Below are 288,358 nucleotides of genomic sequence, written 5' to 3'. Positions count from 1 at the left end.
GCTGCTGCCGAATGAATTCCGTTCTCGATTCCAAAATGCATCAAAATAATTTGTATTGGACCATCCGGGTGCAGTATTAATTATTCTAACGTTCGAACAAGAAAACTGATATACCATCGGCATATTAAATTTTCAAACGAAATCTACAAATGTCAATTTCAATGTCATGAGTCAAATGCAGGGATCGGAAGACGATGCAAGTGATCGCGGGATGTGATAAAGATCATCCAAATATGAGATGTTTGACTTTGATTACTTGGAGGAATTTGAAACTGGTGTCCCTCACACTTCGGCAGGGGAAATTTCGGGGTATAATTGAGAGCAAAATTACCTATGAAAGCGTTTCTTTAACGAGTATATTATTGCATTGATAAATGCTTAACTTGTCTCAGGCCAGTTGAAATTTTGAAATCAAATTTATGAGTCATTTATTTTGTTTGCCTAAGAATCGATGATTTGCTACACACAGCGCTCTGGATCGGGAAAATGTCTGTTTCTTCGTCGAGGAAGGTCGGCCTTTTCGTATTGAGGGCATCTACGGCGTGACCATTTTCACCGGGACGATCCCATAATTCACCTTGATTTACTGATCATGAGTAGTACATGAAATAGAGGTCATCACCGTTGTGAAACTGATGTCGCTAGCAATTCATAACCGCCCTCAGCAACGCATCAAATGATCACATCTTGAAAGCCCCATCAATCCCGTTATTTTACAACCTTTCGATATGTGTTCCATAATTGTTAATTGTCGTTGTTTTGAAACAAGTTTCTTGCCCTCTCGCCAAAATCCATGTCAGTGTGCGTAGTGTTGACTATGTCAACACAGCCTCATTTATGCCATGTCCATGTTATTATCGTTGAAAACTCAGACAATACAGAATTCATTTGTCAATTGTACACACGTCGTTGTGTTGTTTGTAAGGCAAGCAGAATAAGGGAGAAGAAAAAATACCCTTTTTCTCTTGAACCTTAATAATAAAAATATTATCAATAATAATTAGTATCGTTCCTCAAAGAGAAGGCACACGCACATAACCCTTAACGTCAAGGTTAGAAAACTTAGAGACATGGCTATATAGCTGGATGTAAAATACTACTTCAAGTTGTGTTGGTTAGACGTTTGACCAAATCGATCATCTTTGGGATTCATTGAAATTTGTTAAAAACCGGACATCATCAAGAAAAGAACGTAGTTTTCCTTTCGACCAATCGGCTGCATTATCCTTGATCCTGGCACTGTAATCGTTGGCACAGACCATTTCCCGTTGTACAACGAGATCTCATGAATCTCGCATCGCTGTTGTATTGCCGGTCAAATGTCGCTGTATAGGTAGAACACACCGACCATCATCTGCAAGATTGAAGACCACTAAAAAAAGTACAAATTTCTATGAAAATATTCGTATATCTTAAATTAGTAGAGGGCGCCACATTACTGGCAACCGACAGGTCAAGCGATTTGCCGATTCTCGCGAGATCTCACGATTAGTGGAACATGTTCTATAGGTTACACTTGTCTGAATTTCCTGAGATGCAGTTTAAATCTCTGCAAATAGTCTTCAAAAATTACAGTATACTAATCTTTTATCTGAATGAACGTTGGGCCAAAATCAAAGTTTGGCCACCAAGAGAAACAAAATCGGCCAAGTTGACAGCAAGTTGAATTTGAATCCCTTACATTTCGACAGAATGTCATGCCTTGAAAAACAACTCAGCAATCAGACGATTACCTTTTAAAGTTTTCTGCTGTTATGTCGGATTACCGGGTATTTATGTGTTATGACGTCACTGATCAATTATTTACAAGCATTGACGACGTGAGAAAGGCTCATGTCAAGGTAATTCGTTTGCACACCATAGTCATATTTTCAGAATGCTCGCTATGTTTAACAGCTCTGCAACACCCAGTCTCACCCATCTCGATTGTCTTGAAGTGAAAGCAATATTTTGTCCTTTTCACATGCTTTTCAATCAGAGGATGTAGGAAGGCAGCACGATTTCTCATGAGTTTCTGAAAGTCCATGTCTGAATGTCTGAATGACCGCCATGCCACCGTGGCGCTCTGCTCCTGCATGCTACGAGTGCTAGTTTGGCTGCTTCGAATTGCTTTAGGGAAACCTATACAAATAAACAGTCAATATACGGAGCCTGTTGAACAAATATCAATTATAGGAATACCAGCCTGGGTTAAGAAAACCGCCCAAACGCGTTCTTTTCCACTCATTCTTATTTTTTCACAAGGTGTGACACCAATAAACCAAGTGTGCGACGAGAATCACGCGCGATGAGCTGAGGCAATTCATTTCCGAGAACACGACTCGGCACTATACGGCTAGCCAAACCCTACGCGAGAGATTTGCAGTTTCGAGCTGCGTTATATTCAAGTGTCATCTTTTTTTCGCACAACAGCCTTGAAAAATTACTCCCCAAGCCCATGCCAGTATAATTTCACCCATGACATTTGTTTGCAAAATATGCAGTAGTGTCTTATTTTGGAGCGTAATATATGGACGTTACCCGCTAGCATTTTGACAATCTAATTCACCCGTAACAGTGGTTGTTGCTTTGTGATATGTCTACGCTAGAGAGTGCCATAAGGACGCTAATCGAGATTAACGTGAACTACAAGACTGTGATGTATAATAAATATTAAGATAATAAAAAAAGACGCACCACAAGAAAATGGCTTGGACAAGTTAAATGACCCAATGGGTAACTTGCAGAGAAACAATGAATTTGACGGATATATATGACGCGATGGTTTTCATACTGGCAAAGAAAATCGGTAAAATTACACCACCGTTTCTCGCCGTTTTCTTACCGATCTGCAACCATTGTATTAAAATCGGTTCTATATGATGAATAACTACATCTAAATAATTAAAACAAAGATGCATTAATCAGTAATGCCAACTACAGTCTGCGGGATAAACAGCGTTTCCTTCAATGGTTAACACATCGCCGTCGGAGAGATTTATCGACGGCAAAGAAACCCAGCCGTCTTTGATGACTGTTCCTCTAGCCCGGAGCACGTTCTTGGGATTAGCAGACGCTCCGCTGAATAAGACCGGCTACGAACAGAATTAAAGCGGTGCGTGGTTAGGCTTCGTTTGCCCCTCCAGCTAAAATGTATTCGCATCTTTTTGTTGTTGTTGTTGTTGTTGTTGTTGTTGTTGTTGTTGTTGTTGTTCAGAAGGCGGTGGAATGAAAATGCGAGTTCCTTTGTCACAGGGGCGTTGCTACTCCCCCGTCAGAGAGCATCTGCTAGCTTTATGCATGGATGTAACCCACGTAAATGACATCCTTTGCCACAGATAGCGCGTTATCATTTTGTCTGACATACCGTAAGGCTCCAGGATATACACCATGCTGTGTTAAAAATACATCGTTCTAATTGTAACTTAGACATGTGACCCCTTTTCATTCTCCCTGTTTCAGGAAGACGCAGTTTTTTTTACTTGATCGCCAACACACAAAGGATGTTGAGAAGAGTTGATGGTGGTGTGATAACACGATAATGGTGCGTGCGGCGAGGGAGCTATCCAAGAGAATCGATTATACATATGCTGGAAATCATAATTATTCAGCCGATAGCCGAGGAGTTCTCAGACAAACTGATCATTTATCCTCTCTGCGCACGAAGACACCAAATCGATGAGTTCGCCCCGTTGTCATGGCAACATCTTCCAAACGATTACGACAAAAAAGGTGGCCAAGTAGGACCTTTATCCGGTTTTGTGAGTCGCGTCGTCGATCGACACAGCTGTTAGTTCGCTGACCTCGATGGGGCAAGGGAAGTTCAAGTGTAGACAGTAAGTCAACTTGAGATTGTTACACTCTTCTACGTTTACGGTTTTCATGACTCTGATTGAAAGATCTCTAAAGCGGACATCATTCCGAAAACGAGACTATATAATCAGTCTTTCGGTGAGTATGACACATTTGATATCACTGATCCAAATCTAATCTTGATATTAGTTATGAATATCCTACCTGTCGTCAACAGAAGACCAGAGTTTTTTTTACAGCCATACACTCGGCAAAAATTAGGTTCGTAATGTTGAGCAGCCTGGTGCGAAAGGTAAATTATCTGGAGACACGCTTGCAAACTGCTTGCTACGCCAGTCCAATGGTGTGGGCGTCCAACAACCTGAACCAGTTCAGTTTTAAATGTTATTAACATCGAATGCTCTTCTGCAGGAATTTGTCATTCTACAGAGTACGCTTGTCAGTAAATAAAAATAGAAACACGAAGAGCACCTTGTCTTTAGGGTAGGGAGTCTGTTATTTTTACGGCCTTAGAACCGACACAGACTTTAACCAGGTGCAGTAACTATGCTAGTTGACCCGTTTCTTTTTCAGTTTACGCGGATTGACTTCTGATGGAGGGGAGAGAGAGAGAGAGAGAGAGAGAGAGAGAGAGAGAGAGAGAGAGAGAGAGAGAGAGAGAGAGAGAGAGAGAGAGAGAGAGAGAGAGAGAGAGCGCATAAATAGTCATTCAGTCAAGCTTTTATATAATTACTAATCCAGTTTGTAATGATTTTATTCGTTTTCGCTCATCGACAACGCCATTTCCAACATCCTGCGTTGTGGTGAGACAAACTCAACCAGACGGAACACACATTCTTTCTGTTCAAAAGTGACACGTTATGCATATTCATGATATCATCGCGGTTGACAAAGTCACATGACGAAGTCGGTTGGGCGGCGTACGTGTCCCCGCTTGACCACCACGAGTTCTGTCTTGCAAACTGGATAATTGTACCATTTTGCACCATTGTGTAGGTATGAAAACTGAACAAAAATACGAAAGGATGTCGCTTATCATGCAAGGTTCTAACGCGAAAAAAAAACCATATTTTTTTTAGATTATAGAAAACCCCGAAACTGTATAGTTGCGATCGCCAACCCATTTTAACCGAATTATGTACATTCATTCGTAAAGAAACGATAACAGATCATATGATCAATATCGTAGAAGTACCCTAAGGGGAAACATATTGTTGGGGGCGCTGTCCTTGGAAACGCCTCGGAACTGTCCGGGACAGTCACCTGCCTCAAAATGCACATGAGACCAGAGTTCCAGGTGCGATCACGGTTATTTATCAACGTTGTCTTTTGCTCTGAAGTTATTAAAATTTAACGCAGGTTCTCCCCGTTCTTTATCAATCTGCCGTTCTGAACGCTGCATGTAAATTACATTCAAGCGCTGTCTGTTGTTTATTTTGAGAAAGAACGGGTATACGCTTCATTCTCACCCTGCGTACATCCTCTCTAGAAAGAGCTCAACCCAGTTACCTGGTACGAGGCCGCGCAACTATCGCTGTATTCTCTCTGACGAACATGGCCGTTGCACGCCAAGGCTGTAAAATAACAGTGTCACACTGTACTGCGGCTGTTTTCGAACTGTATTTTTTTTCATCAGAGTATAAAATTCTTTTTCTGCGATACGCTGTTTAAAGACTGCGCAGTACTATCGTAGCGCATAATTCCGTCAAAAACGCACTTGTCCCAACTTTCGCATGAAATCGTAAAATATTCATGTAGGGTTTTTTTTCCCCGACTGTAATAAAATTCCGGGGAAAGAAGCAATTATCATGCGATGTTGAATTTATCAATATGCAAATTTTCTTTGACATTGATTGATTGGCATGTGACCGTACACACGCTCAGCTGCATGACGCATGTGCTAACAGGACTTTATTTCCGTTAATTACGTTCACATTATTTCAATCACTTTATTCATTTACCCCTGTGTTTATATTTCATTTGCGTGCATGCAACGGACGTCAATTTTTGGCGCGTTAATTTTTGCTCACCTAAGACTGAGCCCTGATAAAGCAAGAGGGTATTTTCAAGCGACGAGATCGTCTGACAATAATTACCCGATGGCGATATTTCGACTTACTAGCGTTATTTTTAATTTACAAAAGGAACAATCCCGAGCCGACAGATCCGCTTCGCTCTATTCATATAACAGATAATAATTTATAGGCAATGCATTTTCACATGTGAAATGCAATACGTAACGTTACAAAATAACATTGAGCGTGTCGACACGGAAATCATGCCTACATTAATGAGAAAGAATCTATTGTCCCCCAAAAAATGCAATATTGTTTTGTGCGAGATTTAAGAGGAATTTTCTTTCCGAACTTAATGTTGTATCAACATGCTGCACTTGTTTAACAATACCTGGTTCCGAGTGCAGTACTCTCAAATGATATTTTTATGACGATCACAGGAAATCGTAATTACACTTTAAAAGACAAATTGGTACGTGACGCCGACACGGTTGTGACTTTTTAATTGTACACGCTGTTAAAATCACAATAACAGGACCCACGTGATGACCACCTCACCTTTGCAAAATTGATCTTTTTGAAACATTTGGCATAAAAAACGCACATATTTGTCTGTAAAAATTGCCGTTTTCTATTTAAGCTTATTTCTCTTTTCAGAGTGTTTGAGTTGTAGTCATATAACAATTGGGGATTTTTTGGCTTTGTGAATGTCTGTGATATTAACCCAATCTATTTTCCCTAAAACTTGAGGACTCGGGTTTTGGTACATAGGTTGTGCATTGCTTGTGAATTTGCGCCCTGCTTGACGAAGAACAGCTGATGAGAGATAGATAGATATCAGGCTTAGGAAATAGCAAGACAGATGGTCAGAAGCACATGTAAAAACAGAGAGAGAGAGAGAGAGAGAGAGAGAGAGAGAGAGAGAGAGAGAGAGGAGAGAGAGAGAGAGACTATAAGAAAAAAATACAATATTCTGTAAAACTTTTGACAGAGAGACAGTAAGTCCGACCGATACAGAAAATATTGACGGAAAATAATAATATGAACGCACAAAATCCGGATTGTGATCAACGCAGCTACACACTAAAGAAGTTAGCTGAAGCATGGCCTTGGACAAGTGCCTACCCAGAGATAGCGGCCTGGGAGCTATAGGGTTTGTCATTCATGAAGCATCATTGCATAAATAATGACGCGGCGTGCAAAGCGATACTATGCAAGTTTAGACACTGAGAATTTCATGCAATTTACAGTAGTATTGGACTTATCAACATTCCAACAATGTGACTTTCATCCCCGCGTCGCCCCATCCGTTGTTCATCTGTTTGTTTTACCGCTCCGGTAAATGACAATTTTATTTATTCTCGTCGCGTAAAAAATATGGCATCCATATCCTCGAAACATATTTTCACGACTGAGCTGTATCTCTCGCCCACTCGCGATGTGGAAGCGACGTGTCATTCAAATTGTAGTTATCAAAGTTTTAGAATTGATGCGAAGTCTCGCGGGTAATGCAGAATCGTACCCTGATCGGATTAAGGTGAACACGAAAAGTAAATAATAGACGCCATTTATGCCTTGTAGCGAGGGAACCTGACATTAACCTTTAATTTCATTCCCCGGCCCGTATTTATGACTTATTTGGAAATTATTATAATGATATTGGGGGAATTTCTCATGCCATTTTCTGTTCTTTTGATGGATAAGTAGAGCGGCTCCAACTACGGGCGGTTGCTAGGAAACAGAGTGTTGGAGATGTTTCAGAAGATAAGTGATGGGGCTCTGGAAAATGAAGGGTTGAGTTATGACAGGGACGTGGTCGGTGGTTGCGTTTTTTTATAGAATTACACAAAACCGGTGGCAAACACCGGGGCTGTTATTACTTCTTAAGTGGCCCGCGCGCACATTTCGCGTGTAAAGTCCGTCATTTGGAAAGGACAAGTGCACTCACAAGTCTCGTTTTTTTAGATAACGATATCTCTCTATCGATCTTTTCCTAAAAAAGGCACAGGCGTTACACCAGATTGTGTTCAGATTGGTGGAGACATCTCACTTGGTCTCGCGGGATCCGCCAACCCTCCCACGGGATTTACTTCAATCGGCATCTGAGCAATCAAACCGTAACGTCGAGGCCTCTTTACCTTGTGTAGATACCTGAATTTTAATATCAAATCAGGGAATCTAATAGCCACATTACTTCCATGCAGGAATTTTAGTTACCGGTAAATTGATTTTAACATTCCTCCATGCTATCACCTATCACTATAAAATTATATCGAAAAAAATTCGACATTTTATCATGTATCCGCTATTGATGATCGAAAGACCCGGATATGTCAGCCTCGGCCTCTGTCTTTTTTTCCCAGTTGATATAGTTTAATGCAATGTCGCCGCTTTTAAAGAAGTGTAACGATTTCCCATTATTTATCATCATGGCGGTAAGGAAGATTATTGACCCGAAATCCAATGGTTTGTGACGCATACGGGAAATATCGATTGTCATCTAGCCAGTGGACTCTCAGGATCGGGAGGAGGACGTCGCCTCGACAGCTGCTCGTACATTTCGCTTTTTTTAATAGCCATGGTGAAGCCAGAAAAATGGATGCAAACGAGAGAATGGGCACAGCCGATTGCGTTGATGGATTAGTTCAATTTGCGCCAGAGTTCGCAGGAGTTTCACTTTTGTTTGTGAGTCTGAGTTCAGGCGTAGTGCGCCAAGTTCATGTTCTCGAAAGAGGACGATGTGCATCGCAGTGGCTGTATGTTCTCTCAATGGGCGAGCCGTGAGCAGCCGATCTCATTGCAGAGTCGAAGATTTGGTTTCTAATCAGACTGAGCACGGCGGAAGGCTGAGTGACTCAATTCAAATTTTCTGTTGACTTGAAGACCGCTCTGTAGTCTACAGATGGAACTCGAAATATCGTGACATCTGCAATCAGCTGTGGATGAACCCCCTGCTTCTTTGGACCGCTTCCTAATTGAGAAGGCAGATGGTAAAACTAATGAAAGGCGATTTTAAAATGATGGACATGTGCCGGCAGCAGGGCCTCATCTTTATTTAAACATTCTGGAACTCACGAGGTATCTGTATTCAAAGCTTGCGCGATTCTGCCTCGTGATGATGACTGTATCGTGCGCTGGATTCGCATAGAGATTTGGTTGGCATTGCCAATAAATTCACAGCCGTTTTTTATTCTTTCGGTATTGGAGTTTATCGAATCTGGGAGGCGCGGCACGGACATTTGGGATCGTGGACTTCGCTTGAAACCTGAACGCCACCCGAGGGACTGGGACACAGCACGAATTGATAATACTTGGGGTCGGACTTGACCGGTTCGGTTAGGAGGTGATTCCGTAAATCGACGGCTGTCAAAATATCACTTTAACAAGCCGGACACAGAGCTATAAAGCCAGGTATGATCAACGAGGTCCGTCCAGTCTTCGCCTTGGAGGGGTTTGGAACCGGAGTGTCAGCTTCGACGACGGACGGAGGTCCATTCGCCAGGCTAAGACCTACGGGCCTTCTTGTACCTGACCGCCAACGGTGACGCCAGTGCCAGTTTCGTTTTGGGCCTTCTCGGGGAAGCTGGCGGGAATTGCCTGTTAGTGCGCAAGTCAACTACGAACATCGGCAATCATGACGTCATTCACCGAACAGAGAGCAAAGTGAGCCATCTGTCCAGGTAGAGGTTTTTAACATCCATGTCAATTATCTCAACCCTTCAAAGCTAACTCAAGATATGGGTGAAAAGCACGTATAGGGTACAATAACGCGTACCACCCGAAGACGACATCCCCCGAGAGATGTTGATTTCATCTCATGCACATTGTTGAGTCATTGCAAGCCGGTAAGGTTAATACCTGTTAATTATTTTCTGCTGTGCTAATTAAAGATTCAGCACGAGAGGTGACAATCTTTGCGTTATCTACGTGCATCGCTGACCAATTCGCAAATACGCACTGACAGCGAGCGATCGTCGGATGAGTCCGCCGGAGTCCCGCGTGACTCTAAGACAAGATAACACGGGCATTTCAATAATTATTACTCCAAGCGTTATCTTAAACTTCCTGCATCACAAATTTCACTTTTTAAAAAATTGTTTCAAAATTACGTTTAGCGATATGATCTAATTCAGGACTACCAATGAGCCTAGATCCCATTTTATCGCGCGTTGGCGTTTTACACTGTACACTATAAATTTCATTACAGCACAGCAACGCTCAAAAACTATCGCCCGAAAAGTGACATTTGTATCGTTCTACGGAGACATATGCTTGTAAAACCACCCATCAAAAAACCAAGAATTTCTGACTCACACATGGTAAATATTGAAACTTCTGCAGCACAGGCACGTTGGGATAGAGAAGCGCTCTTAAAGCGATAAGTAGCTTAAACCATCTCGTTGTATTAGCTGTAGTGTTACTGAATACCGAGGGCACTGGAAATAACCTCACTGGAAAACCATCCGGCCATGATTGACGCTGTCAGCTTCGCCCGTATTTCGCAGGTAGATGAGAATTCCAGAATATAGCCATCTTCTAGATATTAATAAACACACCTGGGGTAAAGATAACCTTTCACGTGAACTCTAAATGTCTACGATTTTGGCTTTCTGTGTTGATTTGTCATGAGAACAACCACGTTTGTCACTTTTATCCTTTTTATTATTTTTTTCTCGAGGGGCCATACAATTTATATTCTTCAACCATGAAAAACCACGACATATTACTGATCTCGACAGGCGCCATCTTTTTCGCTCGGCCTACGTACTTTCCAGGCCGCCAGTGAAATTCGTGTGTGTCGATGGTGAATGCAATATTCCTGGCGCGTAAAAAACTGAAACCTCCATGGGGATGTCCCGCCGTGTAACTAACACGGTTCAAGGTCAAGTAGCCAACGTGAATGAGAATGGTCAGAATTAAATGGACAATGTATCTGTGGGTATCTGTAAAGTTTGTATTTCCTCGCAAAACCCATAACATCCAAAATTTCCCGCTTAAGTACGTCACCATCATCGTCGTTCTTGTTCATCAGCTATTCTCGTTATCGCATTCTAGATTTTAAGCCACATGTCTTGTATGCTCCTCCGTAATGGACTGCACATGCGCACTGAGCATCTCGATACTCTTGACGGTCACGGTTTCCCCATCATGTCAAACAATTGTGTCGACTTCCTCGGTGTAATTAATTTCTTGAAACGATTTTCCGAATGGTTTCAATTCTATTTCCTAATATGTCGAATCCCAAATCCGATTCTTGAATCGCTCAATCTTCATCTATTTATGCCGTCAATCAGTCTGCGTGAAACCGGCAGCTCTGCCTCATGGGAGGGAAGCATCTCGTTTTGATTAATATTTCTTGCTCTGTACAGCTCGGATATATGGCGGGACCGCTGAGTTTCCACTATGTGCGGTTCTGAGTCGGCCTTGAAAGAGGGTTGGGGTGGCCTCCGGGTTGGTGTGGCTATTTCATCTGTACAACTACACCCCGCGAGCATTTCACATTCATCGCGTCGTCCGTTTCACTATCGCGTTCGCAAAGTTGTCTCGGAATAAAATATTGTCGCCGAGGTCTCTTTAATATCAAACAGCAATAGCGACGTCTAAATTTGAAGTCGGCTTTTTGAATACAACATCGAGCCTGTAGGCAATTGAGCTGTCACCGTGCGTGTCCTGTGAGGACTGTACCCCTGCATTAAGACCAAAAGGTCACCTCATATTTGCTTAACGCTTACGTCTAAATTGATGTTTCGTCATCTGTGCAAATACTTTTAATCTCGTCAAAAATATTTCCGATTTACATTTTAATTAAAAAAAACAGAAGGCCGAAGGAGAAGGAACGAAGGATATATGAGATTAATGCGCGGGGAACTAGGTCGATCGATTTTTAAAACCATTTATTTCGTAAATATGCTGAACACACCTGGCGTTTTATTTTCATCGAGAGCTCTGTGAAGGAGTGCAAATAATACTTGCTTTCTCCTGAAAGCTATCTTTCAAAAACATCTGTCGGCAATGCGTTTCTCACCGAGTCTAGCTATACGATCGTCATCACAGTGGCCCAGTCGGAGAAAACACGACTTATAATTTGGAACTCCGATACATCATGGCGACGAAGACTGCCTGGTTGCTCCATACCGCCAGGAAACGTGCTAGTTGTACATGTTTTAGAAATAAAAAGTGTATGTTGAAAACGCCTCCTTTAGTGCACTTTGACCTCTACCGAAACAACCAATGAGAGGGATGCTTGCAGAATCGAGTTAAAGTTTCGTTCGATAGTAAGTGGGCGATGGCTCGTTTCCTGCCACCCCCTGTATCATTATTTTCAATCTGTTCCATCCAACACCTTCATGACTAGACTCTGTGTAATGCTTTAAAAGAACGCAAAAAGATAATCAGTGTTAATAATTCATGAACAAGCTTGTGAAAATAAAATGCTCATGCCCGTTGCTATATGACCAGCAGTGTTGTCGAGAATAAGCCTTTAGAAGACACCTGCAAGGTTCTTCATCCAAGAGATACTGTCCCGGTAAACTGATGACAATCACGATCAATTAATTCTATTAGAGACAGTTTTCTCGGAGCGCTGTGCTTTTGTGTCGTCCTATAGCTGAACCCCCCCCCCCGCCATCAGACTGTTTGCCAAAAAAGACACGTGTTCAGGACGGCATTCTGACTGGATACATCGCCATCTAAGTTGTGATCTAAACACTTCTCCATGGAATATGCAGCGGTTCCCGTCTGCAGCGTGTGTGTCAGTAGGTGTTGCAGTCGAATATTGAATCCAGCGACTTCAAGGATAATACAGTGCATTCCGTTTTATACCATAAAACAAGTTTGTTTTGATGAGAGAGAGAGAGAGAGAGAGAGAGAGAGAGAGAGAGAGAGAGAGAGAGAGAGAGAGAGAGGAGAGAGAGAGAGAGAGAGAGAGAGAGAGAGAGAGAGAGAGAGAGAGAGAGAGAGAGAGGGAGAGGGAGAGAGAGGGAGAGAGAGAGAATGAATGATTAGATGCATAACCTAAACATTTCGTCTGGAAACATTTCGTATTTTTTTAAAGATGAACCTAAAATGTAAATGTAAACAATTCATGTAAACATTCATTGCAAATATTGTGTCGAATTGAGCACTGTGTCGTTTCTGTTATTTTGATCCATACACTCATCCACATCCTCGTCATTTTAAGGTCCGGCGCATTTGATGCAGTGTATCGTCAGCGTGTTTCTAAATCGTCCAGACTTTAAAAATTAATGACAGCAGAGCTGAAGAGTTTCACCGGGCCCATTTACGACTTCTTATCTGCTGACGTGCACCGTTGTCCGTGTTCCGGTCCAGTCGAGCGTTACCACAGGGGGTAGAGATAACGAGTTTATAATTTCCTCCCGCTAAGTCAAAGAGCAACAACCACAGTTGCCGAAGAAAAGTGCCAAATCAGTCAATATAACGTGAGTACTCCCCTGCGATCCCGGATTTTGAGTTTGAGCTCTTTCTACATTCAACATAGGTGTATTGAAAATGCCACTGAATGTATACCGTACAACGCCGAGGAATGCCATATCTCCAGTCGAATAATAGACAAGTTCACTTTCGAAATTCTGAACAAAGAATAACACTGATACAAACCGTTTAAGCTTTTGGGCATAAAATCGTAATAAAATCAGAAATCGAACGTCAGAAAAGGCCCATGTGATCATAATTATCAACAGTTTGACAAACCTTGCCTTCGTGTGTGCTGTGATATAAGCAGATAGCGTCGGCTAGAGAAATTTGCATTTTATTCAGGGTATACAATCATGGAAGGAACTATATTTTTCTCTGGTCTTGATTTCCTCCTCTGTCGATAGGAGTTCAAAACGCTTTTCATCCAAGAGAAGTTCAGGCTTTTGTTGCCTGGGTCATGCAGTCCGTGTAAATAAAAGGCAACTACAGGATTATTGTACTCACGCGTCATGACGCTTCGGCTGTCACGTGATGCCAAAAGCGCATCGTACCCCTATTAATAAAATGGCCAATTTCAATTGTTCTTCTCCTGAAAGTTGAAATTAGCGTCTTTCTTCGATGGCACGATTACTAATACGTATACCAGGTCTAAAAACACACACTTCATTTTCGTCTGACTCGTACTTGCACATCGCTTAATATCTTTTCCAAGTCACGCTCAAAGAAGAGCACTTTTAGGAAGCGTTATGGAATTGATATATAGGTTTACGATAATTCATTGGGTGAAATAAAATCAAAGGAAAGAGAAAGTCTTGACCAGGCCGGCAAGCAGTATTAAAGTATGTGACATACTTTGAGGCAATTTTATGTGAGTAAAGCGGGTTGGCCTCTTAAATTGAAACACAGATGTGAGAAAATGGTTGAATGACTATAACTGAACAACAGTACAGTTCAACGCTGGAAGCACATCGATATTGGTCATCAGGTGCGCACAGACAAACGAAGAACAGACAAAACATACAAACAAATGACTACATATAATGCAATACAGTAATAAGCATTAGTTTCGCATTTGATAATAATGGGAAATTCTTAATATGTCGCTTTGTGGTGGTGGTAGTTTTACGTGACCGAACACTGCGTCGCTTTCGACGTGGCTATCTGTGACGAAACGTCACGCCCTCTGGCCAGAATCAAATATGGCACAAAAATAGTACAATTTGACAGCCGACACGTACAACACGCACCCTCGCGTTGCTACTGACAGATGTCGATTGGACCTTTGCGAAGATGTATGCCGTCCATGTAGTGTGTGTGTACTTTCTGACACAGGCGCACCTGCTCTGGGATGAAGCGCTGAATTTAATTAGGCAGCTCTGGATCGAGGTTGTATGTCACGTGACAGATCTAGCTTCGTGATAAGGGACAAATATTTCCTGGAAGCGGAGCGACAGGGAAGGCTTACATATGTGCGCGTGCATTTCTGGAATGATCTTGGATGCGAGTGCCAATTCATAGGTATGGGACAAAGGTATTTCTACTGCTATTGTTTTTCTGTTATTAATTTACTTTAGTGGCTTTCATTTCCATATTTTTGAAGCATCATACTGGAATATCCAACACAATGATATATTTCCTTGCTGTTTCACCGTAGCCAGAGAAACAAAAAATTACGCCTACCGGGACATGTTTCCCTGTATTAGATAAATTTTCCACGAACGGATTAGTCTTAACGTCATTTCGGTGATATTAATTTACAACATGTGGCCAGCATTGCTTTTTTGATTTATGCAATATTTGTTAGCTCGCGTTTGTGATTGTCGAAACGTTATACATTGACCAAACGATAAGTTAAACGCCCGCGCCGTAAATTGCGACGTTGGATAGCACACCGACCCGTTTCCCTCGAAAACAGATTTAACCTGTACGATTGGTTACTATCACTGATCTCTGACCTCAATATAGCGCAAAGAGGAAGTCATGTTAAAAAATATTAAAAGAACGATATATGTCAAATTGTTTTACCAGATCAGTGAATCGCCTAGTAAACCCAACCATATGTGTTTCGCAAATTTGAATTTTATGAACACGGAGCCAACGGTTTTGTGTTTACACATTTTGACACTAATTTCTGCTGGTAGGCCTACTTGGTATTCTGGCGCGCGCGGTTATTTTCAGACGACACTTTTCGAAGAAGTATGTTTCATTTTATTGGCTAGTCTAACATACCATTCGGCAGCGTGCATCACCGCAACGTATGGCCGTTGAAGGGGCCATCGAGGCTTTACTATGAATTTTCGATTCAAGCAACCTTTCACTACAATTCTATAACAATAGCTTTGGTCTTGAACAGGGTCCAGTTAATCGCGCGAATGCTTACGGTGGATTTGACCACCTTGGGCGGCCGACATTATCTTAAAATCCCTTACTTATCATACTGGATATGGCCAAAGTTTTGGTGTTTTCTTAAAAAGAAGCGGTTCTGTAACCGTGGACAGGTGGTGCCATTGTCTAGTTTCTCTTACTGCTCCATTTGACACAACATCCTTGAAATTGCAGTTCAATTATTTTAATCGGTTGCCCTACAATAACCACGAATTGGCAGCTGCTGAAGGTAGGAAGGATGTGAATTTCTACCTCAGGGAGAAGAGTAACAATGAAGCTCGATATAAAGGCATCCAACTGTTTCTATTTCTTTCGGTGACATGTTTCATACGATTTAAATCGGCTCTGCTTTTCCTGAAAACGTACATGGTTAGTTTATGTTTCATGAGGCAGGTTGAAAAAATTATCCGTCTGACAGTGTATGGTCGTATGTTTAGAAGTCAGCTGAACACATCATTTTAGACTTGATCAGAGAGAGAGAGAGAGAGAGAGAGAGAGAGAGAGAGAGAGAGAGAGAGAGAGAGAGAGAGAGAGAGAGAGAGAGAGAGAGAGAGAGAGAGAGAGAGAGAGAGAGAGAGAGAGAGAGAGAACATTTGTAGATGTCGACGGTGACGTTTTCCCTTCAGATGGATGGAGAGTTGGCGTGAACGCCCATGAATATTTTTCGTTTTTTGCATATTGACATTCAAATTGCGTTATAAATAGACTAATATTTTATTGTCTGTAGCCTTGTGACGGTCATTTCTTTCATATTATTAGATGATAGATCAATAGATTTTTGAAATCGAGCCACAGCCCGTGAAAATAAAGCGTTTATCCGGTATCAAATGCTGAATGGCTGCAGCGATCAATTTTTTTTTTCGACGCGGTGTATATTATTATATCCTATCCTACATTGTAACGTATTTCGTATAACTTGTAAATAATTACCCACCAGCGAATACTGGGCGTTCAGTTGAGGGGCTCACATCGGGTGTGGCGGTCTCCGAGTCCCCTTTTGACAAAATTAATTGTCGACATATTTGCGACTTCCGATTTACAAGTGGTTGCGATGTCGGCAAACATCCTTTTTCATGCCGAACTCATTTGCATCTGTTGAAGTGGGGCACATTACATTTATCACACAGCGTACCAATTCGTCATGTCAGATTCCTTACCTCAGTGTGAAAATATGCCCCCTTTCAAATATTAAAAAAAATATAGGTCATGACCTCTACAACCGCGACGCCGCAATGGTCGCCCAAAGCGAACGTATCGCGAGAAGCAATCATCTAATGCGTGTTTCGTAGCTTTATTTCAACAAAAAATTTGCAAAGTTTTAAAATTTATGCACAATCACAGGTATATTTGACCCAAAATGCCATGTGCATGTTCCCAGGAAGGTAGCTATCCTTCAGGAAAGAATGGTTGAAAAGATAAATGGCATTGGTCTATTTTAGGAATTGTAACTTCCTCTATGCAAATGAAGACATGGCGGCCTGGCCAGTCGTGGCCTAATTCCTAAGCCAGCAAATTATACACAATCAGTGTGTTCATAATTTATCACAGCATCCATCTTGATTGTTTTATAATCGACCATACAGTTTACTTCAAAATATTCCTAGATGAATCGTTGAAATATACGTAAGGGGCAAAATGTCAGCAATATATGAGTTTTCTGGTAGTAGGATGGCCTTTGAACTTGATTTTCTGGAGCTTCAGTCAATTTGTGTGGCAATGAAAAACAGGCAAAATATCCTCGGAAAACAAAATATTGACGCAAAAAAAAAAAAACTCGCCCGATTGAAAGACGGCACCACCCTAGCTGCTGTCTACTTCATTTTGTACAATGCATTGTTAGTTAAGAAGAGTCTGTCTTTTCAAGTTCATGACCAAAGGGGATATATTCAGCCAATCTTGGCAACAGGCATTGTGACCACGCTGAAGTTGTGATGAATTTCAATGACGATTTCTCAAACGGCGTGTCCAGTGGGCGCTGGGCCCGGTTTCCCCCGTCATTTACAAAAAACGTCGTCAAATTTGTGACTGGAAAACCATATATGATGTTATTTGATGACAGAAATGTTACCATATCTTACAATCAACTGCCTGTGTTCCCCAACCCCAGGAATTGTACCAAACGCATAGTGTGTGTAATTATGTTTGTACAGATAGATAGATAGATAGATAGATAGATAGATAGATAGATAGATAGATAGATAGATAGATAGATAGATAGATAGATAGATAGATAGATAGATAGATAGATAGATAGATAGATAGATCTTGGACAATATACTCTACCGTCCATGGATAGATAAATTAAATTAATAGGTAGATAGACAGACAGGCAGAAAGACAAATAGATAGATAGATAGATAGATAGATAGATAGATAGATAGATAGATAGATAGATAGATAGATAGATGACTCTGCACTAAGTTATTAGGTCACTCTGTAAAAGGCCTCATAGCTGTCGATTTGAAAGCTAAAATTTCGTTAATATCAGGATCATGAAGAACAGAATTAACTTTCATTTCTCTCGAGTCCCATACTTTTTGAGTTTAGAAAGGTTAATAACATTGTGGGTCTCGCGAGAATTCAATGCCAGTTCCACCTGCGACGTGTAGACCGTCTTAATAATGAACTAACTCGGCTTTTTCGCGTGTGCATGGGAATTGCGGAACGTCACCGCCGCTCGTTGACCGTGAAAAAAAAGACATTCAACCAACGGTTTCGATTGATACCCGTTTTTTTTTGTATTTCCTAGTTGGTGTGGATAATGAAACAGGTTTTAATTTTGGAAATATTGCTATCGATTCACTCGCCTCGGCACGGCGCAGATCAAATGAATAGCATCTAGAGTCATAAAGCATTTTTTATTGGAAAAAAATAAATCAAAATGTATAACCTGGGTGATGCTGTCACAGATCCGTCAAAGTCAAATCGATGCATAATTTACAACAGAATGCATCGATTTTGTCAACCTGCCCCCAACACAATGACGTTAGGAAAGCCATATAAGTCCGCAAGTATTCGCAGAACATCCAGAGATATTAATGTCGCGGTTTTTTCGCAGATCCAAAAGAAATAAATTCCTATAAGAAACATATTGGCGTGTAGAGGATTACTTTCTTGGGTAATATCTAAGAACCACATTTTAAAAATGGGTCAGGACACTGAAAGGGAGTGTTTGGGATTCCAACGACCAAAGCTTATTACATGCCATATGACTGGCGGCGAGATCGTTAATCTATTCAATAATTGTCCATATTGACAAATGGGGCGTTTACCGATTCCAAACGCGTGAAATTCCATCGAGAAATATCAGTATCCCGTCAAGAGATTTTCCTGCAAGCGAACTAGAAATTCTACCACAACAGATACAGTGATGTCCGCCATTTTTAAAACTTAACTGATCGATGCCTTGCATCAGGCATTGCCTCAGAGATGGAGAGGGCGTCGATCGGATGATACCGTCAACGGGATCAGGGTGAAGGAGTCCCCTTGGGTGTGTGACTGCGCCTCGTACATGCGTCACCGACGTTGGTGATTGAACGATCCGGACAAGTCCTATTTCACTGTTCAGAGCCTCTTGAATTATCCAGGGACCGCTGGGAATGCTGTCAGATATATCCTAGGAATCGAAACTACGGCGTTTACAGGACACAAGCCAATATTTCATATTATGATGCTCGTATGACACCTCACAATTAAGGTAGTATGCACCTCGAAAGTGAAAGACTTAAACTTTTGCTCTAACTTTCCTCAAGGGATCTTTCAATCATTCTTTTTCAAAATCAAGAATAAAAATAGGGGGTCACCGTGCAAATTTTTGTACTACAGAAACAAATTACCCAAGATTTACCGATATTAGAAATTCAAATGGCCGCCGTCCCTGTGTTAACTCTATGAAGAAAAATGAGATTTTTCGAATTTCGAAAAACTAAGCCGGTGAAAAGTTTTCTTTCACCCAGCGCTTTAAAATGAACCCCCACATGTGGTATATCAGAAGAGAATTGTAAAAGTTTGAGAGTCCGAATGTCTGCCCCCGAGGTGCGTTCTACCTTAAGCAATGTAAAGTTTGAAACGCATATTACCAACTTCCCTTAATATTTCTTAATCCCTGCAATAGAAGGTAACTTCATGGCGAATAATTACATTGTTGCATTGGAATAAGTGTGTTTTACATATGTAAAAAAAAAATCGCTGCCGTTCAGAATTGTCTTGGTAATATCATTATTTATAATCATTATAGCTATGATGATGATGATGATGATGATGATGATGATGATGATGATGATGATGATTACTAGCACCACCATCTTTATCACCGCCATTGTCGTCGTCGTCGTCGTCGTCATCACCATCATCATCATGATCATCATCATAATCATCATCATCATCATTATCATCATCATCATCATCATCATCATCATCATCATCATCATCATCATCATCATTTCCATTGCCATCTTTACAGTGTCTCAATAAATGCCCACGACGCTTTTATGACGGTTTCAACTTATAAACAGATACACACTAATGAAATGTTTCAATGCATTTTATTCCGGCGACCATATGCGTTTTGTATTAAATGCGCACATGCACTGGCTGGTATCTCTCCCTATGACCTCTCATCCCGATTCATACTTTTCCTTCACTGATATGGAATAAGATAATGGAACAGATCACAATGACTGACGTTTCTGCGTTTGATGTGGCTTCTGGTGGCTTCTAGTTCCGATGAATATTCTCGTTTCACTTTAATTTCTCTAATATTCAGTGACGTGAGCGAGGTCACATGTAGACCGGAGGAATTTTGTCAATTGATACCCGCATCTGCCACTGACAATATCGCCTTTTGTGTCATTTTGAGCGTAATGAGGAGGGTATTCATGGGTGTCATTGTTAATAAGCTATTAAGCGATTGATAATTTTCATTCAATATCAGAAAAAACCCAATAAATGAATGACAATATAGATGTAGATTACACTGCTGTAAAGCGTGTTTGAACGACGTCTCCCGGTCGTCTTACGTACACGTACCTATAGTGAATATTTTCCACAATATTTTGTGATCGTGATCAGGCAAGTTTTGCTTTGTCTGCGTGGAAGGCATTTACATTTTAACATGACTAGCTTCAGTCGGCCCCCAGAAATTTATAACATGATCAATAACACGGACAAAACTGGTCGTTTTCAAACATCGAAAAAACCCTACGCTGTACAGACGAAAAGATACATTATTTCTCAACGCATGACCAAACAAACTACTGAACATGCCAAAACTAAAAACAATCACAGTGGATTTAGTTCCTCTTTCGAATTAAATATCTCGTTCAAGTGATAGACAGTTTTTGAAGGCATAACACAAGTATATAGATTGAAACATTGCTACATTTGAAGGGAGGTGTTGTATCAGTTGGCGCTATAAGTGCGAGTTGATAGTTTTTTATGAACAGCAAGAAATAGAATAGAAATTTTATTGAGATTATCCGTTCATATGTTTGTCTTCGTAGCTTTTATGACAGTTTCATTAGCAAAGTGGAAGGTGGGTAATTTTGTCATAAATTAAAGAAACGACATTATGTGAAGAGATTGTTGAACACTCATCAGAGTACATGAACGGTGCCCGCGAAAACTGAATGAATTGTAGCCCCGTGCTTCACTGATAGTACTCCACGATCATCGAGACGTATGTGTGGTGTATTATACGCAAGGGCCACTCAGTATACACGTCAAAAATGAAAAAAATCCTGTCACTGTGGGAAAAGATCAAGAATTTCACCAATTTTCTGCAGAATATTTTACACCAACATTTTGGCGCCAGTTTTTGTAGTGCAGGGGCAGGAAACATTCAACACCACTGAATGCGACCTGTTTTGCAGGCACCTTGTCTCACATACATTTTCTCGCCGAAAGGGAACGAAATCACTAAAGTTTCCTAATCGTGTTCATCGCAATGCCCTGTCGACGCTGTCCTTGATCAAATAATGCATCAAATGACACTAAAAGTTTATTTTTTCGAGGTTAGGGGTCAATTATATTTCATATCCGTATTTCATTTGCGCTTTGAATGACTGACCCGATTTAAAGCTTTATTTCCGGCTTTCGCACTCCATTAAATCGACAGTTTCAATTGTGCTTCGCAATGTTACGGCTTATTTTCCATAGAATTTACATGAGCACCGCTCCTCGGCATTAAAAAAAGGGGGAAAAAATCCCGGACAGTGCTCAAAACTGATGCAATTAATTTTCTGCCATCATAATATTCTTTATTTCCATTGTCTCTGCACTAATTATACCCGGATACTTGTTACTTAGTAATTGAATTCACCAATGGTATAATCCAAGTCTCCATGGGAGTTGTTGAAAGATAAACTGCAACAGCATAAGCAATTGAAACTGAGACATATATACATAGATACAAACATCGACACACAAACACACACACACACATACACACATACACATACATATATATATATTAATATATACATATACTTATACTATGTATATATACTTATACATCATACATACATACAATTTGTTAACTATTTACATATACGCATTTTTCAATTTCTTCTAGAAATATCACATAGATGTACATACATACACACATATACAAACTGTATGAATGCATGCTTTTTGAACGCTAAACGTCACATTAATTCAATGCTTTACTTCGTAATGTTTAATCTAACCTAAAAGTCCTGAATGCAAGCAATGATTTCTCAATTTCACTCGCTGTCCAACTAGTTAAAGTGACATTCTTCCCTGCACTACAGGCCAGCATTCTTTATATCCTAAGTCGACACTGCAACACGGACTCTAATTGATGAGAATCACAAGTGATTTCAATAGCCCTGGCGGTGAATTTGCCCTTTCTTTCACGGCCTGCAATTTAAAATATTCCTCTTTGCGTTCGATTGTTTTTGCGTCCAGCTATTTCCCCCATGCGTGAGTTTTAGCGTCGATGAAATACCACACATATTTCCTTCTGACGGAGCACGGCCATACTTGATCCCCGGGACTTGATCCTGACGGGGTTGGGCCGAATATGCATGTTGTCCTGCACCCTACAGTCTGACGCATGCTTTTAGCCTTTCAAAATTTAAACAAATGTGGAAATTAAATAATAAATTAATGATTGAAAGAAAAGAGGGAATAATTGAGTGAGCCAGGAATGGCTGACATGCCAAATATGTACTGGCGTTCAGGATCAAAAACGTGGACAACGCTGACCTTTGCCCTTTGCTACGTGGGTAGAATGACGGGGATGCAACACTCGCCGTCTGCTTGCTGTGAATGGGGAGGTTTTCCGCCCTTGTCGCTTGGAAACAGTCTAGCCTTGATTGCCACGAGTGGATTGTCAGCACAAACTTTGCCTTCCGCGTAACTTACTTGCATTTGTGACATTACATGATTTTGATTCCAGAAATATGAGAATTTCCCATTCTGAAATGCACTTAGCTTTGAATCTGCAGAAAAAACATACCTTTCAATGCATATCAACAGATGAGATTAGCCCGAAATGCTGTGCTATGTCAAAAATATTCAAGTTGACCCTTAATCATATTTGCCGAACTTAAGGGGAGTTGAGCAACTGGGCCGCCTATATCAGTCAGCCTACTTACAGGAAAACGTGCAAAGTGTCATTAACTAAAATCAGCCACTATATTCTTGAAGCAAATTGAATATGACTTTCTCAAATACTAAATTATGTTGTCAATTGTGTCGAAACATACAGTACACAATATTTCGTTGCACAGACGTCCACCGGATTGTATAGTATTTCTTACCTATGAACACGAAGCCCAGGCTGTTAAAAACCCACAGAAAATCACTGACCCATGTGTGTCAAAGCATACCTCGGATTATCGCACGTGGTGGAATATAATCAAAGAAACGGGTTAGCTACCCAGGTATGATATGAGAATGTGTCCGCAAAAACATGAAGCGTGCACGATAGCGTAGACCGGGTCTCTTTCATGCATGAAACAAAAATCTCATCAAGATAGACTCGGATGGATATGCTCAATGTCAATTTCTACGCAGTATTTTGAAGCCAAAATCGACCACTAAAGGACAGTTTGTAGGCAGAGCCGACATCATGGGCGATACGGCGTAGGCCCAGTTCGGTGATGCAATAGTTAGTGAAAGGCTTGACAGATATAAGGCCAAAAAAAAATTAAATAAATTGTGCTGTTCCGATAACATGGTTTTCAAAAAAATTGTAGGTAGGTCGGCAGGAATTTTTTTTCCAAAATATTTTTTATTTGTAAATATGCAATTTTTAGGGGTTCAGGGTAGTCAAACACTGGCCACAACATTTCCAGAAAAGTGTATCATACATATAAAAGGAAAAAAAACATAAAAGACATCCTCGTTCAAGCAAAAATCAAATGCCAAGTAACGAACGCGTGATTTTACGGGATTTTTCTTTCTTTTTTTTACTTCCGTGTTTACCTAGCTCTAAAATGTTTAGGGTCAGTTGGTAAAAAATATGGTAGGTCGGGTTATCGGAACAGCATGCACACTTTGTTTTGTTCGGCCTGAGACAAAAAAGACGATTGCTGAATTCTCATCACATTTGATGATAACTAGAACATCACATGCCAGGCTTAAAGGTCTCTATGTGCTTCTTCCCGTTAACATTTACGTTATGTTCCATTTATACGTATATACATGCACCCCATCCATACACGCACACATACATATATGTATGTGTGTATATATATATATATATATATTATATATATATATATATATATATATATATATATATATATATATATATATATATGTATATATATGTGTGTGTGTGTGTGTGTGTGTGTGTGTGTGTGTGTGTGTACTTCTCTTCGTTCTAGTGACAACGTTTTAGAATCGTAAGCAATGTGCACCTCACTGAACTCCAAGGTCAAACGCCACATGCAGTACCGATTCATATTCAATACTTGGCTATCGGGAACGGATGGAGGTAGAGTCTTCTGCATCGCGGAGATGTGTTGTTTCCTCTGCCAGATTTAACGTTTATTCACCCCGGGATGCGGGAGTCTCCTTTGTAGGACGGCTGCCGAAAATGGCGCGGTGGTACACAGCCAACAGGGGAATTGCCGTTGTCCGAGAATTCAGAGAAACGATTGTTGGACTGAATGCATGAAAAATTGTATTTGAGGTCAGTCCGTCACATGACCATCACTTTAACTGTTTCGAGGTCGGAAGGCATGAGTGAAGTCAGTTCCGGTGCTTACGTAATGTTGAATTCTAAGTACATGACATATTGAATATTCTCATGCCATCAGGAAGTCACGATCGCAATTTCAATTGATAATTATCATCTAATAGCTAGCAATTGATCATTACACACTTTCTATGTAGATCTCTTGTATTGATGATTGAGAGAAAAGTATATATATTTATCGTCAACTGCTTGCTATTTTATTTGTTTAGGATAAGAATTAAATATATTTGTAATTATACAAGACAACATCTGCAGCATATGGGTGTATGCAAAGTGCATGTTCAATGGGTCACGTCACAACTGGCGACTGAAAACGAGTCGGTCGAATGACCTGCAGTCTTCGTACGCATGCGCAGCAGTATTAACCATGCTCTCGTGACGTACTCTGCTGCTGTAGCTGGTGTGAGTGACGGTGTGGCCGCATGGCTCGACAGAGAGAATTTTAAACTCTGAAAATGGGCGTTAACCTGGTGAGTGAGAGTCTAAATTCGTTAGTATCGTTTTCATATCAAAGCTGACGTGATTCTGGCAGCCGTTGAACCGCAAACTGCGACTACTGGGGACAGTCTTTTCGCTCGGAAACCGTGCCTTACGTCGACTTTGAAATTGCCACACGGCAGTGACGAGGAAAAGGCGTCAGCTTGGATATTTCAACACCGCCTGGGTAGCTCAATTGTTCCAACGGCCAAACGCAGAAATATGATATCATAACTGGCGCGTTCCATCATGTTTCACGGGGGTCTCTCATTAAGATAGATAAATGCCATTCATAAATAAATTGGAATACCGTTTTAAGATTTGAGTATTCGTGCCTCCTAACGCCTAATATCACTCAAGACTTATGCATTTCAGTCGTCGACTCTAGCAGGGCTGTACAACTTCGACCTGGTGTGAGCGGTGAACTGGCTTTTCAGAACACAATCAGTGAGTAATTGTGTGTCATTTGGAGAAAGGCGGATGTTGAGCCTGTTCACTTGAGGCTGCTTGCGCTCAGATGGTGAGTATAGACTCTTTCACAGGCGACTGTGTCTGGCGTGTTCTAGATGTGAAGGGGCCTCTTTTCACAAAGGGAAGTGCGCACTTTCACCCTCTCTCGTATTTCTCAACCCTGTGTTTATTTTTAGAACAGATAGGTTGACTGTAACACGACACCACGGTCGACTTCGCTAGGCAGCGGCCGTTCGATGTAATTGTAACAAATTTACATTGTAGTGCACCACACAGTCTACAGTCGTGAAGTTAAAATGTAAAATTGTATTGTAATGGCTTCAAAGCAAACGTACTGTATAATTATATCGCCAGGTCTTCCGTGGTCATGTAGACTTGTAAATACGCATGTGCAGTTGACGGTGGACAACGGTTCCTGTGAATATGAGGTGCACGACATGTCGTAAGGCTGAATTTGAATGAGTATCCATCATTTCCACTTTTCTGAGAATAAAATTACGTGTCGACATAATTTCCTGTCCCTGCCCAACCCACGTGCTGTACACACTTTCTAAAATTCAATTAGGGCAAACGACCCCTATCACGATCTCGATAATGAGGGCTTATCATGTCAGAACATTTAGGCGTGAATACTGCGAGTCAAAAACACATGATGGTTTTGATATTGTACCCAACCTGTGTGTTTTAATTGTCTTTATAACCGAGCCATTGTGTGTACAAGTGAGCGCTACTGTGTTCGCCATTGTGTTCGCGTGAATATTGAAATATCAATGCAAATGTGCTGGCCTATTTGAGTTGAAAGGTCAAACGGAACAAGCGAGTGACACTTTGTCATTAGTGGCAAGGAGAATAATATTCATTATGCAGGTGTCCAATCGAAAAAAAAATTGTGTGAAAATGACTGTAAATGATCGTGATTGTGATGCGTTATCTCTTTTCTACACGTGTATCCATGGAGGCACTCTGGTGATTCGCTTAACTTTGTCAAAGGGGCATATGCTGTATATTAATAATGCTTTCCCACAGTCTAATCGTAGATGTAGTAGCATACTTCCTGGCTCCATAGTCTGACGAAAAGAATATGCAACTTGGTTCATACACGATTGTTAAGCCGTTACAGGCTGTTTTAAGGGCAGATTTTCAGCGAAATTGTAGTAAGATATTATTATAATAAAATATAGTACTTTTTGCATACATGGCTGGCTAATCAGCTGTAGCCTACTCGTGACCGTGCAGTTTGAGTGCAACTGACAAGTTGAATGGTTTCATGCAATGCTTCGCGAACTTCTTATCAGATTGGCAAAAATATATAACAGCTCACGTGACTTCGATATGTTGAGTGTGCTTTCGCAGCTGCAGTGACCTCAAATGTATCGCAGTCAAGGTCAGCGGGGGAAAAAAGAACGTCTCGAGGGCGATCAGTGCGGGCTGGAAATCGCGTCGATTTTTTTACAGAATGTTTGTAATTTTGGAAGTTGCCACCCTGATTGTACTGACCCCTAGCGAACAATTGTTTTCAGGCCGATAAACGTCGCACCCACGCTAAGTTTTCGCTGTCGCCTCCAGCCCGCAATCGCTAAAACTATGATCAAAGGGGCCCTTGTCAAGCCCCCAGGTTGCCTGCGAGCACTGTAGATAACGCGGCCAGGGTACTGGCCGCACAATTTATAGGCAGGACAGCAACGAAATACACTGGTTACTTTAGATGTGTGCACTGAAATTGTTGTTACAGTATGTAGTGGAATGTATTTACTACTTGCCATGACCTCTGTTGTGTTAGAGGACGCTTTGTCTTATATTCACGAATCCGCGCCGCCACTACATTTACAATGGTGGTTATTGACACTGTTCGTACAGTTCGGCCGTCTTTCATCTGGAAAATCGATAACATTTTAAAGCTTTTGGTTTTTTCTTGTCAATGCAGGTTATAGAGTTGTTATCTCACGCCCAGAGTCGCGCGATCTTATCTGGTGTTTCCGGGTTCACCTGATGGCGGCCTCCAGTGTTCATGATTTTGTCAGTAATCCCCCGCATTGACAGCAAAATCCAGTGTTTAAAAATGAGGGCCCCCTTGAAGGCTGTAAGCTTAGTTTTAACACCTTGGTGTAATGCCGTACTTTGATGTAAATATCTCGAGTGTTGACTCCACAAATGCTTGTAAACACAATCATTTATCCTGGTTTTGTGGCGGCGCGATCTTGTGCGCCACAGGAGTGCAAAAAGGGGAACAATCCGCCATTGTAGTCTGCCCTCTCGAGCTTACGTTATTTGAAAGCAAAGTTCAAATACTCAAAGTTTGCTTGGAATCAACGACTGCCTCTATTGTTGAGCTTTTGATTTGTTGCGAGAGTTCCTCTCGAGTGTAGTCTCTTTTCGTAGTGGGGTGGGGGGGGGGTGCCTATTGTTATCTTCACAAAGATGTCGGACAACTCGACAAAACTGGTTGGCGGAGTACTGAGGACGTGATTTCAACTCACCGTTCTCATTCTGGTATGTCGTCAGACAGTCTGTGGTCATGCACAGCCTTCTCGAAGTTTTTGGTTTGCACTTTACAGTGGCTGGAAATGCATATGTAACAGAACCAAACTTTGATTTTTCAAACCATATTGATGACAGTTACCTCGTTAAAAGGAACATACCTCAATGCCTGGGTCTCACATTAGTTCTTGAGGACATTTAGTATTTATATGATGTTTGTCCTATCTTGTTTCATTTTTTCAGAATTTGTTTAGAAATGTTATAAAGAACTTGCGCTGAACATTTCCACCGTAACGTCCAAATGTCCGAATGCTCTTGCGTACCAAAATGCATCCTTATGTTTATTGTTATACTTTGTTTTGAACTCGCTGATCATATGGGGGGAAAAGTTTCATCAACTTAGGGAAACACATTCCTTTCATAATGACCAGTGCAATGACAAATTACTTTATATACAGTTAAGTTTACTATACCTCGGTCAGAAGTGTACGATGCATGTGTACAGTGCCAATTTCGGCCAGAACGGGTATTGCTCCGCGCGTTTTCATGCAATTTATTCCTTTTTTTTTCAAATTCGCGGTTTGAAGTGGTCGACTTGTCCCATTCACAGTGAGTGGGGAGGGGGTAATGTGTCCCATTCTCTAGCCTTGAAACTATTTCATGCAATCTAGTCGCGCTGAATCTTTTTTGACAAAGATAATTTATTTCAACAAAATCGCAAATAAAACAAAACTTCATGACTGAATGTGTCAAAATTACAATGCAACTTACCGCGATGGATCTTTTTTTTTTTTTTTTTCAAAAAAACAAGGAGAGCAAGTGTGCTAGCGCCCCCAGCGTTCAGTTGCTTTGCCGTGGCCCCTTTTCAACTACGTGCTGCAAAGTTTGCAGACAGTCGTCGTCTGCCACCGGCAGGGAACAGGTGCCTCAGCGATAGCGATTCTGCCGTGTTTTGAAGGACATCACAATGTCATTGTATTTTTTGAGCGATTTCGCCGCGAGGCAAGGGCACTCATTCTTCAAAAGTCCAAGCCATATTTGAATTGTTGGTAGCCACCAAACTGTGTCGCTGCAGTGAATAATGTCTTCACTGTGCCGACACTCTTTTTTGACGAGAGTTTACGAAGTGGAACAGTTCTTCCTGACTGGCGTTACTACCAGCTGCAAGACAAAACAACACAATTAACCAGGTAACTGTGTGGTTCTCTGTATCGAATTACGGTATGCGTCCTTGGGGGAATGTTACACATGCATTCCCCGGACCCAGCATGTCCGACCGAAAGTTGCCGGTTGGTAGCGAATAGCGACAGCTTTCTCAACGGCATATTTAGACAGACATTTATGCCGTTCAAACCATTTGTGAAAGTTTAATTTGTCTCTTTTTATACAGAAAGTGAAGAACGTGCCCCGTTTGACACTCCGATGCCCACAAACCAACCGATGCATCATCCACGTCGCTTTCGCGTGTAAAGTCTCTGTTGGCGGTTACATCACCATAGCATGGAAAAGAGACCCATTTTCACCGCTGAAGAATCCACGCCTCGCTCTGAAGCATAGTTTTAAAGTTGCTGTGTAATGTTCAATTCAGAATCGGCCGATGCATTGAAGGTGGCGCGGCCAGCGTTCTTTCCGCTTTTGTACTCAGACATGCGCAACTAATAGCAGTGGCATTTCTCTTTTGCACCTCGAACAAAATAATGCCGTCCGTGGGGTTGCAAACAGAGAAAATGAGGGTACCAGCGTAATCATTCGATCAATTTGCTGTAGAAATACCATTGATTCGATGGACTGAGAAGCCGTACACGGCGTTGAAATGTTAGTTCTTTTCAGGGGCGTTCTTGCGAACGACTGAGTATATAGTTAGCGAGCGAGGAAAATACTTAAAACCGCAGTGTCAGCTATTGTTACGACGCGCTCGACAAACATAATAACCGTAATCCTTCTTACGCAACCAGTACTTCATAAATCAAGGGGCAAGGACCACACTACTCTGAAAAATTTAATTTTACCGCCTTTTGTTGAGCTTGGAGGTAGAAGAGATACCTTAATTGGACCATATCACCAATGCTGTACATAGGCATTTTGCGATTTCGTCCTCTATCGCACACTCTATCAAGGGCAGAAAAACCTGTGGGCTATTTCGTTTAGGCATAGCAGGATACATTATTTTGCCAAAGCGATGCGTGGCGTTGTCTTTGCTAGTTTGTCAGAATCTGCAATAGTTGCTAATTTTCTCTCTCATCTCATCACGACAATAAAAAGTGTGCAAACCGCGCAGGGTGGAGAGTTACAATAGGAAAAAGTTTAATAATGTGATATTTCGAGTTTCTACTCGTACGAATTATGATTTGTTCAAACATGTTTCATTTTACACTCTCTCACGAATCAGAAAACTCGACCCCGTAAAAGTCTAAACCGTCAATTTTACACAACCGAATCGTGTGCCTTTCGTTTCGTGCTGGGCCGGCCGGCCTATTTGTAGACCGTTGTTGCGCCTTGTCAGACGGAAGTTCAAGTAAACTTTGGTCGCTGAAGACGAGGCTATTCGGCCATACTTGCCCGCCGGAACGCCGTCCCCGACGACAAACCACAAACTCGTTCGGTGTGCGGTTCGAGGCATTCCACTTTGACAGTGCGGGCGAGTCGAGAATTCCCAAGCTTCGCGTTATGCAATAAAATATGTGGTTTTCAAAGTTGGACATGTTCAGGAATTTTCTTTTATGAATCAGATTTAAATGTAGTAAAATAAAAACTACATGTTCCGGATTCCGACCATATTTATAACCACACCTTTCGTTTGTGACTGGGAATGTTTTTGCTAATGTGTTTTTAAATTGCTGTTTACATTACCCTGCGCTTATATCCTTGCGCATCTTCTCTTAACCTTTACTCCACAGCTCGCGATAGACTAAAAATCGTTATGACAACATTGCAATGTGCAGTAGGTGCTGGTACCAAATCAGGATCTCAGGTGGAGATGGGGGACCCTGCCTGTTTTCCCCTGGCGTGGTTAAGGAGGTACTCACGATGTTACATTCTTGGGTAACAAAGTCTTGCTTCCATAGCAACGGATAGTGAAAACTTTTGCTAAGTTTGCTGTTGCGCGAGCATCGTACGAAGGGGTTGGCGTGGGGGTCCGGCATCAGGCCACCACAGATGTGGTCGGAGCTGTGCCCACGAAGCTTTGAGAGGCGTACGGGTTTGTTTGTATTTAGTCCACTCGTTCGACTCATTTTGCCGACGTTTACAAGTCTAGGCAACACTGCCATGGGCCACATAGGAAGAATGCCGCCCTTGCACGATTAACGGTATTAAAAATACATTTTTGAAGTTCTCACATAGTTGTGTTCTCGAACGAGGCTATTCTCATGAAATTTGTTTGAACCTATTTGCCATATCTGTTTAGATCTTGCTTATCAACGTTTATTTAAAATAGGGAAAAATAAATCCACCTGGCCGGCCACACGAGAACATTATCCCGCGTGTGAAAGATAAAGGCGGCTTGTCAGGATTTATTGTGGCACACGGCTGATATTGGCGGCAGTTTTTTCACGGTTTGTCTTAATTTTGAACTTTAGCACTTGTCACGAGAAGTTGAAGTGCACTGAAAGTACCGGTAAGTAGTGATCAAGTCGTTCACCGGTCTACCATATCTAAAGGTCAACGTGTTTCCCGCTATCAAAGACCGAACAAGGGCAATGAAGGACATAGTTTGATAAACTACTAATACACTGCGTGCATGTCATTATGGGCAAAGCATCGCCACTATGTCAACAGTCTCCACATTTTGAAAATGGGGCGTGTGCGTCGATTTTTGTGAGTGCAATTTCCGCGCACTGTCAGTAGTGCGCATGTGCAGTGACTTTCGTTTCCAAATTGGTCAGTGTGGGCTCGCGTCTTGACCAGGCCGGTTACGGGTATGACTGGCCTGTGTGTTAAGATGACCATATTCTGAAGCTGGTCTGTTTTGCCGTTGGTCAGCTATGTACTCGAGCACGGTCACTTCACAAAACTCGAGATACTGTTGACGAAAGAATCCAGATGAGAAGCAATGAAGCAGATCGGATGTGATAATACCTGGTCGCCGAACCACAGCCCCGAAGCCAACGTGCGTGTCAGCATTCCACAGCACTCCAAAGCATTACCCACCATGAAATGAGAGGGACCTTTCTTACCGTAATCGGCGAGTCAAAGCCCACCAGAGCTCAGCAGGAGGTGACCGGTTGAAGGGTCTCTTGAGAATCGGCTCTAAAATGTGAAGCCTCCATCGACCGGGACCGTTCGACGATGCCGTTTCCGACGCAGGATATGACTTTGGCAACAGCAACTTTCCTGGAATTTTGCCAGCTCTCATCAGTTCTCCCGTCCGATTCCTGAATTCATTTTTTGTCAACTTTGTTTATAGTTTGTTTTCTTAATCGTTGATCGTCGGTCTTGTGTTAGCATTGTGTGTGTTTTTGTAATTTTCTCGTATTTTGGGGTCAGGTTACTTGAAAAAGACCCGCGCGAACACTTGTTTTCGTTACAGCCGCGTTTAAGTGTTGCACAGGTGACACTGTTGATAAGGGTTTTTTTTTCAGCTCGTCAGAGGCTGATAAGCGATCATAGGCAGATAGGTGACAAGCACCAAAGCACTTCAAAACGTTGCATGCCTTCGTCGCCTAGTTTGAGATGGAATGCAGAAGTCCAAAGTTGACGCGGTCGCAAAGAAGTGTGTATTTGTAACACTGAATGAACAGAAAGGCGAAGTGAAAGTATTATAAATTTGAAATGGTGTGTATTCTGAAGTTTTCAAAGACTGTTCGCTTTCTGACCCAATACTCCGCAAGCATATTCGTAACACGACTTTGCCAAACGCGTATTTTTTTGCGTACGACGACAGCCTTATCCTGGCGCTTGTAAAGCTTTAAGATAAATTTTCAACTAATCTATCGGTGTAGCCGCACCACGCAGCTTGTTTTCCGGGAGAACAAAAGCTATTCACACAGCTGTGGCGTTCAAAGGTGATTCGGTCGCTGCGCGGAGTGGCTTTCACGCGATAGGAAGACCTGAACACGTGAATGAGATACATTACTGCGTGAGCGCTCGACAGGGATATGCAATTTATGTCGAGTGGACGCCCTTGAGGTTTAATGTCGAAACACTCCCGGCCGATGACAAAATTGAGGTCTTGAACACTAGATATATTAAACGTCAGCTTTATCCTTGTGTTTGTGTAGGGGAACAATTGTTTTAAGTGTGTTTAACACTATGGTGTGACATGCCTTTTCAACAGAGTTTCACCCTTTTAGACCTTTCAAACAGTCTTTTCAAGACTAGGGACAACTAGCCTCGAAGTGGTTAGCAGTCATAAGGGTGTGTGAGTATCCAAGCCCCGCCATTTCCGGAGATAAAGAGCCTCCCTAGGTAAGTCATTCCTTGTTTAATGTGTAACTTCTTTGCCACGTTGTTGGAGACGTCGGCTGTGAGCTTATGAGAAGGTCTGTAAAAGAAGATGATGTTTTCCGCAACTCCTTATCATTCCCGCGTCCAGCCCGACACGGAACGCTGGACGGAGAACTGATAAGGGCTTGTGGTGGACAATAATCAGCTAGCAGGCGGAATAGAACGGTGTGTACCATACCTGACGACAGTAAGTGTGTGACCACGTGGTGTCTGACGACTTTTTACACCACATGGTGCAGACTCGTAGTTCATGTAGATCAGTTGTGTCGTATGGAATGGGGTCAATCTTTATGGTCAATTTTCTTTCAGCGTTCTGTTTATTACTTCTCTCAGTTCTATACACCATCTAACATTTCTGCATTACTGGTTTTGAAGTATGCGCCGTGCGTTACAGGTATTTTGGTACGGGACAGAGCCGGACCAAGAAAGTTGCACGCTGGACGAAGTAAGGAATGTACCAGCCAACTTATTTCAACAGCGGGCCTGTCAACCATTTTGAAATATCGTCGTGTAAAGCTCACTTCGAACCGATTTATGAATAATAAATATTGTCCTTGTAAAGAACAACTTTTCACTGTGACATGATTTTCTTTGTTTTCTTGTCCTTTTTAGGCACGTTAAATTTATGTGCAGCAGCCTATATTTTTACTGATGAAATGGCGCGTAATGTGAACATCAGGCCTGGGGGTCCCTTTTTAAATATGGGGAATTGATGAAAAAGGGAGCGGAAATACTTAAAACACCAGTGAGCACTCCACTGTGAAAGGACATCTGTACACAAAAGGTCTTCCAACGTGGAAGGATAATCAAACGCGGCAAATGAATAACCTACACTCTAACTGCAGTGAGGCGCTGAAAGGAGGACTTGTTTACCTTCCTTATCAAGTCGTTGCGTTTAGGGGTGCATGTATTCTTGTGCGAAGGCCGCAGTCTTTTGAGCCGTGTGTGGTATTTGGGGACCGATGGCCACTCGTACTTTCCAGAGTACGGGACAATGTCAAGTTGGCGCCATTATCTCGGAATTTCGCGATTTCATTCGGAAAGCCACTTCTCCCACCTAACGTCGCACTCGCCTGAATGTTGGACAAGTATAATGGCATTCGCTGTAAACCTTACAAACACTCTACTCCGCTGAAGTTCTCAATGCCAGAAAATACGCAGTCCTACAGACTTCTTGAGAAAATATTTTTGTTCGCAAATCCTGGTACGAACATGTTTCAACGGAGAGAAAATTTGCTAAGTTCATACGTATACTACCACTATCTCTTCAACGCAATTGTTCACTAGTTGACCATTAACCAGACACCAGTTACACTGTATAGCCAAATGTGATTCGTTTCCCGCCACTTTTTACCACTGCGTGTGGTAGTGTAATACGGAGTTCGTCACCACCTCCGTGGTCGGCTGAAGTCGAAACTTGTAAATACCTCCAGTCCCTTGCGCTAAAGAAATTTTTTGTGCGGTATCAGGGGACCTGTCTGATACGCTTTCTTTAGCGTTATGTACTGCAATCGCCGCTTCAAATCTCACTCACTACGTTGCTCTTCTCTCCAACCTTCCTGCCCTTAAGGCACACCCCATTGTTTTCAGGTGGACGTTTGGATTAATGATGAAAGCATATCATTCATGGGGATGGGGGGCTGGTAGGGGGAGGGTCGACAGTCATGAATCAATTTGCCGTCTACAACCGTGTGAAAGAGGGTTTTAGACTTTCCCGGGTAACTGCTATTGAAATATGTATGAGTGAGAGAGAGAGAGAGAGAGAGAGAGAGAGAGAGAGAGAGAGAGAGGAGAGAGAGAGAGAGAGAGAGAGAGAGAGAGAGAGAGAGAAGGAGAGAGAGGGAGGGGGAGAGACTCTTTGGAGGTGGTTTAGGGTCTAATTTTGATGAGAACTTCCTAGTAGACTACCACCTGTTGATTTGTCGCACACTACCAATGTTGACTGCGTATCTCGTCGGTCATAGTGCAAGCGATTTTAGGGTTATCCTTCCCAAGGCAGTTTTGTAGAGAGACTATGTAGTTGATCGTAAGAGCCTGTGTCCCACGCCCTTCCCCCCCTAACCCACTCTCCGACCCGTACGCACGGTAAGTTATTGTGTTTGTGAACAATGCTGGTAGTCAGCCACCATTTCTCTGGAGTAGACCAGGCCAACAGGGCGGTTTCTTTTCTCCCAGGAAAATCGTAAACTAAAACAATAAAAATACTTCGCTTGCACACACACGCATTTACATCTCAAGTCCTAGTACTCAATTGGTCTACAGGTGGAGTTTATTATTTATCCACGTGCAAAAATTACACCACTTGCTACTCGTGAGGACTACTTCAAAAAGTTTTCGTTTATAAACTGTGCTGTCCTCTATAATAAAGTTTGATTAAATGACCTGCACCTGTGTCCTGCGGTTCCTGAGCATTCACGATAACCGACAACGCCTGCACTGGACCGTAACCACGGCAAACCCTGATCATGTGACATGAACAAATAATGCAACGCCTGCTTGTGCAGCCGCGGTCAGTACGGCCAACTCTCTCTAGGGCGAAGTGTTTTACGTCGCTTCAGGTAAAGGTAAAATTTGGGATGGAATCTGTGTGAAAATTACCATGGTCAATTCGTTTATGCAAAATGAGGACAGATATGCCAGGTCAGAGACGTTTCACAGAGGTCTCTTGTTTACCTTCATGGTTGCCTTCGAGGTTCCAGGCCTTTTCAGTTGCTCGCATCATGGTCAATGCTCGCACGTTACTGCAGATATTGGCCAAAGTATGTTGCCTAGAGACCAGGGTCCTACGCTGAAGGGTTGTGCCTGAAGTTTTTTTTCTCATCCAACCTTTCGAAGGCCTAGACTAAAAACCTAGGTGTTTGGGTCTCAGCCAACTCCCAACAGTGGGAGTGAAGACCCATACAAGACCGACCGCCTCGCTTAAGTTTCTCCTCATGGAAAATGACTTTTGCAATGACTCACCGCAATGAAACTATAAATTATTCCCTTTCGAATACAAATCAGGGGTCATCATGCTAACTCTGGTTCCAGAGAAACAAATTACCCAATATCTCAGGCTGCAGACACCTGTCAAAATGGCCGCCATCCATTTGTTAGCTATACGAAGTAAAATTGAATTTTGGATTTTCACAAAAGATAAGCCAGTGTGTAAACTGAAGTTACTCCCCAAGTTCAAAATGAGCACCCTCAAGTGGTAGACCGAAAAAACATTGTAAAAATTTTGAGAGTTCCAATATTTCTCCGCGAGTCGCGTCCTTGCTATATGAAATGACCATTCATCGACTCGTACACAACGCTGACTCCTGACCGTTTCCCACGACGCTGACCCCTGACCTTCCTCATACGTTGAACAACCAAGTTCTTCCTCCTAAAAAGAGAGAGATGATGGTTAATAATTGACAAGTATGCACGACAGAGACCTTTGCTAATACTCTCTTGGGAGTTCAACCGCAGACAGTCCATGGTTAAACTCGGTCCTTGGAACATGGTGGAAATTACGAATTTGAAAAGTTAATTATCCTTACGCGTATTGTTGTCTTGAATCACTTGGGGGAATGCTAACTCCTTGGGGAAATCAAAGGTATGGTGCAGAAAAATTGTCCTCCGCAGCATTTCCGCTCTCAACATTTTCTTCAGATAAGTAAAAATGACTTTAAATATTAAAGTTTGGTCTTCAAGATTTATCAAACGTTTTTGCCAACCATCTAGTGTTGATAAGATGTGTCAAATACCCTTTCTGACCTTTACACGCGTCGAATTTGTCACACACAAGTCTCTAGGGAAATTCCGCTCACAATCGCTTGACCCTATCAAATACGCAAGTATTCCAAGTTAGTTCAAGACGAACCGCACCGTCATTTTCTTGTTTGCTTCATATTCTTAGGGCAAAAGAGGACGGACACCAGGTAAACATCAGTGAAGCCGAAACTGAAAACTTTGGAACCTGGCTTTTTTTTTTTGAAAAATGTGTACCGCGGGGACAGATATTCGGACTCCCAAACTCTTACAAATTAATACAATATTCTTATGACCTTCCACTTATTATTGGGGCTCATTTTGAAACTTATGGAGTAACCAAAGATTTCGTCGGCCTAGTTTTGTGAAATCGGGAAATTTATTTTCCCGCCCAAAACGTAACACTGGGATGGCGGTCAATGTAGGTAAATATTGGGTGATTGATTTCTCTAGTACCAAAAAGTTTGCACGTTGACCAAGATATTCTTGATTTTTACTCTTGATTTTGAAAGAGAGTGGCTGAAAGGTTTGCCTGAGGAAAGTTCGAGCAAAAATTAAAATCTTTCATTTGCAAGGCGCGAACTTCCTCGATCAAACACACCAAATAACGACGTACTGTTCGGAATGATTCCTTTCTAGCAGTTCGGAGACTGGCATTTTTGCACGTTGTGTGACCACACAGGTGAAAAAAGTTGGCGCGATCTTTATTTTTGACCCGGGGCAAAGGCTACGAACATAACTCCCCGAATAAGGACCATAAACACGATAATTATTTCCATGACGGATTTACGCGATTTAGCTCGTCTGATGATATAAGGCTTGCGACAAAATTTAATTGACTTTAAAGCCAGTCGTTGTTGCTGAACTAGATAATCCCCCAAAGAATTGATAAGGGGTGTTTGCCAAGGAGGGGCGGTTTAAAGGTGGCTTGTTGTGATCTTTCACCTTTGAACTTACGAAACTTGATCATCATGTGTCGGTTGAAACGCATGTTTGGCGCGAAGCAAGGAACAGAACAGAAGTGTAATGCAAGTTCAGTCGTGAACACCAACCGAGTGGACATTGAAAAAATGTGCGAACTGACACTGGTTCGCGTTTACGGGAATTGGTGGTGTGAGCCATGGGGTTATAGAGTGAAACAACACTGGCAGCCTAGCCAAACGTGCCAAATTTATTCATTTCTGAAGCAACTTAAAACGTCTACTGTACCTCGGATAAATAGAATGTAGTTTCCCAGTAGCGCTGAATGTGCAGAATTTGCCATGGGATTAGATCAAAATACAAGTGGTTTACATGTAGAGTTGTCCGCTGTAAATTATTCAAATTCCAGGCTTGACGTGAAGTAGAATAAACATTCTCTTGCTAAAAAAAATCGTGTTCTTGTAATACTCGAAAGAGGAAGAGTTTCTTGAAATTAAAGTGATTTAGCTAAGGGTGGTGCCACAGATGGCATTCGTAAGTGGATGTTTTTGAAGGTTGGTAGTAGGAAAGGATTAACCCCGTCTACAGAGTGCGTAGTTCTCAGAATTGTGGGGGATGTGCCACGGTGTGTGGCAACACCGTGCACTGCGCATCTTCAAAGCCAACCTGTCTTGGTACTCTCGTTGAGCTTGTGACATAGGATGAACGAGCAGATAACTATGGGGTATGGGCGTTTACGGTCAAAACGAGGTGTTTACAGTTAACCTGCATGAGAGGGAATAAATCTTCGCCTACGACCATTCGACGTACTATGACATTGTTTCAAAGTATCACGAAGTAAAAAAAAACGATTCTGTATACCACATATTATTTTATTTCTTTATTATTCCCGCAATTAATTTTAAGATTACTAGCCCATGCGCACAACGCGGTCAACGATGGATGGAATACTAAATTGGTTAATAACAAAATTCGTGGTCAAGTTAAATCATGGGAAAGTACGTACCAGAAAGGGACAGATGTTTCTAAGGGAATGATTTTATGAACAGATTTAGAAAAAAGTGCACACAATCTCCTATACATCAATTGCCGGGGTTGTAATAGCTGGCTATAGTGCAATTTGCATTTGGAATGAGCCACTCCGTCATCTTTGTGGGACTTTGCCAGAAAGAATTTACGCATCTCATTATCAAGATGAAGTTGTTAAATAGTCCATCTTCAACGTTACGTCACATCTGATGCTCCTCTACAAAATAATTTTTTCTGTCTATTTACTGTTTCTGTTACATTTTGCACGCAGTGAAATTTGGAATGCTGCACCCGTGTCCGGTCTGTCTCGACGTGTACCTGGGTGTAGTTGTCAGAATTGAAAGAACTCTACAGTCTGGGTTGTCACGTCGATTTCCGTCACAGGTAGTACTTTTCTGACATGTAGTCCATCATAAAGCAAATTTGCGTTCCTAAACTAGAAAAAAAGGACCAGCACAGTATGCGGGTGGTTGAAATTCCAATCGTAGAAGAGCCTCACCAACTAAACAAAGAATGATCTCCGGTACACGTCGAGCAATGTGCAAATAAAATAAATGAAGTTGGCCCCAGAGTCCTCCAACAGACCCGTTGCTACGTGTCCTGACACGGACGCGCACTTGAGCAGGGTCACCCTAACAGAAAAAGAAAAGTACACGTGCTCTGATATCACCCGATACATTCTAGACCGTGGTCTCTTCTTCCCACGATAAAAAAAAAACCAAACTTTTAACCAATTTTAAAGAATACTGATTTCATCCGAACTCCCGTTGCGATTCACACACATTGTCATGAGGTATCTCGACGTTTATTTTGCTCCACAAAAGACATAACACATGAATATTATCAAGAACTGTGAACCGACAATGCCACAAATCTTTTAAAGGAGAAAATAAATCGTCGATGGTTAATTCTGGATTTACACCTGCTCAATGCGAAAGTACAAGGTGGTAGAGACATGAAATCTCTTCTTGTATGACGTCATAATTTCCATAACTCCGTTAACCGCCAATGGCAACAGACTGTTAAAATAAATAAATAAATATATATATATATATATATATATATATATATATATATATATATATATATATATATATATATATATATATATGTATGTGTGTGTGTGTGTGTGTGTGTGTGTGTAAATGGATATACAATGCATGTATATAATATATCTGTGTATATCTTTATGTCCATTGAGGCAGAACGCCCTACTCTATGCCTTTTTTTGTGTACACATGTTTGCATGCAAAGATTGTCGCGTGGCGAATGAGTACACATATTACATTCATGAGGCATTGATGCCGTGGTACAGGTCGGGTCAAGTACGGGTTTTTTCCCATCTTTCATGCATTTTTACACTTTTTTTACTGTTCGGTGTTTCCAAAATCCGAAGAGACAATGTTACGTATCTGAAAAATATCTAACAATACCACAAACTAACAGGATTTTCTAAAAGTCATGCGGGCCACTGAATCACTGATCGCAACTCTGATTTCGCCTCAAGTTCTCTTTGCTTACATTCGACCTTTGACCTTTCATCCAGCTTGACGACAGACCACCTCTACTCCCAGTTCAGACATACTCTTGGCTACACCGATCACTAAGATGCTGACAAACTCCATAGATCAAATTCTACAAGGTATCACCAGGTCCCCCGACCTGGTTCGTCGCCGACGAAAAAATGTATCATATCTTGTCTGTGTCTAAGCAGACGCCTTCGAGAAACATTCCAGCAGACTTTGATTCGCTCTAGCTTGGCAGTTGTGATTTCCTGGATAGTAGCATCATAACGTGTAATCAATTTTTACATCTTTCATATATCTGTACTCTTGAAACAAACTTTAGAGCAGAGAAGATGACGTTTATTTTCACTTGTCTTGTATTTTTCACTCTTCAAAGTTCTGTAAATGATGTGGCGCGACTCGATTCAGTAATGCGTTGTGTATGGTCCTCAAAATTATCTGCCTTGAAGTATGATTAATTAATGTGCTTAGACACAGGCACAATGCGACATGTCGGGCCAGCGGCAGCCCATAAATTTGATGAAATGTCCCCCGTCGACGAGCTGGGGGACGGAGTGTGAACCGCTTCAAAGTTTGAGCTTGCGCGAGAAGTCCAGACCTGTCAAAGAAAGAATAAAATTAATGCCGAAATGATGCCAAACAGGACACATCACAAGGAGGGAAGCCTACTCAATAATGTATAATCGCCACCGTATTAACTCCAGCCTTGCCCGAACTAACACGCCCGTTGGTCGGACGCTTGGTAACCCGGGCCAATGTCATTTCCCTGTTGTTATGTTATCGTATTCTGTATTAGAGTAATCAGCTAACGCTTGCTGAGAGCTAGAGAATTAGCCTTATAAATTACTCTAATTTGATAATTTAAAAGTAATTTATAATTTGGAGGTACTCGTGGATTTTAGGCAGCCCCAGCTTGAAAACAAAAATGATGAATAAAGAAGAATGTGGTTTTGGCAATGTTTGTGATATCCGCATTTTTTGTTAACAGTCTTGTCGTCAGGAGTTGGACTTGTGTGAGTCTGTGTGCGAGTTTTGGGTCCATACCTCGTCAGCTCTCCAAATTCTACCAAAACATCTTCAATCGCTCATCGGAGACTTCGTAACCAATGGAAATTTCTCGCTTGCGGTCAGGCAAGGCTCGTGTTGCTGGTATGTTACGCATGGAGTCATCAGATGAAGATTGCCACGCTGTCTATGACTAGACCTTGTGGTTGAACGAAGTATATGAGAAAGATAGCTCGATGGATAGATACATCCAGGCAGATATGAAGAGAACCATGTGAGATATATTAAGATATAATATATAGATAAAAAGATAGAACAATAGATATTTGGACTTATACAGAGGGTTGATAATAGATCTTGACGATGGATGGATACACAGATCATCAGATAAATAGATTAATGGATAATCAGATTGATAGATAGACAGATCTTTACAGATATAGAGAGAATCAAAATAGATCCGAATGGATTGATGGGTTAATGTGGCAAGGTAGTTTGGTAGATAGATAGATAGATAGATAGATAGATAGATAGATAGATAGATAGATAGATAGATAGATAGATAGATAGATAGATAGAAATACATGTGGACACATATAGAGAGAAGCATAGTGGATACCAATAGATGGACGGATTAATAGGCTATTAGATAGATACGTGATTAGGTAGAGAGATATACTGATTGATAGATGGATAGGAAAGTATATAGACATATAGATAGATTAGCAAGCTAGATTTGTAATTTTTGCGTAGGGGATAGCCTGGAGGTAATAGACTTTTTTTACCTCCATGGGATAGATGAATAGATGGATTGATGGACAAGATAGACGAGATTGATAGATAGATACATGGATCATGATAGATTGATAGTTATCGGGAAAGTTGCTGCACGAGGGATTCTCTTCCTACCCCGTGCAGAGAGAGAGAGAGAGAGAGAGAGAGAGAGAGAGAGAGAGAGAGAGAGAGAGAGAGAGAGAGAAGAGAGAGAGAGAGAGAGAGAGAGAGAGAGAATGAGGGGGTGGTAGGCGGCTGTTATCATTACCCTAGTCTAGTTAACCCACTGTGCCGTGCGTTTATTGCGAGTTCATCGCACCGTAAGACGTGTCTAAACCAGGCTTAGTAACATAGGTCTATTTTCCAGCCTTTCATAGTATTTGGTTGTATACCTGGGCTCACCATCACGGGCGCGGAAAGTCGAAACAAGAGCCAACATCAGAGTTTGCAAGCATGATAAGATTCATGTATCTGCAAATGGACTTCTTTGCACAGTTTCTGAATAAACGATTACGTCACAGTTACTGCAATCTAGCACCTATAGCTTTTGTGAGTGCTTTCCCATCGCAACGCTCTCCGCAGTGTGCAGGTGTGGTGAAAGGCTTGTTCTTGGTCGCGGTCAAGTAGGCAATAGTCGGTATTGTCGAGACACTTAAACATGAGTGAGAACGCATTGATCGCTTTGAACAAAACAAAAGTGTAGAAACGCAAAGTGCGGCGCCGATGGACCTTTTTAATTACTGATGTGTGTTTACACTGAGTTTTTTAAAAAGATCCTTCGGCTGCGAACATGTTTGCAGAATATGGCTGTTTGTGTTTTGACGCGTAAATCTTGGGGTCATTTAGGAACACTCAGGGCTTCACCACTCTGTCCGGTAACACGGTGGTATGTAGATGGGCAATTGTGACTATAGCAACTAGTGAGAAGTATATACTACAGCTTATTTGGTATATGTACTCATGATAACCGGTCAAAAATGCAGCGTTTCTCTAACGATGATCATATAAATGTCAAATTACTTCATAACACCTCTCTGACAGTCTTCGAGTGTCGGATGACTTGAATTGGCGTGAGCGAAAGCTGACATTTGGGTGTATTGGTATGATCATGGTGCCTCCACAAAGGACCTGAGGTTTGATGTGGTGCCACTTTTTTGTACGGGGCATTGTTCGAGTAATGGTCGATGGAAATATTTATGTTGCGTTTCCACTTTAAGTTGAGTGCCCCCCTCCCTTAGTGTCAGAATCCGGATTAAAGGGGTGAAGTTGATGCTTGACGTTTAGGGGACATGCGCATTTTTGTGTCAAATTAAAACGCAATTTATCCCCATGAGGAGGCAAGGTCGTGACTGCAACTGCCCGAAGGTCGGCGTGGCTTCTCGTTTTTGTTGTAAACGCAGAAGGAGATACGCTAGGCAGTGAGGGGTCATTTTGAGAGAGAGAGAGAGAGAGAGAGAGAGAGAGAGAGAGAGAGAGAGAGAGAGAGAGAGAGAGAGAGAGAGAGAGAGAGAGAGAGAGAGAGAGAGAGAGAGAGAGAGAGAGAGAGAGAGAGAGAGAGAGAGAGAGAGAGACACACACAGACAGATAGTAGGTCTGAATAACAAGTTTTGTGAAGTCTAATGGTGTGTTTAGGGGAGGCTTGATTGTAATTCGCCACTTGGTGGGTCTATAATCTTTGAAGACATGATAGAAAGCACGTACGGTTGCAGGTAGCTCGTACCTGGTGGGTCGAACATGAAAGTAGACACCCGTCCCTGCCACTCTGCTTGCCCTGGAAACGTCTGGACGCAAACACATGTACAGCTCAATCATTTCAGAAGAACGACCATGGTATGAGTAATGTATCGGTCAGTTTTTGTTTTCTGCGGTTCATTTATTGTTTCATAGAGGTATATCTGGTTTTATACCCCCATGCTTGGTCTGACTTGGTAACTCATGTCGGCCAACTACATCAGAGGTATACCACGGACGAGAAGGATGTGCCAAAAGGTCTTCTGACCAACCCGTACGGTTAACAGCCATGCTACGCCCCAATAACATCAGTCACGGGACCTTGGACCACTGCCAACTATCCAGCACCGACGAAACTTTCAGTTAATTTCTAAGCTTATATAATTACGTCCCGGCAAAAAAGTATACCCCCACGGAGAGACCGTTAGTGCTGAACAATTGAATAAGCCCTTTAACTGCTCTCACGATACCAAGTTGTTATTGTAATCTTGCCTTGTGCGGGAACAAGTGAAAAAATCTCCGCCAAGACTTTCAGACAGAAAAGAAAAGAGGTTAATTACAGGGGCCAGGGAAAAGAATACAGATATTAGTGTTCCAGCAGTTTCTAGATTGTTGAGTTTGTTAGGGGTGGTAGGAAGCGCTGAAAGGTGTTGTGATTGTGATGGGAAAGGTCAAAAGATGTCCTGCGCTTTTCATGGAAGCTTCGCTGCCGTCGGGACGTCCAGGACCCCGGAGTCGAGAAGACACTGTTTGTTTATCTTTGCGTTATAGCCGACAACCATCACAGTATTCTTCTAGTCTGCCTTTTTTGCATAGTCCAATCGGTGACTCTTTCACGCTCTCTGCTTTAACACAGAGGTGTCATCTTTATGCTGGTGTAAAAACCCTGAGTGTAAAACTCAGTGAATGCAGTACGGGATGCATCGCTGATTCTCTGCCCGGCGGGTGATTTTTGGATCCCGAGGGATTGCAGATATGGTTGAATAAATTAGGCTGCCGAGATACCTGGCGGTATTTTCTAATGTTGGGGTTGTTTCTTGTTAGTGCGCGAGTGGCACGAATTGCCGTCAGTTTACTGTGATTTGCAATCCGTTGCTTGCACAACCATCACATCACACGTCGAGGTGTGCTGAGTACACGTAGCCAAGCTCGATCAGCGCTCCCTGTCCCCCATGTCCAACGTCGCACCATCAGCCTAGCAATCGTATGCGCTGACCGGTACGGACTGTCGCATTGTTATTTATCGAGCTTCGCTGTTTAATACCCCTCTCTTATGTCGAGTCGTGTTTCTGTCAGAAAATGTCTACTTCTGTCGAGCGCCTTTCTCGCGCACGATTCATTCAATGTGTGGTGACCCGGCCATTGATGTGTCATCTTATCGTGTGTGGAAAGTCACCTTTCACTCCAACACGACATCATTCTCTGTCGTGCTTGGGTTTTTTACTTCTTTTTCCTCAGTGTCTCGTGTTGTTTCGTAAACTGTAACTGCCCTACATTTGTTGTCGGTAAATCTGTGTGGTCAGTTTTCTTGTCGAACCAGTTTGCGCAGCGTTGTTATAATCTACTTCAGCGTAACGTGTCAGGTATCCCAGCGTTTCACCTGCCTTCGGACGTCCAAGTCCCGGGCAGGTATCGCGAGACCAATCCATCACACGGTCACTGCTTACGTCTCACCGTCGTATTTGTGTTCTGTTCAGCGGTATTGTGCGCAACGAGGGTTGTTCAGCTATTTTATTGTCGAGTCCGAAATGTTGAAGGTGTCTCTCCTTTGTTTCGTGTTGTTGAGCTGGCTTGTGGACCACAATGCGATATGTAGGTTCTTGATGCTCATACAGAAGCCCTCTGTTGCACACCTCGTTATACGATACGTATCCCTTTGTTAGTTCAATTGACTCCGAAACATGGTAAAGCTGCTGTTGTTTTGTTTTGCATACTGTGTAATTTGCGGCTTGGATCACAATAGAGCTCTTATTGTGATTTTCTTGGCGTGCAGGTTTAACATTTTTCACAGGATATCCAAATTCATATACAATTCCGAGGACTTACTGTCTTAGCATGTTGTGTCGAATATGTTTGACTGTGGCTCCCAGGTGTATTATAAATGCCATGTAAGTGTTAAACAAGACGAGACATTCGCCACACATGCCAATGTACATGGGAAGGTAGCCATGTGCATGTTTCGTTGTTGCTCATTTCACATACATGAGATATTACGCGTTTATTTTCTTTGACCAAGTTGGTTTGCTGATTCGCTCTATCGAGCCTTGTCGGGGCTCAGTGTGTCCTTGCCAAAGATTGCCACACATCTACGCCGAGCCCGAGCGCATCGATGCTCATATTCAAAACATTAACATCTTACGTTGCAAAGTCGTCTTTACGGATTCTCAACGCTCTTTGTACTTTGTATTCATATATGTTGTTTCATAATTTGTGTATGACGTGAACGTGCGATCTTACCCTTTAATGCAATCAGTGGTTATTTAAAAATAAACATCGCACCGTCACCAACACTCTATCTATACCTGGAGTTGGAAATGATTCATTTTGTTGTATATCTGAGAGAGGTATGATGATGAGAGGAGAAAGAGTTTGTTAGTTGGCCAAACAAAATTCATTTGACAACTCTGTTCAGAGATGTTAAGAAGGGGAAAAGTGGTTGATATTCGCCGGATTATGCACAGATTTTCATATGTAAAAACAATTTGCGTGGAAAATGTCAAATGTCGACATCAGTGTCAGATTAACACTCGGTGTAAGAACAAGGATCAAGCGTCTACTCTCTCTCTCTCTCTCTCTCTCTCTCTCTCTCTCTCTCTCTCTCTCTCTCTCTCTTAATATTAAAAGTTGTATTGCTGCGTCACATCTTTAACCAGCTCGAGTAGCTTGCAGCTAATTTTGAACGCAGCTAACCGCTGACTTTGTTTTCAGCTTATATCCTCTCCACACACCGACATTCTCATTCAACCCTTTCACATACAAACTGAGATTGATTTACCTACATACACTTAAAAGTTCTGTAGCAACTTAAGTGATGAAGTCTTCGATCTGTTTACCGAGAATCAATTGACATGTCGCGCGTGCTCTTTTTGACCACAACAGAGAGGACACACAAATCAGTTATTTATTCGATCATCATTTCCAAAGGCAGCAAAGAACTCTAACATGACACTTTAATACTGATCTATGTTTGATCTATACAGCCCACCAAATATTTCAAGCCCCTGTGCAGGTGACGACGATCCCTCTTTGGCAACCCATGGCGGTACCTGGTACCTCCATGGGCAAACGTCCTTGTTGTGTGATCTGAGTTGCCATTTTGTGAGCGAGGCACGAATGTTAAGAAACAAAGCAGCTCAAGCGAATATCAACGCTACTGGAACAGCAAGAAATTCGCCAAAGGTATATGCGGTCAAGAAATACGATATAAAATTTCATCTTGTGTCATACGTGAGGTAATGGGTGGGTAGACTAACCGCTCATGATTGCAGTACCTATATGAACTGTTCAGTTGTAGAATGCCACCCGGAAGACTCATTACAAAACTATACAAACTCTTCGTCATGGACACAACCTCTGCACTCTCCTATTTTAAGAACTTCAAGGCACATGCTGCAATAGTTGTGATAAAGCATATCTTGCATTTCACTTCCCTTTCTCGGCAGATCCGATAATGGAGCGATCATGGCGACCGTGATTCTCTCGTACATCGCAGAAACACAATGCTGTTTAACGTATAAGGTAAAGCAAACCGCGGTAAACTTTTCTTTAACGGCACAGAAGAGTGAAGTGATACTCGACACTCGCAGACTCCTTGTACAATTATATTTAGGGACGCTGGTTGGTTGTAAGAAATATGCGTATTTTTTGTGTTGAGACAAAAACACTCCTGTAGAAGGACATTGATATTTCACCGATGATCGTAATCACCAAAGTGCTGGCAAGGGGTTCACCTCGAGCACATTGATTGTATACTTAAATATTACTGTAAACCCACTTTGAATATTTGTAAGCTACTGACGTTTCATACGAAACCCTAACACTAAGAATTTCACCTTTTTCAAATATTTGCTTGACTTCTAGATGGAGAATAGCAGTTTGATGGATTTCGAGAATATTTGGATTGCAACGACATTTTTTCTCAGCACCGAAAACTGTTTGGCGTGAATAAACCGACAGCCATTTTGTCACGTAGGAAAGATAAGCAGGGCACAAGGTAGACAAGTAATAAAGTAAACGACAACATAACGTGTAGAATAAATGTCAGTCGAAGTATCAATAAATGGGCAGCAACACTATTGATTGGGCAGAATGCTGTTGATCACGCAAGAGTTTTTCGTTTCTGATGGAAGTAAAACTAGTTTTGTCTGCATAATAGGGATATTTTCAGTGACGCGAACACAGTATACACATGTTCAAACAAGTTTCATAATTTGTGTGATGCACAGAAACTAATAAGATATGCAGTTCTGCTTTCTGGGGGGATGTGTCATTGCCAATATTTGAACGCTTCAGACATACATGGCGCAAGTTGTCAATACGGGGAATTGATGAAGAACAAGATTGACTCGTTGACATTGACGAGTAAGCGGTAAATACATCCGTTCTGTAGTGAATTAACAAACAAACAACCAAAGAATGATGCTTGTTTCAGATAATTATGCCCAGTGATAAATTAAGACATATGACAATAAACACGCAAAGGCCATAATTTGTACGCAAACTTATTTCCCCGCAGTATCACGTCGATAGACCTTTACTCACAGTTAAATATGACAGCATAGGTATGTTTTAAAATTAGCAGAGGAATTGAATAACATTCATTTCAGGTGCCGCATTAAAATGATACTGAAATGATCACATGATAGCGGCGTGAATACTCTTGAGTGATGTTATCACGACGTCCGAGTCCCCCAGGATGTAAGAGATTTGCCAAAGTGGGAAAACACAAATCAACAGATTTCAGAAGTCTATAAACTGCCAATATACTTTTGAATTGATTGGTAACAAGATATCAAGGTGTGAATTCGGGTAAAACAGCGGCAACTCACGACACTGTCGCCGAACGGGTCACTTTGTATACGATAAAGCGCCGTGATAACGCCGCCGGGTTCTTCCGGATTGTGTCAGCCGCTGTGATTCGCTACGCCAGACGTCATGATAACTTTGGACAGATAACTGTCGACAGAAGTTTGACGCGGCCAGTAAAGTAATCTGACGTTTTCGATGTTCATTGAACAGTTACGATTCAGATGATTATAATTACAAGACGCATATATTTTAAGTAGTCTCTCCTTGATACTGCTGTCAATTTAATTATTCAAAAACAGCCGTTTACTGTGTTTCTGATTTGTTTTCACCGCGCTAAAAACGCATTCTCCAGCACACTTGCAACTCAGAGACGACAAAATCAAAATGAAAGTACGTCAAAATGAAATTGTCTAAATTTTCCATTCAAATTCTGGGACGATGTCGACGACGTCGACCATTCCCGGTTATACCGGAGATTCAAGTTGCACTTGCCGAACGTTCTCACGATGTAACGAATGTTATTGATAAGAAAAGTGATTCCACATAACCTATTTCAAATATATTAACCCTCAGTTTGAGTGCTGTATTTTTCCCACCAAAATTTCAGTGCAACATTTTACCAGTATTTATTGACTTTTCTCTAACTTTTCTGATAATTTTTGACCAAATGAACAAACTTTTCATTTGCCACAGGTTTTTATCAAAACTTTGGCGCAAATCTGACAAAAATGGACTCAGGTATATTTTGTAAGAGTGACAAATACTGATTTGGCGCTCAAAGGGTTAAATAAGGCACAATATGGCTGTCAAAACTTTAATTTGCAACATTTTATTGGTGACGACAGTGTACCAGTATGGACCGTGTCAAAATAAGCAGTCGAACAATTGATTTTGCAAGTAATTCCTTCTCAGTCGTGGCTAGATGTTCCCAGGCAAGTTATTACATGTTCAAGAATGCAAAACTCTCGGAAAATTCGCCTTATCGTTTTTCTCCGGAAGATTGTTCGATTTCAATTGACAGAGCTGACAGATAACAACAACACAAAAGATACAATAAATGCCAAAACAGAACATTAACAGTAACGTCAGATAGTTTTTATCTTCAGTTTTTTTTTCGGAATAACAAAGGACAAATTTATTGATGTCAGCTTGAGGTACTACTTATTACAGTATGTACAAAGCTCAAGGAAAGAAAAGAATAGCAAACAGTTTCAAGGAGGTTTGTTTGTTTGGATTATAAAGTACAATGCAGTCAAACGATAACAGTTACAATGACGAAAAGTATGACAATTTATGTCGGTTTTAATGATTTCGTACAAACTTGACTTGGAAGAGAGAGAGAGAGAGAGAGAGAGGAGAGAGAGAGAGAGAGAGAGAGAGAGAGAGAGAGAGAGAGAGAGAAGAGAGAGACAGAAAGAGAGAAAGAGAGAGAGAGAGACAGAGAGAGAGAGAGAGAGAGACAGACAGACAGACAGACAGACAGACAGACAGACAGAGACTAAACCTACCAGACCTACGATTCCGTGTCATCTTCAGCAATCTTTAGGTTGTCGGAAATTGTTCCATTCAAATTCTGGGACGATGTCGACGACGTCGACCATTCTCGGTTATACTGGAGATTCAAGTTGCACTTGCCGAACGTTCTCACGATGTAACGAATGTTATTGATAATAAAGTGATTCCAAATAACCTATTTCAAATATATTAACCCTTAGTTTGAGTGCTGTATTTTTCCCACCAAAATTTCAGTGCAACATTTTACCAGTATTTATTGACTTTTCTCTAATTTTTCTGATAATTTTGGACCAAATGAACAAACATTTCATTTGCCACAGGTTTTTATTAAAATCTGACAAAAATGGACTCAGGTATATTTTATAAGGGTGACAAAAATTGACTTTGGCGCTCAAAGGGTTTAATAAGGCACAATATGGCTGTCAAAACTTTAATTTGCAACATTTTTATTGGTGACGACAGTGTACTAGTATGGACCGTGTCAAAATAAGCAGTCGAACAATGCAATGATTTAGCAAGTAAATTCCTTCTCAGTCGTGGCTAGATGCTCCCAGGCAAGTTATTACATGTTCAAGAATGCAAAACTCTCAGAAAATTCGCCTTATCGTTTTTCTCCGGAAGATTGTTCGATTTCAATTGACAGAGCTGACAGATAACAACAACACAAAAGATACAATAAATGCCAAAACAGAACATTAACAGTAACGTCAGATAGTTTTTATCTTCAGTTTTTTTTTTCGGAATAACAAAGGACAAATTTCTTGATGTCAGCTTGAGGTACTACTTATTACAGTATGTACAAAGCTCAAGGAAAGCAAAGAAAATCAAACAGTTTGAAGGAGGTTTGTTGGTTTGGATTATAAAGTACAATGCAGTCACAATGTAATCGATAACAGTTTCAATGACGAAAAGCATATTTACGTGGGTTTTTAATGATTTCGTACAAACTTCAAGTTGACTTGGAAAAGAGAGAGAGAGAGAGAGAGAGAGAGAGAGAGAGAGAGAGAGAGAGAGAGAGAGAGAGAGAGAGAGAGAGAGAGACAGACAGACAGACAGACAGACAGACAGAGACTAAACCTACCAGACCTACGTTTCCGTGCCATCTTCAGCAATCTTTAAGTTGTCGGAAATGGCGTGTAGAGACGATATCTACAGTCAGGAATTCTAGTGGTAGCAGGCAAGTTGATGGAAAATTAGCACAAAAGAAAGACTTAGCAATGATGTGTTTTTGTTTCCCGGGAAATATGTAGTGACTGACAAAAATGTGATTTACATTCAAACTGAATGCGTGCTTAACTAACAAGTACCATCATTGCAGGGAGAAGATATTCAACGAACCAGAATCTGTATATTATGACGATTTGTCCACTAGTTTTGTTTTGAACTTCAGTTCCAAGTTCTTGTTGTGAGTCCCAAAAGCATGTTCAAAAACCTAGTATTTAGATCGTCAACACACAGAATCCATCGGGTGCAACATGCACTGTTAATTTTTAACATTCATTTTGAGCAGCAGGTCCAGACCAAAACTCATTTGTAATGTCAACAATAACAATTTAGTTAAAACATGTACAGACTGAGTTGACAAGCTGAATAAAGTGTATCTAAACAACAAAAAGTTCTAAAAAGTAAAAACAGCAACTAGCCCTGAACGGGCAAGTCTTGAAGATCTCTTAACGGGTTCTCGAAGATTAGTTAGGTAGTACAAATCTGTTGTGATACAACATGATTAAGATTGTAGGATTAAGAGTTGGTGTGAGTCTAGAAACCAACAGTTCTCAAGATGCACCGGGAGGAGACTACAAGTCGTTTTTGTCTTTGGGAAGACATTTTATAGTTGCCAGTGGATTGTGAGAAGAACTTTTTTGCCGCTCGATGAACACCTGCACCATTATCGCATCCAAAATCTTTCCGGCACATCTTTCATCGGCTGGGCCACTTTGTAAATGACTCTGTGAACATTCCGTCACCAAGTCAAGTGGTAATGCCATTTAATTATAATTTAATGGCCGTTCCGTGCCTGTAACCACCGACCCCGGAGCGACTGACGCGGATCAGTTCTTTGGCCAACTTGCCCCGTGATGGAGGACGAGATGGGGATCTGGCTCGTTGTCCGAGATTAAATTTGCATATTGAAGCGGTCACGGCAGACTCAAATGCAAATTGTCATCCGAATCCGTTCTTTCCCATTTACTTGACTTCTAAATTTGCTCTTTCAAGTCTTTAAAGACGGCTCATGTTCCACTAGCTCTTTGATAACGTCTGCCCTCCCTACAAATTACATGTAAGCTGACTAACAACATAATGGCGGAATGATGTACCTAACCAATCAAATGTATTTTCACGTTCATTCCTCGTTATGTTAAATATCTGCATCACTGGTGCCCTGTAGTACACACCAGGTGTCGTTTAAATGTTTTAAAGTATCAACTCGTCTCGCCTATTTTGTTTTCAATTCTTAATGCATGTACCTTATAAGGAGATGATCTGGCTCTTAGCTAAGCTTAGCGTAGCTTCTTCTGTGATATGACGAAAAACGAGAACTTTGAACGAGTTACAGCCCCGATTCAAAATGAAGTATTCGACATGACACAAGGCAGGGGAGATCTTAGCTCGGGCGTCATCACTATAGTTTGACTAGATGAATCATCTTGTAAAGTTTGTAGGAAAGTGTCGTAAATTATGTCAACGATGAAAGTCATCTCTTATCGTTGGATCATACAATGTTTTTTTAAGTTTTTACACGCAACACTCTTCGATTGAGAGCTCTCTCGTGTGCAAATTACGACCCCTCTCTCCCCTTTGATGTGTCCCATCCTATTACCATAAAATTGTGATAAAAAACTGCGATAACAACATTTTTTGTCGATAAGGAGGGCGCGGGGAAAGAAGTCTGGCGACACAGTTATCGTTATACAAACACGGCTTTTTTCTATTTCACAAATTTTGAATGGTATCACAGTCCCTCCAGTGATGGAATGTATCGATCACCTCAATATGCCGACTCACTTTACAATAATCGGTGCCTTTGTCCGAGGTGCTCTTTGGAGTAGCACGGCTTCGACTGGGAGCACCTTTAGGTACACAAGCTGCCGACTGTACTTCAGGACAGCAAATGGTATTTCAAGCATCGCACACATATGCATAAATACGAGTATCCATTTTTATACTTTCACGCTGGGTCGAAAATCTAGGCAGCAGAGTTTCACAGCTTTCGTTGAAAACTGGAAGTTGACCGTCCACGTAACTGTGCGAGGAAGCAAAAGTGTGTGCAATGATCGTGTTACACGAAGAACGGATGCATTAAGGTCAAATATCTTTGAAAACTAGTATATATTTTAAAACACAATCGGAAAGTGTGTCTTTGTTTGGTCACTGATGAATTGGCAAGCGCGGCATATCAAAGATTATTGCGACGTCACTGAGGTTGCCGTCCCGATTGGTCACAAATGTTACTGAATCAAATACCTTGTGATGAGTTTTCAGTTAATTTGGTCCACAGACTGGTTTCAGTTTCATAGGTACCGTAAGCGAAATGGGTTTCGTTAGTGTAGAACGCCGTCTCATCACCACCTCGGGGACTCTCTAATTTCTACAATTCTTTCCTAATCTGCCACTTGTGGGAGCTCATTTTAAAGCTCTTAGAGAAAGAAAAACTTTCACCGTCTTTGTTTTTCGAAAATTCAAAATTTAATTTTCCCCTATAGAGTTAACACAGGGATGGCGGCCATTTTGAATTATTACAAATATCTCAAAATGTTGGGTAATCTGTTTCGCTAGTTCCAAACTTTGCACTGTGACTCCCGATTTTTATTGTTGATTTGGTAAGAGAATGGTCAAAAGTTTCATTCAGGAATGTTTGAGCAAAAGTTTAAGACTTTCACTTTCGAGGCGCATACTACCTTAAAATGAGCGGGCTTCTGTTTGTCAACTTCAAACACCATCGCTTCATTTTGATGACCGATAGACTTAGATGTTAATAATACTTCACAGGGAAACTTAAATCAATCATAGTAACAATACTTCTGTAGTCTCGGGGACAGATATTCAGATTCTCAATTTTTCCCAATACTTTCTGGTCTACTGTTTGTCGGGGCTCATTTTAAAGCTCTTGGAGTGAGAATAATTTCACCGTCTTAAGTTGTTTTGAAAATCCAAAATTGTATTTTTCGCAATAGACTTAACACAGGCATGGCGGCCATTTTGACTATCAAATATTGCTAAATACTGGGAAAGTTGTTTCTCGGGTACTTAGCTTTGCAAGATGACCCCTGATTTTTATTCTTGATTTTGTTAAGAGAAAAGTCTTCAGTTTCATTGAGGAAAGTTTGAGCAAAAGTTTAAGTCTTTCACTTTCGAGGTGCATACTACCTTGAGATGGCAGGATTACGTTGCTTCGGGCAAGCACAACAGCACAACCTAACTCAACTCTTACATTTTGCCAACGTTAAAAAACACGGTGTTGAGCACTTTGTTTGCACTATGATTACAAGGAAGGAGATTTGACCTGAAGCTAAAAAAATGTCGTCTGTTGAAATTTGGCGCCATTTTTGTAGAGATTGCACGTGATAGAGGGATCGTGGATTGCGATCATTATTGTAGCAAAAGTGGATTCGTTTTATGTGTCAAAATCCATATCCTGGCTTGACGTAGCCAGTTTCGATGATTAAATCTCACATTTCCAAAATGAAATGTTATAATATTTTGTCAATCGGCCACTTTTAGCGATTGTCCGCTCGTCAGTGGTTCGACATGAAGTGCAACATACGACACAAACGCCTTTATACAGATATCTTACTTGTAGGGTGAGATCAGCAACGGCTATACAAAAAAGCGGTTTGGTGAAGTCATCATTGTGTTAAAGGTCTTGCCCTTTAACCCGACTTTAATTACCCGCTTGGTTGTCGAAAGGTCATGACCCATCACGATGCAGCGCACCTGGTCTCGCTGATAAAACCTTACCAGACGTATAAGTTCAAAAAAGGAAGTTTCATCGAAAAAGCATTTCTGTCCTTTATTTTCAAGGCGTCGCCCATGATCAGTTACTAAGCAGCTGCGGCCAGCGATTGGATGGAATGTTCCTAAGTCACAGGCCGCGTGATAAGATTGGAATGCTATATGTGGCGAGGGTGATTTTTGACATGCATGTCAAGGGTAGTTGATATCGTTCCTTGTAAATGGACGGTTATATGTGAAATGTGTCGAGGCCACAACTGACCTGTGGCGCTAATCGGTTTTTAAGTTTTCTAGGGAAAGAGGCCGGTGAATGACTTTGTTAAAGTCGGTGAAGATCTGTTGGAAACTTCTCAGCTTTCAATAAGCGAGCGAATTCTCTCCTCCACTTCCTGATGAGATCATCAGCATTAGTGACAAATTTATTTCTGTCGAATGAGACCGAGATCTTTCAGTATCTTATCTGCATAGGCCTCATCTGTCTACCCGGTTTTCTGACGCGGTTTTTTTCTGACCTCAATTCAGGCAGTTGCCCGTCTCGATATAGGAAGGGTGTTCTTTTACCTTGATAGTTGTGCATGCATATCATGCCACAGTTCGGCAGATCGTCCATGTAGCCGACACGAACACGAAGTGTCTGTTACCGGCTACCAAAAACTATGAAAAATAGTAAAGAATGAGCTACAAAATCACTATCAGTTTTAAGTTGCAGGTAGAATAAGTCTGTGCCTTTGTAAAAAATACTATAAAAATAGTAGAAAGTGAAGAACCAGCTGAAAGTTAGTTGAGGAGATCTTAACCGCATATCATTTGCATCTCATTGTCGGCTACATGGACTGTGTGACCACAGTTGGGGGTGTCAATAGGTGCACTTGTCTGGTACAGACTTGCTGATAAATGCACAGTGCATTGGGCAATACTGTAGCACGTCTACAAAGTCGCCCCAGTCACGTATTTTCAAAACCACAGACGCATGGAAGGTGTTTTCATGACAAAGCAAGGAGTTAAGAACTCAACGACAGATTTAAAGTATGGACGGAAACCTAATATTCAAATGACGCTCGGAGAGAAACATGCATTACGCTCTTCTAATCTTGGAATTATCTTGTCATCTTTTGTTCCTTACAAGTTAATTCCACCTTCTTAAAGCAGGTCGTCTTTTGTCCCCACAAAGGCACGAACATCTCCCTAAATTTTGAGATAGTGCGGAGATTACGTTTGTAAACGCTCGCTGAAACGATTCGCCCAGTAAAATCCCTTTCTTTTCTGTAACATAAAGATTGGAATTTTGTTCACCGGCCATACATTGTGACGTGTGCTTTCCAGCTTTGTCGGGCGAGGGGGGGGGGGGATTTATGCAGGGTTGTTAAGCCCCCTGAGGTATGACGATGAGCGGGGAGAGGATTTCGAGCGGGTCAACACTCAGGTGTGATCTTTCTTGGTTGTTGTTGTTGTTGTTGTTGTTTTTCTTTCTTTATTGTTTTGGCCGTGTAGGGCCAAATGAGAACAGTCAAGCCGTATGTATGGCTGGGGTCATACAAAAGATTGTAATCATCAACGAGGTGTTACATTTGCCGACCAGGCGTTTCATGATTTTTCAGCTTCTCATCCCCTGTAGTGAAAGTTTTCCCCCTTTTTAGAAAAGAACAAAAGGACCATTTAGTTCAACTGTTCCCCCGGAACCGTCCATTGAGATGAGTTATATTATTGTCCCAAGCGAACGACCCTCTCTATAATTGAGAACTATTTCATCGTCAGCGGACATTGAAAATGAAGGCCGATCATTGAAAACAGCCCACGCATTCCGCACTTACATACAATGCCTTGCCTTTCGTTTTAATTTAGTATCTTGGTGAACCAGACAATTTGAGCTGTAATGAACTTTGTTGATTATTTAAATGTTTGACCATGCCACGTCTCGGCGGTCTGTACATGAAGAATATCATCTCGTTCTGCTCATTGTACCTTTCTAAATACCGTACATGATTTCTGTTCATACACAGACCGCGGTCACTCCATCGAAGTTGGTGGAGTGGCCGTGTTTGTACAAAGGTCGCATAAGTATGGCGATTGTTCCCAACAAATGTCTTTTCCCTGGCTTAATTTAATCTTTCACAAATCGGACAGCTAGGCCACTGGCGTCAGGTTGAGTTAATAATTGGCGGTTTTATCACAGAATCGTCTGCGCTCTCCTAACATTGCGACCCCCTTCCTTCCTTGGGCGACAGAATCGAGCCACTTGTTGAATTTGTGTTCTTGAGATGCAAAGCACTTGACGAAGAGTTCGGCACGTGGAACGTTTTTATTTGGATGCCCGCCGCGCAACCACAGCGAAGCATCGACGTTCTTTACACTTTTCGTGTAACCCCAGTTCCCCTCTGATACCATATCAGCCAAAAATGCTGTCAAGCTCACTCGGTGTTTGAAATTTATCCCGCAATTCACCTGTTGGTTTGTTTTGGGAGGGATTGTAGTAAATCCCAGGACACATTCGCCCGGTGGCATTCTTTCTTATTGTCGGCGGTTGTCAGGTACGACGAGTGAACTCGAGTAGTCGTTAAAATGAAAATCCTTGTCATTACCACTTGTGGCCTGAGGGTAAGCAATACGAAGGAGTCGTTCAGGACGTCAAATTGTCGGCATTGGGCGAATGCCTGCGTCCCTGTCAAGAAAATGCCCGCGTACGAATACCATTTATCAGCTGTCCCGTAATGAGCAAGTCTATCAGTCCCCGGGTCGCATCATAGAAATGCCATAACACGATCATTGATCAACAGTGGATTATCCCCCGAGCTCATTCAAACACCTGTTGATTCAGACGAATTCTGAATTTATGCGCACTTTTAACGACGCCCGGGTCAACCCCCCTTGCGGAACCCTAGTAACGATGGATTAAGAGAAAAAAAAACACTACCGTACCGAAAAACGGCCGAACAAAAAACATTTTAAGCTCGGCCGATCTCAACGAATTGAAATATGTTCAGCGTTGACCGGGTTTGAATGGGCGAACACATACTTCAAGTGCACAGCGTGTAAGAGCGGCTTGTGAGAGAATGGTCCCGCAGCTTTCAACGTCAAAATGAAACAATACATTCCGTTGTAGTATGTACCTTGTATCGCTAACACGCATAGTCGTTTTTCTTCAGAAGTTATGAAAACAGCGAAAAGTGCACTGGATACTGGAGGAATAGCAGACTAATGGCTCTGAATACGCTGAAAATCTTTTACTTTTTTTGAAGTGTTTGTTTTGAGTTCAAGTTTACACACTGCATTTGAAGAGCGGCTCTTGTTCAGCGTCGATCAACTATAATGGACCTGCATTCTTTCGCCGGCTTGTTACCGGGCAATTTAGGCAATCCTCGGCCCGAACATAGTTCGGCTGATTAGCGACACGAGAAAATGTTGCAAATCTCCAGCCTGTGTTGAGCTCATTTTGTTCGCCGTTGTTTATCGCGCGGAGGCATAAACATTAGAAGCCGCCGTCGTTTGTTTAAAAGTCAGACAACTATGCTAGTTGTCTGAGTTTAAAAACAGTCTGAGATCAGCAAAATACGTTGGCCTGCGTCAGCATGGCCACATACCGGGGCCATATATCAGAACCGCAACTCCTAAAATCGGCATATTTTCCTTCAATTTTTATCATGGCAACAAAAGATTTTCCTTGCGCTTCAATAAAAAAGTATGTACGTTTTTCTTGTGTAATTTCGACCCACTTAAAAGTATAAGTGGCATTTTGAATTGTGCGATCGTTGTGACGCGAATTTGGAATTTCAGTGAGGTCTGTTGGTTAGCAGCACTCGAATTCAGAAAGAACATGGATTTGACGAGTTTTCGCACCTGTGTTAACATCTACTGTGAGTGGATGCCGAGTCCCTCAACCACAATCGCTATCTCCTCGTGAAATTTTATGGTTGCCTTTCGTCGACGGGGGAATGGCACGTCAAGGTTGCCAAACTTCGGGTTAACAGGACACTATAGCGTCTACTCAAACGAACAACATTATGCCATAACTAGTGGAGTAATAATATCAAACATGTCGGGTCGTGTACGGGAGACATTCTCACGGCTCAACAGAGGCAAGATCTGGACAAAATAACACAACTGAGTTGCAATCAGATGTCCTTTCATTGTAGTCGGTAGTTTATTATATATTTGATTGAACTAGTATTGTTATGGTACTAACAGTATTTAAGCCCCCTCATTTTTATTCATGGCTGTAAACATTATGTGTAGTCAGTCGATGAGGGTTTCATTTAACGGTTTGTGTTACCTTAGACAAGGTTACCATTGCCGATTTGTGAGATTGGCATAATAATATGCTGATATCAGAAATCGAAGATCGGAGATACATAGCCTCTGAAATACTCCTCAAATTTACAAAATCAAGCGAAATATGAACGTTACTCATCAATTTACTTTTTATTGACTGTCACCTCAAATACGCTAAAAAAGCATTTTTATTCCGACACATATGATGGGCCATCACTTTATCGACTTGCGCAGACACGAGGAAAACACAAACTTGAAGAGCCAATCCAAAATTAAATTTTTCTCTCAGGTCAAGTTCAAACTCAAAGTTCTACCTTTGACTTTTTGGTGGTAAAAAATTTAATTACACTGCGTCTTTAGTTGCAATGACATCTTGTGTACTTTGCCAAAAGTTTCTCTGCTATGTAAAGTGCTGCATGCAAAGTTGGCCATGTTCATGCGGTGGGTGTCGCTAGGAGCCGGCGGTGGCGATCGCAACGCGCGCTAACATTTCTGAACTGTCGCGGTGAGAGTGCTAGCCTGGCTCTGTGCCAACACCGTGTCTTCTCAGTCAACATCAACTTCCAAGTCCACGTGTGTCAGACCTCCGTGACTTTGACTCACGAGCGTTTGTTTACTTGTAAGAGTTTGTTGACTTAACAACACGTTCAACGCGCCGGTTGCTAAGCGACTTGTCACCCTGATGAAAACGAAAACGGGATGTTGTGTCTAATCTAAGAGAACGCCCATGTGTTCATCGCATCGCTGTGCCATCCATGTACAAAAAAACCTTGCCATAGAATTTTTGGAAAATTTTTCTATTTTTTTCAGGGATTTTAGTCATTTGTTTTAAAGTAATGGAGATACGTCAACTGGAAAGTCTAGAAAGTTTGCTGTTCCTGTCGTTTATATATATATATATATATATATATATATATATATATATATATATATATATATATATATATATATATATATATATATATATATATATATATATATATAAACAAGACACTGAGAACACGCATACCTAATGAGTAACTGTGAAACTTTCATATGAAGTCAAGGATTTAACTGCATCAACATGATAGGTGACGTTTGATTATTGAGTGCATATCATGAAGTCTTACGGACAAGCATTGTGCACTAGCACTGGAAAAGACCTAAGCAAAACGCATGTGAATATCATGCGTTGGGCAATGTCATATACGGTGCGCATACTTTGAGGATGTCGTGTTTAACACTATGCCATCAGGTGAAAACTGCTACTCAATCACAAAATTCTCTTTTTAGGAGCTGCATTCTTTTCCTTGAAAGACGTTAAAGATGTTTGTAAATACAGAGTTTTGGGTATTTTATTGACCAGGGAGCTTGGGTTTGGTCTCAAAACGTTTTGTGGCTTGCCCACAACATATCACGCCTCATAAAGCTTTGTTTCCCGACAACGGTTGATATAAAATGACTAACGCCCACAAAACATATACAGAGAAACATTTTAAAAGTTTGTTAAAGAGATCTATAGAGTCGTGTACCTTCGAGCGATTTACCAAAGCGACTCTAGTAGGCTGACCCACCCGAGTGACTCAGCTTTTTGTCAAAATACTAGTAAATCAAGTCACGCTTTTCAGACGCCGAGTCATTCTGTTGTGTCGTGAGGACATAAAGACTACGCCTTGCAAGGTCTTTCATCAGCACTGTCAACCTGTAGGCGTCCACAGCAACACTCATTTATCTGTGGCGATTGTCAGTTTTGCATGTAACAATTTAGTTGTACAAGCGGGTGGCCTATTGCTTTTGATGCAATGAAAATGCAACAAGCTTCAATGTAAGAAGATGATCGACCCCTCCACCCCCTTCCTCTCTCTCTCTCTATCTATCTCGCTCTCTATCTCTCTCTCTCTCTCTCTCTCTCTCTCTCTCTCTCTCTCTCTCTCTCTCTCTCTCTCTCTCTCTCTCTCGTCCGTTTCCGCTTCCGTATGTCGTTTCTGTGTCTTAAGATTTCGATATGTACCGTTTACTTTAGACTGGCCAGAGTCGCTTGGCTTTTCTCAGTGATGGCCGTTACTGGCCGTTTGGCACCCGGTAAACGACCTACGCAACAGCCCACCACTAACGCGACAGCCTGCGGAAGTTATTCCTTCCGAGTCGATTTATTCTGATTTGATACGTAGATGTATATGCCAGTAAACTTACAGCAAGCCCTACGTTTACTTGTTTTGCAGTGATAAAGCTTACATCCTTTGCTTGGATTCCCTTAAGAGTCTTCGAGCCTCGATTTTGTTACACTCGCCATCGTACAAAATATCATAATTATTATTAGCTTTGTCTTTCAACATATGCCTTCCATGACGGCTTATCGAATGCAGAAAGCCTGGACAGTTTGTGTCCGGGTTCGCAGTGTCTGCTAGCAGCAGTGTTTCAACATCTAGGTACGAATGTTGGGAGTGTCCATCTGCACTAGCGACCTTCGTCATACTTCAAAAAACCCGATTAACCAGGGACTCTAGATCTGTTGCTCAGGAGGATGTCAATCAGGTTAAAAACTTAATACCCTTAGGACATACCGTCGAGTAGAAGTCCTTGCATCCAATGGCACATACTTTTGAGGGGGTGGGGGTGGGATGGGTGTGTTCCGACAAGAAAGTTCGTATACATCGCTGGAACACGATGGTGATGTTTGTTGGTCTGGTGTGGTCACATGCTTTCGTGACGGGGCCCTCCGATCAATATCGACAAATTTACGTAAGTTTGAAGGAAGCTAGGGGTTAAGGAAACTTGAAATTACAACTGTAACTTATTTATTACCAGGCATCACTTTACTGCTTTTCTGCGATAAGCTACATGTGGCATGATTGCTTGAACATTTTGTCTTGTGGTTAAAACTTCAATGTCGGGGCTGTTATAGGCCTCCGTGGAACGCAACTATTATTCTATCACTGAAAATATCTGCCACTAAATTTGAGCTTAAGGATGTAGTTTATTAATCTCATTTGCATACCGAAAATAATTAAGGTCAACAAACTTATAAACTGCCATATTTGTCTTGATTATGAAGCGAAGCGTGTTCTATTGAACCGTAAATTGCTTAAATTAAATAATGACCAATATTGTAAAAACATTCTCGCCAGTTTTTTTTCAAGAGAAACCATGCGTTTTATGTTTTTATGAACGTTTATATTAATACCGCCACAGTGTGAAGCTCCTCGAGGACAGCGGTCAGCCATGTTCATTTTCAAGGCCGCGAGGACGAGTTATCGCAATTCCCAAATCATCGTGTAATATTTGCTCCGTACAGTAAGGTGGGTGATATACCGTATATTTGAGTGCCGAAATTCTAACATCCCTCATAATTGTAAACCAAAAGGCACCGAAGATGGTTTAAGTGAAATTATGACCTTCTAAAGAAGACCTCAGCTAGCGACCCACATGGTGAACGAAATCAAGCTGTTAGCCGTACATACCCGCAGATGTGCTTATTGCAATCGGATAAGATACCAACCCGTTTGCAGTATCATTGTGCAAAATCATGGGACGTGTGGGTGGAGGGACGGTGTCAAGCCCGATGAAAAAAGGAAAGTTTGCCGGCGGGAATATACAGCAAGTTGTGGGTATCATTCGCAACTGCATCTACAATACATTTCGGTTTTTTTGATCCCAAACTTTTTAATCCAAATTCGTAACAGGATTTCAAACAGTTAACTGCTGAAATTCGAAATTTATCGGCATATACTGTTACAGAACTGTTTTACCGAACGATGTTCCATATGCTCCAATGTACTGGACTTGATTTTAGGGGTGGGGGTGGGGGGGGGTGGAGTCAGTTTGAACGGGACGAAAACATTATTAAATGTAGGACAACTTTATTGCACACGTCCTACTTTTGAGGTCCGGGTGACGAACGTTGTCTTTATCCAAAACATCGAAAAGCATGGGTGTGGCACACGATGCTTGTTTCCAATTTTAGAAGTAAAATACAATGAATTCTGCGCATAGCTAAGTTGGACTGCCACCATAAAAGGTAGCTATTTCTAAAAAGAAGATGAAACTCCAGCATGTGACCGTCATTTGTCTCACAGATCGCAGCTCTATTGTGTTCAGGTATCCCAAGGCCGTGAAACCATTGACCCTGGCGAGAATATACGGGCGGACGAACCAGGCACTGACCATTTAGCGCCGCCCCCTTTTTTCCCCACTAGTTCGTGGAAACGAAACGAGTCTTAGCTTGAAAACGTGACATTTTGCAAGTAAAAAAAAACAATAGCAATTGTAAATTAGTATATGGCCAAAATGAAAATCACTCCAAATTGACCCTGTCAGTTCTTATCCTGACGCGATGATGGAGATTCATTATGTTCTGATTGGCTCTTTGGCATCCATTGTATCGACTGGAATGTTGTTCAAAGACTGAAATCGGTCAAATGACCCCAGGTTTGCATTCTTTGTATTCGTTCTCGTCGTTTAGCTTGATACGTTCCTTCAAAAATGCGACAAGATCTTCAGAGCAACCGAACATTCCTCTCAAGTACGTAAGATCTATGAAAGGGGCAGGGCCTCTATCTTTCGATTAAAGTTTCAATTAATTGGGAAAAAACAAGTACATGATTCCTTCCCTATCACAGTATATGCAAATATATATGGCAGCAGTCTTGCAAAAACAAATGTGTGCGATATATAATGGTATTGTTTTGACAAATGAACCCGGACAAAATTTCAGTTGGCAAATGGATATTGCGGGCACACATGCCTTGTTGAATATAACACGCACTGCTTTCGCGTGATATTGGAGTGTTACAGGAAACCGCATCTGTGAAAATAAAGTACTGCAAAATCAATCGAAAGTTAGGCCTACAGTTCACGGAAATTCCACGATGGGCGACAGCATTTTTTCAAGGAATGTCACTTTTCTTTGACGTTTCGAATACCAACATGTACATCCCAACACTTCCGCTTTGAAAGCTGTCCAATCGTTCGAAATTACAATAGGTGATTTGTTCCAATCTGGGTGCAATATTATTACAAATTAAACATTACGTCATCCATTGTGTAATGTGGGGATATTTATTTTGGTAAGCCGAGCTCACCCTGCGATTTTTGTCATGGTGAGTGTATGGAGGTAGGAAGAAGAGACCTCCATGGTGTGAGAGAGAGAGAGAGAGAGAGAGAGAGAGAGAGAGAGAGAGAGAGAGAGAGAGAGAGAGAGAGAGAGAGAGAGAGAGAGAGAGAGAGAGAGAGAGAGAGAGGCAGAGTCCATCTATAGTTTTCTATCGCCAACCTGACGAAAAGACAACTTGGCTGTCCAACATAAACAAATCAAAGACAATAGAAACAAAGTGGCCGTATGTTAGCTGTTGCCATCACGCAGATACTAGAATGCACGTACTATTTAGTTGAAAGTCAAGGTGTTCACACTTAACAAAAGCCACGATTAGTCGACAAATGCTAGCGCTAATCGCTGTTTTGATTTGGTGTTACCAGTTGCGAACACTTGATTCAACATGTGGAGTTTGAACAGAACGTTGCGCGTCAGTTTGTTTGCGTCATCCTTTGTCACTCTGACGTGAAAGTCCCGTGGCAAGTCAGTCAGTCAGTTCCAAACGAAGGGTAAGATTAAAAAGCGAGGACTTTCTCAAAGTAAATTGGCATTTATTAGTCAGAAACCGGAAACGATTAAAAAAATGAATCACAATCAATCCATTATCAGGACGAATCAGGTTCCCCTGTTTTGGTTGTTTTTAGCTTTTACTTCGAACGCAATGGTCTGAAAGGTGTACATAATTTAATTCAGTGCAGCTTTGAAACTCATTCCCGCAGTTGAAATCGCAGAAACGGTTTGCTTATAACTAGCGTACTTTTAAGGGTGTGTAGCCTTTTTTTGGAGACTTTTTTGCAGTTTTCTGCGATTTTCAACCTCATGGTACGGATGCGTATTAAATCAGTGCATGTAGCGGCGTCCCATATAAAGGCTGTCGGTGTTCTATAAAGATGTACTGTACATACGCGGCCCCCTTGTTTTGTAATGAGCAACTGGTATTGTGACAGAGGTTGCACATAGGCGTCTAAGTGTGTTCTAAGGCCTTTGAAGCAATCTTTTGGTCGATTTCAAAGAGTTGTGTCGGTGAAAGACCACTAGCCAAACACCTCGAGCTAGACCAACAGGAAGAAAACGAAAAACGTGAGAGACAATGACAAGGGCGGTTAAGCCCCATTCTGTAAATTCACTCGGTTAGTAGCCGTGATCCATTCACAGGCGCGACATTTAGAGTGTTTCTCGTCTTTGAGCAAATACTACAGGGAAAGGATTTGCCCCGGTGCAGTGTTGTATTTCGGGAAAAATGTCTCTTAACGAGCAAAGGAGAAACTGGTGTGTGTGCAACACAGTGAAAAGATAGGATTTTGTAAATCACAGTCCCTCCATCACGTATTATGGGGGATTCTGCATGGTAAATGAACCGTACGAGTGGTGTGCTGGTTTCAGACTGACTAGACGGCAGATTCTGTAGTGAGTCGTACGTAATACAAAACACTTGGCTGTCCGTGGAAAGAGAGGCTTCCTGAATAGGAACTTCTAGCAGTATTGCAAACACCATGTTTAGTGGATAGAGGATAGCACGGTTGTTGGGAAAGAACGATAAAGGTTGACCCACTGCGTTACGCTCGGTTTAAAAAGTAAAGGGGTTAATTGTGCCAGTTGTCGAATATGAAACGCAGGCTTACAGAAGTGCGCGGCTTAAAATAGGGTTAGGGCTTCAGAAGGTCATCCAATACGATCTATACACTGATGTGGTTTGTTTTTTATGAATATGTATTACCCGTAAATGTTTAAGTGTTAGACAAGTGAGATTAAGATGGTGATTTCCTCATCGATTTTTAGAGTCTGTCTTACGTAATTCAGAAAGGTATGTAATAGACGAGAAGTCCGAGGGGATTTGTTTTCTTAAACTCTGGTCCGTTGTCCGAGCATTCAGGTTGATAAGATTACGCCACTTTCTGTGATAGTCTGACATTCCCCACGGTGAAATAAGGGTGGGGGTGAGGATGTATCTTAGGGGGTTTTGGCTGCGGTTGGTGTACGTCTTCCGTGATTTTTTTGGACTATCGTCATGCTAGGCTATGGCCAAGCCTCTCGCCCTTATGATACTGTGTATAGGTGAACCTGTACAACTAAAACCGTGGACCGTATCAAAGGTTGTTCGTGGCAGGGTTGAGTTGGGCGTGTGAGTTGTTCAGTCTGTCCGTAGAGGCTATATCAATATGCGAGCCTGATTGTAAAAAGCAGCTTTACGTCAGAGCTTGGCGATATAATCTAGAACTAACTCCATTCTAATCTCTTTAGAGGCAGGTATCTCGGCCAATCGGACATTTGGCAAACACTGGACTTGTCAGGCATTACCTGTGACTAGTAATAAGGGAACAATGAGAATAACGCTATTGAATTCTCATACTGATGTAAAGTTCACAGTTAATTTATTCCTGACAAAGCCCGCTAAGATAGAAGGGATTTTAAAATTGAAAGCACATCTCTCTAGTAATAACGGTAAGGAATTTGTCAGTGTATTGCGATACCTGTAAGAAACAATGACAATATGCAAATCCTTAAATGGGTTAAATATTTCCCCCGACGCGTGAGAACTCTTGAGGACGCTCAATATCCGAGGTGACTCGGCTGAAAACGAACGATACGAGATTTCTGGCATAGAAGGCGTAAGGGAGGGATTTTGTGGGTTCAAAAAAGTTCAGCATCTTATTTGAATGTACATATGTAAAAGAAATCTAACAGCAATGCATTTCTTTCCTTGCCAGGAAACACAATATTGACAAAACTACCAACATCAGAAGATGAGCAATTGTAGGATTTGAAACTTATAACAATGCAGCACCACACAGTATGTACTGTATCATTTCCTTTGTTAAATACACAATTTGAAATATAAGGAATTCAGCTACTCTTGATTGGATTAAAACTAGCCTCCGATCCCATGTTAAGCAACTCAACTGCTATTTTTCTTCGTGGATGAATACGTTGTACTCCACTCAAAAAGGTTATGAGCGAAGCTGATGGTTTTATGGTCAAGTTTTCAAGCTTTGTAAGACTTGAAGAAGAATAATGCGTCATGAACGCATTCATATGATGATATGCTTTATTGATATTTTTCTTCTCTTCTTTTTTTTTAAATGACTATTTTGTTTCATACAAATTGCTTTGAAATTTTGTTCGTTCGCTTGACACATTCACAGATATGTAGATTTGAGTTTATTTGTCATCTTTGTGGAAATAAAATTAATCTTTTAAAAGATGTTCGGCAGTGAATATCACTCTGCTTCATCTTCTTTCAAGGTCAACAACAACCAAATCCAACTTGTGCGGGGGATATGTGAATATCTGGAAGTCATAGGGACTCCCAAGAGTGAATTTGCAAACATCACAATACACTCTTTTTAGTGAAGTTCTGTGGTACGACGGCAATATTATGAATGAAGTATCCTCTTCTATGGAAGATGGCCAAAAACTGATATCTAAAGACCAAAATATATATTGTATGATAACAAATGGCTGGCTTGAACAAGGGAAGGTAAAAGTTAGAAACGCAAGAAGGAATTAAAACAGTGCAACACTACTGTATTGTATTTCAAATTCCTGGAAACAAATAATCAGTTCAAACATTTAGAAAGCTATGATGACATTCTAGACTAAGAGACCTATCGTCTGACTAAGACTGATGTCGAAACCAAATCTGTTTGATTGGATATTGGTTAATGAATGGCATAAAGTCAAAGGTCAAACTGGCCAAAAATGGGCTGAAAATCTTACTCTCATCAACGAATATGAGCCTCTTTATTGAGTTTTAATTCAACAGGATTCAGAAGCAATACAGTAAACGATTTAAATTAGAAGATCTTTCACAGAGGCTTTATCACAGCAAGCATGGCCAAAAGATTCCATTTAGGTCATATTTGTTGCTCAGATGAGACCCTTTAACACTGCAGAATGACTTGGCTCCACGTCCACTATCACTCTTTCTAATCGTTACGTGTATACCGATTTTCGAAAAACTAAGCCGGTGAATTTTTTCTTATTCGACGAGCTTTGATATGAGCCCCACAAGCGGTTCTCAGAAAATAATAATAACAACTTGAGAGTCCGATATATCTGTCCCTGGGGTGAAGTTTTGTTTTTGATTGATTTATATAACCTGGCACCTGTCAGTGATAAAAACGTATTATTATGCACCTCACACGAGTGAATAGGGCGTACGAGTGTGTACATGCATATGTACGAATATCAGTTTTCCTCACGATATTTTCGGCGATATCATCACTGGAGGGCGCTGCTGGGGGGGGGGTGCGATTTTCTCAGCTCTCTCTTGGTAAATGTAAACAATGTATGCCTCGCTCACTTTGAGCGATTTTGAGTTGCTCAAAATTCAAGAATTGATTGTTCTTTTGCAACAGAGAAGACTAATGGTGCCAACTATAAAATACAAGACCTTGCAAAGCTATGTTCAGCTGCCACAACTTTAGAAGTTCAATTAATCTCACCGGAAACCAGCGACTCGGAAGAGCCAGCATGTGAATGGAGAACTACAACCCTTGCCGATGGCGTGCTTCTCAAAAGCCACCCTACTTTGAAAAATGCCAGATGTCAGCCTACCAGATGTGCTGATTCGGCGGGGATACAGGGTATAAGTAGACCAGGGACTGGCTCAGAAAACATGGGCATTTTCTCGAGCAGAAAATATCATTCCTAAAGGACCTCATAAATAGATAGAGTGCACGTGGGAAAATGGCAATGGATATTGCAGGTTTAAGGCCAGTACTGAATGCAACAGCGTTCGCAGGAGAATTCTTGGACAAAGGTCGTCAGGTCAAGGTAAAGGATTGAAACAGTGAAAGAGAAAGGAAACATCAAGCCTTGGGAAAATTCATTGAAAATATTGAGATATATTGTGAACAACAGCAAATGTTTTATGATTGTTACAAAAAGAAAAAGAAAAAGAAAGACATGGCACCCTGCACATGATAAGGGGAAACTAAGTGCGAGAGATGACGACCATCAACGTAATTGCCATGCGTAAACACTAAGCTTTGCAGATTATTACACCCTTTTCAGCAGTCAGAATTCTAGAAGCAGTGGGAACTCATTTTCATGGCTGGCGGATCGCGGACTTATGGTAGGTGGAATTTTAATGCTACTATATTTCTAATGACTTACATATATACCCTACGGACACAGACGGTGTTTTATGAAAAGAATATATCAAAGTTTCTGAAAAAAGCCATCGTGATATGTTTGTTTGTGTTTTGAACCGGAGTGATGAGGGCTAAAAAATACAAATAGGCACATCCTCGAAGTAAATCCATGACAACGGTTTCACCATGATAACCTGTAGCACAATATTCTTGGTTTTATAAAATGATTTCACAAGATCAACTTTCTCTAAAGCTTGGATATTACCGGCGTTTTTCAGAATGTAGAAGATGATGAAGATTCTCATCCATCACTTGCAAGAATCTTGAATGCTTCGATTAGTTAATTAGCAACCCTATAATTGCTGCTGTCGTAAATTGATGCCCCATAGCCCCGAAAATCCTCCGCCCCCTCGAAGTAAATCTGAATACTCGCTTACATCAAGACTTGTAGTGACTCTTTTCAGTAAAGTGTCACCAAGGCAACATAATTGCCAAGTTGTTCACTGGTGTATCGAAAATATCATTTCCTTAATGAGCAAAAATAACCAACGATGCATAAAATGCAGTGTATAAATAAAATCTTCTTTATAGATATTTACTGACGGAATGAATATCCGTCACACATGAAGGCCAAATAAAAAAAAGTATGGTTTCGGTAAAATACCTTCAAAAATTAAGGTTAGTAAGACGGAGGACATTTCTTGTTTACTTTAACTTATATTTATTGACTGAGACCATAAAATGTTGAGATTTTCTTCGAAATTTTTTAAAATGCGAAAAAATTTGTTGGTCGGCAAAGTTTCCTAGGGTTTGGCGGGTTACCGGAAACACACATATTTTTTTTTGTTTGGCCTCTTACAGTGTATGCTATTTAATATCGACACAATAACCCAGGGCAGTAAATTACTGAAGGAACAAAAGATGACGCGCTAACCATTGACATTTATTACTAGGGAACCGATGAAGGGAAAGTCAAACTTTAATGGGAGAGGCGGAGCCTGTGTTTGACTAATTCATGAATAACCATGATATGTTATCTCGTGTACATTACAACATGAAACCGATGTCTTTCGCAGTATCAGTAATATCGTCCACTGCACTATGTGAAGGCAGGTAGAATGTTTAAAAGAAGGACGTCGAACACATACTTGACATCAGAAGGTAGGTGTTACAGGATTTTGTTGACTCATGGACATGCAATATAACCAACAATTGAAAACAAAGTACAGAAAGAATATTTCTAAAAGAAATTAAAACTTGCACTAAATTTGCTTTGTTGATTTTTGAATAAGTTCACAGAGTCAAATTAACGTATCTATAAGTATTTGTGTAAAATTCGTCAAATGAGTCAGCTCTATTCTGTGTCCACTTTCCAAAACTTCACTTTAAAACAATTTTCCATCGTATTAGACATCCAAATATTTCAATTTCGACAAAAAATCATTCAATCTGTTTTAAGATATACACATATATTTTTTTCATATATTTCGTTCTCTTAACCGTTAACTTGTATTTTCATTTTATCTATAGACATTTAGTTTGTTATGGTACTAAGGATGACCGAAGCGTTCATAAGGGGACGGTTAGGTATGTGCGCTCTATATTGAGCTGTGAAATAATTTGGAGTAACCAAACCAGTAACCAGTACATTGGCGATTATAGTTTCATTGTTGTTCTCGAGATACATAATACCCATTAAATAGCAATTTACGACCATTTTCCTCTATTTTTTCACTCATTGTTTCACAAGTGACGTTATTTTTATTAATAGACGTGAAATTATGCTATTTGGTTTTGACGTTTCTACAAAAATAGAAACTTGGTAGTTTTACTTCCTTTGCACGACCGCCATTTTAGCATCCTTGTACAAACACCGATTTCAGGTTCTGCGTGTGTTCGCCTGTCAGTGTTTAAAGTATGCGCATGTGTAGAAAGACTGTGCTGCCTTTACTGCTTACTTATTTGTGTGTTGGAAAATTTCGTACACAGATTAACGTGATCAGTCACTATTCTCCGGAAATATTGAGTATGATCAGTCGATAATTATTGGCTAATTGATGATTTTAATACAGCACCATATCTGCTGTTTTTTGACATCGAACACACCAGAGTGGCAATACTTCCGTCGGGCCCCTGTGTGAGTTTGAATTTGCAAGTGTCTGCGAGTTTTATCCAGAGTATGTAAGAGACATTGGTGTCGGTCTCGATGAAAAAGTTTCCCCGATCATACTCCACCCACAAGTCAGATGTGTCTCCCTAAAGACCAGTCAGCATTATTTGGCAACATCCATTAATAGTGGTACGTCGTTGATGCAGTTTAGTAAGCAAACACGGTGACGAGCATTCTTCACAGACCTTTACCTTGAATGTATTCATAAAACACAGGTTTCGAAAAACAGTAACATTTTAAGTTTATGCGATCAATGTCTCTTGCTGTAATATTGTACCACTGTAACGATAACATAGCATTAATCGCCTTGCCATTACATTAATTAAAATCGTTCTTCTATCGCATCTGAAGGTTCTCTCCATCGAAGGAAAAACCTATATCCGTAGACAATACTGTCCAATCCTGACAGACATTTTATTTCAAGACCCAGAAATATAAAAATCAATATTATAACACAACAAGTTATGAAAATCAAAACGTGAACATATTTCGTTTAAATCATTTAGGTTATGAAACATTAAAGCAAAAAGAGAAATGTGTCGAAACATCTTTTCACATGATGGAAGAAGAGAACTTCCATGGTCTATAATGTTAAGCTTTAACAGTGATGACTTGATAACGACCTTCCCTCACGAAACTTAGAGAGTTAGAAATAAAACGCAGTATGATAAAACTAAAAAAAATCAAATAGAAAACCACTTTTCAATTATTGGGATACCTACCTATCTCTTTAGTACCATCTCCTTGTACCTCCATTATATATTTTGTTAACGAGTTTAATATATATTTATGCAGCAACTTGTTTGTCAGAATTTTCAAAATTCTCGATTCTTCCTCCATGATTGTCCGGGGTTCAAAGTTGGTTTTTTGTAAGTCAGAAGAAGATAGTCTCCCTTTCTACTGTGGAGAGAGTCTCTCTTTCTACTGTGGAGAGAGTTCACTCATGTAAAACGATCCCTTCCATTTCATAAACACCGGTTGCAGCTAGTTAATTACTCTTATGGCACCGCAATTAAAATGTTTTACATTGTCTTTTGCATTCGACAGGAAATACGAACTTGTTCTCATCTGGCTGAAATGTGACACAGTTTCGAAATATGTAGCAACTGATAACAGACAGGCAAACTATTATTTAAAGAAGTTGCTTGTCAGCACAGCTGTAAGGAATGGATTATAAAATGTTACGAGGGGGTATCAATGACCATGTAAAATTATTTTCTTTCCCTTCTTCAGTAATTTCGATAATTTTTGTCATCACAAGATAACAGCACGTATACTTTCTCAAGAAATTCTCACTTGTTTAGCCGGTAATTTAAATATCTTTTGTGAAGGCAGCCAGGCGGCAAATAGTTTTTAACAATTTTTGCTCTGCTCTTCCCGGTTTTGCCTGCCCAGTTCAAAACATACTGGTCACTCAGTGTATGAAATAACCAGATGTGAACTGAATGTGCTCACTTGTTTTACAACAGGTTCATTAACAGTTGTACGCTTAACAGAACAATCAGATATCTGTTATATCATTATATGTAGCAGGTTTCATAAACTTTCGCACAGTGCTCTCAGAGTTAAATCACTAATTACAACACTTTATTGAAAATGAGCTGTTTATTAACTTGACACTGCTCAATGCTTCATGGGACAATTATATATCTATCAGATCAGCATTTGTAGCATGTGTCATCATATTTAATGCTGTAATTTTGGAGTAACATCACTAATTACAAAGTTCAATAAATATGCAAATTAGCTATTTATTAACTTGGCACTGCCCAATGCTTCTCAGTACAATTAAATATGTATCAGATCAATATCTGTAGCAGGTTTAACCGAATTGTGTGCCGTATTTCAGAGTTATATACCTATTTACAAAGTTCATTAAATATGTAAATGAACCCTTAATTAACTTCACACTACTAAATGCTTTACACCGCATAGATATCTGTATAATCAGGATCTGCAGCAGATTTCATCAAATTTGGTGCAGTTATTTCGGAGTAATATGATTAATTACAAAACTTCATAAAATATACAAATGAGCTATTTATTAACTTGACACTGCCCAGTGCTTCTGAGTACAATTAGACATATATCAGATAAATGTTTGTTGCATGTATCATCAAAGTTGGTGCAGGAATTTCAGAGTTATGTCATTAATTACAAAAGTTCAGGAAATATGCAAATGAACAGATAATTGATATGACACTCACAGTATCATCATAATATTCTGAGATTGTCATCTGTGAAAAGTTTCATGAAATTTTGTGCAGTATTTCTTGATATATGTCGACACTGTCATTACAGTCTCCATAGGAAACCATTGTATGAAAAAAATGATATTGCATAACTTCATTAATAGGCAAGCCACACTAACCAAAATCTAATGAGTTCTTGCAATTACCATGTGGTACCTGTCTACCAAATCTGACTTGAATCCGTACAGGCGTTTTTGAGTAATTTTGTAACAGACTGACAGACAGACACACCCACACTACGGCGCGCCAAATGTTTCAAAAATATTTATCGATTCAGTGCAAAAATAAACTGTCTTTCTCGATTGAAATAAAAATTAGGTGTCATTACGGAAGGAAATAAGTAAGAAAAGTATAATTAAAAACCAAAAGACAGAAATGTCATTTAATACTTCATTTTAACTTGAGAATATTCTTTAAAGCGTAATGAGGAAATAAACAATTTTCAACGATTTGAAAAAGTCATACATCCATACCTATCGACATACATACACGTATAATAGTTCGCGTAAAAGGTGCAATTAGTGCTGATTTTACGAAAAAAGTATAAGATGTTTACAGTGGTACGTACACAAAAATCACAGGAAAATCACTAAAAAACCACTAGTATCACTCGGAAAAAAAATTACAAAAAATTAAAATGTGAACCACATACAGAAAATCATTATAAAAGAATCAGACAAAAAAGCCATGCATACATAAAATTATTTATGTACCTAAGAAAATTAAAAAGCAGTACGTCTCATAAAAAACGTATTGTAGATAATCAAAAATATAATATGAACCACCAGCCGCTTTTAACAGTAAAGAGAGAAAATCACAGAAAAAATTCGGCAGTGATGGCTCTAGACAAAAGTGGACATCATCGACTAAAAAATAAATAAATAAAATAAAATAAAAATAAAAAAATAAAAAATGCCATGGACACAGCAAATACAAAAAAAACGCGTGGGCATGTGGAAAGAAAAAACAAATGAGCACTCGCCACTGCAAAAAAAAAAAAAGAAAAAAAACGGAAAAAAAAAAAGAAAAAAAAACAAAAAAAAACCCCCGGGCACTCGCCACACAAAAAAAAACCAAACGCGCGAGATTACAATTAATTTATTCAAAAAACTCATGGTTCACGTTTCCTTCGATCGATGAATCCCCAACAGCCGGGAATTCGATCACCACATACTCAAATGTTTGACGAAATATTAATTGAGCATTTCAGTGATAACTTTGACATCTTGAATCCTAGCTCTGTTTGGCTAGGCCCAGCCAAGCAGAGCTACTTGAAACCGTACTTGATGAAGTGAAGTGCAATATCACCTAAAGAACGTCCAGGTTAACTGTGAATAGTTCCAGAGAGTCAAGTTAACTGAGCCAATTTGAGACAGTCCACAGTTCAGATCACGAGCGAGACGTACAACCCATGTCCCTTCATAGCAACACTGCGAACATATGGATGCCTTAGGTCAGCTGTTAGGTGCGGTACGGCAGGGGGCTCACATGCAGGCCTTGCACCGAGCCGCTCTGTCATCGCCGTTATATGATTTCTACACGGTTACGTGTGGTTCGATACATAGCGGCCGGCGTGTTGAGAGAACGTCCATCGTTTTCCGTGTTCGACAAGACGAGCGACGCAACTATGAACAGTGTCACGCACTATGATGCAACCGCGATCCCTCAGGACCGGCACAAGCCTAACGAGTATGGCGAGAGTGTCCGGCCTTCGCAACGCCAGACACTCTCATTATACTCGCAGGGCTAGACCGGCACATACACGACATGTCGATCCCCACTGCAGAAAGCTTTATTTCCACACAGTCCAATATATGGAGCTACGATATTTGTGCAGTAGCTTATACATAGCTCTGGGTGCCAGGGCGGTGAGTTACCGGCGTTATACGGTCTGGCCGTGTAACGCCGGTAACTCACAGCCCTGCCACCCACAGCTACATTAATCAGTTATACAGAGAAATAGCGGCTCCCCTGATCGGCACACAGTCCATGTAGCCGACAATGAGATGCAAATGATATGCGGTCAAGGTCTCCTCAACTAACTTTCAGCTGGTTCTTCACTTTCTACTATTTTTATAGTATTTTTTACAAAGGCACAGACTAATTCTACCTGCAACTTAAAACTGATAGTGATTTTGTTGCTCATTCTTTACTATTTTTCATAGTTTTTGGTAGCCGGTAACAGACACTTCGTGTTCGTGTCGGCTACATGGACGATCTGCCGCTTTATCAGTGTTTGTCAAGTCGGGCGCGATCGCGTTCTACATGTACTACTGAAAACGTTGCCTCGAATCTAAACGGAGTGTTTTAGCCTGAGTATTTTTTCCTTTGCCACACTCCGTTTAGAGGCTAAACCCACACGTGGTTCGATACATAGCGGCCGCCGCGTGCAATTTTACTATGCAACTATGCATACCCACACGGCGGCCGCTATGTATCGAATCACACACGTAACCGTTGGCTAACGGCCAGCCATCGTTTTATTGGGGTAGGACTCCATGGCTTTGGCACAGACTGTCTATGGTTTGGGAGAGGCGGCCCTACACTGTACAGCGAGGGGATCGCTGGTCGCCGGCGCGGCGTGTACTGTACTAGCGACGGGACCGCCGGTCGCTAGCTTACCATCTCAAGGGGGTACATTGAGGCACGCCATGAGCGAGGGGACCGCTGGCAGCCGACGAACCACCACGAATGTTTTGTCCACTTGTAACTGTTTAATATAGAATGGGACGTGTCGGTAACTTGGACGTCCATGAGATGATATTGAAGACTAGAAGCTGAGAGTCATCGCTGAAATACCCAAAATATCTTGTCCAACATCCGAGTGTGATGATCCAAAACCCTCTGGCACTAAACTAACAATCAGATTGAGAATTGTTCAATTTACATGTTTGGCTTTTTTTGCGGGGTGTCCCACTCTAAATTCTTTTCTCGAACGGGCCTCTTTTTTTCTACTGGTTTTTTTTTTTGTTTTTTTTTTGGTAACCTCGTTTTCGTTTTTTTTTTTTTGGGTTTTTTTGTAACCTCGTTTTGGTTTTTTTCAAGCTGACCTCGTTTTGGTTTCTTTTCAGCCTCAACGCCAGCGCGATCTCGGTCGACTTTTCAGTTGTGATTGTCTTTCTTTTTTTAGTCAGACCTGATGGTGGTTCGCTTTGTTTTTTGTAGTAGTGAAAGTACTATTTTTGTCTTTGTTTTTAAGCATTTCAATATTTTTTGTGTGTGTGCTTGATTTTTTTTTACTTTTTTCCTTTATAATTAGCATTCATTGCACCTTTATATCAAATACACGTGTATGTACGTCAATAAGTATGGGATTGTGGTATTTTCAAATTTTTGCAAACAGTTTATCTTCTCATTACGGTTTAAAGGGTATTTTACAATTAAGTATTACATAACATTCTCCCCTTTTTGCAATAATACTTTTCTCGTTTATTTTCTTCCGTGATTCCATCTATATCTAATTTTATTTCAATCGAGAACGACGGTTGCACACACGTCATCTTTATCTGTACAGACACATTCAAATATTTATTGACACATATTTCAAATGAATGTTATTTTTGTGAAAAAGTACATTAATAAAATAAAATGATATGGACGAAAGAATTTTTTTCTTTATTATTCATACACGTTTAAGACTTTATTTAGAAAGAAAAATTGACAGTTTATTTTTACTCTATGATGATAAATATTTTTGAAACATTTGGCGCGCCGTACCCACACACACACTCACACACACACGGACAGACAGACAGACATCGCTATGACATTAGCCCACATGTGTGAACACGTGAGCTGAAAACGATGTTCGACAAGCCACCGAAATAGTATCTTGTTTAAGAGATTGTTTTTCATAATTTCCTGCTTGCGTGATACCAGAAAAATGATATTAAGGCTCACAGTTTATGAGTAGCTTTCACTTCACTTATCGGTCAACGTTGGTCATCAGTTCAATGGCTTTTTCAGCAAACTTAAGGAAGTTCTTATCAAAATCTCATGATACAGACCTACAACAAAGTATAAGATTACGTAATGTAGCTTTCCATCATGGCGCCACAAGATCTTGGAAATTTTAAGTGACCAGGGTTGCCTCTAATGTTTAGTTTGGGCTGATTAGCAAATTCCACATGAACTTGCTTGTATAATACTGCCAACCATCTGTCATTGAAAAATTAAGGCAGGATGTGCCTCTCAAGTGGCAGACTTAGAATTTTGCTCAAACTTTCCTCTATGGAACTTTCCACCATTCTCTTGTCAAATAAAGAATAAAAGTCAGTGATGCAAAGTTTAGTAAACAAATTACCGATACTTCAAATCAAAATTGGCCGCTATCGCTGTATTATCTCTGTGGGGAAAATTTAATTCTCGAATTTCGAAAAACTAAGACGATAAAATGTTTTCGAACTTCCTGAGCTTTATGAGCCCCCACAAGAGGTAGATTGGAAAAGAATTGTAAAGTTTGAGTGTCCTAATATCTGTCGCCGAGGTGCATTATACATTCTACTTTAATTCAGTATATTAGGAAAAGGTTATCGGTAACATTATGCGCAGTCAAGAAAGTGTGTTACGGCCACAATGTGTACTTTTTTGTGTGACAATGTTCTAAATATACATTCAATATACTTCGTTGAGTGTCTTTCCAAAAGATAACACATTATTTACTGAATACAGGTCGCTGGAATATATTGGTACTAATGGTGACGTCATCTATTCTGAATATGAGTTTTCAAGGTAATAATTTCACAGTCATCCATCACTTCCAACGACGAAACGGTTCTTTCCTGCGTTTTGGCTGGGAAAGCAGTTTTCCTTCATCAAAAGCCTCTTTATGGATTCATTTCTGCAAAATCTGGAATGCTCGTTTAGTATTATCTGTATTGAAAAAAAACTCCATGACTCTTCTGACTTTTGAACAAAGATTTTCTGATCCCGACAAATGCAAATATTCAATAAAAGAATTACAATTTATGATCGAAAAAGTGGCTATTTCAGATGATCCTTTTCATGGCTTATCAGCACAAACCAGATGGGGTTTATTTATAATTGTTTAATTAGATCATTCATTGAATTTTGTAAAATTTACACATGGTGATATTATGTCAATAGTGCTGTAGAGTTGCGTATCAATGACAAATAATTAAAGAATTTCAGATAAAATTCGGAAAGATGGACAGTATTTCGTATTTAAAAATACAGCCTTATTTAAAGTCATTCTATTTACTTTACAATTAAGAGGGTTGGGCTGAGGAAAACCTACATTTGATGAAGGACGAGAACCCGAATACCCCGTATTTCATGGGCACACCTTATGAAGGTAACATACCGATCACAGCTAATGTTGGACAACACGTTCTGACTGTAGAGGCCTTTGACGATGATCAGCTGGTAAGCTTGCCACAAACTAAGTTCATTTTGAATGATTGCAAGATCAAGTTATCGAGAGAACAGATATTACTAAAAAGAATGAAAAAGGGGATCTACATTCGATATTTGTAAGAAGATGAAATGTATCATATACCTCACACTACTTGAAGAATAACAACATCTCAAGTATTATGCATTAATTTTGTGCAGTTTTGCTGTTTTTAGCAGTATACCCTAAGAATACTTATTATAGAACAAGTCAAGACAATTAAATAATGCCTACTAAGCTACTCATATACATATATCATGCTCAACTCTACATTATTTTAGAAAAGAAATTGTTTGATTGTTTGTTTAATGGTTACAGCGAACCTTATTGTTTAGAATATGTATTTTGAATTATGAGAGATACAAAGATGGTCATTGGTCGGGAACAGAAACTCAAACACAGGGAAATCAGACCGATGACCCAATTAAATGGACATCACCCAAACTGAGCTAATTTGAAGTTATAAATAACCTGTATTAGACTTGCGCCATTGTTCATTCTGTGAAGACTAAACAGTTGTAACATGACATTCAAATAAAAAAAACAAACAAACTAACATCCGGTCGCACCATAGACTGAAAGATCCGTTGCTTTTTCAGTCTAGTCACACAATTGCATTTGTATATTTAAAACTTCGCACAATGGTTGGACAAAGGCCAAAACGCAGAACAACAACTGCAAAGTGAAGCAGTAAATAAAATTTACGAACGTCCATTCATAAATAGAGAATTGACGCAAGCTGTTTCACAACACCAGAGCACATACTGCTCTCGTGGTTTCTCGTGTTTTCAGTTGTATCAAAACAGTCATTCTCGTTCACAGTTGCCTTGCATACCAGATATGAACTGTAAATGCTCACGTGTTTCATTATATATTGCAGTTATGTATAAATTTGAACATTTGCCACATGTTTGCAACTTCATTGAAAGTATTATGATCAACATAATAAACAATATTCACCACAGATAACTCTATAGGTCATTAAGTATTAAAATATGTAATTAACTGAAATAAAAATAATTAATTTCTTTGACTGCTATAATTGTATCACCACTTATATAGCAAGTGTAATTGCCTTTGGTCAAGTCCTTAAAAACTATATATTCCAAACTTTGAAAGCTCATTAGATATGCAAACTATTAATTAGCTGACATGAAAACTTAAGTGCGAAATGACTTCCAATATTGGTATAACCTGGTATAATCATCAATGTCATAGCATGTTATGCCAACTTTGATCAAATAAATCCAAGAATATATCCCTAATTAGGAACGTTAATTAAATACACACATTAGGAATTGGCTGAAGCAAAAATGCTTAATGCCTTTCAATAATGTTAGCTTACATAATAGTATCTTTAATGTACATAGCAAGTTTCATCAATTTTGGTCATGTAAATTCAAATATATATCCCTAATTTCAAAAATTCATTAAATATGCAAATTAGGAGCTGGATGAAGTAAAAATGCTTAATGACTTTCAATAATGTCGTATCGTAGCATCTTTAATGTACATAGCAAGTTTTGTCAACTTTTGTTCAGTCAATACAGATAAATATCCCTGATTATGAAAGTTCATTAAATATGCAAATAAGGAATTGGCTAAAGTTCAAATGCTTAATGATTTTCAATAATGTTCTATCATAGTATCTTTAATGTACATAGCCAGTTTCATCAACTTTGGTCTCATTAATTCAAATAAATACCCCTAATTAGGAAAGTTCATAAAATATGCAAATTAGGAATTGGCTAATGTAAAAATGCTGAATGACATTTAATAATGTTCTATCATAGTATCTTTAATGTACATGGCAAGTTTCATCAATTTTGGTCATGTAACTTCAAATAGATATCCTTAATTTCAAAAATTCATTAAATATGCAAATTAGGATTTGCATGAAGTAAAAATGCTTAATGACTTTCAATAAGGTTAAATCATAGTATCTTCAATATGCATACCAAGTTTCGTCGATTTTGATCGAGTATATTCAGATATATACTCCTAATTAGGAAATTTCATTAAACATGCAAATTGGTAATTATCTTTCACGTCACCCCTTAATATCTTTCAAAGCTGATATATCTTGGTGTGATCAACATTTGTAGCGAATCTCATCAAATTGTGTGCTGTTGTTGTCAATATATATCAGTTTTTCTAAAATCATTAATATGCAAATGAGCAAAAAGTAGCAAGCCACACCCACCAAAAACTAATCAGTTCTTGCCATTTGCAAACTGAATCTATGTACCAGATTTGATTCTGATCTGATCAGCTGTTTTGAGATATTGAGTACGCAGACAGACAGACAGACAGACAGACAGACAGACATCGCTGCGACATATGCCCACGTGTGTCAACACGTGAGCAAAAATGCTTATATTCTTAAGTCCTATCATTTCATTAATCAAGGAAACGTGTAATGCCAACGTAAGATACAGTATTCATCCTGACCAAGACACATCGGCTCTTGCCCATTTTGCTGTTGATCTGAACACGGGAGAAGTGTTTGTTGCAAAGCGGTTCGGTAATGCTGAATCGGGAAATTTGGATACACTCACCTTTGAGGTAAAAATTATTGTGACTTCTATGTTCCTAACGATACTTTGCAATGAAAATTTCACGGTTCATGCTCACTGACGTACTTCAGACTGCAATGTAAATTCTAAGGGATGGTGACCCTTGAATACTGTATTGATGACGTTATTATATCGCTGTAAGATTCAGTAGCCTGTTATCGATAAGTTTTTGCATTCTGATTAGTTGAGCAACCGTCACTGCCTAAGTAATATCATAACGCGTTGACCTAAAAGCAATTGAGTGCTCAACATTTTTCTGTGACAGAAATCTCTGAATATCGTTGAATATTCATAATATGTCAGGGCATCCCAAGCTCGTCATGCTGTATGTTCCCATATAATTCCTATAATTAATAACCATTCATGATTGTTGATGGATCTCAGGACCAAAAAACAGTGAGCTCACACCTATATTATTTACTTAGTCTATCTATTTCAAAAGGATGTGTCTAACAGCTACATGAATAACCTGACTCTATATTTTACTTCATGTACAGTTTACTGTGAGGGCAACCGACAACGGATGCTGGAGTAGGTACAACGAAACTCTCGTTAAAATGTTTGTGTGGGCTCAACCGATATTTGATGTGCCTGGACAGTTTCACAAGTAAGAACGTCTCTCACTATGCCATAAACAAAGTCATCGAAATAATAGAATCGTCGAACAAAAAACTTAACGATATCGTTTACATTAAGTATTATGCACCCTTTCTCTTTTGTTAAGCTCAAAACTGGTGACGTCATGTCGGAAGTCGGTTGATGACACAATATATGTCGGCTATGCAAAATAATAACAGTCGACATAAAACCTGATTCAAATAAATGAGATACTCTCGACCAAACCCCAATTTCTATTGCAATGAATTTACTGGGTGAAAGCGGCCACACAAATCTGATCTACCTGAGTTAGCAAAACGGTGTAGCGTGTGGATAATTTTTGTTGTTGAATGATATAAGAATACAATGTCAGACGCTGCTTAATCGACGTATAGTTCTTTGCTATAGCTAGATGACCTTGCTGACCTGCAAAGTTTTATTTTTTATGATTTAATCTTGACGTATGTTTGGAAACCTTTGGTGAAGGTCCCATCATTAATCACGCATTTGGTTTTTATTCCCATGCTTTTGTTTCGATTATTGGCATTGTTTCTCGAAGAGAGAAAATAGAATGATCACTTTGTGGTTCGACTGATACGTGTTTGATGTATCAGACAGACGTGCCTTTTTCAATTTGCTTTTATATCTCGTCGCTTTTGTTCTCGAGTGAAGAATTCCACTTTTTCATGGAATCCCCTTCGATGTTATATGTGCGTGCATATCATAGGAGTTGGCTTTTTGGTGAATCATTTGAACTTGTTGCTTTGGTGGTTGGAGCTGCTTTGGTGGTTTGAATTTCCGAATAAATGGTATGTGCCTTACGCAAAATTAGCGTTGCCGTTGCAGCACCTCTATATATACCAGGACCCGGCCTTTAAAAACTTTCCCAAAACAAACAAATGGGTAAAAAACCTGAGAAACCTGACAAATATATATCGAAATCTACAAAGCCTACTTCGCTATATTACTGAAATTTACTAGCAGCTGATCGTTCGTACTTCTTAAACTGCCAAAACTACATAATCAAATTGTCTCTAAAATAGGGGTGCATTTCATTACATTTTTTATTTGAAGTAGAACGTTTGATCTATAATTATAAACACGTTGTTCACTACCAAATTCAACTGCAACAACCATTGGAACATTCATAGAAAGGCTTGTATTTCTTTTTGGACTATAACATTTGACGTGCACACGCATCCAGATAGAGTTGATAAGAAGTTCAAAACTATGTATCAATATTCTTTGAGTAGAACTAAAGACCTTTTATTTTACAGTCGGAACAATATTGTGGAAAAATCTCCATTTGGGTATTTGTGATTTATTGAAAACTATATGGGAACTAAAATCCATATGACAACTATTATATCCATTCTACAGCATGGCAACAAGACCAATCGAGGGCGACCTGGCACAATCCTGGTGCGAAGAAATACCACAGGCGGTTTACAATGGGCCTCACACTGGGCCGATTTACTACAAAATTGATGCAGGTGACAAGAACGGTAAGTATTTATCATATTCTGATGATCATGTTTTGGATGATATCGTGTTGCAACGATTAAATGTGTGTACGATTGGATGTGGAAAGCTCTGTCCAGAAAAGTCACTTTCGTGACTGCGTGTTAAATTATGTAGCTTCTGCTTACCAGTAACGTTATATGGTACATTGCTCGACACTGATCTTCAATTCAATAGCTCAATATTACGGACTGTAATGTAGAGTTGATAAAACCTTCCGTCAACAAAATATGTTTATATATTGTTGTAGAATAAAACTTTCCGGCAATTCTTGCCGAGGCAATCATTCAAAAGAAAGGGATTTAATTTACTTGCCATCCATTTCGTGAACTATACATTAATTTATTCTCTAAACTTGTGCATTGTAGATCACTTTACAATAAATGAGACAACTGGAATGATTTGCAACAAAGTAGAACTTGATAGAGAAGAGACTGCAGGATATCATTTGCTCGTCGTTGCATTTTTCAACCACAGTGGCAGTGGTGCCCATACGAATGAAAGGACACCCCTACCGCCTATGGTGCCAGGTGAAAAATGTTTTACACTATATCTAAATGCGAGATATGTAGATAGGTAGCAAGTTTTAAAAGTTATAAACCTGGTTGTTTTCCTCATATTGATTTAACGATTTGTCACATTTTTTTCCTTCGTTCTTGTTTCATTTACTTGTCTTTACCTTTTTTCTATCGTACTTGTAGTGATACTTCTAGATGATCACAGTACACCTAAGGTGACTACTACCCCGGGTACGGGTGGTATACAATAATTCAGCGCAACATACGGATACTTTGTAATATTTGACAGGCCAAGATAAAACGTACTTACTTAATAATCTATACATAAGTGATTTTTGTTTCACCAAAGATCGGAGGAATGACATCGGAAAAAATATCATCAATGCGGTTATGAACGTTTCTTCCTTGTTTAACAAATAAATTTAATATATGAGCGTATTTCCAACCTATTTTTCTGAAGATTTTGGGTTTTTTTTCATCCCAAGACCACTGCAAGGACCTTCGTTTGAGCGAGCTTTGCGTGTTCCTAAAGGTTGAAGACATCAATGACAACCCGCCAATATTCCAAAAAGATACTTATGCCATTGGTATTTACTTTGATATTCTGCTTGGAACAAAGATAATGAAGATTACGGTAAATATAGCTAATGCTAACGACATTTCATTAATAAGTGTACAATATCATTTTGTTTCTTCGCCTACAAACAATTATGACTAGTACTTCAAGATTAGACAAAGAACTTTGCAAATTTGGTGTAATTTGTAACACTTTAAATCAACATATTAAGACGTATTTGAGTCACTTGAAGTCCAAGTGTACTTTGAAAACTTTCTCCCGTACTGCACAATCAATAACACCCCTTTCTGCTTGGAAGTACAAATGAATATATGTACATACAGCTATTTAAAGCTACATTATCTGTTATTTCCCCAGGGAATGGAAACTAGGGTGTGCATTAATCACTCAAATTTCCACACAACATAGCACTGTTATCATTTAAATATGACATTATAATTATTCTTATTGAAGGCCAATTAGAAAATGCTCAGATTCATCATTATCTATAATGTGACGAGACCAAATTCATTGACACCTGTATACTATTTATAATTCCCTTACCGAAAGGCCGATGATGCAGACATTGGAAATAGCAGCGCCTTGCTTTACGAGATGAAAGGAGGACCAAGCCAATTTGCGATAGAGAAATGGTCGGGCAGCATCTACCTCGCTGAACCGTTAGATAACAATAAACTTTCAACGTTTGAGTTCACTGTGAAGGCTACGGATGATTTTGGTAATGGAGTTTCCTCTCTACGGGATACGAACGTGGAAGTAAGATGAAGACACGAGCAGAACCATTTGTCTCTAACCATAATTGTTAAAATGACACAGGCTATTCCTCACTCGCTTAGGGGTGACGGAAAATCTGTCTTATTGTCTTTGAGGTGGAATAACTTCAACTGTTGCTTAGACAGTAGGTAAAGATACTTTAGGCCACTTAGCTATCGAGATAAAAATAAAAATCGAGATTCAGGTGCAAATGTGGTTTCAGAGAAACAAATTACCCATTATAATGATGGACACTTGAAATTCGAAATGGCGGCCCATTCTATGGGAGAAAAAAAGTATTTTCGCTCTTTACAAACGTTAGCCAGTGAAAACATTATTTACTGCATGAGCTTCAAAATGAGACCCCACAAATGGTAGACACAAAGGAGCCTTTTTAAAAGTTTCAAAGTCGCATCTGTCAACCTATCTGTAAATTCTACCTTAACCAGTGCTCGTAAAGCTTCTTCGCATTTCAAAAACGAAGAGTTCAAGCTTTCGTCAGGTAAAACATTATTAACGTTTAGTGTTTGTGCTTTTAGAACACCATTTCCCTACCTAGATAACATAAAAGAATTTTGTGTGTAAGCATATTATTATATTGTTACGCAATAGTGTTCAACTTTTTTGACATGCAAACGTCTATTTGGTATAAAACAAAAAGAAATCATGTGTTAGACAAATATTTGTATAATGATGCAATATACACTTCATGATTTGACATATGTAACCCATTGACCTAATTATGATTACTACGTATAGATTAATAAATTTTAGATGTCAAATAACTGTAAACGACTCGAAGAACAGCCGGATAGTCATGGGCAAGAATCAGTATGCTTAATCTTGACTGTTTCATGAATGAATTCATGGTTAACAGAACCTTCTGTGCATGAGTACTTAATAATATCTATTCTTGTTTTTATTTTTTACAACACAGATTACGACAACCAGTATTCAAAATCTGATTGTTTTGACTACCTCATTATCCAACAAGTACACGAAAGCGCATTCACATGAGATTGTCAGGTGGGCAGAGTTTAAACTTTTGATTTAGGTATGGAGTCAGTAGAATAGTACAGATATATGCATGTTCAATCACAGTATAATTACTTATGTTGCTATTCTGAAGAAGCTCCATGTCCGTGGCTTCGAATACTGCCTATGACCAGCTAAGTCTTACCTTATTCCTCTTTGAGATAGAGACCTTGAAGAACAGCTTGGATTGGACGTCGCCATTTTAGACATCGGCCCAAGCTTATCTGACGAGCGACAAATACTTGTCAATGAGTAAGTACTCCACAACTCGTAAGATATTTCTCAGCATGTTGGTTCTACAGAGCTTTTCAAATATGCCTTTGTCCTCCGTGGTGTTGCGACATGTCCGGTAAATTGTAAGCTTATCTTCATGTTGGCGGTCTAAGTTTTGCCATGCTTGATATTAGTGTCTCCTTGCCAGATCCTATTCGTCCTTTATTTTAACCGTGTCAAACCTAATGGTTTTTGCATAATTTTGAAATATTGACACAATTTTCGTTTTGTCTCCAAAGTAAAAGAAACGCTCTCATAACTTTAGTATGCTTGAATTCGTCATCGAAGACATATTTGTCGAATTTCGCGCTCATATTTTCAAACAGTGCACAGGAATTCGTATGGTACGAATTGTTCCCCATAGTTGTTGACTTGTTTCTGTATTTATACAAGGCAGAATTCATCCAGAACGTAGTCAAACAGAAAAATCCCTTTAGGTATTAAACCCTCCAATTTTCAGATGCTGATACTTGGATGATGGAGTTTGTCTGAATAGTTCCTGGTTCAGTGCCTGTTTCCTTATAATTTGTCCTCCTGAATTGGAGATTCAAAGAAACTACCGAATCAGCTTCTCGTGCTTGGTATCTAGATATTTGTTCTCGAATTTGACTGTAGTGGTCACCTTTCTACTAGAATGTACAAGAGAGATGATTTAAACTGCACTATCATCAATTTCCCACTGACGTCACTTCTTCAAGTTGATAGTTTTACATGAAGTCCATATTATCTTCCTTTTACTGTGACTGTGTGATTTGTATATGCTCTATTTTTCGTATGAAATAACTATGTAATGTGACTTTTGGCCTTTGATTTTTGGATAACAGATGCCTATGATTGCCATTAATTTACTTGACTATTTAGTGTCTATCTAGAAGGGATTCTTCTGGCGTTTTCTCGATCACAATACTTAGGACACACTTAGCAACTTGCGAACTTCTCGTCATTAAACAAGATGAATTTCGAACGTAAAATTGCAGTGACGTATTAAGGTGACGTTGTACGTAACACAGCATACTTTGCTCAAAATCGCCCCTTCGCAAAATTTGTTAACCAAGGTCGGGTTCATCTTTTAGCTTCTTAAGCAACCGTAAGTTGGGTGAGAAATAAGTGTAAATTTATGCGAATTTATGCAAATCACCCAGTTTTCTGGCTTCTTTCTCAATTTCAAGATTTCATAACACTTTAACTCACATCTCGCTCGGTCGAATTTTGTGAAGTTTTCACAGTATGTTTTTTCAATTCTATACTACGAAATCGCTTGGCAATAACGTTCTTAGACTTTGAATACAAGGCATTTTTATATTGCTTATCATGATTTTAATCACGTTTTTAGATTGTCAGCCTTTCAACCCTTGCCATTTTAGAATGAGGATAGATAATGCAAAATAAAATATTGGTTTTATTGCTATAGTTACTCTTTTATCTGGTGAAATATTAAAGTTCACGTTTTTGACTTAAATTAATTTTATCAATTATACCAACATTGAGGTTTTCTACCCAAAATATATACCTTCTCACCCTTCAAGTAAATTTTAACTACCATACTAGCTTTCGATTCTCTGCGTTTTGAAAATATATAGTATGAGGGGTTTTCCTTTTCATCTTTAATGAGAAATATTCCCTTGATAAAAACTGTTGGTTAAGTGCTAGCTTTCACTTGATCATTGACATTCTGCAGGAATGAAAATTTTGTTTGTAGTTTTAATCAATTATAGTCAAGGTGCAACATCATCAGAGATAACAGATGACATCTTTTCTTGTCGTCAGAACCGATATTTGGTACACATGTACCTATCCACAGACACATTCCGTTGTTGCTGGAGAGGATGTTCTTGCAAAGTGAGTTCACTGTTTGTGAATTTTCATCATGCGTAATGTTTATAACATGCTTCGTAAACAACTTCTCGCTTTCCTTTTTTCAGTTTTAGTTGATTTCGCTATATAGCCTCTATACGACCTTTTAAACACAACTACCCTTTACAATTTTTACTCGTACATTTAGAGTTAAAAAACGTCAATTTTTCCACTCATCATCCACTCATGTAGACATAGTACATAAATACACATACATATGTACATATAAGATAAGATTCGCTTTATTGATTCCATGTACGGTAATTAAAATGTTCGCAAAACATAAACCAAATATATAGGAAATAAGATTTCACTATAATTTAAGAGAGTGATTTAATCATCCATTCAAAGGTGACACAATGAAAATGAAGCTAATAGAATGCTCTTTCTTCGTTTACATCTCGTATTTTAGGCATTTAGGTGACAAGTTTAGATCAAAATGGGCCGTTCGTACCATCAGTCAGGGAAATACAAATCGATGGAAAACAACGGCTGGCAACGACCGATGCGTACCAATATGGATCATTGTTCTACTGGTGGTTATACTTGCTGTACCACTGATACTAGTAATAGCATACGCTAGCTATCTATGGAAGAGGTTATCAATCACAGCTACATTACAGTTCTCATTTGATCTTTTCAGTCTAAAGTTTTAAAGTGATAAATTAAGCTCGAGCAAGTGCACCGTCATCATTCAAAGGAAAGTATAGACGACGCCACCATGTAGTGTTTCCCCAATGTTTCTTAAATAATATATAAATGTTTTCCAAATAAAAGAGTGACAGCTAGCTTGCACTCGAATAGTAACTTGCCGCATCAAACTAAAGTTATCACAATCTTGACGATTGCACAGGCATAAAAGTAGAGTACGCTTACCAACTCCGGGCATCTTATTTCATCACAAGCAATTATTCAGGACGATCCTATAGTTGCTGTCATTTCTACGTTTGGCCTGGTAAATTATCCGTCTTGAATGACATTGATTTTGGCCGTGTTTTGAGGTCACACTGTGCCTAACTGTGACTTTTAATCACCTTCAACATGTTTCTCCTATGTTTTAACTAACGAAGTCGTTCCATCTGTTATGTTTGTGTCATTCAAGATTAAAGAAAAGATCTACTACGTCTATTGATGGTTTGAATGGTGAAGGGTCGAAATTACCCAACGAATACAATCAGGCACTGCCATCCAGTAGACCTGCAATGTATATGGAGGTGCTTTCTCCTCCTAGTCCACCAATTAAGGGAAAAAATGGTCCAAAATCTCCGCCAAAAAGTAGCGTTGCTGAAGTCTGTAGAACAAAGGTAATAAATAAACTGATATAGCTAACAAACTAACAAACAAACAACAAACAAACAAACTAACAGCCAAACCAACCAACCTACCAACCAGCCAAACAACCAACCAACTAACCAACCAAGTAAATTATACATACATATATATATATATATATATATATATATATATATATATATATATATATATATATATATATATATATATATATATATATATATATATATATATATATATATATGATGATGAATTTGTATTTATTTGCAGCGGTATCCACACGTATATGACGGACAGCAACTTCACACCGATTGCAACTGTCCAAGTAGCGCAAAACTACTATTGGACATGCCCAGTCCGATTGTTGTGCAATAGACTCCAAACATAAAAATAACATCATACAAGACAGGACACTAGTAGCTTCTGTTGAAAAGTCATTATAATGCGATGACATGATCGATCGAAAAAACTTCCGATGAAACATTGTTCAAGAACTCCCCTATAGTGAACACATGGGAAAATGAGCAACGCCTGAATAGTCACATGGCTCAAAATCCCGACTCCTTTTGGTAAAAAATGACAGGAGACATGGCCCGAGGATTACATCACTCTCAATGAAAAAAGTAAATCATTTACATGAAACTTCAACATTTTTGGTGAAATACTCAATTAGAAATAACTGTACAGGGCATTCACACGACCGAGCATATTAATAAGTGCAGCTAAGCACTTGTATCTCAAAAAAAAGAAAGATTGCAATAAAAAGAATGAAAGAATTACATAAAGACGATAACATTTAGGATGTGTCCACATTTTTGAACATCTTCTTGGTCATATTTTAAGGTTAACAGATTCTTGCGTTTTGGTTGGTAGGCCCTATCATGCTTTCTTCCGGCGAGAGAACTTCAACGAGACGAGCTAGAAAATAAAGAACAACTTGGTGCGGGTCACTATGGAATAGTTAACAAAGCTCTGTTGCAACGAACTATTAACACAGAGTGTGTAGCCATCGAAGTTGCTGTAAAATCTCTCAGAGACTCCTATGGTAAGAGGATTTTATTCCTTGTTTTGGCATGTCTAGAGAAAATTGATTCGTAAGGCAAACGTATCCTTCGCCCGACACAAATGTTTATTGTCTTTAATTGTTTTTCTTATCCAACCAAAGATGTCGACAATACAGAAGCATTTACAAAAGAATTGAAGGTGCTCGCTTCCCTGAAGCAACATCAAAATGTCATCCTCTTGCTTGGATACTGTACCGCTGGAGGTAAGGGCTGTTACATGTACATGATTAACCAAATTGATTTATGGTAAACGAGGAACATGTTAAAATGACATTTAGAACAATGATGCCTGAGACCCTTCAAAGTGGACTTGGTTTGTAAATACCCTTTTGAGTTTGGAATACGGGTGAATATATATTCCGGTGTGAGACCAATTTATGGTGATGGCTGGACACATGTTAACACCACATCGCACGTTTCCGTTTTCTCCTGGACAAAGCCCTCATGTTAGGTCTTCAGTAAACTCATAGACGTAAGTCTTCAACACTGGTTTCGCTGGCTAACAAGCACAGAGGGCTTACTTGATGCATGCACGGTAACCGACACACCACTGGTCAATGGAACTGGTACAGTTGTCATTGTCACTGATGGATTTAAAACTATGTTTACACATTCTATCGTCTGACCATCACATTAAAGTTTGATTGGCACATATACAACCCACATTCAGTCAAGAATATTTATAATTAAGGTGTCATTGCACAAGGGGTAAGTCTTCATGACCGACTGTTTGTATGTTGTGAGTTCGAACCCGATTGACAACTAGCCGTATATGAAACATTTTTCTCGACAACTTAGGTTATTGCCCCCAAAAAATAATGAAACGTTAGCCATTTGCAAGCTGAATATATATGAAGAACATAATATAAAATATTCATCAGAAAACAAACTTCTTTTATGCAAGGTAATCGTAATATTTATTGAGAAATACCCCATTCATTCTTTTTCATGCAGACCCTTTGTTATTGGTTTTTGAATTTGCTCCAAATGGAGATCTTGTGAAGTATCTCAAGAAACATAGAGAGGGTTTGTCACAAGAAAGGCTTGTGAAATTTGCCCTGGATGTAACCAAAGGCATGGAATACTTATCGTCAAAATCGGTAGGATATATATATATATATATATATATATATATATATATATATATATTATATGGATGTAATGGATGTCTATTGGCAGTTATTGACCATGAAACACCAAAGTCCTGGTCCTTATTCGTAAGTTCTTAAGTGATCAAATAAACTTTAGAAACTCAATACTATTTTAATACTTCAATACATATTAAGATCAGTTATTGCCGGAGCATCTAGCTTGAGCAAATGCTGCAATTTTTCTTTATCAGAAACAAACGCTGTATATAACCAATGCTGATAAACCCTAACTGTAGTAAAGACACTTCCTTAACTTATTGGAGCACCTGTAAACAATGGAAGGATATCATCAAATTATTCTATCTTCAAAGATCAACGCACTACTCCATATATTACTTAAATCTCACGAAATGTAAAAGGAATTATGTGTCGTGTAAAACATCAATCATTCGCAATATGACAATCTTAATCAAAAATACATTATTTACAGAGTTCACAAATGCGCGCACAAAAAAGTAAATCAGAAGAAAGCCTGTCCAACTCGAGCACGTACATAAGGACCTGCATGATCGTGCAGAAAACTAAGAAGTGATGCCAAGGTGTTTGGAAGAATTGAACACATCTTGTCTCACACGTGGTGCCCACTATATAACAAGCTGTGAAGCATACATGTGAAAGTTGGATTCGCATTCCAATGACGAATTTCATTTATGCTGTCTAATATCATTTGTCCAACATCTTATACCATATCTTTCAACTACCGGAATAGTTGTACAAAATGTTTATTTAATGAAAAAAACAAGACGTTTGTTTTATCTAAGTGACAAGGTTTGCAAAGAAAAGGCGATATCCCTTCAAAATTGCATCATAATCTCTGCGTTTCCTTCGTGAGTTACGATCACGAAAGGAAGACACGATAATTATGTTCAATATCAGTTAAACTGTATATTGTCCGTCCTGTAACTACAGATAATACACCGAGATTTAGCAGCGAGAAATGTTCTGGTCGGTGATAATGAAATATGCAAAATAGCCGACTTTGGACTATCACGTATTGGAGAGATATACTGCCCGACTGCTCAGGTAAAGCATAAGTTTTACATGTGCGACATATGTTGTTATGTAACAGTCTTGGGAGTACATACTCACTAAAAAAGCACAACTTGCTTAAAACATTTGCGAAGAACATGTCATTCTTGTGGAATTCATCTACCATGCAAACAATCAAAACATGATCTTTTTCGCATGTATTATTTGATTTCTTTATCTGAGAGAGAGAGAGAGAGAGAGAGAGAGAGAGAGAGAGAGAGAGAGAGAGAGAGAGAGAGAGAGAGAGAGAGAGAGAGAGAGAGAGAGAGAGAGAGAGAGAGAGAGAGAGTGTCATATCTGAGACACGGCGATAGTTTTCGAGTACTCAGTGTTTTTTGTATTCGATATTTCATTGATATTAGTATTCATTTCGTTCACAGACTGAAATACCTGTCTTTTGGACAGCACCAGAGTGTATTAATGTATCTCAACCGATATATAATCAGAGAACTGATGTATGGTCATTTGGTGTTGTTTTGTGGGAAATTATGTCCTTTGGTATGTTAAGCAATAATAATAATAACAATAATAATCATCATCATCATCATCATCATCATCATCATCATCATTATCATCATCATCGTCATTATCTTAAAATCGCATCCGAACAAGATTAGCTTTCATTGCATACTTTAATTTCAGGATTATATCGTCTAGGAATCAATATTCGAAATAAAAATTCTCCCCTTTTTGTATTCTCTGAGAGTGCATCGCGCATGCACCCGTATCACATCAATGAGAGTGACAACAAAAGTGGTTTGAAATCACGTTTCATTGTTCAGAATTCTTCCAACTGACGCCTATGTTTGTCTTATTTCCGTCATTATATTTTTTGTGAGAATTGAATACCCAACCACAAATTATGTTTGACCGGCTTTAAGATCAAACAAGTCAGCGTATACTCATCGCGGACAGATCTGAAACACGGAAAAGAAAATAAACCCTTTGCATCAAATTCACTTAAAAATGCACAAGAATTCATTTCAAAATGACAGAATCTGAGAATGTAACCAATTTCAACAATGGAAATTTATTATAATTCGTGATAATCGTTCTAAATACTCATCTGTTTGGCAAGCAATGACGTCACAGTTAGACCTTTTTAAGCGCAAAAATGGGAAGATAGTTTACGGAATGTCAGACAGTGTATGTAATTACGGATATCTGAAGTAAAATGCCCAAAATAAACTTACATACGGACAGTTCAGTTTTATTCCTAAATTTTGACATATTCACATTTCGATCTGGTATATGACCGTATTTGACATGCTTACATCTTCTTGTCTTGTACAGGCCGCAGGCCATATTATGAAGGCACACCGAAGGACATTGTGGTTTGGCTTGAAAAGGGAAACCGATTGACAAAACCAACTAAATGCCTTTATATTGTGTAAGATTGGCTGTTCTTTTCTTTAATACTGCACAGATACCTTCTCGATATGTTTCATTAGACTTGAAATCATATACTCACGACTGTTACGGCTTATTGGACAATCAGGTTTTATATTTAAGCGATTGAACATCATTCTGAGCGGTGTACAGGATTCCGACAAGCAATTTCTTGTCTTCGCAACAGTTTGACATTTTTTGCATTGTACCTGACACAGAGGCCTTTAAGATTTTTCCTATCGACCTTCAATTGTATATATTTTAATGTTTAATGTTTAATATATTTCTATAGCGCTTTTTCTACAATAAAATATTCAAAAGCGCTTTACATCAAGTAAAACAATAAAAAGTATTGCATTCAATAAAAATACAAAACAAGATTTAAACAAAAATCTCATAAAATGTCCAATAATATTAAAAATTAATCAGTGCAGTTGATAAAATTGTTTAAAAAGAAAAGTTTTTAATTTTGATTTAAAAGGTTGAATTTCTGTTATGCACTTTAATTCAAGTGGGAGTGAGTTCCATAACCTTGGACCACAGACTGCAAATGCACGATCATTATACTTGTTGAAAGATCTTGGTACTACAAGATTCATACCGGAATTTATCCGCAGATTATACCTATTAACGCTGACTTTTTCTACCAAGTCACAAATATACTGTGGTGCCATACCATTTAGAGCCTTAAAGACCTGCAAGATAATTTTGAAATTAACCCTGGCCTTTACTGGAAGCCAGTGTAGTTGGATCAGTGAGTCAGTCACACCATCATACTTTCTCAGATGCATTACCACTCTTGCTGCATCATTTTGGACACGCTGTAATTTATTAAAATGCTGATTTGGCATGCCATATAAGATTGAATTGGCGTAGTCGAGGTGGGAGCTAATGAGAGCGTGAAAAAGAATTTCAGTAGTGTCTTGATTCAAATAATGACGAATACGTCGGAGGTTGTATAAGCTGTGACTGGCTTTTTTACAAATCTGGTTGACATGGTAAGCCTGGAGACGGAATCCAAAGGACAGACCAAAATTTAAGAAGCTGACGATTTTACTCACAATGCAGAATGACTGCCATTGTTTTTAGTTATGTTTTGTACTGTAGTTTCTTAGGATAATTTAACCATCTCCATCCACTTTCTAAGGTCCATTCTTAATTAATGATTGTTAATTCTATGCAATAATTAAAGGGTAATAAAAACATATAAGACTAGAATGTAACATGCCATAAAAGTAATGATGTGCGCTTGTGCTTCTATCTTGCAATAACAGCCATGAGGTGATGAAGAAATGTTGGAGACGGAATCCAAAGGACAGACCAAAATTTAAGAAGCTGACGAGAGAAATTGATAACATTCACTGTTATCTTGGTGTAAGTAGTGTGTTGTTTGCGTCTACAGTCCGCACTCACTGCCGAAAGGATTACTTGCCTGTCTACGTGAAAATCACTGGAACACGATTGGAACTAATTTGGGATAATGGGATCTTCATATTTTTCAGATTTCTCGAAAGTGTTATGTGTCCTACAGCTGATTGTTACAATATTACAAATTACTAACAAAAACAAGTGAATTGCTTAGAAAAAAAGCAGATGAGCTTACATTTGCATATAAAACACACATTACTTCACCATCGAATGTGAATTAGTTCCAATCGTGTTCAGTTTTTCTTGTTTCCTTGTTACTATTTGATGGATGCAGACTCTTTTGCTCTATCAGACATCTTTGATGATAATATATTCCCCGAAAGCCGTTTACCCTCATTTAATGACGTGATAATCTACGTTTAATCATGAAATATATAAGCTACAAACGCCATTGTTCTTATGAAGTTCGTCGACATTAATATAATTATGAATGAAACATTATTTCGCCAAAGACTTTATTCAAATCAAATACTTTGCCCGCATTGTAAAGCTTACCTGACAGTTCTTCAAGATCGTTTGCCGTCCTAACTAAAGTTGGTTATATTGTTAGCTTTCGTTAGACTTATTTTTAACACTACATGTGACGCTTTCATAATCGACTAAGCATTCATGACAACTCTCGGGTACACGAACATACTCAAATTACACGGATCGAGCTAAACATACATCGATAACACTGTTTTTTACTTTTTTTTACTACAGAATTACCTTATCAATACGTCTTCTCTAAATTGTTCTGGTCAGCATCAAGGTTACGAGAATGTCAACTATGGAGGTCAACAACAAGGCAGTTGCCTTGTCAGCTGCCTTGGACAGCTGCATTGTCAAGGATAACTCCGGATGGGGTCAAGGATAACATGATTCTGACCCACGCATGGTTGAAGTTTAAGTGAAAGAATGGGTCGCACGCCTACTCTCCACTCTTACACGACAAGAGATTGAAGTGTAAAAGCCAGTATTATGTGGGTAATTTGAATCTCTTAGGTGTTGGAGTCGACAAATGAAGTCCAATAGCCTTACACTACCAATAGATATACAAATAAAATACACCACATAAAATGATATCGCTCAGCTATTTTAATCCATTAATCATTTCAGGAAGAAATACCTCAAATCCTATACTAAATGGTAACATTCTTTATCATTTAGTATTGTTACAGTACCTAACTATTAAAGGATACTTATTTAGCCGATCCACATGCAATATGCAAAGTATACAGCAGCGATGATAGAAAGTATGATTTTTAAAGTAGCTTATGCTACCATTTCACCTGAAAAGGTTTTCAGGTCACCTCTTGTAGGCTAATGTAAAATTTAGAGCGCTCGAATGAAGAGCAAGGTAACATTGAAGCGTCACTAATCCATTTTATGTTATAAATGACGTCATTAGAGGGGTTGAGTGAATTTCATTTTATGTTCCATTTGCCAAATTTGGTTAACAAGATTGGAACTTATTGTGGATAATTGGATCTTCATATTTTTGAAATTTCTCAAAAGTAATAGGTGCCCTATAGCTGAATGTTGCAATATTACAAATTACTCATTAAAACAAGTATATAACTTAAAAAGAAAAGCAGGATGAGCTTATATTTTCAGATTAAACCGACGTAACTTCACCATCCAATTATTCCAAATTAGTTCCAATCGTGCTTTATGTTGTTATCTGACATAAAATGGAACAGTACGGTTTCAACTCTGATGTGATTTGCATTTACATAAATTTACTTAGGTTATATTATCTGTATTGTACAACTGCTCGTGTCATCTTAAACGAGTTTATCATGTGTTATGTGATATGCATTATTCACCCCTACTGTTAAATTCGCTGATTTGAAAAACTCGGTTTGATTTGTGACTATGAAGATTGTGAAGTTAAGGAGACAGACGTCCACTGTATTTGTGAAGATGATGAACATTCATTTACGTCTGCAGGATTTTGTGCTTTCAACTTATATACATCATTATTTGCCATCATTGTTGTCATTATTGTTTTAATACCATTATACGTGTACCTTTCATTTACAGCTTGTTTAAAGCCGCTTTAAATGGAAATCGGTTCATATGATTGAACCATAAACCCGCGAAAGGTTTTTCTCGAGGGTCTGTGACTGAACGCGGGTATAGTGCAGTCGTTCTTGTTTGGGGTAAACCGCCGACGACTCAAAAATTAAAATGAAGTGATAACTGTTTAGAATACTTGCCCATTCTGTTATAAATGTTTCATTCTTCAATATGAAAAATTCAGAGAATATCTGAGATATTTTGATTTTTGAGAAATTGAGATATTGCTGTAATCTCATGACAAAGACGTGCGGTTCATTAGCCAATAATTATAGTTCTTTATCACCTTGCACGTATATTGTGTCGTCGTTTTAACATATTGACCCTAATTCGCATTTGTTTTATTTGCTATAATTTTTATCGTCTGCTTAATTTCTGAATGGTCCTTTCTGAAAATTATATGACTGAAGAAGCTAACCATTATTAAAAATTATATAGAGTATGAAGGACATAAACAAGAACAACACATACAAAACATTAATCAGAATGATATCAACAAACTTTCCTTTTGAGTTCCTCTGGGCCAGAATTTTCAACTCAACACTGATAGCGCGTATGATCGTTAACTTCCTATGGCGAATGTCATACAAGTCGGCCGGTCGAATATAACAGTGGCAAATGCCCTGGCGTTTTGTAAAAGCAAAAGTGGGTAAAGTCTCTGAATTTACAATACACGCGGTCTTAGACCTTCAGCTGTTGAGATTGTAAACTAACATGATATTCTGATGAATCAGCTCATTTCGAAAAAGATGTGTATATGCTGATACAAGTTTACTTCAAGATGTCTTGATGTTATTGAGCGCAGGGAGTAAAATTAAAACTTTGTTTCTTTTGCAAGTTTGGAAAGTGGCGGGTGGATATCAATTAGGCACGTATGGGACAACTTTTGTTGAGAAATATTCACAGTGTATTAAAATTAATCAATTATGATTCAGTCGATTTTTGAAACGGATAATACGATGTGATGAAGGGATATAGAGTCTGTACATTAAAGTTACAAGTGACTCATGACTCGTTTAAACCCTGTTTATTTATATGAATATTATAGTGATGACAGTATTCATTGAACATCATAGTTGTTAATTACAATAGTGTAAATTATTGTCTATAAATTAAAAAAGAACTTCTTATAAATGTATTTGCAATAGTGTAAACTATTGTCTATAAATTAAAAAGAACTTCTTATAAATGTATTTGCAATGAGGTGATTATAAAAGTATTAAGTAAAATAAAATTGAATTCGCATAGACTGTCGAATGTGAATCACTCTATCCATTCAAATCTATAATAGTTGCTTTCATATAACAAAATCTCTATTAATTGCACAAGAGCTATATTTGTTGAAGTGAATGTAACACATAAATTCTGCACCGTATAGAACAAAGACAAGAAAGAATATGGCCATTAAATTGATGAATGTATGTCGTAGCAGATCATTTAAGCGTTTAAAACAGTGTCTGGATAATTTTGTGAGTACCTTGAGAGCCTTGTGTGAAATGATAACTCTGAGCCCAATTAGCTCTTGTCATTAAATATTACATATGGCATTATAAATTCATTTAAAAAATAACACGATTTAAATTAATTTGGGATAATAGGATCTTTTGCTTGTCCAAATTCACTGACGTTTTAGATGCCTTATGGGTGAAAGTTCCATATTACAAATTACCAATAAAAACAAGTGAGTTGCAGAAAAAGAAAAATGAACTTAAATTTAATAATTATATCAGCAAACATTACTATAATATCATATTCTCCCAAATAAATTCCAATCTTGTTAAATGCATTTTGTATGCAATTCGTCTGAACTTTGCATGTAGGATGATGAACTCAAATGGTCAAAAATATCTATAACACTAATTTGACAACAATCACAAAATTAACGCTCGAGTGCCATGTATGCTCCTTCGAGGCTTCGTTTCGTAAATGTATTCTCATCCTATGTCAAAGTCCAACTATTAATAAAGCAAAATGGCACTTTCCCTGTACTAAATATAATAACTGGTAATGATGTAATGGTGATTGAAACATATTGTTTGAAGAACTTACAGTGCTGTAATACGTTTGTAAAAAGAAAGAAAAAAAATGTTAACCTCATCCATTCCTTGTGTTTGTTTTTGTGCGCGCACTCATACTAAATTTTATTCGCTGACACGGTTCCATGTATCTAAACTGCCTATTTTCAAATAATAAAGGTGCCATTGAAGGTTTTAGTTGTCGAATATCTGTATTTCTTTCAAGATGCAGAATACCATAATCCTAATTTTACTATAACTTATTGTTCTTGTAATAACAAAGTAATACATGCATAAAAGTCAGATTCTTAAAATTAGTTTTGCTAGTTTTGTGGGCGAGCAAAACAACACCGCACATGCATTTTTTTTATCAGATATTTAATAGATATAAATAAACGGATCTCGTTATTCTCGATTTACACCATTATCATAGAAAAAAATCATATCCCATACAATTTGTAAAACACAAAATAAGATATATGTAGATGTTAATGCTGACATCGTTAGACTATTGCATTGGTACATTTGAAGAGGATGTATCATAAAGTAAGAATTTCCCCTCCCCATGGGATTGAACTCACTAACTTCCAATTCACAACTTAAAGAATAGGCTCGTAGGAATGCACTCACCCCTAGGTTTAGACAATGTTTTGGAAATAAAATTCTACAATCGCATTCAACGAATTATTCAATTGTAGAATTTACTATCTCTATTTTATGGTCGTGGCACTGATTTGTTGTACATTTCTCATTAATAATAATGTCGCTGCATCCCATTTTACTTTCAAACACGATGTAAGGATTGAAATATACTTTCTGTTAAATTGTGCAATTGTCTAATCTTATGTTCGTCACTTTTGATGACAAAGACTTAGAACAATTCAGATAAATATCAGATTCTCAGTTAATGCTTTTGTACACCTTCCATTATAAAGGTAAAAGTAGTTTAGTGAATACTGAAAGTCTCATATACATGAGTTATGTGAAAATGTCCCACTAAATGAAGGAGTATGATAGAACTTGATTGACAACGCGATTGACATAGTGGTTTCTGATATCAATCCTGCCAAGGTAAAAGTCCAACATTCGAAAAAGACTGCAGTATAAAACAGAATCTCTGCCGTTAAACCCCTTTAGCCGTTAATAACACTTTCACAAATCTGTACCAGTGCACGTCGGTGTTTGATCACTCGTGATTATTCAGCGCCCTCCCCAATAATTGTTATGCTATTCCTTAAAAAAGATAACAATTGATTGGAATGATACACACAACACGAAATTATTTATTTTTCTGATTATGTGACACATTTTTAAAATACAAAATGCACTCATAACATCCAGTTGAGAAAACCCTAGCGCCCCGCCCCAATCGATGCATTCACTTGTAACGCTCGGTACATTTGCTTGTCGCGACAAATTTAGATGTCATGAAGAGATTTGCAACATTACGACTAAGTTTTGTACTTCTTATTGCGTTATTCAAGTACGTGATACTATTTATGTTTGCATCTTAGGAGGCACCCAAAACCAAACGGCTATGTGGGTACTCAAACCCTTTCGTTTGAAGACGTTGACGGTATCCAGGGGAATTTGGAATGACACTATTCTGAGACTGAATTCATCGTTCATTAACTCAGAGTTTGCCTGTAGTCACATTCGGGAACGCTGTAACGTTCTTTATGAATGACATGCAAAATGAATTAAATATCATGATATATTCTATCATTCTACAATTCATTAACTATATCAGATTTGTATGCAGGTGTTATCAGTCTGTACATGCCCATCAATATAAGTCGATTTGAACGCAAGTATGATACGTATCTATCTAATGAAACGATCGATCGATCGATCAACTTAGCTGGGTATCAACCATTGTACGAGGGGCGGACAAGTATGACACTTTGTATAATATAAACCAACAGCGGTTATACACAGACTACACTTATAACACATGAATTAAATTAAAAATAATTGTACAACCTGTCGCATGCTGGCTCACATGCAGTTCCGGGTAGTATAATGTTCTGATAAATGTAACTTTTGGTATATATGCAATCATACAATACAAAAAAGAAAAAAATATGCACCCTTAGTTTCTATGGTATTAAACAATACCTTGATGACAGTGTTTAAGATAGAAAGCGCCTCGGAGACTTTCAAACTTCTACGAACTTTTACAATACATTTTTGGTCTACCGCTTGTGATGCTAAATTTGAAGCTCATAGAGTAAATAAAGCTTTCATTGTCTTATTTTTGTGAAACTCGAAAAATTAAATTTTCCCATTGACTTAAAACAGGGATGAACGCCATTTTGAATTTCATGTGTCGGTAAATATGGGGACATTTGTCTCTACTACCTGAATTTTGCACGGTAATGTTTATTCTTTATACCGAAAGGAAATGGTTTAAGGTTTCATTGGGGACAATTCAGTATAAGCTTAAGGCTTTCTATTTCGAGGCGCGTACCGCCTTAAACGTTTGAAGCAGATATATAACATCTTTCCAACTTACATGTTACATAATTTTCTCTCGGTATGAAAATAACATATATTGTTAGAAAAAATAGAAGTATGGATAAATATGACTATGAGTGCAATTTTCCTCTACGTCGCTCCTCCGTTCCTCCTCATTGCTGAAATAAAAACCACTACCACGGCCAGGTTAATAAATTCTACTATTTCTCCCGCCGATTTGCGCCCGGGGTATTGGATAGTCTCGCTCTGGAATAGGCAAACTTCCGCTGAACGAGTATTGCTTCGAGCCTTCCTTTTCAAGATCTCGCTCATGGCGGCTCTGAAATGAGAAACCATATCGACATCAATTTACATTCGTTGATACATCAAAATACGATATTGAGCTAAAATTCCCTGCACCAGCTACAGGGGAAATCTTCCCTTTTAAATATACTGAAGTACATGTCATTACTGATATCCTAGATATACATATCCGTTTATTATACTGATCTACGGATATCATACATTGAAAGCCAATAACACGATTGGAACTGATTTGGGATAATTGGATCTTTATATTTTTCAAATTTCTCAAAAATGTTAGGTGCCCTATAGCTGAATGTTGCGATATTACAAATTACTCATAAAAACAAGTATGTAACTTATAAAGAAAAGCAGATGAGGTTACATTTACATATTATATCGACATTACTTCACCATCCAATTATCCCAAATTAGTTCCAATCGTGTTCAATTAGCCGCAACTTCTGATTGTTTTTTCAGCAGCGGAAGGAATTCAGATTTTTGTAGTGTTCCTGAAATATCGAGATGGCAATTTGCAAACTGGTCAAGAAAATGTTGCGGGTGATTTCCATAATTATCGTTTATGTGGTGAATTTTAATACTGGCTACATGTAGAATTAAATTACAGACAAAAAAGGTTGCATTTTATGCACAATGCGTTGTTTTCACGGGGTAACACTTTGTGATTAAGCATACTTTAGAGCCGTAATAGCTGCGAATGTGTAATAAACCGAGCTAAAATATCCTTAGTTTTCCAAGAGATTTCTTTGAATAAGACCCATTAAACACTGAAATAGTGTATAACACTGTCATAATTTTCGAAAAGTGGCATGTAGATTCAAACATTTTAACATCATTTTAGATTTCCCGCCATTTTCAAAAGTTAATCATAGGATATAGAAAATAAAGATTACAACAACAAAATGTTGGCCATCAAGTGTTTTGCATTCAAGTAAATGGCATCATGCTTGTACGATCACGATGTGTATGTGCAGGAAATACTGTTTTTTGTACTTTCCGTGGGGCGCCATTTTATGAGTGCGGCACCCGTTTATTATTCAGCCTGTTACAAAAACGAGTAGGCATGGTCCAAATCAGCGAGCAGTGATACTTCATTACACGAGATTAAGTTAGCACATTTTAAAACATGAACCATAAAATTCGCAGCTATTGAGGCTGTAATGATAAGTCTGACAGGCGTCTATTACCTTTCTACCTTTGATATTCAACCTTTCAGCCTCCTCGCCTGTCGCAATGTATGGAGTAAAGAATCCCTTGTCACCGTAGTCGAGGTTCGCTCCTACACCAGGTCCATCTGAGGGACGCCGTTGTTCGGATCGTCTTGCTTTGCTTATTGGTCGGCTTTCCTTGTCAGTCTGTCCCTGGCGGGAAATTCAATCACAATAACGATTTCCTTAAACAGGCAAACAATGCCCTTTTCTTTACAGATACTTCTCCTGTTCTGCATAAATATTGCAAAGGTTTTCTCTCAAGACAGATATTCAATGGAAGTAATTGCATTACGCTTACTGTTGATTAAAATGGTGCATTATCTTTTTTTTGTCAAAAATACGCTTGTTCTTGCAATACAGATTTGTTTTAGTGAAAGACACTGTTATGTCGATTGTCTCACTGAGATAGCTGTATCATTGAACTCACGGCACATATATATCAGGACACCCATTCGTTTTCTATGCATTAAACAACAAGATGTCAAAATATCCGAACAGCTAGGTCTGCTGCACAAACCAGGTGGGACCATGTGACCCTATGAACGACCCCATGAATGAAGTTACTACTGGCATTTTTGCATCTGATAACAGCCAAATTCAATACGAAAGTAAATGCATTTTTAAGCAAAAAGCCAAACGTGGTCAGTGCGCATTACTTAGAAGCCTTCGCGTCAGCATCTATTTTTCTCTTTCTATGTAGCTGAGATCAACAATTGAAATGACGTATCAAAGAAGAAAATTTGTTAGCTTCACATAAACTATTCCCAACTCAAATGGCCAAAATTCATTACATATATGACAAAATATCTATTAACTATGTGTTTTTAAAAACACGATTGGAACTAATTTGAGATAATTGGATGGTGAAGTAGTGTTAGTCTAATCTGCAAATGTAAGCTCATCTGATTTTCTCTTTTCTGCAATACACTTGGTTTTATGAGTAAATTTGTAATTATTGCAACATTCAGCTTTAGAGCACTTAACACTGTTAGAAATTTGAACAATATAAAGATCCAATTATCCCAAATTAGTTCCAATCGTTTTAAAAGATGACTTACGGCCCAGAATTGAAAAAAAAACTAAAATAAATGTGCATCGCCTGCCCCATTTTTAAAGACGCAATGACCAGAAACAATACTTTTTTTCTTTTTGGCCTTATTTGAATATGACGACTTTGGAGAAAGAACAACAAAAAAGAACAGTTATAGATACATTTTGTTGTGGTGCGTATATCATATTCTTCTGAAGATGGCTTATCTTCTTGTCATCTGAATCTTCTGTGGCTTCACTTTCCGTGCCAGACATTCTGTCGATACCTTGACTGCCGATCCAGTGGTAGAAGGGGCCCTCTGATTCGACGATGGGATGTACTGGCATCTTGGTTCTGTCCGCTCTGCGATGCCTGCGGATGATACAACAGTACACAACTGCGAACACCACGAGGGCAACGGACAGAATTCCACAGATTAAACCGAGGGTGATTGCCATTATCCTGAAGTGTGATCGGTCTGTTCGTAAAGAATAAAGATATAAACATAATTATCATCATCATCCTACTAAAGGACAACACAGTTTATCACGACAACTGCAACAACAACAACAACAACAGCATCATCATCAGCAGCAACAACAAAAACAAGAACATCCCACCACCATCATCATTATAATCTTCCCCATTATTGCTGTGATAAAATTAAACAACATTAAAAATTTTGCCCGAATTTTACATGTCTAGAGTGTTTATCCCTTCAAGTGACATCATCATCTTTCAGGGTGACAGAAAATTGTACATCATCAGCGCCACCACTACCAAAACCACCACCAAAACCACCACCACCACCACCATCATCATCATTTTCATCATCATCATCATCATCATCATCATCATCATCATCATTGATGCAACCTGCCAAACCAAAACAAAAAACGACCGTACACTTTACTCCTATTGGATTGTTATATATCTGTTAACCTTGACAATATTAAAACCAACATTCTTTAATTTGCAATGTCTTGAATCAACGACAGTCATCGAAGTCCTACCTTCTTCTTCGCATTGGCGCCCTGGGCGTTCGTCGGGATCTGCAGATGAATCGTCAAAACCGCTCTTACACTGGCAAGTGAAGCTACTCTCCATCGATTCGCACAGCGCATCTAAAGAGCAATCATTACCGCTTGGCCGAGTGCATGGGTTGTCCTCGTCAGCTGAAAATAAAGCGAATGACGGCGAGGGTAATTAAAGTCTTTGTTTTATGTTAACCCAACATTTAGGAAGGTAGATGGTTAAAAACAACTGTAAAAATTAACACGCGCAAGTTTTATATTTGCTTGCTTGTTCCCATGTATCATGAACGCCCATCTCTTCCAACTCCATATTTTGACTACAACGTGAATCCTGCAAGCATCATTTTCATGATTTGCATGATAAATCTAAAACGCCTGCATGCTAATGCAGGCATTTTTGACTCATTTTAAAGCACTCCAACTTCTTTAGAACCGTATTTCTTAATAAGAAGATACAGTATTTGTTCTAGAAAGACAGACCAGCAGTTTCGATTCTTTATAATATTGGGACATAACGGCACGAACATTATTATTGATCGGATGACGAACTCCCTCGGCAGCCTGTTAAGACCAAAGACTTCATCTCGTTCATGTATTTCTGACCGAAGATAAAAAAATTAATGCGAATAAACTGATACATTGGGATAATTTCGCGCATACACAATGAAGTTATTCTACGCGGGGTGTATGAGACTATTTTCAGTGTGTGAAAACAAGACCAGTATGTTTCACACACGCGTAAGAACGTGTCGATATTTATACATCCACAATGTTTATATGTGAATCATTGGGGCCCGTCGCTTGCCTGACTAAAACGAAATGGTCGTTTACGCCTTATTGCTTACCAAATGCTTCAATACAATCGGGGACTACAGTGAGAGACTCCATTTGTTCCTCAGCCACTGCTTTGGTGAGGACATTCTCGACCTCAGTTTTGGTCGGTGCAGATGTCGGATCGAAATATAGTAGCATCTCGACGCCCAGACTACCAGAATAGAAGAAGGAAATGTGAACTCCGAAATATATAACCGTAAAATTCTGCTTCAGCACCAAGCTGACCTGAAAAGAATGTCAAAGATACTTATTAAAAAAGTATGATCACGTTGTTTGTCCTATCTGCTTATTTTTTCCAGTTGAAAAACTTTGACGAATCATGTCAATAATATAGTATACTGCCTCCTAAAATTGACACTGTCATTAACATTTTATGTGCTTCTCTTGTGCCAATAAACGAAAACGATTACACAGAATACTTCATCTCGATAACAAAATTCCTGTACATACTTGTGCGTGCATTAATCTCTCTACAGAAAGACTGAGTCTAAGTGGTGATGTTTGCATCATCCCATCTGGCTGTGTTCTGGTCTCTCATTTCTGAGGTCTTTCAATTGGTATTTGATTAGCCTAGCTTGTATAGAGGACGATACGCAAAACAAGTTTATGGAAGAAAGATATGACTTCAAGTTCACTTAAAACTTACTGCATTTTCCACTGTAGCCCACACAACTTTGTATTGATCGGAATACGGATTAATATATTCATCGTCGTATGTTACCCTCAGACCTCGGACCTTCAAAAGAGCCATCTTCAATCGAATTATCGCCGCAGCTGCAACAGAATAAATAGCTTCCATTAATCATCATTCTTGATTTCAATCAATTCAGTTCTGTTCAATTCAATTCAATTCAATATTAAATTATTAATCCCAAAAACTGAACTGAGCAATTGAGTAGGTGACTGTCAAATACACAAAATTCATGACAAATACCAGTACAAGACACAAAAGCACTAATGACTTGCACATCACTTAAAATACTCCCTACGTTATGAATAAACGAACTTTAGCATTGGCAAAGCAATAAGCGTTCCCTGTCCCGCATTTCACGTACATCTACGCATCCGCTCAGTTATAAAATGGGACCTTTTCAATGGCTTATAAAAATTGAAGATTTGACGTGAACTTACCTCGACACGTTCCTCTCACATCGAAGAATCCTGGCTTGCAAGCGCATGTGTATCCTCTTGGTCTGTCAAGACATATCCTGTCAGATGGGCAGGGAGACGTTGCAGTTGCACATTCGTCGACGCCTGTATGTAAAACAAAAAATAGATACCGTTAGGCCTGGTTTTCTCCCTTCATACCAATGAAAAGTCTAGTAAAGATAACCATGTACTGTCACACTGTTTCAGACTAAGTAAGCACTAAATTTTCACGATCATAACTGGACAGGTCGTCCTTGTCTTACAAGCACAACAAGCCGCTGTTAGTTAATTAGACACGCAATGAAAACCCTTCTTTAGACCTCTGATAGTCATTGAATTGTGTAACAACAAGTTCGTCTTTGCAGGTGCTATAAATTTTGAAACATCTTGAAGGCGGTTTATATGCCAGTGGTTGGTCTGATTGTACGTTGGTTCATATCATGTATTGTTGTATAAGTAATGAGTGAAACCATTGTTGTACCCATAATTATGAAACTCAGATAAAAGAGCAGAGTCTTACCAATCATTGAAATCAATGTATGTTAATAAATAACGATGTACTTTTTCAAGGTTACAGAATTACACGATTCGAATGAAGGTTCGATCATATCATACAGTTTTTTGCCCATATGCTTAAAAATACTGTGATACGAGATAGCAACCATCTATATGTCTTTCAAAAAAACACATTTCAGATGCTTCATTTGAGTCACTTTGCATCACCTGTTTCATTATTACAGTTTCAATAGATTGAAAACGTCTTATACATCTAATAATAAACGGCCTACATGTGGCATCAATTGACCGACTAGGGTGTCTCAAAATGTTGATGCTGAAGGCACGATATTGTAATAATATGCGAAGTTACATTATAGTTTCGTGGATCCTCAAGAGACATGTCCTGCAATGAATTTTGCTAATGTGTAATTTATTTAAATGAGTTTCCGCCAGAAAATGACTTATTCGTCATGGTTCAAACACATTTTTCCGGATAGTACAAGTTGTTGTACAAGAAGGGTAGTATATCTTGATACTCGGTATTACAAAGTGTTAATAATGTTTGTTTTACTAGAATGTACTGACATGTTTAGTTGATAAAGAGAGATTATCCACCAATCTACCAGTTTGTCATTCCTTCAAGAAAACATTTAAATCGGGCATAATCAGGTCTGAAACAGGTTGCGGTTAAAAAGTGCAAAAGTGGTTGCTACCATTCAAAACTCCAGTCTTTAGCCATTTTTTGCACATCACTTCCTCAGAGTTTGTCTACTCTTGGACAAATGTTTATCTTTGCACATGGATCATAGAAATATTCTATTGTTAAGACTTGGTCTATCTAAATAGTTTCAGAACAGAAAATTTAGGCTTTGAATCAATAAATGACTAGCAAATTTAAAGGAGAAAGATATTAAAAAACTACAATTATTTTATATTTAGGATACTGAAGTGAAACTGTGGTAATGCAATAGGCTCTATAAAAAAGTAGGTAGACCAAGACAATGAAGTGACTCCTTAGGTCAGCCTGTGGATGCTTTAGGTGTTTAAAACTCACCAAGTACGCCAGTTGTAGATGCCATTCTTGTAGTATATGGACCACTTGTTGCAGCTGTGGTTCTATCCCTTGTTGTCCTTCTTGTAGTAATTTGACGAGTAGTCGTACCTGCAGGTCCGTCGGTGGTTGTAACTTGTATTGTACCAGCCGTACTTCCTTCTGTTCCTGCCGTACTTTGACTTGCTGTCGAAGCTGAAATTCCGGTTAGGGTGGCCACTCTGGTAGTACCTTCTTCAGTCGTGTCTGCTGTTGCAAGTCTTGTAGTAGCCAGACTGGCTGTATCAGCTACAGTACCTCTTGTGGGTGCCATTTTTGACGTACCAGCTACAGTAATACCCGTGCTTGTAGTTCTTGCAGTCCCTTGACTAGCTGCCACACTTGTAGATCTGTCAGAAGTTGTTACTTTGGTTCTACTAGCTGAAGTTCTGCCCGTGGTTGCCATTCTTGTAGTCTCTTCACCAGCTGTCTCAGTTGTAGTTCTGTCAATAGTTGCCACTCTGGCAGTGCTAGCTAAAGTTCTATCTGTGGTGGCCATTCTTGTTGTCCTTTGACCAGCAGTGATTGTTGTAGTTTTGTCAGAGGTTGCCAATCTGGTAGTACTAGCTGAAGTTTTATCTGTGCTTGATGACCTTGTAGACCTTTGACTAGATGGTACAGTTGCAGTTGTGTCAGAAGTTGTCACTCTGGTAGTACCAGCTGACGTTCTATCTGTGCTTGACGGCCTTGTAGTCCTTTGACTAGATGGTACAGTTGCAGTTGTGTCAGAAGTTGTCACTCTGGTAGTACCAGCTGACGTTCTATCTGTGCTTGACGGCCTTGTAGTCCTTTGACTAGATGGTACAGTTGCAGTTGTGTCAGAAGTTGTCACTCTGGTAGTACCAGCTGACGTTCTATCTGTGCTTGACGGCCTTGTAGTCCTTTGACTAGATGGTACAGTTGCAGTTGTGTCAGAAGTTGTCACTCTGGTAGTACCAGCTGACGTTCTTTCTGTGCTTGACGGCTTGTAGTCCTTTGACTAGATGGTACAGTTGCAGTTGTGTCAGAAGTTGTCACTCTGGTAGTACCAGCTGACGTTCTATCTGTGCTTGATGACCTTGTAGTCCTTTGACTAGATGGTACAGTTGCAGTTGTGTCAGAAGTTGTCACTCTGGCAGTACCAGCTGACGTTCTATCTGTGCTTGATGACCTTGTAGACCTTTGACTAGATGGTACAGTTGCAGTTGTGTCAGAAGTTGTCACTCTGGCAGTACCAGCTGACGTTCTATCTGTGCTTGACGGCCTTGTAGTCCTTTGACTAGATGGTACAGTTGCAGTTCCTTCACTTGTTGTAGCAGTTGCAGTTGTGTCCGAAGTTGTCACTCTGGTAGTACCAGCTAACGTTCTATCTATACTTGATGGCCTTGTAGTCCTTTGACTAAATGGTACAGTTGCAGTTGTGTCCGAAGTTGCCAATCTGGTAGTACCAGCAGAAGCTCTATCTGTGGTCGCCACGTTTGTAGAACTTTCACCAGCTATCATAGTTGTAGTTCTGTCAGGGGTTGCCAATCTGGCAGTGGCAGCTGCAGTTCTATCCATGGTTGTCATTCGTGAAGTTCCTTGACCTGCTGCCGGGGTCGTACTTCTGTCAGCTGTGGCAAATCTGGTGGTAACATCAGCTGTTCTTTCCGTTGTTGCTGGTATAGTAGTATCTCTACCACCAGTCACAGATAATGTATTGTCTATTGTTGATTCTGAAGATGATGTTGACGCTGTAATTCCTGTCGGTGTCAATAGTGGCGTACTTGGATGGATTGGTGTAGATGCTGGACCTCTGGTATTTGTATCTGAAACTGAAATGATAATTTGTAATACCAACAATTAGTCTGAACTAAAATTGAACGCTGTAAACATAACATAACATCATGAAATCTTCTTCATACATATTTATATATACTTGCTTATTGTCTGCCAGGCCAGTAAAAATTAAGAAAAATTAAGACATGCATGAAATGAATGGTTTCTTACGACTTTCTTAAACTTGCAAAATATCATCAGTATCTGTAAAATTTTCACTTGTTGACAGGTATGCAAAGCTGCATTACCTTGCGAGGTCTCAATTCTTGTGGTCCTTGCGGTGACAATATCCATTGATGTTGTTGGTCTGGATGTACTCTTTGTTGTCGTTGGACCAGCAGTTGCTAGAGAAAGTAGTGAAAAGAATGTAAACGGATGGTGGAATAGTCAAGCTAGAATTATGTTAGATAGAAAGAAATTCTATACAAAAGTACAAGGTATCATAATTGTACAACATTTTGTGTCTCACAAACAAAATCCTACACAAGACAGAAGCATTTTTTATGAATAAGTCCACTTAATGACAAAGTGAATTTGATATTTCAGTGGTTAACATATATTACAAATTAAAAGGATTTCCAATAGACAGATATAACTTACTTGTGAAGTCATCATCTTCTATCGTTATGAATGTAGTAGAAGGGTCCACAAGGAAAGTTCCATCACTTGGATTACTCAAACTGATGAGGAAGAATCTGTTGGGCTCACCAACAGTCTCATCGTCTACGATGGTAATATTGATATCCTGGACAGTGATTTGATCAGGAAAGAGCAATGTACCCGACTTTGAGAGAAAATGCTCGGGAGACGTTGCAAGGAGTTCCTGAGTACCAAAATCGACACTCACATCACCATCTGCTCCGCCAATACGGTGAACTGGAATTGATATTACGTTGATACCTTCTTGGAATGTATACGATTGCTCTGTAAATGTGAAGTTACCTGGAACTGGATACAAAAATAAAAGGTACCTATATCAGTACATTTGTAATAATTTAGAGTTCATTTTAAACATATCCACTATGCTACAAAGTCAGGAAGAACCCAGACTCATTCGCATTGTCCAGTCTCCGTATTCATTTTGCAAATGTCCTCCCTTGATGTGAGTGGATATGCTGTTACTCTTGACTTTATGTCGACAGAGTGCATAGCCCAAAGTTTTCTGAGGCTCCCCGTTGCCTACAAATGTGGGTAATACATGTACTATCACCATGACTGGATGATATTATATATTAAATCTACTAGCATATTGATGGTGCAAATACTGCGATCTGATTGGTCGAGACACGAAAAGAACCGTTGTATATTGGCGATATACCAAGGCTGGCATACACGCGAGCTCTCAGCTTGAGCAAAAATCCGTTTATGACGTTCAACGCCAGAATTTCAATATACTGTTATGATATAATAGCAATAAATCACACCCAGCGATGGTATACCACTCGATTTTGACCAGTTCACGACATATATGCACGAGCGATAGCGAGTGCATGTATGAAGTGAACTGGTCAAAATCGAGTATATCGCCAATATACCATGGTTGTTATCGCGTCTCGACCAATCACATCTCAGTATTTGCGCCATCAATATACTGGTTTGATATACCACTGGATTTTGAACAGTTCACTTTATATATGCACTCGCTATCGCTCGAGCGTTAAACTAGGCTAAATAATGGTGAAGCTTGTTAAGTGTTCAGACAAGCTTTTCTGTTTTGACTAATGCCTTTTCTTTTTCAAGTATTGGCGATTTTACCGTTGGTCGGTTTGTTAGTTTTTCTAGTTAATTAGACTGTTACTGTATCTTTCTTTTAATTTTGAATGTTAGAAAGTCATGTCCTTGACTTCAATCTATGTATTCACATTATGTTATGTTGTTGCAGTAACTTTATATCAAGGTCAAGGAGGGTTAACGTACGTTTATTGAGTATATGTCATTGTCATTGATAGTTCGGTGCAATACATTTATGCTAGGCTTTTGCAGGTTTCAAAGGATATAATAGGGATAATTCAAGAATTGTCCCCACATTTTCATCAAAAACCACTATTCAGACATTCTCGAATGAAATAAGAGCTTGCAACAAGTATACATGTACTAATATGCCAATTTTGAGATGTGCTGATATTAATTGGAAAAGTACATTTAATATCATTTTACAGCTGCGACTATAACCTATGGTGTCTCGCCGTACAGTAAGTTTCGCTATTCTATGATGCCGGGTCTAATAACATAAGCGTTGAGTACAGTAACTTTTGGTGTTAATAGCCGCCATTTGACCTTTGACCTCATATAAAAGCCTTAGTTTAACACAGGAAAGACAAGATAAGATTTAAAAAACTCTAATTCAAAAATATACAGCTTAAGATATGTACGCCATACAGTAAATAACAGTCAGTCAATAAACATGTGAATTAACGTGAAGTTAAGCAGCTGCACTACAACTTTCAGTAAGACTTATCTGTTCATTTAGCAGATACGCTGAACTCATTCGTAATATTCTAGCAGCCACGCGGCATAGTGTTTCACTGGGCTTTCTTAAGACGCTATAATTTTGACTTCCTTGTAAAAATGGACCAAAAATTGGATTAGTGGTTATTCACAAATACGGGATTATGTCCGAAATCATCGTACAGTAAAAGTGTTGTCCGAGATGTGTAGCCGATGGCTATTATACCTCCGCTGGACGATGTTCGAGTATATATTTTATTTCAAATAAGATAAATTTAAAGCCTGATGGGGTTATTGGCTTGTTTCACAACATGATCCAGCATCGATTAATGATAAATAAAGGTTACCCTTTAGGGGTAATACCCAATCACGAAGACTTGCAAATCTGCAGTCATTTTATTGAAGGTTACAAACTTAAAGATAAAAAGCAACCCTTTCACGCTTATTTAAGTTATCTTCCTTATATACCATCACTAACAGTATGAGATTAAATTAGGAATTCTGGCAATATAACAGATCTAGAACGAATGCAGAATCGGTTGGACAGAAAGAAAATCTATCACACATTCTATACTAAAAGCCACTGTTTCAAATATATATGTCAGTGTGTGATGATTACATTTCAAGATCAGTAATTTGAATCAATGTGGAATTCACTTGCACAACTTTTGTTCTATCACGGTCTTGACATAAAACCCAGAAAACTTACTTGCAACAGTGACAACAAACGCGCATGTGCCTTGGTTGCCGGAGTTATCCGTGGCAACGTAGCTCACCCGTGTTTCACCAGCTGGAAACTCGAATCCAGGTAGGTACGTGCTCGTCAGGTTAGGCGAGATACCGGAATTGTCAGTTGCAGTAGGTTCAGCCCACGTAACAGAAGCTGTACTTTGTCCCGGAGCAACGTTAACGATAGTGTCGTTGGGGCAGTTTGTAATTTCGGGTTTTTCATTATCTGGAAAGGAATGTGAAATGATCTTAGGTACTAGGTAAATATGAAAACAGAAATATATTGCTGTAAAGTTATGCATAAGTGTGAGTGTAATTTACAATTGCTTATGTTAACGATGCGAGATTTGTTTGTTTTACAGAATAATAGAAAGTATAAATTGTGGTTTGCGTAGATATTTTACATTCAAAAAACTTTTGAACATCACATTTCGTACATTATATCGATATACAGACTGTGGATTGCCAGGGACAATTTGCGTATTTTTGGTGTGTCATAAAAATTCAAGCGCGAACTCAAAGCTGATGCAAAGAGATTACAATTAGATGTTTATATTCAAAGGAATCTGAACATTGTTCAACCTTGAGTTAAACTTTTATGGTAAAGGTTTCCTGTAACAAAGGCATATAACTATACATTAGGTGCCTGTATCTCTTACTGCTACTATTATTATCAAGGGATCTATACTAGTTTAATTTGCAAATGGCGTGTACACGTCTCCGTTGATTCTTTATGCTGTAGCATGTAGCTACTTTTGGCGAGACATCACCGTCTGTGCTAGACACTTACTAATCAAGAATATTCCAAATAATGGGTTCTTGCTCCTAATATATACCGTCACGTCCCCATTGATTCGATATGCTGTAGCATGTAGTCACTTTTGACGAGACATCACCATCTGTGCTAGACACTTACTAATCAAGAATATTCCAAATAATGGGTTCTTGCTCCTAATATATACCTTTTCGGCATATATTATTATCACGTTGATAGATGTGATACGTGTGTTACACCCGTCCTTTTGCCTTTATCGTTAAAATGTGACCACGTATTTGGCGTGATGTGCTCACACTTATCGACACACTGACACCATTTGCAGCCTGCATGTCAGTCTTTCAATTGTTTTGAGATACTTGAAGTGTTTTTTGTGTTTTTTACCGTACAGGTCATTTGTTTGTGATTTGCAAACGTCAAACATGTAAGAATATGTCTGAGACAAAATATTTTTGACTTCAAATCGATAAGTTATATAAATTTTGCAGGCCGCATGGTTCTTGTTTGCATAACTGATTTAAGTCTCACGGAGAAATGCAAGTCTGTTCCTGGAACCGAATCCCCTATTTACTCATTTTCAAACGATGATGGTATCAATTTTTTGTTGTTAAACAGCACATCAATCACCCTTTCCACCAATTTAAAGTGGTAATTTCGATTAAAACCTTCTGAAACGAAACGGCTGTTAAGTAAATAATTAATTATGATAGTCATATGTTTTTTAATAGAAAAGTATTTGATAATAATTGAAATGTGAAGAATATTTTTGATAACTAATACAAACTTAATCCCCTTGAATAAACAAGCTGACCATGACATCTTAGTGATCACTTTGTGTGTGCTAAAAGGCCACACCTGAAATTGCCTAAAACTTTTCCTTTAAGGTAGAACGATCCTCGGGGAGATATTAGGACTTTTACAATTCTTTCTGATATACCTCTTGTTGGGGTTCAATTTAAAGCTCTTGTTGTAAGAAAACTTTTAACACTGGTTTAGTTTTTCAAAAATCGAAAATTTCATTTTTTCTCCATAGAGTTAACACAGGGATGGCAGCCATTTTGAATTTTAAATATCGATAAATCTTTGGTTATTTGTTTCTCTAGTACAACAATTTGCATGTTGACCCCCGATTTTTATTCTTGATTTAGTAAGAGAATGGCTGAAAGTTTCATTAAGGAAAGTTTTGGCAAAAGTTTAAGTCTTTCACTTTCGGGGTGCATATTACCTCAACTCGTGCTGTACATCACTTAAAGTGCTCATCAAGTCATATCTTTTGAAAAAACTGTTACCGAAGCGAACTGAAACTATTACTTTACTGTTTATTAGAATAACAAACAACGAAGAGTTTTGCTGCAGGCATATGGCTTCGACTGTGTCACTTATTCTGCAGGTCTACCCTTGTGTTTAAAATTGTTCCAGAAGCTGTGGGTTTAATTCACATGACATGAGCTCGTCTGGTCTCGATACGATATGTATGTTTTCCGGATACTTTGATAATTTAACCATATATGCTTAGAATGCGAAAAGAACCTTTTGAAGAAAATACGTGAATATCGTACCTTGAACAATCACGACGAAATCGCAATTTGCTTGGTTTCCGTAGGGGTCAGTGGCCGTGTAAGTGACACTTGTACTTCCGAGTACAAATGAACCAGGCTGGTGGGAAGCCACTAACGAAACATAACCATTGGAATTGTCAGAAGCCGATGGTTCGGTCCAAGAAACATTTACCGAATCTGACCCTAGTTCTGCGTCAACAGTGACGCTTGTAGGACAGCTTGCAAAAACAGGTTGTTCCAAGTCTGTAAAATAAGGATTGTTTTAATTGAAATACATTCATTCAATTACTGGAACAAAAAAAAACTCCGCAGAATATCGGCAAAATGATAAAGTCACGGAATCAAATTCTGATTACGAAAATCCCCCTTTCAACTTTCACACAGATAAGTGACTGCTCTATGAAATGGCGAGTATATTGATCACATTCGACATTAATTAAAGGTTGCTAATTAATATTAATGAAAGTAAAAGCGAAAATTCCAAAAGCCGCAACGTTTTTATCTTTACGTTAAAGGTAATACTCAATTATGATTCTTGAGGAAGCGGGAATAACCTTATCATAATTGTTTATTTAACAGTCACTGCGCAAGCGTGCATGTTTTGTAAAAGAGTAATTCGTACTTATCACATTTCTTTGACTCTTTGACTCTTTGACTCAAAATGTCGTGAACAAAAGAAATACCGAAGAAGGGCACTCAGATTAGATTTTGGCGCCGATTTTCAACTGTCAAAGATAGGATACTCACCTACTACAGTAATGGTAAACGTGCATTCGGCTTGATTCCCGCTGTTGTCTGTAGCTGTGTAAACGACGGTCGTATTTCCAATAGGGAAGGGCATCGGTTGATGTGTGGTATTTACTGTCGCCACTCCCGAATTGTCAGTTGCAGAGGGAGGCGTCCATGCAACATTTGCAGAATCCATTCCTTGGTCGGTTTCCACGGTCGTGTCATTGGGACAGCCCGTAAACACTGGTGGTTCGGTATCCACAAAATCTGCAGAAATACATTTCAGTGTTTACTACCCCTCAGAGAGATAGCATGTCGTAACAACTTCAAGGTTAAATAAGCGCTCTCCGAGTACTTAGTTTCTGAAAGACTCCATATAGCGAAAACATATGTCGCATCACTCGGCCTGTGTTCCTCAGCCAATCAGGCCGAGTGATGGAATGAAATCATTTTACACCTTCTCAAAGTAAAGCTGCAGATCTTTGTCTATTGTCGTGTTGCTTTACTAAAACAATGGGTTCGTAAAATGTCATAAATCAAGGATTGAACTAACTTGTCTCACATTTGGCAAGGTTAAAGTAATATACCTTTGACAATGACTACGAAATCACATCGTTCTTGGTTTCCGGAGGGGTCTGTGGCCGTGTAAGTGACATTCATACTTCCAATTTGGAACGATGAACCAGGCCGATGCGAAGACACTGACGAAACGTTTTCACGTGAATTATCAGAAACCGTTGGTTCCGTCCAGGAAACATTTACCGAAGTTGATCCCTGTTCTGTGTAAGCAGTGATGTCTCCAGGACAACTTCCAAACACAGGTTGTTCTAAATCTGTGAAGTAAAAATTATTAAAATTTTCAAGAAGATGATAAAGAGACAATTGAAACAAATCACTTTTCAGTGTTTTACAAAGTACTTTTGCAGAAACGTGATTACAGAAACGGAAAATTACAAATATTGCATATCTGTCTCCGGCAAAAATATGTCGGCCATGTTTCAATCTTAAATGGCCAGGGAATCGATCATTAACCAGGGTTGTCAGTCAGTGATCGTATCACAAATTGATGTGGCATGGAATACGTTCCCTCGAAGTAAAATTTAAATGTTTAACCCCACTCTATAGGATATTCAAAATAGGATAATATTATAGCAGTATCAAACTATTTTTAAAATGGTTTTGTGAACAGTCACTAATTTCTTAAAATGCGAACTCTGTCACATTTGTTACATCCTCATTGTACCGCCCAACCACCTATTTAATTTTGAACTTGAATGGAAAATTGTGGCGATAAGCAAGTAAAAAGATTTTAAGCATAGAAATCAAGGAGCCACATCCAACTGCCAACTTACCTAATACCGTAATGATGAATATACATTCGGCTTGATTCTCACTACCGTCAGTTGCCGTGTAAACGACGGTCGTATTTCCGATAGGAAATGATGACATAGGCTGATGTGTGGTTCTGACAGTTGGCGCCACTCCCTCATTGTCAGTTGCAGAGGGAAGCGTCCATGAAACATTTGCAGAATTCATGCCTTGACCAGTTTCCACGGTCGTGTCATTCGGACAGCCCGTCAACACAGGTGGTTCATCATCTACAAAATGTTAAGGAACATTGTTAATGTTATCTGGCTACAGTGTCATACATCAAAAATGGATCAATCAGTCTAAAGTTTTCGATCCATTTCATGGTTATATATTTTTATATTTCCATTATTCAAACCATCATCCAACAGGCAAACGCCAAATTACAGAATGAGGTACTCAGAACTCCCTGCCCAATGGAGTAATGAGGAGTAACGTACCTTCCTCAAGAGTGCAACACAGTGTCGGAGTCTAAAACTCACCATCCTCTGACAGTCAGTCCGTTACTCTAGATTTACCGGGTGTCGAACTCATCATCCTATGATTGCGAAACCGGTACCAAACCACTGCCCAACGGAGCCTTCCGGTATTGATCAGAGAGCGATATTGTAAAGTCAAATTTTACGAAAATTTGAAGGGATTGTGGAAAAAAAAGAAACAAATGTAAGTCCAGAATACCTTTCACGGTAACTTTGAAACTGCAAAAGGCTTGATTTCCATAGCTGTCTTCAGCCGAATAGGAGACGTCCGTACTTCCAAGTGGGAAAAATGAACCAGGTTGATGTGAAACCGTTACTGAGACGTTTTCACCTGAATTATCAGACGCTGAGGGCGCCGTCCAGGATACATTTACCTTGTCTGATCCCTCTTCCGTGTTGGCAGTGATGTTTACAGGACAGTTGGACAACCAAGGAGGTTCCAAGTCTAACGAATGAATGAAAGAACGAATGATTGGATGGATGGATTGATGGATGAATAAACGAACCCATCATATTTTGATATTTGATATTTCATAGCACCTCGCTACTATCATTATTCAGATTATGGAACATATTCAAGAATTCTCAGAAACTTGAAATATAACAAAATCTGAGGAACATTTGAATATGGAACGTCTGATCACTGGAAACAGTGGCTTGGATATCTGTGGTAACAATTGAGGTAAGAACGGGGCAGTATTACAGAAACTGTCTGTAATGCCTGAGGTAAAGAAAAGTTTATATGCCATGTTTCCATTCTTCATAATTTAACACTTAAACAATTTCGTTCGAATATCATATTTGTCATTTGGTTAATGGGAAACTTGCGTACGTGGAAGATCATTCTCCCCATTTCATTGTACACTGTTTTACATGATATCTATGTCTTTCCTTGCTTGGAAGACTATCAATTTGAAAAATAAGGCTGGTCAAGCTAACTATTGTTCACTCGATACAGTGGAGGTAGATTTTTGTGACTCATAATTCCAACATGGCTGTAGATGGCCTCCCCAGAAAAAAATGTTGCTGATGGACGATCATGAACTTGTTTAATCAACTAGGAATAAGTGTGTACCCATTAATAAGGCTGCAATGGAATGACATTACCTTGGACATGAACAACAAAAGTGCATTCCGCTTGGTTTCCATCATCGTCTGTCGCGGTATACGTCACTGACGTATACCCGATGGAAAAATGTGAACCAGGTTCATAAGTACTGACCACTTGCGGCGTGACTCCAGAATTGTCTGATGCTTCTGGTTCTGTCCAAGATACGTTTGCCCAGGCTTGGCCTTGGTCAGTTGTGGTCGTTATGTTATCCGAACAGTTCGTAAATATGGGTGACTCGCTGTCTGCAAAGAGGAGAAAGAAATATGTACTAAGAGGATTGGTTACAGCTGCGGTGATATTTTTTTCCAAAAATGCATTTAACCTGCTGTGATAAATTGTTTTCGAATCATTCGATACGTTAGAAGGGCAAACAAGCAATGAAGCTATATCAGATTCATCAGTTGATATATTTTCCGTTATCTTTATTCTATTTTACGAAATGCAACGTCCTGTTCAACTGAATAAACATGTTCAGTTTGTCAATATAAAGCAATATGCCTGTAATATTCCACATTATTGTTTACAGTAGACTAAAGCTCCATCTAAAATCTGTTTTCAACATTATTATTGTAAATATATTTTACATCTTTAGTTTCAAGGCAAAATTCCAAAGGTGCTGTGTTACCATCGCATGAAGGGTATCACGCAACTGGCGTCAATGATGATAAAAGTCGAAAAACGGGAAAACGTAGGGAGCCAATCGACTTCGCTTTCGACGCAAATTTCTAACTATTACAGCAATTAGATAGTCACTGGATTAGCAATCGAGGAAAAAGTAATGAAGGTCAAAGATCCTAACCTAATACAGTGATAGTAAAGATACATTCGGCTTGATTATCGCTGGCATCGATAGCTGTGTAAATGACGGTCGTGTTTCCGATGGGAAATGTCGATCCAGGCTGACTTGTAGTGCTTACATATGGTGTCACTCCCGAATTGTCAGTTGCATTCGCAGGCGTCCATGAAACATATGCAGCATTCATGCCTTGGCTAGTGTCCACGGTCATGTCATTCGGACAGTTCGTAAACACAGGTGGTTCAATATCTGTACAATGTTGAGAAACACGGTTACAGCCCACACAATAATAGCCCGGGAAGTTATATGGCGAAATCACTGCAAAAATGTTCAGAGTTACAACGAGATTGGAAGTAAATCAGCTGTTCATCTGATAGACCGCGCAGATCCTGTAATTACAAGAATACCATGGCTCCATTGCCACAGCAGACGCAAGACTGCTGACCATGTTGCAGTGTGAAACAGTACACTGGCCGACAATACAAGCAATGCACTCAAGTCCGAGTCACCATTCATTTTTGAAAACTGAGAATATACCATTTACATATGGTTTTCTAAATTGACACGAACACTACAATACATTTCAGTTTTTGAAGGGTTGGAGCCGAGGAAAAGAATTTTGGTATTTCAATAGTTAATTTATCGATATTGTTCACACACAAGAACAAACACAGATCAACAGATATTTCGTCTGTGCCACGGGCGCTTGTGTTCGGATTGTTATTGGAGCTGCATTCTCAGTGAAACATACTGCTAAATTAATTCCCATCTTGTTGCATGAGCGGCAATTTGTTGGTCATTTAGCCATAAGGCTGCTGGGGTATTATTGCGCGCGTCGTAAATGTTAATTTGTCATTCTACAACAGTTGGTTTATTTCGTAAAACAATTGGTTATACCTAGAGAGACCGAAATGAGAAACATCTAATGATCTTATGGATCATTAACTGCTTTATTGATGAAACACCATGTATTAAGCCGCATTTTATGAAACTGTAATACGGAAAATATAGAGCATCCCAATATACCTTTGACAGTAACCGTGAACGTGCATTTGGCTTGATTTCCATAGCTGTCTTCAGCCGTATAGGTGACGTCCATACTTCCAAGTGGGAAAAATGAACCAGGTTGATGTGAAACCGTTACTGAGACGTTTTCACCTGAATTGTCAGACGCTGAGGGCGCCGTCCAGGATACATTTACCGTGGCTGATCCCTGTTCCGTGTTGGCAGTGATGTTTTCAGGACAGTCATCAAAGTAAGGAGGTTCCGAGTCTGAATGAATGAATGAATTAGTGATTGGTTATTATAGATATGGAGACGCCTCTGTTAATTATGGTTCATTTATACAACTTTACAAGTATGCTTTCCATCAAATATCACGCTTTATCATATATAACTACTTGGAAACTTTGCATACACTGCAGAAGACAACATAACAATATAAAATAAGCTAACACTGCAGAAGATAACATAACAATATAAAATAAGCTAAACGATTGTGTTTACATCTTTTCATGTTCTGAAATCCTTGGCATTTTCTATTGTAACATTATCTTGGCTGCCGGTGCTTACTTCACAGACAAATATGCTGATTGATGATTTATGAACATAATTTGCTTTGCTACGGATAATGCAGCAATTTTTGCATATTTTGAAAACGTTGACTTGGCATGAACTTGCCTCTAACGTAAACAACAAAAGTGCATTCCGCTTGGTTTCCATCACCATCTGTCGCGGTATACCTCACGGACGTATACCCGATGGGAAAATATGAACCGGAATCATCAGTACTGACCACTTGCGGCGTGGTTCCAGAATTGTCCGATGCTTCTGGTTCTGTCCAAGAAACGTTTGCCCAGGCTTGGCCTTGGTCCGAACTGGTCGTTGTGTTACCAGGACAGTTATAGAATATGGGTGGTTCGTTGTCTACAGCAGGAGAAAATACAGTTTATTAACAGTGAGTAATTTATATCGTTCTTGAACTTATAATTGAATAGTAACAACGTTTAAAATAGGGTTTCTGATAATCTTCTGATTATTGATTCTATATAACTGGGAGATCACTGCTGGCAATCCTAAAGCCATTAGCTGTTCTTCTCTGGCTTGCACAAAATAATGAAATACAGCTGTATAGCTGTGATATATTCTAACAGGCAATGCCTGTTACTTCCACTTGCGTGAAAATGGAGAATTTGTCACTGACTATTTTCTTTTTACCTTGGACATCTATGACAAATATGCACTGAGCTTTGTTTCCGGATGTGTCTGTAGCAGTGTACTTCACAACTGTACTGCCAGCACTGAATGGTGAATCAGACTGATGGTTTGCGTTGATAGTTGGCACGTCGCCAGAGTTGTCAGTAGCTGTAGGCACTGTCCAGGTAACATTAGTTGTTGAGAGTCCTTGGTCTGTATTCGCTGTGATGTTTTCCGGACAGTTTGTGATCACAGGAGGTTCATTGTCTTAAATGATATAAATAGTCATGTTTAGATACGTTTACTTGTAAATTACATATATATACAAAAAAACGTACACATATACGTGGTGTAATTATAAACTGTTCATTCTATTTAGGACATTGCTCGCATAACTACCTTCCACAATCACCTCAAATGTACACGATGCTTCGTTTCCGGTACTGTCTACAGCATTGTACTTCACTTGCCATCGCCCAATGGGGAATACGGAGCCAGGCCAATGGGTACTGTTTACGGATGGTTCATCTCCTGAGTTGTCAGTTGCCAGAGGTGCTGACCAAGTAACGTTGGCAGTGTCCTGGCTTTGATCAGTATCGACCGTAATGTCGGATGGGCAGACAATAGTTGGCGCTTCATCGTCTGTAACAATGTAAAATTGTAATAACAAACAGAAATAAATAAGATTTGATTTTGCCACTTATTTGGTTATAAACAATTACATCAGTGCCCGTAAAAGTCAAGTTCTTTTATGCCTTCCAGCTAATTTCAGTCAAGGTCTTCATTGAGTGAACGTGTCGCAAGGGACATGACGCTGGCATCATGTTTATGTTTACGCACAGGTCGTTACATCATTCATTACTGTAACATCCCATGGTATAGGCCTATTATATCAAGGGATGTGTTCTTAGTATCCCTTAGCAATAATCATATTAATTGGCGAAGATGGCTTCCTACAGACTCTTTTCGTACAACTATACATGACCTTTTAAATTTTGAACACTGAAATTCCTACCTTTATGGGACATTTAAGGTGTACTTTGATGTTCTGTACGTGTTATAAAAAAGAAATAATAGATATGTCAAGTGCAATTTGACAAAATCTTATACACCTTCTTCAGTATGTTATCTATCCCTTAACAAACAAACAGTTTTCCAACATGATGTCTTCGTTTTATGCCGAAGTATGAATTGAGTTCCTACTTTACATACTTACCATAGCATGTTTTCCCATCTAGATTTAAGACGAAACCACTCATACAACTGCATGTGTAGGATCCCTCCGTGTCTGTGCATAATTGTTCACAACTATTTGTACCGTTACATTCGTCAATATCTAGAAGGTCACGAAAAGTGGAGACAAGAAGAAAGAGTAGGGAAAAGAGACTCCACATTAGTGTTGAACGGGTTACTTGTTTTGAGCTTCGAAAAACTGTGAACTTAATTTGATCACCAGTCAACGGCTATCATTTTTCGATAATATTTATGTGGTCAGGGTAGCAAGATGTCCGTGACTAAGTGAAAAGCTAACTTCCTGCAGCATGACAGTGATTGCCGGAGTGTTACGATGATGTACAAAATACTAGTGAACACCGTTTTTTTTTTCTATGTCTACAAGAAATTAATGATGATGTAGTTCTTTGATATCCTTATTACTTACACAGTCTGTTCTGGAGAAACAAACGCTGTAACGTTTAATGTTATCATTATTTTGGTTTTAGAAAACAAGGCTAGTAAATTTCAATTCTTTGTCTTCCAGCAGAACGGTTTTGAATAACAGATGAATACAACGCACTGCAATCACAACTTATCATCTCAAACATCCAATGTCACTGTCGATAAAAGAATTCAAGTCTAAAATAAAAGTAGTTCAGTCGTCAGCTATAAAATCGGACATTACATGTGCAAAGGCAGTGTGTTGACAAGAAAATGATGTTGCGAACAGAATGGAAACTGTGCAAACAATATTAAAAGTTACAACTGAGGGAATCCCTTTTAATGACTCGTTTTGGACATTTCTTACATACTGGAGCACGCAATGCAAAAATGCTTGATAAACGGGGAAATATTTAATCAACTGTTAAAGGATACCAACTGTAAGTTATAATTGACACTATAACAGAGAGTGCGAAGACGATTTGTTCACTCACTCTGATCACAGGTGTTACCGGCGTAGCCAGGGATACAGGTACAGTGGAAATCATTGAAGAGATCGGTACACGATCCATGGACGCAGGGGTCATTTTGACATTCATTTTCTTCTGTAGAGGTAAAGATAGAAATGCACAGTCAGACACAAACATGCATACAAGCACGCAGACAAAATGGACCAGAGAAAAATTGGTTCAGTGAAAAAAAGCTTACTTTTTCATCGATATCCCATTTTCACTGATGGTAATTGTAAGTTGATCATGTCTTAGCTAACGAGCAGTGAACCAAAAACCAAAGAAATCAAAGAAAACAAGTGGATGAAGGGGTTGGGGAGACAAATTAAGTCACTAACCTTGACATGTCGGTATCGCTTCTTCCCATACGCCGTCATTACAAATGACGAAGTCTGGCCCTTGGAGAAAGAAACCGGTATCGCACGCAAAGGTTAGACGGCTAAAATGTTCGTAGTCTGTGCCGTTGACCGTACCATTGTGAAGTGGCCTTGGATCTGAACATGGGGCTAGTAGACAAGAGAAATGTATCCGTTATATTATCAATTTCATTCGTGATTTATTTCATAACTCTTCTACCACAATGCCAGGTCGAAGAAACAGTTATGAGACCCGGGCCAGGGTTTCAACACTATATCCAAGAATGCAAACGAACAAATTGCTGGATGCCGTCATACGGTATGAAGATTACTATTTACTGCAGTTGCGATTATCAGACATGGAAATTGTGATATTACAATTATTGAAGAAAATAAAATACCTTGATATGAAAATGTATCATTTTTTCGAACGATCACAATCAAATGTTCTAAGGCAATCACAATCTTTTTATTTAATATTCAATAGCATTATACTGTTTGGACTTTTATGCATACATACAGGATTATCTGTCATCATACTAACATTTACATGTTGGCCAGTCTGTCGACCACATTCCTTCTTCACACGTGACTTCGTCACTGCCAACCATTACATAACCATTGGTACAGCCAAACGATAAGATAGTGTCGTGGGGATAACTACCGTTGGTTGGCTCTGGAGAGCGCGAACCGTTTGATAGTTGACCGAGATCGCTGCAGTCAGCTACCAATACAGATCAAAATCCACAGTGAGTTCCCAAGTATGAAAAAGTGAGAAAAACGTGTTATTTGATTGAAAACAATGACGCATATACGTGTTAAATCTGTTACAAGGAAAACTTTTGATAAGATAACTTACAATTATCATTGCCTTTTGCTATGTGGACATACCATGTTGCCAAGGCTTATATCCTTGCTAATTAGGCACAGAAATAACAATAAGAAAACCGTACAGCTTAAAGGAAAAGATAAAATTTCATGATGGAAAAAATACTTTAAATTCACAAATTCTGATATCGTTGATAGGATTCAGTTTACCAAAATGAATTTCACATAACCATGTTACTATAAATAGATTTAATGCAACTTTACGAAAAGGTTCACAACAACATCCATGATTAACAAGCAAACAAATTACCCAGGCATTGTGGCAAATTAGTGAAGTCCCAGACACCGTCGACGCACGTGGTGGAGAATTCGGAAGGAAAGAGTGTAAACCCTGAATTGCATCCATATGATACTGCACTGAACGATGTATAGTTGCCGGCTCTTATTTGAAAACCGTTTGAAATGTCACCCGGATTCTCACATGGATCTGAAAAGAACCAACAGCACTGGTTATCGATATCTTTCTGTCTTATGGGGTGTTGGTAAGTAAACATTCCCTTTATGAGAGAGAGAGAGAGAGAGAGAGAGAGAGAGAGAGAGAGAGAGAGAGAGAGAGACGGATAATGCAGAAGGCAAATTGAGATGAAAGGTACACTGAGAAACAGATTTCGAGAAATAGACAAAAATATGAAAAGGGAGGGACAGAGGAGATGAAGAGAGCAAGGTTGTAAGGACACAGCTACAAAAAACCATTCATGAAACCGAAGAATTTTGCAACGGATACTCACAGACACATTTCTTATGAAGGGCCTTTATCTGAAACCTTCGAAATTCTGTGTCCTGATATGGGACCATACTTGATTGGTCAAGTAATCATACATCTTGCAATTCCTCGTTCCTACCACAGGCTCGTCTTTCATTAAATTAGTCGCAATGTGATATATGGTGCAAAACTTGTATATACTCATCTGTGTGCTCTCATATTTGTTTGTTATCTCGATACTCTGGCGGTTTTTATTTGAAGCCTCTCAATACGCATAGTTAAGGAACAAATTGAACAAACTGAACGCACACAGAAATCAATACATACCTAAGCATCCGGACTGAAAATTTACAGGAGGGCTCCAGTCTCCCGAACTTGTACACACGATCCTTGACGGCCCAGACGGCGTTTGGTTAATCGGGCAACTAAAGGTCAGGATATCATTTTCGACAAAGGTGGTTTCATTTGAACTCAAAATTGGATTATCTCCCAGAAGGGGGTTTCCAGGTAGTGTGCAGTTTTCTGTAACCATGAAAGATAATTAAATATTCATATATAATTAATATATCATTATATTACATGATAGAAACATTACGTCACTATGGATAGTATGTCATTTCATTTCTATCATAATCACTATTACGAAGGTGAATAATGATGATATTGCTGATGATGATGATAATGATGATGCTGATAACGATGGTAATGATAAATGTGATTGATTGTACGATGGCGGAAATGTGATGGCGGTAATACTTTATACTGATCTATCTATCTATCTATCTATCTATCTATCTATCTATCTATCTATCTATCTATCTATCTATCTATCTATCTATCTATCTATCTATCTATCTATCAATGTATCAATCAATCTATCTATCTATCTATCTATCTATATCTATCTATCTATCTATCTATCTATCTATCTATCTATCTATCTATCTATCTATCTATCCGTCCGTCCGTCGTCTGTCCGTCCGTCTGTCTGTCTCTCTGCCTACCTACCTACCCACCCACCTACCTACACCTACCTACCTACCTACCTACCTACCTACCTACCTACCTACCTACTACTCTCTCCTTATTTATATATCTCTGTATCTCTGTATCTCTGTATCTATCTATCTATCTATCTATCTATCTATCTATCTATCTATCTATCTATCTATCTATCTATCTATCTATCTATCTATCTATCGTATGTATGTGCGTGCCTGTCTGTCTGTGTGTCTAGCATGGAATCCCTGCCATGTGGAAGGTCACGGCAAATTGGTTTGTTATTGAATAGCTTTTAACAGCGGTATGAATGTAGCGAGTATTTTGGATGCTAGCTTGTTTGCTCGTTGAGTAAGTGCATTTATTGCGAAAGAAAATCCGCTAAACAAATCATTCAGTTCCCTTCTACAGGATAATAAATGCGTACATGCATGCTCTCCTTGAGAATCTGAAGTTCACTGTGCTTACCGTTAACTACGGAAGGTATTTTCGGCAGCTGTTGAATATTCAACATTGTCCCTTTCTGTCAAACAATGGGACCTGTGTACACTGCACACGTGTTCGACACAACCTGTAAAACTTGTCCCTTGTATGATACCTCGGCGGCGAGTGTATCACGAGATCTTTTATTGGGCGTGTCTGTGACAATGGTAGTGTGAATGGACCACTCATAGAGAAAAGAAAGAGGGTTCAGACGACTGTCGTCCAAAGCACAAAGCCCCATGTTTTCTCTTTCAGCTGGGCGCGGCTCACTATATAAATTACCAAATAAACAACATCAACTGGACAAGTCATGAAAAGTCAAAAGATGTTAAAAAACGTATCTTTGTAGGTGTTTGTTCTCCCTATCCTCGTACCCTAATATACTCTTCATGCAACATTCTCCGGCAAGTGCATCCCTTTCAATGCTAGACTGTATGCAGACTCTAAATTAAAGGGCCAGTATTGCTAACTTTTGATGATTTTTACATTAATTTTTATTTTTTATATCGATTGCAAATTCTTATTCTACCCCCAAAACAATGTTGAGAAAGACTATTGTAGTTCTCAACATAGTGTTAATATGAGTAAAATGTACTGTTATTCTTTACATTTGAACTCTAGTCCAGACCAGACTTCATATGTCAACAATAACAATGCAGTCTACACATGTACAGGATGAGTCAATAAGCTAGATATTGTGGATATCAACATGCTCTGGGGAGTGGAACAAGAAATTATGGTTAACAGTGAAAAAATTATATTTTCATTCGAAAACTATATTTTTCTCCTTCGAGTTAACACAGGGATGGCAGCCATTTTGAATTTCAAGTTTCAGTAGATCTTTGGTAATTTGTTTCTTGAGTACAAAAATTTGTACGGTGACCCCCGATTTTTATTCTGGATTTTGAAAGAGAATTGTGGAAACATTCCTTTTGGAAACTTTTAGCAAAAGTTTAAGTCTTTCACTACTGGAGACACTTCTGGCGTGAGGTACGCCCAGCAACGAAGTATCGAGTGTCATTGAGAAACATTGCTTATTCCTGCCGGTCAAGTGTGTTAAAATACCATAAAGGCTGCCGCCAGATAGAAACTTGGTCACTTATTAAATATCTATTTTGTATGTTTTTTTCATTTTTCACAACACTTACAAAATTCTTCTTTACGTGATCAATTTTAGTGTGTAGCTGTGTTGTAAAGACACCCTTTGGTTGTTCTTGTTCAGTTTAAAGCTGCCACTAATATGAAAAGCCTTACAGAGTCACACCCTCCTATTCGAGATTGGGGCATTAAGATCTTACTGATCGAGTAATCATCAGGTGCTGCCAACCAAGCTGTTCGTGCAAAAAGGTGTGCAACGGGGCATTTCAGTAGTGGGAGAGGGACAGTGGGGAGCTTGAATTGTTGTGGGGAGTGGGGAGCGGGCAGACCATATATACTGGAGGGCAGTGGGCATCAAAATTCAGCGGGCGGGCATATTTTAAAGCTAATCAGCGGGCGGAGGGAAATCGATATTTACTGTGGGCGGGGAAGAAGTTTCATTATTTTCAGTGGGTGGGGAGAAAATTTTTGACGTAGGGTACCCGAAAATACGTAGAGGGAGGGGAAAACCGTAGTTGATTGAAGTTGAGGGAGAGGGGAGCAATGTTCCAAGGTATACTGCTAGCCGCTCGCACAGTTTTGTGTTGATTTGGGTTACCTAGTGGGTATCTAGTGGGCAACGGGGAATTTCAGTAGTGGGGAGAGGACAGTGCAGTGGGGAGCTTGAATTTTGTGGGGAGTGGGGAGCGGGCAGACCATAGATACTGGAGGGCAGTGGGCATCAAAATTCAGTGGGAGGGCACAATTTCCGTGTATGCCAGTGGGAAGGCAGCTACGAACAGCTCTACTTTCCCCTCAAAAATTTAGGTCAAGGTCAAAAATAAGTAAAATTTGTATATTAGCCTTCAAAACATGTTTTGTGATGATTTTGCGAAATTGATGAAATTTACCAGTTGGCGGCACCTGAATCATCAGCGATTGTTGTTTCGGTTGCTATGATTATTGATTTTCAACTGTGATTGTTGTACTGTTAGTCCTTCATATATGACTGAAACATTTCTTTTTTTGCGATGAACCCCCTGATTATTTTTATCGTTATTTTTTGTAATATGTGACGTCATGGTCAGGTTGGTTGTCTCGGATAAAAAATGCACGGAAGACACGGTTTGTCGCGCGGACGTAAAAGGGGTCATTCGAGTATAAAAATTCGTCATAAATTACTGGGTTTGGTTTGCTTGGATTTTAATACATAGAAATATATTCTCCGACTGCACATTTCATCGTGAATTACCATAGATGTATCTACACACACAAGCTTATGTGGTCATTGGCGAATAAACATCGAAAGTAAAGATAACCCACTGGCATTACATTTAGATCTGTCCTGTGTGAGTGAAAGCCGACTGGTCGATTTTGCTAATATATAGATAGATGAGACATCAGGATGCTTATTTTGTCGCTGTGATTTGCGAATAGTTTTCTGGACTTGAAACACTCCTCTGACCCTCTCTAAGTTCTCGGCTTCCTTTGCTAAGAACTAAAAACTTATTACTACCAGCTACCCAGGCGGCAATACTAGTAAATCAGTAAGAGGCTCTTTTAGTTCATTGTCTCCTTCGGTTTGAGTACTCTAGATCGTACTTAATATAACTGTTGAGTACTTAAACGGTAACGACCTACTATCGTGTGCGCTTGACCTAGTTCAAACTGCTTTTCAATATATAGAATGGTGCTCCCATCTCTCGGCGGCTGCAGCGAGGGGAGTGTCGAAGTAAGCTATTGAGTACAACTATACAACAGCCAGCCCCCCTGGTCGTGAAAGTCGAGCAACCTATTTACCTTTCATCGGTAACACGGCATAATGACGAAGGAAAAGCTACTGATGCGTAATAAGTGTTGACATTCCAAATGTAATGCCAAAAGGGGACAGGTACGGACAATGTGATTTTCCGTGTACAAGAGAAAGTTGCGCATACTTTAGGCCGACTGCTTGTTGACCACGTTCCAAACATAACTTAAAATGCCCAACAGTTTCCATGGAGGAATTAAAGCAGCACATGCATCGAGACGTATGCTTGTATGTTGCCCCACCCACGGACAACATTGTTCGGTACAATCAACACTTTCTCGTTAATTTCGCTCCACTTAACGTTTTATCTTGATACCAAGAGCACGACCACCTCCTCGGACATTAACAAAGCATTAACGCCCTTCACCTGAAACGCGCATGGAATCAAACAAATTGAATGTTTCTCGAAGGACATTGAAGTTTAGAATGATGATGGTGCACTTCCCTGCAACTAAGCTAGAATCACTGACTAACTTTGGAAAGGGACCTTTCTGCGTCGAAGGTTTGGTGATCACTGACGCACGGATGATAGATTATGGTTGGGTCAGTCTAAAGTGTCAATTTTGATGATGCTTTCAGCTCACTGTTCACAAAAGACGGCTTTAATAGACTTGGTACGTGTAGTGTGTGCCGCCTATATCTTTATTGAAGTCAAAGCGATTGACAACAACACCTTGCCCGATCGGTACCATTTGTTCGGAACAATCGCTCGGTCTTGCAGAATTTGGCGCGCCCTTCAGAGAATTTGGGAATCTCGTCAATTAGCAAAATGATTGATACTTCACTTCAGGTCGCTCAACGGCAAATTTTTGTGTCCTTACGAAAAAATGAAATATGCCCCGCAAATGAAAATCTTTAGAGTGCACAAATTTTCTCTGAGCAAGCTTTCAACCATTCTCTTTCAAAATCAAGAACAATGGTCATCTTGCAAATTTTGAAATGAGAGAAACAAACAAATTACCCACTATTTAACGATATTTGAAATTCAATATGGCTACCATTCCTGTGTTAACTCTATGGAGAAAAATAAAATTTCCGATTTTCACAAATTAAGTAGTTGAAAATCACAATTGCCCGAAAAGATTCAAAATGAGCCTCCTCCAGTGGTAAACCAAAAGAATATTGTACTATTTTGAGAGTCCGACTATGTTCCCCAAAGGCACATTTTACCTAAGGGTAACAGAAGGCAAGTGCTTTTCAATGTCCCGCATTTAAAATTACAAAAACAATTTGTCAACTCAAAGCGTACTTACATAAAACAGAGAATCAGGTACGCCAAATGACGTCATTCTAAGGACTAGAGATCAGCCAGCCGTGGTAAAATAGTAATAGATTGTGTTAATTGTTGAGATAATCGGAAGAAACGAGGGGATATTAAGAAGTGCAGCTTCAACGTTCGAGATATGATTGTAGAGCTGCATTTTTTAGAGCATTTAGCTTGTATTTTGCCATACCAGCGTTGTCACTTATTGTCGTTTGCTTCGCGAATTTCCGTTAGAAGAATCTCGCCTTTGTTGTTATTGGATACGTAAACTTTAGAGAACACCACTTTCAACGCCAGAAATGCGATTTTTATATAATAAGTACTAATAACGCTGCCGTTTGAGAGGGATATATCTCAATTTGGGTAGAATTTGCTCCATATATAGTGTTCGCCCACCTGTGCGAAGTAAAAGAACCTGACGTATATCCACCACGTGCAGCAAACGTTTTTGCTGAATCGGATAATTTGTTTCAAATGTATTTTCATATCAAACTAGTTTGATGTCTTGAAATATCATAAAATTGTGATTAGGACTTTACAAGCGAAACACAAGCCCGCTAATTTTGTTGTCAATGTGTTCTCTCCAGTAATCTGAACGGTCACACTCCTCTGATATGTCTGCTGTAATTTGTACAAAATGAAATTCCATACATTCCATTCGTGGGCACATTTCGTGCAATGTAAAACACCTTGTGTACACTCGCCTTCGGCAAGGGTTATTTCTTAATCAGAATGTTGTCATAAAGTTACGTGTTACATGTTTTAACATCTATGATACGTTCCAATGATTATTACATATGTACCACAGATTACCAATCTGTTGGCAGCGAAATAAAGTTGGTATTTTCACAGACAGAGATAATATAGTCCCTGTATATTTTTTGCATTTTCTAAAAATTTTGACACTTTTCTAAGTATTTTAGCTTTTGATTGAGCTAATTATCACTACTTTTAAATATTTTACTAATTGCTTGCTTTCAGCAAAGTATTTCACGTGTTTTATCAACTTCAAAGCATTTCGAAAACAGGTCACGTGCCATTAAATAATGTTTACATAGAAAACCATGGTTAAGAAATTATTTCCACGCTAAATTATGCAAATTAGTTATTATCCCGTACTACTTTCTATTGGTAAATATTGTTGCCGGCTCCTGAACAACAATAAATATTTAAGCGGATTGGCAGAACTGTATTTATTTTGAACATTTGGAATCAGAATTTTATTATCGAAGTGAAACTAATATCTCGGCACGGACGGAACAAAATACTGTGACTACGACTGGCTTCGGACAATAACAACGGAAACTTCTACCAGTCGAGCTTGACCCACGACGGTGACGTAAATCTTACCAGTTTACGTCGCGTCAGCGTACAGAAAGCTGAGAAACAGCGACGAAAAGTATGAGCCACATTCGCGATCGGTATCCACAAATAATTCGCCTACGAAGAACAACAACGGCAAATGAGTAATATTGAGTGGGATTGATGACAATTCAACCCGTGACCTCGAGCCTCGGTCCGTGATAGAGGGACCGTGATAGAGGGACCGTGCCGTGACCGAGCACCCGGGCCGAGCATACCCGTGTCGGCCAGGGCAAAGACAAATGCGATAGATCAGCTCCTCCGACAACGCGGCGATCAGTACTTCGCAATCCTTGCAATGGTGTAGCCAGTAAGTTCAAAACCAGTTACTGTGCTATTCTCAAATCACCGGAGGAGTCTTCAACTTCACATTCAACATCGCGGCCTCAGAAAACAACTCCGTACACCACCGTGTTTCATTCACGTAACCGTAGATCTGACAGCCGTACTCGGACTCCGATTAGTCTAATTTCGCGTACAATTTGGAAGTTTCAGTCATTCTAATTTTTATTACAATTGATCTTGTTACTCTAAATACCAATTTTGTTCACATGTATTTAAAATATTTAAGATTTCTGTCCTGAAACGTCTTTGTTTGTGTCTGTTTTTGTTGTCTTAGTCGAGATGGAAATACAGTGATATAGTGAACGAGGTACTCTGCATCAAATATTTGCATATGAATAGTAGAAAGTTTTCCCTTAGCCAATCAGTGAGCTCACAGCTGGCATCATATAGAATCTATATGCAATCAGGCCGTGTCGTGATTAGCTGTTTTTTGCGACGGCGATCGACAAAATTGGGGAACATATGTAATAATAACAGAACCCCATGGCCTTGGAGGGCACTCTGTGGCGTTCCGAAGGTATTTCCCTCGGGATACGGTGTATTCTGCCTGTACTTTTCCTCGCTTCGCTCGGAAAAGTACTGGCGGCAGAATACACCGTATCCCTCGGGAAATACCTTCGGAACTTCACAGAGTGCCCTCCAGGGCCATGGGGTTCTGTCATAGTACAAGCTGACTATTGTACTTATTTATGCAGGAGCAAGGAACTGAAGTCAAATAAGGGCGTCCCTGCCCGCAATGAATGCCGGGAGTCGTTCCAAGCCATTCGGCCGATGCTATGTTGCAGCATGATTAGGAGGATCATGTTGTCAATTTTTTAAAGTCAATTCCTTTTAATTAGTAAACCAAAATTTGACGCATTTAATGTCCTGAATTTTGACCTCAATGTGCATAACTGAATAACACTGGGCCTCGTGCTCCTGATTTTAAAAATAAGTGTACGTCTGAGGGAGCTATTCGTGGTGAATATATGCAAGCATAATCCCTAAGATGATAGTGTCTTATTGCACCACTCTTAGCTGAGGCCCGATATCTTAAAGTCTTGGCTTTCCAATTTACTTTCGTCGTCTCCAGCCATGACCTTGACCTGGCAATGTATGTTGATGTAGCTTTTCTCCACTTGAAATCCATTCTTGGCCTCCCCTGTCCTCGGAAATTTCTCTAGTACATATACCAATTCAAGTCGAATTCAAATTCAAGTTCGGATCTTGAGTGTAGTCGGACAATGTTTCTGGCCAAATCTCGACATGTCGAACACTAAACGCATAAGAAAGCTATACACAGTGATAGTTGCTGCGAACCGTCCCTGGCGCCATTCATACAACACTGAGATACAATGTACACAGTTCCATAAGGAAGTGCAGTTGCCTATTGTTTTGAAGAAGACCAGGTGTGCTGATGACTGTTTTTTCTACACCGACGGCAAAATGTCGCTAACTCTACATCAAAGTCTCGGTCTCAAAAAGCTTTCAACGTTGGAGAAAGTTTCGCAACTTTGATATCTGAATTTCACCTCTTGGGGCGTGACCTCAAAAACACGTACAAAAGGCTCCACTTACCTGCCGATGCACACCACGTGTACAGAAAAATTACTGCTAACAATGACCGCAACATCGTCCGTAGCAGTGTCGAAAATGTTCATACATTCAACGTTTGTCGGCTGATTCGATCGTCACACGCCTATATGCATGGCGCAGTGCCACTACGTTCCAGATAGTCTACCAGAATTGAAGACTCGTTGATGACCCCACCCAACTCGACACGCTTGATAAATCTCGTTGGGGACAAACGATGGCCGTGTTGATTGACCATAAGGTCACAATTGACCACAAACTACCGGTACGCTGAAAGGGCACGTCTCTTATGGGGCGAACGAAACAAACGCAATGTAGAATTTTGACCTTGTTCATATATCAGTCTCTTCGTGATCATATATCACATTCACCTGATCAGAAAGGTTATGGGACCAAAAGCCGACATGGAAGTCCGAATACGATAGAAATCTAAACACGCTAGATGCTCTGCCGTACGCGCTGAAAATACCATTTCTACCATCATATGCGGCTTAATTGGAGTTCCGACTTGAACTAGGTTGCCAGGCGTAAGAAAAAACGTAACACTCCCCCTTCTTCATCCGTTTCGCCGACTGGCATAATACGTTGGTGCCCTTGTGAAACAGGTGCCTTTACCTTATGTCCTGATTTCTGTTTTTACAAGTCACGTGACCCCGTGCGAGAAAAATGTTCGGGAGACAGTCGTTGGAATTCAACATAGCCTTACGATTTTAAATTTAATGTTATCATCTCTTGACTCTAACACACAGACGAGTTCTGTGGTTTTCTCTCGGGATATGTTGCTCAGAGCCCAAGATATGGCTAACTGGTCATAAAAAATAAAACTCTAACAGCTGCAGAGAAAGAAAAGAATATAAATGGGGGTTAGAGTTCAGAGTGTGCACTTTCTAATTCGACAGTCGCGTCATTCATAAACAGCTCCGTTCTTCTCTTCCGTCGTCCTTGCCTGCATGGCTTGTCTGTCTGTTTGTGTCCATCTGTCCGTCCGTCTGTTTGTCGATACGTTCGTCAGTCTTTCTGGCTGACTATCATTCGGTATACCTGTCAGTAAATTCACCCATCTCTCTTTTGTCACAACACAAGTGTACCAATCGACAAGAAATTGCATTATTACGCAATTCAATAATTACAGTAAACACTAGCGGTATTTAAATGGGCCCTTAGATTGATCGATGGAATTTATGATCAGGCGAATTATGGTAGCGTATTTGTTTCCGTATATCTCTCAGTAGAAGTCACATTGCAAGCATTTGACCTATGTTACAAAAACATTCAATCAATCAATTTGTTCAATTTACTAACAAATGCTGATGACAGAAAATAAACAGCCAGCTTGATAATATTGACAAGTGATGTTATACGTGACACTTGATAGAAATATCCTGTTTATTGAAATATATATTATTATAATGATTATACAGTGCAGAAATAATACGAGTTAGAAGCATTCTCGACATCAACATAATATATCTAAATTATAAACGGGTTTGTTACATTAATGAGGTCGTTATAAAATACTTAAGTAACATAATTTTTTAAATACGTGGAATTTGAATCATATGGTAAGATCTCTACCTGTGTTCACTTATATGTGGAATTGTTTTAACTTTGAGGCTAATTGCGAAGAACAAATGCGTCAGTCTGTTTGACAAATAAATTTGGAATCTTACACAAAAAACCCGAAGTCTCCGCTTGGAGGAATTGTTGTTGTTTACTTAAGTTTGAACATTAAATAGCTGTGTCGTGTGAGCCTTGAGTTAAGACCAGTAATATAAGTCTGTGCCTTACTCTCTCCTTGGTCTTTGTGCGCCGAAACACAAAGCTATTTGTCAACATGACAATTTTGCTGAAATAACAGTTGGAAATGGCAAGCAACGTGGTATTACATATTTTACTTTTTGAAGCAAAGATGTTGACGTTTGCTCATAGGATCAAGATGTAGCAAATATCTATTAACAGCATGACCAAAACTCCAAATCAGAAAAAAAACAAAAAACAAAAAAAAAACAAACAAAAAAACAAAAACAAAAAAGCCCAAAAACAAAACATGAAAAACTCATAAGAACTATGCAGCTGTAAGGTCACACATCGTTGAAGTTTTGTATTGGCTCATTTGAAGAGGATGTGATATACACATGCTGTTTCTCATGGGAGTTAGATTGAAATCACAAACACTCAATTCAAACCATAATAATGGACTCGTAATCCTATTAACTCTTAATCATTGGCTCGCAAAAATTGTGTAATCGATATCGACAATTCCTTTCATTGTAAAAGTGCCTGTATATTTTATTGTTCTGGGTACTGTTATGAAAATGATAAATTTTCTTCCAATCACAAAGTTCTAACTTCCAATTTTACTTTCAAATACCATATAAAGCATCAAAAGTTATATATTTTGTTACTTGTAAGTCTTGAAACATTACAATTAATATGTCATAATTCACATTGTTACTTTGTTAAAACATGTGTACAGTTTCAGTTAAGTGTTCGGTAATGCTGAAATTTTCTCATATATGACTGAATTCAACAAAAACATAGTAATGTTATTAAGATTTGATTTGTGAGAAATTGACGGGCAGGACTAGAAACTTTACTGACTTGTCACTTTCCTGAGTAAAAGTTAAGCGTACAAAATAAAAATAATGTATAAAACAGAATCTGTGTTATGAAAGGTTTAGGAGAACTACCTCCTGTTTCCAAAAATAACGCCCTCAAATGTCTGTTGTGTCTAGTGATTATTCAGCGCCCTCAACAAAGTGCCTCCAGACTTCTGCAAGAATAGATACATGCTATTCCGAATTCCGTACTAACGACTGTATGTTGACTGTAGTTATACACATTCATTTTGCTCTCTTTTTCGTCGCAAAAATGCTAGGGCGCAAAACAATAGACTACCATCAATTTAGAGTTAAAATATCCATGACTCGATCTCAGAAAACGGTACATCAATTACAAGGGACAGGCCTTAGCTCCAATACAATGCTCACTTAATTCGAGAGCTGCAAAAACTTACATGTATGTATTAAATGATTTGCAAAATTTACATCTGTACGTAATATTCTATTGTTCAAATTGATACCATTTATGTGTAGCGTGTTCGGAGAAATCTTCTACGGGTTACCAAACCCTGTAGTTTGAGGACGAAATCCTCTTACGGCGGCCCGTGGAATATTGAACGACAGTTCTCTGAGATGAACTGCTGCATCCATTGACTCGGGGTTACCTACATCAGGGTGATCGTGTGCGGGAACGCCTTTCTGTATGAATGAAGAGGAAAATGATTAATATGTTGATGTTTTACTGTTATTCTGCAGGACACTAAATGTACTTGACGTGTGTTTAGGTGTCACTGTGTATTTGAATATATACGGAAGTATGTTTCGATCTATCTACATATACAATATATATATATATCTGTGCCCAAGTTCAGAGGTTGCCATAAAGCCATTATGGTGATAACCGGGAGGGCACATTGTATACATTTTGTGTATATATATATATATATATATATATATACACGCACACACGCACGCGTACAAACACCCCATACAAACATACATACATACATACATACATACATACATACATACATACATACATACATACATACATACATACATTATAGACTTTCCTTGAGCCAATACTATTATTACAAAAGAAAATTACTCGCTTAATTACATTTTCTCATTTTCCGTACCCATACTGACGTTTTATTCAGACAACTAGACACTTTTCATGTTCGTAAGCTGTGTAAATATCACCCTGTCTTGTCTTGTTGCTTTAATTTGATTTACTAAATTACTAGTATGACGTACAACGCCACGTGAGTACCCTGACAACTTATCAACTGGAAATAAATATCATCTGCTTAAAATAAATACTAGTACTATCACAGAATAACATCAAATTTTATACAACCAAATTCATATTTGTCTACCGACGATAGTCTTTAAGTTACAATGACACCAATTTTTCCTTTGATTATGGTATAGATAGGACAAATAAGTTGTCTGAACAAGACTTGTACACTGACCAGTGCATGGTAATGTTACATTGCATCTCAATCTTGCACGCAGGGTGCCAATCGTAAACTCTCGTTTACAGCCCCAGAGAGCTGGTTTTGCCTTTGTACAAACCGCATCAAGCGGGCTTAAGGAACACTAAAGAGGCCACCGGAATAATATCTAAATATAATACAAATATTATATACATACAAACATAAGTACATACGTGTGTGTACGCTAAATATCACGCTGTATAGATATCCAATTTATCAATCATAAATCACGAGCGCACGACACCAGGAATTTCAATCATAAATTATATATAAAAGTAATAATCTAAATGCTCGTCAAAGAATCATGTGACTGTATGACAGCGAGCGCTGTCCTATCGAACGCCACCAACGTTAAAGCTTTCACTCCATTGTTTACGCCTTCTCATGTTTCGTAACACCAGATTAAGTGATAAAATATTTTTGTTTCACCAGACCCCTTTCTAATTTCTCTGCCAAGATCAACCAAAAAACTAATATTTCCCGATTTTCCTATACTGCCGAACATAAATTCCCGATACTTGTTTTGTTCAACAAAGCGACATGTTTTACTCACTCGTTTTTCTTGGTTGCCTGATTTCAGACCAGCCCTTGCTTGTGATTGATAATATTCAGCGTTCGGATAGTCACGGTCAGGAAGGTCTTTCTGAAGTTTCTGTAACAGATTGAACAGTAAGAGCACAAGTTTGTTTGGCTGTGCCCGGGATTTTATTCAGAGTTGTTGTCCCTTTAACGGGCCGAACCTACGAGGCAGCAGGCAATGCACTGATAAAAATAAAATATTAGCTAAGGGATTATTATCATTCAAAACATTAGGTTGTCAGAACACGTTTCAAAAACCAGCCTCCACAAGTATGGAAGACCGGTCACGACATGCGACATAAGAGTTTTTTAAACTGCGATCTGGAGTTAGGGTTAGGGTTAGGGTTAGGGTTAGGGGTTAGAGTTAGGAATTAGGGTTATGGTTAGTTAAGGTTAGGGTTAGGGGTTAGGGTTAGGGTTAGGGTAGGGTTAGTTTTAGGGTTAGTGTTAGGTCGCAGATCACAGTTTAAAGACGCAGGTCGCATGTCGCAGGTCGTGACCGGTCTTTCACACACAAATGAAATGAACGTGTTCGTTTTTTTCTCAACTTTGGGTTGACTACAGTGAACAGGAAACGCTTATAGTCGCACCAGAGATGTTTACAAGGCGGCGTTATATCAATTTATCATTTTACTCAATTTAAAATTGGATCTAATTTCATAGAAAATGGCAAGTAAGATTTATTCTATTTTTTGCATAGACTGTAATAACCCTGGTATTAGGGCCATTAAAATTCAAAGAAAGTGGCTCGGGGGATAAAAGATCTTAAATAAACGCTTGCCTTCCACGAGCACAGTATAATGTATCTACACATATGCCCAATTTGACTTACCCCATTGAGAGACATGTTGTTAGCCTCGTCCCCAGTAGCGACGTAGGGACGAATAAAGGTATCGCCACTGCCTAAAGGACTGACTGCCATCTTGCTGTCTAAGTCTTGTGAATTTAATGGAGGTTCCTTCTATCGAAAATATCGAGGAAAGAGAATGAAAGAAAAGGAAAATAAAAAAAAACGTCGTTTTTCCCAATTTTCCTATATTGGCGAACATAAATTACTGATACTTGTTTTGTTTAACATAGCGGCAAGTTTTACTCACTAGTCTTTCTTGGTTGCCTGATTTCAGATCAGCCCTTGCTTGTGATTGATAGTATTCAGCGTTCGGATAGTCACGGTCAGGAAGGTCATTCTGAAGTTTCTGTAACAAATTGAATAGTGAGAGTACAAGTTTTGTTGGCTGTGCAAGGGAATTGATTAATACTGCTTTTTCCTAAACAGGCCAAACCTACGAAAATTAAAGAATGAATGAACAGGGAAACACAGAAATAGTTTGAAAATACTGTATTGATAGAGACGTCCCTGTCACTTGTAACTTATTGTTTTGTGCGTTTACGTTCCTTGAACGAGCCTATTTTACAACCATCATAACTGATAAATATATCTGCACTTAAACATTTACACTATGAAACATTAAATGACAATCCATCCCTGATGACACAACCTAACAAATACATAAACGAAAATAAGCCAAGGAAATGCCATATTCATGACATTAGGAACTTATAAGTGAATGTGACCTCACTGTGTTGTTGCCTGTGAAAGACATGAACCAAACTCAGTTTTTATATGACGCTTTAAAAGCTTAAAATAGGTAGCTCTAAGACAACAGCAAGGCTAGGCTTCCTGTGATAAAACTGATTCATTGTAAATATCTTCAATGCTTAACTTTCTGAGAGTAAGGTAGGAATACGATTATACCTCATCGGTGTAGTATTTGTAATAAAGCAATAAAATATCCAAAGTGATATTCCAATAGATTTTGACAATATAATGAAATACTGACGATGGTAATGGCGAGCACACGCATTTAGGGAAACTGGTCAAAATCGAAAACAAACGACCGTTATACCTACCTATTACGTGGTTAATGTTACTCTTTCTATGGTAACTGTGGCAAAATTGGAACAGGTGACAGTATACCTTTAATATATGTGGGAGAGACAGGGCAAACTCTCTCAAAGAGGATGTGTGGGCTTAGGTCTGGCATAAGTAAAACTTGCCAACCTGCCTATAAACCCACTTCAATATTCCTTGCATTCACAATGAAAGTTAGAATATCGGAAAAAACATTTATGTCCCCAACAGTTCTGAACTATACTGGAGCTATCGCAAACAACGTGAACACTATTGGATCACTGAACTCGGTTCAGCTACCAGGGGTTTCATTAAGTTTTGAAGTAGGGGGCTAGAATGGAAATTTAGGCGGCTTGCAGCTGCCATGACCACAAAGCGGTTGTCGTCGGGGGAGGGTCCGGGAAGGGGTGTTCCCCCTCCCGGCCGAAGGCCGGAAACCCTGAAAAATGAGCTAAAATTTACTTTTTACAGCTTACAGTCACTTGAATTTCTAGTATTTTCAGGAGAATTGTCAGCAGTGTTCCAGGGCAATTTGTGTTCATATCATAAAAGCCATTTTCCTGGGAGATTAGGCCTAAATATGATAATTCATAATTAAAAATGATAAAATGTGGTAATGTTGACGATAATTTGAACAAAGAAAACAAGTCTTTAGAGCCTCTATGCTTTTAGGAGGTAAACTATAATGATTCACTATTATTAATGATATAAATTTGATATGTAGATGATATTATACAGTGTTACATCTAGACAGGGGGATAGGGGATTCCCCCTCTGTTGAAATGTTGGCACCCCAAATTAATTTGTCAAGGACCACTCCCCCCTTCCATGAAATGGTGCCAGTCACACCTTCGAGGTACAAGTAGAACACATGAACTGGTGAAATGCCTCCGAAATTTTCTGGAAAAGGGGGAAAATCCCCCTTGTTGATGCCATCCTGGATGAAACACTCATAATGTTATGCTTAAAATTAAGAACCCTGATGTTTGGTATGGAAATCTGTCAGTCTGTAGATGAAGAACTTTGATACCACTGGAGAGGTAAAAAGGATAATTTATATAACGAATAATGATAAAAAATGACAACCATTACCATATTTCGCAAATAGAATCAAAGGTCCTCAAGGTTCTTTGACTATATGGGTATGCAAAGTAAGAACCTTAATATAGGATATGAAATTTGTACGTTCAGAAGCGCACATTTGGATTTAAGCTGCCGATCGCTTTTGAAGTGAATTTAGAGGTCTTATCGTATTGTAACCACTCTAGGCGACGCTCTTATTGGCGTCGATAGACCGAAGAGCAGTACATATCATACGTCCAGCTGGTTAAACTCCTTCACAATTACGCCTACCGCAGTGCAACGCACATCGGCTTACTAAAATTCCAACTGTAATCGGAAAGTTTTTCGTGAGAAAAAAATCAGGTCATTGCCTTCGAAAACAGTTTACATCCACGTAATTATCCTTCTCTTGTTTCTTGGTCCACTTCAAAACCGAGGATCGTACAGCGAAGCTTGACCTTGCGATCGCTTCCGTCTTCATTTGTTCATCGACCATTTTGAGTTGAGCTAACGACGGCCGACAGGTGTAGTATGTGCACGTTTTCATTAGCGTATATAAAGGTCACCAAATAGGAATAAGCAATTCAGGTAGCCAATAGAATCGTCAATTGCAATTCCGATTTTTATTGAGGCAGTATACGCAAGACCGTGCTGCATCGTAGTACAAGGTGATCGTAGTACGTCGCTCCTCTTCTAAATTTTGTGTCACATAAAAGCCGTTGAAAAGTTTGACTACACAGCTTGTGAAACTTGTCCGTATCATTTCAGAAGGTAAAAAATATTTTAGCTATGAAAGAGTTCATTTTCCTAAAAAGTAGCCGGCGAAATCGTGAGAGTAACCGGTCAATTTCGCCGGCTGCCGGCTCTTAATGAAACCCCTGGCTACAGTATGCCACTGTATGGCTGTAATGACAACACATTAGGTGTGGCCGAGCCCTAAGGGGAAAATCTGTCAATATCATGGGTTTATTCAACTCTCACCCGAAAAGACAACAAAGCCATAGCCAAAGACATGGTAACGGTATCCACAAATCCCCAGTTGATTGATCTCTTATCAATGCCAGACAAACCATTAAGTGTTCACAAAATAAATGAGTTGTTTGGATGTTCCTTGCGAAACCTAAAATCTCTCCTGTCGAAAACATGCATATTTACAGTCCTGGAGCACTTGAATTTCGGTTAATATCCATTATTATGGATATAGGCTAATACCGCATATTCAGACCTATTCGGGCAGAATGTATCAACGGTCAGCAGAGGTTGTTTTTCCCTGTCAGGTTTGTTAACAAAGGATGTTGACAGTATTAACATCAGCAATATTACACAACAATGATACCATGGATAAAGTTCCACCATATTTTAAATTTCAAGAATCCCCTATAGTTTCCTACAAACAAACCTTATGGTCATATAAAAGCTGGAGACCTAAACATCGTCAAAAACTATAAACTTCAGCATCTGTTCCAGTTTGGCCCTAAGTATCGTGAGTCTCCCAATATAAACTGGAACTGTAATTTTAAAATTATGGCTACTGCCGAGGCTTGTGCAAAGAAGTGGGCCTGCTTAGAGGTAGAATACGTTGGGTGCCTCTCTGACTGGTTACGTACAGTCAGAGATAAAGTTCGATCACGCATTTCATATCTTCGTTCTTCAAGCGTTATATCAACACTGCATCTACCTTTGATGACTTTGATGTGTTCCTGCAGACAAGGCTTCGAATAACATCTTTTTTTCTGCAAACAATACTACAATAAGTGTTTGATGAATGAACTGAAAATTCAGTGTTCGATGAAGTCATGTGAGTGTAATACCACCTACAGTCTCTCAACCCAATCTGAAGAGGAAATATTTCAGAATCATTGATCAGTATTAAATGAATTTGGCATCAAGCCGACGAATAATGACAAGGTTTTACCTCTACTACATTGGATACCTAAAATCCTCAAGAATCCCTATAAACAACGTTTCATGGCTGGTTCCAGCAGATGTACAACAAAGCACTTGTCACAACTCTTGACCACAATTATATCCATCGTAAATTCTGGTCTGGTACGGTATTGTGACAAGGTTTATGAAACAAGTGGGATTAATCAGATGTGGATATTGAAAAATTCGAAAGAATATTGCATGTTTTAAATACCAGCAACAGCATGTACAGTTCAAGCCACACATTTGATTTTGCTACACTGTATACCACAAAATCCCACACGACAAGCTTCAAACTATGTTGTCATTATTGGTCTTTCACAAGGATGACAGTCGCAGGTATGGATACGTTGTTATCAATCACAACTCGGGCTACCTTAGTAACAACAGTGATGCAAAATGCAAATACACTGACACTAAAGTAAGTAAGATGCTGCACTTCCTTATTGATAACATACATCACATTTGTTGGAATGACATTCAGGCAAACTATAGTCATTCCCATGGGGACAAAATGTTGACCATTTCTTTCAGACTTAGTTTTGTATTGTATTTCATAGGAAGCTGAGTTCATGCAGTCTCTTCATAGTTCCTGCGCTAAAAGAGTTGCAAAGCGTTTTAACAACACCCATAGATAAATCGATGATCTGATTAGTTTGAACAATCCTGGTATTTCTAATAACCTCCATTACAGCTACCCAGATGAATTAAAAATAAAAGAAACAACATAAAGTGTGAGCTCAGCGTCATACCTTGATCTGTTTTTTGAAATTCGACAAAATAAATTATACTCTAAGCTGTTTACACTGCATGAAAACCAGATAATTCAGATAAATTCACATTCATGAGTTGCCTGTATTACAGTATAATACACGTGAATTCACATGAATCCACATGAATACAGGCTTGCTGAATACAAAAAATGGATTCTTGACTGTATTCATCTGTATATGCACTCTTCAGCTAAAATACAGGCAGTAATCCATGTTAATACTCTAAGTATTATAGGGTTTTTATGCAGTGTTAGAGAGACGATTTTAATTTTGAAATTATTAACTTTCTTTATTTTTAAAAATGATATTCCATCGGACTCAGCTTATGGTGTACATATTTCACAACTCCTGAGATACTGTAGAGCTTCTGATATATATGAAGACTTTCAAGTGAGACACAGCTTTCTAGTCTTAAAGCTAGTGAAACAGGGCTTTTCACAAAGAAGGTTGGCTAGATCATTTAAGAAATTCTACGTTAGATATGGAGATATTATCAAAATATGACAAATTTATTACGCAGATGATGAGAGACAGTATTCCTGACTTTGACTCACTTCAGTAATTTGGCAACTAGCTGAATTACCCTACAAGGTACGCTTACTCATATCGGACACCTGCTACCACCACTTTACCAGTGGTTTGAGATTGGACTATTGATTTTGTCGCTGTGATTTTGTTGTTGTTGTTTTGGTTTTTGTTTCTTGGACCTGGTGATGCATTTGCCTTGAAATTGATTTGATATCATATTGCTCAGTTTCCGTATTTTGATTATCTATTTATTGTAAAATCAATTTCAAAGCCTCCTTTCCTGCTTTAGATGTAAAAATATGTACAAACCCACATTTAAATATAAGCAGCACATGTAATAATGCACTGTAACAGTCCCGTTGCCCAAGGCCTGATATGGGTGTTTGGTTGAGCGAGTCGTGCTGTATTAGGCGCAGTATGCCCTAATTGCTCACATACCTGCCCATGGCGGGTTTATTGAGGTATGAGGTTTTATTTGTTCTGACATCCAAAATATTTCAATGTTTTTTATCGTAAATTTACAATGATATTATAAAGGCATTACAGAACGAAACGCTTGGCAGCCGATTTTGTTTTATTCAAAATCAATGTGTTGTCTATATATCCTTGAACATGGTAGTTGTAAACGTAAGGCACCTCTATAAAACCTGTTGTAATTTTTGCGAAATTTAAATGAGAGAGCAGACGATATATTGTGTATGGTAGAAAAACATACCCCTGTTGAAGCATTTGTCAGGTGCCGTTGCAGCAAGTCGACTCGTTTTTCGTCAAGATGTGACGTCGCTGCCGAGTTGCCGAAATACTTCCCGGTCTCGGGATCACTGTATATGCCATCATCAACGCCGGGTCTTCTAACAGCCCCAGTGCCCGGATGAATTAGAGAATGAACTGCAGGCGGTAAATCGTTCATGACTGGCGCTTCGGTAATTTTCCCAGCTTTTCTGCACACATGACAGCAATGCACAATAAACACGATGGTGCTGATCAATAGAAGTCCGGACAAAATGCCGACCCCGATGGCAATTGTCATAAGATGGTCCATAGATATTTCTAAAAAGACATAAAAGTGGCTACGTAAGTGACGATATCAAGTTATGTCGTTGACTCTCAGCGACACCTTGTCATTGTGTGTTGCTCACGAGGATATGAAGTAAGCCTTTTTATGGAGGGGTAGTATGAACGTATACACATAGCTACATGTACGTCAATATGTCAGTATGTATGTCAGTATCTCAGTACGTCAGTCTGTATATGTGAGTATGTATGTATCAGTATGTCTGTGTGACTGTGTGACTGCCTGTCTGTCTGTCTGTCTGTCTGTCTGTGTGTATGTATGTATGTATGTATGTATGTATGTATGTATGTATGTATGTATGTATGTATGTATGTATGTCTGTCTGTCTGTCTGTCTGTCTGTCTGTCTGTCTGTCTGTACGTACGTACGTACGTATGTGTGTGTGTATGTATGTATGTATGTATGTATGTATGTATGTATGTATGTATGTATGTATGTATGTATGTATGTATGTATGTATGTATGTATGTATGTATGTATGTATGTATGTATGTGCAATTGCTAGTACAGCTCTACTTCCGCCTCACCTGAACAAAGCCTTCCTGGTCTGTCGCTTGGTTCTTCCGAATCGTCCTGATAATCGCTCTTACACTCACAAGTAAAAGAACCATCGTCTTTATCGATGCAACTGGCGTACTTGTGGCAATCATGGCTTCCTGGTAAAATGCAAGCCGATTCTTCGAATTCTGAAATAACAATTTCAGATGGGTGACTGGTTGTCCCGGACACATAACGCTTCTCTAAACACTAAGCTTGGCAGTAGGTTTTAAACGAGCTAAATTTGGTATCCTTTTAATTGTTTTCGCGGAAATCTTATACGAAGAGTAGCATTCATTGCGACGGTAGGGCATAATTGGACCGTCGAAGAAGTACTTTTTTGCACAGACGTTGAGGTTTTAACAACGAGCGTTGGTTGTTGTAGATGCGACGTTATCAATACCCAAGCTGTGTATCGAAAACCTGAACTGACACAGGACTGACGATACTTCATTTAGGAAAGCACGGCGGACGCTTCAAAAGTTGCCGCCAAAAGCAGTGAGAGAAATCAAGTTAACTAACTCACTGCCAACAGCGGTGGAGATCTCAATGCAAGTCTTGATGAAATGTAATTTTTTTGTTTTTTTTTTTATTTTTTATTTTTTTAATCTATATTTAAACTCGATAACTCCAAAGGTGAAACACCTCTTTTCGTGGAGGTCGAGTATTTCTAAATACCCATAACCCACAACCCCGATGGAGCACAGAGGAGTAAAGTGCCTTGCTCAAGGGCACAACACCGAGCTAGAGTCTCAAATTCACCGTCCTCCGACAGTGAATCAGCTACTCTGGATCTACCAGGACGTGAACCGGGTCTCAAACTCACCCTCCTCCGATAGTGAGTCCGTAACCCTAACCACTGGTCCACGGTGCCTCCTAATGTCCCCCGGACCTAGTTTCTTTGGAATAGTTTAGAACTTGTGTTTTAACTAAAAGTAATCTGCAATGTTCTTACGCCACCGGACGTTCAATTAAAAAGGCTTATGAAGAACTTATTTTTTTTTTTCGTCAGAGTAGAAAAGAGTACATTAAAAGGTTGTCCAGTTGATTAAACGAGCTAGGCCTTGTTATTCAGTTTACATCCAAGGCCAAGTTAACCGACAATTTATTAACATCCCTCTTCAAATCAATTATAGCCTTCCATCGACAGTGTTTAGGACGAAGTACGAATTTCTCATTTGAAAATTTGCTTATCTACCATAAGGACTCACTGTGTATCTATTTATGTTGGTCATTTTAGTTGATCTCCCGTGCATCCAGTAGGGCAGATAATTTTTATAATATTGGAAGGAGATGCCTAGTCAATAAGAAAATATTCTACTTATAATAGTAAAAAACATAATTCAAAGATATCGTTTCACTAAAATGTAACATTGTCAAAAATATAATAGCAGATTGCACCATCAATTTAATATCTTAATCAATCATAGCATTGCACCATATAATATACTATTTATTCTTATTTAAAGTAGTAACTGGCATTGACATTAATTTGATTTCCATAAGTGCACTGAGCAGAGCATATCTTTGGAGAACTTCGATTTGGCACTGTGGTATGAAGAAACGAAAGGTACAGCTAAAGTTAAACGCAGAAAAGGAAATCTTCAATTTAATCCAGCCAAGTACGAACAAACACCCTGAGCAAGTTGTGCTAACCTGGTCGACCCATGCTCTTAATATACAGAACTTGAGATTTGGAATCAACATACATGAAGTCCCGATTGGTCACTTTCACAAATGACCGTTGTGCTTTTTGCCATTTGTTGTCTGAAATCAGGTGATCTCGCAATTCACAAGAGCTCTCTGGTGAATATCAAAGTGATTGACTACCGGCTTCCATCATCTTCGAGAAGTCGATGAAGCAGAGACTGTGCATGTGTGACGTGGCGGAAATGCGACGTAAACAAAGATTTCTTTACATTAACAGAACTTACAGATTATAATAACATAGTATCAACAACATTAAAAACGAAAAATTTCAAGCAGATTTCATAAAAACAGATACAATGATAACCGTCTTCAGATGTTGCTAAAACTTACCTTTGACTTTTATATTTCCGACTGTCAAATTTGATGTATTTTGGCCTCTTACAGCGTTTTCAAAGCTTGTTTCTATGTTATCGGATGTAACACTTGAGGTATTTAAGAAGGCACTAACGGTTTGTGCGTTCACACTGCCGGGGAAGAAGCCAATAACAACGGTATCTACATAACCCCCATGATCCCGAAGAATTCTGTCCATCTGGAAAAAAAGGTTGATAGCAGACAAGAAGTTCACGAAGATAGTTTGGGTAAGAAATAGTTCTGACCTTTGAGTTTTGATACTTACACTGATGCTTGTGGCATTCCGTGTTAATATGATGAGTAATTAGGCCAATGGCAAGTGTAGCAATGAACATGAAGTTCTGCTAAAGCACCATCAGGGCGCTATTTTCATCACTAACTCAAAGTTTTAAATGAACTTGACCATAGAAAATTAATCAATACTTAAACTGACATTGATGTAACCACCTGTCTACAAGATTTATGCCGCTGAATGTTTTAAAGTAAACGTAGCTGCACGCTACCTAGGTGGCCATTGAAAATTTAATTGCTGGCTTTGAGCCTAAGTGACAACCTTATGGAAAGCCATTAATGACACATTTTTCAATATGTGATGTCAAATGGTGAATAATAGCAACTTTACACACTTGCTATCCCTCAGTGAATGTATGACAGACTGTAAATACCACAACGGATATCAATTTAAATAAACTTGGTGGGGATCAAATTCCTGGCAGTGGCCCGATTGGATTAAGTCAGTACAGAATAATGGCTTCAAGCTATCTGTCAATTGTTTTGCGATTCAAAGCATTTGATATGAAAATGCGGGCAATACATAGTGCAATTCTACAGAGAAGTTTCTTTCCCGAATTCAGTCAAAATTTATAAAAAAATTGGGCAAAACCCATAAACCGGGATATGGTTGCGTTGGGAAATTGTCATTTGTGAAATTAGTGCCTTTTCTGAGAATAACACTTTCGGACCGTTGCAAGGGAAATATGATATGTGTTCTGGGAACACGATATTTAGCTAACTTTGCAGTGAATAATTTTATTTGATATCTTCGAGGCATCACTCTCTCTCTCTGTCTGTCTGTCTCTCTCTAAAAATCACATACACACAAACAAACAAACAAACAAACAAACATGTGCCCATACGCCTTCAGGTATTTCTTCTCGTCTCCTCTCGTTCTCTCTCTGTTTACAAAATATTCATTCCCTTTGCGTACAATACAGTCATACCATTACTTAAATAAACATATTTGTGTGAGAGAGCTTGTAGAGGTGCAGAAAACACATTCTACAGCGTCAACAAAAGGCTTACGAAAATATATTGTAAAAAAAACATATTTTGCATATATTTTACATGATACAGCAAAGGTATGTGTTTATAGAAAATATTATTGTCACTCTGAAAACGTAAGAGTGTTAGAGATAACGGAAAAATATTTTAGGGTATTATAGTTTATTCATTAACACCAATTTTTTGGAAGTAATCACTGTAAATTATTTCAATATCATTAGTCGTGAAAGCTGATCTCATATGCCACACCTCGTAGTTAAAGTACATGTGTGAGATAAGAAATCGTCAGAATCCAATATTGCCGTAAAATCAACATAGAGCTGTTTGAAAGTTTTGGCCTCATGGTTATCAATAGAATCCGCAAAGCTAAATCTCGGAGCTTTTGTTCATAATTATCTTTGATAGTTAACGTTTGAGAGGTGGTTTTGGTTAAATCCCCTCTTGTTCATTTGCCATTTGGGAACTGTTGTGCTTGCAAATTATCAGTGGGTGTGATTTGTAAATTTACCACTAACTACGACTTTCAACGGGCTTGCACAGACGAATATTTATGCAGAACTCAAGCTGAAATTGAGCTAAAACAATTCAACAAGATTTATGCCGCTGAATGTTTTAAGATCGGTAAATGTAGCTCAACGCTTTTGCGATGGCCTATGCCAGAATGCAAAAATTAGTTAAAAGTCATGGGATAAGTCATGGGCAGCATCGCTGCCCTTTCGTCAATGATCTCGCGCCCAGAACTATTACTCACCATGTCTGCGATATTCCTAGCTAACAACTTGAATTCAGCTGTTTCGCGATCGTCCAGGGCATTACTGTATTCAGCTTCCATTCCATTTATCAGTGTTATCGTCATTGACGCCTCATAAGATTTCGTTGCTGAAAGGAATATGGAGAAAGACGTAGAGAATGATTGCGAATGGAAAGGTAGTATGTATGATCGCAGTACTTATAGGTAGATAGGTCGGTAGGTAGATAGGTCGGTAGGTTGATAGGCAGGCAGGCAGGTAGGTAGTTTAATAGGTTGGTAGGTACATTTTTGTATGTATGTATGTATGTATGTATGTATGTATGTATGTATGTATGTATGTATGTATGTATGTATGTATGTATGTATGTATGTATGTATGTATGTATGTATGTATGTATGTATGTATGTATGTATGTATGTATGTATGTATGTATGTATGTATGTATGTATGTATGTATGTATGTATGTATGCGTGTGTACATGTATGTATGTATGTATGTGTATGTATGTATGTATGTATGTATCTATGCATCTATGTATGTGTCTATGTATGCATGTATGTGTGTATCTAATTATGTGTGTACGTCGGCACTTTGAGACCAACTAAGAACGCTTGTATATGAATCGAATGTGTAAAACAAGCGTTCTTATGCGTGTACGCGTATATGTCTGTATGTCCGCAACCATATATGTAATTGTTGAGGGTGCCTACGAGAGTTTGTTGTACAAGCATATTTATAGCCTACTTATTTTATTTCATCAGTTATGTAAGAATTTAACACTGAGAAGCTCATAATGTTCGTCTTTAAGCTTGGATGTAAACAATTACAACAATTACATGTTCATTATATGTTTTTCTTCTAAAGTACACACAGAATGTGTTGATAAGCCAGACATTAAAGTTGCCGACTCATTTAAACATTCGTTACAAAAACATGAAAGTCTCTTTTGTCTTAGGAAAGACAGCGGTCAATTTCCTAATCTGTTATTTGGCAGAAGTCATTAACTGGCAATCTTTGTTCTGGCAATATTGACCCATCTCTGCCAAAGACACAACGCTTTGTTATGTTTCTTACAAATTAGTGACACATGTTCTATGTACTTTAGAAGAAAACGTGTGTAGTGAACATGCAATCGTTCAAAGTCAATCTGAAAGACCCGTATAACATATATTATCGTAATTATGAAGAAGTGAATTTGACTATCAAAAAATCTAGAATTACTTTTGCCGAACGTTCCTAAGTATATTGATCTGTATTTCTGCAATAGCTTTTGACAGCAATGATACATATATACTGCATACATAAGTATAAATCATGTACTTACGCACGCACTTGTTGTTTTGTCTGCGAGTGTTCGCTTTACAATGACACGCGTATGTGTCTCCTCCTTCTACACAATTCTCAGTAGTGGAATCACATGCGTCACGGCTGCATTTCTTCACGCCTTCTCGACAAAATATAATAATAATTGGATAAGGGCACAAATATTACAATACCCCTTAATATTTGAGATATATATCTGGTAGGCTCATTTTACAATGTGAATATTGAGGAGATAGGGCGCCTAATTATTAACATGCACGAACAAATAGACACATACAAGCTTGGTATTGTATGTTATATGTTAATTCATCAAAAATTAACCAACCAATCAATTATCATCAACTCCATCAATTTTCTATTTACGGAATTTGCACAAATTTGAAAGTTTTTTTGTATTCTCTGAACTTCCTGTCAAAATACGAAAAGATGCTTAAAAATTATTCACCTGTTTCACAATTGGTTCCTATGTAGCCAGTGGCACAGCTGCAGCTGTATTGATTGACTTCATCCACGCATATTGCACCATTCTGACATGGATTACTTGCACATTCGATGATATCTATATTGAGAAAGAAGACGACAAAGCATGCAGTGAAATATTAGATTTTCGAATCTACAACAGTTTTGGTTGAGTGCACAGCAACATTTGTAATACAAAATTAATTTTTGCATACGTCTGGCAACTTAGTGATAGGCGTTTTGAGTTTAAAATAAAAATAATAAAAAGATGCACAAATTGAAGATACATTAGTTTCTTTTAAAGTGACTGTCAGAATGCGAAATGAAATCATTTCAGCCACTGTTTCCCTTCTTATTCCTGTCTCCGATAGAGGCGCCATGTTAAGATATCAAATAATTAATGTTGACTAAAAACATCTATTGCTGCATCAATGGACGAATATTCACCCATTTCACAATTTGTTCCTGTGAAGCCGGCAGCACAGCTGCAGCTGTATTTATTGACTTCATCCTCGCATGTTGCACCATTTTTACATGGATTACTTGTACATTCGTTGATATCTATATGGACAAAGAACACAACAAAATATGCACTAAATTATTATACGGAAAACTGTAACAGAGTCGGCCGTGCACATTCTCATAAACATTGTATAACACGAGGAAACATTTGTGTGTAGACTGCAGAAAACTAAACGATATCCATCTTGAGTAAAACAAGAAAAAATAGATCCAAAATGCGAAGTAAATTTCTTAACATCAATTCTTCCCTTTTTCTATTTGCAACAGTGACATGTAAGGATGATGCGCTTTAACAAGAAACAGTCTGTTTGTTAAGGAAAACTGATTGCTGCATGCATTGACGAATATTCACCGTTTCACAATCGGTTCCATTGTAGCCATCAGCACACGTGCAGCTGTATTGATTTAGTTCGTCCACGCATGTTGCACCATTCTGACATGGATTACTTGCACATTCGTTGATATCTATGGAAAAACAAAATATGCAGTAAAATATTAGATAGAAAATCTACAAGCGTGTGCATAACATGAAGAAACATATGTTTGTAGAGCTCTGAAAACTTAATAACGCTCTTGAGCAAAATGAATACTAGACATTCTTAAAGTCCTAAAATTGAAGTTGTTTGTTTATTTGTTTGTTCGTTTTTAACTGAGAGTCAAAGTGCGATGTTACTTTGTTTACATATTCCGTTTTTTGTATTGGTAAGAATGAAATCTAGTGTGGAGGCACTTTAACAAGATAATTTCCGCACGCATGGCCAAAGTTTCACCTGTTTCACAATTGGTTCCTTGGTAGCCATCAGCACACGTGCAGCTGTATTGATTGACTTCATTCATGCATGTTGCACCATGCTGACAGGGATTACTTTCACATTCATCAATATCTACATGGAGTCAAAAAGACAACAAAACATGCAGTGAACTATTAGATGGAAATGTGTAACAGCGCCGCTCGTGTGAATAATCACATAAACATTGTATCACATGAGAAAAATGTATACATTTGTGTACTTCTGAAACTTACACATGTGCGTTAAGGACAAAATATGAAAAAAGAATAAAGGTCCACAAACAGAAGCTAGATTTGGTTTTTTTAAAGTGACCGTCAATATACGAAACGAATTCGTTTATTCGAGGGCTTCCCTTTTATTTTTGTAATTCAGGATTCAATTTAGCGTTCACGTGACTAAAGGAAATCTCATAGGTGTAAGCATTGATGAACATTTACCTGCTTCACAATTTGTTCCCATGTAGCCAGCAGCACACATGCAGGTGTATTGATTGACTTCATTCGCGCATGGTGCACCATTCTGACATGGATTACTTGCACATTCGTTGATATCTATAGAAAAACAAAATATGCAGTAAAATATGAGATAGAAAATCTACAAGCTGTGAATAACATGAAGAAACATATATATGTAGAACTCTGCGCTCGTGAGTAAAAATGGAAGCAAAACATTCTTAAGGTCCCCAAATTGAAGTTTGTTTGTTTGTTTTTACTGAGAGTCAAAGTGCGATGTGAATTTATTTACATCTTTCCGGTTTTTTTGTATTGGTAAGAACGAAATCTAGTGTGGAGGCACTTTAACAAGATATAGTCTGATTACTAAGGAAATCTGTTTGCTTCATGCATTGTCAAAGTTTCACCTTTTTCACAATTGGTTCCTTGGTAGCCATCAGCACACGTGCAGCTGTATTGATTGAGTTCATTCACGCATGTTCCAACGTTCTGACAAGGATTACTTTCACACTCATCAATATCTACATGGAGGTAAAAAGACAACAAAACATGCAGTGAACTCTTAGATTGAAATGTGTAACAGCGCCGCTCGTGTGAATAAGCACATAAACATTGTATCACATGAGAAAAATGTATACATTTGAGTACTTCTGAAACGTACACATGTGCGTTACGGGCAAAATATAATAAAAAGGAATAAGGCAAAAAAAAAATGAAATGTTTCTGGTCAGGTCTTTCTTAAAAAATGGTGCGGTGACGCGCATTTTATTTTTTTTTTATTTTTTTTTTTATTTTTTTTTGCCTCAAGGGAGGGAGGAGGGTCAGTTTTATAGTTTTATCCATATAGTCACATATATACTGTTCATGCAGTCACTGATCATTTCCCCAAAGAATTTTGTCTTTCTCTTCAGCCATTTTGGTTTGGTGTCAGCCACGGCCGCCGGCCACAAACAGAAAGAAGGGTGACGCGCTGTTGTTCAGGTGACGCGCGCGCTGACCAGAAACATTTCTTTTCTTTTTTTTGGCCTAAAGGTCCACAAACAGAAGCTAGATTTGTTTCTTTCATATTTACATCTCTTCCGTTTTTGTATTGGTAAGAATGAAATCTAGTGTTGAGGCACTTTAACAAGATATAGTTTGTCGACTAAGGAAATCTTATTGCTGCACGCATGGTCAAAGTTTCACCTGTTTCACAATTGGTTCCTTGGTAGCCATCAGCACACGTGCAGCTGTATTGATTGACTTCATTCATGCATGTTGCACCATTCTGACAGGGATTACTTTCACATTCATCAATATCTACATGGAGTCAGCAAGACAACAAAACATACACTGAAATATTAAATGGAAATGTGTAACAGCGCCGCTCGTGTGAATAATCACATAAACATTGTATCACATGAGAAAAATGTATACATTTGTGTACTTCTGAAACGTACACATGTGCGTTAAGGGCAAAATATAAAAAAAGAATAAAGGTTTACAAACAGAAGCTAGATTTGGTTCTTTTAAAGTGACCGTCAATATACGAAACGAATTCATTTATTCGAGGGCTTCCCTTTTTATTTTCGTAATGCAGGATTCAATTTCGTGTTCACGTGACTAAAGGAATCTCATAGCTGTAAGCCTTGATGAACATTTACCTGCTTCACAATTTGTTCCCATGTAGCCAGCAGCACACATGCAGGTGTATTGATTTAGTTCGTCCACGCATGTTGCACCATTCTGACATGGATTACTTGCACATTCGTTGATATCTATAGAAAAACAAAATATGCTGTAAATATGAGATAGAAAATCTACAAGCCTGTGCATAACATGAGGAAACATATATATGTAGAACTCTACGCTCATGAGTAAAATGAAAAAAAAAAAAAACATTCTTGAAGTCCCAAATTGAAGTTTGTTTGTTTGTTTTTAAGTGAGAGTCAAAGTGCAATGTGAATTTATTTACATCTCTTCCGTTTTTGTATTAGTAAGAATGCAATCTAGTGTGGAGGCACTTTAACAAGATATAGTGTGTCGAATAAGGAAATATAATTGCTGCACGCATGGTCAAAGTTTCACCTGTTTCACAATTGGTTCCTTGGTAGCCATCAGCACACGTGCAGCTGTATTGATTGACTTCATTCATGCATGTTGCACCATTCTGACAGGGATTACTTTCACATTCATCAATATCTACATGGAGTCAAAAAAGCAACAAACATGCAGTCAACTCTTAGATGGAAATGTATAACAGCGCCGCTCGTGTGCAAAGTTACATAGAAATGTGTATCAAATAAGAAAATGTATACATTTGTGTAGTATTGAAACTTATACATGTGCATTACGGGCAAAATATGAAAACGAATGAAGGTCCACAAACAGGAGCTAGATTTGTTTCTTTCTTATTTACATCTCTTCCGTTTTTGTGCTGGTAAGAATGAAATTTACTGTGGAGGCACTTTAACAAGATGTAGTTTGTCGACTAACGAAATCTTATTGCTGCACGCATGATATGGTCAAAGTTTCACCTGTTTCACAATTGGTTCCTTGGTAGCCATCAGCACACGTGCAGCTATATTGATTGACTTCATTCATGCATGTTGCACCATTCTGACAGGGATTACTTTCACATTCATCGATATCTACATGGAGTCAAAAAGACAACAAAACATGCAGTGAACGACTAGATGGAAATGTGTAACAGCACCACTCGTGTGATTAATCACATAAACATTGTATCATATGAGAACCAGATATGAACTGAATATGCTCACGTGTTTTACAACAGGTTCATTAATAGTAGTACGCTTCACAGAACAATAAGATATCTGTTATATCACTATATGTAGCAGGTTTTATCGCACAGTACTCTCAGAGATTAATCACTAATTACAAAACTTTATTTATTATGCAAATGAGCTATAAATTAACTTTACACTGCCCAATGCTTCATGGCTAATTAGATATCCATCAGATCAACATTTGTAGCACGTTTCATTTAATTTGATGCTGTAATTTTAGAGTAATGTCACTAATTACAAAGTTCATTAAATATGCAAATAAACCCTAAATTAACTGTTCAATGTTTCATAGCACAATTAAATATTTATCAAATCAATATCTGTAGAAGGTTTCACCAAATTTGGTGCCGTAATCTCAGAGTTATATACCTAATTACAAAGTTTATTAAATATGCAAATGAACCCTTTATTAACTTCACATTACTAAATGCTTTACAACACAGTTAGATATCTGTCGGATCAGTATATGCAGCAGTTTTCATCACATTTGATGCAGTTATTTCGGAGTTATATGACTTATTATAAAACTTCATGAAATATCAAATGAGGTAATTTTTAACTTGACACTGCTCAATGCTTCTCAGTACATTTGGATATTTATTAGATCAACATCTGTAGCAAGTTTCATCAAATTTAATGCTGTAATTTTGGAGTAATATTACTAATTACAAAGTTCATTAAATATGCAAATGAACCCTTAATTAACTCCACACAACTAAATGCTTTACACCATAATTAGATATCTGTCGGATCAGTATTTGCAGCAGATTTCATCACATTTGGTGCAGTTATTTTGGAGTTATATGACTAATTACAAAACTTCATAAAATATGCAAATGACCTATTTGTTAACTTGACACTGCCAAATGCTTCTCAGTACAATTAGATATTTATCAGAACAATATCTGTACCCAATTTCACTGACTTGGGTGCCGTAATTTTAGAGTTATAAACCTAATTACAAAGTTCATTAAATATGCAAATGAACCCTTAATTAACTTTACACTACTAAATGCTTTACACCACAGTTAGATATCAGTCGGATCAGTATCTAGAGCAGATTTCAAAAGATTTGTGGCAGTTATATCGGAGTTATATGACTAATTACAAAACATCATAAAATATGCAAATGAGCTATTTATTAACTTGACACTGCCCAATGCTTCTAAGTATAATTAGATATATATCAGATCAATATCTTTTGCAAGTATCATCGAGTTTGGTGCAGAATTTCAGAGTTATCTCACTAATAATAAAAGTTCATTAAATATGCAAATGAGAAGATAATTGACATGACTCTCATAGTATCATCATAATGTTCTCAGATCGTCATCTGTGAAAAGTTTCATGAAAATTTGTGCAGTATTTCTTGATATATGTCGACACTATCATTACCGTCTCCATAGTGAAACCATTGTACGGAAGAAAAACGATATTGCATTACTTCATTAATATGCAAGTCAATCTACTCAGTTCTTGCAAGTAGCATATGGTACCTGTGTACCAAATCTGACTTGAATCCGTTCAGGCGTTTTTGAGTTATCGTGTAAACAGACAGACAGGCAGAAAGACACACACACACACCACCACGCACACACACCTACACACATACACACACAGACACACACGGACAGACAGACAGAATCGCTATGACATTAGCCCACGTGTTCACACACGTTAGCTAAAATGTATACATTTGTGTACTTCTGAAACTTACACATGTGCGTTACGGGCAAAATATTAAAAAAGAATAAAGGTCCAAAACAGAAGCTAAATTTGGTTCTTTTAAAGTGACCGTCGATATGCGAATCGAATTCATTTATTGGAGGGCTTCCCTTTTTATTTTTGTAATTCAGGATTCAATTTCGCGTTCACGTGACTAAAGGAAATCTCATAGCTGTAAGCCTTGATGAACATTTACCTGCTTCACAATTTGTTCCCATGTAGCCAGCAGCACACATGCAGGTGTATTGATTTAGTTCGTCCACGCATGTTGCACCATTCTGACATGGATTACTTGCACATCCGATGATATCTTTAGAAAAACAAAACATGCAGTAAAATATAAGATAGAAAATCTACAAGCTTGTGCATAAGATGAAGAAAAATATATATGTAGAACTCTGCGCTCGTGAGTAAAAATGGAAGCAAAACATTCTTAAGGTCCCAAATTGAAGTGTGTTTGTTTGTTTTTTACTGAGAGTCAAAGTGCGATGTGAATTTATTTACATCTTTTCCGGTTTTTTTTGTATTGGTAAGAACAAAATCTAGTGTGGAGGCACTTTAACAAGATATAGTCTACTGACTAAGGAAATCTAATTGCTGCACGCATTTTCAAAGTTTCACCTGTTTCACAATTGGTTCCTTGGTAGCCATCAGCACACGTGCAGGTGTATCGATTGACTTCATTCATGCATGATGCACCATTCTGACAGGGATTACTTTCACATTCATCAATATCTACATGGATTCAAAAAGACAATAAAACATGCAGTGAATCACTAGATGGAAATGTGTAACAGCGCCGCTCGTGTGAATAATCACATAAACATTGTATAACATGAGAAAAACGTATACTTTTGTCTACTTTGAAACTTACACACGTCCGTTACGTGCAAAATATAGAAAAAACAGAGGTCCACAAACAGAAGCTAGATTTGTTTCTTCCTTATTTACATCTCTTCCGTTTTTGTATTGGTTCGAATCAAATCTAGTGGGGAGGCAATTTAACAAGATATAGTTTGTCGACTAAGGAAATCTTATTACTGCACGCATGGTCAAAGTTTCACCTGTTTCACAATTGGTTCCTTGGTAGCCATCAGCACACATGCAGCTGTATTGATTGACTTCATTCATGCATGTTGCACCATTCTGACAGGGATTACTTTCACATTCATCAATATCTACATGGAGTCAAAAAGACAACAAAACATGCAGTGAACTATTAGATGGAAATGTGTAACAGCGCCGCTCGTGTGAATAATCACATAAACATTGTATCACATGAGAAAAATGTATACATTTGTGTACTTCTGAAACTTACACATGTGCGTTACGGGCAAAATATGAAAAAAGAATAAAGGTCCACAAACAGAAGCTAGATTTGGTTCTTTTAAAGTGACCGTCAATATGCGAAAGGAATTCATTTATTCGAGGGCTTCCCTTTTATTTTGTAATTCAGGATTCAATTTCGTGTTCACGTGACTAAAGGAAATCTCATAGCTGTAAGCAGTGATGAACATTTACCTGCTTCACAATTTGTTCCCATGTAGCCATCAGCACACATGCAGTGTATTGATTTAGTTCGTCCACGCATGTTGCACCATTCTGACATGGATTACTTGCACATTCGTTGATATCTATAGAAAAACAAAATATGCAGTAAAATATGAGATAGAAAATCTACAAGCATGTGCTAACATGAAGAAACATATATTTGTAGAGCTCTGCGCTCGTGAGTAAAAATAAAAACAAAACATTCTTAAAGTCCCCAAATTGAAGTTTGTTTGTTTGTTTTTAACTGAGAGTCAAAGTGCGATATGAATTTATTTACATTCTCTTCCGATTTTGTATTAGTAAGAATGAATCTAGTGTGGACGCACTTTAACAAGATATAGTCTGTTGACTAAGGATATCTGATTGCTGCATGCATTGTCAAAGATTCACCTGCATCACAATTGGTTCCTTGGTAGCCATCAGCACACATGCAGCTGTATTGATCGACTTCATTCGTGCATGTTGCACCATTCTGACAGGGATTACTTGCACATTCATCAGTGTCTACATGGAGTCAGAAGACAACAAAAAACGTGCAATAGTAACAGTGCTGCTCGTTTGAACAGTCGCATAAACATAGTATCACATGAGAAAAACACATACATTTTTGTACTAATAAAATCTGAATGAAACAACAAAACATACACTGAAATATTGAATGTGTAACAGCGCCGCTCGTGTGCAAAGTTACATAAACATTGGATCACTTTAGCAAAATGTATACATTCGTGTACCTCTGGAAACTGTTACTTGTGCGTTACGGGGAAAATATGAAAAAGGTAAAAGGGTCACAAACAGAAGCTAGGTTTGCTTCTTTAAAGTTGCCGTCAATATGCGAAATGAATTAATTTGCTGGAGAGCTCAGGGCTTCCCTTTTATTATTGTAATTCGGGATTCAATTTCGTGTTCACAGGCGTTATGTTTAGAATTCGAATCCTAACTCAAAGAAATTTCATTGGTGTGTGCATTGATGAACATTCAGCTGTTTCACAATTGGTTCCTGTAAAGCCAGCAGCACATGTACAATTGTATTGATTGACTTCATTTACACATGTTGCACCATTCTGACATGGATCAATTGAACAATCATTGATTTCACATCGAGTCAGAAGACAAAAAAACATGCAATAGTAACAGCGCTGCTCGTGTTCACAGTCACATAAACATGTATCACATGTTATTATACACCTACTGCCGCAACCTATTGGGAGTTTGACCGTCCAATAACTTTCCGTATTTTGTATAGTACGCGGAGTCCCGAATACGGGAGACGCGCGACGCGCCTGTTTGGGGTTTGTAGCAATTTTATTTCAACAATCGCGCGCGTTCCACTCATATCGCGCGTGCCGCATCCCTCAAAATTTACCATAGAATTAGTTTATACGGACGATTAATGGAGGGAGGTGTATAATAATAGGGTTATACACAAAATACGACCCTGTATGGACTCGGGCTCAGTGAGTGACGTATTGGACTCGCCTTCGGCTCGTCCAATACGTCACTCACTGAGCCCTCGTCCATACAGGGCCGTATTTTGTGAATAACCCTATAATATAAACACACATTTGTGTACTTCTGAAATCTTAATGATAAACGTTACCGTGACCATTAAAATAAAAAAAAATAAAGCTCAACAAAAAGAAGCTAGGTCGGATTCTTGTAAAATGACCGTCAAAACGCCAAACGAATTCATATATTTTAGGGTTTCCTTTCTATTTTTTTGTAATATAGGATCACATTCGCGTTCACAGCCGTTATGTTAAGAATCGAATCGTGACTAAAGGAAATCTCATAGCTGTAAGCAGTGATGAACATTTACCTGCTTCACAATTTGTTCCCATGTAGCCAGCAGCACACATGCAGGTGATTGATTGACTTCATTCGAGCATATTGCACCATTCCGACATGGATTACTTGCACATTCGTTGATGTCTATGGAAAAACAAAATATGCAGTAAAATATAAGATACAAAATAACAAGCGTGGTATAACATAATGAAACAAATATTGTACATTTGTGCGCTCATGAATAAAAGATGAAAACAAAACATTCTTACAGTCCCAAAATTGAAGTTTGTTTGTTGTTTGTTTGTTTTTAAGTGAGAGTCAAAGTGCGATGTGAATTTATTTACATCTTTTCCATTTTTGTATTGGTAAGAATAAAATCTAGTGTGAAGGCATTTTAACAAGAAGAGTCTGTTGACTATGGAAATCTGATTGCTGTATCCATTGTCAAAGTTTCACCTGTTTCACAATTGGTTCCTTCGTAGCCAGTAGCACACATGCAGCTGTATTGATTGACTTCATTCATGCATGTTGCACCGTTCTGACAGGGATTACTTTCACATTCATCAATATCTAAATGGAGTCAGAAGACAATAAATATGCACTGAAATATTGAATGGAAATGTGTAACAGCGCCGCTCGTGTGAACAATTACATAAACATTGGATCACTTCAGCACTGACATGTACGCTCATGAATAGAGGTGAAAACAAAACATTCGTTAAGTCCCCAAATTGCAGTTTGTTTGTTTGTTTTAAGTGAGAGTCAAAGTGCGATGTGAATTGATTTACATCTTTTCCGTTTTTTTTGTATTGGTAAGAACGAAATCTAGTGTGGAGGCATTTAACAAGATATAGTCTGTTGACTAAGGAAATTTGATTGCTGCATGTATTGTCAATGTTGCACCTGTATCACAATTGGTTCCTTGGTAGCCAGCAACATGGGGTTAGAAGACAACAAAACATGCACCGAAATATTGAATGGAAATGTGTAACAGCGCCGCTCGTGTGAACAATTACATAAACATTGTATCACATGAGAAAATGTATACATTTGTGTACTTCTGAAAACTGACACACGTGCGTTACTGGCTAAATATGTAAAAAGAACAAAGGTCCACAAACAGAAGCTAGGTTTGATTATTTTAAAGTGACCGTCAATATGCGAAACGAATTCATTTATTCGAGGGCTTTCCTTTTATTTTTCTAATTCAGGATTCAATTTCGTGTTTACGGGTGTTATGATAAGAATTCGAATCCCGACTCAAAGTAATTCATTGGTGTGTGCATTAATGAACATTCAGCTGTTTCACAATTGGTTCCTGTGTAGCCAGCAGCACATGGGCAGTTGTATTGATTGACGTCATTTACGCATGTTGCACCATTCTGACATGAATCACTTGAACATTCATTGATTTCTACATGGAGTCAGAAGACAACAAAACATGCAATAGTAACAGCGCTGCTCGTGTTCACAGTCACATAAGTATTGTATCACATGAGAGAAACACACATTTGTGTACTCCTGAAATCTTAATGATATACGTTACCAGTAAAATAAAAAAGAACAAAGGTCAACAGAAAGAAGCTAGGTCGGATTCTTGTAAAATGACCGTCAAAATGCCAGACGAATTCATTTATTCGAGGGCTGTCCTTCTATTTTTTGTAATTTAGGATTAAGTTTCGCGTTCACAGCCGTTATGTTAGGAATCGAGTCGTGACTAAAGAAAATCTCATAGCTGTAAGCAGTGATGAACATTTACCTGCTTCACAATTTGTTCCCATGTAGCCAGCAGCACACATGCAGGTGTATTGATTGACTTCATTCGAGCATATTGCACCATTCCGACATGGATTACTTGCACATTCGTTGATGTCTATGGAAAAACAAAATATGCAGTAAAATATAAGATACAAAATAACAAGCGTGTGTATAACATAATGAAACAAATATTCGTACATCTGTGCGCTCATGAATACAAGATGAAAACAAAACATTCTTATAGTCCCAAAATTGAAGTTTCTTTGTTTGTTTGTGTTTAAGTGAGAGTCAAAGTGCGATGTGAATTTATTTACATCTTTTCCGTTTTTGTATTGGTAAGAATGAAATCTAGTGTGAAGGCATTTTAACAAGATGTAGTCTGTTGACTATGGAAATCTGATTGCTGTATCCATTGTCAAAGTTTCACCTGTTTCACAATTGGTTCCTTCATAGCCAGTAGCACACGTGCAGCTGTATTGATTGACTTCATTCATGCATGTTGCACCATGCTGACAGGGATTACTTTCACATTCATCAATATCTAAATGGAGTCAGAAGACAATAAAACATGCACTGAAATATTGAATGGAAATGTGTAACAGCGCCGCTCGTGTGCACAGTTACATAAACATTGGATCACTTCAGCACTGACATGTGCGCTCATGGATAGAGGTGAAAACAAAACATTCTTAAAGTCCCCAAATTGCAGTTTGTTAGTTTGTTTTTAAGTGAGAGTCAAAGTGCGATGTGAATTTATTTACATCTTTTCCGTTTTTTTTGTATTGGTTAGAACGAAATCTAGTGTGGAGGCATTTAACAAGATATAGTCTGTTGACTAAGGAAATTTGATTGCTGCATGTATTGTCAAAGTTGCACCTGTATCACAATTGGTTCCTTGATAGCCATCAGCACACGTGCAGCTGTATTGGTTGACTTCATTCGTGCATGTAGCACCATTCTGACAGGGATTACTTGCACATTCATCGATATCTACATGGAGTCAGAAGACAACAACAGATGCAATAGTAACAGCGCTGCTCGTGTTCACAGTCATATAAAGAGTTTACCACATGAGAAAAACATATACATTTGTGTACTTCTAAAATCTGAATGACATACGTCACCAGTAAAATAAAAAAGAATAAAGCTCACAAAAAGAAGCTAGGTTGCATTGTTGAAAAATTACCTTCGAAATGCCCAAAACGAATTCATTTATTCGAGGGTTTCTCTTCTATGTTTTGTTAATATAGGATCAAATTTCGCGTTCAAAGGCGCTAAGAAATCGAATCAAGACTAAAGGAAATCTCATAGCTGTAAGCAGTGATGAACATTTACCTGCTTCACAATTTGTTCCCATGTAGCAGCAGCACACATGCAGGTGTATTGATTGACTTCATTCGAGCATATTGCACCATTCTGACATGGATTACTTGCACATTCGTTGATATCTATAGAAAAATAAACATTCAGTAAAACATAAGATGGAAAATAACAAGCGTGTGTATAAAATGAAGAAACATATATTTGTAGAGCTCTGCGCTCATGAATAAAAGATGAAAACAAACATTCTTATCGTCCCCAAATTAAAGTTGTTTGATTTTTTGTTTTTAAGTGAGAGTCAAAATGCGATGTGAATTTATTTACATCTTTTCCGTTTTTGTATTGGTAAGAATGAAATCTAGTGTGGAGGCATTTTAACAAGATATAGTCTGTTGACTATAGAAATCTGATTGCTTCATCCATTGTCAAAGATTCACCTGTATCACAATTGGTTCCTTGGTAACCATCAGCACACGTGCAGCTGTATTGGTTGACTTCATTTGTGCATGTAGCACCGTTCTGACAGGGATTACTTTCACATTCATCAATATCTACATGGAGTCAAAAAAGACAACAAAACATGCACTGAAATATTGAATCGAAATGTGTAACAGCGCCGCTCGTGTGAACAATTACATAAACATTGGATCTTTTGAGCAAAATTTATACATTTGTGTACTTCTGAAAACTGACACACGTGCGTTACTGGCAAAATATGTAAAAAGAATAAAGGTCCACAAACAGAAGTTAGGTTTTGTTCTTTTAAAGTGACCGTCAATATGCGAAATGAATTCATTTATTGGAGCTCAGGGCTTCCCTTTCATTTTTGTAAATCGGGATTCAATTTCGTGTTCACAGGCGTCATGTTAAGAATTGGAATCCCGACTCAAGGAAATTTCATTGGTGTGTGCATCAATGAACATTCAGCTGTTTCACAATTGGTTCCTGTGTAGCCAGCAGCACATGTGCAGTTGTATTGATTGACGTCATTTACGCATGTTGCACCATTCTGACATGGATCACTTGAACATTTATTGATTTCTACATCGAGTCTGAAGACAACAAAACATGCAATAGTAACAGCGCTGATCGTGTTCACAGTCACATAAACATTGCATCACATGAGAAAAACACACATTTGTGTACTCCTGAAATCTTAATGATATACTTACCAGTAAAATAAAAAAGAACAAAGGTCAACAGAAAGAAGCTAGGTTGGATTCTTGTAAAATGACCGTCAAAATGCCAAACGAATTCATTTATTCGAGGGCTGTCCTTCTATTTTTTGGTAATTTAGGATTAAGTTTCGCGTTCACAGCACTTATGTTGTGACATTGAATCGTGACTAAAAGAAATCTCATATCTGAAAGCCTTGATGAACATTTACCTGCTTCACAATTTGTTCCCATGTAGCCATCAGCACACATGCAGGTGTATTGATTTAGTTCGTCCACGCATGTTGCACCATTCTGACATGGATTACTTGCACATTCGTTGATATCTATAGAAAAAAGATATGCAGTAAAATATGAGATAGAAAGTAACTAGCGTGTATAACATGAAGAAACATATATTTGTACAGCTCTGCGTTATGAATAAAAGATGAAAACAAAACATTCTTACAGTCCTAAATTGAAGTTTGTTTGTTTGTTTGTTTTTAAGTGAGAGTCAAAGTGCGATGTGAATTCATTTACATCTTTTCCGTTTTTGTATTGTAAGAATGAAATCTTGTGTGGAGGCATTTTAACAAGATATAGTCTGTTGACTATGGAAATCTGATTGCTGTATCCATGGTCAAAGTTTCACCTGTTTCACAATTGGTTCCTTCGTAGCCAGTAGCGCACGTGCAGCTGTATTGATTGACTTCATTCGTGCATGTTGCACCGTTCTGACAGGGATTACTTTCACATTCATCAATATCTAAATAGAGTAAGAAGACAATCGAAAGTGTAACAGCGCCGCTCGTGTGCAAAGTTACATAAACATTCAATTTGGATCACTTGAGCAAAATGTATACATTTTTTACTTCTGGAAACTGACACTTGTGCATTACGGGTAAAATATGAAAAAAGAATAAAGGTCCAAAAACAAGCTAGGCTTAGTTCTTTTAAAGTGACCGTCAATATGCGAAATGAATTCATTTTCTGGAGAGCTCAGGGTTTCCCTTTTATTTTTGTAATTCAGGATTCAATTTCGTGTTCACAGGCGTTATGTTAAGGTTTCGAATCCTGACTCAAAGAAGATTCATTGATGTGTGCATCGATGAACATTCAGCTGTTTCACAATTGGTTCCTCTGTAGCCAGCAGCACATGTGCAGTTGTATTCGTTGACTTCATTTATGCATGTCGCACCATTCTGACATGGATCACTTGAACATTCATTGATTTCTACATGGAGTCGGATACAACAAAATATGCAATAGTAACAGCGTTGCTCGTTTTCACAGTCACATAAACATTGCATCACATGAGAAAAGCACACATTTGTGTACTCCTGAAATCTTAATGATATACGTTACCAGTAAAATAAAAAAGAATAAAGGTCAACAGAAAGAAGCTAGGTTGGATTCTTGTAAAATGACCGACAAAATGCCAAACGAATTCATTTATTCGAGGGCTGTCCTTCTATTTTTTGTAATTTAGGATCAAGTTTCGCGTTCACAGCCGTTATCTTAAGAAATTGAATCGTGACTAAAGGAAATCTCATAGCTGTAAGCCTTAATGAACATTTACCTGCTTCACAATTTGTTCCCATGTAGCCAGCAGCACACATGCAGGTGTATTGATTTAGTTCGTCCACGCATGTTGCACCATTCTGACATGGATTACTTGCACATTCGTTGATGTCTATGGAAAAACAAAACATGCAGTAAAATATAAGAGAAAATAACTAGCGTGTGTTTTACATGAACAAATATATATTTGTAGAGCTCTGCGGTCATGAATAAAAGATGAAAGCAAAAATTCTTATCGTCCCAAAATTGAAATTTGTTTGTTTGTTTGTTTTTAAGTGAGAGTCAAAGTGCGATGTGAATTTAGTTACATCTATTCCGATTTTGTATTAGTAAAAACAAATCTAGTGTGGAGGCACTTTAACAAGATATAGTCTGTTGACTCTGGAAATCTGATTGCTGTATCTATTTTCAAAGTTTCACCTGTTTCACAATTGGTTCCTTCGTAGCCAGTAGCACACGTGCAGCTGTATTGGTTGAGTTCATTTACGCATGTTGCACCGTTCTGACAGGGATTACTTTCACATTCATCAATATCTACATGGAGTCAGAAGACAACAAAACATGCACTGAAATATGGAATGGAAATGTGTAACAGCGCCGCTCGTGTGCAAAGTTACATAAACATTCAATTTGGATCACTTGAGCAAAATGTATTCATTTTTGTACTTCTGGAAACTGACACATGTGCATTACGGGTAAAATATGAAAAAAGAATAAAGGTCCACAAACAGAAGCTAGGTCTTGTTCTTTTAAAGTGGCCGTCAATATGCGAAATGAATTCATTTATTGGAGCTCAGAGCTTCCTTTTTATTTTGTAATTCAGGATTCAATTTCGTGTTCAAAGGCGTTATGTTTAGAATTCGAATCCTGACTCAAAGTAATTTCATTGGTGTGTGCATTGATGAACATTCAGCTGTTTCACAATTGGTTCCTCTGTAGCCAGCAGCACATGTGCAGTTGTATTCATTGACTTCATTTATGCATGTTGCACCATTCTGACATGGATCACTTGAACATTCATAGATTTCTACATGGAGTTGGAATACAACAAAATATGCAATAGTAACAGCGTTGCTCGTTTTCACAGTCACATAAACATGATTGTATCACATGAGAAAAACACACATTTGTGTACTCCTGAAATCTTAATGATATACGTTACCAGTAAAATAAAAAAGAACAAGGTCAACAAAAGAACTAGGTTGGATTCTTGTAAAATGACCGTCAAATGCCAAACGAATTCATTTATTCGAGGGCTGTCCTTCTATTTTTTGTAATATAGGATCAAGTTTCGCGTTCACAGGCGTTATGTTAAGAAATCGAATCGTGACTGAAGGAAATATCCTAGCTGTAAGCAGTGATGAACATTTACACTGCAAATTTTTCTGGTTTGCCGGCCAGCTAAATTCAAGCCAAAAATAAACCGGCTTGTTTGTCAGTAAACGGATTGTTTCGAGTTCTGAATTTTGGCTTATATTTGGCTTTCTGGCATGCCAAGTCTGGTTTCTGTGCATGCCAGTTTGGGTTTTGATACGGCATATATACATGCCAAGTAAAGATCACTTCAGCTTGCCAGTAAGCCAGTTAGTACTAAAGAATGGTTTACAGGCAATCCACTATTATAAACGAACTAGGCTTGTTAGCAAGCCATGTTTAGGATACTGTGGCTTGTCCATATACCAGATAATACTGAACAGTGGCTTTTTTATAACCAATATCACACTCCTCTGGCTCAACATTAAGCCAATTCTGGTTCCATCTGGTTTGAAGATAAGCTAATATTGCTGCAATGTGGCTTACTGACAAACCAACTTCTGACTAATTCTGGTTTACAGGCAAGCCACTTTAAGGCTTCCTCTGGTTTACCAACAAGCCATTGCAAGCTGGCTTGCAGGCATGCCAATCTAGGCATGCCAATCTAGGGCTTCTGTATGGTTTGCTGACAAACCAGTTCAATATGAATCATATTGCGGGGGGGGGGGAATAATTATTTCTGACCATCCTTTAAAATTTAAATTGGATTTCTTCAGATTTTGCAGACACAGGGAGGATTTTCATCCAATGGAATGGCCTATGGGTCCTCTATGTGATGGAGCTACACAAAGCAGGACTGTAAAAAATCTGAAACACAAAATACAGCTGAAGTAGTTAGAAATCCTGCAAGCTACATTAAAAATAAACAACAACAATCATCAAAATGAATTTCAGACTAACATTTATTGGAATTTACAAGAAATGAAATATTAATTGTTGCAACATAATTAAATCTAATACTTACAAGGGAATACCAAAAATGACATTCTTATGAATGCTACTTGTAAAATCATACTGATAACATAATGTGATGTTATAAAGTTTACCTCATGCATCTGATGCAAAATTGCTAGCTGTTTCACTGGGAAATCCCCTTACACTACAGACCACTCATAATTGTCAGCCCATTTACTTCACATCCCAGCTTTGTCAAGCCAGAAGAATACTCTACAAATTGAAATGTTCCTTTCACACTTCTGATGTAATCAAAGTTTGAAACCCTACATAACTAAGCAAACCTAGCACAACATTGTCTCTTTCCATGCTGCAGAATATAACACCTTCAAGAAACGACACAAAGTGAACTGCTTGCTCCTTCATAGACGAGCACACCTAAACAGGGCTGCTGCTTTGCATCTCGTCCACAGAATGCGAGTTTCCAGCATCCTGGAATATAAAAGATGCAAACATTCAAAATTTGAGGTACAAGATTAGATCCTGGTAAAACACTTACAATGTAGAGCCCAGCTACTAGTACAATGAGGGCAAGGCCTAGAAACTGGTACGTTTAGGGTATTTGTACATGTATATTGGAATGTTCATTGGTAGCATTCTAAATTACAGTCATGTTCATAAACACATATTTGACTGCAGGAACCGATTATCAAGTCTTTCTTGGTGCATCAATAATCTGACATGACTGCTCAGGGCAAGTCTCTAAGCATGACAAAGATAGCTCTTACAAGTTATTGTCAATGTCATAGGCTTGCTGCAACAGTGCACTGGCAAAAATGTGTAAAACTATGGTGTGAATTTCATGATAATGAATTTCAATTCAAGAATATCAAAATGAATTTATTACAAGGCAAGATATATCAGAGTCACAGTGCAATGTCCTTTTGAGACTTGCAAAGAAGTTAGTAGGCCTTTGAGAAAGCATTTTATCACTCTGGCTATGCAACCCTCATCATTGATGATATACTTCTCATGTATGTATTTTGAAATAAGTAAATGAGGCTCCATTACCGGAAACTTCTTCAGGATTTCAGTACTGTTTATCAACTACAGTTTCTTGGCCTACTTTCCACAGCATACTAAAATGCAAAGTATTATGTTTTTAAACACAGCCTGTATATCTGATCATTTTTATAATTGACAAATGAATTTTGTCCGGCCCTAAATGAAATTTTCAGCAATAACAATGCTACATGTACATACTGTACTGAGTAGCTTAACATTGGGGATTTCATCATGTTTCAATGACTTGAATGGGAAACTGTAGTTGATAAGCAGAACAAAAACGCTGGAAGGAAGCCCCCAAGTTGTGGCTAGTGGAGATCAGAACAACATAACTAAGCCTTAATAAACCTAGTAAACATATGATTCATGTGAATGGGAGAGTGATCGATTGCCATATTTGCCTTTATATCTTGAAACAAATTGACAAATGCAGATTTGGCATGGCCATGTTCTTGTACAACATCCTAGCACAGCTTTGAGGAGCACAACTGTGTACCATCTACCGGTATGTACTTGACAACACTGTAGCAGGGGTCATTTAGGAATGTGTGCTGTAGGTATGTGACGTGCCTAGCACTATATTATTGTGCCAGAGAAGCTGTTCACCTCCCTGTACCAGGGCCGGTGGTTCAGCATTTGTGGCACAGTGATGAACACATCCACATACCAGCCCTGTTGAAATTTTTAGCCCCTTTTCAACCTGGTCACATAAAAGCTCACCTCCCTGTACCAGCCTTATTGTAAACACACGGTGCAATTGTGCCTATGCAGACATTCATGTACCAGTTATGTTGGAATTTCCCCTTTACAGAACTGTACACGTTGCTTCTACAGGGTTGATTTGGAAGCAAATGTCATTTTTTCAAACCCATGTACTATTTGCAAAACTATTGTACTGGACTGTTGACACACTAGGTACATGGATGTGAAATGCAGCTGTGCTAGTTATTTTTCTGACTATGCTATACTGGGGATATTATTTTAATAGCTGGTAGTCTCTGTTGCTTCTAAGGGCTGGTACAGCTGTGTGTACATCCCTGAACCAGCCTTCAGAAGGTAACAGGGCTGTAAGAGTTTTCCAGTGTAGTGTTATACAGAAGTCCTTTACTGAATCTGACAGAAATCAATTCCAGAATGTTGAAAGCTCAATCAGCTGTAACTTTTGGCAATTTCCAAGTAGTTTTATTTTGTGCAAAAAACTGCAGTATCTTGTTCTACTTCTTAAGGCTCGATGAATGTCCAACATACATTATCAACCCAGTTCACATGTGTATATGTAGCATTGTTATTGTTGAAAATCAAATTTCAGTCTGGAATACACCCTTTGCGCCTGTCGCGAGGGGGCATGGAACTATGGGAAAATGCTAACCGGAGGTGCGGCAAAACATACGACTTATACTTTAAAATGGAAAGGTGTGATTTTCGAGCGAAAAAAAAAGTGAAATACAAAGTGAATATTTATGCTGCAACAAGAAAACATCTAGTGGTGCATGGGACTAGCTGAGGTAAGTGTTTGTGTGCATTGTCTAGCACAGTAATATTTTATAACTGTAGATATCGGTGATTTTTGACAGGCGAAACAGGCAAGTTGTAGACTTACAGTGCGCTATATACAACGTATGATGGCATAACATAGCCGGTACGTCAAAATCTTCAGAATTACAGGTAAAAAATTCAAAATTTAACGAATTCATACTTTGTTGACTTATATTTTCATTGCTGTGTTTTTATTTTCAAATATTTGAATAAAAAAATGAATGTTTGCGAAAATTTGTTTCCACTGTGCTACTATAGGTCCCTAGGGTACGGGAAGCGCACGGTCAACGTACCGGCGCTACTGTCAGCAGGGCATTGTGACACAGTACGCATCACCCGCTCTCGTATTGAGTCTACAACTTGGCCGCTTCGCAGGCCGAAAATCGCAGATATCTACAGTTATAAAATATTATGGAGCTACTCAATGCACACGAACACTTACCAGAGCTAGTCTCATGCACCATTAGGTGTTTTCTTGTTGTAGCATAAATATGCACTTCGATTTCACTCACTTTTTTTGCTCGAAAATCGCACCTTTCCGTATTAAAGCATAGGAGTCGTATGTTTACCCCACTTCCGGTTAGTATTTTCCCATAGTTCCATGCCCCTTGGCGACAGGCGCTAGGCGCAAAGGGTGTATAGAATTCATTTGTCAACAACAACAATGGTTGTTGAAACATGTACACAGTACATTGTCAAGCAGAATATTGGTATTCAAGAGACTGTTATATACCCGGTAGCTATCGAAACTGCAGTTTGTACACACAAAAATGAAGATTGAAAATTGCTAAAACTTACAGCTAATGTGCCTTTACTAATTTGCACTGAATTATAGCAACAAATTTTTTCAACAAGCAATACTTACATAAAAAAACCATGACCATTTGTCCAACTGCAGTTTTTCCACAAAAGGCACTCTTGAGAACCCAAATTTGATGCCTGTTTAACAATCAGGAAAATGGTAAATTATGTTAATCATATTCTACTTCTATACATCAGACTAAGATTCAGTATCATAAACTAGGTGCATGCAAGTGGCTCCCCTCATGTGATTGATTATTATACACCTGCTTCTGTAACCTATTGAGTTTTGTTGTACAGTAAGTTTCAGTATCAGAGGATGCAGAGTCGAATAACTTTGTGGCAGAGTACATTTGGTGTTATTGGACGCTATTTGACATTTGCCCTAAAGAAACCTTTACGTCAGCGCAGGGAAAAAGGAGAGATGGTTTTAAATTTTTAACAAAAAGTATACTTCCAAACATTCAGTACTTCAAAATGTTACTAGTGGTGAATCAAAACCCTGTGAATTAGAGTTAAATTATGCTGCTGACGTACAATTTCTATCATGTACACTGTGCTGCGCAGGTTTGAAATTTCGTTGCGTGCACTTAGCCGACATGCTGAACGTGTTTTCAGTTTGCTTGCAATTGTCTAGTGTAGTACGCGACAGGCACCCCAAAAATGCTTTAATTTTGATTTTTTGTGGAAAAATTGGACTAAAAAAGGTGTATAATAATAAGGTTATTCACAAAATGGCATTGTCTGAGACGCGTAGCTTTGAGGAAAATACCTCCGCTGCATGATGTACTCGGATATAAATCCCAGAATTTTGTGAATAACCTTAAATTATAACAATAATAAGTGTCAATGCTTATCATGTCTGTTGTGTGACTACGACAAAGATACGTCACAGATATGTAATAACAGCTGAAATTCGAACAAAACCCAAAGTGTTAGAGTAATATGAGGAACATTCACGTCTGACATTATTATTATTGCTGCACACAACGATATTTGATCACCTTTTATATATCCACTTTCTGCATTTCACCATATCTGAGGGCAGAGTCTTCATTCTGTTTCCACATTGTACTCAGAGAATCCATTGTTAATTTGTGGAGCTGAAGGCATTGTCTGTATCAAGTATATCACGCCCTGGACCATCTGTTGAAAAAGAAACAAATAAGTATCTATTACCGGTAAATGGAAGTCAATGGTCAACATTTGTACATGAAGCTATCTGCTGAAAATGAATCACTTTAATATGTACCTGTCTTGAATGACAGGACGGCTCACAGGATTTGTGTAAGCAATGATGTTCAAGGACCAAAGTTAAAATCAAGCTGTGAAAACAAATTTGCCTTGAATAACAGAATCAACCATTACGTCATTTTGACAAATGATTTGTGAGGTATACCTGACTGTATTAAATCATCTAAGTTGCCAGTCTGAGGTAATTATCAACAGAAACAAGAAATATCATCCATGAAACAGTCTATGTTTGTTATATTGAAAGTAGCGCTACAATGCCGACGCCCTGTGGAGTTCCAAGTAAGCGCATCCCACTGGACTAGGCGTGTTGATGTGAAATGCTACTTTCCTGAATTTGGTCGTACCGATTTATCACTACTGAAGACAAACACTATACTACACTAACTTTGTCGTTTATGGGGTTAGGAATTTGTTCAAACACGTCGATCGCGTTCCATAAACATTGGGCGTAGGGCATCCGTGTTTCACTCAGGGAGTTGTACCGGAAGTTGGAATGGCGGCTCCCAGAAATGTTTTTGGAACACGATCGACGTGTTTGAACAAATTCAAGCCCGGTTTAAATGAGAATGACTTTGCACATCTTACATGAATATAACATGGAATAAAGCTTACTTGCCTTCGTTTCCAAAGACGACTGTTATATGGGAAATTTTGGAGGTAAACTGACGGGACTACCGCAGTTCGGAATGGAGTTCGGAAAGATTGGACGATCGTAGAGTACCATCTCGGCTCGGCTGTATCTCGCTCGGCTGTGGCTTGGCGCGCGATCTGTACTCACAGAGGAATTCATACGCCACTCTCTTTGAAGTGAAAGGGTGCGGATTCCACTGGCAAGAGGTCACTTTAAGAGTACGATCAATCAGCATAATTCTTACATATGTCACGGAGATATAATATCTATAACGAAGTTAACATTGGCCAGGCGAATCATTTTGTAAAATTGGACTATGTTAGAGCGTACAGTTACAAAGAGTGAACCGTCGGTCAAAGGTCACGAAATGACCGCGACCGTTAACTTTCATTGACACAGGCTCCCAATATCATCAGCTGTGATGTGGCTTGCATGTTTTTGGCACACGTCAGGGGCATGGAACATCCGTTTCAAACATGTCCTTATTAATAAAATACATCGGCATTGTCCGGTATCCCAAGATCAAGGCTGTGGCTTGGAAAAAAAATCAGGATATGCCAACAATAGCGTTGATCGCGATTTCAGGTTTGTTACTATAAGCTTAGCTGTACGCGAGCGACATCGCTGCCTGAAATTCGACCAAAGTTTGTTGTTGCAATGTTAATAGTCTGAGCCATAAATTATTGTGGTTTTTACTTTCGTTGTTCTCTCGGAAAATGCGGACAATCCGACATTTATTTTTGCATGTTAATGAAGAAAAATGACGTCATTTGCGAACAACGCTATTTCAGTATTGTCAATTAATTCCTTCAAATTATTGTTTTGATATTCATGTAGGCCTACCCACAGAGGCCTACTTGAAGCAAGTTCATATCCTCTGTTCAATTGAACACTTCCAAAAAATTGTATCGTACGACAAAATATTATAAAGCTAATCAATCTGTCGCACTGAATGCAGGCATTGATGCGCACCGTCCTCGCTGTTATCAATGTAGTGATGTGATGTACAATTCTGGTTTAGGGACTGGTCAGTTTCTTCGGCCTGGGGGGGGCCGGTGGATTCATGGGGGGGTCACCCTGTTTTTGACTTTGGTGATTGGGGGGGTCACCATGTTTTTGAAATGCCCAATAGGGGGGGTCAGTGTGTTTTTGAATTTCAACACAGGCTCATCATTGCCTAAATGCATTGTGTCAGCCACAAATTTCATCCAGTTGCATTTTTCGGCGCGCCCTTCGGGCGCGTAACTTTAATAATCAGACATATTTTTCAGCACGCCCAACTTTAACATATCAGGCATACATATATCAGAGATATATGTATGTTCAATATTTTTCAGCATTGCTCTTCAAGTGCATTACTTTAATATATCAGACATTTTCAGCACACCCTTCCTGTGCATTACTTTAATATACAAGACATATATATCAGAGATATCAGGATGTTTCATATTTTTCTTTGCGCCCTTCGGGCGCCATACTTTAATAATCAGAGATATATGCCAGAGATATCTTGATGTTTGCTAAGTGAAAGTGTACTATTATGAAATCTGCATTTCATATGAAAAGCATGACAAATTCCTGATACTTTTCTGTTCTCTCTATGAGAATTCAGTATGAGAAAGCAACATGCACAAATATCAATGTTACAAGAAAAGGTCATCTCAGACTCGCACACATCAGATTTGGCTAAAATGCCTCTCTATTGCTCCTCAGGAGATTTAATTGGATGGCTGGCAAGTCTTAACACCCATCAAAGTTTTTGATTTACTGCTTTTTCCTGTTTGATATTAATGATTGACATCCATTTCTGTACAACAGTTCAGGACATCTGGTTAAGCATAGAAAGTGTGAAATACATTCACAGCTCATTCAAAATGTACTGTATTCAAACTTTAAGATTGACACTTTGAAATTCCTATCTTACAACTGACATGCCAACAATTTCATTAAAACACAGAATGACTTAAAATATAAATGTATGTAAAATATAACATATATATATATATATATATATATATATATATATATATATATATATATATATTACTGTATTATATTATTACATATTACAGTTGTCGCGTGGGGGGGGGGGGGGTCACCCTGTTTTCAAAATTTGAAATAGGGGGGGTCACCCTGTTTTCAAAATTTGGAATAGGGGGGGTCAGCCACTTTTTGACGTCGGCAAAAGATAATCCACCGGCCCCCCCCAGGCCGAAGAAACTGACCAGTCCCTTAGATATTAACCAGTGACTGTCATGACAATGGCTTGAAAACAGGCCGATTAATTTCATGTGCTTGAATGGTTTAAACTTAAACCATGCTCACAAAGTTGCCACTTGTCGTTGGCTTAAAGATGAACCAATGAATTTGTCGGCATATAAACAAACCAACGATGCCAGTGGCTCAAATTTAAACCAATGAAATTATATTGTGACTGGCTTAAAAAGAAGCCATTCGGCTTAAATTTATGCCATGACGGGCTTGATAATAAGCCACCTATGTATTGGTATGAATACATGCCATTCATACTCTTTGTGGTGGCGTGACTTCAAACCAAAAAATCTCAGTGGATTTCGGGCAAACCGAAATATTTCAAACATATTCACACTGGTTCATCTGCAAGCCACATACAAACCAAGTGGTTATATTTCAAGCCAGAAGAATTTGCAGTGTACCTGCTTCACAATTTGTTCCCATGTAGCCAGCAGCACACATGCAGGTGTATTGATTGACTTCATTCGCGCATGGTGCACCGTTCTGACATGGATTACTTGCACATTCGTTGATATCTATAGAAAAACAAATATGCAGTAAAATATAAGATCACAGGGTGTTGTCTAAATGTCCGTCCCCAGGGGTGAGTAGGTGTTTCGTTGTATTGCTAATAAAGATATATTCTACCAACCTTTGGTGTTTTGGTCTTAAACTTAGCACTGCCCTTGACAATCTTGCGTTAACGTTTTATCAACATGCTGTATCTATTATCTGATGAGTTTGAGTGCCTAATTGGCCAAAGTAAGCAAGGGTAAATTACTAAGCTGTGGACGCTGTCACCAGATTATCACCGGATTAAATTTGACAAAGTCAACAACGAACGCGCCAGTAAGGTATAACTGAAGTTATACCTTACTGGCGCGTTCGTTGTTGACTTGTCAAATTTAATCCGGTGAAAATCTGGTGACAGCGTCCATAGATTAGTAATTTACCCTTGCTTGCTTGGCCAATTAGGCACTCAAACTCATCAGATAATACATACAGCATGTTGATAAAACGTTAACGCAAGATTGTCAAGGGTAGTGCTAAGTTTAAGACAACACCAAAGGTTGGTAGAATATATCTTTATTAGCAATACAACGAAACACCTACTCACCCCTGGGGACGGACATTTAGACAACACCCTGTGATATGATAGAAATAACAAGCGCGTGTATAACATGAAGAAACATATATTTGTACAGTTCTGCGCTCATGAATAAAAAATGAAAACGAAACATTCTTAGAGTCCCAAAATTGAGGTTTGTTTGTTTGTTTGTTTGTGTTTAAGTGAGAGTCAAAGTTGCGATGTGAATTTATTTACATCTTTCCGTTTTGTATTGGTAAGAATGAAATCTAGTGTTATGGCACTTTATCAAGATATAGTGTGTTGACTAAGGAAATCTGATTGCTTCATGGATAGACAAATATTCACCTGTTTCACAATTTGTTCCTGTGTAGCCAGCAGCACACATGCAGCTGTATTGGTTGACTTGATCCACGCATGTTGTACCATTCTGACAGGGATTACTTGCACATTCATCAATATCTACATGGAGTCAGAAGACAACAACACATACAATAGTAACAGCGCTGCTCGTGTTCACGGTCATATAAACATTGTATCACATGAGAAAAACATATACATTTGTGTACTTCTAAAATCTGAATGATATACGTCACCAGTAAAAGAAAAGAGAATAAAGATCAAAAAAAAAGCTAGGTTGGATTTTTGTAAAATGACCGTCAAAATGCCAAAACGAATTCATTTATTCGAGGGCTGTCCTTCTATATTTTGTAATATAGGATCAAGTTTCGCGTTCACAGCCGTTATCTTAAGAAATTGAATCGTGACTAAAGGAAATCTCATATCTAAACACCTTGATGAACATTTACCTGCTTCACAATTTGTTCCCATGTAGCCATCAGCACACATGCAGGTGTATTGATTGACTTCATTCGAGCATATTGCACCATTCTGACATGGATTACTTGCACATTCGTTGATATCTATAGAAAAAAAAATTATGCAGTAAAATATAAGTTTGAAAATAACAAGCATGTGTATAACATGAAGAAACATATATTTGTAGAGCTCTGCGCTCATGAATAAAAGATGAAAACAAAAAATTCTTACAGTCCCAAAATTGAAGTTTGTTTGTTTGTTTATTTTTAACTGAGAGTCAAAGTGCGATGTGAATTTAGTTACATTTTTTTCTGATTTTGTATTAGTAAAAACAAAATCTAGTGTGGAGGCACTTTAACAAGATAATAGTCTGTTGACTATGGAAATCTGATTGCTGTATCCACTGTCAAAGTTTCACCTGTTCACAATTGGTTCCTTCGTAGCCAGTAGCACACGTGCAGCTGTATTGGTTGAGTTCATTCATGCATGTTGCACCGTTCTGACAGGGATTACTTTCACATTCATCAATATCTAACATGGAGTCAGAAGACAATAAAACATGCACTGAAATATTGAATGGAAATGTGTAACAGTGCCGCTCGTGTGCAAAGTTACATAAACATTTAATTTGGATCACTTGAGCTAAATGTATACATTTTGTACTTTTGGAAACTGACACATGTGCGTTACGGGTAAAATATGAAAAGTGAATAAAGGTCCAAAAACAGAAGCTAGGTTTTGTTCTTTTAAAGTGGCCGTCAATATGCGAAATGAATTCATTTATTAGAGCTTAGGGCTTCCTTTTTATTTTTGTAATTCAGGATTTAATTTCGTGTTCACAGGCGTTATGTTAAGAATTCGAATCCTGACTCAAAGTAATTTCATTGGTGTGTGCATGGACGAACATTCACCTGTTTCACAATTGGTTCCTTGGTATCCAGCAGCACAGCTGCAGCTATATTGATTGACTTCATCCACGCACGTTGCACCATTCTGACACGGATTACTTGCACATTCGTCAATATCTACATGAAGTCAGAAGATAGCATGTACTGTTGCATTAAATAGGAAATTTGCAAAAGTGATGGTTAAGTGCCTACATGGTAGTCATATGAACATTGTGAAACGCCAAAAGAGGAGTGCAAATCAAGACAGTCAAACAAACTGACAAAAGTTTTTTGTTATTGCAAACTTATTTTTACTAACCGGTGCCTATACCAAGAGCATTAACAAACATCAAAAACTACACAAATTGTAATACAATTTGCTTTTGATGGCTTGCTTTGCTTCTCAGAAAACCTTTTGTTAGGGAGCGTTCAGTTATTATGGCCGGGATGGGCCGGCAAAATCCAGGGGGGTCACCTTAAATTTGAAAACTGCAAGGGGGGGTCATGTATTTTTCAAACAGCTCAGAGGGGGGGGGGGGTCACTTAATTTTCATAAGTATCCGTCCCGTCAAAAAGCAGTTTCAGTGTTCAGAAATATTCTGGGAGATAAAAATGATTCGTTGCATGATTTCATTCTCTGAAGTTATTCACCTGTAAATCTGAACAAAAGTACAATTATCTTTCACATGAACATCTTGACTTGACAACTCTGAGGCTTGTCTTATTGTAAAATCAAGCTCACTGCACTGAGGGCAATGAACAATTCCTATTACTTACATATTAGAGATATAGCAAGTTTTGTCAGGGAAATTATTTAACAGTTACCTGTACTGAGACTACTAGTACCATGAAAAGTTAAATAATACTTTTAGGTGGAATTTCAATATCATAATTGTTGTCCACATCTGAACTTTCAAATACCCTATTTGAATCAAGTACATTTGTATCAATTATCAAACACCTATAAAAGCACAAATTAATTTAGTTTAGCATTGTAAACAAATTATTCTTAGTTTTCTCATAGACTCCAATGTATAGTGAATCAACCTTTCGGTGAAATTCCAAAATCCAATTTCTTGCACACATATCAACCTTTAACTATCCCAGGCTAACTAAGTAATTTAAAATGAATTATCAAATGTCTATAAATACTCAGATTTTGATAGTTTTGTATTGGAAAAAATTATTCATAGTTTCCTTATAGACTCTCATGTACAGTGAATCTACATTTTGGTATAATTCCAAAATCCAATTTCTGGCGAACACATCCATTTGTTACCACACTAATCTAATCAAGTACATTGATATCAATAATCGAGAGTACATAAATACATGGGTTTACCTATTTTTGTATTGGAAAAAAATTATTCATACTTTCCTCATAGACTCCCATGTATAGTGGATGAACATTTTCAGTGAAGTTCCATAATCAGATTTCTTGTACACATAATATGCACCTTTAACCATCATATTCTAATCAAGTAAAATAATGTTAATTATTGAACATCTGTATATGCACAAGTATACCAAGTTTTTCACTGGAAAAAAAATTATTCACAATTTTATCATTGACTCCCATGTATAGTAGATGAACATTTTTGGTGAAATTCTAAGGTCAAACTCTTTGTCCTCATGCCAGTTGTAACAACCCGTAGATTTATGTAAATTATCAATATCTATAAATGCACAGATATAGTTTTGCATTGAAAAAGTATTACATAGATTTCTCATACATGTATGAGAAAATATATGTATACCATGTATGGTGAATCAACATTATCAACAGCTGATTTTTAATTAAATCCAAATATCAAAATTTTGTACACACACTCTTGCGCAAAAATATTGCGATCCACCAGTAATTTCTGTCCAACCCCTTTGAGGGGTAATTTCAAAATTATAGCAAGTCAGAAGGGGAAATCTGAGCATTAACACCTTTTGAGTTTGTAAGGAAGGTCATTTGAAAAAATCTAAGCTCTTTTTTGGGGGGATTCTATTGCTCCATACCCCCGAGGTGTTTGTGTGTGCAGCTTTACTCAAGCAGTGGGGTAGGTCATGAATTTTTTGTCATCTTGAAAGGGGGGTCATCATTTTTTTGGTACAATGGGTAGGGGGGTTCACTTATTTTGACTGATGCGCAGGAAGAATTTGCCGGCCCACCCCCGGTCATAATAACTGAACGCTCCCTTAGGGCACTCTGTAAAGATATTAAACTTTGATGAAGGAAATCTGTAATCGTGCATGAAAGAATATTCACCTAATTCGCAATTTGTTCCTTGGTAACCATCTGTACATGTACAGTTGTATTGATTGACTTCATTCACGCATGTTGCACCATTCTGACAGGGAGTACTTTCACATTCGTTGATATCTACATGTTCATCGACAAAGAAGATGACAAAACACGCCCTATTACATTTAATATAAAATATGGGACAGTGGTTTTTGAGTGCACAACCACATGAATATATATTTCATAAACCAAACAAAGTTTGGATACCGCTGTAAACTGAGCGATTATTTCGAGCCTATGATGCTACGCATCAATATTAAATGATAAAAAACTTCAAAGTGTAAAGTTTCAATGAAACAATGAAGATTTGCAGATTTCAAGACATGTTTGAAAATTAGAAAATGATTAGAATCTGTCATCCCACCATCACATTGTGGCACTAAATCACTCCAGGTTCCGTTATTACAGTGTACGCTGACGGCACCAATTAGCTGATATCCTGCGTTACAGCTGAATCCAATCACTCCATTGTGATACAGAGACGTATTCGTAGCACTCTGCATACCGTTGCCAGGGCTACCGGGGTCATCGCAACCACCTTATAAATCATCAACAAAACGAGTGAGAAATTAACATTTATGTCTCTACAAGGGGTCAGGTGATATCGATCAGGTAAAGTTGCAAGTCAATGCAACATAAAGGGAACCAACTTACGAAGTGAGTAATGCCATGCTTGCCCCAACAAAAGCTGCATGTGAAAAGATTGATACTATATGACTCCGTTTTGGACAACGACTTGCTCCTATCACGTGACAAAATGATAACGTTAGCGTTCATGATGGTTCAATATTCATTAACCACTAATGAACACAAATCGCTAACATCGTCATCATTATCATCATCATCAACAACAACAACAACAACATCATCGTCATCAACTATTTTGAAGGCATTAGGAATTCAGAGGTAAAATTTTCATCTCTCTTTCTACTCTAGCCACGATAACTTCCCGAGTATGCCCTCATTCTGTTATACTAATAGGTAAACCCCACAAACTGCTAAAATGCCTACCCATTTTCCGTGTTTACCGCTGATAGAGAGAAAAAATTCTCCTCTCGTCGACGAAACGTTTTCCGTCCTTGCACGTCCTTTGATACGACAAAACTTTACTCTATCAACAAAAACATTTGCAAACAAATATTTTCTGAATTAAGTTTTGGCTGCTGCGGGACATGTGAACGATATAATTAAACTGAGAGGCTGATGTTGTTTTATCTTATAACATTACACAAGGCATACTGCATCACAAACATGACCAATGCCACACCTTTCCCCCTATATCTATAGTATGCTACCATATAGTCCATGTTACTGCTCTGCAGGCATAATACTTACTGAGGCATGTCGGTATATCGTTATCCCAAACGCCATCATCGCAAGTCAATGTGTCAGCCCCAACAAGGGTATCGGTGTCGCCGTCGCAAGCAAAGGTGACTGACGTATATGGGTCAAAGGTCGGAGTACCAAGTTTATGTCCATTTATTGGGTCACCTGGATCATCGCATCTTTCTGATAAACGAAAGCAGTCATACGAAATACAGAGAAAAGAAAAATACAGTCGATTCATTGATGTTGTTTATTCTATAATTCAGTATTGTCTCTGAAGCTGATGTTGGCAATATTGAACAATAATCTTTGTTTTTCTCGTTCATAATCAAGACCAACTTAAAAAGAACCTACGTAAGCAATTTGGTATAGTAGGGGGATCCCACGTGCCATCGCTTCTACAAGTCACACTTGGTGGTCCAGTTGGTACGTCATCTGTGTTGCTACATGTAAATGTAACGACCGTGTTGGCGACATAGGAGGACATATCAGGGTCTAAGACGGGAGGTCTCCCAAGTTCAACCTTTCTCTCGGGACGGTCACATTCTGGAAAAGTGAAACGATTTTCAGTTATTTATGTGCATATTATTGATAGTTATAATGGAAATGTTTTACTATTTACCATGTGCAAACGAAAAAAAGCCGACATAAAACAACCAAGAAAATATTTTATCCCTATTTACTGAGCATAGAGTTCAGCATAGAAGCCTAGAAGATGGCAGATATAGGGGTGAGATCACGGGTAGTCAACCAGGATTTTAGAATAGGAAATTATAGGGGTTGTGTGGTGCAATATGTTAAAAAATCCCTCAGTTGACTACTTGATCCCAGCAGTGACCACTAAAATAATGTCAAGTGGCCTCAATTTACTGCATAGCTTTACGACCACATGCAAGTCGCGTCGAGATCTCAGTCGTCCGCTTAGGTTTCGACATTTCCGAACTTTCAACCCGGTGAAAACACAGCCACTGGGATAAGGAGATATTGGTCCTTCTCTACACACGGCTTATCTTATTTTCTTTACAGCAAAACAGAATTTTTAAAAAGAAACGAGAATATTTCTTGAACTAACTTGTGTCATTGGATGAGGCATATTTTAGGCATAATATTGCAATGTCACCTTGAAATTTGCGTCGAAAGCAGGCGTCGCCATTTTGAGAAAAGCGCCTGCGTGCTGTCAAGAGACAATATAGTGCAACCATAGGGTTTTGTAGGGCACAGGGTTGGATTCAGTCGTCAAGGTTGAATCCCCTCGTCTACTGCAAGATTTTAGTGGTTCACGGAGTGGTTTTCATTCCTCACCCCTCTTTCTATCTTAATGATGGATCAGCCGACTTGAAAAAAAAATCCCCACCTCAAATCCATGTTTACCTCTTCCTGCCACAAAAGCTGTCAACTTCCCTTCTCCCAGCCAATGGCTCCGCAATCACTTCTCTCAAAAATTGAGGAGTTTTCCACTGCCATCGACTTTCCAAACTAACATGACCGAATCACATTCCTTGTCAGAACAGACGGCTTATTATAGATTACAACCCTAGAAACAACATGGAGCTTTTCTGCCGCAAACCGTACAAACATATTACTCGACCTCTCGTTCCCTTCCGAATGATTCTATGCCCATCCATTTAGAAATCGACAGGGAATATCTTGATTGGTGAAAACGTCGACAACTACAGAATAGCATAACATGGTCAAGTTATTTCCCTCAACAAACGTACGTGTGGTCGATCGCAAAAAATAACGCAATTCAAACGTTTTTATGAGGGACTTCAGTAAAATTGTCTCACAAAGTAGCTATTGTGTAATTTGTGAAGTGCAGGACTTTGCTGACGTAAAATATGTATAATATACGAATATGCAGATGTCCGTCCTCCAAAAGCTTTCAACTAATTTTTAGCGATGATGCAAAGGAAATTCGAAAACGTTCCTTCACTTATCAACATTTTGAAGTAACAACGGTACTCCCTTGAATCGAGTCATACCTTAATGAAAACATTTGAATGTCTAATCAGTTTGAATATTTATTTCGGATTAGTTTGTCCACAATATGCACTGGTTGTCGCTACATATCGACCGACTTCACGTCAGGGTCGTCTTACTTCTCACTTAATCCTAAATTTCTCTTCGCAATGGGGAGGATCTTGTAATACAAAGGCAGACAGGTACAGTTGGACATCACCTCCATGAGATGGTCAAAACACACAGTTAAGTGTTCTAGCTGACAGCTTGTTGATTATAGGAAACTATTACTGTACAGCGAATTGCTACATATCATTGTCGATGCATACAAATCTCTTTCGAAAAATATTTTAGGTCAACGTTCATACAAAAGGTGTACTCGCAACCACACTACACCAACACAGTGAAGTACATCACGTCTGGTTACCCGAACCACGGACTGGAAGGAGGCTATAATCTCACTGTTTTGCACGGAAGTCATACTCAAATTTTAGGTAAGGATACTATCAAGTTACGCATGTCGTTTTGCTGTGTGCATGCTGTAAAAGTTTTTTCCCCAGACCTTCAAAATAGATAATATTCGCTAATGAGTATCCCTAGGATACTTTTAATGCGCTTTGAAGGTAATCGTTAATGCAGGGGAGGAGCACGTAGGAGGCAGGAGAGTCATTCATATGACATATTACATTTCAAGTTGCGGATGGTGTAGTGTGCACAACTCTGTTTTGTGTTTTATATGGTAAATGTTTCTTCACTTTGAAAGAAAAATTGAAACTTTAATCAGGTTATTGAGATTCATGATATAAAATAAATAGACGATCCTGCGCAATGGTCACTATTGCTTTGACATTACGCGCAGAGTTCTCCGCTTCTCTTTTTTGACGTCATTAAGGTTTTTGTTTTTTTACTCCATTTGCATTCATTGCTTCAGGGCAAAAGCCATGCTACTGACGATATGCTCGATAAATTCCTTGCTCGGCCATCTTTACAAATAGAACCGTCCTTTGAAAAGCTACAGCGATCAGCTTTTCCGGATGGCAGAATTTCGGCCGAGGTCTGACCTTTGACCCGAGAATGGGCTGCCTTCTATATTTCCGCAGGGTGTGACTTCATACCGTTCTTTCAAATTTCCCGTGATTAATGGCTGAATATGGAGTGAATGGCAGTTTGGCTCTTGTACATACTGAGGAGAGGACAAACATGTCAGGCAGGTAAGCGGAGTACATAAATACACTAAAATGATCGCACAGGCCGAGACGAATGTTTCTACACAGTTATTGAAAGCCGTTCGTGTACTCCTGTAGGTAGTATACGAGCGTATGTAGTCGGTCCTTGGAACTAATGGGAGGATAAGGACTTGAAATAGAAATGCTCAACGATTTAGAAATATTAAAAAGGCAATGTTCCATGGGGACAGGATTTCAGACACTGAAATATTGATAGGCAGTCAGCAACTCTAAATTGTGACGCTGATATTAAAGTTTTTCGTGATATACTAGTTTGACAAGTGTGAAAAAAAATAATCGCAATCATACCAATCCGTAATCCAATGACAGTAGGTCAGCATTCGCAAGACAATAGTTGTAAACATAGACACAAAACAGCACAGAACAGACAGTAAATAGACAGTACACAAACAAAGTCATATTCATGAAAGAAAGATATATGGACCTCTGGCCAGAGGACCAAGAAGTGATGTCAGGTGTTTCTACTGTATAGCCTACTGTATAATTGTATTTTTTGCGCAGCGACACACTTTTAGTCAAATGTGTTTGAAAGGCTGCGTGTACTCAAGGTACTGACAGACAATCGTAAAATTGTGTCGGAGTGAAAGCCACCACTTAATTAGGCCATGACTAAGACCCAGTTAACAGGAAGTTTGCAGTAAACATTGCACTGCTAAGCAGAAATTTAGATACGCACAGGTGACTACATTGTTCGAACCAGGGGCTTTGTGTTATTCGTCTTACTTCTACCATATTAAAGCAATGCTGCCTGAAACGTTCTCATAAATCATGGCTGGACACTAATGGGAAAAAAATTACCTGCCTGTTCCAAACAAAGTGTTCCTGCGTGATGTTATGACCTTCTAACCCATAGACGTTTAGATGACAGATTAATCTATGCAAAGACTGTGCGGCCTTAGACAACACAATCACGGTTTTAGACAAAACAATCGCACCGAAGTTCATCATGTATCTATCTTCTGGTACCAGAGGTACTAAGCATGACTGTAGCGAACTTACCTGGTCTTCTTTGTATCGGACGTGGTTTGTAAAAACGAAGGGAATAACCCTAAAAATCGAATTACCAGTCGCTCTAAGGTTATTTCATGTTTATGGCTCTTCATCAATCAATTAGTACCTTTCCTGCTCTTCCTCAGAGGGAGGACACAACCATTTGCCAAAGTTTTATCAGACGTTTTACCATTTCACCTGTTTGCATGGACAGCTTTGTTTGCTGCCACTGCATGGTAACTTAACTCACAATATCTTGGGCTTCATCGAAAATTGAAGAATGATGCAAAAGGCTAAATTTGACGCTTGATAAACTACTGTACAATAGCTTTTAAAACTGTCCAAAGTTTTCTACTGTGTGAGAACACCCTGATAAAAATATTTACAAGCCCCTATTACGTTATGAATAATGTAACGGACCCGTAGCTTTGAAATCACTGAAACTGTAAAATGGCGTAGTTCCCAAGATGCTATGGTTACGAATATCTTGTCAGAAGTTACGTTTGCCGGGCAATTATAAGTGACGTAGCTAAGGTGCTCTGCCACTAATACGTGTACTCTTTGTAAATCCTCACCAAGTTTCTAAGGTCAAACTATCGTGGCCATGATTCAGAAACAGTTCACAAATGCGATATAGTAAACATTGCATATCCTTTAAAGAATGTTGACGCTCTTATGTTACTGCATTGCCAGATCGTGGTTCAGCTGTATGGATATGTATGCTCTTAAAATTTGTTTAGGCTGAAGCTCTGACATATTAAATCAATACAAACAGATGCATTGTTCTAGAAAATCATGGCTGGATACCCATGGGAAGGGAACCTACCCGCCTTGAAGTGAAACAGCAATGGTTCGGCATCTCAACTTTCCCAGTGAGTCTGCTGTAAAGACAGTTATTTCAGTGGCTTCGGATAACTATATCTGGCAATCCCCATAAAGCGACAGTCCGAAATTCCAGACGCTCGCATTAGTGCTCATTTACACGGACTATATAGGTGGTGTTAATCCTTTCTATTCCTCTGGAAGTTGTGTCTGATAAATCATTTCGTTTAGAGATAAAACTGATATACATATAAATGCCCCTTTAACGCCAGAAAGTGACCCTGCCATTTGTAAAACCATGGACAGTCACTTAGTCGACAGCAATTTTGTCTTTATATTCCGGTCTTTCAAAACATTATAATATAATATTAAAACACCATTGACCTTGGAGCGAGACTGCATATTTGAGTATTTACATGGTGTCAATAAATTTTAGCTCACGTGTTCACACACGGGAGCTATGTCATACCGATGTCTGTGTGTGTGCCTGTCTCAAGAACACCTGAATGGATTCAAGTCAGATTTGGTAGACAGGTACCATATACTAATGACAGGAGCTGATTAGATTTTGGTTTGTGTGGTTTGCATATTAATGAAGATATGAAATATGATTTTTTTCATATCATGGTTTCCTATGGAGACATATCAAGAAATACTGAACAAAATTTCATGAAACTATTCACTAATGACAATCTCAGGACATTATGATGATACTGTAAGTGTCATGTCAATTATCTGTCATTTGTATATTTAAGGAACTTTTGTTATTAGTGATATAATTTCGAAATTCCTACACCAAATTAGATGATACCTGCTACAAATATGGATCTGATAGACATCTAATTGTACTGAGACGCATTGAGCAGAGTTACGTTAATAAACAGCTCATTTGCATATTTAATGAAGTTTGTATTTAGTCATATAACTCCAAAATAGCAAATAACTGCACCAAATTTGACGAAATCTGCTGGAGATACTGATCCGACAGCTATCTGACTGTGTTGTTAAGCATTCAGAAGTGTAAAGTTAATATAGAGGTTCATTTGCATATTGGTGATATAACTCTCAAATTACGGCACCAAATTTTATGAAACGTGCTGCAGATATTGAGCTGATAAATATCTAATTGTCACGTGAAGCTTTTTGCAGTGTCAAGTTAATTCAGGTCTCATTTGCACATTTAATGAACTTTGTAATTAGTGATATAACTCCGAAATTACTGAACTGCATTTGATGCATCGTGCTACAGATGTTGATCTGATAGATAGCTAGTTGTCCCATGAAGCAATGAGCAAAGTCAAGTTAATAAACAGCTCATTTGTATATATTATAAACGTTGTAATTAGTAATATACCTCCAAGATTACAGCACCAAATTTGACGAAAACTGCCACAGATATTGACTGACTGTTCTGTGAAGCATTTCGCAGTGTCAACCAAATTCATGGTTCCGTTACATATTTTATTATAGTAATATACCTACGAATTTACAACACCAACTCTGATGAAAGTTGCTACAGATATTGATCTGGTAACTGTGAAGCATTGAGCAGTGTCACATCAAGAAAGATCTCATTAGCATATGTCATTAATCTTTGTAATTAGTAATTTGACTCCAAAACTATTTTACCAAACTCGATGGAAGCTGCCACAGATATTGCTCTGACAAATACCTTACTCTTCCGTGAAGCGTTTAGCCGTGTCAATTAACAGCTCTTTGCATATTTAATGTCCTTAAGTAATTAGTAATATGAGTCAAAATTACTGTACCAGATCTGACTGAAGGCGACAGAAATCTTGCCTATACTGAGAAATATTAACAAGTGTCCTGTCATTGTATTGCTAGACTACAGTGATTTTATTGAAAGTTACTGGTGTTTTCGCCGAATTTAAACTGTACGTAATGTTTCTTTCCTGCTTGAAATAAAATTGGGCAGCAGTCTGAGAAATTAGAATCTTTATTTCAGTTAATTACATATTTGTATATTTAATGACCTTTAGAACTAATTTGTGATGAATGTTTATGGTATTGATCATTCAAGTGGCAAACATGTGGCAAAAGCGTAAATTTACATACAACTGCAATATATACTGAAACATGTGAGCATTTTCAGTTCATATCTGGTGACTCCTTTAAAAGTTGTTCCCGCACAATGAATTCGTTTAGATATTAAGCTGATAAACGCCAGCTACCTTTACCCAAGAAAGCAAATCGGCCTTATGAAAAACCATGTCAAGTCAAATTACTCCAAGTTTGGGATGAAAATATTATTCGCCCCATTTTCACATAAAAGACCATCAACCCTGGAGCAAGACCATTTACCTCGTAAAAGCAATATTTCATTCTTACGACGTTAAATCCGAGGGCATACAAAGACTCTGAAGCATAAACTCTGTACATAAACCCAGTACATGACTCGTTTAACTTTACCTCTAATAATGTATGGTAGCATTATTTGTCATAAGAGTATCATGTACCATTTATGCAACTTATGAGGCCTAGAGGGCAAATAGATTTCAAAGACCATCACCGGAAAGTATTTCTGGTCACTTCAAATGACATTTTTGATTCACTGGGTTTACATTGTTGTCGTTTAAAGGTTGCAAAGAAAAGATTCACAGTCATATCTTGAACCCCTTCGCCAGTGATTCTTGTTTAAAATAGCACTTTACCATAGCTCACGACTTGCTTAACAACATGTAACACGATTGGAACTAATTTGGGATAATTGATGGTGAAATAATGTATGTTTGATCAGCAAATGTAAGCTTATGTGCTTTTCTTTTTAAGTTACACACTTGTTTTTATGTGTAATTTGTCATATTGCAAGAATCAGCGATAGAGCACCGAACACTTTTGAGAAATTTAAAAATATGAAAATCCAATTATCCCAAATAAGTTCCAATCGTGTTTTGTAAAATTGCCTCAAGAAATACTAGACAGGGCTCGCATTTAACAAAGTCGACAATAAAGGTATTGAGGTATTATGACATTTTCAGTAATTAAAGTTAAAGAAAATAAGAGTTGCTGTGAGGGGTAAAACATTCCACCTGGATACAGCACTGTTTAGGCCAATATATGCCAACAATAATGGTTTGGCAGTACAGACATACGCGAGGCTAAGGCAAAAAAAACAAGTTAACATTTGCATTATCAGAACCAAATGTCATACGACAAAGGAGAACGGACATGTAGCCGAGGACCCATCTATTGATCTTAGAGCCCCGACTTCTCAAAGTTTTGTTTCCTCTGCATTTCGTTTTCGCTTTGTGATAGCGCACATTACACTGTTCGTTCAACAGTGATGTTATGATGGAAAGAAAGGTTTCTTCTATAGACACTAGTTCTGTCTAATTGGCGAAAAATAGCCGACGATTCAAGCTTTCTAGACTTTAAAGTCTTCTTGTATTTTAGATCATCACGCCACACTCGCCATACGAAGATTAACATACATGTATTTCCTGGTACACATGAATAGAACAGGTGTAAAGCATCGGTATGCTGGCCACGACTTGCTTTATTTGCATATCGGGCGTTGCCTAAAAAATGCGAAAATGTTTCTTAAAATCATATACTAGGCATAATAATCGGTTTATGTTAATGCTCTCCATCGATTACTCCAATAGCGATTTCCTGCCCGTCTGCGGATCAATGTAGGAGGCATCGAAGTTACTACTTTGGTGGCGTTAACAGTAATAGGGAAGGTCAGGAAGTTAAATCTGCCAACCCAGCATATTTTAGAGAAAGTCTCTTTGACAGACAATAATCTGTATGAGCCGACCCTACGAGGACTTTAGCGCGTTACACGCAAACTCACCTTCACAAAGAACAGTGCCAAGAACGACGAGGCAGTAGCACACTATTGCGCTACTTTTTGTCATTGTCAGGTCCATGTATGACCAGCCTTCCATACCAAGCCAAGCGACTCTTAGTGCTATTTTTATCAAATGTCTTTTTTACCCATCCGTATCGGTGTTCTATGCAAGACGTTTGCACCCGGAAAGGTCAGAGCCCCGAGTTTAATTGGCGAGTCGTGGTTGGCCCATTTTTGTCGTCAACCACCGCCTGACTTGTACGTAGTATTTTTTCTGAACGGTGCAGAACGGTGTCATAAACATTATGTCGTTTTGTTCACAACTTAAAACATTTGCTATTCAACTAAAAACATAGCTTAGTTGTAAAACTATGTTACGTATACATAGAAAATACATAAAGGTGTGGCATACATGTGAAATGTTTGAAGCATGCGCAGTGACCTATTTCACCCATGATCAGCAAGTTGTTGTTATTGTAGCTTCCTAGCACTGACTGTGCAGTGCATTACCGTGACCATACATCCTGTCGATCGTGTTGCATTAAATAGAGATCTACTTGCATGTTTATGCTGGTGGAAAGTCGACTTAGTCAATAATACTCCAAAAGGGGGCAAGCGACAAGTGTGTGGCTATCGTTTGTAAGTGTACCGTCGGTTCGCAGACGGTCACGTTGAGTGGACACGTGTGCTACCGTACAGCAAAGAGTTTGAGTTCCATTATTGTGGACAAGAATGTTGCAAGATACTGACCCTTCAGGTTCCATTAAACACTCCACAAATATCAAAGCTAAAGTTTGCTCCATCGATCGGTAGGATATATCTCTCTTGTTCATTCTCAAATTACTCTTTTGATGTCGGAGGTTTAATCGCCCTCTATTTAAATCGACACGAACAAACAGGGAGAATCGTTTACAAACATGGTTTGATGATGATCTTCCGTGATCACGACCTGACGATAATTAGTTGAATGTTCTAAAGCCTTAGAACGATAATTACATTTCCCCCAAACTCCAAATCGCTTCCCCACAAACGAACAGATGCATCGTTTCAGGCTTTTGCCATGCAAATCTGAATTATGACACCATCAAAAGATGACTTACAACGGCAACTTATTCGGAATTTTTCTAATGCTGAATTCCAGTCTATACATGTTGAATAGCTACTTGCATCCGATTAGAAATTCAAACATTGGCGTCTGACGGTTTGGTAAAGAAGAAAATCAGCCGAGATCTTAACTTTTGGCAGCAAGCCGTTTTATCTCTTGTTAAAACAACCATCAATAAACATAATTATCCCAGAGTTAAGGAATAAAACTTAATAACAACATTATTGTTTTATAAAATGTTTTCATTCTTTTTCTTATTATAAATGAGGTTATTATAACACTACTTCTGAGACATCTGAAATTGAATCATTCTAAACCTTGTATAATATGAAATAGTGTCTGCCACATGACAGGATTTTATCTGAATTCACCGACAATATTCAGTTCTCACTGATACACTTACCCCAATGGTGTAGAAGACAGTGGGAAGCTATATGAACTGTCGCCCGTGATATTTTTTGAAATACATACATGTAAATTTGATTCGTACACAACAAATACAAGTAAGAACATGCTCATCAAACTGATCAATACATATGGCGCAGAATAGAGAGTGTAAATAGCGATCTCCTTTTTTCAGTCTTACTACTCCTTGTGCAAGTACAACCTCATCCCTTTTCCAGGAACAAGTGACACATTTGACCATTGATTTTAACAAACTATGCAATCAGTTTCTTTTTGTAATGTGGTTTATCTCCAGAATATTACTTTCAATCTTAAAGGTCACGTATTTTACTTTGTAAAAACAGGCTAGATTGGTGTTTTTAACGGATGGAAGTATGCAATACAGCTAGTTTTCAATTGGCTTTGAACTCACAACATAGGCCATCCAGTTGCCTAGCCGAATGGTAAGAGACAGAAGCGCTCGGCCAAATCCCCACTCTCAAAAAGAGCGGTTCAATAACCGAGCTAAGTTGTTACATTTTTCTGACTACGACCGCTCCATACGTTGCAGAGTTCTAACGCACTCACGTTCGTACACTCACTATCACACAGCGCACACAAACTTTATCGAAGCAATGAATACATCGCTTAAACTTGGCGAAAGACAGCCTGGGGAAAAATTCTCTCCACCAGCAGAGCTATCAACCACGGGTAGAAAATACGGCTAGCTTTCAATCGGGTTCGAATTCACAACATACGGCATCCAGTCGCCTAGCGGAGAGGCAACAGACAGAACAGCCCGGCCAAATCCCCCAAATGCCGAGAAAGGTATGATTTTTACCGTCATCCTGAGCTTCACTCACTTGTTCTGTTTGAATTTTGAACAGATTAAGATGATGGGAAGCTGTGGTGAGAAAATGCAGTTTGAAGTACCTTGTTGGTAAGTACAGATCAATTATGACTTGATAATCTGAATGAAATCATAGTGAAATATAGAGTAGCATTGTGATATTTATTTAAATGATAACAATCCTGCCTGTAATTTAAATAGAAAAAATCATTAACTCTGTTTATGAATGAGAAAAATTTTCAAATGTTACCGACTGTCACAAAATATTAGGAGTGTAAATATTAGTCAGCAACCAAGCTGGCGTTTAAGACAAGCAGTTGAAACAGTTACTGGGCTGCAGAATGTAAAACAGCGCAAGAAATTAAGGGTGTTGTTCTTCTAAATCAGATAACCTATTGTTACAAGAATTCGTGTTGAAGTAATATACTTTGTTGTACTTATCTGGGACTTTTTTCTTTACCTACGTGAGCAGTCTTCAGAAAGCAAATAGGCATTTACAATTTGATCTTGCCCTAAATTCAATCCGAATGTGTTAATACACAAATCCTCTAAATTAACAGAACCATTTGGCAATAACAGTAAAATGTATTGTCTTTTTTCAAGTTTCACTTGCCATCCGCAGAAGTTAAGCAAATGCTTGGTTGAATTACAGAGAAGGACGTGATACCACATATAGAAAGAAGAACAATAACAGAAGAAAGGAACGTGGCTGCAAAATGCCTGCTAACTATATTGTATGCTCTTATATGAACACCAAACCAGTATTGCGACTTGTAACATATGTTGTCGCCGAGCAAGATTCAGAGTTAGAAATGTGTCAGACAGGCTTTTAGAACAGTTCCCTCACTGAGCATGTAATGACCCAAGATATGGTTAGTTGCTGTCTCAATAGACTCTACTAAAGAGTGTTAATAGACATATCACAGTTTAAAATGTATTCATAACAAGAGATGTTAATATTAATAGCAAGGAATGATGGGATTTCTCAACATGACTCCGAATGTTTTAGAAATTTCATTGTGTACGAAAATAAATTATTGTACGCTCCTATTATGAACTAGAGAATTTTGTTTCCCTTCATCGGCCTTTGAAAATGAATTTTATCTGAAATATACAAAAAATCTGTATTAAGAAACAAAATTCATCATCACATAATATGTTCACTTCAAAAGCGTAAGGCTTACAATAACTGGTTTTGAAATTAAAAAAAAACTTGCCTGTGGAGAAAAATAATTGTTAAATCAAACAAGAGCGACACCAACATTTTAAATATTGTGGAAGCCTGTATAGGCGGAACTGATGCCAGATGAAGAAATAAGTGAGGAGGGGAGAATGTCATTTTCATTGAATCACCTGTATGGTGGGCAGATCCACTTAATCAACTTATACTAAAGTTACACCAACGCTTAGTAGAGAGGGGTGTCTCCAAGAGACTTGCTGAAATAAGGGAACGCGTTTCAATCCTGGCAAGTCGACAAGTCATATTAATGACTATTTAGAAAGCAATGTTATTTCCCAATAAAAATAAATTGAGAAAATTCAATGTTTCTAGGTAGTATTTTTTTATTAATATTCCATTCATTTACATATTAGAAAGTGTGTACATCATATATAAATTTTAAGCATTTTAAGATATTTAAATATTTACAGTGACAGTCTTCGTTATGGATTTTAAACTTTTAATTAACAACCAAACACTTAAATCGACTTCATTTATGTGTATATGTATTACGTATTATGACTTAATGTATTTTTACTTAAAGTGATCATCGTGAATTATGACTTAATGTATTTTTACTTAAAGTGATCATCGTGAACTATTACACATTCGAAATTGAAAGTCTGTAAATTTTGTAAGAAAACTTTTAACTATTGAATTTCGAAAACAAAAATATATATCAGCGGTCACCGTCCAAAATAATTACCGACAATCAAAATTCGATATGTTAGCCATCCCCTGCGTCAACTCTATAGGGAAAAAATAAAATTTTCGATTTTCGAAAAACTACGACAAAGAAAATTCTTCTTTCTCTAAGAGCTTCAAAGTTAGACTCAACAAGTTGTAGACCAGAAGATTACTGTAAAAGTTCGAGTCCAAAATTCGAGTCTGTGCCCGAGGCGTATTATATATCTTAAAACAATGAAAATATTAAATCCTATGTTTTGTGCTGTACATTTTGTAGCAGTGCCGTGTGTGACTGCTTGTTTTGACTTCAAAGGGCCAATAGTTGTAACTTCCGATATCTTACTTCCAAATGCATAATAGAACACGAAACTATATATGGCTTATGCGTAAATGGGTAAAATGCACCCTTATTTATTACATTAGAATTATTCTAGATATTTCTTGTCAACATTAACAATACAGTGTATAAACGTACAAGCCGAGTTAACAAGCTGATTATGTGTCTCAATATGCTTTTGGGTGTAGAACAAGGAACTTTGATTGACATCAAAAACAAATTATGAAAACATCACCAAAAGTTACAGCTCTTCAAGCTTGAATATTATCAATGCCTCATGTAAAAACACCCCTAAAATTCTTTGTTCGTAATATTTTGTAATATTCTAAATGTTCTCCAATGTTGTAGGTCGTATTACATTTGGAATTAGAGTAAGTCTAACACCCCTTGCAAACATGAATGTTTAAAGGAGAGTATTTTGTAATCTCCCGCAATACTTTGTCAAAAGAAATAAAAGGTAAAATGGAAAAAACATCGGTAATCCATTATTGATACAAAAAAACCCCAGTTGTTGACCTACCATAAAATACAGACAAATTCAGCGGGAAATCGAATTCGTAGCTCTGAAACTCACAAAAATAGACATGCATTCCTTTTCTGTTTTTCAAAACCACACGCTAATACAAGCAAATCCAAATTTGATATATCCAAAATATGACTTTAAACTGGTCCAATAATCATTTCCATTCAAGGTAATATATTACCAGGTCCATGGGACATTTGTGATAGACAAATTTAAGTAGGACCATCCTGAACCACTGATAGTTAGTGGTGGTACCAGGTGTCCGGAATGGGTAAGCGTACCCTGCTAGCATGCTAAACCCGTCATGATTGGTTCCAAAATTGTCTTAATATTGTATGAAAAGAGACAGGATATGAATCACTGTAATAAGTCAAAGCCGGGAATGCTGTCGTTAATCATTTGAGTGACCGAGGTGTCATATTTGGCCACAATGTCGTCATATCGACCGTATAAGTTTTTGAAAGTCCTAACGAGTCTTTTTATTGTGTATCTTTGTCTCAGTAATTTTGATGCCAATGAGCTGTGTCTCAGTTGAAAATCAGCGTAGGAATCAGAAGCCCTACAATACCTGAGAAGTAGAGACACGTACACACCATAAGCAGGTGCAGACGGAATATTACTTGGCAAGTGGGGATAATTTATGATTTCAAAGTCGAAACCATCCCTTTTGTCATACAGCTTAGTGTGTAGCCAATAAGTACCCACTTGTAGGAACAGATCAAGATATGAAGCAGAGTTCCTACCCTCTGCTGTTTCTTTGATTTCCAACTCATCAGGGTAAATATGATGGAAGTAATTTGATATGTCTGGATTGTCTGGACTAATCGGATCATCGATATATCTGTGCGTGTTGCTAAATGCCTTGCAACTTTTTTAGACCCTGCTTTGTATAGAGATTGTAGGAACTCTGCTTCATATGAATACAGAAATAAGTCTGCAAGAAGGGATGCACAATTTGTACCGAAGGTATGCCGATAGATTGTTGAAATGTCATACCGCCAAACTTAACAAATATGTTGTCGATTAAGAAATTAAACATTTTAATAATTTCTTCATCTGTGTATTTGTGCTGGGCATCCATGTTGTTACTGAAATAACCTGACCTATGTTTGATGGTAATGTATTGGTACCTTCTACTGCCATTTTTATGCAGGAAAGCTTGTTTAACAAGAGATGACAGCCTTGTTTAATTTTATCGTGGGGAATCGTGGTGTATAATGTGAAAAAGTCAAATGTTCGGATTGAGCTGAACTTCTTTTTCTTGACTTTCCGATGATCTGATTAGTCTAGACAATCCAGACTCATCAATTACTTACATTATATTTACCCTGATGAGTTGGATATCAAAGAAACAACAGAGGGTAGGATCCTTGCTTCAATCACTTCAGAAATCTGGGTGTAAAAGATTGCCAAGCGATTTAACAACACCCACAGATATATCGATGATCTCATCAGTTTAAACAATCCTGGTATATCCAATTATCTACACCACATCTACCCAGATGATTTAGAAATAAAAGAAACAACTGAAAGTGTGGACTCGGCTTCATACCTAGATGTATTGTTTGAAATTAGACAAAATACACTATATACTAAGCTGTATGACAAAAGAGACGATTTCAATTTTGAAATCATAAACTTTCCCTTTTTGTCGAGCAATATACCATCATCTCCAGCTTATGGTGTGTATATTTCATAACTCCTTAGATAAAGTAGAGCATGCAATTCATATAAAGACTTTCGAGTTAGACACAGCCTATTAGCTCAAAAGTTAGTGAGGCAAGGATTCTCAGAAAGTAGATTAGTGAAATCATTTCAGAAGTTCTACGGTAGATACGGAAATCTTGTATCAAAATATGACCTGTCTGTTACTCAAATGATGAGTGACAGCATACAAAATTTGATACAGAGATCTACCGAGAAAAGCTGCGATACATAGTTTCTATTATTCATTATGGGCCATAAAATGTTTTTAGATAAAAAAATGCGATTTACGAGTCTTGGAATTTACATAGACGTTAAGTGGACAAGCAGAATACCAAAATGAAATCTTACAATAGAAATATCGTTGCCAAGGCTGTGAGATCTCTGTCTTTTCTTTTTTTTCTTTCTTTCTTTATAAACAATTCATTTTTCTCATAAAGAGTCTGGCGTTTCCAAAATAAACGAGAATTTCCAACACAAATTGGTCCCTGTTGATCGTGTTACTCGGTATACGCACTTTCTTGCTCGATTTTTGCCTGAGAATATGGTTCTACCTTTGTCGTTATTATAAGGAACTCCTCTTTGATATGGAATCAGATGTGCATGGTTTTAAATCGGTAAAGTTCCACGGACGCAGTTGTCTGCTAAAGCTTATCGTAGAATCATGCCCTCCCCATACGTGGACGTATAATGCCCCCGTTTAGCACTAGTGTTCTTATGAAAACACTGCAAGTTGGTATAATTTTTCATCGGTCGTAGTATCACTGTTTATCCTTCTAATAGGTTTATTACAGAAGCCTTTAGGTCTCCATCACATTCGTACTTCATTATTTGCTCTTTCAATCAAGGATGTGAGAAGGTTGCATGCCTATGCATTGGGGTTGTCTTTGACAGATCCGAACAAACAGCCGTACAGACTGGTCAGTATTATTGCTGATATTGCACTATACAGACTATACAAGCCTGTTCGTTTCATCGTCATTTCATACATCTTCCATTTACTAACAAAGGAATCGATGCCATTAATATCAGCAATATACTTCACAACAAAAAGGTTACATCAACTATACCTGTATACTTTAAGAACCAGTCTGTACCTATTCTGTCATATCAATACACCAAGACAATCTCCAATAAAATATTCAATTACAATAAGGCATTGCGGCACTTAAAAATTGATGAATTCCTTCAAACACCAGCATCCTGTGACTGCTCTACATCTCCCTTCAAATATACTCCAGTTGGCCATGTCATCACTGGTGATCTGAACTTGGTTGAACATCATCACCTTCGTAAGATATTATCTTGTGGACCCAAGTTCAGAGAACCTCGCAGGATCAACTGGAACCATAATTTTAAGATCGTTATGGACTCTGTTGAAGAATATGCCAGGAAATGGGCTAAAAGGGAGGATGTAGAGTTGGACACACTGTCAGAATGGGTCAAATCTGTGAGGAAAATAGTTCGTGGCCGTATTGGTCGACTAAGATCACATGTTTGCAGAAGACCCTATTCTGTATTTAAAGATCCTGATGCTGTTAAGTGTTTGAATGATATCCATGACAAATATGTTGTCGTTCCTGCTGATAAAGCTGCCAATAACATTGTATTTGTCTGTAAGAAGTATTATTTTGAATGTCTTATAGACGAACTTGGTGTAAGCTTAACTAAGACGTCCACCAACTCCACTTACAGACAATCAATGTTCAGCAAATCTGAAATTTTGGCAAACCATAAGTCATTCATGAATAATTTTAATGTTACAATAAATGATGACCATAATAAGTTGCCTAGCTTATACTGGATACCAAAGGTTCACAAAACACCTTACAAAGCTAGGTTTATCGCAGGATCTTCAAAATGTTCAACTACAGAGTTATCGAAGATACTGACTTCTGTTCTTTGTACTGTTAAACGGGGACTTCAAGCATACTGTGATGTTGTCTTTTCTCGGAGTGGTATAAATCAAATGTGGATATTAAAAAATTCGAAGGAACTCTTGGAAAATTTGAAATCAAGATCTGTTTCAAAAGTAACATCGATTAAAACTTTCGATTTTTCCACATTGTATACCACAATACCACATAATAAATTGAAAGAACGCTTGAAAAACATCATCAACCAAGCATTTTCTACAAAAACGGTTCACGCCGTTACAAATATGTGGTATTAGGGTATAATTCTACATATTTTGTTAAAAATACAACTAACGCTAAAGTGTTTTATACCGAGAAAGACATTATCAGTAAGCTTGATTTCCTCATCGACAACATATTTGTAGAATTTGGAGGGCACATTTTCCAACAGTGTATAGGAATTCCTATGGGCACTAACTGTGCTCCCTTGCTTGCAGACTTATTTCTGTTCTCATACGAGGCAGAATTTATCCAGAACCTTATCAAGCAGAAAAGGTCTCTGTAGCTCGTACTTTCAACCTAACATTTAGATACATAGACGATGTTATTTCATTGAATAACTCTGAATTCAGTAAATATCTCGCTATGATTTATCCTCCAGAATTGGAGATTAAAGAAACTACAGAAACGGCCTCTTCTGCTTCATATCTGGACATTTTACTTGAATTTGACTCTAATATTCACCTTTCTACTGGGCTATATGACAAGAGAAATGATTTTAACTTTAGTATCATCAATTTTCCACACCTCATAAGTAATATTCCACTCTCACCTGCTTATGGGGTATACATTTCCTAGCTTATTCGATATGCTAGAGCATGCAGTTCATATGGTGATTTTGTGGAGAGACATGGCCATCTCTCTTGCAAACTATTAAATCAAGGTTACACCAGAGCAAGACTTGTCTCTACATTCAAACGCTTTTTTGGCAGGTATCGCAAGCTGGTAGATAAATACAATATCTCTCTTCGACAAATGATCACTGATGGCATCGGTGACATTGGGCCTTAGTTAGTGACCACTACCTATCTGACTTATAGATTGATATATGGCGGGTGCCACATGAGGGGCAGGATGCGCTTACTATTTTCGAAACATCTGACATCACTTCTTGGTCTTCTGGCCAGAGGTCCATATATCTTTCTTTCATGAATATGACTTTGTTTGTGTACCGTCGATTTACTGTCTGTTCTGTGCTGTTTTGTGTCTATGTTTACAACTATTGTCTTGCGAATTCCGACCTACTGTCATTGGATTATGGATTGGTATGATTGCGATTATTTCACTGCACAATATAAAACCTACAAACTAACAATATATGGTTCGACATCGTCAATAGAGTAGACTTGTAGTTACATTCACCACTGTCAAGAAGAACAAAGTTATTGCAAGTGCAAGTGCGACTTTCAAAGGTTATTTATGTTCTCTTTCTCTGATGCAGAATTCACCACTCTCATAGTTTACAGATAATTTTGAAAGTCGAGTCATTCTCGATTGGCTACCTTCAAGGTGGTCAATCAACGGACGGTGAGTAGTCGGCTAACCAAAAAATATTAATCAATTGCCAAACTTAATATAAACTTTGCATGAAAATAAATGATTGAGCGTACGCCATCCAATAAACACAATTGGAACTAACTTGGGATAATTGGATTTTCATATTTTGCAAATTTCTCAAAAGTGTTTGGTGCCATATAGCTGAATGTGGCAATAATGCAAATTACTCATAAAAACAAGTGTCAAATACAAAAAGAAAAGCAGATGAGATAACATTTGTAGATTTAATAGACATTACTTCACCATCCAATTATTCCAAATTGGTTTCAATCGTGTTAATAACTATAAATGCGTCGATGTCAAAATTTTCGAAGTACTGTAATGGTTATCCACGTCGCCATATACAATATAAAACTATTTAAATCCGATTCTTTTTGGATAAAATACGGCGGCCTTGTTTTCTGTTTGCAGATTTGAGAAAGTCTCAACACTCTAAAGTATCTACTGATAGGAAAAGACAGAGTTGAAAACACGCAAAGAAGTAGATCACAATAAACTATGAATTTGTAATCGCCGCATCATTTTCTATCATGGGGTCAATTATTTCACACTTTGTCCTCTGAAGTTAATTTACTCGGATTTGATTTTTGTATCATGAGCATGACGCTAAAATGGCAGACATAGTCAATTTTTTTGCAATGCACTACTCCGGTCAAAGGTCTTTGCGATGAGACCCTGTCGAGGTTGCGGTCGCTTACACTCAATTCCATAGGCGATGGTCAGGACAAACCTTCGCTGTTATTCTCCACTCCATGTAGACAATGAAAATCAAAATGAACTTCACCGACAGTGTGTCTTTACTATCATTCGTACATTCGATTTGTAGTAATGATATAACCGACCTTGCCAACCGAGATCATAACTTTTAGTAGTACGCCGATAGTTTGTTCGGATAACAATTATCACTAGTGGTTATATATTCAGAAATAAAACGAATCAACAACATTTGTTGTTATATAAAATATGTATATATATTTTCATAATTAGATAACTTTATTATCAGTGACGTGAAATCAATTTTGCATAGAGTTGTGAAATTTTAATCGCTCTTAACCTTTCTATGCAGGAAATAGTGTCTGTCAGATGACAACACTTCTATCTGTATTCACCGACAGACACTCTGCTCTAAGTTTCACACTTACCTCGAAGAAGAAGCTGTAAAAGATTTTGCTCTTTGTGGTATTTGTCGACATGTATGAACCAAATGAAGTCTGAATCGTCTGAAGCGAGGAGGAGCATGTTCATCAAAATGTTAAGTATCTATTTAGCTAAACTATTGGTGAGATCATCTTCGACTTAGTAAGAACCAATCACAAGAATTGATGAAAATGTGCCATGATGTCAGTTGTTTCGTTTTCATCCCCTTTGAAGTCCAATAATTAATGCGGCAAAAAAAACTCATTTTTTTCTACCAAAAGATAAAATGTGCTTAGGGTACAGATCATCCGGACTAGAAAAGTTTGAGCAAAAGTGTAGGCCTTTTACCTTTGAGGTGCGTACTACTTTAAAGGGACAAAATCGGCCATTTTTCATGAATTTTGTTTGATACGAGATATATTGTTTGACGTGTTGAAAGATACTGAATGAATGGATGGATGACCATGCATATATTCGATCCCAGTTTTTAGACAAATTGAATGACACCATCGTGAAAATGAATTAATGGTCACGCCATTAATTCACTTTCGCGATAGTTTCATGTATCGTGTTGAAAACCGGGGTCGTATATATGCATGTTCACCCATTTATTCAGTATCTTTCAACATGTCAAACAATATAAGTAGTATCTCGTATAAAACAAAATTCATGAAAAATGGCCGACTTTGTCCCTTTAAACTCAGGAATGGAAGTTATGGATGTGGACCATTGAGAAGATTCCTCGAAGATTCAACTCAGTTCATACCCGTGACGATTCCTCTCCGAGGGTCAATGGACTTTTGCTGCCATATGACCAGTCTTCTTGATGATGCATCAGCGAAAGTATGCGACATATTGCCACTCAACATTAATGCAATTCCATTGCTCCAGATTCATAATTTCTACATTCTTACAACTTGGACGACTGAAGTAGTAAGAACTGTGTGGTCATATGTGATAATTTTTTTTCACCATTTTATTCAAAATAACTACAGGGAGGGAAGGAAATTCCCTCCCTACTGCACATCCATAGCAACGGAACGCAGTGACACATAAATGGTATGCGTGTAGCAGATTGTGCAAGCATAGGCAGTGAATCATATACAGCAGATGGTGCATTGACCTATATATGACTCAGAGGGGAATTCCCTATCGGGTATTGCAACACCAAAAGTTTCACATTACAACTGCGTTCTACAATTGGGACGGAAGGGAGACCATTTGTCCTCATTTTCTCCTACGGACGGACTCTATTCTGGCTGTGATGTAAGTATAAAATTCTGGTACATGTGTTAGCCCTTCGAAACGTCTTCTGGCTGTGTTGTAAGTATATAGATATGAATTTTCACTTACGTTAGTATTTATTCCTACGGAGTCATCGTTAGCCATTAACACTTATGTTAGTATTTTCCCCTATGGAGTCTCTTCACCGTGTCTTGCGCAATACCGTTCCGGTAGGGCTTTTGCAATACCTTCGAATGTTGCTTAGCAGTCCATGATGTCATGATGGAGGTCTGATATTCTACAGTTTTCATGAAAAATTTCTATGGAGTTTTTATCTGAATTTGGGAGTCCCTTCGGAGACAATTTTCATTTCCATTAAAATAGTATAGACTTTAATCTACCATTCTCAATGGAGACCATTGCAACATTGATAACATAAACATGAGCAAATATATTATCATCGTGAGCATCGACACCCTCCACTGATGTATCCATTTTTATTATTTCAAGTTGTATACCATCTTTTGTGTTCAATACTTTTAAACCATTTCCATGAAATTCGATGTCTTTAAAACTACGCAGATCGATAAACAGCGACTCAATTTCATCCATATCAATTTCACACCAGTTCCGATCTTCAGCAAAATACCGTCGTGTTTCTGTCCAAAATTGTCTTTGTAACATCTTCTGAGCGTATATTTTGTTCGCAATACCTTCAATCATTACAGACACAGATTCAATGGATGGATTAAAGAAAAGTTCATTATTCAGTTATGAATGATTCTGATTTTTAGTGAAGAGTATCACGATACCTCTCATGCTACGTCGTGGTACATTAATGTTTTCATTGATAACCATGGTTGATTCTTTGAATTCTTTGAATTGTTCTAAAATAATGTAAATACTCGTAGAGAAAACTTTTCCCACTGTTGTAATATCCAGCAGTATTCATCACGAGGGTAGGATCCGTGATTGATTCATATGCCATATCAATGTTTTTTAATTTATAATTGGGTGTAACAGTATGATTACTGACAAGTAATTTGGTGGCAGGTGCAAGTGTAATTTCCCATTCAATATGACTCCCTAACGCTGATGAATATGCAACTCTGTGACCTGTTATGAGGGGATGAGTCAGACCAATAGCATATTTTGTTTTATATGTGTTGAAAAGTAAATGATCGTCCACAACGGCGGGGTCTGCATCGGCTGCGCCACTTCTCAATTTTCTTAGATTTTCGTTCTGAATTCCGTACAGTGTCATGTTCGTTCTCTCCTTTTTATGTTTGAAGAGATCGCGATAACATTCAATAAGGTTATATTTATTCAAATTGAGAAGTACCTGCCCCTCAAATGTGAGGACCATATGCTCGATTATATTTTTTGCAACATTTTGTACTACTCGGTTATCTTCATGTCCCATTACTTCGAAATCAAAAACCAGGTCGAAAGTATCTGGAACTAGTACTACTCCACTTTCTAGCTTGTGGACACCGTATGATAAGCGTCTGACCTGGATCTGCCTCACTTGGATTATGAGCAACCACATGATGGGTCCTTTCTGCCTTTGTCCCCTGTGGTGTTCGGTTGCTGAAATTCGGTAATAATGATCTATTGTATCCCATTTTCGTGTAATGTATATAGTAACTCAGAATAAAAAAAATACAGTTAAAAAGAAAATGAATCACATCTTTTCACTTCGTGTATTGTACATAGTAACATAGAAGAAAAAATCAAAATAAATCACATCTTTTCACTTCGTGTATTGTATATAGTAACATAGAAGAAAAAATCAAAATAAATCACATCTTTTCACTTCGTGTATTGTATATAGTAACGTAGAAGAAAAAATTCAAAATAAATCACATCTTCACATAAATATTTCCATCTAACTGAAAGATAAATCGATTACCTGTGTCGCGAATAAGTCGAAGAACCCAATATTCTTGTTTATGTTGAACCTCCTGATCATCATCTGCCTCTTGGAATACGTTTATGAATTCTAGTCGCTTAAAGAAGTAAGTCTTTTGACATTCCTTCACAAAAGCTAATATGTTATGATACAGATTATCATCTTTGAGTCAGACACCTGGATTTGCTCGAAAGATATGTCGATTTACCCGTCGGAGTTTACACCATTCCAATTGAACAGAGAAACCAAAGAGGTCTTTATTTTTAGAAAGAAACTTTGCAATATTCTTTTCACCAAACATTCGGGGTCATATATGAATACATAATTTTATTTATAATGACTAATGTTAAACTAGTTAAAAATATCCATAGCTGTTCTCCAACGAACCCAACAACCGATCCTGCTGTTTTTAATAGAAAACTAACAAGGTAGCCGATTAAACCTGGTATTGCAGCAGCACTTTTTGCAGCCAATGTTTTTAACCACTCACCAAATTGCTTTACAATTTCTTTTGCTTTTGTATATACTTTTGGCGGGCCTGAACCATTGTTAGCTCCAGAGCCGCCAGTTCCTACTGACCATCCTCCTTTAGTCACAGCCAAGGCAATTGTTGATATTGTCATTCCAAGGGCAGTAATGCAGCGATTGTTATACCATTACGTTTAAATAACTCTGTCAACTTTAGCCTGAGTGACAATTCTGGATCGGAAATTACATCACGAAGAGACCTAGTCGTAGCCAGACTTTCACGTGCCTCACTGATCTTATCATGTTCATATTCAATTCAATCAACAATTTTATCTTCTCTTGTTATGAGTTCAGCTAGTAGTTTTTCGCCTTTTTCTTTTGCTTGGGTGTGAGTTTCAGGAATTTCCTTGAAATGTTTTTCAACTTCTCTTTTCTCTAGCCTTATTTTAACTTTTTCATTGTTAAGCTCGCTAATATGCATATTCGCAATCCTTAATTCTTCATTAATAGCTCTATATTTGGGGTTTAGATTGGCCCACTATGGTACTGCGAATATTTGCTTGCGCGCCAAGTATGCAAAATACGTAGGCTTCAAGGCTTTCATTGAGGCGGGCGAGACCAGCCTTTGTTAGTCCCATGTCTCCCTTCAGAGGGATGAAACTATTGTATTGTCCCTCCAATCCATCATTTCGGAAGAAATAATAGTGTGGTCGGTCTTTGTCAGGCAGTATATGTATTTTCTTTCCAAATATTGTATGTGTATAATAAACGCCTCCGTCGGCAGACAGGAAAAAGTCATGACCATTGTATACAGCGTCAGGCTGACGAACGGGACTGCGATTAGTGTAATATTCATAACCATAGCCAAGACCTGAGTTTTGGCCTTGGCAATATCGAAAGTCAGACTTCGTGGGACTTATATTTCCAAATTCTGTACAGAGAAGTTCATATTTTACGAGATTGTACAGATTGTCGCCGGCTTTGAAGACCCCTCCAGTATCGTATGGAAGTGCAACCTCCATTTTGTGAAGGATCCGACGTACTGTAAAGTATACATGAAAACGACAGAATGAACGTATTTGGGGTGGAAATTTGCTGTCCATGAGATGGGCGAATGATATACCACAACCAGTAGTGCTGCACCATACGGCAAAATTTAATTGCTGGTCCCAGTATTTCATGTGCGGGCCACCCAGCCATATATTACTTTCTTTAGCTGTTCGATGAGTGATTACGTTATCTTTAAATATATCCCGGGGATGAAAAGTAAATTTGTCTGTCGGCATTACATATATTTCTAAGTCCATGAGAATAGGTTTTATGTCGTTTGGTTTGGAAGGAATATCAGCATGCTGTACTGTCGGTATATGTTTTTTTATTCAGTTGAAAAGCAACCGGGAATGTGTCTGTACTCATAATTATATGTGTAGTAGTATATACAGATAGATTTTAATGGAGGAGAATTTTCATATTCCATATTTTACCTTCGGAACCATTCCGTTAGGGCTCGTCATATACCAGACTATGTTAATACTATATTTTGGATTCAGGTTTAAACGAATTTTTTATTTTTCACTAAGAATAGATAACATACTGCAAACAATGGAGAATTTAATAAAGTTATCGGCAGCAGCAAATACATCAACAGCGCCTTCGGAACGAGCACCAACCGCAGCGTAGGACGCCTGATCCATAATGGAGACGAAGTGTGAAAAAATACTGTGTCATCGCAAGTGGTCAAAGCAGGTTATTTTTTGGCAAGGAGATTTCAGTTGGAGACATGAAAAAATGGGGGGATGATACGGTAATTAAAGCCTTCAAAATGTATGAAGCGAAATACACTTCTCTTGTAAGTGATACCATCACTCAAAGTTTCATAGATCTAGGAGCCCGCGCGATCAGTCAGGTAGTTCCAATCGATGTAGTAATAGGAAAAGCACAGAGCTTTTTACTGAGCTCTCAGATGAGGCATCATAAGGTATCCCATCATACCAAATATGAAAGGTGTAGCATTTGTGGATAATGACCTTGTGGGCGTATACGTATATTTGAGGTCAAAGGTCATCAAGGTCACGTGACATTCAGTCAAATAAATTGCGTCCTATAGATTTCCCTATACACCAAAATCAGACTGTATTGGCTTGCCGAGAATTGGATATGCGCATATCTAATGTGGTAAAGAATGTTGCGTCATAAGGTCTTCAATCAAACCAAATATGAAGAGTGTAGCACTTTTGGATAATAAGTTAAAGACATATACGTATATCTTAGTCAAAGGTCATCGAGGTCTCACAAAAATTTTATCCCATAATTATCACTGTGTACCAAAATCAAACCTCTGGCTCTCTTGGCTACATCAGAATTAGATATATGCATAATTGATGAGGTACAGGGTGTGGTGTCATAAGGTCTCCCATCATACCAAATATGAAGGGTGTAGCACTTGTGGATAATGTGTTATTGGCGTAAACGAATATTTGAGGTCAAAGGTTATCGAGGTCACGTGACATATTGTCAATAAACGTTGCTACAATAGTTATCTTTATTTACCAAAAGTAGGACCGCTAGCTTTATTTTAAGCCCAGCATTTGATCTGTGCATAAACGATGATTGCAGGAATATGCTTAGGTCAAAGGTCAAGTGCTGAGGTCAAAGTTCAAGTAGCATCCCCGAAATTATGGTATGCAATTCGGTCTAGACAAATAGAAAGACAATCTAGTAACATGGCATGCCTTTGTTTCATGGTCGTCTCGGTAGTCTATTGCCTTTTCATATCAAACTGAGCTTCACAGGTGTTAGACGTTGTGGAGACTTTGTTTGTGGTTGATAATTGTAAGAGATTATGCGAAAAATACGACTAGGTGGCATTGTTCTGCTAGTCGCGTAGCAGCTATACTAACTTTGTGAGCTCTCATAGCAGGAAGACTGCTTCACGACAATCAAAATATAACATGCCAGCAGTTTTGTAAACACGTCCTTCCGTGACCAAGTAGTAAAAGACAATATGACTGACCGTAAACCATTGAGTAAAACCATATAGTTAACCAGACTTGCAAATTTGGTTCAAACACACTCATTATATATTCATAAAAATGTGAGAGAAAATTTTTAAAGTGGTAAAACTCACTTTCCCAAAGCTTTAATCTTTCCTGTTTTTGCACACCAATTCCGCTCAGCTCCACACGACAACAACAACACAAACTTTGCCGATTATACGTTCACTTAAAAATTGGCGAAAATATGGAAACTCCCAGAGGGGATCTGGTCGGCTCTCTTAGGAAAAGACAGGCGAGAGCTACTTGAGGCGAGGCGAACATGGAGGGCTTACCTAAATGATTCACACCTTTAACAATACCCATTGCCAGTCTGCTTTTCTTTTGATCATGAACAACCTCTATTTACCTAAAATATAGATGATTGTCAATGCTAGTATTATAAATATAATAGGACTTTTACGCAGTGCAGATGTGCCTTTCTTGCAAGAATCATCCAAACAGTTGTCAATCTCTGAAAATAAAAATAAAGGGATTGAGTTGCCATGAGCTTTTGTGCAAATCCCTGTTACACTTATCATAAATTAGGCCGTCATCATTACAAATACAAATTATTAAAATCTGACCTTGTTTATTGCTCCACCCATCGGGAAAGTATCCTAGTGATTTTGATCCCCGATTTCTTTGCTACCTGAATAACATCATGATTTGTAAGTTGGAATTCGAAAATACAGTAACTAATTTTATTGTTTGCGACGCTTCAGATGATCAGATTGGATTAGAAAAGACTTAAATATTTACCAGTAACAAAAAATCCCCTAAAGTTTGAATAATAGTATCCTTCGTAAGCCTGCATAATCACAACAAGTAGCTACCCACACCGTATATACATGTAGCTCTAACCCGAATGGTTTGTCCATTTTCCATCATATTGCGACAAGCATGCGCTGAACGAACATTCCATTTTAGCCCGTAGGCAAACAAAATTATGATCGATGCCACTGTCCTCAAGTGGATTAAGTAATTCATGACCGGATTCGAACTCACAATGTACCAGGCAAAGACGTCACAGTCAAAACTGCTGGCATTATCTCCGTCCTTGTAGCAGCGTTGTTCAATAACCGAGCTAAGTACATTGTTAAATTAGTTTAGCAATGTCTAGTTACAGGTAGTGTGTGTGTACTTGCTTTATTGAACTCCAGCTATATGGAGGGGTCGCCATCGATGTTGCAAAATCAGCTCGGTTATTAAGGTGGCGGTAAAGGCTAGAGCGTCAGTAATAAACTTCAATAAAACTATTAAAACATAAAAGTAGTCAACATTCTCTGTGGAATAAAAAAACTAGACATTTGGGCACAAAGGCATTGCAGAGTTATAGCCTGTTGAAACTTCTGAAAAACTGACCAAATAAGAAGAAGTTGGGGAGTCCTTAGTGTATTAACTATGGTAGAGGTCCCCTAGCTGTTAAAAAATGTTTGAAAAGGGAAAGTAATTTTTTACTGTTTTTCAGGAAAGTTTGACAAGGCAGTGCTTGCATTCAGAATGTGTGACTGCTATTGTAAATGCATTTCTAGATTCTTTGAGTGTCAAAGAGGTGTCAAAAGTAAGATTAACCAAAAAGACAGCTCTGTGACTCCAAAAGAGGGGTGCAAATATGGCTTGTTTTCAACATTTTTGACAGAATAACAGTTTTCGTACATAATTTTATACCAATTTAATCCAACCTTTGAAATGAGATATGGACATGGAATTTTTACAGCCCATTAACAAGATTACAGATAAGATTTTTACAGCACAATTTTCCTGTATTTGAAGTACTTTTTGAAAAATCACATTTTGAAATTTGAAAAAAATTTTTAATAATTTTTTTATATGTAAACCCATGTAAAATCATAAAACAAATTTTATCTACAAATCCTGCCGTACAAATCTTACAATTAATAGTGTCAACATATTTATAACTAATTTGGTAATATTAATACTATCCAATTATTATTAAATTCAAATATGTGAAAAAATATGAAAAATTAAATTTTAATATTGATTGGTGTCGTATTTCAAAATCATGGCTACAAATATACAATTTTTATATTCATTGGAGAAAGTATTAACTAAGGGAGTTATCCTGAAAATTTGAACTAAATATCTTGATTCTAACACTTGATACTTGACATTAACTCTGAAAAGAATTGGTGCAAAAATAGCCTTTACCGCTACCTTAAACCACTTTCATTTGGAATGGTTGTGACCGCTAACTTCTGTGAGTAGGTGATTTGGTTTCGTAAGTCACAAGCTCAGGTGCGTTTGTAGCATTACTAAACGTTTTTGAATTACAGATGAATACAACACACTGCAATCACAACTTATCATCTAAGACATCCAATGTCACTGTCGATATAGGAACTCAAATCTAAAATAAAATGAGTTCAGTCGTCAGCTATAAAATCGAACATTACATGTGTAAAGGCAATGTGTTGACAAGAAAATGAAACGTTACGAACAGAATAGAAATCGTGGAAACGCTATAAAAAGTTACAACTGACGGAATGCCCTTTAAAGACTTCTTTTGGACATTTGTTACCTACTGGAGCACGCAACGCAATAATCCTTGATAAACGAGAAAATATTAAGTCAACAGTTAAAAGATACCAAATGTCCGTATTCTTGAAAAAATATACCATCCAACCAACAGCCCCACACTTAGTTCACCATTCCGTAGACAGAGAGAATACCACTGGATTAGACAGTTAGGTACCGCAATGCCTTATGGTTGTAATGACAACATCAAAGATATAGGCAATCTCTCAAGTCCTGGTTGTTCAGAAGTGAATGTGATGGGCCTATTTGAGTCTTCTGTCCGTAGAAGACGTAGTCATGGACATAGGCGTTACCATCGGCCTAAATTGGATACATCAGCTACATCCAATTGCCATGACAAATTTCATGAACTGCTTCTTTTATTGCAGAAGCCTTTAGGTCTCCATCACATTCGTACTTCATTATTTGCTCTTTCCATCAAGGACTTGAGAAGGTTGCATGTCTATGCATTGGGATTGTCTTTGACAGATCCGAACAAACAACCGTACAGACTGGTTAGTATTATTGCTGACATTGCACTATACAGACTATACAAGCCTGTTCGTGCTGAACCTATGACTGATGATCATCGTCATTTCATACATCTTCCATTTACTAACAAAGGAATTGATGCCATTAATATCAGCAATATACTACACAACAAAAAGGTTACATCAACTATACCAGTGTATACTTTAAGAACCAGTCTGTACCTATTCTGTCATATCAATACACCAAGACAATCTCCAATAAAATATTCAATTACAATAAGGCATTGCGGCACTAAAAAATTAATGAATTCCTTCAAACACCAGCATTCTGTGACTGCTCTACATCTCCCTTCAACTATACTCCAGTTGGCCATATCATCATTTGTGATCTGAACTTGGTTGAACATCACCACCTTCGTAAGATATTATCTTGTGGACCCAAGTTCAGAGAACCTCGCAGGATCAACTGGAACCATAATGTTAAGATCATTATGGACTCAGTTGAAGATAATGCCAGGAAATGGGCTAAAAGGGAGGATGTAGAGTTGGACACACTGTCAGAATGGGTCAAATCTGTGAGGAAAATAGTGCGTGGCCGTATTGGTCGACTAAGATCACATGTTTGCAGAAGACCCTATTCTGTATTTAAAGATGCTGATGCTGTTAAGTGTTTGAATGATATCCATGACAAATATGTTGTCGTCCGTGCTGATAAAGCTGCCAATAACATTGTATTTGTCTGTAAGAAGTATTTTTAGTCCCAACGGACACCGTCCGGGGGGACTTATAGGATTGGTCGTGTCCGTGCGTGTGTGCGTCCATGCGTGCGTGCGTGCGTGTGTGCGTCCGTGCATGCGTCCGTCCGTTCACGCAGATATCTCAGAGATGCAAGGAGCGATTTCATTCAAACTTGGTACAAGAATTACTTCATATGTCATACAGATGCACGTCAATTTGTTTTGTGATACGATCCAATATGGCCGCCAGGCAGCCATTTTATTACGATTTTTTCATGTACAGAGCCATAACTCAGACACGTTTCAACCGATTTTATTCAAAGTTGGTACAAGGACATTGACCAATGTCATAGATATTCACGTCAATTTGTTTTGTGATACGATCCAATATGGCCGCCAGGCGGCCATTTTCTAACGATTTTTTCATGTACAGAGCCATAACTCAGACATGTTTCAACCGATTTTATTCAAAGTTGGTACAAGGACATTGACCAATGTCATAGATATGCACGTCAATTTGTTTTGTGATACGATCCAATATGGCCGCCAGGCGGCCATTTTGTAACGATTTTTTCATGTACAGAGCCATAAGTCAGGCATATCTCAACCGATTTTATTCAAAGTTGGTACAAGGACATTAAACAATGTCATAGATATGCACGTCAATTTGTTTTGTGATACAATCCAATATGGCCGCCAGGCAGCCATTTTCTAAGGATTTTTTCATGTACAGAGCCATAAGTCAGTCATATCTCAACCGATTTTATTCAAAGTTGGTACAAGGACGTTGACTTATGTCATACATATGTACGTCAATTGTTTCATGATATGATCCAATATGGCTGCCATGGATCCAATATGGCTGCATGGCAGCCATATTGGTTACAATTTTTTCGTGTCCTTAGCCAAAACTTGGGCACGTCTCAACTGATTTTATTCACCGATTTTATTTAAACTTAGTACAGGGACATCGACCTATGTCATACATATGCACATTGATTTGTTTTGTGATACAATCCAATATGGCCGCCGTGTGGCCATTTTTCCGATTTTTTCATGTCCGGAACCATAACTCAGACATGTATCAAGCAAATTTATTCAAATTGGTACAAGGACATTGACTTATTTATACATATGTATGTCGATTGGTTTCACGAGATGGTCCAATATGGCCACATGGTAGCAATTTCGTTATGGTTGTTTCATGTCCACAGCCATAACTCTGGCAAGTCTCAACTGATCTTATTCAAAGTTGGTACATGTACATTGACTTATGTCGTACATATACTTGTTGATTTTTTAAACAGTAAGATCAAATATCGCTGCATGGCGGTGAATTTGTTACAATTTTCTTATGTACAGAGCCATAGCTCAGACATATTGCCACCAGTATCATTCAAAGTTAGTACAAGGACATTGACCTATTTCATACATATGCTCCTCAATTTGTTTCACGTCATGTAGCAGTAACATGTCAATTATTGAATTTTCGTAAATAGGCTGATATGTCAAGAAATACTGCATCAAATTCATGAAACTTTGTACAGATGTTAAACTCATATTGCTTTAACATTGAAAAAGACATTTATCAGTGTCATTTTAATTAATTTGTAACTGCATAAGTAATGAACTTTCCTAATTAGGGTGATATAGCCACAAATTAATACAACGTCAAATGTGATGAAACTTGATACAGATGTTGATCTCATAGTGTTGTAAATACTGCATCAAACTTTATGAAATATGGTACAAGTGATAATCTGTTAAGTGTTAGGATTGTATGCAAAAATGTTTTGCAACATCCTGTTGATTAATTCCTAGTAGACTCATTTTATGAACTTTAGGATGGTGGCCTACTTTGGTTTTATGTTTTCATCACCATGGAACTCATTCTTGGCCATTGAGTGCCATCTATATCAAAGTATTTTATCACAGACCTAATTAATGAAGAGGACTCTATCCTCTCTGAGGACATGTAATCAAAGTACCCATTAACAAGTGGGGACTGTGTCATCAACGATGACTTGTTTTGAATGTCTTATAGACGAACTTGGTGTAACTAAGACCTCAACCAACTCCACTTACAGACAATCAATGTTCAACAAATCTGAAATTTTGGCAAACCATAAGTCATTCATGGATAATTTTAATATTACAACAAAGGATGACCATAATAAGTTGCCTAGCTTATACTGGATATCAAAGCTCCACAAAACACCTTACAAAGCTAGGTTTATCGCAGGATCTTCAAAATGTTCGACAACAGAGTTATCGAAGATACTGACTTCTGTTCTTTGTACTGTTAAACGGGGACTTCAATCATACTGTGATGTTGTTTTTTCTCGGAGTGGTATAAATCAAATGTGGATATTAAAAATTCGAAGGAACTCTTGGAAAATTTGAAATCAAGATCTGTTTCAAAATAACATCTATTAAAACTTTCGATTTTTCCACATTGTATACCACAATACCACATGATAAATTGAAAGAAAGCTTGAAAAACATCATCAACCAAGCATTTTTCTACAAAAACGGTTCACGCCGTTACAAATATGTGGTATTAGGGTATAATTCTACATATTTTGTTAAAAATACAACTAATGCTAAAGTGTTTTATACCGAGAAAGACATTATCAGTATGCTTGATTTCCTCATTGACAACATATTTGTTGAATTTGGATGACACATTTTCCAACAGTGTATAGGAATTCCCATGGGCACTAACTGTGCTCCCTTACTTGCCGACTTATTTCTGTTCTCATACGAGGCAGAATTTATCCAGAACCTTATCAAGCAGAAAAAGGTCTCTGTAGCTCGTACTTTCAACCTAACATTTAGATACATAGACGATGTTATTTCATTGAATAACTCTGAATTCAGTAAATATCTCGCTATGATTTATCCTCCAGAATTGGAGATTAAAGAAACTACAGAAACAGCCTCTTCTGCTTCATATCTGGACATTTTACTTGAATTTGACTCCAATGGTCACCTTTCTACTAGGCTATATGACAAGAGAGATGATTTCAACTTTAGTATAATCAATTTTCCACACCTCATCAGTAATATTCCACTCTCACCAGCTTATGGGGTATACATTTCCCAGCTTATTCGATATGCAAGAGCATGCAGTTCATATGGTGATTTTGTAGAGAGACATGGCCATCTCTCTTACAAACTGTTAAATCATGGTTACACCAGAGCAAGACTTGTCTCTACATTCAAACGCTTTTTGGCAGGTATCGCAAGCTGGTAGATAAATACAATATCTCTCTTCGACAAATGATCACTGATGGCATCGGTGACATTGGGCCTTAGTTAGTGACCACTACCTATCTGACTTACAGATTGATATATGGCGGGTGCCACATGTGGGGCAGGATGCGCTTACTATTTTCGAAACACCTGACATCACTTCTTGGTCTTTTGGCCAGAGGTCCATATATCTTTCTTTCATGAATTTGACTTTGTTTGTATCGTCTATTTACTGTCTGTTCTGTGCTGTTTTGTGTCTATGTTTACAACTATTGTCTTACAAATTTTGACCTAGTGTTATTGGATTATGGATTGGTATGATTGCGATTATTTTAGAACTGACATTATAACAGAGAGTGCGAAGACGATTTTTTCACTCACTCTATTCACAGATGTTACCGGCGTAGCCAGGATACAGGTAGAGTGGAAATCATTGAAGAGATAGGTACTCGATCCGTGGATGCAGGGGTCTTTTTGACATTCATTTTCTTCTGTGAAGGTAAAGATAGAAATGCGCAGTCAGACACTGACGTACATACAAGGATGTACACAAAATGAACCAGAGAAAAATTGGTTCAGTGACAAATAGCTTACTTTTTCTTCGATATCCCAATTTTACTAATGGAATTGTCAGTTTCTTCGGCCTGGGGGGGGGGGGCGGTGGATTATTTTTTGCCGACGTCAAAAAGTGGCTGACCCCCCCTATTCCAAATTTTGAAAACAGGGTGACCCCCCCTATTCCAAATTTCGAAAACAGGGTGACCCCCCCCCCGGCGCGCGACATAGGTAAAAAAAAGGTGGACATAAATCATATATATATATATATATATATATATATATATATATATATATATATATATATATATATATATATATATATATATATATATATATATATATATATATATATATATATATATATATATATATATATATATATATATATATATATTACATTTTGTTACATATATATTTATATTTTAAATAGTCATTCTATGTTTTAATGAAATTGTTAACATGTCAGTTGTAAGATAGGAATTTCAAAGTGTCAATCTTAAGTTTGAATACAGTATATTTTGAATGAGCTGTATTTTGAATGAGCTGTGAATGTATTTCACACTTTCTATGCTTAAACCAGATGTCCTGAACTGTTGTACAAAGATGGATGTCAATCATTAATATCAAAGAGGAAAAAGCAGTGAATGAAAAACTTTGATGGGTGTTAAGACTTGCCAACCATCCAATTAAATCTCCTGAGGAGCCATAGAGAGCTTTTTTTAGCCAAATCTGATGTGTACAGTGTCTGAGAGGACCTTTTCTTGTAACATTGAAACCATAAAAACAAAGCTAATAATGACAAAAACTGCCTTTTTTAACTGTTTTGTTCATAAAAAAAGCATCTTTCTACAGAAAACCTGTGACACAAAGGAAAATAATTGCATCAATGAGAAGGAAAGATATCTTGTCATTTTTCTATCTCTAAAATAAGTCAGTGTATCAAATATATATTGTGAAATATTTGTGCATGTTGCTTTCTCATACTGAATTCTCATAGAGAGAACAGAAAAGTATCATGAATTTGTCATCCTTTTCATATGAAATGCAGATTTCATAATGTACACTTTCACTTTGCAAACATCAAGATATCTCTGATTTATTAAAGTATGGCGCCCGAAGGGCGCGCCGAAAAATATGAAACATCCTGATATCTCTGATATATATGCCTTGTATATTAAAATCATGCACCTGAAGGACATGCTGAAAAATGTCTGATATATTAAAGTAATGAGCTTGAAGAGCACGCTGAAAAATATTGAACATACAGATATCTCTGATGTATGTATGCTTGATATGTTAAAGTTGGGCGTGCTGAAAAATATGACTGATTATTAAAGTTACGCGCCCGAAGGGCGCGCCGAAAAATACAACTGAATGATGAAATTTGTGGCTGACGCTAGCATTTTAGGCAATGATGAGCCTGTGTCAAAATTCAAAAACACACTGACCCCCCTATTGGGCATTTCATAAACATGGTGACCCCCTATCACCAAAGTCAAAAACAGGGTGACCCCCCAAATGAATCCACCGGCCCCCCAGGCTGAAGAAACTGACCAGTCCCTAATGGTAATTTTAAGTTGATCATGTCTTAGCTAACGAGCAGTGAACCAAAAACCAAAGAAACCAAAGAAAACAAGGATAAGTGTTGAAGAGACATATTAAACCACTAACCTTGACATGTCGGTATTGCTTCTTCCCACATGCTGTCATTACAAACGACGAAGTCTGGTCCTCGGAGAAAGAAACCGGTATCGCACGCAAAAGTTAGACGGCTAAAATGTTCGTAGTCTGAGCCGTTGACTGTACCATTTTGAAGTGGCCTTAGATCTGAACATAGGGCTAGTAGATAAGAGAAATGTATCCGTTATATAAATGATTTCATTAAATTCCTGATTTATTGATTTATTTCATAATTCTTCTACCACAATGCCTGGTCGAAGAAACAGTTATGAGACCCTGACCAGGGTTTAAACACTTAGTGCAAGAATGCAAAAGCCCAACTGCTGTATGCCTTCATACGATATAAAAATTATTATTCACTGCAGTTGCGATTATCATACATGGAAATTGTGATATTGAAATTTTCGATGAAAATAAAATACTTTGATATGAAAATTTATCACTTTTTCGAACGATCGCAATCAAATGTCCTGAGTTAATCTAGCATCATACTGTTTTGACTTTTATGCATATATACAGGACTATCTGTCATCATACGACATCTAAATGCTGGCCAATCTGTGGACCACATTCCTCCTTCACATGTGACTTCGTCACAACCATTACATAGCCATTGGTACAGCCAAACGATAAGATAGTGTCGTTGGGATAACTACCGTTGGTTGGTTCTGGAGAGCGCGAATTGTTTGATAGTTGACCGAGATTGCTGCAGTCAGCTACCAATACAGATCAAAATCCACAGTGAGTTCCTCAGTGCAAAAAGTGAGAAAACGTGTTATTAGTCTCCACGGACACGGTTTGGTCATGACCGTGCGTGCATGCGTGTGTGCTTGCATCCGTCCGTTCACGCAGATATCTCAGAGATGCCTGGAGCGATTTCATTCAAACTTGATACAAGGATTACTTCATATGTCATACAGATGCACGTGGATTTGTTTTGTGATATGATCCAATATGGCTGCCAGGCGGCCATTTTATTACATATTTTTTTCATGTACAGAGCCATTACTTGGGCATGTTTCAACCGATTTTATTCAAACTTGGTACAAGGACATTGACCAATGTCACACATATGCACATCAATTTGTTTTGTGATACAATCCAATATGGCTGCTATGTGGACATTTTGTTCCGATTTTTTCAGTTACAGAGCTATAACTCAGGCATATCTCAACTGATTTTATTCAAAGTTTGTACAAGGATATTAACTTATGTCATACACATTTACATTGATTTGTTTTGTGATACAATCCAATATGGTCGCCGTTTGGCCATTTTGTTACGTTTTTTTCATGTCCGGAACCATAACTCCGACATGTATCAAGCGAATTTATTCAAAATTGGTACAAAGAGATTGACCAATGTCATACATATGCATGTAAATTTATTCTGTGATACGATCCAATATGGATGCTGTGCGCCTATTTTGTTATGATTTTGTCATGTACAAACCCATAACTATGGCATATCTCAACCGATTTTTATTCTAAGTTGGTACAAGGACAATGTCCTCTGTCATACATATGCACCTTGATTTGTTTTGTGATACGATCCAATATGGCCGCCGTATGGCCATTTAATTACTATTTTTTCATGTCCTGAACCATAACTCAAACATGTATAAAGCGAATTTATTCAAAAGTATTTTTATCACAGACCTAATGAAGAGGACTCTATCCTCACTGAGGATCTGTAATCAAAGTACCCTATAACAAGTGGGGACTGTGTCATCAACGATGACTTGGTTAATTGAAAGCAATGACGCATATACGTGTGAAATCTGTTATAAGGAAAACGTTTGATAAGATATCTTACAATTATCATTGGCTCTTGCTATGTGGACATACCATGTTGCCAAAGCTTATAAACTTGTTAATTAGGCACAAAAATGAAAATTTAAAACAAGTAAGCTTAAAGGAAGTTATAAACTTTCATGATGGAAAAAATACTTAAAGCCGTCGTGCTCAATCGCAGGTTCGCGCATTAGTGGGTGCTTCCGTCCACCCAGTGAACATAGTATCGATTTCATTGTTTTTCATCAAACGCGGCTATATTAGTAGATTTACAAACATAAGTTATTCACGTCGAACGGCGATGAGCACGTCGGAATACGTACATTTTGGCATGAGGTGTTTCACCATACTTGGTGCGTTCGAGTTGCAGATTTCACCGATTCCAGTAGTGTGTCGTTTGGCGCCGGATGCGGACAGTGTCCTCGACCCACAAAATTACCACTACAAGTCAATATCCTGGTATGCAAAAAAACACGATCTGCATCGCTCGAATCTTTCAAATTCTTAGAACTAATATGTTTTTATTAAATTTGGAAATATCAGTGACGAAATAAGATAAAACGAGTATTTTCTAAAGATTGAACCGTGTTCCCGACGCACTCAACCAGCCAACGTAAAACTTTTATGAGGCTAAGATGGCGGTCGGAAGTCAGAAAACAAGCCCAGTTTATCTTGTATTACATTATTTGCTAATTTGTGTTGCAAGACTTCGTTTGCTTTGGAAGCAAAAAGTACAAATATTACATGAATTTCCAAACCTCGGACAGCAAATCTCGTAAATTTCTCAGTCTTAGTGAACTTTGACCGATTTGCAGCGGAACTGCATCGCTTCGGTTATATGATCGCACTTGCTCACGTGGATACGTAGTACACTCGAAGTGACGACGAAACAAAACAAAGGAAGCCAAAGCATCCTGTTTTAGCTCCATGGTCAAAAAAACATTTGGTTTATTAGGAGACTCATGGAGGTACAAACGACACTCCATTGGATAATATACACGGATACCGTACCGCTTCACACCTCTGTGCCGGGGTATTGAACATTTTTTGATTTGTCATTCCGAGTTTAGCATTATTAGTTCGGCAATGACAACGCGTTTGTCTGACTCCGACTCTATCGGAAGCATTAGGACATCTTTGACCCGGCACGCTTGGCGTGATTGCCGATATTTGACCAGAAAACAGCATCTGATGCAGGCCAATGACTTACTCGTCACAAGAAGAAAATTGGTGTGCAATTTTATGTGACTTCTCTCGTCCGATCGTTATATCGCAATTTGCCCGGCGTGCCGTACACATTTGCCATCATTGGGTGCAGGGTTGAGTTCACAAAACCAAACGCACGTTTTCAGGGCCACCAAACTTTCTAGAAAGAGAGAGGCCGATAATACATTTTCTTCTCAACGGTTAAAAAGATGTAATTGACTATTGTAGTCTGATCACGTTTTAAATGCGGCGGGAAGGTACAAAAGTTGGAGAACTGTGACGAAACTATCACGCACGTCTTTCGGTACTGGAAATCTTGACACATATTTATTTTTAGTCACCGTTAGCAGATAAGGCGAATGCTAATGAACATTAGGTACACATGCAGCTAACTCGTGTCTTACTTCGCAAAATGTTTGATTGACAGCGATATTCAAATCCCAATCGGCATCCCTTGGTCGACTTTCTCACAGGCCACGCACAATTACTCACTAAAATTGTACCGAAAACTTATCGGTTTGTAAAATGTGGAGTCATTATGCATTGATAAGGTATTTACCCTGCTGCAGAGCATTCCCATTTCATAATCTTTCATTAAAAAAAACACGCAAAAAACCGCAGTCTCTGGAGCTCTCAGTTCAAGTTACCCGTACGGCGTCTCTTTGCATAATAAGCGTCCTTTCATGTAATCCGGTCTTTATAACCAATGGGCGTCTTTAAATTTACAAATTCTGATATCGTTGATAGCATTTAGTCTACCAAAATGAAATTCACATAACCATGTTACTATTAATAGATGTAACTACGAAAGGGTTCACAACAACATCCATGAATAACAGACCAAAAAAATACCCAGGCATTTTGGCAAATTTGTGAAGTCCCAGACACCGTCGACGCACGTGGTGGAGAATCCGGAAGGAGAGAGTGTAAACCCTGAATTGCATCCATATGATACTGCACTCAACGATGTATAGTTGCCGTCTCGTATTTGAAAACCGTTTGAAATGTCACCCGGATTTTCACATGCATTTGAAAAGAATCACTAGCACTGGTAATCGACATTTTGTTTCTTATGGGGTGCTCGTAAGTAAACATTCCCTTTGTGAGAGAGAGAGAGAGAGAGAGAGAGAGAGAGAGAGAGAGAGAGAGAGAGAGAGAGAGAGAGAGAGAGAGAGAGAGAGAGAGGAGAGAGAGAGAGAGAAGAGAGAGAGAGAGGGGGGGCAGACGGATAGTGCAAAAGGAAAAGTGAGACAAGAGGTACACTGAGAAATAGATTTCGAGAAATAGACAAAAATGACGTAAAAGGGAGGGACAGAGGAGATACTTACAGATACTTACAGACACATTTCTTATGAAGGGCCTTTACCTGAAACCTTTGGAATTCTGTTTTCTGATACTTGACCATACTTGTTTGGTCAAGTAATCATAAATCCTGCGATTCCTCGATTCTACCGCAGGCCCTTCTTTCATTACATTAGTCGCAATGTGATATATGGTGCAAAACGTGTATATACCCGTCTGTGTGCCCTCACATCTGTTTGTTATCTCGATACCCTGGCGTTTTTATTTGAAGCCTAGTAATAAGTATACTTAAGGAACACATTGAATAAACTGAACGCACAGAGATATCAATACATACCTAAGCATCCGGACTGAAACTTTACAAGAGGGCTCCAGTCTCCCGAACCTGTACACACGACCGTTGATGGCCTACACGCCTTTTGGTTAATCGGCAACTAAAGGTCGGGATATCATTTTCGACAAAGGTGGTTTCATTTGAACTCATTTGGATTATCTCTCAAAAGGGGGTTTCAGATTTGTGTAACCATGAAAGATAATTAAATATTCATATATAATTAATATATCATTATATATTTTAACATCTCTTTATACGATAGAAACGTTACGTCACTATGGATAGCATGTCGTTTCATTTCTATCATAATCACTATTACGAAGGTGAATAATGATGATGGTTACGATGATGATGATATTGCTGATGATGATAACGATGGGTATGATATTGGTCATTTAAATGGCGGAAATACGATTGTTGTAATACTTTTTATTGTCCTATCTATCTATCTATCTATCTATCTATCTATCTATCTATCTATCTATCTATCTATCTATCTATCTATCTATCTATCTATCTATCTATCTATCTATCTATCTATCTATCTATCTATCTGTGTGTGTCTGTCTGTCCGTCCGTCCGTCCGTCTATCCGTCTGTCTGTCTGTCTATCCGTCTGTCTAGCTGTCCGTCTGTCTGTCTGCCTACCTACCTACCACTGCGCAAGTGTTAGACACAACCTGTATATAATAAGTGTGTATAATATGATACCTCGGCGGCGAGTGTATCACGAGGTCTTTTATTGGGCGTGTCTGTGTCAGTGGTAGTGTGAATGGACCACTCATAGAGAGAGGAAAGGGGGTTCAGGCGACTGTCGTCCAAAGCACAAAGCCCCATGTTTTCTCTTTCAGCTGGGCGCGGCTCACTATATAAATTACCAAATAAACAACATCAACTGGACAAGTCATGAAAAGTCAAAGATGTTAAAAAACGCATCATTGTAGGTGTTTGTTCTCCTTATACCCGTACCTTGATATTCTCCTCGTGCAACATTATTTGGCAAGTGCACCGTTTTCAATACTTACCCGTATGCAGATTCTAAATTAAAGGCCATTATTGCTAACTTTTTATGATTTTTTTCATTATTTTTATTTTGTATATCAATTGCAAATTCTTATTCTACCCCAAAGCAGTGTTGAGACAGACTATTTTAGTTCTCAACATAGTGTTAATATAAGTAAATTATACTGTTATTGTTTACATTTGAATTCCAGTCAAGACCAGAATTTATTTGTCAACAATATCAATGCAGTCTACACACGTACAGGATACGTTAATAAGCTGGGTACTATGTATATCAACATGCTTTGGGGAGTGGAACAAGAAATTGTGGTTAACAGTAAAAATGGTGAGAACTATATTTTCATTTGAAAATTATATTTTTTCTCTGTAGAGTTAGCACAGGGATGGTGGCCATTTCGAATTTTAAATATTGGTATATCTTGGGTAATTTGTTTCTTGAGTACCAAAATTTGTATGGTGACCCCCGATTTTTATTCTGGATTTTGAAAGAGAATTGTGGAAATATTCCTTTAGGAAACTTTTAGCAAAAATTTAAGTCTTTCACTTTCGGGATGCATACTACCTTAGGTTTAACCATGCTACTGGAGACATTTCTGGCGTGAGGTACGCCCGACAACGAAGTATCGAGTGTCATTGAGAAACATTGCTTATTCCTGCCGGTCAATTGCATTAAAATACCATAACGACTGGTGCCAGATAGAAACTCAGTCACTTATTAATCTCTATTTTGTACTTTTTTCCCATTTTTCATAACACGTACACAAATCTTCTTTATATAGTCAAGTTTAGTGTGTAGCTGTGTTGTAAAGACACTCTCTTGTTGCTCCGTTCAGTTTAAATCTTCCAGTAATATGAAGTCTCACACAATCACACCCTCTTATTGGGCATTTGGGCTTTAAGATCTTACTGATCGAATAATCATCAGCATTGTTGTTTCGGTTGCCGTGATTATTGATTTTCGACTGCGATTGTTAATGCAGTTAGTCCTTCATATATGACTGAAACTATTTGTTGCTATGGACCCCTGATTATTTTTAAGTGTGACTAGTGATGTTGCTTATACACACAGAGGAGAAGTCAAAACGCTTATTCTGTCACTGTAAATTCAGAATAGTTTCCCGGAATTGAAACAGTCCTCTGACCCTCTCCAAATTCTTAGCTTTCTTTGCTGGGAGCTAAAAACATATCACTACCAGCTACACAGGCAGTAATACTAGCATTCAGTACGAGGCTATTATAGTTCATTGTCTCCTTCGGTTTGAATACCCAACATCGCACTTAATATAACTATTGAGTACTTAAACGGTAACGACCTGCTATCGTGTGCGCTTGACCTAGTTCAATCTGCTTTTGAATGTATAGAATGATGCTCCCATCTCTTGGCGGCTGCAGCGAGGGGAGTTTCAAAGTAAACTATTGAGTACAACTATACAACAGCCAGCCCCCCTGGTCGTGAAAGTCGAGCAACCTATTTACCTTTCATCGATAACACCACATAATGGCGAAGGAAAAGCTACTTATGCGTAATAAGTGTTGACATTCCAAATGTTATGCCAAAAGGGGACAGGTACGGACAATGTGATTTTCCGTCTATAAGAGAAAGTTGAGCATACTTTAGGCCGACTATTTGTTGACCAGGTTCCAAACATAATTTACGGGTATGCCCATAGTTTCCATGGAGGAATTAAAGCAGCGCATGCCAGTATGCCAGTGTGTTGCCCCATCCACGGACAACATTGTTCAGTACAGTCAACACTTTCTCGTTAATGTCGCTCAACTTAACGCACTTCGACTTTAAAAATCTCAAACGTTTGCTCACACTTTCCCCGAGCAAGTTTTCAGCCATTCTCTTTCAAAATCAAGAATAAAAGTCACCGTGCAAATTTTGATACTAGAGAAACAAATTACTAAATATTTAACGACATTTGAAATTAAAAATAGCCACCACTCCTGTGTTAACTCTGTATTGGGGAAAAAATAAAATTTCCGATTTTCACAAAACTAAAGTCGTAGAAAATTTCATTTGCCCGGAAAGCTTCAAAGTAAGCCTCCTCCAGTGGTAAACCAAAAGAAAATTGTATTAGTTTAATTTGAAAGTCTGACTATCTGTTCCCCAAAGGTAAAGTCTACCTCAAGGGTAAAGTGGATTACACCTAACAGAATTAAGGCAAGTGCTATGTTTATGCGGCTGAAAAGTCGTACTCAGACATAATCAATGTTATTCTCGTACTTTTCAATGTGCCGCATTTATTACAGCATGGTCACATCCTCATCTCCAAGCGTACTCATATAAAACAGAGAATCAGGTACGCCAATATGGCGTCATTCTAAGGACTAGGGCTCAGCCGACCGTATTAAAATAGTAATAGATAGTGTTGATTGTTGGAGATAATCGGAATAAATGTGGAGATATTCAGAAGTGCAGCGTCAACGTTCGAGATTTGATTTTAGAAGAACATTTGGCTTGGACTTCCATATCAGCGTTAAGTGGTCACTTATTGTCGTTTGCTTCGCCAATTTCCGTTTGAAAAATCTCGCCCTTGTTGTTGGATACATAAACTTTGGAGAACACCACTTTCAACACCAGGAACGCGATTTTTTTGTATAGTAAGTATTAATAACGCTGCCGTATGAGAGGGACATATCTCGATTTGGGTAGAATCCGCTCAATATAGTGTCCGCCCAGCTGCGCGAAGTAACAAAACCTCGCGTATATCCACCGTGTTTACGTTTTTGCTGAATCGGATAATTTGTTTTAAATGAATTTTCACATCAAACTAGTTTGATGTTTTGAAATATCATTAATTATGATCGAGTCATTACAAGCGAAACAAACTAGCCCGCTAATTTTGTTGTCTCTAATATCAATGTGTTCTCTCCAGTAATTTGAAACGGCCACACTCCTCTGATATGTCTTTTGTAATTTGTACAAAATGAAATTCCATGCATTCCATTCATGGGCACATTTCGTGGAATGTAAAACACCTTGTGTACACTCGCCTTCGGCAAGGATTATTTCTTAATCAGAATGTTGTCATAAAGTTATGTGTTACATGTTTTAACATCTATGATAGGTTCCAATGATACAGGCTGAATATTGTTCTCCGCCACGCACATTTATGCAGGAGTAAGGAACAGCAATCAAATGAAGGCGGCCCTGACCACAATGAATGCCGGGACTCGTTTTAAGCCATTCGACTGATGCTATGCTGCAGCATAACTAGGAGGATCATGTCGTCAATTTTTAAAGTCAATTCCTTTACAAAAACAAAGCAAAATTTGACGCATTTAATGTCCTGAATTTTGAACCCAATAAGCATAACTGAATAACACTGGACCTCGTGCTCCTGATTTTAAAAATAAGTGTATGTCTGAGGGCGCTATTCATGGTGAATATACTGCAAGCATTATCCCTAAGATGATAATGTCTTATTGTACCACACGTAGATTGGGCCCGATGTCTTAAAGTCTTGCCTTCCAATTTACTTTAGTCGTCTCCAGCCATGACCTTGACCTGGCTCTGTATGTTGCTGTAGCATTTTCAATCGGAAATCCATTCTTTGCCTCCCAGTGCTCGGAAATTTCTTGAGTACGTATACCAATTCAAGTCGAATTCACATTGTCCGACTGCATTCAAGATCCCAACTTCTCTGTCAATTCGCCCATCTTTTTGCCATAACACAAGTGTACCAATTGACGAGGAATTACATTATCCTGGACACTCCGCAAACAATAATTACAGTAAACATTGGCGGTATTTAAAGCGGCAATTTTAAATCCCAGTTTTTCGCATTAGTGGAGTTCTCCTCCCAGTCAAAAACCTGGCCAGTACGATGTTTGATTTCTATAACATTAATTACACAAACTGATTTTAACCTTTGTCACCTTTCGCTAATCCTGCAAACGGAGTTTATAAAAGCGTTTGATTGACGGTCGGTTCAAATCGCCAATGGTCATTGATTCCCCATCACCAACGCTCGAATTTCTTAAAAAAACGTCTTCCAGTCGCGTTAGAATTGGATCGGCAGCAGCTTCGCGCTGACCGCTTGGCAGTCCGTCTGCGTTTTTGCGGTAGGAAAAAATACTATAAAGGGGCATTTTCTGGAGCGTATGCCCCCGTGTTGCCTGTTTGATGTCCACTCACACAATGAACGCCGCCATAGCTTCGCGTCCTTTTAAAGGGAGGCTCTGCCTTAAAATAGCCCTGTTGATTGATTGATGGAATTTTTATGATCAGGCGAAATATGGTAGCATATTTGTTTCCGTATAAATCTCAGTGCTTTACACATTGTAAGCTTTTCACCCTTGTCACGAAAACAATCACAATCAATAAATCAAAATTTGTGAGATTTACTAACAAAAGCTGGTAACAAAAAATAAACAACTTGGTTGATTAAAGCGACGAATGATGTGATACTTGGCACTTGAGAGAAATATCCCGTTTATTGAAATACATATTATAGCTATTGCAAAGCAGAAACAGTACGAATTAGCACCATTCTCTATTTCAAAACAATATATAAAAAATATAAACGAGTTTGTTATATTAATGAGGTCGTAGTTTAAGTATGTTAAATAACCTAATTTGTAAAGACGTGAAATTTTAATCATATGGTAAGATCTCTACCTGTGTTCACTAATATGTGAACCTCTGTTTTAACTTTGAGACTGGTGGTGAAGAACAACTGGTTGCGTCAGTCTATTTGACAAATAAATTTGAAATCTTACACAAAAAAGAACCAATGTCTCCGATTGGAGGAATTGTTACTGGCGAAATCACTGTCAACTTAAGTTTGAACAGCAAACGGGTAGCTTTGTCGTAATTTGTGAGCCTTTTGTGAAGACCGATAGCCAAGTGCTATACTCACCCTTTGGGCATTAAACAGTGCGTCGAAATACAAAACTATTTGCCAATTTTGCTGAAATAACCGTAGGAAATGGCAAATGGCGTGGTATTACACATTTCGCTTTTTAAGCAAAAATGTTGACATTTTCACGCACCAAGATGTAGCAAATTTCTATTTAAACCATGACCAAAACTCAAAAACAAAACAAAACAAAACAAAACCAAAAAAAAAAAACATGCAGGTGAAGTACACACATCGTTGAAAATACACTAATGCTCTTTTCGCATGGCAGTTAGATTGAAATCACAAACACACAATTCAAACCATAATAATGGACTCCTAATCGTATTTTATCTAAATTATTTGCTAGCGAAAATAGAATACTGTTGAAATATGAAATTGTGTAATCAGTGTAGATAATTCATGTAATTTTAAAAGCGTGCATATTTTATTGTTATAGCTATTGATATGAAAAAGTGATACATTTTCTTCCAATCACTTACTTCTAACTTCCAATTTTAAAATTTCAAATACCATATAACGGATCAAAAGTTTTATAACTGGTTACTTGTAAGTCTTGAAACATTACTATTCAATGTCATAATTCAAGTTACTTTGTTAAAGTATTTGTACAGTTTCAATTAAGGTAGCGGTAAAGGCTATTTTTGCACCAATTCTTTTCTCAGAGTTAATGTAAAGTTTCAAGTGTTAGAATCAAGATATTTAGTTCAAATTTTCAGGATAACTCCCTTAGTTAATACTTTCTCCAAAGAATATAAAAATTGTATATTTGTAGCCATGATTTTGAAATACGACACCAATCAATATTAAAATTTAATTTTTCATATTTTTTTTACATATTTGAATTTAATAATAATTGAATAGTATTAATATTACCAAATTAGTTATAAATATGTTGACACTATTAATTGTAAGATTTGTATAGCAGGATTTGTAAATAAAATTTGTTTTTATGATTTTACATGGGTTTACATATCAAAAAATTATTAAAAATTCTTTCAAATTTCAAAATGTGATTTTTCAAAAAGTACTTCAAATACAGGAAAATTGTGCCGTACAAATCTTATCGTTAACCTTGTTAATAGGCTGTAAAATTCCATGTCCGTATCTCATTTCAAAGTTTGGGTTAAATTGGTATAAAATTATGTAGGAAAACTGTTAAAAATGATGAAACCAAGCCACATTTACACCCCTCTTTTGGAGTCACAGAGCTGTCTTTTTGGTTAATCTCACTTTTGACACCTCTTTGACACTCAAATAATCTAAAAATGCATTTACAATAGCAGTCACGCATTCTGAATGCAACACTGCCTTGTCAAACTTTCCTGAAAAACAGTAAAAAATGACTTTCCCTTTTCAAACATTTTTTTAAAAGCTAGGGGACCTCTACCATAGTTAATACACTAAGGACTCCCCAACTTCTTATTTGGTCAGTTTTTCAGAAGTTTCAACAGGCTATAATTCTGCCATGCCTTTGTGCCCAAATGTCTAGTTTTTTTATTCCACAGAGAATGTTGACTACATTTATGTTTTAATAGTTTTATTGCAGTTTATAACTGACGCTCTAGCCTTTACCGCTACCTTAAGTGGTTAAGTAGGTCGGTAATGCTTAAATTTTCTCATGTTAGACAGAATTCAATAAAAACATAGTAATGTTATTGAGATTTGACTTGTAAGAAACTGACGGGCAAGACTAGAAACTTTATTAACTAGTCTCTTCCCGGAGTAAAAGTTAATCGTGCCAAATGAAAATAAAATTTAAAACAGAATCTGGGATATGAAATGCTTTGGAGAACTATCTCCTGTTTCCAAACATAACGCCCTCAAACGTCTGCTGTGTCTACTGATTATTGAGCGCCCTCAACAAAGTGCTTCCAGACCTCTGCAATAATTAATATGCTATTTCGAATTCCGTCCTTATGACTGTATATTGACTGTCGTTATACACAATCATTTCGCTCTTTTTTTCGACGCAAAAATGTTTTAGCGTAAAACAATCGACTACCATCAATTTTAGAGTTAAAATATCCATGACTCTTAGAAAGCGGTAGATCAATAACAAGGGACAAGCCTTTGCTACAATATAAAACGCTCAGTTAATTCCATCGCTGCAGAAACTTACATGTATGTATGTATTAAATGATTTGCAAAATTTACAACTGTAGGTAATATTCTGCAGTTCAAAATAATACCATTTATTTGTAGCATGTTCGGAGAAATCTTCTACGGGTTACCAAACCCTGTAGTTTGAGGGCGAAATCCTCTGACGGCGGCCCGTGGAATATTGAACGACAGGTCTCTGAGATAGAATGCTGCATCCATTGACTCGGGGTTACCTACATCATGGTGATCGCGTGCGGGAACGCCTTTCTGTATGAATGAAGAGGAAAATGATTAATATGTTGATATTTGACTGTTATTCTGCAGGACACTTAATGTACTGGACTTGTGTTTTGGTGTCACTGTGTATTTGAATATATACGGAAGTATGTTTCGATCTATCTACATGTACAATATATATATATATATATATATATATATATATATATATATATATATATATATATATATATATATATATATAATATATACATACCCACGCACGCAAGCGTACAAACACCCGCACGCAGGCATGCATACATACATACACACATACATACACAAGTATAATAAAATCTAAGGGGTGCAACAGTGCCTAATTTGCATACATGTAAAGGGGGCTCATGAGTATACAATTATATCTGATAGATGGTTTCTCCTTAAAATATGTGGCTACAAACATACATACATACATACATACATACATACATACATACATACATACAGACAGACAGACAGACAGACAGACATGCATGCATGCATGCATGCATGCATGCATGCATGCATGCATACATACATACATACATACATACATACATACATACATACATACATACATACATACATACATACATACATACATACATACATACATACATACATACATACATACATACATACATACATACATAGCGTTGTCCTATCGAACACCAGCAACGTTCAAACTTTCACTTCATTGTTTACGCCTCCTCATGTTTCGTAACACCCGATAAAGTGATAAAATATTTTTTTTGCACCAGACCTCTTTCTAAATTCTCTGCCGAGATCAACCAAAAATCTAATATTTCCCGATTTTCCTATACTGCTGAACATAAATTCCCGATACTTATTTTGTTCAACAAAGCGGCAAGTTTTACTCACTCGTTTTTCTTGGTTGCCTGATTTCAGACCAGCCCCTGTATGTGATTGATAGTATTCAGCGCTCGGATAGTCACGGTCAGGAAGGTCATCCTGAAATTTCTGTAACAGATTGAACAATAAGAGCACAAATTTGGTTGGCTGTGCCCTGAAATTGATTCACAGTTGTTGTCTCTTTATGGGCCGAACCTATGAGGCAGCGAGTAATGGATTGAGAAAAATAAAATATCAGCTAGGGATAATTATCATTCAAAACATTAGGTTGTCAAAACAGGACTGTCCACGTTTCAAAAAGCAGCCACAACAAGTGCAATGAAGGTGTTCATTTTTTCTTAACTTTGAGTTGACTACAGTGAACAGGAAACGCTAAAAGATGAACCAGGGCTGTTTACAAGGGCGGGGTTATATCAATTTATTATTTACTCAATATATTATTGATCCTAAAATTTCATAAAAACGGATCGTTTGCGCGTAAGGTTTATTCTATTTTTGCATAGACTGTAATAACCCTGGTATTGGGGCCATTAAAATCCAAGGAAGAGGCTGGGCCCGTAAGGATACAAGAGATCTTGAATAAACGCTTGCCTTTCCACGCGCACAGAGTAATGTATCTACACATATGCCCAATTCAACTTACCCCATTGAGGGACATCTTGTCAGCCTCGTCTCCAGTAGCGACGTAGGGACGAATAAAGGTATCGCCATTGCCTGAAGGATCGACTGCCATCTTGCTGTCTAAGTCTTTTGAATTTAATGGAGGTTCCTTCTATCGAAAATATGGAGAAAAGAGAATGAATGAACAGGAAAATAAAAACGTCGTTTTTCCAAATTTCCCTTTATTGGCGAACGTAAATCACTGATACTTGTTTTGTTGAACAAAGCGGCGATTTTTACTCGCTAGTCTTTCTTGGTTGCCTCATTTCAGACCAGCCCTTGCTTGTGATTGATAGTATTCAGTGTTCAGATTGTCACGGTCAGGAAGGTCATTCTGAAGTTTCTGTAACTGATTGAACAGTAAGAGTACAAGTTTTGTTGGCTGTGCAAGGAAATTTGTTAATATTGCTTTTTCCTAAACAGGCCGAACCTACGAGACAGCCGGTGGCAATGTATTAAGCAAAAGGTGTTGGCTATTCAAAAAATTACTATAGGTTGTCAAAGGACGTAGGGCTACCAACATAGTGGCGAATAAAGGTATCGCCTGGGCCTGAGGGATTGACAGTCACCTTGCTTGTCCAAGTCTTGTGATTTTACTCAAGGTTCCTTTTATCGAAAATATTGAAAATTAAAGAATGAATGAAAAGGGAAATACAGAAATAGTTTGAAAATATTGTATTGATCGAAACATCCCAGTCACTTGTAACATATTGTTTTGTGCGTTTATGTTCCTTGAACGAGCCTGTTTTACAAATATCATAACTGTTAAACACATCTGCACTTAAACATTTGCACTATGAAACATTAAATGACAATCTGTCCTTGATGACACAACCTAACAAATACATAAACGAAAATTTAAATAAGCCAAGGAAATGCCATATTCATGACATTTGGAACCTATAAGTGAATAGGACCTCACTGTGTTGTTGCCTGTGCAAGACAAGAACCAAAACCAGTTTTTATATGACGCTTTAAAAGCTTAAAATAGGTAGCTCTAAGAAAACAGCAAGGCTAGGCTTTCTATAATAGAACTGATTCATAGTAAATATCTTCAGTGCTTCACTTTCTGAGAGTAAGGTAAGAATACGATACCTCATCGATGTAGAATTTGTAATAAAGCTAATAAAATGCCCAAAGCGATATTCCAAGAGATTTTGACAATACAATGAAATACTGGCACACGCATTTAGGGGAACTGGTCAAAATCGAAGACAAACGGCCGTTATACCTATATATTATGTGGTTAATGTTTACTAACAGTATACTGGCACTAGGGAATGGAATGTTAAAACCCTATTTTTTCGGCAGGACGAAAACTAGGAATGAAATTTGTGTATGGCATGTGCTCGGGAATATATAGTTTAACATTAGTTATGTCCAATCGCAATGGCGTTCGTAATCAAAGAAATAACCGATGAAATAAACGAGTTTTAATCTGGATTTGAAGATACTCTCATTAAATCCTGTACAGATAACATTTTGAAGATGATTCCATAGTGAAGAAGATGATGTTGCAATGATTCGTCGCCGACGCTGTATGATGTGAGTCTAGTCTTGGGTACACACAGTAGTTGTTGTTGCTGGAATGGAGACCTCTGCTTGTATGTTTGTTTGATGGGGTCAGAATTGTATATGAATCGCTTTATACGCCATCAACGGGATATTAAATTTGATTCTGTAAGTTACTACAAGCCAGTGCAACCGTTGGAGTACAGATGTGACTTGATCATACTCCTCGGCACTGTTCAAGAGAGAGGTTGTGCGGTTGGCAAACTGCATTAGATTGAGCACTGCCATAGCCCAGTTTAGCAACAAGGGTCGAAAGGAATAATTTGATATAAATTCACTTGACTATAATCAGAATACACTGTGTTTCTGTGCATGCGAATTTGACTCTAAAAGGGGTTACCCTAAATTTAACTTCAGAAGGTAGAATTTTGCTCTCCTACATTGCCATTTTTACCGTCATTTTGATGTGAAAAAGCCTCTTCACTTGCTATAGTCTCCTATACAGTTTCTTGAACAGTTTTTGTTGGCCTTTCAAATGTATCTTGATAAATCATTAATTTTCTTTACAAAGATGTAACACGATTTTATGTGCTCATGTACACACGTTTTCACATTTTCGTTGCCAAAATTACATAAAATATCGGAAAAGAGTGCACTATGTGTAGCTTAAAGGTATACAGTCACCTGTAATCTAAATATGCCCATCTACGTTCAGAGGGGCGTTCCTAGGTATTCAAAATGCGCTGTTTTTAAAAAGCGGCTAACCGCTTTAAATCTGTGATTGGTTAGATTTTCTCTTTCCATGGTAACTGTGGCAAAATTGGAACAGGTGTCAGTATACCTATAATATACGTGAGAGAGACAGGGGAAAAATCTCAATGAGGATGTGTGGGTATAGTCTGGCATAAATAAAATCTTGCCAACTTGCCTATACACCCACTTTAATAATCCTTTGCATTCAATTTTTAAAAATGAAAGTTAGAATATTGGAAAAACATCTACCATTCTTCCAACAGTTCTAAACTATGGAGGAGCTATCGCAAACAACGTGAACAATATTGAATCACTGAACTCAGCGCAGCTACAGTGTACCATAAGGCTGTAATGACAACACATTAGGTGTGGCTAACCTATCAAGCCCTGGGGGAAAATCTGTCAATATCATGGGTTTATTCAACTCTCACCCGAAAAGACAACAAAGCCATGGCCAAAGACATAGTAATAGTACCACAAATCCCCAGTTGATTGATCTCTTACCCAATGGATGCTAAACAAACCTTTAGGTGTTCACAAAATAACAGAGTTGTTTGGATGTTCCTTACAAAACCTAAAATCTCTCCTGTCGAAAACATGCAAATTGACAGTCCTGGAGCACCTGAATTTCTGTTAATATCCATTGTTATGGATATAGGCAAAGACCGCATATTCAGACCAATTCGGCAGAATGATTCAACGGTGCAGCAGAGGTTTTTTTCCTGTCAGGTTTTGTTATCGAAGGATATTGACAATATTAACATCAGCAATATTACAAAACAATGATGCCATGGATAAATTACGGCTAGTGTTCGGGTTCGAACCCTCAACATATGGCATCAGTCGCCTAGCGGAGAGGCAGCAGACAGAACCGCACGGCTAAATTCCCCTCTCTCTAAAAAAGAGTGGTTCAATAGCCGGCTAAGTTGTTACATTTTTCTGACTGCGACAGCTCCACACGTTGTAGAGTTAGTGAAGCACTCACGCACGTACGCTCACTATCACACATCGCACACACAAACTTTATCGAAGCGAAGCAATGAATACAACGCTAAACTGGGCGAACGAGTAGTCTCGGGGACAATTCTGTCCACCAGCAGAACTATCAACCCAGGGTAGAAAATACGGCTAGTTTTCAATCGGGTTCGAACCCACAACATACGGCATCAGTCGCCTAGCCACCATATTTTAAATTTCAAGAACCCCTTATAGTTTCCTACAAACAAACCTTATGGTCATATAATAACTGGTGACCTAAACATCGTCACAAACGATAACCTTCAGCATCTGTTCCAGTGTGGCCCTAAGTATTGTGAGTCACCTAATATAAACTGGAACTGTAATTTTAAAATTATGACTTCTGCCGAGACATATGCAAAGAAGTGGGCCTGCTTAGAAGTAGAATACGTTGGGTGCCTCTCTGACTGGTTACGTACAGTCAGAGAAAAAGTTTGATCACGCATTTCATATCTTCGTTCTTCAAGTGTTGTATCAACACTATATCTACCTTTGATGACTTTGATGTGTTCTGCAGGCAAGGCTTCGAATAACATAATTTTTGTCTGCAAGCAATACTACATTCAGTGTTTGATGAATGAACTGAAAATTAATTCATATGTGTGTAATATCAACTACTGTCTCTCAACCCTATATGAAGGGGAAATATTTCATAATCATTCATCAGTATTTAATGAATTTGGCATCAAGCCGACGAATGATGACAAGCTTCTTCCTCGACTATATTGGATTCCTAAAATCAACTAGAATCCCTATAAACAACGTTAGCTGGTTCCAGCAGATGTACAACCAAGCGCCTGTCACAACTCTTGACCACTATTGTATCCGACATACATTCTGGTATGGTGCGGTTTTGTGATAAGGTTTATGAAGCAAGTGGGAATAATCACATGTGGATATTGAAAAATTCGAACGAAAATAATTGCATGCTTTTGTATTTTTGCCTTGAACGACAATGATTGCTGGAATTGATTTGATGTCATATTGCTCAATTTTTGTATTGTGATCATCGCTTAATTGTAAAATCAATTTCAAAGCCAAAGCCTGCTTTCATGCTTTGGATGTAAAAATACGTACAAACCCATATTTAAATACATGAAGCACATGTAATAATACACTGTAACAGTCCCATTGCCCAAGGCCTGAGATGGATGTTTGGTTGAGCGAGTCATGCTGTATTGGGCGAGTGTGCCCTAATTGCTCACATACCTGCCCATGGCGGGTTTATTGATATATGAGGTTTTTGTTTTAATTTGTTCTGACATCGCGTATATCCAAAATGTTTTAATATCTTTTAATGATAGTGTTACAGAGCGAAACGCTTGGCTGCCGATTTTGTTTTATTCAAGATCGTTGTTTTGTCTATGTATCCTTGAAAAAGGTAGTTGTAAATGTAATGCACCTCTATTAAACCTGTTGTATTTTTTGCGAAATTTAAAGGGGAGAACAAGCGATATATTGTGTATCGTAGAAAAACATACCTCGGTTGAAGCATTTGTCAGATGCCGTTGCTGCGAGTCGACTCGTTTTTCGTCAACATATGCCGTCGCTGCAGAGTTGCGATTATCTTGTTCGAAATAATTCTCGGTCTCAGGATCACTGAATATGCCATCATCAACGCCGGGACTTCTAACAGCCCAAGTGGCCGGGTGAACAAGAGAATGAACTGCCGGCGGCAAATCGTTCACGACTTGCGCTTCGGTAGCTTTCCAAGCTTTTCTGTACAAATGACAGCAATGCACAATAAATACGATGATGCTGATCAATAGAAGTCCGGACAAAATGCCGACCCCGATGGCGATTGTCACAAGATGGTCCATAGATATTTCTGAGAAGACATGAAAGTGGTTACGTAAGTGACGTATCAAGTTATATCGTTGACTCTCGGCGACACCTTGTTATTGTCTGTTGCTCAAGAGGATATGATGTAAGATTTTTATGGAGGGTAGTATGAGCGTACACACATACATGTACGTCAATATGTCAGTATGTATGTCAATAGGTATATCAGTATGTCAGTATGTCAGTATGTATATGTAAGTATGTATGTATGTATGTATGTATGTATGTATGTATGTATGTATGTATGTATGTATGTATGTATGTATGTATGTATGTATGTATGTGTGTGTTATGTGTGTATGTATGTATGTATGTATGTATGTATGTATGTATGTATGTATGTATGTATGTATGTATGTATGTATGTATGTATGTATGTATGTATGTATGTATGTATGTGTGTATGTGTGTATGTATGTATGTATGTATGTATGTATGTATGTATGTATGTATGTATGTATGTATGTATGTATGTATGTATGTATGTATGTATGTATGTGTGTATGTGTGTGTGTATGTATTGTATGTCAGTATGTGTATGTATGTATGTATGTATGTATGTATGTATGTATGTATGTATGTATGTATGTATCATACTGTATATGTATTCGCGCATAATGTAAAATGCGACTCAAAGACATGTATGCAATTGCTAGTACAGCTCTTCTTCCGCCTCACCTGAACAAAGCCTTCCTGGTCTGTCGCTTCGATCTTCCGAATCGTCCTGATAATCGCTCTTACACTCACAGGTAAAAGAACCATCGTATTTATCGATGCAACTGGCGTACTTGTGGCAATCATGGCTTCCTGGTAAAATGCAAGCCGATTCTTCGAATTCTGAAATTACAATATGCATTGTTGGTTACTGGGTGTCCCGGACACATAGCACTTCACTAAACACTAAGTTGGGCAGTAGGTTTAATTGGACCGCTGAAAAAGAAGTCCTGTTTTGCACAGACATTGAGGTATTAAACGATGAGTCTTGGTAGTTGTAGATGCGAGGTTCTTGATACCCAAGTTATGCATCGAAAACCTGAACTGACACAGGACTGACGATACGTTATTTAGGAAAACCCGGCGGACTATTCAAAAGTTGCCGTAAGAAGAACTGAGAGAGATCGAGCGTGCCACGGGACTGGTCAGTTTCTTCGGCCCGGGGTAGGGGCGGTGGATTCATGGGGGTTACCCTGTTTTTGACTTTGGTGATAGGGGGGTCACCATGTTTTTGAAATGCCCAATAAGGGGGGGGGGGGGGGGTCAGTGTGTTTTTGAATTTAGACACAGGCTCATCATTGCCGAAAATGCATCGTGTCAGCCACAAATTACATCATTCAGTTGCATTTTAATCATCAGACATATTATTCAGCACGCCTAACTTTAACATATCAGGCATACATATATCAGAGATATCTGTATGTTCAATATTTTTCAGCGTGCTCTTCGAGCGCATTACTTTAATATATCAGATATTTTTCATCACGCTCTTCCTGTGCATGGCTTTAATATACAAGACATATATATCAGAGATATCAGGATGTTTCATATTTTTCTCCGCGCCATTTGAGCGCCATACTTTAATAAATCAGAGATATATGCCAGAGATATCTTGATGTTTGCTAAGTGAAAGTGTACTGTTGTGAAATCTGCATTTCATATGAAAAAGCATAACAAATTCCTGGTACTTTTCTGTTCTCTCTATGAGAATTCAGTATGAGAAAGCAACATGCACAAATATTTCACAAGATATATTTGATACAGAGACTTATTTAAGAGATAGAAAAATGACAAGATATATTTCGTTCTCATTGATGCAACTGTTTTCCTTTTTGTCTCAGGTTTTCTGTAGAATGATCCTTTTTATGACAAAAATAACAGTTAAAAAGGCAGTTTTTGTCATTATTAGCAGTGCTTTTATGGTTTCGATGTTACAAGAAAAGGTCATCTCAGACACTGCACACATCAGATTTGGCTAAAACGCCTCTCTACGGCTCCTCACGAGATTTAATTGGATGGCTGGCAAGTCTTAACACCCATCAAAGTTTTTGATTTACTGCTTTTTCCTCTTTGATATTAATGATTATCATCAATTTCTGTACAACAATTCAAGACATCTGGCAAAGCATAGACAGTGAAATACATTCACAGCTCATTCAAAATGTACTGTATTCAAACTTTAAGATTGACACTTCGAAATTCCTACCTTACAACTGACATGTCAACAATTTCATTAAAACACAGAATGACTGTTAAAATATAAATGTATGTAATATATATATATATATATATATATATATATATATATATATATATATATATATAGAACATTTATGTCCACCTATTGTTTTACAGTTGTCGCATGCGGGCGGGAGGTCACTCTGTTTTCGAAATTTGGAATAGGGGGTTCACCCTGTTTTCAAACTTTGGAATAGGGGGGGTCAGCAACTTTTTGACATCGGTAAAAAATAATCCACCGCCTCCTCTCAAGGCCGAAGAAACTGACCAGTCCCTAACGCAGTACCAAAAGCGTTGGAGATCTCAATGCAAGTCTTGATGACATGTAAAATGTCCCCCGGACCTAGTTTCTTGGAATAGTTTAGAACTTGTGTTTTAACTAAAGGTAATCTGCAATGTTCTTAGGCCACCCGACGTTTAATTAGAAAGGCTTAAGAAGAATTTATTTATTGTTTGTCGTTTTATCATAAGCTGAACATCTTCATTAACAATTACAAACAAAATACATAACAGAGAGATTTCCAGTTTTTCTCTGAACGACATTTCAGAGTAGAAAAGAGTACATTAAAAGGTTGTTCAGTCTATTAAACGAGCTGGGCCTTTTATTTAGTTTATAGCCAAGGCCAAGTAAACCGACAATTTATTAATATCCTTTTTCAAATCAAATGTAGCCTTCCAACGACAGTGTTGAGGACGAAGTACGAATTTCTAATTTGAAAATTTGCTTATTTACTATAAGGACTCACTGTGTATCTATTTACGTGGGTCATTTGAGTTGATCTTTCCGTGTATACAGTTGGGCAGATAATTTTATAATACTGGAAGGAGATGCTTAGTCAATCAGAAAATACTCTATGTATAATAGTAAAAAACATAATTCAAAGATATCGTTTCACTAACATTGCCCAAAAATATAATACCAGATTGCACCACCAATTAAATATCTTAATTATATCATTGTACCATATAATATACGTTTTATTCTTATTTAAAGCAGTAACTGGCATTGACATTAATTTGACCTCCATTAGTGCACTGACCAGAGCATATCTTTGCAGAACTTCGATTTGGCACTGTGGTATGAAGAAACGAAAGGTACAGCTAAAGTTAAACGCAGAAAGGGAAATCTTCAATATAATCGAGCCAAGTACGAACAAACACCCTGAGCAAGTTGTGCTGACCTGGTCGACCCATGCTCTTAATATACAGAACTTGAGATTTGGAATCAACCACATGAAGTCCCGATTGGTCACCTTCACAAATTACAGTTGTGCTTTTTGCCATTTCTTGTCTGAAATCAGGTGATCTCTCAAATTTACAAGAGCTCTCTGATGAATCTCAAAGTGATTGACTGCATTTTACAGGCTTCCATCATCTTCGAGAGGTCGATGAACCAGAGACTGTGCATGTGTGACGTGGCGGAAATGCGACGTAAAGAAAGATTTCTTTACATTAACAGAACTTACAGATTATAATAACATAGTATCAACAACATTAAAAACGAAAAATTTAAAGCAGATTTCATAAAAATAGATACAATGATAACTGTCTTTAGATGTAGCTAAAACTTACCTTTGATTTTTATATTTTCGACTGTCAAATTTGATGTATTTTGGCCTCTTACAGCGTTTTCAAAGCTTGTTTCTATGTTATCGGATGTAGCACTTGAGGTATTTAAGAAGGCACTAACGGTTTGCGTGTTCACACTGCCGGGGCTGAAGCCAACAACAACGGTATCTATATAACCCCCTAGATTCCGAAGAATTCGGTCAATCTGGAAAAAAAGGTGGTAGCAGACAAAAAGTTTACGAAGATAGTTTGGGTAAGAAATAGTTCTGACCTTTGAGTTTTGATACGTACACTGATGCTTGTGGCATTCCGTGTTAATATGATGAGTAATTAGGCTAATGGCAAGTGAAGCAATGAGCATGAAGTTCTGCAAAAGCACCATAAGTGCGCTATTTTCATCACTAACTAAAAGTTTTAAATGAACTTCACCATAAAAAATTAATCAATACTTAAATTGACATTGATGTAACCACCTGTCTACAAGATTTATGCCGCTGAATGTTTTAAAGTAAACGTAGCTGCACGCTACGTAGGTGGCCATTGAAAATTTAATTGCTGGCTTTGAGCCTAATTGACAACCTTATGGAAAGCCATTAATGACACATTTTTTAATATGTGATGTGAAATGGCGAATAATAAGAACTTTTCACACTTGCTATCCCTCCATGAATGTATGACAGACTGTACACCACAAACCACAACGGATATAAATTTAAATAAAACTTGGTGGGATCAGATTCCTGGTAGTGGCCCTATTGGATTAAGTCAGGGTAGAATAATGGTCTAAAGCTATCTGCCAATTGTTTTCTAATTCAAACCATACTTTTCCTGTTTAAAGTACAATTTTTATATGAAAAATGCGGGCAATTCATAGTGCAATTCTACAGAGAAGTTTCTTTCCCGAATTCAGTCAAAATTAATAAAAAAAATATGGTTGCGTTGGGAAATTGTCATTTGTGAAATTAGTGTCTTTTCTGAGAATTACACTTTCGGACAGTTGCAAGGCCTAAGGGAAATATGATATGTGTTCTGGGAGCACGATATTTAGCTAATTTTGTAATGAATAATTTTACTTGAAATCTTCGAGGCATCACTGTCTCTCTCTCTCTCTCTCTCTCTCTCTCTCTCTCTCTCTCTCTCTCTCTCTCTCTCTCAAACACATACAAACAAACAAACAAACATGTGCCCATACGCCTTCAGAGTATTTCTTCTCGTCTCTTCTCGTTCTCACTCTGTTTACAAAATATTCATTCCATTTGCGTAGAATACAGCCATACCATTACTAAAATAAACATATTTGTGTGAGAGAGCTTGTAGAGGTGCAGGAAACACATTCTACCGCGTCAACAAAAGGCTTACGAAAATATATTGTAAAAAGAACATATTTTTTGCACATATTTCCATGATAGAGCAAATGTATGTGTTTATAGAAAATATTCTTGTCACTCTGAAAACGAAACAGTATTAGAGATAAAATATTTTAGGGTATTATATTTTATTCATTAACACCAATTAATTGGAAGTAATCACCGCAAATTATTTCAATATCATTTATCGTGAAAGCTGATCTCATATGCCACATATGCCTCGTAGTTAAACTACACATGAGAAATAAGAAATCGTCACAATCCAATATTGCCGTAAAATCAACATAAACCGGTTTGAAAGTTTTGGCATTATGGTTATCAATAGTATCCGCAAAGCTAAATGTCAGAGCTTTTGTCAATGATTATCATGATAGTTAACGTTTTAGTGGTTTTGATTAAATCCCCTCTTCATTTGCGATTTGGAAACTGGTGTGCTTGCAAATTATCAGTGAATATGATTTGTAAATTTACCATTAACTACGACTTTCAACGGACTTGCACAGACGAATATTTATGCAGTACTCAAGCTGAAATTGATCTAAAACAAGTCAACAAGATTTATGCCGCTGAATGTTTTAAGATCGATAAATGTAACTCGTGACGCTTATGCGATGACCTATACCAGAATGCAAAAATTAATGAAAAGTCATGGGATAAGTCATGGCCAGCATCGCTGCCCTTTCGTCAATAATCTCGCGCCCAGAACTATTACTCACCATGTCTATGATAATCCTAGCTAACAACTTGAATTCAGCTGTTTCACGATCGTCCAGAGCATTACTGTATTCAGCTTCCATTCCGTTTATCAGTGTTATTGTCATTGACACCTCATAAGAGTCCGTTGCTGAGGGGAATATGTTTAAAGACGTAGAGAAAGATTTCGAATGGAAAGGTAGTATGTATGATCGCAGTACTTATAGGTAGGTAGGTAGGTAGGTAGGTAGGTGGGTGGGTAAATAGGTAGGTAGGTACATTTTTGTATGTATGTATGTATGTATGTATGTATGTATGTATGTATGTATGTATGTATGTATGTATGTATGTATGTATGTATGTATGTATGTATGTATGTATGTATGTATGTATGTATGTATCTATCTATCTATGTATGTATGTATCTATGTATGTATGTATGTATGTATGTATGTATGTATGTATGTATGTATGTATGTATGTATGTATGTATGTATGTATGTATGTATGTATGTATGTATGTATCTATGTATGTATCTATGTATGCATCTATGTATGTATCTATGTATCTATGTATGTATCTATGTATGTATCTATGTATGTATCTATGTAATACTATGTATGTATCTATGTATGTATATGTATCTCTGTATGTATGTGTCTATGTATGTTTCTATGTATGCATATATGTATGTATCTATGTATGTGTGTACGTCGGCACTTTGAGACCAACTAAGTCCGCTTGTATATGAATCAAACTTTCAAAACAAGCGTTCTGATGCGTTTACGCGTGTATGTCTGTATGTCCGCAACCATATATGTTTTTGTTGAGTGTGCCTAAGAGAGGTTGTGTACAAGCATATTTATAGCCTACTTATTATATTTCATCAGTTATGTAAGAATTTAATACTGAGAAGCTCATAATGTTTGTCGTTAAGCTTGAATGTAAACAATTACAACAATTACATGTTCATTACATTTTTTCTTCTAAAGTACACACACACATTGTGTTGATAAACCAGACATTAAAGTTGCCGACTCATTTAATCATCCGTTAGAAAAACATGAAAGTCTCTTTGGTCTTAGGAAAGACAGCGGTCAATTTCCTAATCTGTTGTTTGGCAGGAGTCATTAACTGGCAATCTTTGTTCTGGCATTATTGACCCATCTTTGCCAAGACACAACGCTTTGTTATGTTTCTTACAAATTAGTGACACATATTATATGTACTTTAGATAGAAAACGTGTGTAGTGAACATGCAATCGTTCACAGTCAAGCTGAAAGACACATATAACATATATTATCGGAATTCGAAGAAGTGAATTTGACTACCAAAACTCTAGAATTGCTTTTGCCGAACGTTCCTAAGTATATTGATCTGTATTTCTCCTATAGTTTTTGACAGAAATGATACATATATACTGCATACATATGTATAAATCATGTACTTACGCACGCACTTGTTGTTTTGTCTGCGAGTGTTAGCTTTACAATGACACGCGTATGTGTCTCCTCCTTCCACACAATTCTCAGTAGTGGAATCACATGCGTCACGGCTGCATTTCTTCACGCCTTCTCGACAAAATATAATAATAATTCGATTACGGTAAAAAACATCACATTACCTCTTAATATTTGAGATATACATCTGGTGGGCTAATTTTAAAACGTAAGTATTGAGGAGATACGGCGCCTAATTATTAACATGCACGAACAAATAGACACATACAAGCTTGGTAACGCATGTTATAAGTTAATTCATCAATCAATCAATCAACCAACCAATTATCATGAACTCAATCAATTTTCTATTTACGAAATTTGCACAAATCTGAAGCGTTTTTTGTTTACTCTGAACTTCCTGTCTAAATACGAAAAGATGCTGAAACAATTATTCACTTGTTTCACAATTGGTTCCTATGTAGCCAGAGACACAGCTGCAGCTGTATTGATTTACTTCATCCACGCATGTTGCACCATTCTGACATGGATCACTTGCACATTCGTTGATATCTATATTAAGAAAGAAGACGACAAAACATGCAGAAAAATATTAGATTTTTAAATCTACAACAATTTCGCTGTGAGTGCACAGCAACATTGGTAATACAAAATTAATTTTTGCATACGTCTGGCAACATAGTGATAGGCGTTTCGAGTTTTTAAAATAAAAAGTAATAAAAAGATGCGCAAATTGAAGCTAGATTGCTTTCTTTTAAAGTGACTGTCAGAATGCGAAATGAAATCATTTCAACCACTGTTTCCCTTCTTATTCCTGTCTCCGATAGAGGTGCCATGTTAAGACATCAAATGTTGACTAAAAAATCTGACTGCTGCATCAGTGGACGAATATTCACCCATTTCACAAGTGGTTCCTTGGTAGCCATCTGCACACGTACAGCTGTATTGATTGACTTCATTCATGCATGTTGCACCATTCTGACAGGGATTACTTTCACATTCATCAATATCTACACAGAGTCAACAAGAAAACAAAACTGGAAATGTGTAACAGCGCCGCTAATGTGAATAAGAACGTAAACATTGTATCACATCAGAAAAATGTACACATTTGTGTACTTCTGAAACTTACACATGTGCGTCACGGGCAAAATATGAAAAAAAGAATGAAGGTTTTCTAATAGAAGCTAGATTTGGTTCTTTTCATGTGACCGTCAATATGCGAAAGGAATTCATTCATTCGAGGGCTTCCCTTTTATTTTTGTAATTCAAGATTCAATTTTGCGTTGACTTGACTAAAGGAAATCCAATTGATGCACGCATGGTCAAAGTTTCACCTGCTTCACAATTGGTTCCTTGGTAGCCATCAGCACACGTGCAGCTGTATTGATCGACTTCATTCATGCATGTTGCACCATTCTGACAGGGATTACTTTCACATTCATCAATATCTACATGGAGTCAAAAAGACAAAATACATGCAATGAACTATTAGATGTAAATGTGTAACAGCGCCGCTGATGTGAATAAGAACGTAAACATTGTATCACACGAGAAAAATGTATACATTTGTGTACTTCTGAAACGTACACATGTGCCTTACGGGCAAAATATGAAAAAACGAATAAACGTCCACAAACAGAAGCTAGATTTGGTTCTTCCTTATTTATATCTCTTCCGTTTATGTATTGATAATGTAATCTAGTGTGGAGACACTTAAACAAGATATGGTTTGTCGACTAAGGATATCAGATTGATGCACGCATGGTCAAAGTTTCACCTGTTTCACAATTGGTTCCTTGGTAGCCATCAGCACACGTGCAGCTGTATTGATCGACTTCATTCATGCATGTTGCACCATTCTGACAGGGATTACTTTCACATTCATCAATATCTACATGGAGTCAAAAAGACAACAACATGCAGTGAACCATTAGATGTAAATGTGTAACAGCACCGCTCGTGTGAATAATCACATAAACATTGTATCACATGAGGAAAATAATACATTTGTGTACTTCTGAAACTTACACATGTGCCTTACGGGCAAAATATGAAAACAAGAATAAAGCTCCACAAAGAGAAGCTAGATTTGGTTCTTATATCTCTCTTGATTTTGTATTAGTAAGTATAAAATCTTGTGAGGGGCACTTTAACAAGATATACTCTTTTTTACTTTAAGGAAATCTGTTTGCTTCATGCATTGTCAAAGTTTCACCTGTTTCACAATTGGTTCCCTGGTAGCCGTTAGCACACATGCAGCTGTATTGATTGACTTCATTCATGCATGTTGCACCATTCTGACAGGGATAAAGGTCCTGAAACAGAAGCTAGATTTGGTTCTTCCTTATTTATATCGCTTCTGTTTTTGTATTGGTAAGAATAAAATCTAGTTTGCAATGTGGAGGCAATTTAAAAAGATACAATTTTTCGACTAAGCAAATCTAATTGCTGCACGCATGGTCAAAGTTTCACCTGTTTCACAATTGGTTCCTTGGTAGCCATCAGCACACGTGCAGCTGTATTGATTGACTTCATTCATGCATGTTGCACCATTCTGACAGGGATTACTTTCACATTCATCAGTATCTACATTGTGTCGAAAAGACAACAAAACATGCAGTGAACTATTAATTGGAAATGTGTTACAGCGCCGCTCGTGTGAATACGCACATAAACATTGTATCACATGAAAAAATACATACATTTGTGTACTTCTGAAACTTAAACATGTGCGTTAAGGGCAAAATATCAAAAAAAAAAATAAAGTTATCTACTAGAAGTTAGATTTGGTTCTTTTAAAGTGACCGTCAATATGCGAAAGGAATTCATTTATTCGAGGGCTTCCTTTTTATTTTTGTAAATCAGGATTCAATTTCACGTTCATGTGACTAAAGGAAATCTCATAGATGTAAGCATTGATGAACATTCACCAGTTTTATAATTTGTTCCTGTGTAGCCATCAGCACACGTGCAGGCATATTGGTTGACTTCATTCGCGCATGGTGCACCATTCTGACGGGGATTACTTGCATATTCGTTGGAAACACTAAATATGCAGTAAAATATGCTATAGAAAATCTACAAGCTTGTGCATAACATGAAAAAACACATATATGCAGAACTCTGCGCTCGTGACTAAAATATGGAAACAAAACATATTTAAAGTCCCCAAATTGAAGTTTGTTTGTTTGTTTTGACTTAAGAGTCAAAGTGCGATGTGAATTTATTTACATTTCTTCCGATTTTGTATTAGTAAGGATAAAATTTAGTGTGGAGACAATTTAAAACCGGGTTGGAAACGGTAGCCGACTGGTTTTGTGTAAGGCCTAGCAGCTAGGCGATGTTGCCGTGAGTGTGTGGGGGTTGGAATCCCGTTTGGGTTACAGTAAAAAATATAATTATATATTTAACAAGATATAGTCTGTTTACTAAGAAAATCTGATTGCTGCATACAGTGTCAAAGATTCACCTGTTTCGCAATTGGTTCCTTGGTAGCCATCAGCACACGTGCAGCTGTATTGATTAACTTCATCCATGCATGTTGCACCATTCTGACAGGGATTACTTTCACATTCATCAATATCTACATGGGAGTCAAAAAGACAACAAAACATGCAGTGAACAATTAGATGGAAATGTGTAATAGCGCCGCTCGTGTGAATAATCAAATAAATATTGTATCACATAAGAAAAATACATACATTTGTGTACTTCTGAAACTTACACATCTGCGTTTCGGGCAAAATATGAAAAAAAGAATAAAGGTCCACAAAGAGAAGCTAGATTTGGTTCTTTTAAAGTGACCGTCAATACGCGAAAGGAATTCATTTGTTCGAGGGCTTCAAATTGAAGTTTGTTTGTTCATTTTTAACTGAGAGTCAAAGTGCGATGTGAATTTAGTTACATTTTTTTCTGATTTTGTATTAGTAAAAACAAAATCTAGTGTGGAGGCACTTTAACAAGATAGAGTCTGTTGACTAAGGAAATCTGTTTGCTGCACTAATGGTTAAAGTTCTACCTGTTTCACAATTGGTGCCTTGGTAGCCATCAGCACACGTGCAGCTGTATTGATTGACTTCATTCATGCATGTTGCACCATTCTGACAGGGATTACTTACACATTCATCGATATCTACATGGAGTCAAAAAGACAACCAAAAATGCAGTGAATTACTAGATGGAAATGTGTAATAGCGCCGCTTGTGTCAACAAGCACGTAAACATTGTATCACATGAGAAAAATACATACATTTGTGTACTTGTGAAACTTACACATGTGCGACGCGGGCAAAATCTCAAAAAAGAATAAAGGTCCACAAATAGAAGCTAGATTTGGTTCTTTTAAAGTGACCGTCAATATGCGATAGGAATTCATTTATTAGAGGGCTTCCCTTTTTTTGTAATTCAGGATTCACTTTCGCGTTCACGTGACTAAAGGAATCTCATCTAATTGCTGTACGCATGGTCAAAATTTCACCTGCTTCACAATTGGTTCCTTGGTAGCCATCAGCACACGTGCAGCTGTATTGATTGACTTCATTCATGCATGTTGCACCATTCTGACAGGGATTACTTTCACATTCATCAATATCTACATGGAGTCAAAAAGACAACAAAACATGCAGTGAACGACTAGATGGAAATGTGTAATAGCGCCGCTCGTGTCAATAATCACATAAACATTGTATCATACGAGAAAAATGTATACATTTGTGTACTTCTGAAACTTACACATGTCCAATACGGGCAAAATATGTAAAAGAAAGGTCCTCAAACAGAAGCTAGATTTGATTCCTTTTAAAGTAACCGTCAATATGCGAAACGAATCATTTATTCGAGGGCTTCCCTTTTTATTTATGTAATTCAGGATTCAATTTCGCGTTCACGTGACAAAGGAAATCTCATAGGTGTAAGCATTGATGAACATTCACCAGTTTTATAATTTGTTCATGTGTAGCCATCAGCACACGTGCAGGCATGTTGGTTGACTTCATTCATGCATGTTGCACCATTCTGACTTGGATTACTTGCACATTCGTTGGAAAAACAAATATGCAGTAAAATATAGGATAGAAAATCTACAAGCGTTTGCAAACATGAAGAAACATATATGTGTAGAACTCCGCGCTCGTGAGTAAAAATGGAAACAAAACATTCTTAAAGTCCTCAAATTGAAGTTTGTTTGTTCATTTTTAACTGAGAGTCAAAGTGCGATGTGAATTTAGTTACATTTTTTTCTGATTTTGTATTAGTAAAAACAAAATCTAGTGTGGAGGCACTTTAACAAGATAGAGTCTGTTGACTAAGGAAATCTGTTTGCTGCACTAATGGTTAAAGTTCTACCTGTTTCACAATTGGTGCCTTGGTAGCCATCACACACGTGCAGCTGTATTGATTGACTTCATTCATGCATGTTGCACCATTCTGACAGGGATTACTTACACATTCATCGATATCTACATGGAGTCAAAAAGACAACCAAAAATGCAGTGAATTACTAGATGGAAATGTGTAATAGCGCCGCTTGTGTCAACAAGCACGTAAACATTGTATCACATGAGAAAAATACATACATTTGTGTACTTGTGAAACTTACACATGTGCGACGCGGGCAAAATCTCAAAAAAGAATAAAGGTCCACAAATAGAAGCTAGATTTGGTTCTTTTAAAGTGACCGTCAATATGCGATAGGAATTCATTTATTAGAGGGCTTCCCTTTTTTTGTAATTCAGGATTCACTTTCGCGTTCACGTGACTAAAGGAAATCTCATCTAATTGCTGTACGCATGGTCAAAATTTCACCTGCTTCACAATTGGTTCCTTGGTAGCCATCAGCACACGTGCAGCTGTATTGATTGACTTCATTCATGCATGTTGCACCATTCTGACAGGGATTACTTTCACATTCATCAATATCTACATGGAGTCAAAAAGACAACAAAACATGCAGTGAACGACTAGATGGAAATGTGTAATAGCGCCGCTCGTGTCAATAATCACATAAACATTGTATCATACGAGAAAAATGTATACATTTGTGTACTTCTGAAACTTACACATGTCCAATACGGGCAAAATATGTAAAAAGAAAGGTCCTCAAACAGAAGCTAGATTTGATTCCTTTTAAAGTAACCGTCAATATGCGAAACGAATCATTTATTCGAGGGCTTCCCTTTTTATTTATGTAATTCAGGATTCAATTTCGCGTTCACGTGACAAAGGAAATCTCATAGGTGTAAGCATTGATGAACATTCACCAGTTTTATAATTTGTTCATGTGTAGCCATCAGCACACGTGCAGGCATGTTGGTTGACTTCATTCATGCATGTTGCACCATTCTGACTTGGATTACTTGCACATTCGTTGGAAAAACAAAATATGCAGTAAAATATAGGATAGAAATCTACAAGCGTTTGCAAAACATGAAGAAACATATATGTGTAGAACTCCGCGCTCGTGAGTAAAAATGGAAACAAAACATTCTTAAAGTCCTCAAATTGAAGTTTGTTTGTTCATTTTTACTGAGAGTCAAAGTGCGATGTGAATTTAGTTACATTTTTTTCTGATTTTGTATTAGTAAAAACAAAATCTAGTGTGGAGGCACTTTAACAAGATAGAGTCTGTTGACTAAGGAAATCTGTTTGCTGCACTAATGGTTAAAGTTCTACCTGTTTCACAATTGGTGCCTTGGTAGCCATCAGCACACGTGCAGCTGTATTGATTGACTTCATTCATGCATGTTGCCACCATTCTGACAGGGATTACTTACACATTCATCGATATCTACATGGAGTCAAAAAGACAACCAAAAATGCAGTGAATTACTAGATGGAAATGTGTAATAGCGCCGCTTGTGTCAACAAGCACGTAAACATTGTATCACATGAAAAAATACATACATTTGTGTACTTGTGAAACTTACACATGTGCGACGCGGGCAAAATCTCAAAAAGAATAAAGGTCCACAAATAGAAGCTAGATTTGGTTCTTTTAAAGTGACCGTCAATATGCGATAGGAATTCATTTATTAGAGGGCTTCCCTTTTTTTGTAATTCAGGATTCACTTCGCGTTCACGTGACTAAAGGAAATCTCATCTAATTGCTGTACGCATGGTCAAATTTCACCTGCTTCACAATTGGTTCCTTGGTAGCCATCAGCACACGTGCAGCTGTATTGATTGACTTCATTCATGCATGTTGCACCATTCTGACAGGGATTACTTTCACATTCATCAATATCTACATGGAGTCAAAAAGACAACAAAACATGCAGTGAACGACTAGATGGAAATGTGTAATAGCGCCGCTCGTGTCAATAATCACATAAACATTGTATCATACGAGAAAAATGTATACATTTGTGTACTTCTGAAACTTACACATGTCCAATACGGGCAAAATATGTAAAAAGAAAGGTCCTCAAACAGAAGCTAGATTTGATTCCTTTAAAGTAACCGTCAATATGCGAAACGAATCATTTATTCGAGGGCTTCCCTTTTATTTATGTAATTCAGGATTCAATTTCGCGTTCACGTGACAAAGGAAATCTCATAGGTGTAAGCATTGATGAACATTCACCAGTTTTATAATTTGTTCATGTGTAGCCATCAGCACACGTGCAGGCATGTTGGTTGACTTCATTCATGCATGTTGCACCATTCTGACTTGGATTACTTGCACATTCGTTGGAAAAACAAAATATGCAGTAAAATATAGATAGAAATCTACAAGCGTTTGCAAAACATGAAGAAACATATATGTGTAGAACTCCGCGCTCGTGAGTAAAATGGAACAAAACATTCTTAAAGTCCTCAAATTGAAGTTTGTTTGTTCATTTTTACTGAGAGTCAAAGTGCGATGTGAATTTAGTTACATTTTTTTCTGATTTTGTATTAGTAAAAACAAAATCTAGTGTGGAGGCACTTTAACAAGATAGAGTCTGTTGACTAAGGAAATCTGTTTGCTGCACTAATGGTTAAAGTTCTACCTGTTTCACAATTGGTGCCTTGGTAGCCATCAGCACACGTGCAGCTGTATTGATTGACTTCATTCATGCATGTTGCACCATTCTGACAGGGATTACTTACACATTCATCGATATCTACATGGAGTCAAAAAGACAACCAAAAATGCAGTGAATTACTAGATGGAAATGTGTAATAGCGCCGCTTGTGTCAACAAGCACGTAACATTGTATCACATGAGAAAAATACATACATTTGTGTACTTGTGAAACTTACACATGTGCGACGCGGGCAAAATCTCAAAAAAGAATAAAGGTCCACAAATAGAAGCTAGATTTGGTTCTTTAAAGTGACCGTCAATATGCGATAGGAATTCATTTATTAGAGGGCTTCCCTTTTTTTGTAATTCAGGATTCACTTTCGCGTTCACGTGACTAAAGGAAATCTCATCTAATTGCTGTACGCATGGTCAAAATTTCACCTGCTTCACAATTGGTTCCTTGGTAGCCATCAGCACACGTGCAGCTGTATTGATTGACTTCATTCATGCATGTTGCACCATTCTGACAGGGATTACTTTCACATTCATCAATATCTACATGGAGTCAAAAAGACAACAAAACATGCAGTGAACGACTAGATGGAAATGTGTAATAGCGCCGCTCGTGTCAATAATCACATAAACATTGTATCATACGAGAAAAATGTATACATTTGTGTACTTCTGAAACTTACACATGTCCAATACGGGCAAAATATGTAAAAAGAAAGGTCCTCAAACAGAAGCTAGATTTGATTCCTTTTAAAGTAACCGTCAATATGCGAAACGAATCATTTATTCGAGGGCTTCCCTTTTATTTATGTAATTCAGGATTCAATTTCGCGTTCACGTGACAAAGGAAATCTCATAGGTGTAAGCATTGATGAACATTCACCAGTTTTATAATTTGTTCATGTGTAGCCATCAGCACACGTGCAGGCATGTTGGTTGACTTCATTCATGCATGTTGCACCATTCTGACTTGGATTACTTGCACATTCGTTGGAAAAACAAATATGCAGTAAATATAAGATAGAAAATCTACAAGCGTTTGCAAAACATGAAGAAACAAATATGTGTAGAACTCCCGCGCTCGTGAGTAAAATGGAAACAAAACATTCTTAAAGTCCTCAAATTGAAGTTTGTTTGTTCATTTTTAACTGAGAGTCAAAGTGCGATGTGAATTTAGTTACATTTTTTTCTGATTTTGTATTAGTAAAAACAAAATCTAGTGTGGAGGCACTTTAACAAGATAGAGTCTGTTGACTAAGGAAATCTGTTTGCTGCACTAATGGTTAAAGTTCTACCTGTTTCACAATTGGTGCCTTGGTAGCCATCAGCACACGTGCAGCTGTATTGATTGACTTCATTCATGCATGTTGCACCATTCTGACAGGGATTACTTACACATTCATCGATATCTACATGGAGTCAAAAAGACAACCAAAAATGCAGTGAATTACTAGATGGAAATGTGTAATAGCGCCGCTTGTGTCAACAAGCACGTAAACATTGTATCACATGAGAAAAATACATACATTTGTGTACTTGTGAAACTTACACATGTGCGACGCGGGCAAAATCTCAAAAAAGAATAAAGGTCCACAAATAGAAGCTAGATTTGGTTCTTTAAAGTGACCGTCAATATGCGATAGGAATTCATTTATTAGAGGGCTTCCTTTTTTTGTAATTCAGGATTCACTTTCGCGTTCACGTGACTAAAGGAAATCTCATCTAATTGCTGTACGCATGGTCAAAATTTCACCTGCTTCACAATTGGTTCCTTGGTAGCCATCAGCACACGTGCAGCTGTATTGATTGACTTCATTCATGCATGTTGCACCATTCTGACAGGGATTACTTTCACATTCATCAATATCTACATGGAGTCAAAAAGACAACAAAACATGCAGTGAACGACTAGATGGAAATGTGTAATAGCGCCGCTCGTGTCAATAATCACATAAACATTGTATCATACGAGAAAAATGTATACATTTGTGTACTTCTGAAACTTACACATGTCCAATACGGGCAAAATATGTAAAAAGAAAGGTCCTCAACAGAAGCTAGATTTGATTCCTTTTAAAGTAACCGTCAATATGCGAAACGAATCATTTATTCGAGGGCTTCCCTTTTTATTTATGTAATTCAGGATTCAATTTCGCGTTCACGGCAAAGGAAATCTCATAGGTGTAAGCATTGATGAACATTCACCAGTTTTATAATTTGTTCATGTGTAGCCATCAGCACACGTGCAGGCATGTTGGTTGACTTCATTCATGCATGTTGCACCATTCTGACTTGGATTACTTGCACATTCGTTGAAAAACAAAATATGCAGTAAAATAGGATAGAAAATCTACAAGCGTTTGCAAAACATGAAGAAACATATATGTGTAGAACTCCGCGCTCGTGAGTAAAATGGAAACAAAACATTCTTAAAGTCCTCAAATTGAAGTTTGTTTGTTCATTTTTAACTGAGAGTCAAAGTGCGATGTGAATTTAGTTACATTTTTTTCTGATTTTGTATTAGTAAAAACAAAATCTAGTGTGGAGGCACTTTAACAAGATAGAGTCTGTTGACTAAGGAAATCTGTTTGCTGCACTAATGGTTAAAGTTCTACCTGTTTCACAATTGGTGCCTTGGTAGCCATCAGCACACGTGCAGCTGTATTGATTGACTTCATTCATGCATGTTGCACCATTCTGACAGGGATTACTTACACATTCATCGATATCTACATGGAGTCAAAAAGACAACCAAAAATGCAGTGAATTACTAGATGGAAATGTGTAATAGCGCCGCTTGTGTCAACAAGCACGTAAACATTGTATCACATGAGAAAAATACATACATTTGTGTACTTGTGAAACTTACACATGTGCGACGCGGGCAAAATCTCAAAAAAAAATAAAGGTCCACAAATAGAAGCTAGATTTGGTTCTTTTAAAGTGACCGTCAATATGCGATAGGAATTCATTTATTAGAGGGCTTCCCTTTTTTTGTAATTCAGGATTCACTTTCGCGTTCACGTGACTAAAGGAAATCTCATCTAATTGCTGTACGCATGGTCAAATTTCACCTGCTTCACAATTGGTTCCTTGGTAGCCATCAGCACACGTGCAGCTGTATTGATTGACTTCATTCATGCATGTTGCACCATTCTGACAGGGATTACTTTCACATTCATCAATATCTACATGGAGTCAAAAGACAACAAAACATGCAGTGAACGACTAGATGGAAATGTGTAATAGCGCCGCTCGTGTCAATAATCACATAAACATTGTATCATACGAGAAAAATGTATACATTTGTGTACTTCTGAAACTTACACATGTCCAATACGGGCAAAATATGTAAAAAGAAAGGTCCTCAAACAGAAGCTAGATTTGATTCCTTTTAAAGTAACCGTCATATGCGAAACGAATCATTTATTCGAGGGCTTCCCTTTTTATTTATGTAATTCAGGATTCAATTTCGCGTTCACGTGACAAAGTAAATCTCATTGGTGTAAGCATTGATGAACATTCACCAGTTTTATAATTTGTTCATGTGTAGCCATCAGCACACGTGCAGGCATGTTGGTTGACTTCATTCATGCATGTTGCACCATTCTGACTTGGATTACTTGCACATTCGTTGGAAAAACAAAATATGCAGTAAAATATAGGATAGAAAATCTACAAGCGTTTGCAAAACATGAAGAAACAAATATGTGTAGAACTCCGCGCTCGTGAGTAAAAGTGGAAACAAAACATTCTTAAAGTCCTCAAATTGAAGTTTGTTTGTTCATTTTTAACTGAGAGTCAAAGTGCGATGTGAATTTAGTTACATTTTTTTCTGATTTTGTATTAGTAAAAACGAAATCTAGTGTGGAGGCACTTTAACAAGATAGAGTCTGTTGACTAAGGAAATCTGTTTGCTGCACTAATGGTTAAAGTTCTACCTGTTTCACAATTGGTGCCTTGGTAGCCATCAGCACACGTGCAGCTGTATTGATTGACTTCATTCATGCATGTTGCACCATTCTGACAGGGATTACTTACACATTCATCGATATCTACATGGAGTCAAAAAGACAACCAAAAATGCAGTGAATTACTAGATGGAAATGTGTAATAGCGCCGCTTGTGTCAACAAGCACGTAAACATTGTATCACATGAGAAAAATACATACATTTGTGTACTTGTGAAACTTACACATGTCCAATACGGGCAAAATATGTAAAAAGAAAGGTCCTCAAACAGAAGCTAGATTTGATTCCTTTTAAAGTAACTGTCAATATGCGAAACGAATCATTTATTCGAGGGCTTCCCTTTTTATTTATGTAATTCAGGATTCATTTTGCGTTCACGTGACAAAGGAATCTCATAGGTGTAAGCATTGATGATCATTCACCAGTTTTATAATTTGTTCATGTGTAGCCATCAGCACACGTGCAGGCATGTTGGTTGACATCATTCATGCATGTTGCACCATTCTGACTTGGATTACTTGCACATTCGTGGAAAAACAAAATATGCAGTAAAATATAGGATAGAAAATCTACAAGCGTTTGCAAAACATGAAGAAACATATATGTGTAGAACTCCGCGCTCGTGAGTAAAAATGGAAACAAAACATTCTTAAAGTCCTCAAATTGAAGTTTGTTTGTTCATTTTTAACTGAGAGTCAAAGTGCGATGTGAATTTAGTTACATTTTTTTCTGATTTTGTATTAGTAAAACAAAATCTAGTGTGGAGGCACTTTAACAAGATAGAGTCTGTTGACTAAGGAAATCTGTTTGCTGCACTAATGGTTAAAGTTCTACCTGTTTCACAATTGGTGCCTTGGTAGCCATCAGCACACGTGCAGCTGTATTGATTGACTTCATTCATGCATGTTGCACCATTCTGACAGGGATTACTTACACATTCATCGATATCTACATGGAGTCAAAAAGACAACCAAAAATGCAGTGAATTACTAGATGAAATGTGTAATAGCGCCGCTTGTGTCAACAAGCACGTAAACATTGTATCACATGAGAAAAATACATACATTTGTGTACTTGTGAAACTTACACATGTGCGACGCGGGCAAAATCTCAAAAAGAATAAAGGTCCACAAATAGAAGCTAGATTTGGTTCTTTTAAAGTGACCGTCAATATGCGATAGGAATTCATTTATTAGAGGGCTTTCCTTTTTTTGTAATTCAGGATTCACTTTCGCGTTCACGTGACTAAAGGAAATCTCATCTAATTGCTGTACGCATGGTCAAAATTTCACCTGCTTCACAATTGGTTCCTTGGTAGCCATCAGCACACGTGCAGCTGTATTGATTGACTTCATTCATGCATGTTGCACCATTCTGACAGGGATTACTTTCACATTCATCAACTACATGGAGTCAAAAAGACAACAAAACATGCAGTGAACGACTAGATGGAAATGTGTAATAGCGCCGCTCGTGTCAATAATCACATAAACATTGTATCATACGAGAAAAATGTATACATTTGTGTACTTCTGAAACTTACACATGTCCAATACGGGCAAAATATGTAAAAAGAAAGGTCCTCAAACAGAAGCTAGATTTGATTCCTTTTAAAGTAACCGTCAATATGCGAAACGAATCATTTATTCCAGGCTTCCCTTTTTATTTATGTAATTCAGGATTCAATTTCGCGTTCACGTGACAAAGGAAATCTCATAGGTGTAAGCATTGATGAACATTCACCAGTTTTATAATTTGTTCATGTGTAGCCATCAGCACACGTGCAGGCATGTTGGTTGACTTCATTCATGCATGTTGCACCATTCTGACTTGGATTACTTGCACATTCGTTGGAAAAACAAATATGCAGTAAAATATAGGATAGAAAATCTACAAGCGTTTGCAAAACATGAAGAAACATATATGTGTGGAACTCCGCGCTCGTGAGTAAAATGGAAACAAAACATTCTTAAAGTCCTCAAATTGAAGTTTGTTTGTTCATTTTTAACTGAGAGTCAAAGTGCGATGTGAATTTAGTTACATTTTTTTCTGATTTTGTATTAGTAAAAACAAAATCTAGTGTGGAGGCACTTTAACAAGATAGAGTCTGTTGACTAAGGAAATCTGTTTGCTGCACTAATGGTTAAAGTTCTACCTGTTTCACAATTGGTGCCTTGGTAGCCATCAGCACACGTGCAGCTGTATTGATTGACTTCATTCATGCATGTTGCACCATTCTGACAGGGATTACTTACACATTCATCGATATCTACATGGAGTCAAAAAGACAACCAAAAATGCAGTGAATTACTAGATGGAAATGTGTAATAGCGCCGCTTGTGTCAACAAGCACGTAAACATTGTATCACATGAGAAAAATACATACATTTGTGTACTTGTGAAACTTACACATGTGCGACGCGGGCAAAATCTCAAAAAAGATAAAGGTCCACAAATAGAAGCTAGATTTGGTTCTTTTAAAGTGACCGTCAATATGCGATAGGAATTCATTTATTAGAGGGCTTCCCTTTTTTTGTAATTCAGGATTCACTTTCGCGTTCACGTGACTAAAGGAAATCTCATCTAATTGCTGTACGCATGGTCAAAATTTCACCTGCTTCACAATTGGTTCCTTGGTAGCCATCAGCACACGTGCAGCTGTATTGATTGACTTCATTCATGCATGTTGCACCATTCTGACAGGGATTACTTTCACATTCATCAATATCTACATGGAGTCAAAAAGACAACAAAACATGCAGTGAACGACTAGATGGAAATGTGTAATAGCGCCGCTCGTGTCAATAATCACATAAACATTGTATCATACGAGAAAAATGTATACATTTGTGTACTTCTGAAACTTACACATGTCCAATACGGGCAAAATATGTAAAAGAAAGGTCCTCAAACAGAAGCTAGATTTGATTCCTTTAAAGTAACCGTCAATATGCGAAACGAATCATTTATTCGAGGGCTTCCCTTTTTATTTATGTAATTCAGGATTCAATTTCGCGTTCACGTGACAAAGGAAATCTCATAGGTGTAAGCATTGATGAACATTCACCAGTTTTATAATTTGTTCATGTGTAGCCATCAGCACACGTGCAGGCATGTTGGTTGACTTCATTCATGCATGTTGCACCATTCTGACTTGGATTACTTGCACATTCGTTGGAAAAACAAATATGCAGTAAAATATAGGATAGAAAATCTACAAGCGTTTGCAAAACATGAAGAAACAATATGTGTGGAACTCCGCGCTCGTGAGTAAAAATGGAAACAAAACATTCTTAAAGTCCTCAATTGAAGTTTGTTTGTTCATTTTTAACTGAGAGTCAAAGTGCGATGTGAATTTAGTTACATTTTTTTCTGATTTTGTATTAGTAAAAACAAAATCTAGTGTGGAGGCACTTTAACAAGATAGAGTCTGTTGACTAAGGAAATCTGTTTGCTGCACTAATGGTTAAAGTTCTACCTGTTTCACAATTGGTGCCTTGGTAGCCATCAGCACACGTGCAGCTGTATTGATTGACTTCATTCATGCATGTTGCACCATTCTGACAGGGATTACTTACACATTCATCGATATCTACATGGAGTCAAAAAGACAACCAAAAATGCAGTGAATTACTAGATGGAAATGTGTAATAGCGCCGCTTGTGTCAACAAGCACGTAAACATTGTATCACATGAGAAAAATACATACATTTGTGTACTTGTGAAACTTACACATGTCCAATACGGGCAAATTATGTAAAAAGAAAGGTCCTCAAACAGAAGCTAGATTTGATTCCTTTTAAAGTAACCGTCAATATGCGAAACGAATCATTTATTCGAGGGCTTCCCTTTTTATTTATGTAATTCAGGATTCAATTTCGCGTTCACGTGACAAAGGAAATCTCATAGTGTAAGCATTGATGAACATTCACCAGTTTTATAATTTGTTCATGTGTAGCCATCAGCACACGTGCAGGCATGTTGGTTGACTTCATTCATGCATGTTGCACCATTCTGACTTGGATTACTTGCACATTCGTTGGAAAAACAAAATATGCAGTAAAATATAGGATAGAAAATCTACAAGCGTTTGCAAAACATGAAGAAACATATATGTGTAGAACTCCGCGCTCGTGAGTAAAAATGGAAACAAAACATTCTTAAAGTCCTCAAATTGAAGTTTGTTTGTTCATTTTTAACTGAGAGTCAAAGTGCGATGTGAATTTAGTTACATTTTTTTCTGATTTTGTATTAGTAAAAACAAATCTAGTGTGGAGGCACTTTAACAAGATAGAGTCTGTTGACTAAGGAAATCTGTTTGCTGCACTAATGGTTAAAGTTCTACCTGTTTCACAATTGGTGCCTTGGTAGCCATCAGCACACGTGCAGCTGTATTGATTGACTTCATTCATGCATGTTGCACCATTCTGACAGGGATTACTTACACATTCATCGATATCTACATGGAGTCAAAAAGACAACCAAAAATGCAGTGAATTACTAGATGGAAATGTGTAATAGCGCCGCTTGTGTCAACAAGCACGTAAACATTGTATCACATGAGAAAAATACATACATTTGTGTACTTGTGAAACTTACACATGTGCGACGCGGGCAAAATCTCAAAAAAGAATAAAGGTCCACAAATAGAAGCTAGATTTGGTTCTTTTAAAGTGACCGTCAATATGCGATAGGAATTCATTATTAGAGGGCTTCCCTTTTTTTGTAATTCAGGATTCACTTTCGCGTTCACGTGACTAAAGGAAATCTCATCTAATTGCTGTACGCATGGTCAAAATTTCACCTGCTTCACAATTGGTTCCTTGGTAGCCATCAGCACACGTGCAGCTGTATTGATTGACTTCATTCATGCATGTTGCACCATTCTGACAGGGATTACTTTCACATTCATCAATATCTACATGGAGTCAAAAAGACAACAAAACATGCAGTGAACGACTAGATGGAAATGTGTAATAGCGCCGCTCGTGTCAATAATCACATAACACATTGTATCATACAAGAAAAATGTATACATTTGTGTACTTCTGAAACTTACACATGTCCAATACGGGCAAAATATGTAAAAGAAAGGTCCTCAAACAGAAGCTAGATTTGATTCCTTTTAAAGTAACCGTCAATATGCGAAACGAATCATTTATTCGAGGGCTTCCCTTTTTATTTATGTAATTCAGGATTCAATTTCGCGTTCACGTGACAAAGGAAATCTCATAGGTGTAAGCATTGATGAACATTCACCAGTTTTATAATTTGTTCATGTGTAGCCATCAGCACACGTGCAGGCATGTTGGTTGACTTCATTCATGCATGTTGCACCATTCTGACTTGGATTACTTGCACATTCGTTGGAAAAACAAAATATGCAGTAAAATATAGGATAGAAAATCTACAAGCGTTTGCAAACATGAAGAAACATATATGTGTAGAACTCCGCGCTCGTGAGTAAAAATGGAAACAAAACATTCTTAAAGTCCTCACAATTGAAGTTTGTTTGTTCATTTTTAACTGAGAGTCAAAGTGCGATGTGAATTTAGTTACATTTTTTTCTGATTTTGTATTAGTAAAAACAAATCTAGTGTGGAGGCACTTTAACAAGATAGAGTCTGTTGACTAAGGAAATCTGTTTGCTGCACTAATGGTTAAAGTTCTACCTGTTTCACAATTGGTGCCTTGGTAGCCATCAGCACACGTGCAGCTGTATTGATTGACTTCATTCATGCATGTTGCACCATTCTGACAGGGATTACTTACACATTCATCGATATCTACATGGAGTCAAAAAGACAACCAAAAATGCAGTGAATTACTAGATGGAAATGTGTAATAGCGCCGCTTGTGTCAACAAGCACGTAAACATTGTATCACATGAGAAAAATACATACATTTGTGTACTTGTGAAACTTACACATGTGCGACGCGGGCAAAATCTCAAAAAAGAATAAAGGTCCACAATAGAAGCTAGATTTGGTTCTTTTAAAGTGACCGTCAATATGCGATAGGAATTCATTTATTAGAGGGCTTCCCTTTTTTTGTAATTCAGGATTCACTTTCGCGTTCACGTGACTAAAGGAAATCTCATCTAATTGCTGTACGCATGGTCAAAATTTCACCCGCTTCACAATTGGTTCCTTGGTAGCCATCAGCACACGTGCAGCTGTATTGATTGACTTCATTCATGCATGTTGCACCATTCTGACAGGGATTACTTTCACATTCATCAATATCTACATGGAGTCAAAAAGACAACAAAACATGCAGTGAACGACTAGATGGAAATGTGTAATAGCGCCGCTCGTGTCAATAATCACATAAACATTGTATCATACGAGAAAAATGTATACATTTGTGTACTTCTGAAACTTACACATGTCCAATACGGGCAAAATATGTAAAAAGAAAGGTCCTCAAACAGAAGCTAGATTTGATTCCTTTTAAAGTAACCGTCAATATGCGAAACGAATCATTTATTCGAGGGCTTCCCTTTTTATTTATGTAATTCAGGATTCAATTTCGCGTTCACGTGACAAAGTAATCTCATAGGTGTAAGCATTGATGAACATTCACCAGTTTTATAATTTGTTCATGTGTAGCCATCAGCACACGTGCAGGCATGTTGGTTGACTTCATTCATGCATGTTGCACCATTCTGACTTGGATTACTTGCACATTCGTTGGAAAAACAAAATATGCAGTAAAATATAGGATAGAAAATCTACAAGCGTTTGCAAAACATGAAGAAACATATATGTGTAGAACTCCGCGCTCGTGAGTAAAAATGGAAACAAAACATTCTTAAAGTCCTCAAATTGAAGTTTGTTTGTTCATTTTTAACTGAGAGTCAAAGTGCGATGTGAATTTAGTTACATTTTTTTCTGATTTTGTATTAGTAAAAACAAAATCTAGTGTGGAGGCACTTTAACAAGATAGAGTCTGTTGACTAAGGAAATCTTTTGCTGCACTAATGGTTAAAGTTCTACCTGTTTCACAATTGGTGCCTTGGTAGCCATCAGCACACGTGCAGCTGTATTGATTGACTTCATTCATGCATGTTGCACCATTCTGACAGGGATTACTTACACATTCATCGATATCTACATGGAGTCAAAAGACAACCAAAATGCAGTGAATTACTAGATGGAAATGTGTAATAGCGCCGCTTGTGTCAACAAGCACGTAAACATTGTATCACATGAGAAAAATACATACATTTGTGTACTTGTGAAACTTACACATGTGCGACGCGGGCAAAATCTCAAAAAGAATAAAGGTCCACAAATAGAAGCTAGATTTGGTTCTTTTAAAGTGACCGTCAATATGCGATAGGAATTCATTTATTAGAGGGCTTTCCTTTTTTTGTAATTCAGGATTCACTCTCGCGTTCACGTGACTAAAGGAAATCTCATCTAATTGCTGTACGCATGGTCAAAATTTCACCTGCTTCACAATTGGTTCCTTGGTAGCCATCAGCACACGTGCAGCTGTATTGATTGACTTCATTCATGCATGTTGCACCATTCTGACAGGGATTACTTTCACATTCATCAATATCTACATGGAGTCAAAAAGACAACAAAACATGCAGTGAACGACTAGATGGAAATGTGTAATAGCGCCGCTCGTGTCAATAATCACATAAACATTGTATCATACGAGAAAAATGTATACATTTGTGTACTTCTGAAACTTACACATGTCCAATACGGGCAAAATATGTAAAAGAAAGGTCCTCAAACAGAAGCTAGATTTGATTCCTTTTAAAGTAACCGTCAATATGCGAAACGAATCATTTATTCGAGGGCTTCCCTTTTTATTTATGTAATTCAGGATTCAATTTCGCGTTCACGTGACAAAGGAAATCTCATAGGTGTAAACATTGATGAACATTCACCAGTTTTATAATTTGTTCATGTGTAGCCATCAGCACACGTGCAGGCATGTTGGTTGACTTCATTCATGCATGTTGCACCATTCTGACTTGGATTACTTGCACATTCGTTGGAAAAACAAAATATGCAGTAAAATATAGGATAGAAAATCTACAAGCGTTTGCAAAACATGAAGAAACATATATGTGTAGAACTCCGCGCTCGTGAGTAAAAATGGAAACAAAACATTCTTAAAGTCCTCAAATTGAAGTTTGTTTGTTCATTTTAACTGAGAGTCAAAGTGCGATGTGAATTTAGTTACATTTTTTTCTGATTTTGTATTAGTAAAAACAAAATCTAGTGTGGAGGCACTTTAACAAGATAGAGTCTGTTGACTAAGGAAATCTGTTTGCTGCACTAATGGTTAAAGTTCTACCTGTTTCACAATTGGTGCCTTGGTAGCCATCAGCACACGTGCAGCTGTATTGATTGACTTCATTCATGCATGTTGCACCATTCTGACAGGGATTACTTACACATTCATCGATATCTACATGGAGTCAAAAGACAACCAAAAATGCAGTGAATTACTAGATGGAAATGTGTAATAGCGCCGCTTGTGTCAACAAGCACGTAAACATTGTATCACATGAGAAAAATACATACATTTGTGTACTTGTGAAACTTACACATGTGCGACGCGGGCAAAATCTCAAAAAAGAATAAAGGTCCACAAATAGAAGCTAGATTTGGTTCTTTTAAAGTGACCGTCAATATGCGATAGGAATTCATTTATTAGAGGGCTTCCTTCTTTTTTTGTAATTCAGGATTCACTTTCGCGTTCACGTGACTAAAGGAAATCTCATCTAATTGCTGTACGCATGGTCAAAATTTCACCTGCTTCACAATTGGTTCCTTGGTAGCCATCAGCACACGTGCAGCTGTATTGATTGACTTCATTCATGCATGTTGCACCATTCTGACAGGGATTACTTTCACATTCATCAATATCTACATGGAGTCAAAAAGACAACAAAACATGCAGTGAACGACTAGATGGAAATGTGTAATAGCGCCGCTCGTGTCAATAATCACATAAACATTGTATCATACGAGAAAAATGTATACATTTGTGTACTTCTGAAACTTACACATGTCCAATACGGGCAAAATATGTAAAAAGAAAGGTCCTCAAACAGAAGCTAGATTTGATTCCTTTTAAAGTGACCGTCAATATGCGAAACGAATCATTTATTCGAGGGCTTCCCTTTTTATTTATGTAATTCAGGATTCAATTTCGCGTTCACGTGACAAAGGAAATCTCATAGGTGTAAGCATTGATAAACATTCACCAGTTTTATAATTTGTTCATGTGTAGCCATCAGCACACGTGCAGGCATGTTGGTTGACTTCATTCATGCATGTTGCACCATTCTGACTTGGATTACTTGCACATTCGTTGGAAAAACAAAATATGCAGTAAAATATAGGATAGAAAATCTACAAGCGTTTGCAAAACATGAAGAAACATATATGTGTAGAACTCCGCGCTCGTGAGTAAAAATGGAAACAAAACATTCTTAAAGTCCTCAAATTGAAGTTTGTTTGTTCATTTTTAACTGAGAGTCAAAGTGCGATGTGAATTTAGTTACATTTTTTTCTGATTTTGTATTAGTAAAAACAAAATCTAGTGTGGAGGCACTTTAACAAGATAGAGTCTGTTGACTAAGGAAATCTGTTTGCTGCACTAATGGTTAAAGTTCTACCTGTTTCACAATTGGTGCCTTGGTAGCCATCAGCACACGTGCAGCTGTATTGATTGACTTCATTCATGCATGTTGCACCATTCTGACAGGGATTACTTACACATTCATCGATATCTACATGGAGTCAAAAAGACAACCAAAAATGCAGTGAATTACTAGATGGAAATGTGTAATAGCGCCGCTTGTGTCAACAAGCACGTAAACATTGTATCACATGAGAAAATACATACATTTGTGTACTTGTGAAACTTACACATGTGCGACGCGGGCAAAATCTCAAAAAAGAATAAAGGTCCACAAATAGAAGCTAGATTTGGTTCTTTTAAAGTGACCGTCAATATGCGATAGGAATTCATTTATTAGAGGGCTTCCCTTTTTTTGTAATTCAGGATTCACTTTCGCGTTCACGTGACTAAAGGAAATCTCATCTAATTGCTGTACGCATGGTCAAAATTTCACCCGCTTCACAATTGGTTCCTTGGTAGCCATCAGCACACGTGCAGCTGTATTGATTGACTTCATTCATGCATGTTGCACCATTCTGACAGGGATTACTTTCACATTCATCAATATCTACATGGAGTCAAAAAGACAACAAAACATGCAGTGAACGACTAGATGGAAATGTGTAATAGCGCCGCTCGTGTCAATAATCACATAAACATTGTATCATACGAGAAAAATGTATACATTTGTGTACTTCTGAAACTTACACATGTCCAATACGGGCAAAATATGTAAAAAGAAAGGTCCTCAAACAGAAGCTAGATTTGATTCCTTTAAAAGTAACCGTCAATATGCGAAACGAATCATTTATTCGAGGGCTTCACTTTTTATTTATATAATTCAGGATTCAATTTCGCGTTCACGTGACAAAGTAAATCTCATAGGTGTAAGCATTGATGACATTCACCAGTTTTATAATTTGTTCATGTGTAGCCATCAGCACACGTGCAGGCATGTTGGTTGACTTCATTCATGCATGTTGCACCATTCTGACTTGGATTACTTGCACATTCGTTGGAAAAACAAAATATGCAGTAAAATATAGGATAGAAAATCTACAAGCGTTTGCAAAACATGAAGAAACATATATGTGTAGAACTCCGCGCTCGTGAGTAAAAATGGAAACAAAACATTCTTAAAGTCCTCAAATTGAAGTTTGTTTGTTCATTTTTAACTGAGAGTCAAAGTGCGATGTGAATTTAGTTACATTTTTTTCTGATTTTGTATTAGTAAAAACAAAATCTAGTGTGGAGGCACTTTAACAAGATAGAGTCTGTTGACTAAGGAAATCTGTTTGCTGCACTAATGGTTAAAGTTCTACCTGTTTCACAATTGGTGCCTTGGTAGCCATCAGCACACGTGCAGCTGTATTGATTGACTTCATTCATGCATGTTGCACCATTCTGACAGGGATTACTTACACATTCATCGATATCTACATGGAGTCAAAAAGACAACCAAAAATGCAGTGAATTACTAGATGGAAATGTGTAATAGCGCCGCTTGTGTCAACAAGCACGTAAACATTGTATCACATGAGAAAATACATACATTTGTGTACTTGTGAAACTTACACATGTGCGACGCGGGCAAAATCTCAAAAAGAATAAAGGTCCACAAATAGAAGCTAGATTTGGTTCTTTTAAAGTGACCGTCAATATGCGATAGGAATTCATTTATTAGAGGGCTTTCCTTTTTTTGTAATTCAGGATTCACTCTCGCGTTCACGTGACTAAAGGAAATCTCATCTAATTGCTGTACGCATGGTCAAAATTTCACCTGCTTCACAATTGGTTCCTTGGTAGCCATCAGCACACGTGCAGCTGTATTGATTGACTTCATTCATGCATGTTGCACCATTCTGACAGGGATTACTTTCACATTCATCAATATCTACATGGAGTCAAAAAGACAACAAAACATGCAGTGAACGACTAGATGGAAATGTGTAATAGCGCCGCTCGTGTCAATAATCACATAAACATTGTATCATACGAGAAAAATGTATACATTTGTGTACTTCTGAAACTTACACATGTCCAATACGGGCAAAATATGTAAAAAGAAAGGTCCTCAAACAGAAGCTAGATTTGATTCCTTTTAAAGTAACCGTCAATATGCGAAACGAATCATTTATTCGAGGGCTTCCCTTTTTATTTATGTAATTCAGGATTCAATTTCGCGTTCACGTGACAAAGGAAATCTCATAGGTGTAAACATTGATGAACATTCACCAGTTTTATAATTTGTTCATGTGTAGCCATCAGCACACGTGCAGCATGTTGGTTGACTTCATTCATGCATGTTGCACCATTCTGACTTGGATTACTTGCACATTCGTTGGAAAAACAAAATATGCAGTAAAATATAGGATAGAAAATCTACAAGCGTTTGCAAAACATGAAGAAACATATATGTGTAGAAATCCGCGCTCGTGAGTAAAAATGGAAACAAAACATTCTTAAAGTCCTCAAATTGAAGTTTGTTTGTTCATTTTTAACTGAGAGTCAAAGTGCGATGTGAATTTAGTTACATTTTTTTCTGATTTTGTATTAGTAAAAACAAAATCTAGTGTGGAGGCACTTTAACAAGATAGAGTCTGTTGACTAAGGAAATCTGTTTGCTGCACTAATGGTTAAAGTTCTACCTGTTTCACAATTGGTGCCTTGGTAGCCATCAGCACACGTGCAGCTGTATTGATTGACTTCATTCATGCATGTTGCACCATTCTGACAGGGATTACTTACACATTCATCGATATCTACATGGAGTCAAAAAGACAACCAAAAATGCAGTGAATTACTAGATGGAAATGTGTAATAGCGCCGCTTGTGTCAACAAGCACGTAAACATTGTATCACATGAGAAAAATACATACATTTGTGTACTTGTGAAACTTACACATGTGCGACGCGGGCAAAATCTCAAAAAGAATAAAGGTCCACAAATAGAAGCTAGATTTGGTTCTTTTAAAGTGACCGTCAATATGCGATAGGAATTCATTTATTAGAGGGCTTTCCTTTTTTTGTAATTCAGGATTCACTCTCGCGTTCACGTGACTAAAGGAAATCTCATCTAATTGCTGTACGCATGGTCAAAATTTCACCTGCTTCACAATTGGTTCCTTGGTAGCCATCAGCACACGTGCAGCTGTATTGATTGACTTCATTCATGCATGTTGCACCATTCTGACAGGGATTACTTTCACATTCATCAATATCTACATGGAGTCAAAAAGACAACAAAACATGCAGTGAACGACTAGATGGAAATGTGTAATAGCGCCGCTCGTGTCAATAATCACATAAACATTGTATCATACGAGAAAAATGTATACATTTGTGTACTTCTGAACTTACACATGTCCAATACGGGCAAAATATGTAAAAAGAAAGGTCCTCAACAGAAGCTAGATTTGATTCCTTTTAAAGTAACCGTCAATATGCGAAACGAATCATTTATTCGAGGGCTTCCCTTTTTATTTATGTAATTCAGGATTCAATTTCGCGTTCACGTGACAAAGGAAATCTCATAGGTGTAAGCATTGATGAACATTCACCAGTTTTATAATTTGTTCATGTGTAGCCATCAGCACACGTGCAGGCATGTTGGTTGACTTCATTCATGCATGTTGCACCATTCTGACTTGGATTACTTGCACATTCGTTGGAAAAACAAAATATGCAGTAAAATATAGGATAGAAAATCTACAAGCGTTTGCAAAACATGAAGAAACATATATGTGTAGAACTCCGCGCTCGTGAGTAAAAATGGAAACAAAACATTCTTAAAGTCCTCAAATTGAAGTTTGTTTGTTCATTTTTAACTGAGAGTCAAAGTGCGATGTGAATTTAGTTACATTTTTTTCTGATTTTGTATTAGTAAAAACAAAATCTAGTGTGGAGGCACTTTAACAAGATAGAGTCTGTTGACTAAGGAAATCTGTTTGCTGCACTAATGGTTAAAGTTCTACCTGTTTCACAATTGGTGCCTTGGTAGCCATCAGCACACGTGCAGCTGTATTGATTGACTTCATTCATGCATGTTGCACCATTCTGACAGGGATTACTTACACATTCATCGATATCTACATGGAGTCAAAAAGACAACCAAAATGCAGTGAATTACTAGATGGAAATGTGTAATAGCGCCGCTTGTGTCAACAAGCACGTAAACATTGTATCACATGAGAAAAATACATACATTTGTGTACTTGTGAAACTTACACATGTGCGACGCGGGCAAAATCTCAAAAAGAATAAAGGTCCACAAATAGAAGCTAGATTTGGTTCTTTTAAAGTGACCGTCAATATGCGATAGGAATTCATTTATTAGAGGGCTTTCCTTTTTTTGTAATTCAGGATTCACTTTCGCGTTCACGTGACTAAAGGAAATCTCATCTAATTGCTGTACGCATGGTCAAAATTTCACCCTGCTTCACAATTGGTTCCTTGGTAGCCATCAGCACACGTGCAGCTGTATTGATTGACTTCATTCATGCATGTTGCACCATTCTGACAGGGATTACTTTCACATTCATCAATATCTACATGGAGTCAAAAAGAACAACAAAACATGCAGTGAACGACTAGATGGAAATGTGTAATAGCGCCGCTCGTGTCAATAATCACATAAACATTGTATCATACGAGAAAAATGTATACATTTGTGTACTTCTGAAACTTACACATGTCCAATACGGGCAAAATATGTAAAAAGAAAGGTCCTCAAACAGAAGCTAGATTTGATTCCTTTTAAAGTAACCGTCAATATGCGAAACGAATCATTTATTCGAGGGCTTCACTTTTTATTTATATAATTCAGGATTCAATTTCGCGTTCACGTGACAAAGTAAATCTCATAGGTGTAAGCATTGATGAACATTCACCAGTTTTATAATTTGTTCATGTGTAGCCATCAGCACACGTGCAGGCATGTTGGTTGACTTCATTCATGCATGTTGCACCATTCTGACTTGGATTACTTGCACATTCGTTGGAAAAACAAAATATGCAGTAAAATATAGGATAGAAAATCTACAAGCGTTTGCAAAACATGAAGAAACATATATGTGTAGAACTCCGCGCTCGTGAGTAAAAATGGAAACAAAACATTCTTAAAGTCCTCAAATTGAAGTTTGTTTGTTCATTTTTAACTGAGAGTCAAAGTGCGATGTGAATTTAGTTACATTTTTTTCTGATTTTGTATTAGTAAAAACAAAATCTAGTGTGGAGGCACTTTAACAAGATAGAGTCTGTTGACTAAGGAAATCTGTTTGCTGCACTAATGGTTAAAGTTCTACCTGTTTCACAATTGGTGCCTTGGTAGCCATCAGCACACGTGCAGCTGTATTGATTGACTTCATTCATGCATGTTGCACCATTCTGACAGGGATTACTTACACATTCATCGATATCTACATGGAGTCAAAAAGACAACCAAAAATGCAGTGAATTACTAGATGGAAATGTGTAATAGCGCCGCTTGTGTCAACAAGCACGTAAACATTGTATCACATGAGAAAAATACATACATTTGTGTACTTGTGAAACTTACACATGTGCGACGCGGGCAAAATCTCAAAAAAGAATAAAGGTCCACAAATAGAAGCTAGATTTGGTTCTTTTAAAGTGACCGTCAATATGCGATAGGAATTCATTTATTAGAGGGCTTTCCTTTTTTTGTAATTCAGGATTCACTCTCGCGTTCACGTGACTAAAGGAAATCTCATCTAATTGCTGTACGCATGGTCAAAATTTCACCTGCTTCACAATTGGTTCCTTGGTAGCCATCAGCACACGTGCAGCTGTATTGATTGACTTCATTCATGCATGTTGCACCATTCTGACAGGGATTACTTTCACATTCATCAATATCTACATGGAGTCAAAAAGACAACAAACATGCAGTGAACGACTAGATGGAAATGTGTAATAGCGCCGCTCGTGTCAATAATCACATAAACATTGTATCATACGAGAAAAATGTATACATTTGTGTACTTCTGAAACTTACACATGTCCAATACGGGCAAAATATGTAAAAAGAAAGGTCCTCAAACAGAAGCTAGATTTGATTCCTTTTAAAGTAACCGTCAATATGCGAAACGAATCATTTATTCGAGGGCTTCCCTTTTTATTTATGTAATTCAGGATTCAATTTCGCGTTCACGTGACAAAGGAAATCTCATAGGTGTAAGCATTGATGAACATTCACCAGTTTTATAATTGTTCATGTGTAGCCATCAGCACACGTGCAGGCATGTTGGTTGACTTCATTCATGCATGTTGCACCATTCTGACTTGGATTACTTGCACATTCGTTGGAAAAACAAAATATGCAGTAAAATATAGGATAGAAAATCTACAAGCGTTTGCAAAACATGAAGAAACATATATGTGTAGAACTCCGCGCTCGTGAGTAAAAATGGAAACAAAACATTCTTAAAGTCCTCAAATTGAAGTTTGTTTGTTCATTTTTAACTGAGAGTCAAAGTGCGATGTGAATTTAGTTACATTTTTTTCTGATTTTGTATTAGTAAAAACAAAATCTAGTGTGGAGGCACTTTAACAAGATAGAGTCTGTTGACTAAGGAAATCTGTTTGCTGCACTAATGGTTAAAGTTCTACCTGTTTCACAATTGGTGCCTTGGTAGCCATCAGCACACGTGCAGCTGTATTGATTGACTTCATTCATGCATGTTGCACCATTCTGACAGGGATTACTTACACATTCATCGATATCTACATGGAGTCAAAAAGACAACCAAAAATGCAGTGAATTACTAGATGGAAATGTGTAATAGCGCCGCTTGTGTCAACAAGCACGTAAACATTGTATCACATGAGAAAAATACATACATTTGTGTACTTGTGAAACTTACACATGTGCGACGCGGGCAAAATCTCAAAAAAGAATAAAGGTCCACAAATAGAAGCTAGATTTGGTTCTTTTAAAGTGACCGTCAATATGCGATAGGAATTCATTTATTAGAGGGCTTCCCTTTTTTTGTAATTCAGGATTCACTTTCGCGTTCACGTGACTAAAGGAAATCTCATCTAATTGCTGTACGCATGGTCAAAATTTCACCTGCTTCACAATTGGTTCCTTGGTAGCCATCAGCACACGTGCAGCTGTATTGATTGACTTCATTCATGCATGTTGCACCATTCTGACAGGGATTACTTTCACATTCATCAATATCTACATGGAGTCAAAAGACACAAAACATGCAGTGAACGACTAGATGGAAATGTGTAATAGCGCCGCTCGTGTCAATAATCACATAAACATTGTATCATACGAGAAAAATGTATACATTTGTGTACTTCTGAAACTTACACATGTCCAATACGGGCAAAATATGTAAAAAGAAAGGTCCTCAAACAGAAGCTAGATTTGATTCCTTTAAAGTGACCGTCAATATGCGAAACGAATCATTTATTCGAGGGCTTCCCTTTTTATTTATGTAATTCAGGATTCAATTTCGCGTTCACGTGACAAAGGAAATCTCATAGGTGTAAGCATTGATAAACATTCACCAGTTTTATAATTTGTTCATGTGTAGCCATCAGCACACGTGCAGGCATGTTGGTTGACTTCATTCATGCATGTTGCACCATTCTGACTTGGATTACTTGCACATTCGTTGGAAAACAAATATGCAGTAAATATAGGATAGAAAATCTACAAGCGTTTGCAAAACATGAAGAAACATATATGTGTAGAACTCCGCGCTCGTGAGTAAAAATGGAAACAAAACATTCTTAAAGTCCTCAAATTGAAGTTTGTTTGTTCATTTTTAACTGAGAGTCAAAGTGCGATGTGAATTTAGTTACATTTTTTTCTGATTTTGTATTAGTAAAAACAAAATCTAGTGTGGAGGCACTTTAACAAGATAGAGTCTGTTGACTAAGGAAATCTGTTTGCTGCACTAATGGTTAAAGTTCTACCTGTTTCACAATTGGTGCCTTGGTAGCCATCAGCACACGTGCAGCTGTATTGATTGACTTCATTCATGCATGTTGCACCATTCTGACAGGGATTACTTACACATTCATCGATATCTACATGGAGTCAAAAAGACAACCAAAAATGCAGTGAATTACTAGATGGAAATGTGTAATAGCGCCGCTTGTGTCAACAAGCACGTAAACATTGTATCACATGAGAAAAATACATACATTTGTGTACTTGTGAAACTTACACATGTGCGACGCGGGCAAAATCTCAAAAAAGAATAAAGGTCCACAAATAGAAGCTAGATTTGGTTCTTTTAAAGTGACCGTCAATATGCGATAGGAATTCATTTATTAGAGGGCTTCCCTTTTTTTGTAATTCAGGATTCACTTTCGCGTTCACGTGACTAAAGGAAATCTCATCTAATTGCTGTACGCATGGTCAAATTTCACCCGCTTCACAATTGGTTCCTTGGTAGCCATCAGCACACGTGCAGCTGTATTGATTGACTTCATTCATGCATGTTGCACCATTCTGACAGGGATTACTTTCACATTCATCAATATCTACATGGAGTCAAAAAGACAACAAAACATGCAGTGAACGACTAGATGGAAATGTGTAATAGCGCCGCTCGTGTCAATAATCACATAAACATTGTATCATACGAGAAAAATGTATACATTTGTGTACTTCTGAAACTTACACATGTCCAATACGGGCAAAATATGTAAAAAGAAAGGTCCTCAAACAGAAGCTAGATTTGATTCCTTTAAAGTAACCGTCAATATGCGAAACGAATCATTTATTCGAGGGCTTCACTTTTTATTTATATAATTCAGGATTCAATTTCGCGTTCACGTGACAAAGTAAATCTCATAGGTGTAAGCATTGATGAACATTCACCAGTTTTATAATTTGTTCATGTGTAGCCATCAGCACACGTGCAGGCATGTTGGTTGACTTCATTCATGCATGTTGCACCATTCTGACTTGGATTACTTGCACATTCGTTGGAAAAACAAAATATGCAGTAAAATATAGGATAGAAAATCTACAAGCGTTTGCAAAACATGAAGAAACATATATGTGTAGAACTCCGCGCTCGTGAGTAAAAATGGAAACAAAACATTCTTAAAGTCCTCAAATTGAAGTTTGTTTGTTCATTTTTAACTGAGAGTCAAAGTGCGATGTGAATTTAGTTACATTTTTTTCTGATTTTGTATTAGTAAAAACAAAATCTAGTGTGGAGGCACTTTAACAAGATAGAGTCTGTTGACTAAGGAAATCTGTTTGCTGCACTAATGGTTAAAGTTCTACCTGTTTCACAATTGGTGCCTTGGTAGCCATCAGCACACGTGCAGCTGTATTGATTGACTTCATTCATGCATGTTGCACCATTCTGACAGGGATTACTTACACATTCATCGATATCTACATGGAGTCAAAAAGACAACCAAAAATGCAGTGAATTACTAGATGGAAATGTGTAATAGCGCCGCTTGTGTCAACAAGCACGTAAACATTGTATCACATGAGAAAAATACATACATTTGTGTACTTGTGAAACTTACACATGTGCGACGCGGGCAAAATCTCAAAAAAGAATAAAGGTCCACAAATAGAAGCTAGATTTGGTTCTTTTAAAGTGACCGTCAATATGCGATAGGAATTCATTTATTAGAGGGCTTCCTTTTTTGTAATTCAGGATTCACTCTCGCGTTCACGTGACTAAAGGAAATCTCATCTAATTGCTGTACGCATGGTCAAAATTTCACCTGCTTCACAATTGGTTCCTTGGTAGCCATCAGCACACGTGCAGCTGTATTGATTGACTTCATTCATGCATGTTGCACCATTCTGACAGGGATTACTTTCACATTCATCAATATCTACATGGAGTCAAAAAGACAACAAAACATGCAGTGAACGACTAGATGGAAATGTGTAATAGCGCCGCTCGTGTCAATAATCACATAAACATTGTATCATACGAGAAAAATGTATACATTTGTGTACTTCTGAAACTTACACATGTCCAATACGGGCAAAATATGTAAAAAGAAAGGTCCTCAAACAGAAGCTAGATTTGATTCCTTTTAAAGTAACCGTCAATATGCGAAACGAATCATTTATTCGAGGGCTTCCCTTTTTATTTATGTAATTCAGGATTCAATTTCGCGTTCACGTGACAAAGGAAATCTCATAGGTGTAAACATTGATGAACATTCACCATTTTTATAATTTGTTCATGTGTAGCCATCAGCACACGTGCAGGCATGTTGGTTGACTTCATTCATGCATGTTGCACCATTCTGACTTGGATTACTTGCACATTCGTTGGAAAAACAAAATATGCAGTAAAATATAGGATAGAAAATCTACAAGCGTTTGCAAAACATGAAGAAACATATATGTGTAGAAATCCCGCGCTCGTGAGTAAAAATGGAAACAAAACATTCTTAAAGTCCTCAAATTGAAGTTTGTTTGTTCATTTTTAACTGAGAGTCAAAGTGCGATGTGAATTTAGTTACATTTTTTTCTGATTTTGTATTAGTAAAAACAAAATCTAGTGTGGAGGCACTTTAACAAGATAGAGTCTGTTGACTAAGGAAATCTGTTTGCTGCACTAATGGTTAAAGTTCTACCTGTTTCACAATTGGTGCCTTGGTAGCCATCAGCACACGTGCAGCTGTATTGATTGACTTCATTCATGCATGTTGCACCATTCTGACAGGGATTACTTACACATTCATCGATATCTACATGGAGTCAAAAAGACAACCAAAAATGCAGTGAATTACTAGATGGAAATGTGTAATAGCGCCGCTTGTGTCAACAAGCACGTAAACATTGTATCACATGAGAAAAATACATACATTTGTGTACTTGTGAAACTTACACATGTGCGACGCGGGCAAAATCTCAAAAAAGAATAAAGGTCCACAAATAGAAGCTAGATTTGGTTCTTTTAAAGTGACCGTCAATATGCGATAGGAATTCATTTATTAGAGGGCTTTCCTTTTTTTGTAATTCAGGATTCACTCTCGCGTTCACGTGACTAAAGGAAATCTCATCTAATTGCTGTACGCATGGTCAAAATTTCACCTGCTTCACAATTGGTTCCTTGGTAGCCATCAGCACACGTGCAGCTGTATTGATTGACTTCATTCATGCATGTTGCACCATTCTGACAGGGATTACTTTCACATTCATCAATATCTACATGGAGTCAAAAAGACAACAAAACATGCAGTGAACGACTAGATGGAAATGTGTAATAGCGCCGCTCGTGTCAATAATCACATAAACATTGTATCATACGAGAAAAATGTATACATTTGTGTACTTCTGAAACTTACACATGTCCAATACGGGCAAAATATGTAAAAAGAAAGGTCCTCAAACAGAAGCTAGATTTGATTCCTTTTAAAGTAACCGTCAATATGCGAAACGAATCATTTATTCGAGGGCTTCCCTTTTTATTTATGTAATTCAGGATTCAATTTCGCGTTCACGTGACAAAGGAAATCTCATAGGTGTAAACATTGATGAACATTCACCAGTTTTATAATTTGTTCATGTGTAGCCATCAGCACACGTGCAGGCATGTTGGTTGACTTCATTCATGCATGTTGCACCATTCTGACTTGGATTACTTGCACATTCGTTGGAAAAACAAAATATGCAGTAAAATATAGGATAGAAAATCTACAAGCGTTTGCAAAACATGAAGAAACATATATGTGTAGAACTCCGCGCTCGTGAGTAAAAATGGAAACAAAACATTCTTAAAGTCCTCAAATTGAAGTTTGTTTGTTCATTTTTAACTGAGAGTCAAAGTGCGATGTGAATTTTGTTACATTTTTTTCTGATTTTGTATTAGTAAAAACAAAATCTAGTGTGAAGGCACTTTAACAAGATAGAGTCTGTTGACTAAGGAAATCTGTTTGCTGCACTAATGGTTAAAGTTCTACCTGTTTCACAATTGGTGCCTTGGTAGCCATCAGCACACGTGCAGCTGTATTGATTGACTTCATTCATGCATGTTGCACCATTCTGACAGGGATTACTTACACATTCATCGATATCTACATGGAGTCAAAAAGACAACCAAAAATGCAGTGAATTACTAGATGGAAATGTGTAATAGCGCCGCTTGTGTCAACAAGCACGTAAACATTGTATCACATGAGAAAAATACATACATTTGTGTACTTGTGAAACTTACACATGTGCGACGCGGGCAAAATCTCAAAAAAGAATAAAGGTCCACAAATAGAAGCTAGATTTGGTTCTTTTAAAGTGACCGTCAATATGCGATAGGAATTCATTTATTAGAGGGCTTTCCTTTTTTTGTAATTCAGGATTCACTCTCGCGTTCACGTGACTAAAGGAAATCTCATCTAATTGCTGTACGCATGGTCAAAATTTCACCTGCTTCACAATTGGTTCCTTGGTAGCCATCAGCACACGTGCAGCTGTATTGATTGACTTCATTCATGCATGTTGCACCATTCTGACAGGGATTACTTTCACATTCATCAATATCTACATGGAGTCAAAAAGACAACAAAACATGCAGTGAACGACTAGATGGAAATGTGTAATAGCGCCGCTCGTGTCAATAATCACATAAACATTGTATCATACGAGAAAAATGTATACATTTGTGTACTTCTGAAACTTACACATGTCCAATACGGGCAAAATATGTAAAAAGAAAGGTCCTCAAACAGAAGCTAGATTTGATTCCTTTTAAAGTAACCGTCAATATGCGAAACGAATCATTTATTCGAGGGCTTCCCTTTTTATTTATGTAATTCAGGATTCAATTTCGCGTTCACGTGACAAAGGAAATCTCATAGGTGTAAGCATTGATGAACATTCACCAGTTTTATAATTTGTTCATGTGTAGCCATCAGCACACGTGCAGGCATGTTGGTTGACTTCATTCATGCATGTTGAACCATTCTGACTTGGATTACTTGCACATTCGTTGGAAAAACAAAATATGCAGTAAAATATAGGATAGAAAATCTACAAGCGTTTGCAAAACATGAAGAAACATATATGTGTAGAACTCCGCGCTCGTGAGTAAAAATGGAAACAAACATTCTTAAAGTCCTCAAATTGAAGTCTGTTTGTTCATTTTTAACTGAGAGTCAAAGTGCGATGTGAATTTAGTTACATTTTTTTCTGATTTTGTATTAGTAAAAACAAAATCTAGTGTGGAGGCACTTTAACAAGATAGAGTCTGTTGACTAAGGAAATCTGTTTGCTGCACTAATGGTTAAAGTTCTACCTGTTTCACAATTGGTGACTTGGTAGCCATCAGCACACGTGCAGCTGTATTGATTGACTTCATTCATGCATGTTGCACCATTCTGACAGGGATTACTTACACATTCATCGATATCTACATGGAGTCAAAAAGACAACCAAAAATGCAGTGAATTACTAGATGGAAATGTGTAATAGCGCCGCTTGTGTCAACAAGCACGTAAACATTGTATCACATGAGAAAAATACATACATTTGTGTACTTGTGAAACTTACACATGTGCGACGCGGGCAAAATCTCAAAAAAGAATAAAGGTCCACAAATAGAAGCTAGATTTGGTTCTTTTGAAGTGACCGTCAATATGCGATAGGAATTCATTTATTAGAGGGCTTTCCTTTTTTTGTAATTCAGGATTCACTTTCGCGTTCACGTGACTAAAGGAAATCTCATCTAATTGCTGTACGCATGGTCAAAATTTCACCTGCTTCACAATTGGTTCCTTGGTAGCCATCAGCACACGTGCAGCTGTATTGATTGACTTCATTCATGCATGTTGCACCATTCTGACAGGGATTACTTACACATTCATCGATATCTACATGGAGTCAAAAAGACAACCAAAAATGCAGTGAATTACTAGATGGAAATGTGTAATAGCGCCGCTTGTGTCAACAAGCACGTAAACATTGTATCACATGAGAAAAATACATACATTTGTGTACTTGTGAAACTTACACATGTGCGACGCGGGCAAAATCTCAAAAAAGAATAAAGGTCCACAAATAGAAGCTAGATTTGGTTCTTTTAAAGTGACCGTCAATATGCGATAGGAATTCATTTATTAGAGGGCTTTCCTTTTTTTGTAATTCAGGATTCACTTTCGCGTTCACGTGACTAAAGGAAATCTCATCTAATTGCTGTACGCATGGTCAAAATTTCACCTGCTTCACAATTGGTTCCTTGGTAGCCATCAGCACACGTGCAGCTGTATTGATTGACTTCATTCATGCATGTTGCACCATTCTGACAGGGATTACTTTCACATTCATCAATATCTACATGGAGTCAAAAAGACAACAAAACATGCAGTGAACGACTAGATGGAAATGTGTAATAGCGCCGCTCGTGTCAATAATCACATAAACATTGTATCATACGAGAAAAATGTATACATTTGTGTACTTCTGAACTTACACAATGTCCAATACGGGCAAAATATGTAAAAAGAAAGGTCCTCAAACAGAAGCTAGATTTGATTCCTTTTAAAGTAACCGTCAATATGCGAAACGAATCATTTATTCGAGGGCTTCCCTTTTATTTTTGTAATTCAGGATTCAATTTCGCGTTCACGTGACAAAGGAAATCTCATAGATGTAAGCATTGATGAACATTCACCAGTTTTATAATTTGTTCATGTGTAGCCATCAGCACACGTGCAGGCATGTTGGTTGACTTCATTCATGCATGTTGCACCATTCTGACTTGGATTACTTGCACATTCGTTGGAAAAACAAAATATGCAGTAAAATATAGGATAGAAAATCTACAAGCGTTTGCAAAACATGAAGAAACATATATGTGTAGAACTCCGCGCTCGTGAGTAAATATGGAAACAAAACATTCTTAATGTCCTCAAATTGAAGTTTGTTTGTTCATTTTTAACTGAGAGTCAAAGTGCGATGTGAATTTAGTTACATTTTTTTCTGATTTTGTATTAGTAAAAACAAAATCTAGTGTGGAGGCACTTTAACAAGATAGAGTCTGTTGACTAAGGAAATCTGTTTGCTGCACTAATGGTTAAAGTTCTACCTGTTTCACAATTGGTGCCTTGGTAGCCATCAGCACACGTGCAGCTGTATTGATTGACTTCATTCATGCATGTTGCACCATTCTGACAGGGATTACTTACACATTCATCGATATCTACATGGAGTCAAAAAGACAACCAAAATGCAGTGAATTACTAGATGGAAATGTGTAATAGCGCCGCTTGTGTCAACAAGCACGTAAACATTGTATCACATGAGAAAAATACATACATTTGTGTACTTGTGAAACTTACACATGTGCGACGCGGGCAAAATCTCAAAAAGAATAAAGGTCCACAAATAGAAGCTAGATTTGGTTCTTTTAAAGTGACCGTCAATATGCGATAGGAATTCATTTATTAGAGGGCTTCCCTTTTTTGTAATTCAGGATTCACTTTCGCGTTCACGTGACTAAAGGAAATCTCATCTAATTGCTGTACGCATGGTCAAAATTTCACCTGCTTCACAATTGGTTCCTTGGTAGCCATCAGCACACGTGCAGCTGTATTGATTGACTTCATTCATGCATGTTGCACCATTCTGACAGGGATTACTTTCACATTCATCAATATCTAACATGGAGTCAAAAAGACAACAAAACATGCAGTGAACGACTAGATGGAAATGTGTAATAGCGCCGCTCGTGTCAATAATCACATAAACATTGTATCATACGAGAAAAATGTATACATTTGTGTACTTCTGAAACTTACACAATGTCCAATACGGGCAAAATATGTAA

The 288,358-nt window shown here is 38.1% G+C and overlaps 8 protein-coding genes and 1 long non-coding RNA gene across 9 annotated transcripts in view; 1 reads left to right on the top strand and 8 right to left on the bottom strand.

The window, feature by feature from the left end:
• The first annotated feature begins 71,442 nt into the window (after nt 1–71,442).
• On the top strand, nt 71,443–99,877 carry LOC139117625 (uncharacterized). The gene is made up of 23 exons (XM_070680867.1): nt 71,443–71,537; nt 71,907–71,963; nt 79,470–79,529; nt 80,032–80,183; nt 82,621–82,776; nt 83,285–83,394; nt 84,765–84,889; nt 85,274–85,435; nt 85,909–86,057; nt 86,550–86,756; nt 87,691–87,779; nt 87,954–88,040; nt 89,829–89,900; nt 90,328–90,513; nt 91,018–91,219; nt 92,082–92,253; nt 92,374–92,475; nt 93,227–93,372; nt 94,333–94,446; nt 94,833–94,950; nt 95,746–95,842; nt 97,116–97,215; nt 97,972–99,877. Exons 2-23 carry the CDS (start codon nt 71,921–71,923, stop codon nt 98,101–98,103), a joined length of 2,781 nt encoding a protein of 926 aa, XP_070536968.1. The 5' UTR covers nt 71,443–71,537; nt 71,907–71,920; the 3' UTR covers nt 98,104–99,877.
• Nucleotides 99,878–100,519: 642 nt separating this feature from the next.
• Nucleotides 100,520–111,893, bottom strand: LOC139116941 (uncharacterized). Its single transcript, XM_070679676.1, has 8 exons — nt 110,937–111,893; nt 109,367–109,489; nt 108,882–109,009; nt 108,247–108,460; nt 107,381–107,542; nt 106,550–106,845; nt 105,314–105,487; nt 100,520–104,142 (listed from the first exon to the last, which is right to left on the bottom strand). The coding sequence occupies exons 1-8, from the start codon at nt 111,469–111,471 to the stop codon at nt 104,011–104,013; spliced, it is 1,764 nt and encodes a 587-aa protein (XP_070535777.1). The 5' UTR covers nt 111,472–111,893; the 3' UTR covers nt 100,520–104,010.
• LOC139117624 (hyalin-like) lies at nt 111,893–138,166 on the bottom strand. Its single transcript, XM_070680866.1, has 22 exons — nt 137,969–138,166; nt 129,399–129,593; nt 128,619–128,795; nt 128,025–128,204; nt 127,463–127,630; nt 127,110–127,220; nt 126,176–126,295; nt 125,359–125,601; nt 124,981–125,226; nt 124,444–124,689; nt 123,790–124,035; nt 122,767–123,012; nt 121,964–122,209; nt 121,056–121,301; nt 120,362–120,607; nt 119,597–119,842; nt 119,028–119,276; nt 118,281–118,523; nt 115,927–116,172; nt 113,370–113,717; nt 113,018–113,113; nt 111,893–112,765 (listed from the first exon to the last, which is right to left on the bottom strand). The coding sequence occupies exons 1-22, from the start codon at nt 138,021–138,023 to the stop codon at nt 111,894–111,896; spliced, it is 5,271 nt and encodes a 1,756-aa protein (XP_070536967.1). The 5' UTR covers nt 138,024–138,166; the 3' UTR covers nt 111,893.
• Nucleotides 138,167–139,321: 1,155 nt separating this feature from the next.
• On the bottom strand, nt 139,322–159,379 carry LOC139116940 (uncharacterized). The gene is made up of 16 exons (XM_070679675.1): nt 159,266–159,379; nt 158,488–158,601; nt 158,066–158,179; nt 157,608–157,721; nt 157,190–157,302; nt 156,763–156,876; nt 156,302–156,415; nt 155,858–155,977; nt 154,532–154,659; nt 152,476–152,677; nt 150,426–150,584; nt 149,539–149,873; nt 143,720–143,818; nt 143,455–143,583; nt 142,597–142,695; nt 139,322–141,243 (listed from the first exon to the last, which is right to left on the bottom strand). Exons 6-16 carry the CDS (start codon nt 156,764–156,766, stop codon nt 141,097–141,099), a joined length of 1,536 nt encoding a protein of 511 aa, XP_070535776.1. The 5' UTR covers nt 156,767–156,876; nt 157,190–157,302; nt 157,608–157,721; nt 158,066–158,179; nt 158,488–158,601; nt 159,266–159,379; the 3' UTR covers nt 139,322–141,096.
• Nucleotides 157,127–164,185, bottom strand: LOC139117623 (fibropellin-1-like). The gene is made up of 12 exons (XM_070680865.1): nt 164,116–164,185; nt 163,659–163,772; nt 163,216–163,329; nt 162,791–162,904; nt 160,597–160,710; nt 160,148–160,261; nt 159,724–159,837; nt 159,266–159,379; nt 158,488–158,601; nt 158,066–158,179; nt 157,608–157,721; nt 157,127–157,302 (listed from the first exon to the last, which is right to left on the bottom strand). The coding sequence occupies exons 1-12, from the start codon at nt 164,183–164,185 to the stop codon at nt 157,127–157,129; spliced, it is 1,386 nt and encodes a 461-aa protein (XP_070536966.1).
• Nucleotides 164,186–167,728: 3,543 nt separating this feature from the next.
• LOC139117622 (fibropellin-1-like) lies at nt 167,729–196,835 on the bottom strand. Its single transcript, XM_070680864.1, has 18 exons — nt 196,742–196,835; nt 188,261–188,452; nt 187,916–188,089; nt 186,945–187,118; nt 186,545–186,658; nt 184,312–184,425; nt 183,391–183,504; nt 182,930–183,043; nt 181,917–182,030; nt 172,167–172,280; nt 171,745–171,858; nt 170,818–170,931; nt 170,399–170,512; nt 169,449–169,562; nt 169,027–169,139; nt 168,568–168,681; nt 168,119–168,232; nt 167,729–167,806 (listed from the first exon to the last, which is right to left on the bottom strand). Exons 1-17 carry the CDS (start codon nt 196,833–196,835, stop codon nt 168,182–168,184), a joined length of 2,052 nt encoding a protein of 683 aa, XP_070536965.1. The 3' UTR covers nt 167,729–167,806; nt 168,119–168,181.
• Nucleotides 173,969–178,828, bottom strand: LOC139116938 (uncharacterized). The gene is made up of 3 exons (XR_011548423.1): nt 178,361–178,828; nt 177,421–177,494; nt 173,969–174,446 (listed from the first exon to the last, which is right to left on the bottom strand). It is a non-coding gene; the product is annotated as an uncharacterized lncRNA (long non-coding RNA).
• A 38,147-nt stretch (nt 196,836–234,982) lies between the features above and the next one.
• LOC139116939 (uncharacterized) lies at nt 234,983–251,921 on the bottom strand. The gene is made up of 10 exons (XM_070679674.1): nt 251,812–251,921; nt 251,354–251,467; nt 250,907–251,026; nt 249,477–249,604; nt 247,397–247,598; nt 244,271–244,429; nt 243,232–243,578; nt 238,452–238,580; nt 237,818–237,916; nt 234,983–236,947 (listed from the first exon to the last, which is right to left on the bottom strand). Exons 1-10 carry the CDS (start codon nt 251,876–251,878, stop codon nt 236,801–236,803), a joined length of 1,512 nt encoding a protein of 503 aa, XP_070535775.1. The 5' UTR covers nt 251,879–251,921; the 3' UTR covers nt 234,983–236,800.
• Nucleotides 251,922–252,190: 269 nt separating this feature from the next.
• Nucleotides 252,191–288,358, bottom strand: part of LOC139117621 (neurogenic locus Notch protein-like) — a 62,030-nt gene continuing 25,862 nt past the window's right edge. Inside the window, exons 5-54 of the mRNA XM_070680863.1 lie at nt 286,290–286,403; nt 285,830–285,943; nt 284,962–285,075; nt 284,502–284,615; nt 283,633–283,746; nt 283,173–283,286; nt 282,303–282,416; nt 281,845–281,958; nt 280,977–281,090; nt 280,518–280,631; nt 279,655–279,768; nt 279,195–279,308; nt 278,328–278,441; nt 277,868–277,981; nt 277,007–277,111; nt 276,539–276,652; nt 275,672–275,785; nt 275,213–275,326; nt 274,345–274,458; nt 273,887–274,000; nt 273,019–273,132; nt 272,560–272,673; nt 271,691–271,804; nt 271,230–271,343; nt 270,363–270,476; nt 269,906–270,019; nt 269,039–269,152; nt 268,580–268,693; nt 267,712–267,825; nt 267,253–267,366; nt 266,386–266,499; nt 265,522–265,635; nt 265,063–265,176; nt 264,200–264,310; nt 263,742–263,855; nt 262,877–262,990; nt 262,010–262,123; nt 261,551–261,664; nt 260,689–260,802; nt 260,231–260,344; nt 259,365–259,478; nt 258,907–259,020; nt 258,045–258,158; nt 256,721–256,834; nt 255,396–255,509; nt 254,937–255,050; nt 254,388–254,501; nt 253,391–253,504; nt 252,696–252,809; nt 252,191–252,366 (exon numbers count right to left, since the gene is read on the bottom strand). Coding sequence (XP_070536964.1) covers nt 252,191–252,366; nt 252,696–252,809; nt 253,391–253,504; nt 254,388–254,501; nt 254,937–255,050; nt 255,396–255,509; nt 256,721–256,834; nt 258,045–258,158; nt 258,907–259,020; nt 259,365–259,478; nt 260,231–260,344; nt 260,689–260,802; nt 261,551–261,664; nt 262,010–262,123; nt 262,877–262,990; nt 263,742–263,855; nt 264,200–264,310; nt 265,063–265,176; nt 265,522–265,635; nt 266,386–266,499; nt 267,253–267,366; nt 267,712–267,825; nt 268,580–268,693; nt 269,039–269,152; nt 269,906–270,019; nt 270,363–270,476; nt 271,230–271,343; nt 271,691–271,804; nt 272,560–272,673; nt 273,019–273,132; nt 273,887–274,000; nt 274,345–274,458; nt 275,213–275,326; nt 275,672–275,785; nt 276,539–276,652; nt 277,007–277,111; nt 277,868–277,981; nt 278,328–278,441; nt 279,195–279,308; nt 279,655–279,768; nt 280,518–280,631; nt 280,977–281,090; nt 281,845–281,958; nt 282,303–282,416; nt 283,173–283,286; nt 283,633–283,746; nt 284,502–284,615; nt 284,962–285,075; nt 285,830–285,943; nt 286,290–286,403 — 5,750 coding nt within the window. The remainder of the gene's footprint in view (nt 252,367–252,695; nt 252,810–253,390; nt 253,505–254,387; nt 254,502–254,936; nt 255,051–255,395; nt 255,510–256,720; nt 256,835–258,044; nt 258,159–258,906; nt 259,021–259,364; nt 259,479–260,230; nt 260,345–260,688; nt 260,803–261,550; nt 261,665–262,009; nt 262,124–262,876; nt 262,991–263,741; nt 263,856–264,199; nt 264,311–265,062; nt 265,177–265,521; nt 265,636–266,385; nt 266,500–267,252; nt 267,367–267,711; nt 267,826–268,579; nt 268,694–269,038; nt 269,153–269,905; nt 270,020–270,362; nt 270,477–271,229; nt 271,344–271,690; nt 271,805–272,559; nt 272,674–273,018; nt 273,133–273,886; nt 274,001–274,344; nt 274,459–275,212; nt 275,327–275,671; nt 275,786–276,538; nt 276,653–277,006; nt 277,112–277,867; nt 277,982–278,327; nt 278,442–279,194; nt 279,309–279,654; nt 279,769–280,517; nt 280,632–280,976; nt 281,091–281,844; nt 281,959–282,302; nt 282,417–283,172; nt 283,287–283,632; nt 283,747–284,501; nt 284,616–284,961; nt 285,076–285,829; nt 285,944–286,289; nt 286,404–288,358) is intronic.

This window comes from Ptychodera flava, chromosome 18 (genome assembly GCF_041260155.1).
Source record: "Ptychodera flava strain L36383 chromosome 18, AS_Pfla_20210202, whole genome shotgun sequence".
Taxonomy (NCBI): Eukaryota; Metazoa; Hemichordata; class Enteropneusta; family Ptychoderidae; genus Ptychodera; species Ptychodera flava.
Note: the sequence above shows the minus strand (reverse complement) of the source record. Positions and strands in the feature narration are given on the sequence as shown.

Excerpts from the sequence above, each read along its gene's own strand:
- LOC139117625 (XM_070680867.1), top strand. The coding sequence starts at position 71,921 with ATGGTACTAAGGATGACCGAAGCGTTCATAAGGGGACGGTTAG. Across the intron at positions 92,254-92,373 it reads ATCTCTCAGAGACTCCTATG|ATGTCGACAATACAGAAGCA; the intron begins GTAAGAGGATTT and ends ATCCAACCAAAG. Across the intron at positions 94,447-94,832 it reads TATACTGCCCGACTGCTCAG|ACTGAAATACCTGTCTTTTG; the intron begins GTAAAGCATAAG and ends TTTCGTTCACAG.
- LOC139116941 (XM_070679676.1), bottom strand. The coding sequence starts at position 111,471 with ATGGCCACCACAGATAGAACTTTAGCTAGCACTGCCAGAGTGGCAACT. Across the intron at positions 109,490-110,936 it reads ATCTACAACTGGCGTACTTG|GCGTCGACGAATGTGCAACT; the intron begins GTGAGTTTTAAA and ends TTTTACATACAG. Across the intron at positions 105,488-106,549 it reads TATACGCACCACAACAAAAT|GGACAGACTGACAAGGAAAG; the intron begins GTATCTATAACT and ends ATTTCCCGCCAG.
- LOC139117624 (XM_070680866.1), bottom strand. The coding sequence starts at position 138,023 with ATGTTGCGGTCATTGTTAGCAGTAATTTTTCTGTACACGTGGTGTGCA. Across the intron at positions 124,036-124,443 it reads TTTTGTTGTTTACGTTAGAG|ACTCGGAACCTCCTTACTTT; the intron begins GCAAGTTCATGC and ends TCATTCATTCAG. Across the intron at positions 116,173-118,280 it reads TTTCGTCGTGATTGTTCAAG|ATAATGAAAAACCCGAAATT; the intron begins GTACGATATTCA and ends ATTCCTTTCCAG.
- LOC139116940 (XM_070679675.1), bottom strand. Across the intron at positions 154,660-155,857 it reads ACAAAACAACAAGTGCGTGC|CAACGAAATCTTATGAGGCG; the intron begins GTAAGTACATGA and ends TATTCCTTTCAG. Across the intron at positions 150,585-152,475 it reads CGGAAATATAAAAGTCAAAG|AATTCGAAGAATCGGCTTGC; the intron begins GTAAGTTTTAGC and ends TTGTTATTTCAG.
- LOC139117623 (XM_070680865.1), bottom strand. The coding sequence starts at position 164,185 with ATGCGTGGACGAACTAAATCAATACACTGCATGTGTGCTGATGGCTAC. Across the intron at positions 162,905-163,215 it reads AGGAACCAATTGTGAAACAG|ATATCATCGGATGTGCAAGT; the intron begins GTGAAACTTTGA and ends GTTTTTCTAAAG. Across the intron at positions 158,180-158,487 it reads AGGAACCAATTGTGAAAAAG|ATATCAACGAATGTGCAAGT; the intron begins GTGAAACTTTGA and ends GTTTTTCTATAG.
- LOC139117622 (XM_070680864.1), bottom strand. The coding sequence starts at position 196,835 with ATGGAAGGCTGGTCATACATGGACCTGACAATGACAAAAAGTAGCGCA. Across the intron at positions 187,119-187,915 it reads CGATATACCGACATGCCTCA|GTGGTTGCGATGACCCCGGT; the intron begins GTAAGTATTATG and ends ATGATTTATAAG. Across the intron at positions 172,281-181,916 it reads GGGAACAAATTGTGAAGCAG|ATATTGATGAATGTGAAAGT; the intron begins GTACACTGCAAA and ends GACTCCATGTAG.
- LOC139116939 (XM_070679674.1), bottom strand. The coding sequence starts at position 251,878 with ATGAATGAAGTCAATCAATACAGCTGTACGTGTGCAGATGGCTACCAA. Across the intron at positions 247,599-249,476 it reads CTAGGATTATCATAGACATG|ATTGACCGAATTCTTCGGAA; the intron begins GTGAGTAATAGT and ends CTTTTTTTCCAG. Across the intron at positions 244,430-247,396 it reads CGAAAATATAAAAATCAAAG|AATTCGAAGAATCGGCTTGC; the intron begins GTAAGTTTTAGC and ends TTGTAATTTCAG.